The sequence below is a fragment of the Barbatula barbatula genome (genome assembly GCF_947034865.1).
Source record: "Barbatula barbatula genome assembly, chromosome: 16".
NCBI classification, from domain to species: Eukaryota; Metazoa; Chordata; class Actinopteri; order Cypriniformes; family Nemacheilidae; genus Barbatula; species Barbatula barbatula.
Genome location: NC_136779.1, coordinates 3,427,986 through 3,716,343, shown reverse-complemented (window position 1 = coordinate 3,716,343; position 288,358 = coordinate 3,427,986). Strand labels below are relative to the sequence as shown.

Sequence of the window (288,358 nt, the reverse complement as noted above, 5' to 3'; positions counted from 1 at the left end):
TATCTTTATGTCACACTGCTGTCATACAACATCAAAAGACTCGGGATGTAGTTTATGAGTCATATGGACAACTTTAATGGCATTTCTTTGTCTTTCTGGAGCCTCAGATTTACCTTGGCATAACATTTCTTTCAAAACTTTATGAAGCATGACTTTGTTTGCCAATTTTGTGTCTCTACTGAACTTTGAGCTTTTGCCACTTTCTCTCGAAAGAGTTGGAGCACGAGTTATTATTCATACAATTTACACAAATGTCACTCGAGCCATCTGTTTGTCCTTACTTCATACGTTGTTCTGTTGTTGATGGCTGATAAATTAGCATTTACAGCCGAGTGCCAGCGGCTTTGTGTCTTTATGAAAGTAAGTCATGAGCTTTTGTCATTTATGATGCTTACTTTGCTTTGTAACAATAAAAATGGAAATGTAAAAAGCACTATATAAATAAAGCTGACTTGACTTGACTTTAGGCATGTTTCATAAAGCTAATTAATTTTTTTGCCAATTGTTAATTGCTTACGTCTCTTGCAATGTTCAAACAATAACACTCAACTATGTTCTTTTGTTCCTTTTGAGCCAAAGAGCTTTGATGCATAAATCAATATTTGTCTTATTATATTGATTTCAAACTGTATGATTCCTTCATTTAATTGATAACCTGACGTCAGTTATCACAAATGAGCATTTATGTGGTTAAATGTGCATCTGAATAATGCTTTAAAGGTGGCGTACAGTAACTTGGAATAAGCCGGTAAAACGGCAGATGCTTTAATGGTTTAATCAAATTAATTCAGTCATAATAACATGACTAATGGTGCAAGATGTAGCTAGGATCTCAAATCAACATGTATTAAGTCACTTCACAATGAACATCGCACTCAACCATGTTCTGCAGATTCTTCAATGCAACATTATCATATTAAAATAAGACTAGCTTTTCTAAGTACATCGTGTTCAAAAACAAATTAAAATATGGTACAAAGTAAAAGAAAGTCTATTAGTAAAAGATAATTCAGTATTATTGATTATTATCACATATTCAGATTCACCATAACATTGATTCTATCTATTGATGTCTATCCATTTACAGGTACGAGGAGAATATTGAATTCTTTGACGGCACCCGGTTTACTCAAACATAGACTTTTCTTTAATTCATACTTTTTAGATACATGTTTTTGTATAGAATTATTCACACATTATCAAAAGCTCAGAGTATGTTATCCTTTCAGCTCATTGTGAGCAGTATGGAAGAAAACAGCAAAGCATGTTTATGATCACTCAATATATTTATTTATATGAATGCTAAATAGCCCCAGATTTCACCAGTGGGATGTTTTCTGATTCCTAAACAAACGTTGAAGAAATTGCAGTAAGCAGGTTGAAGTCATGTGACATATTGATGATACAGTGCCAACACATGTTCGGCTTGCTCTGATGACATTGTAAAGCATACAAACTTGAGGATTTTTACACCAGGTGGTTCAAAAATGTTAAAAACACATTTAAAAGAAAATAGAAAATGCATCTTTAATATCAACACTCATCTCTTGCATGGACAAGTTGAGAATGACAAGTGTGTTATGAAAACTAGCAGAATGCATAAAAAGACAAAAATCTACAAAACTGTAGTAGCACAATGTTATTCTCATATTGATGTCCATTCAGGTGAGAAAATCAGGAACAGAGGAAAAAGTTCCACTGTAATTGTAAAGAGTTAAGTACTCTTTACCTGGAAATAGAACAGGCTCTGGACAGCCTTTATCAAATTGTAAAATAGCTTTGACACCTTGGGCCCCAAGAGTCTGACCTTTCGGAGAGAAAGCGCTCTCGCCAGCCAGGCTATTGAGCAGTCTGTGGGTGAGGGTCATTAGTCATTAGTCCATGACAGAAAAGGGAGAAGGCGGTCGATATGGTTTTCTGACTTCCTGTAGAGGTGGCAATCCTGTGCCTGTTGGATGAAAAGATGGCATGCAAGATCCAGGTATTATCCATATAACCATAATACAACTATGTATCATTGCAGACGTTCATTTTTAACAGAAACGATTATGTGTAGGGTCTCTTTTAGGCTTCAAAACTAATTTAATGCTTTCAGGTCATGCCAAAATTAATTGTATTTACATATTGTGTTAACTGCCTTTCTGAGTTGCAGTTTTGTCTGTTATGCCTAGGTATTATACATCATGATGAACAGCATCATAATTCATTTATTTAGTATGAAATGTTTATTGCACTGTTAATATGCAGCAGAAAGTGGCTTAAACGCCACTGATTTAGGCAGTGGTTGAGACGATAGAGTTATTTATACTAAATAACTGAGTACATCTAAACTTTCCTGTGAGACACAAAGCAACATTTTCACAATTAAAATGATCGGCCGTTAAAAAATAAGTGACAAAAAAAAGGGAAAAAGTCGCTAAATGGGTAAAAAATTCCTGATAAGACCGTGTGGACTGAAGGACCCTGCGCGTGTAACAACAACGGCGCTTTGCTTGTATTGTAGCGTTTCTGTCTCTTTTCCTCACTTTAAGAATGACTTCAGACGACTGGGAATATAATAAACTGTAGCTCTTATGACTTTCATGCTTTATAAGACCGATGATCCTCCATATCCCAGATTAAGAAACTTGGATCAGCAAGAGAGTGAGCAAACCAAGTTTGCATCAATGCAAAGCAGGTTTACAGAAAATACATATTAGCATAAAAGCAGAGATTGGGGAAACATTATAGAAATAAGGAAAAATAAACTATAAAACACTAAAGAACGTTGTTGTTATGAAAAAAGTTTCATTTTTTATTGAAGTAGCCTACATGTACAGCGTGTAGATACATATAACAGCATTTTGAAAGATATAATTTGAAAGATATAATGTATTTCTACGACATGAAGTTATAGAGAAAGTATCTGAACAATGTAGCTCTATCCTTAACTAAGATTCAGCACTGGCTAGAAGACCGAATGAAAATGGTTTCCTGGAGGATAAAAACAGTATTATCTATATCCACTAAACACCTGACCCTCGTGTAGGAGCTATTACTCATTCCGTCTTTCCTTTCTCCTCTCTAGGCTAAAATGGAGACTCTTGTGGGGTGGAACACTTTCCCACAGCACAACATTAGCACAGACTTTTTTATTTTCGCACTTTCAGACTCATTACATCTCAAGCTCCAGAACACCCACCACTTTCACTCTCCTCCCGTCTACCATTCTGAACCAGACGGTCTTCAGGGTAAGGGGAACCTTGGGGGATCTATTGACAGAAATAATACACATAACTTTGTGTTCAGAGGTGTATAAAGACCTAACATAATGAAGCGTTATGTTTTCTTACCTTAGAATGAGTTATTTCTATCTACACCTTAAGTCCCCTTGCATGGAATTCTCCAAGTTGTTTCTACAGTAGCCCTAAAGGGACAAACTGCTCTACAGAGCGCGTTTCCTTAATACGTAATCTCTTTCGGCAAAGAAGCAAAAACGTGACGACATCTTAGTCCTGTGTCGGCGAACCGTAGTGCTTCGAATGTGAGCGGTGAGCATTAAATTCGCAACCATACCGCATGACGCTGCAAAATTTAATATACTGGACCTTTAAGTTCTGAAATGACTGTAAAAGCAACAGCAACCTACACTGAACAAAATTATAAACGCAATACTTTTTGTTTTTGCACCCATTTTTCATGAGCTGAACTCAAACATCTGAGACTTTTTCTATGCACACAAGGCCTATTTCTCTCAAATATTGTTCACAAATCTGTCTAAATCTGTGTTAGGGAGCACTTCTTTGCCAAGATAATCCATCCACCTCACAGGTGTGACATATCAAGATGCTGATTAGACAGCATTATTATTGCACAGGTGTGCCTTAGGCTGGCCACAATACAAGTCCACTCTAAAATGTGCAATTTTACTGTATTTGGGGGGTCCGGGAGCCCCGAAATTTTTAGCTGAACTCAAAATTGTGAACAGGTGTGCCTTAGGCTGGCCACAATAAAAGGCCACTCTAAAATATGCTGGATGTGAACAATATTTGAGAGAAATAGGCCTTTTGTGTACATAGAAAAAGTCTTAGATCTTTGAGTTAAGCTCCTGAAAAAAAAGGGGCAAAAACAAAAGTGTTGCGTTTATAATTTTGTTCAGTGTATGTTGAAGTACTGTATATACAGTAGTTGAAATGAAATGTAATGTGCTCACAGTTGATGAATATTTCTGATATGCTTAATGATTCAGCTATGTTTAGTTCCCCTTTGTTTTAATAGTTTAATTATGAATTTAATTTGGAAATAGTTTTCTATTCGTTTTATTCATTGTAATTGGAAATAACTTTTGAGGTTACATCAACTCCAGCTGGCATGGCATCCGGCCACTGAATTAAAATACTTTGAATATTAAGATAAGTTTGTGTAAACAAGGCCACAATGATGTGGTTGAGTCCTGAGACCAGTTTGCCAGCATCAGCACCAATATAGACAAAAAGGTGGAGAATTAGATGTGTAAGATTACCAAGATATCTATTTGCTCTTCATTAATCATATACAGTATTTGTGTTTGACATTTTGAAGGTCCAGTGTGTGATATTTACCGGCATCTAGTGTTGAGGTTGCGAAATGCAACCAATGGCTCACTCCACCACTGCCTTTAAAAGAACTATGGTGGCTGACACAGAAGTAAGGTGTCATCAAGATTTCTCGTCTTTGCTGAAGGAGATAACGTATTTTCGAAATGCGCTATTTATAGAGCAGTTTGTCCGGGCTGGAGAATATGTGGATATAATAGCTCATTCTAAAGTAATAAAACATAACACTTCATTATGTAAGGTCCACTGACCACATAGTTATGTACATTATATTGCATTTCTGTCGATAGATCCTCCCAAAGACTACAAACAGCACCTTTAAAGAGATCAAAATTCTAGTCCTTCTCGATGTGAAGGAATCTTTGTTGGCACTTAGAGGTGTCACTTAGTCCAAACAAATCCATAGAGCCCCCAAGAATATACATGCCATGTAACGCAAGGTAATTTCCTCGCATTAGCAGGCTAATATTTAATCTAAACGCCCGGCGGAGCGGCAATCAAGAGCTTCCTCTTTCTCTCCTGTTTTCAAATGTCCTTCTTTCTCTGTTCTTCTCGAGTCGCTTTGAATGTCAGGGAAGTGATTATATGTAAATGCATGCTAACAGCTTTCTTTTTTCTCTCTTTCTTTTTTCTTGCACCCACCCTTTTCTTTGTGTCTCCTCTCTGATGCCAGTGTCAGGGTGGGCACGGGCTATACAGAGGTGACATTCAGGCAGACAGATTAGGCCCCACTCCAATTAATTTCTCTGTCTTTTTCCTCCCTTAAATACACAATCAGGCGAAAGCGAAATGTCAGCAAAACAAACGAGAAACTGCCACATGACTGACAATTACCGCTGAGCGGCTCAGAAATGCCAATATGTTGAAACTTGAAACCATCACCACCTCCTGAGATGAACGAAGGGGCAAACATCCTTGTTTAGGGCTGTGGAGCGCATGAATGCGTGCAAATTTTTGAGCAATTGCGCGGCTTTGATCTTTTCGTAGTTGATCCATAGCATGCGTTGCGTAGAGTTTCTATGGCAGACGGAAGAGGCTAAAAATGTTTCAATAAACATCACACTGGCTTCAACGTCTCTATCCGTTGCTGTATGTGACGTGTCATTTTTAGTACAGACGTCTGTTTTATTTCAATACAGTCTTATAACTCTCAGCTTGCAAATGAATGTACTCTCAAATTATTTTACGAGTGTCAGTATCCACCGTGAAATTGGCCAGAGTGTATTTTGTGTTGGTGTATTTTGCTGGGTTTGGAGGAACATATTAGAGCTGGGCAATGGCCCAAGTGTGACCCATAAAATGATACAAAACCCTGTATGAAATGATGTGGAACAAATCGAGAATTTGTTTTCTGTTCGGGGTGCACACTAGAGCTTGTTTTGCAGGGAGCCCTACAGCACTGAACAGCAAGAAAAGGTTACAAAGTTTACAAAGTTATGTTTATTTCTTCAACAAACAGTAACATATTTGTAGTCACTTTGACAATGTGAGATGCTTAGTAATCTGGCAACCCAATTTTACTTGACCGACATTAATTATTTTTAGGTGAACTATGCCTTAAAAACAGGAAGTTCTTCAGGACCAGGACGACCCTTCTTTACGTTTTCTAAAGTGGTGTATAATATATTAATAATAATCCTCTTTACAATTTGTACAATTACAAATCAATAGTGCAGATGTGCAGGTGTATATTGTATTAATACAGAAGAGAAGTTTGCTTGCATCAAGCACAGAGCAATTAAATGTTTGGCACCAAGTTTTGTGTTTTTCCTTCACTGTGAATTTTGCCCAAAATATGCATGTTTTCTCAATCTCATTTGTAGGCTTTTCATCTGACAGATGCCTGCACAGCGTGGAGGTGTTTGGGAGGTGACTTTGTCACCAAGGAAGAAAAAATTAACATCTGCAGTGAAAGTACCTCCCCACGTGCCGGTAGAACAGAACAAACTAGCCTTCCACTCGACCACAATTTCAAGCTGTTTCTGTTGGAGAGCAACTCAACTGCAACAACAGAACAGCATCTACGCTTGCCAGGCCATCTGTTGCACCCCTTAAGCTTACAGCGTGCCCTGAAACCAGAGCTAGGGATGGACATGTCACTCTCTTAAACACAGAAGTATGAAATATAGCAAGTTTATACAGATAAGTTCCTTTATCGCCTTAGGTTTTAAATAACAGTTTCTTTAATCTTTGTCGCAACCCTTTGCTCCTCACTTTTTTATTTTTGGCTTGACATCTTACATATTTTCTCAAGTCGAGGGCACATGGCTTACGAGACTCATTAAGTAAAATAAATGATGCAGAGCGCTCCTGACCACAGCTCTGTTAATTTTGCTGCCAGGTTTTCAACTGACCACATTGCAATGAAGTATAAGGCAAATTGGTGGGTATTTTAAATAACTGCTAGACTGGTTGGTTTTAAAGAAAGGTAAAGTATTTTTTTTTCATTTATTCATTTTCATGCCATTCATGTCAACCTGTATATGACTCTTTCTTCTGTGGAACACAAAATAAGATATTTTGAGAAATGTCTCAGTGGTTTTGTGTCCATACAATTGAAGTCAATCGGGCCGGTGTTGTTTGGTTGTCAATGTTTTTTTTAAGTCATAGTTCCCCCAAAAATTTAAATTATTTCATCATTTGCTCGCCCTTATGTCATTCCAATTATGTATGACTTTCTTCTAAAGAACCAAACAAGATTGGCACCCATTGACTTCCATTTGTTTGGACAAAAAACAGTGAGACATTTCTCAATGTCTATTATGTACCACAGAAGAAAGTCATACAGATTGAAATGAGACATCAGTGAATAAACAATAAGCGTTGACAAAATATTTCTTTTTGAATGGCTTTTCCTGCAGACAAATAGAAATGCATAAACTCAGAAATTCTGCAAGAATTTTGTTAGGTTAATACATGTCTGTGGATTCTGTAAAATGACAGAAACCTTTCTCACAACGGGTGATTTGAAGCACATCAGTATATGTCTTTATTCACTGCTTAATGCCGTGGACCTGCAAATGAGGACAGAACCTCTCAGAGAGAGTTTCACTCTGTTGACTGTGAGCGTGGTAAAACACAGCATGCACAAATGCTCTCAGGGAAACTCTCTCTCTCTCCGTTATTTAAGCTTCGTGTGTCTGTTTAGAAGCATCGTGGGAAACATAGTCTTGCTGATTGACTAGTCAGGTATCAGTCAAAATCTAAACGTATTAATCATGAGTCTTTGTGAGGTTGTTTTTATCAGGACAGGGAAAAGGCAGACCTCAATGTGGGTAGTTGATGTACACTAAAAATTGTCCTATATACAGGTAGCAATAAAAGTGGTTCTTGGCTCGTAATCATAGGGGAACCACTTTAAGTGCTATATAGAAAGTTTTTTGGTGCTTCAGTGGCTCTTCAGCGGTTCTTTGGGATGGCGGAGGGCTATATAGAACCGTCTATCTGCATGTTGGAATGCAGATATTACTTAAATCGCTGGAAAAATCACAATTGAAAAGAATATTTCCGATCAATGAGTAACCCTGAAATGGACTGTATCATAACTTTGGTTTCCTAAATTTAAATTACGTTAAAAATCACCTTTTTCACATGCTGGCAAGCGCCTCACATAAGCCTTTGTCATATTGAGCGTTGCATTCTTTTCCATTCATTGTAACGGCAGTGGCGCATCTTGTTAATATACATCTTTGACTTTAATAATTTTAGAAATAAAGCACTTTTTCAGTTACCAAGAGCCACTTTTACTGCTATATGGCACCTTTTTTTTAGATTGTAGGGGTGTAATAATATATTAAAGTATTACAGCTCAAAAACGTTTAGGTATGCATTGTAGACCTAGGGGAATATATATTTAAATAAAATATATACTTTTTATATTTTTATGTTAAAATGCAGTTTTATTTATTAGTGACAGATCTATTCAGTTCTATTAGTTCAAAATAAAATGGTTAAATTAAACCTTCATTGTTGTCAATTCTTTAACAATATAACAAATTTTTTGTCAAATATCTGTCATTTGAGTGAAACACATTGAGTCTTTTTTCATCTTTTTACAATTTTCACAAATATGGTGATGCAATTGTAATTGTAAACCCAGTATTGCACCCAGTATCGTGACTTTGTTTACCGTATTGATGAGACTTACCACCAGTCTTTTGTTGGATTAATGTCAATTTAAAATGTTGCCGTTTGTTGGCGCTATTTGGTTCAGTGAATTAGCCTTATGTTGAGGAAATTTGGCAACATACACATACTACTTACAGGTTTTCATCATTTTGACACTTAATACTTGGTATTTTTCTTGGCCGGTGTGGTACACGAAACTTCACCTTTCAGAATCAGTCCACATTAACAACTGTTTTCTGCTCTGATAACAGCGCTGGCCTTTTCAAAACCCTGAAATATCAAGTCAATCAAAATACATTGTTTTTGACAGACAAGGCTCCATGCTATGACAAGGTTATAAATAATTATTTCCTATATCAGATAATAAATCAAAACCTGAGGCAACTTGGAAACACGGTAGGCTTTGCTCACTCCATGTTTGTATTTTCATGCAGTGTTGAGTTTCCTCTTCTACTGACTCTAGGTGTCCAATTATGCAATCATTTAGTCATCTCTCTCTCGCTCTCTCTCTCTCTCTTCTATTTTTTCACCCTGTGAGGGTTTTACTGGCCTTATTGGATATTAACTTTAGCCGCAAATAAGGTTCTAATAAGAACCCTGACAATACTTTTTTGTATATTTCCTTGAGTTAATGGAATAGTTCACTTAAAACTAAAGTCTCACTTAAGACACTGCAAATATTACATTTTTAAAATAAATACTTATACAACTTGTCTATACAATAACAATATTGGCCTTGTCAATCATGCTAAAAAAGTCTTCTGATGATGACAGCTTTGTGTGATGAGCAGAAAAAAATATTATATATTTAATAATTATATTTCGAATATTAAAATGTTATGAAAATATCTGTTGATTTACTTAAAATATTTCCTTGCATTATTATTTCTCTGTTAAAAATAGCAGTCTATGGGTTTATAATGATATGAGAGTGACTCAATAGGATTTAGACAATAATGAAGTATTTTTTAACGAAGCTTATGTTTTATGAAGACAATTTATTAACCCATATGATATCAAAATGCCATCACAGGTAATCTTACAGGTCCGTTTTTCACCTCAAGCCTCCACAGAAGCCTTTAGCCTCACTGTCTTGTCACGTCTTGTTTGATGAAGCTTATTCTGTCAGTGTAATTTAGTGCCATTACAGCGCAGGCACATATAAGGACTCATCATAGACTTATTCTGTCAGACAGGGAGCTTTCTCACCGTCGTCTTCTGTGAATCTGAGATCAAACAGCAAAGCCAGGAGCTGCGGCTGTAGTTTCTCAGGTTTTCTCATTTCTTTTCCCATTTCTCCCCTCTTCTACATCCAGAGTTCTTTGTTCTCAAGAGAAAATGATTGTCACCTATTGGAGTAGTTCTCAGATTTCCTGAAGCATCTGGAGTGTGTCAAAAGAGGAGGTTCTGTCAGAGAGAATTATAGGACACGGCTGCTATTTTTCCTGACTTTTCAAGACACTAATTTGACACCTGGAGTTACATTTGTTACGAATGTTCAAAAACTTTTGGCAAATGAACCCTTAACATCACTTTGCTGCCCTTGGTGACAAAAAGTCTGCTTTGTAGAAGCCATTAAAGGCGAAGTATTTGGGCTGTATATCTTTTCTAATGTAACATGTCACTTCCACCCTCACAATGGTACGCAAATGTAAAGACGGTTAGGGCTGTCGTGAAAATGTTTTTTTAAGTAATTGTCTTACAATCAGCATCAATCTCAAAGTGCGAGCGAAAACATCAGATTAGACTTAATAAATCTATATAAATGCATTAAGTTTGGAAAGCTCTCTATTTGCAAGTTTGATTATCTTTTTGCCGTGGCCTACACAATTGACATCTACAGTGCAAAACGGTTTTAAATGGCATTATGGGTAATGGAATCGCACTGATTAAACACGGCGTAAAATTATGACGAACTCGCTGTGTGAAAATGGAATGATGCTCAGCCCGTATGGGATTTGTTTAGTCGCCCGAGTTGAAACTGCCTTTATGGCCACCCATTCCATTTGTTTTGAGAAGATAACGATGTGCCCGTAGTTCATTTAGGAGATGTGGAGAGATTTAATTTACCTTATGGGATAGTGAAAGCAATTAAACTGGGAAACATTTTATGCTGCAATTACTATAATTCCACATTATTGCTCACACAAATGGGCAGATATTATATCAACGTTCATTTGTACACTGTTTGGCAGTCTTTGCTTGTATTGACTTTCCTTTCATTAAAGACGTCTAAAAAAGATAGAATTACTCGTGGGAGAAATACGTTTCCTCATGAATTGTGTTGACCAGCATAGCTCTACTTTTTCGGTGTCTGCTTAGGGTAGGAAAAATGGTCTTGCTATTGCTAGTCGATGCTGGTGGTACTTCTCATTTTTTTAGACAGGCATCTCAAAGCTAACGGGCATGGACGAAAAGCCACACACCCCGGTTTTGATGCATTTTTAAACAGGGAACCATACAGAGGCTGAGAGCAACACCTTGCTTTATAGTAAGAAAAACACAAAACCACAATACAAGAATTAGACTGCAGACAATAGGCAGCAAACGAAAAGATTATTGTTTCTTTTCCTGTAAACACGGTAATGGCAGACCTCTTGGGCTGATATGACTTTACCAGCAGAGCACAGACCCTCTCAAGTAGTCAATAAAACACATGCTTTCTCCACAGCATTCACTTGACTGATTCCCTCCAGGTATTGCGTTTATGAGAATATTCAGGGAGACATCTGGTATTGATGGATGAATAGAGAGACAGGTGTGCCGTATTGATCACCCTGGGGTCTCTCAGAGGCGTAAGCGTGGATGCTTTTAGCCACTTAAAATCGTCATCAGAAATTTGTCGTCAGATAAATCGAAGAGCAAATAAATGACTGGAACGTGTCAGTTAACTGAAATTGAATGCAGATTGTGTATTGCTCCGATGAATGGCTCTTTGATGTTTAACAACCCAGCGTCCAACTGAACCTGGTATTCTGTTGTAGTAGTGATGGTGTTTAATTAGAATGTAGCATTGTAGAGATATTGAGCGTTAAATGTGCCCTTAACGGATGAGGTGTTGTTTACTCGCAGCTGGTCAAGCATTAAAAATCATTATCATTATAATTTGCACTGCATACTACTGTGTGTTTTGGGAGATGGCTTTTTGCCTGCGGTAGATAATGTAGCGCAATACAACAAGGATAAAGAGAAAAACTAATTTAAACCAAAAATTAATAGATACCTCTCAGATATTATGATATAAAGCGTCTGCCAAATGCATAAATGTAAATCATTTTAGTCATTGAAAAGTTTACTGACCGTAAAACCTTAGGTTTTACCACTGCATGTTAAATGTGAGATAAAGTTGAGATTTTCAGCACCATGGCCAGCGGCTAAGCTCTTCAGCACCATGGACAGGGCCATTAAGATAAATTTAATACAATTCTGTTCATGAACTGTATGCTTTTAATAACCAGTTATATTAGTTAACATTAACAGTCAGTTTTGACACATTTTCTTTCAATTTTGTTTCTTAATATCTTCAAAAACTAAAATATTTAGCTACAAGTTTTATAGTCAAATAAAAAAGTCCCCATATTCGATTCAAATAAAAATAATAAAGAATGAGTGTACATATGCAGTCTTTTAACCAGTAAAGTGGATGGCATGTGCCCAGTAGGCAACAAATCACACAAGATGGGCCAAGACTCACAAAACTAGTAAAGAGTATTAACCACACTAGAGAGTATTAACAGCGGTGTGAATAACAATGAATCTGTCTGAAGAGGGTTTTAAATAGGTGACAGAACAAACTGTGTGCTTTGAAGTTTAAAGTTTTCGACAGCACAAGGGCGTCAAGCTGAAGTTAATGAGCGGGATTTAGCTCCATACTAAAACCTCTGAAGCAAAATTACGATTAGCTGAGAAGTACAATCAAAGCAGGCCCAAAAATATCCATGGGGAGGAAGATGAATGTTGTGTATTGGACAGTTGAACCACATTAATAATTCATGCATAAATAGCCCATTAGTCTGTGCCTTTAAGAAATCAGAGTCTTGCCTTCTTGCAAATCTATTTCAAAGTAAGGTCAAAAGCAAGTCAAAGAATTAATGAACTAATAATTGTGCTCAGCAGGTGCATTTTGGGGCTTCGTCATGACAAAGTTACTCTACATTGCAAATGTACCAGAAATCCCAGAGGGAAAATGGTAATAAAATCAGTGATCATTTGAAAAGGTGTTGAATAAGTGCCCAGCTGATTAGGAGTTGCACCCGGTTAGTCAAAGAAAAGCAAAAGGGCATTTTCAGGATACTGGGAAATTACTTTTGTTCAATTAAATCTTTATGGAAATGATGTTCTGAACTATTACCCATGGCTCTTTGTTGTTTATCTGGTGAATAGCGGCTTATGACCCATGAAATGTCAGCAAACAGTAAAGGAAAAAGAAGACGGTGCTGGATGAGTAGGGTTGATGACTGTACTGGACATGCTCCTGAATGTAAATATGAAAGTGAGAAGAAGGCATTATTCATATTATTCGCACTTACGTGTGTCTTTAACCGAACACTTGTTCTAGGAGGCTTTTCTCTCCTGTCAGACTGGAGGGAGGCAGCAGTCTAAAGCTGAAATCTTGGCACCTCCTACATGTGCTCTCACACCATTTGGCACCAATACAGTCTAGCATCCATTTGTTCTGCCAGGTCCTGTTTAATTGTTGGCTCGGGCGATGCAGTTATTTGTATAATCTTTTTTTTAGAGAGAACGCAAGAGTCACGTTGTTTCTTGGACCATCCGGCTGTTTGGGGTTTTCAGATGGCACGGATGCCATGTAAAACGATATTATGAACACATGGTATCATTTTGAATAAGAGGATCATTGTCGTTTAGCAATTACGTGATCTTAATACTTAATTAAGTGATTTAAAAAGGACCGACTGTCAAAATTATGAGAAAGCAACCTTTATAAATTTTTATTTACATTTTATGAGATGTGGCGACGTGACAGCACTTGCAATCGAGCTGTGTGCATCAGACGGACAGTCAGCCAGTCATTTGACATAATAACAATGCTGAAGTTAGAAGTCAGGGTTTCCTATAGACCAGCCTCATTAAACACAGAGTTACTTTATGGATACTCTTTATTGATCCTCAGATATAATTGTGTAACTCTGTAATGAATCCGAGAAATACCCCAACTTTTAATTTACCCTGCTCCCTATTGTGTTCCATGCTCCCTTTTCCTATTGACTTTCTTCTCTTTTACTCTCTCTCTCTCTCTCTCTCTCTCTCTCTCTGTCTCTCCTTGCAGACCTTGAGTCTAAAAATAGTCACAAAATACAGCTCTTCGGCTGGTTTGAATTAATAGCTCCAGTCAATTACCGTCCCTCCCACCACACTTAGAACTGAAGAAAGGAAAAGTTATTTGGGGATACCATCACTGCATGGAGTTACATATGTGTACCTATTCATATCGGCATTCAGTAGATTACCTTGACTGCTTTTGAATGTTATCCAGGGTTAGTTTGTGAAACACGTTTGAACCAGCTGCGAATGTTTGTCGCCGCACGCTCCTCGGACCCCGTCGGCCACATTGAGGTGTAATTATGGCGCCCGCCTCCTGTAGAGTCTCGCAGATGCTCATTCCTGCTAAATGCCATTAAGGGCACAGCTGACGTGCGGATGGCTATTTTAGGTAAAAGACCGCAGCGAGTGGTCGTAAAATAAGTCATCCCCAGGTGGGACGGAAGCCCCGGCGTGAGTCATTAAACTTACCTGATCAGAGAACCAGCGAGACTCGCTCTGGCAGACAAGCGGGCTCATTTAAACATATTAGCCTCAGAATCGTTTGCATTTTGGAAGATGTCCAAGTTTCCAAGTTGAAATATTACCAATCCTGTGAACACACAGCCATGCTGTGCATAGAGTCTTTTGAAATCAATTAAAATTGACTTTATGGACGGGAAAGTCAACTATCAAGTGTGATTATTTGAGTTATTATGTTTGTATTTTAAAAAGAGCAGGTGTACAAAGACTTCAAATGAGAGTAGTGGAGGTGTTTGGGAACCAAGCCATGGATCAAATGAAGTCAATCAGAAAAGTGCGAGTTTTGGAGTAAAAGGGTGCAACAGTGAGAAATAATCAGGAAAGGTTTGAATATTCAACCCATGGGCATGAGCTCTAATTCCGTGGTTGGCACCTCTCGTGAGAGGGGATGTGACAAAATAGCAATGAGCAGGGATGCAGGAATTTGCATTTTAATATGACTGTCGGAATGAGTTTGTTGGGAAACGTTAGTAGGCTGAGATCTGGCAACCCCAAGGGTCAACAGCAAACAAGGAGGGTAAGCAACTGGGGAAGGTTAAGTAAGGCCGGGATGATTTAGGAGGGACTGAGGTGATGTCAAAACTATACACATGAGCATTTACATAACTACGGTTGGGGTTTGACTCTCTATGGTCCAGATGTTAGACAACAGCAGGTTTTATAGACTATCCAAACCATGGTTCAGTTTTATTCATTTTGTCATTCGTTATCAGGCAAATAGCCACATGTGGCCTATTTTTAACTAGTGCTGTCACACTTGATTATTTGCGTTTAATCGGTTCCAAAATAAATGTTAGTGTTTATATTAGGGCTGTCAAACGATTAATTGCAATTAATCACATCCAGAACAAAAGTTTGTGTGTACATAATATATGGACTGAACATATTAATTTTGTATTTAGAACATACATATGGATGTTTATATTTAAGAAATATACAAATTATATTTTACATTAACATATTTTTTAAATGTATGCATTAATAATGTGTTAATAAGTACAAAATTTATATTCACAATACACAGACATATGCGCTTTCTCTCCGGTCTCCTCTATGTCTCCTGCCCACTCGTTACCTCATTAATTATCTTGTTATGGTTTCATGCCCCTCACCTGTTCCCTGCTTGATTTGGTTGCTTATTTAATGTCCTTGTATTTTCTGTCTGGTGCTCGTATGTTTTGTAGTGCTCGCCTGTGTAATGCTTTGCGAAGCCATTATGCTGAGTGCTGCGGCCTCAAGTCGTTTCAAAGTCGTTTCAAAGTCGTTTCAAAGTCGTTTCAAAGTCGTTTCAAAGTCGTTTCAAAGTCGTTTCAAAGTCGTGTCAAAGTCGTGTCCTGTGTCAGTTTAGTCCAGTCCAGTCCAGTCCAGTGTTTGGTTCCTGTCGAGTCTGTGTTGTATTAGTTAGCTGTCAGTGTTTTTTTATCCCCACATGGGTGTTTTTGTTTGTTTAATAAAGACTTTGTTTTTCCATCGCCGCTGCCTGCGCTTGGGTTCTGTGCTTCCTAGATCGTGACATAATCGTTTTGACAGGACTTTTTTCAACACATTCATATTGCGTTACAATCACAAATACGCAACCGTCTTATAGAATATGGGTGTTAAATTCAATAAATGTTTCGCTCCAGTTCTACATGTGTTATCCCTGCAGAACAACATCTTAAACCAGACAATAATGCATGTGTAGGTCTTGGCTGATCTGTTGGCTAGTTTCTGACCAGTTTTTTTCAGCAGAGATGTCTTTCATACGTGAATGGGTTTGTCATTGTTTAAGGGTATACAGTACAACACGGACACATTCAAACACACACACACACACACACACACACACTCAGAGTTGTGGGACACAGGGACGCAGACACACTGGAGGCAATTGAGCAATCCAAGAAGTCCCCGAAGACAAGATTGAATTGATCAACATCTAACTCTAACCTGAACCTGAACCTCCTCCACCCCTTCACTCCCAAAGTCTTTCCTTCTTTGCTTTGTTGTCTTCCTCTAGATATCCCCGCCGTTTAACCTTGTTAGCATCCTCAATATGTCTGACCTTACTTTTTGTTATTACAGTTACATGGCTAAATCCACATTTAATTCAATTGGGCCATCATCTGTGCGCTCACACATCCCATTCAGTGTTAATAAAGCCCGTCTCGTGTCGGACTCCAAACAGATTTTGCCATAAATCCAATTTCAGCCCACCAGTCCCCACTCAGACTTGCACTTCTTCGCACATTGTTTTCTTTCTCCATCCTTTCTGCGAAGTTACGCGTCATAATTTCATTATGCTTGATTTGGGACCGAAGCGCGGCTATGGGAAAATAATCTGTAACTTTAGCCACATGAAAAATATCGAGCTTTTGTTTTGTGGTTTTGTGTTGTTATTTCCACATTTTTTTTCCACCTTCCATGATCTCCTCACAGTCATCACCCTGCGTACGGAAGATATTATTTTGTAAAGAGATGCTGAAAAAAGGGAATAAACAGAGCAGCTGTCTCCCAATAAGAGGGATGGATGTTTTGCTGTTTGGGCGCTGGGCATACAGAATTGAATTGAGCAGAGATGAGGCCTTGCGTTTGCAAACTCGTTTCCTCCGGGGAACGTTGGACCGGCTGAGTGCCTTGCGCGAGGCGGCCGAGGGATTTACCGATCTCTTTAGCACTTGAGAGTCTCATATTTTTCCTCCTCCACTTCGAAACCCAATTCAGCCCCACCCCTTCCCACCTACAACCCTATCTCTTGTTTATGTATCAGCGTAATGTGTTGTGGAAGCGTGACCCCGTGTCCTTGTGATGAAGAGGGGCCGTGTGCGGTAACGGCATGAATAGTGGAGCAATTGTCTTAAAATTGCATCCGTCTGTTCGGATGCATCTCTCAGTCCTGCGTTCAATCTGGCGGCCTTTTTATTTATATGCATGCGTGTACCTGAGAAGTCATCCTCTGTTATTCAGCTGCTGTGAGGGATTGTTGCGAACATGCTGTTATTTGATTATAAAGACGTTTGAATAAAAACATTATTGAACCGTTAAATTGCTGCATAGATAATATGAATAGCATATTATCATACCAGAAGCATTCTACAGAAATAAAACTTCAGAAATTGCATATTCTAATGGAGTTAGTGCAGCGGGAATAGTCTAGTCTGTTAGTAACGTCACTGTGAATTATCTTGTTTGATGTGATACTCTTGATTCTAAAGGCCCGTTCACACCAAGGATGATAAAGATAACTACAAATACAGACAAAGTATCAGAAATTGGTCTACAATTACACACCACAACTGCAATGAAACTGCAATAAATATTTATTATATTTAATATTTACTTATATTTATCATTCACAAAAAAAAGCATTTCAAGCAGTACTTCATCCACAACTGCAATAAATATTTATTATATTTAATATTTACCTATATTTCTCATTCACTAAAAAAAAGCATTTCAAGCAGTACTTCATCCACAACTGCAATGAAACTGCAATAAATATTTATTATATTTAATATTTACTTATATTTATCATTCACTAAAAAAGCATTTCAAGCAGTACTTCATCCAATTAATAATTTGTCTTTCGGCTTAAAAAACAGCCGCGGCTCAGCGGATAGAGCATGGCATTAGCAATGCCAAGGTCATGGGTCGATCCCAGGGACTGAACATAGTCAGAACCAATGATTTGGATCAAAACGTCTGCCAAATGAGTAAATGTAAACGACTTTAAATTCAGTTTAACATTACTTTTTTAATTTTTAAAGTAATATTTTTTTTGTTCAAAACATTGTTGAATATAAATATTTTTCATAAGGGGCTCAACTAAGACATTTTTGTTTTGAAGACTGCACAATTTCAAGGTTACACACAGGCCAGCGCATGCACATTAAACACAAAGCTGAACCAGTCACCACAGACCAGATGCTCTTCAAGTCAACGATAATAGACACACCAGTCACTCGTGAATATGTTTTTTGAAGTGAGGTAACTTACTTCCGAATTGGGTTGTTAATATGAATTCCAAATGTTTGAACGTTGTCTGTTAGTGTAGACATTTTGTATTTAAGTTTCAAAACAGTAATGTTAGACAGAGATTAAAATGTGTGGGAGATCTCATGTCTATGGCGGACAATTTCCCGCTCCCGTTCATTACTCAACCTTAGGTGAGCCGAGACGGAGTTATGATTTAATATTCCCTGCACGTTTTTATTACCGTGTTAAATGTAAGTATCTGTTATCATTTTGATTTCAGATGAGTTATCGATGAAACGAAGGGTTTTGTTCAGCGCACGCGCTCTCTGACTGACTCTCTGTGGGTGTGAAGATGTTGTGTCTAAGAGATTCTTGATATTTTCTCCTTCCTAAATTATTTCCAGGTGTCGGAGAAGGAGGATGAACATATTGTTCAGCTGGAAACCATGGCAATCTTCCTCATTGCTGTACCCGAAGACATTGGCATTGAGGGACAATAAAGGCTGTTGTTATCTAAGGTCAATGTTTGCCAGCTCTTAGAAGTAAAAAAAATATGACACTTGTGCTGAAATTGTGGATGTATAAGTTAATAAATATTCATGTAATGAATTACATTTTGGATAGGATTAAATATGAATGTTCCTTAATGGGAATCATGTTTTCTAATACGTATGTGTTAAGTGAAAAACAATTGTTTAATTTAATTTGTGAATTTGTTAATTTTGATTTGAGAAAACATATAATTTTGTTTAGATATAAATCAATTGACTTTCTTCAACAAGAAAAATGTACTTTGTGCCAAGTTTTAAATAATAACTTTCATAGACATAGAAAATATTATTTGGGGAAAGTTATTTATCTTTCATTGGCTCAAGTTATAAAATATACAGTATGTGTGAATCCTCACTCTAATCTTTTTTAATTGGTTAAACTTTTTTTCTGTTTTGACAGCCAAAATCCATAAAAATGTCCAGGGCTATGCCACAATTAAAAGGTGGTTGGTGTGGACGTGGAAGCTTATGTAGTTATCAGTTCGGGTGAACTATCCCTTCAACAGTGAGGACTGCGCTTGTGTCCATTCCTTGATATTAAAACTTAACCGACTGTCATGTAAAGCGGTGAAAAAACTCTCGGGTCTACTTTATTATTTATGACTTCACATCCAATTATGAATTGCATGAATATTCCGTCCGTGTCTGTCTGAGTGAGGTAATGTGATTTACTTCTGGAACATTGAAAAAAATCACACACACACAATTTTGAAGATCAGTTTGTAATTGGGGTGGAGGAAATGAACATTCCAAGTGCAGGAAAACAAATTACCTTGTTACACGATGATTCACTGGGCAAGAATTTGAAATTGGTGTCCGTCCAGCCACCTGCCAGGAAGGCTGTAATTTATATGACAATGCGAGTTCCGGAGCTGTCTTTTTCATATCTAAAGGTTGGCGTAACTAAAACTAATCACACATCTGTGCTGAAATACTGATATCGGACCTTTTATTGAAGTCTTTTATGAAAAATTTACCTGCCGGTTCGCAGCACTCGAAATTGCTTATTTTTCTGTAGTTAAACGCTGTCTTGACTCTCTCTCTCTCTCTCTCTATCTCTCTTTCTCTCTCTGTCTCTCTCTCTCTCTCTCTCTCTCTCTCAACGTATTTTCCGTCTTGATTATGTTTGAGGCATATGGTTATTCATGTCAAACTCCATACAGGAATTAAACTAGTAGTGACATCAAGAAATCGATGTCTTTCAAACACTGATCTGTTTAAAAGAGTCATTACAAACTATGCCAACACCTGGCACACATTTTTGTCTCTTTCTCTCTGTTTATGCAAGCTTTTGGTTCCAAGTGATTACAGAAGTATCATTTGATTTCTGACGCATGTGACCACATTCCTAGCAGATTTTAAATGGACGTCGAGACTATGATACTACCCACGTTCTCTACTCAGCTCAAAATTTCTGGAAACTCTCTGTAATTAGCTCAGCTTGACATTCTTGAGTGTGTTCTGACATCCAGACCGTGGAAATGTGACACGAGCGGGTGGCAGTTCATTTAGACTACTCTCAGCACAGACAAGCGCGTTTTGAAGTGCAAGTCATCGGAGAGCACTGGTGTCTTTTGCAAAGGTCACTACAAAATAACTATATACATGAGGGGAAATGTCGTCTAAGATTCAGGTTTTCGTGATAGGGTGCTTTTTTAAGTTTGGCCACTTTGGTCGACTTTATTCACACTTTTGTTATACAGTAGTGTGTTCGATTTATTCACTACAGAGTGTATGTCAATGCATTAGAAGAAGAATCCTGTACATTTTCTTGACGTTTGGATCACCTCTCATTATGTAGAGTATTCAGCTTGATGGCATTATGTGGCAGAAACGTTTCTTCTTGTCATGATCTGCTCCGAGACTTGGGTGAGATCCAAATGCAGCTTTATTCGTGGGTAATCCAAAGGCGTATTCCAAATAACGGGCAGGGGTCATACACGGGCAGGCAGTTCAAACAAAGAAACCAACAACACAAAGAAACCAACAACACAAAGAAACAAACAAAACAGGCAGGGACCAGAGGCAAATGAGTAAACAGGGAACCAGGCAAGAAATCCAATAAACCAAGATACAAGGAACCAGGGAAACGCTCAGAAATGCAGACAGGCTAACAAGACTTCGCAGTGAGTGATTAAGTGCACATGGTATATATAGAGTGAATGTGAATGATATGCAGGTGTGTGTGAAATCAGTGCTGATGAGTCCGGGTAGTGAGTTATGGGAAATGTAGTCAGTGAGTGAGTGATAAGTCTGATGTGGAGTGCCCTCTGGTGGTTTTCAAGGGCACTCCAGCTGGTGACCGTTACACTTCTAAATAAGCAACAGACTCATTTGTCTTGCTTGATATAATTTTATATCTACCTTTATATGCTCTCTAAATAAACACGATTGAATAATAAACAATCAGTGAAAAGTTTAAGAACACTCGCGTGAAATGTTTCTCATTATCTGAAAAACTTTCCATCGGAGGCTGTATGCTTAATTGTCTCGAATTAATTAAGCAAACAAACGTTTTTTACATTTTATTTAATTAAAATGCTTTTAAATTAAGAAAGCTGAAAACTGTGATAAAATCGAGGTTATCACATATAAGCGAACAATTTAAAAATTTCATAAGTGCACACTGTAAACGTTTTTGCTGTAGTTATGCCGCTAGTTGCCAGTAACTTACTGTAGATTTATATTTATCAAATTGATTTGCAACAGTTTGTTCAAAGATAGATGGATATTAAACATTAACAAGTCTTTATCTATAAAAACGATCAAAAACAGCCTCATGCAAAGCATTCTGGGAACCAGAAATCCACATAGGCCTATGTATACATTATTTGTAGTCGCTATACATAATTTCCATAGTTCCCTTTGTTTTATTTAATAATTTTGATGAGTTTAATATTTTCCAAAACATTTGGAAAAATACGAATAAGTCTAAAATGTGTTCTAAAAATGGTAGGTTCAAATATTTTAATATTTTAAGTATCAAGTACACAAAATGTACATTAACGCATTTGGTAGACGCTTATCCAAAGCCACTTACATTGCATTATACTATTTTGTTTCTGAGTATGCGCAGACCCAGGGATCAACCCTTGGCATTGCTAGCGCCACTGAACTTCAGGAAAGTTGTTTATACAAGTATGTGGTTGTTATTTGCAATAACATTGTCACATTTTAAGATTGAAATTAAAATATTACCCGTGCATAACAAATAGAGGTTTCAATAAGAAATTTGTGCCGGGAATCAAAATTGCCAGTAACTCCCTGTAAGACATTGTTTTCGAGTATCATGTTTAAAAGACCCAATGGCGAATAATACTTGAAATATATACTGTATGTGTGAAGGCTCTTTCAGTCCGCACCCACTGCCAGACTAATGATTTCTCTGTCAACGCTTGTGTATTTCACTGTCATCAATTACATGCATGATAGCCATAACAATTTCCCACTCAAGTTTTTAATGGGATTCAAGCCATCAAAAATAGAGCGTTTGCTTTATCAGTTTATTGCCTTCTCACCTGCGAAAAAATAGTTGGAGACGTGTAATAAAAAAACACGCCGTATCTATGCCAAGTTATACAAACCAGTGGAAAAATGTAATAGCCTCGTGTTTTTCCTCCAGATTGCATTAATGCTTTGCACTCATTTGCACTTGCAGTGAGCGAACGTCTGGTACGATCAATCCAGACATGTCCGCTCCATCAACACCGTCCGCATAAGTTAATAACGTTCTCCGTCGTCTGGCCTGAGTAATGGAGAGCATTAGATGTGTTTGGGAGGGCCTGGCCGGTAACACGAACACTGGAGGGACCCGCCGCTGAGCTCCGGTACGCACCACCATCTGCTGAACGCCAGAACAGGTGCAGTGCCGCGTCCTGTAGTGAGTTAATGACTGTAATCACAGACTGAGATTCTAATCTCCTCCACATGCTGGATCTGTCTTTGCTTGGACGCCAGGGTCACTTTGTGATGTCATGATAGGTCCGTTGTGTATACCATCACACCAAGAGAGGCCTTTAGTTCCTTCCATTACTAAGATTAAAGTCTCTTTCCCAAGAGACTTTTAAATGCTTAAGCAGGACAAATATTGTTATTATCGCTGAGGAGAAATACCAAGCGCAGAGGTCTATTGAGGAATATGGGAAATAGTAACTTGGAATTGATTACTTGATATTAAAAAAACATTGCTTTTCTTGAAAACAACCCGTTAGAAAGCCCTCGAAAAGACATCAAGGTTCAAGGCATTTATGTGGCCCTTATTATACGAATGCTGGAAAACTCTCTTGTTGTATAGAAGTGGTACGGATGAAATGATGCCGCGCGCAGTATGGAAATGAAGCGGAATGGGGTTATGCAACAAACAATAAACACATGTGTTTCATTCAATTTACATACTTTTCGTAAATTAAAGAAGTTTATGTTAAATTTGTTTGTTGGTTGCATCTAATCTAATGTCTGTGCTTTCAGAGTCTGTCCTTGAGAAAGATTTGTGTGTCAGGTTTGTTTTTGGAAAGGATTTGTATTATTTTATAAACCGGATGTCGTGCGAAAATGAAGAACCCACCCTCACAAAGACCTGTTCATTGAAACTGCTTTAAAGTAGGTTGAAGGATGACTAGTGTCCCAAAAAGAACATTGGGCGGCAAATAATGCTAAATTGGGCCGTGGACCTTGGGATGAAAATAAAGATTTTTATCCATTACGTCTCATTAAGTTACTGCGTTATTTTAATGCACTTTAGGTTCATTTTTCATCCTCGGACAGCCAGAACTGTCCTTGTCACACAATCCCCTGCTTCTCCCTCTCATCTCATTTCTGCTCCTCTTCGGCTCTGTTGTCCCCCGTTTTCTATTTTCTGTAATCTCGAGAAAGGTGTCTGCGTCTGCGTCTGTCGCCAGACGGTGTTGCCACCCAACATCTGACACGGCCCCAGGAACATAGTCAATAAAGCTATCTAATTGAGTGCCACTGGCTGTTGTTTATTGACAAAATAAGACCTGGGAATTAGGTGCGTGACGCCTGCTCGCCACGAGCAGCCACCTTTCCAGCTTCCCGACAGCTGTCCGCTTTCAATCCATCAAAAGCCCATCGCGGTCCTGCAGGTGTCAAAGGAAAGTCACCTGGCTGCGACTTAAAATAAACACTCCATTCATTTGTGTATATGTGGATGAGATGGAAGACAAGGCAGGATGCACCAACTGAGCTACCTACGTAGGCAGCCTATTATGTGTCTTTGGTGCACTTTTAATACATATGAAAATCCAAATTTTGTTCCTGTACCCAAGCATTCTCAGGACAGCATTGAGTTCAATTCTTATGAAACACATATACTGATAAGAAAAGAGTAGCCTAAGTCATTTTGTAGAAAAGTGTCTGGCAGCTGCTTAAATGTAAAATAAATAAATGTTGTGCGATGTATTGAGGTTGATGTCTATAGGGAATGTTCCAAATCAATCACTTATTAGTTCAATTCAAGTTTGATACTTGCTTAGAAACGCAGAATTTGTATTTTATTTTATTTGACAGATTTTCCACGTATAATGAATTATGTTTAATGTTTTTTTGTAATGTATACAAACACTTTTTAACAGATTTTTCATGTATTTTTTCAATCCGGTCAAAAAATAAAAAATTACAGAACAAGGGAGAAAAACATGTAATTTTACAAGGAGAAACTGTTATTTTACGGTTTATTTCTGGCAGCTGGGGCGGGATTTTACGGGATTTTTCTCGAGTTTATTGACAACTAGGTTTTGGTAAATAAACAGCTTTTTGACTATACGATTTTCATCCACATTGTTCTTTTGTCTGTCTCGCAGACGAACCGTCTTTCCCCGGGCTGCTAACTCGACAGCCGAGCAGCTCCGGCGAATCCGAGACGTCACGGCATTCTCTCCCGCAGCCGCGGAGACTAATTGATTAACGCTGCCACTTACAAACACAATCTCAGCATGCGGTAAGTGATAAAATTCCCACGGCTCCATCTCACAGCACCTACTAATGAGGGGACAAGCGAATCCACGGCTCTGACGAGTCGAGGCGAGATGCCACTGTCCCCTATCTGTCACCCAGGAAAGCACTTATCAGTTCTCTTTTCTTCTCTCAAATTAACTTTAATACCAAGATAAGAGTAGAGGCTCACATCTGCATCGCCGCTGTTAATTGGCACCATTATCACCTCAGCAGAGGTGAAGGAAAGAGAAATCTCCTCGTTTTCCCCTTCAACTCAACACCGCCGGGTAGATAAAGTGGCGCTTCATCCCTGTATCCACTGTCTTTATTTCCAGCTCCATGTACGGAGGGCAGACAGAGATGACGGGAGCGACAAGAAGACGTGGTTGCCATGTGAGGGCAGGTGACAGTGATGTACGAGCATGCCGAGCTTCTGATAATTCATCACTCACAGACACAGAGAGGTCCATTAATCAAAAACAACACAGTCAAGCTGCCATCTTCACTATAAACCGTCCTAGCAGATGCTTAGACGTTCACAGCTACCTGCAACAGTAGACCTGTGGTACAGTTAGATGCACCATTTTGAATTTCATAGAGATGAGAAAAGCTACCGGTCATAGGAAAGAGTTATAGGGTTGAGGAACTGGATCACCGAAAAAGATTAGAAGTTAGTGATGTTTGTAGAGAGAATGTTTGTCAGGTTGCATATAGACGTTTCAGCAGCAGCAACATAAATGTGATGTGGCACAAACTTAACTTGTAATTCTCCATAAAATAATCTATAACTGCTGAATAGTTTTAATTTCATTTAATATAATTAATATACAATGATGTATGAATATAAAATAATATGTATTTTTTATTTTATAACCAAATACAGACCGGAAGTTAACAGCATGTGTATCTGATGAAACTATCTATAGGGGGAGATGGAAGATACTGGTATTGACAGTTCTGTCATGACAACTCTCGGAGGATTTGGCATGGTAGTGTAGATGACTTTTAAATGTATTTGGTCTTCGCGGAATAGATATGCTACACTGCTGCGGTGGAGAAAGTACGGAGACTTGCTACATTTACATTTATTCATTTGGCAGACACTTTTATCCAAAGCGACTTAAAAGTCTTTTATTTTTACAGTGGCAACATTACTGCAGATCTGGTGACTGTGGGGGCCATTTTAGCAAGTGAACTCATTGTCATGTTCAAGAAACCAATTTGAAATGATTCGAGCTTCTTGACATCAGAGGATGGGTACATGGTGGTCATAAAGGGATGGACATGGTAAGAAACGATGCTCAGGTAGGCCGTGGCATTTAAACGATGCCCAATTGGCATTAAGGGGCCTAAAGTGTGCCAAGAAAACATCCCCCACACCATTACACCACCACCACCAGCCTGCACAGTGGTAACAAGGCATGATGGATCCATGTTCTCATTCTGTTTACGCCAAATTCTGACTCTATCATCTGAATGTCTCATACAGAAATCGAGACTCATCAGACCAGGTAACATTTTTCCAGTTTTCAACTGTCCAATTTTTTTGGGGGAAATTGTAGCCTCTTTTGCCTGTTTGTAGTACCCGGGTTGGGTCTTCTGCTGTTGTAGCGCTTCAAGGTTGTGCGTGTTGTGGCTTCACAAATGCTTTGCTGCAAACCTCGGTTGTAACGAGTGGATATTTCAGTCAAAGTTGCTCTTCTATCAGCTTGAATCACTCGGCCCATTCTCCTCTGACCTCTAGCATCAACAAGGCATTTTCGCCCACAGGACTGCCGCATACTGGATGTTTTTTCCTTTTCACACCATTCTTTGTAAACCCTAGAAATGGTTGTGGGTGAAAATCCCAGTAACTGCAGATTGTGAAATACTCAGACCGGCCCGTCTGGCACCAACAACAATGCCACGCTCAAAATTGCTTATATCACTTTTCTTTCCCATTCTGACATCCCAGGCTGATATTTGTTAATTTTCATTAACATACAGTGCATGTTTTATTAGTTTTAGTAAAGCATAACAACCTCATCATAGGTAGCGGTTTTGCACACATTTAAAATTTTGCCCAAAAATTACCCTCAGGTCATTTCAAACCTGTATGACTTGCTTTCTTCTGCAGTATGCTGGTAACCAAACAATATCAGAACCCATTAACTTCCTTTGCATGAATCCAAAAAAATCCTTTGTATGAACCACTGAGACATTTCTCGATATATATATATATCTTTTGCGTTCTACAAAATAAATAGTGATGGTGAAGACATGACCATCTTTGAATGTGTATTTTTGACCCCATTCTGACTATTTTCTAGTGATGGGATCAGCGGAGACTGATATTACTCCTGTGTGTATAAGAAGCCTAAGGGTTTCTTTGTGCAAACCTGGTGACTGCTGTTTTGCCGGTATATAAACCTAATCTTGTTACACCGACATATTTACACCTGGTGTCAAGGGTTTGACATAGTCAATAAACTGGTCCCCGTGCTCAATATAAAGTGTTGACCATTAGCACCGGGGGGCAGTGAGTTGTTTTGACAGAAAGTCAGGTGTTTCTTCTTCCCTTAATCTTTAAAAGAATTGCATCTTATGACACTCACCACAGTGGTGGTTATTTACACAGTAACTCCTTTTTTTCTTCTTGTTTAATTAATTTTTTGACTTCTCCTTGAGGGAGATTATATGTAATTAGCAATGGCTTTTGTTGTCTTGGTCTGGGGCGTATGCGCTGGGGCACCGATCGAGACTCAAACCCCCCTTAACCCCTCCATTGAAACCGTTGCAGTTTTTGAGAGCCCACTGAATGAAAAGCAATTCTAAGGACAGAGAAACAGGGTGGAAGACATGAGATGGAAGACGGTAAGATGGTAGGAAAGGAATCTTCAACGTTTGTGTTGAGCTTTTTTCAAAGTAATCTTTAGATTTAAGTTGTCACGAAAAACCAAACAGACATTTTTAACACCGTTCTGTGGGATAATATCAGACATCGTTTGAATCCCTTGCCTTATTTGCTTAAGGTGATAGTTAATCAAAAATGAAAATTCTGTCATCATTTACTCATCCTCTTGTCATGTAAAACATTTGTGACTTTCATTCTTCCGCAGAACACAAAAGATGATATTTTGAAAATATTAGAAAGCCATACAGGTTTGAAATGACAAGAGGATGAGTAAATGATGACAGATTTTTGGGTGAACTATCCCTTTAAGGTCTGATCACACAGTCTAATTCAACACTCCACAGATATTAATGTCATTACACAATTAATTTGGGTTGATATTATACTGTATCTCTTCCTCGACAAGCATCTTCTGTAATTAAATGTGATAAATGAGCAGAGCAATGTGTTAAATTTCATGCAAGCATATTTTGCACATTCAGTTCTGAATACTGAGTGGCAGATTTTGCCACCATATGTTCTCACAACTGTGTGGTGCCACCGAGACAAAAAGTTTCCAGAATCATTATTAGTGAAGTAGCGATGATATAAGCAGACGTGCATCTGAATACCTCACGAGTTTGAAGCGGGCGAGTCTGAGAGGTTTATTTGGAGAAAGTGAGTTTCTTACATATCCAGCCAAGCGAATAAAACAACTCCGACTGAACTTTCTCACACAACACAACTTTTCTCCCCTGCACAGGAGAGAGTGATTTAGCCTCAAATAGAGATGGACGCTTCTTCCGAGATTTTGGGAGCGGCTCTTTCAGTTTGGCTTCTCGCTACAGATGTCAGACCGTTCCTCAACCTCGGTTGGCGCTCATGCACCTCCTGATTCATTCCTGTTCATTTACTGTGCCAAACAGGTCATCGGCTGTAATGAGTTGGTACATCAAGTTTTTTTTTGCTCAGGCATTTGTCATGGTGAGTGTGGCAGGCACGATTTGATGGACTCCGATCTCTGAAGGCCGAAATTATACAGGAGAACGAAGCACAGATGAACCGCGACGGCTGGTCATGTTCTCCGGGGTGTCTGTTTTTTATTTCACAGAGTAAATTATCAGGAAGATTGCACATGTTTGGTGACAAATGAAAAGCACAGTTTTCAAGCAAGTAGCCCTAGAGATACCCATTCCTGAGCTTATAATTCCATCCACTGTTTTAAAACTACTACTTCTCTATAAAGCGCGCACAGCACAGCTTGTATTGCAGTCTTGGAGCTGGTCTCTTGCATTCACTCACCAGCTGTCCCTCAAAGCCATCTGCAAAAGAAATGGATGAATTCCGACTGTCCGCCGAGAGCCTCAACTAGAAGCAAAGCAACCTGGCTCATCTGTCCCAACATTTAGACTTTAATAAGGACGGTGAGACCGTCAGACGATGCTTTCGGGGAATCGAAGGAAATCTGCTTTAATCATCAGTGTCCTTCCCAGGTTGCGGAAAAATGTCTTTGTTCAGAGTAACTGTATTTTGTTGGTGTGGTTTTAATAAGCTTCTTGAAATAATGAAAATGATAAGCGTTGTACTGCTTGTCTTTTGGATGGTGGGCCAAGCTGCTGGGGTTGACAACAGTTATTTTGAAGCTATTCTTCATTTACAAATAGCATCACATCATTTTTAAACATTATAAGATGCAATAATAAGTCTGTGAGATTCAATTGGTTAACATGGTTTTCATTTTAAATATTTGTATTTATTGTATGTATTTTTTGCTTCAAAGGCACCAACACGTATTATTCAAAAGTTATTATTAATGATTATTAGTATTAGTATTAGTGGTGCTTGCGAATGCAATGGTTTTGTTGTGTTGGATCAAATTTCAAACTGCTGGATGTGGATAAAAGTTATCATTGTGCTCCGGAGATCAGATAAAAATGCTTTTCTGATGAAAAAGAAAGCTCAGATGAAAACAATGTGATGCAAATAGTATAACCATTTTTGATTCCATTCTTGAAACGTATTTCCTGAGAAGATATTGACGTGATGAGCTTATGATGCTGGCCTCTGAATAGCAAAGCTACGTTTTATCAACTTGATAAAAATGCATTTTTTATTATAAAAAAGAACAATTCCATTGCTTAATATGAACAAACAGCACGTTAACTTGCAACTCGTAGCATATGTACTTTAGCCGTGTGTAGAATTCACGAAAGTCTTTAAACAGTATGCAGCTGAGACTACAGCGCTGGCATTTTAAAAGAGGATCTGTACGTGCGCTGGTATTTGTACATGAGTTACCATACTAAGTATGCACAGCAGTATCTGGGCTGTGAATATTCATGTCTGGCTCTTTGCCACAGCGATGGCGCTGAAATCCCATTTCTGAAGCGTCATTTCATTAGGAGAGCAAATTGCTTCTCTTAAAACCCCAAATCATTTGTCATTTCCTCTCTCGTTCCAAACGAATTCTCATTGTCAGAAGAAGCTGGGTAGTGTCACTATAATGTACATGCTTCTGTATGTGTGTTTAGCCCCGCGTAAATACACGTGTTTTTGAGCTAGTCTCGCATGGTGTAATCTGATTGGATGAGCTGATGGGGATTTAAATAGCTAATCAGCTTTATGTTGAGTTGGCGATTCAGCTTTTCATGAGCAGAATTCGGTGGTTGTGTTGGTTTTGCGTGTCTTTTCATTTTGGTATTGTTTGGTAGAAGGACGTTAATGCAATATGCCCTGAAATCTGTAATGGCTAAATGTAAACGTAAGGTGAATATTTTTTATTTATATTTATCATTCATGCAATATTCATAAGCCACACTTAACTAATGTTAAAAATAGAATGAATAAAATACAATAACATAAAACATTTTATAATACAAAATTAATTGACCAAATCATCTAAAAATTAAATAAGAAAATAAAAAATAAACCAAATTTTATAAAATAATAAAGTTGTTGAAAAATCTCCTTTAATGTAATGCAATACATTCAATTGCGACCAGAAGTAATTGCATTTCAAATATTGAATTCATATTCATGTTTATACGTATAAAGTTGTCCCTGTAAAATTGTTGTTTGTTGTTTAAATGTTATTTGTCTGTTGTTTGTCAACTGTCCATGTTCTTGAAAACTCCTCCTGTCAGTTTTATGAGAATGTGAACGTTTCGCTTGCGCTTCGAATCGAATGAATTTCGTTTTCCTCTCAAACAAGGTTAGCAGAATGTATTTATATAAGCTTCCGGGCATTTTCGAACATAACCAGCTGTGTCATTTTCAAAACAAGCCGGCAAGCGCGAAACACACATCCAGATGAAACCAATCTCCTCTTTCTCATGCAGAAACCTTCCCCGCCGCTGCGAGATGGATATGTCTCCAGACAAAACAGAAGCTCACTTATCAACATGTGGACTCGAGGTACCCAAGATCCAGTTCCTTGTTACTGTCATTAAACCTGACTTGTTTTACTCTCTTTCCTCTTTAAGCAAACCCCAGCCCCCTACAACTTCCTCCCAAGGCCGCTAGATTTTGGCACAGCCAGGTATCTTGTCTCCCACTTTCTCCATGTTTCTCCTCTGCCTGTTTTTCATTTCCTCCATTCTGGCCCAGATCCTTTAACATTCAGACCGGATACATCACGCTCAGCCCAACGATGACATCTTTTAATATCTGAGTGCAGGTTGTGTTGGAAATATGAGTCAGGGCGGCCGGGCGAGAATTCATTACCCGGCCCCTCTCCCACCGGCCTCAGCTGCTGCATCGCTCATTCCATCTCACCCCTGAAATTGAGCATCCCTTGCATATATTCCAGCCCCATTTCAAATCCAGTGCCGAGATGCTGCCCGTTGCTTGCGCGATGTCAGTCAACGGACAAGTTGCTTCAACAACTTGACCCCCATCTGCTTCCCCTTACCTTTATATTCCCTTCCCAGGATTTATTGCTCATGCCAGACGTGCTCTCAGCTACGTTTATTTGCAGATAGGCAGGTATGTTTAAAGCTTCCCGTGGATGTGGAACCTTGATGACTTGATGTGATTTGACTTGCTTTACATCTGAGGCCCAGGTGATTTGAGAGATTTTGTGGGGATGTCTTATGGCCGTGGATTTATAAGATGTTATGAGACACACTGTCTGTCACATATTGTTTCAGTCTGTCGTCATGGAAAGTCTTTTGTTGCATTGTTTCCAGCAATTGTGACTGTTTTGTATCATGTTTGTGTGATAGCTTATATCGTATTTTATTGAATGCAAACTACTGCATGCCAGGTGAAAAACGCTTGTCCATAACAAATAATAACGGTTTGAATGTTAAAAAAGCCTGAGAGCCAAGCAAAACGCTTCTATTAATAATGAGAATGTCATAATATTATCCTTGCTTTTCACTCTCCTATTTCACTTTTACTCACAGATCTCTGTATGTGTTTTTAAGCTAATGTAATGTAATGTATTGTCATGGATGCATATTCACTTCCATCACACTGATGTGTGTGCCACGAACCAAGATTGTGCCAATCAACCGTCTGCTGTGATTGGCCTAGAGACTGTGACTACATCGAATGGGGAGGAGTAAAAGCGAGACTGGAAAGATTTGCTGGAGTTGCGAGAGTAGTTTCTCATTTCATTATGCTGATACACTAGTTGTTTCTAGAGGGTTGTTATCTTGTAAACATATTGTGGTTTTGCTGTTGCCTATGGTCTTTTATTTTAATTTCTCTCGGTTTTTTTTACATATATTGTCTTGTGTATAAGTCTTGTAAACATCTGTAATTGCTAAGCTGTAGGATGCATTTGTAAGGGTAATTTTGTTTTAAATTACATTTTCTTATCCCCCCTAGTTCTGGTTAAAGAGAGGTAGATACTGTAAGTAAATCACTTTTTCCTGTGCTGTTGCGCCGCCTTAGAATATTTAGTAATTTAGGAGAAATTAGGTAGCTGTGCTTTATCATTTTGGCCTTGCCTTTGGAGTCTGATTCTTTTCATATTGTTTGTATATTTATAAATGGATTGTACCGAATTCTGTTTGGATGGGATGCACTTTTAAAATGTGAATAAATGCACACCTGTGACCGAACACTTTACTTGACATTACTGTTCATATTGTTCATTATTGTTCTAATGCTGGAGTAACAAGTGAAAATAACAGAAAAGATGCTCTCTCTTTTTTCAGACCTCAAATGCTGCAAAGAAAGTAAATTCAGAGTCACTTTTAAGAGCAATATAACAGTGATATTTGTACATGTATTTAGGAAAAGTTCAACAATTATTTAACTTTTATTATTATTACAATTATTATTGTTTTTTTTACCTTGGTGATAATCTCAGCGGCTTTATAAACTCGTATGTCCGCCTTTTCTTTTGATAAGATCTTAGAAGGAAATTTTAATGAGTTTTTATGGTTGTCCTGAATGGTAGCCTCTGTGTAATTTCAGAGAGAGAAAGTTGACTTGGTACCTGCTGTTTCTTGAACTGTATGTTAAAGCTTCAGCCGAGTTTGTCACTAGCAGGCACTGCACGACAATAATGACATGCTGTTCTGCCCAGAAATACATCATTCATGCAAAAAGTAGTTATAGAAGACTTACAATTCTGAGGCAGGTTTTAGAGTTTAGTAGAATAGGGGTGAATAAAGAAGATCATTTACTTGGATGACATGAAATCAAGGGACAAGTTTTAGCATATACTGTATCAAAAAGTTCAAATATTGAAAAAGGTTGTCACGGGGTGTTTTGGGGGTTGTTTTTAGTTGCATAACTTGAACCGTAATAGTTTTTGCAGCATCTTTATGAGCTGCAGCGATTCCTTCCATTACCTTATAGTGCGATACCGTGTTACCAAACTAAAACAAGATTGCCACAAATGTTGTTTTTGTCATAATTGTGTAATTTATTTGCATAAAAAGCTGGTTTAAACGTGAAGAACAGGTCGCATATATTTGGTCCCTTTGTTTTAGTTATCTTTGCATTGCAACCTTGTTTTAAAAAAAAGAGCTGGAAATTGGTTTCAGCAGCCTCTTTCTCTCTCCCCAAATCTTTTGTTGCATTACGGCACACGGCAATATTCACTGCGGTACACAACGGCACCAACCGCTCTTGCTCACAAACCTTAGCCATCAAGACGAAGGCACTCCTTACGGATTCTGTTTCTTCGGTGCCCAATATTTGGCTGTTTTCTATTATCCAAAATTCCTCTAAAGTCTCACGGCTTCCAGTTATTTCATTCCAAGTAGCCTATGTTTGAACAGCTCCTTCCCTTATCAGCTTCTGACACTGCATTTTTGGGCCAAGGATAAAGCATTATGGTATGTTGTGATAGAGCAGTCTCTTGCTTTCACCCCCCTTACCATTTCGGTTAAGCCACTTGTTAAAACACAGTGTACTCGGTGTATTTTTGCACACCAATCACGTATTGCCATACTGTTGCACTGAACCACAATTAATGTAGAAAGCTCGGTCACTTTTAGGAACCCGAATGCTTGCTGGATTTTCACTAGGGCTCTTATCTTTCTGATTTTGCGAAGTGAGGGATGATATCAGGACAACATTGTTGACCCTGGGACAACATACCAATCAAACGAATTTGTTGTTTACCCTTGTCATTTCCCTGTGATTTTAGGGATAAGTTAGTTTTTGGGTTGGGGATAGTGTTCCAGGGACAACAAACAGTGTTGATCTGTTACATTTCATTACATTTAAATTTAGTCATTTAGCAGACGCTTTTATCCAAGGCGAGTTACATAAGAGGTAAACAATAGAAGCAAATAGAACAACATAAGGACAACAATGTAGTGCACTGCAAGCATCTCTCACTTGGCAAAATCAGTTAAAGCTTGAATATTTCTGGGCGGGTCATATTTACGTCCATCAGAAATATGGCCCTGAACCACAAAATCAGTTATAATCTATAATCTAATCTAATTTAGTTTATATCGTGAAATTGTGAATAAATACGATTTCCATTGATGCATGGTTAGCCGTTGCTAAGAGGAAAGAGGGCTGTGTTAACGCTCTCTATTGGCTTGACGCTATAAAGAACTGATGAACCCGATAATTTACATTCTAAACTTAACATAGATACCAAACCTGAGTGGGTAATTCCCAAGGAGCGGACAGCAGCGAGCGACGGGTTGTGTCCAGCCATTTTTGTCCACCATTTTAGTGCATCCACCCACAAAAATACTTATGACCGGTTTTGTGGTGCAGGGTCACACATGTGGCTGTATGGTATGGTATCACACACACACTTGGGTTCTGGTTATCTGCAAGTCCAAATGTGCACATCCAGAAAGCACACACGTCAGACACACAGACGTAGACATAAACGCTCAATGAATGAAGCACACACACGCTCGTCCATTACAACAGATACTCTCGGTATGAATCAGTCCAGGTGTCTTGCTCTGCTGGTCACAGTTTAATGAACACTGACACCACATTGAGATGGATGCAGGCCAGACCTCTGGTGTTTTATACATGAAACGCACCGCAGTGCCACAAGGAGCAAAGAGGGAACCCAGAAGCTTCCTTAGCTCTGTGCATAAAATAATTGCTGGAATACAGTTCGGGTGACATGAGTGATGCTTGTATTAATATTTATGCTACTGTCTCTGACAGTTTGAACAGATTACAGATTGAATTTACAGTAAATGGAAGATGTTCATTTTCACTCGTCATTAAAACTGCCTGTGCTCCGTCTACCTGATTGACAGACTGTGTCAACCATCAGATTCATATAATGTAACAACACAGCCGACTAACAATACATCTGACTTCTCTCAAGCTGTAACTTTTAAATATCCCAAATGCCTTTGTAATTCAAACCTGACAGGAAACTAGTTCCCCATGGGAGACATTAAGCCGGTCTACTCTTGAATGACTTAATGTAAATCCATTAGGGTGCTAACCGACAGCCCAGTTGGTCTATTGTCCGTACACGCTCATAAAGCCTCCGACACACACTCTAATGCTAACCCCGGCCCCCCGTCGCAAAATCAACGGATTTTAAAGCGTTGGGGGAGCCGTGGTGTAATTTGGCCGGAACACGCGGATGAAATAAACAGCTTGCTGCTGCATCAAGGGCAACCGGAATAACTACACAGTCGTCCAGGTGGGAAATAACCTCAGGCACACAATTCAAATTTAAAACTCAGCGTGTTTGTGGAGATGAAGCTGGAAATCTGACAGTAAATCTGCTTGCTTTGGGTCCCGGCCAAAGATCAATATCTGCTGTGGGAGGGGAGCTGCAAGGGGACAAGGGATTATTCAGTATGGTTGATGGCTTTTCAGCGCTTTGGTGGTAAGTAATTTGTGGTACTTCTATGTCTAGCCATTTGAAATGACCAGATAACAGGACTTGGATGCAGTTAAGTGCACCATGAGCAGGATGACGTACTTGAACGAGTAGAAAAAAAATGATGTTTAATTAACAAAGTTCGGGAAGAGCCGTAGAATATAATCAGCGGCTGGTCCACAATCAGCAATCACCGCACATACACAATCAGCCATAGCGAGATCGCTCATAAATAGAGAAACCTTCTTACCTGCTCGATCTCCTAAGATTAAACATCCCTCCTCCACCCCGGCTCCTCTCCCAAACTCATTTTTCTTGCAAGAGCCCCGGGGGGTGTGCTCTGGGCTCAAACCGGTTCCGAGCTCGGCGCACTCACCCTGACCAAGGTGTAGTGTTTCGGGTTCGGATAGATCTGGCGAGCTCGGAGCCCGCTTCCCGGACAGCACGCCAAATACGCATAACCTTCATAACCAAGCTCTTGCTTTATTATCCCTATCAACTTCACTGTTATATGCGCAGGTGAACTCGTGAATTGATCAGTTCGTTTTTTTAAATGAAAATATTTCCAAAGATCCTCAATAAAATAACACATGGACCTTTAGAGCAACATTAAACAATCTGTCTTTAATTTGTATTACTTTTACGAAGGTTAAGTGTTTATCATGCAGTGAAAGTGAATGGGGACAAATTATGTTTTGATCCAAAGTAGGAAAAGGATCATAAAACTGTATAAGTGCCTGTATGGCATCTGACTGGAGAATCAAAAAAGAATAGACATCTCTGAGATGTTTGTGTGCAATCAGAAAAGTCATCTGTATTCATTCTTACATTATTGTATGCTATTCCTCTGTCCCAATACCTTGTCCTCACAGCTCTTCTTAGAGTTTTTTTCTTTCTGTATTTATCTGGCATGTCCATTTTGCCTGAACCTGCCAAGGACATCGTTTTGATGGACTAGCCATTGAGGGGCTTAGCTTTTCTCATCTTCAGCGTCCTGTTCCGGAAGTCATGACAACAGCCATCTGTCATGTTGTTGCTCGGCTATCTGACGGCATCATATCCTGGAACAGTGTTAAAAAGAGACCGAAAAACCTTACAAGGGTTTCTGACTGCAGCAACAGTTTGTGTTTGGTTTTACATGGAGGAGCGGTGCAATGAGACATATCTCCTTTGTTGCCCTCAGGCGAGATGGAGACTGGTCTGGATAATTGGCACTGGTGAACAAGAGACTCCTGGCATGAATCCTTTATCCAGAGTTGAGACTAACCCCCGTGGATCTTAGTAATACCCTTGAGAGCTGTCTTAAGGCCACTATCAACCACCTCTGGAAAACACCAGAGGCAAGGATCTCACTTGCTCTGTTATGGCCTTTAAAGTGCACTGTGGCCATAGCATGGCATGGAAAAGCTTTTGTGAGATTTTTAGCTTGTGAATGTGCGCTGTATTGTCATAATCACACAATCACATTTATTTAAGTTACATACGTAGACCTTAAAAATGAATGCATTTGCATTCTTGCTTTATTCAAAATAACTTGAATTGGTTTCAAGGTGGTTTATCAGTTTGAGTGTGCCATTGGAATTGAGCCCGGGACCTTGGTGTTGCAAGTGCCATACTTTTCCAATTGAGCTACAGGAACACAAATGTCAATCTTAGGCAAACAGCTTGTTCCATTAAAGCGTCCAGATGCTGAACATTGAAACAGTTCCATAAAATGAGTCACACATGGCTATCTTTTCCACAGTACCAAACAGAGATTTAAATAACATCCCCACCAATTTAAAGAGGTAGGTTATATTGATGCAAATCCAAGTTTGTTTTTTCCAGCAAGATCCGTTGTGTCTCCACGGGGAACATCTCACCCTAGGCAGATCTGTCTCGTCTACCCCTGGGCTGGAAAAGTCTTGCTTCAAACACGCTGCTGAGCTTCACACAGAGGCGTTGATAGAACCTCATGTGAATCAACATCTCTTCATTGTATACTATCATTAGCTCTGGGGTGGGTTGTGGGAAAATGCCCCTATTCTCTATTTACAGTCATTATTCCTTATCCACAGGCACATGGATTTTGCACTGGCATGCACAGAATAGAATCAATAAAACATTGTCACCCGACACATTGTTTGGGTGAGTTTGCACATTCTGCTTTTTCATTCTCAATTCGACATGTTTTTCAACACTAATTTTGTTCCAATATTCCACATTCAAAATGTTGTTGGTCAGCCTTATGGAATGTTATGAAAACGTTGTTTCTGAATGTATTAATGTTTCTATTAAAACGTATGAATAATGTTTTTATAGAACCAAATTCTATAGACTGTATTAGCCGCAACAACATACACAAACGTTATGTTGCCCAAACTTAACATCTAGTAGAACTCCAAAAAGAATCTAAAGCTGTTGAGTAGGTTTAATTTAATACAATCAATAATACATAAAATATTATTCTAAATTAATTATAATAAAACTTTAATATATATATTTTTTTATTTTATAACGAGAAACAGACTGGAAGTTAATCTTCGATGGATTTGATGAAATCGTCTGTGATGTTTTTAGAATAATTAGCATAAAAGACAACGCTCGTATGTAAACTTTATGTCTGTTGTCATCAAAAAATAAGCAAGTGCTGTTCATCACATGAATACGCAGGTAACTGACAAATGACATTGTTTCATACAGATGTATAAATTAGGGCCATATGCTGTAATTTTTTGTTTCCCTAAATTTGTTTAAATGTTTTAAGTTCTGTGTTTTTCTATTTTACTATGCAATAGTGGTATATTTGTCCACATAAATAACTGTAGACTGGGGCAATAGTAAAATGTCCCTTCATTACTCACAGACTCAAAAAAGAAATATATGTGCACTTATTAATAAAACAATTTATATATTTTAACTATTTTCACTTATAAGGAGAAGACTATAATATTAAACTTAATGCAAGAAGTCAGAGTGTTACAATTGCCCCTTGGTGGTGGGATTGTAACAGTGTTTGGGGTAATTGTAACACTTAAATATAAGTCAAATTAAAACAATGTATGTAAAATAAAAGCCTACCTCAAAGAAATCACTTTACTGTCCTATATTCTAACCCAATCTGACATAATTACTTTATCACACGGAGCAACTGATTGGTTCCTTCTATATCAGCAGCCAATGAGTTTGCTGCTCAAGATTTAAATCTTGGCTAGTGATTATCTAGCAGTGCGGCTTCAGAATCCCCCCTCCTTCCCCAGCTCCACCTGTGCTATTAGGTGATCATGTACACTAAACAGGGGTAATAGGTTCATATATGTTATTTGAGTAGCAGCAGCATTCCTTATATGCACACAGCAACATGTTGTGGATTTATTGTCAGTAGCAAGTCTCTGTACTTGCTCCGCAGCAGCTGCGTAGCAGATCAATTCCACCAAGACCAAATACATTTATATGATATGTACACTACCATGCTAAACCCTCCGAGAGTTGTCATGACAGAACTTCTTTTAGATGTCTGGTTTCATATGCATTCAAAAAGCAAAAGTATTTTTCTAAGTGTGTCAACACAGACAAACAAGGTGCTTACATTGGATCAAATTGCCCCCGATGTTGCAGCCATGCTAAATATGTGTATGCTAGCTAACCACACCTATTGTATATAGCCATAGATTGTTCATTTAAAATGTTTTACCAATAACCTAGAGATAAAATAAAGGCAGTCATCTAAACTTGTCTCCCCCGTACTACAGTATTTACTATAGTAAACTGCAGTAAAAGGTTTTATAGTGTTTTTGAACCCTACTGTTGTATACAGTGTTTACTACAGTTTATGAATTTACTACGAGGGCACTTCAATTTACACCAAAGTATTTTGTTCATCGGCTTGTAATGACCCTTGAGCAAGGCACCTTATTCCCACTTTCTCCACGGGTAACCATATCTGACAAATACTGTAGGTAACTTTCACTTTTTCACTTTCATTATTTCAATATACAAAAATCTAGTACTTTAATACTTTCAGTAAATTATTCTTAGAACTAAACATTTTTCTTATTTTTCTGAAAATAATGTCTTTTTTATTAACAAAAAATGATTTATTAAATGTAGCGGAGTAAAATGCATACCATGTATTTTAATGAATTTACTTTTTAGATAATGTCTTTATTATTTATCTTTTATTAGGATTATTTCCTTCTAATTATAATCTATGTAAAGCAGCTTTGCAACAATGAAAATTGTTAACAAAGCGCTATTTAAATCGAATTGTTATTGAATACAATATAATGTAGTAAAGTTTTTTTAAGAACAAACATTTGATGCAGTAAAGATACTGGAAAATGTACGTGTGAGTAAAAATACTAAAGTACTGTCCCTTCTTTTAATTATTGACTCCAAATGTTGACACGTCTTTCCTCATTCAGGTAAATAGGAGCCATACACTGTTAAAAATGTTACATGGATCTAACTCAATAAAATTAAGATAACATTTTCCAACTACTTTTTGCAAGTTTAGTGAACTAACTGATACTTTGAGTAGTACAACTTAATTTTTTTGCATACATTGAAATGCATATTATTAAGTAGGATTTTCAGAAAAAGCCAATAAATTGAGTACAATCAATGTAAAAAAATAGCAGCATATTATACACATTAAACTTAATTAAAAAAGGTAACATTTTAGTTAATGTCCTCTGATTTATTAATTTTTACCAAATTGCCCTTTCTTTGTTTTGGAAGTGTAAACAGCTTCAAATAATGAGTTGCTATAATGTCAATTTCCAACATTTATTAAATCATTGGCAAACAGTAGCAATGAGTTGGACAGTATAAACATGTTAATATCAAGTTACAGGCACTTTTGTAACAATTCACAAGTCATATTCAAAATGAGCTGGACAGTGTTAACAATCAATAACATCTATATTCATTCATTAAAGAAAGCATGACCTCATTGTATAAGCGCATAAAACAGTGTGAATACCTTCACAGTATAGTTTTTCATTGTGAACACATAATATACAAAACATTTTTATATCAAGTTAACATGCACTGTGATGAAAAACAAATGCTACCTCAGTCAGTTCACATTAACAGTCAGCACAATTTAAACCTGTTCACTAGACTGACCCAAACCTGCTTTGAGACAATACTTACACAGTAATCAGAGATGAGCTCCTGTCCACTCTCTCCCATATACTCAAAGAGGCATCTCAGAGTGACATCTCTCTTCTTCACTGCAGTGGCACTTGGGTTCTAGTTAGAACAATAATGAATACATTATTTTGGTTGGTAAATTCACTCAAACCCTGTAATGCAATCATTACTGTAGGTCTGTATTCGTGTTTCTTTTTAATCCATTATATTAATAGTAATAACACTTGAGACTATTAAGGAAAAAATGAACAAAAAAAACCTACCCAGATAAGCAAGATAACTGAAAAACAAACTACTCCAATTGATTAATATTGTACCTTTTAACTCTGTAACTACTTTTGCCCCACCTGTATCAGTAAGTTATTGATGCGTTGACCAGTTGCTCCTCCCTTGGCACTAAAGAGCTCTATGAGCTTTGGGGTGTGCTTGTCCAGCTGTGACATAAACGTTGCTTCCAGGGGAACCGCAGTACAGGCTTGTTCTTCCGTTGCTGTAGGTGGGCCGGTCGTGTCTTTTTACATCTGATATAAACTTTTAAAATGAGTTTGGTAAAATCGATCTAATTTTATTGTATAAAATGAAACTATTCACACGTTTTAATTATTGATAACTCAAAAAACTGAGAAAAATAAATAAATTATTTTTTGTAATAAATATAGTTTTTAAAATGAAGTCATATAATAGCACTGAACGACTTTTTACAGTGTACTTGTGTCAATCGCCCACACAGAAAATAAAACTGCTCAGTGTTGACAAGACAGCCATCGAATGCACTGACTCGCATTAAAGGGACTTGATTTATTTCATGTTTTTTCACCAGTTATACATGTGTGGACTTTGAAAACTTTATTAAGAGGCACACTAATTCAAAGGGCTGAATTCTCGGATGGCCTTATCTCAACCAACATTCTCCTGGAGCCGAAAAAAAAACATGCCCAGGTTTCGCCTAAGCAAAATCTGCAAATCCAAAGGCTCAGATACCATCTCGTGCGAGAATAATACAGTGCCTGAATGCTTTAATTCAAACTGATTGGCTTTGCAAAGTGTCACAATTCCACAATTGATGAAACCTCCATCAATGTGGATTGAATACGAGCTTCTGAGTCACGGTGGGCAAGAAGCCAATCACCTGAGTGCTTTTTGCCCCAGCAGGCAATTCCACGAGAGTATTCGGATCAATTTAGCAGAGTAATAGCTTTGTCTGAGTTTTGTATGCATGTATAATTTTTCACCCTTGAGCATTCTTGCAGATTTACAGTTTTCTGAAAACAGTCAATCTGAAGTTGGATAGAATCAGCAGTGACCCTGAATCTCTCTGTCTCTCTCTCTCCACAGTTATCGGTTTTAATAAAAGCGAAGTCTCAGAGTCTGGGGAACAGAATGCTAAGATAGCAGTGTGACATTCAGACGGGATCACAGAGAATAATGGAAGAAACATTCTGATACACAGGACTGCAAAAACGGTTGGTTAGAGAGAATACTGCAAATGTGAAAAAACGTCCTTTTTGGTTTCATCCTTTTCAGAAACTTTTTTTGCAAAACATTTGAACGAGTGGATATTGCAATTCAAACCTTTATGTCTTTCTTTCTTTCTGCAGAAGTAAGAAAGTCATACAGATTTGACAAGACGGTTAGTAAATGATGGCAGAATTTACTTTCTGGGGATAACTATCGCTTTAAGGATTGTTTTTGTGTCATACGTTTTCTTCAAGGTTCCATTAGTGCGTTCATGCAAATGGCATCATTTCATATCAAGTAAAACAACACAAAGCACACAAGAACGTTTCCATGGTCAAATTAAGAAATATTCTTGCGAATCTAGCGCAGTTCTTATCGTGCCCAAAGGCACACTCACAATAAAAGCAAAAAAGCTGGCATGAGATGAAATAAAACTTCAGTTTGAGAGTAAAATGAATTCATTCACAAAAGAGATGAGACTCGCCAACGCCTAAAACGCCAGACCGCCGAGAGCACAGCGATAATGCGCAAGTGTGCACACGCCGACCGTAAACAGCTTCAAACTGGACACAACTAGGCACTTGCTGGACATCTGATTCATGTCTGACTCTGGGCTGAATTGATTACAGCAGCTGTCTGATTGCTGGCCGTCCATCTGCTACGGCCAATCTAAATTGCAGCTCCTCCGAGGGTCTCGGTGCCCCTCCCTCCTCCAGTCCAGTGCTGATAAATCAAATCACAGCCCGTGATTCAGCCCTCACTTTCCTCAGCCATGCCAACACTGGAAACGACTCGCCATTTCAGGGACAATTTCCCCGGAGATTGAATTGAAGTGATTTATGAGCCACAGCCATGGCATGCAGGACTCATGACTACATGGCGATGAATGTTTGTGAAGTCAAAGAAAACAGAGAATGTTCTTTGTGGGCATGAAAATGAAAGTCAAACACATTTGAATGAGAAAGATGTATGATCTCATCTTTTTTTCTCGTGTTTGGTGTGTGTGTGCTTGTGTTTATATTGTGGGTTGCTGTTGAGAAGATTTTTCACAGACCAAATATCTGAAGAATTTTGACATTATTACGAAGCCGAATGGAAATACGGTAGGAAGAAAACTTTGATTTTGATCAAATGATTGGCGGTGCCATATTAGACTAGAGTGTGATGTGGGTCACACTTGCTTTGCCTTAAAAGTTTTGGAAAACTTCAGATGCACCTTTCCGTTGTTACAACAATTTTAAAGTTTAACTCTTCAGAATGTTAATATATTTGTATGGTGTCTTCCACAATACAAATTCCAGGGAAGAACTGAAACTTGGACGGGTATGTGTTTAAAAAAAAGCATTAATACACCCATAGGAAACAAATGAGACCTTTATTATTTTTCCTAGAGAGCTATGAGATTTAAGAGAGGACAAATGGAGTATTACAATTTCTGGAATTTCTCTAAAGAGATCTCAGCAATGTCCTAAATTGTGCTCAAATTTGCACATTTCAACTGGATCTGCACTGGATCTGCTGTTAGCTAAAAAGTGGGAATGAATGAATGAGGCATTTATACAGCCCATTCTTGTGTACTGCTGTGCACCCAAAGCGCTTCACAATCATATGAGGGGGGTCTCTCCTCAACCACCACCAGTATGCAGCATCCACTTGGATGATGCAACGGCAGCCACAGCGCCAGTGCGCTCAACACACCCCAGATATAAGTGGAGAGGAGAGAGATATAGAGCCAATTCAGAGGCTGAGGATTTTTAAGTAGGCCGTGATTGACAGGGGCCAGTGGAGGGAATCTGGCCAGGACATTGGGGTTACACACCTCTTCTCTTTACGAATGTCCTCACCCTTACATATCTTTGTTCTTCTGCATCTTCATCCAGGTATATGTACTCCAGCTATGCATCCTATGCAACCCTTCTCAACTTTACACATGTTTTACACCGAACATTACATCCCCCCCCCCCGCATGCATTAATACATACGTACATGTCCGATGTGACTTTCAGAGCCGCCGGTTTAAGTCAGCAGCAATAAAATACTGCAACTTAAAGAGAGAAAAATTGCGTGTGCAATTGATAGAGCAGAAAGTATTAAACGTGAATATTTCATAAAAGTAACCCTGCCATCATATTACGTGAGCGGATGTTGAACTTGATATTGTACATTCTCAATAGTGCCATGAATGCTATTGGGCATGTTTTACAAATTTTACACTACCGCATGTCAAGCTTTTGGTCCATACTGATATTGTTATCAGATACGGTATGTGCCATCGAATTAACTGTAATACACGGTTCTTTGATGACAAAATAACCGTTTTTGTCTGAATGGTTTCATTCAGGATCATGTAAGTTAAGAAGCATTTGCCAAATGCATAGATGTAAACATCCACAGTCACAGGAAAACATTAAGAGACCATTATAAAAACAAAATTCAATTGTTCTGAATGTACTGTTTTAGTTTCATTCAACTACTAACAATATTTCTCCCAAATTAAAAAAAAAAGTTTCTTTGCATTCATTTGCAAATTATTTTAGGGTTAAAGTTCCTAAATATATATTTTTATGTGATAACCTGGATCACAGTTTTCATGTGTCTTGTCAAGCTGTCAGTCTTTCACATTGTTGTTGGATGACTTTGTGTCACTCCTGAGGTTTGATTTTGTTGAAATTCAACAGACACTGGACAGGAATGACCACAACACATCTAGCAATGCTGAATAAATGAAAATTTGGAATGCGCCCCTTAATTTTCTCTGTGGCTGCATATTATTGTAATGTCATCTATCCGAAGATCCTTCAATAATGCGCTCTCTGTGTAGTTCACACATTGCTTCCTATTATTTCTTTGGCTGACAAAGCCTTGCTTCGCAGCTTTAAAAAACATTCCTTGTTAAGGGATTGTAGGGCCAAGGGGTCACTCTCTGGTATTTACCTTCTTCAAATACCTCTGGCGAACGCATGGGGTCCTGGAAAGATCACTGGAGGGGTCACAAGAGCAGAAATCCCATCATGCTGTGCGACAAAATCTATTTGATACCACCATTTCTCTGTGTTAAATTAAACCGCTGTCACTGTTGGGCTTATCTGTCAAACTGCTCTCGCCTCGCTCATCCATTTTAAACACGATCGATCGTAACATCTGTGCACTGTAATAGTCTTCCTTCACAATTATAAGGATGTTGTGGCTGTTTTGTTATTTAATATGGCTAGTGGTTTGGGAATATCTCTTTTATATATGATCGCCATTGTCTTTTCAAATATTGATTCCACTCTGTTACGGGCGGAGCAGATGTGACAGGATCATAAGCTTCACGTTCTAACATTTTTCACGCAGGTGAGATAAATTTGTGATGCCTGAAGCACCTTGCTTCAATTAAACTCTCTCTATATGCTTCATTGAATTGCTATGGCAGTTCTTTAATAATTCAATTTATGAAAATCTTGCTTAAAACCAACTGGGATTGTTCAAACTGGAAAATGTTTCGAAACTGGAAAATGTTTCAAAAAGCTGTCGGATTTACAAAATAATCTACAAATCATCTTGAGATCTCGCTGGCTGATCACAACCAGAGAATAAAGCATTCATTTTACAATATAACTTCAGCTTTGGTTCATTACAGCATTCGTTTCTCACGGGAGAAACACACGGCCATCAAACGTCACCATAAACCTCACGTAATTGGTAGAAATCATTACACGTTGTAAAATGTGACAAAGTTAAGACTGAAGATCAATTTGTTTATTATAAAATAGATTCCAACTCTGTAATTTAATGTGTCGCATTGCTGATTTTTTTTTTTAAATAAATGTAGCTTGAATGAACCTTGGTGTCTCTCATTATATTGAGGTTGCTTTAGTTTGCAAAACCTGTTTATTGTAATTTTTTCAGTGGAACACAAAAAGGTGATATTTAAAAAAACGTCTCAGTGGTTTTATGTCCATACAATTGAAGTCAATGGGGGGGGTTCAGATGATCTTGTTTTGTGTTCTGTGGGAGAAAGAAAGTAATTCCGTATGGAATGACATAAGAGTGTGTAAATTATGACAATATCAGTTTTTTTTTCTTGGTCGTTTTTGTTAAAAAGGACCCCTGTCTTTTTTATAACTTTTCATTTTAATTCATTACAGTCATTCTATAAAGCAATTGTTTGTGACCCAACCTGTGTTAATGTGTTTTTTTATTTATTTCACCTGTTCTCAAAAGCCTCTCCCTTATTTACAGTCTACAGTTTTCATCGGCGAAAAAAAGAATTTGTGTTGACAAAATGGGTTTAGTTGTTCACTAAAATACTTTTCTTGGTGCAACAAAAAGGATTTGTTCTTCTGAAATTGTACCTTTTATTGGTCAGAGCAAGTTTCCAAAGAAACATCTCTGGAGTTGGATGTGTCATGTTTTAAATATCAGCAAGTATGCAGCTCTCTGCTTCGGATATTTTTTATTGCTCATCATGTGTTGCTTTTTGTAGGGCTCCGAAGACTTCACATATTCACAGATATCTTATGTGGAAGTATTAACGTTGTCTCTAATATTTATTCCTCAAGACACAAATGAGACAATTGGTGACTGTAAAAGTAAAAGTTATCAAATTGATGTGAACAGCTCAGATTAGATCTTGGAAGATTTTGATGAGGTTTGTTATTAAAGTTACTTTGACTCGAACAATGTTCATATTTGCTCATTCCAAAGTATGAGAGTTGTTAAAGGGGTCATATGGCACGAATACGTGTTTTTGTGTGTCTTGTGTGTGGTATAAATTGTCCATGGATGTATAAGACACTTAAAATTGCAAAAATTAAAGTATCGGAACAAAAAGATACATTCTATGTAAAAACGAATGCTCACCCAGACCTGCCTGAACCGCCTCGTGTAACCACACCCCAACAAATCTACGTAATTTCATGGTATGACTTGCCCAAATATTTACTCAAGTAAGGTGGACGTACCTGTCAGTACAATTGCTTTGGTACCTGATGTTCCAAATATGGTGAGAGGCGTTACATTTCCGTCACACGCTTGCAGTATTCGACCAATCACTAGGCACTGGTTGTCTGGCCAATCATAGCACACCTGGCTTCTCAGAGCAATGAGTTTGTTCAAAAATTGGGCGTTTTAGAGAGCCGAGGCAAAGAGGAGATACAAACATGCACGATATGTGGAAAATACAGCGTTTCTGAACATTAAATTGTGTATACACATTGAATTACATCTAAAACAAACGATAAAATTAGTTTCAGCCATGTCATATGACCCCTTTAAGATCTCTCCTGAGAGGTTATTATCTTAAAGGAATAGTTAACCCCAGCATGAAAATTCTTTCATCGTTTCTCACCTTCAAACCTGTGTGATTTCTTTCTTCTAGATATTTTGAAGAATGTTGGTCACAGAAAACCATTGGTCTCCATTCAACAACTGTTTTTGGATATTACTGTTCTTCAAATTATCTTCTTTTGTGTTTTGCAAAAGAAAGAAAATGACACAGGTTTGAAATGACAACAGGGTTGAGAAAATGATGACAGCATTTTTATTTGGAGGTAATCTACTCCTTTAATGTTAAAGAGTCATTTTTGTTCCTGACCTTCAAAAGTTTGAGACACATTTGTCTAAAATAACTACATGAAATTGATCATAAAGTGGAAAATGTGTACTTTCTTCGTAATTCGCTGCAGTTCATTGAATGTGAGGTACTTTATTTTGTAGCTGCAGTCCTTAAAGGAAAATATCACCCTTACAATTAAACTCTCTCTCTCTCTCTCTCTCTCTCTCTCTCTCTCTCTCTCTCTCTCTCTCTCTCTCTCTCTCTCTCTCTCTCTCTCTCTCTCTCTCTCTCTCTCTCTCTCTCTCTCTCTCTCTCTCTCTCTCTCTCTCTCCAACAGTTATTGTTATTCCCACATCCATAAGGCAAGTCATCAGCATTTTTCATTAATATGAGTAATTACAGAAAAAAGCCTGTGTGGCAGGCGAGCGTGGCGTTTCAAATGTCACCTCTTTTAAATGCGTCTGACAACAAAGCTTTAAAATGGCACAGCTCTAATGATCCGATTTTAATTGCTCAGAATCAAACAGTGAGGCACCAATTACCATCGTCTATTATTGTTAAGGTTGTTCAGCTGTGGCTTTCAAACAAAACTGCACCGGGCCCGTCCAAGCCTACGTCAGGAGGCCGCTTTGAATGCGCAATCGGCATGCGGCACAAGAAGCCCTCGAAATGACCGCATAGCCAAAACACAGTTGTGAACTTCGGCGAATACAAAAAGGAAGTAATTTTCTAAGAGCTGGCGTGATGAGCTCAGAGAGCGAACGCTGAAATTGTTCCTAGCTTCCTGACCGGTTGATGTCTGGGGATCAGAGATAGAGTCGACCTCTAACTCCCACAATGTGACAGCGCTGGGTTTCATTCAGGGGAAAGTGGATTAATTTTCTCGCAAATTGACTGTTAATTCGGCTCTTATCTCTGGCCCTGATTGGCTTAGAATGACTGCTGTGCCTATCCGTGTTCCCACCGGTATCTGTAGTGTCTCAGATGTCCTGGAGATTGGGACTTTCTGATGGTTTTTTGCTGTTGGGACTGCTTGCTCTCCATATATGTTACTTCCTAACAGTTCTGTGTTTGACCTTCAGAGGGTTCGGTTGACCACCCCGACTCCCACCCCTTCCATCATTATCCCATAATAGTACAGAAATGAACTGTACTATTATACACGTTCAGAAAAAAGTTTCAACCCATTGTTGGGTCAAATATTGACATTTTAAAAATTAAAGGAATGGTTTACGCAAAATGAAAATTCTATCTTTATTTACTCACCGTCAAGTTGCTCCAGATCTGTATAATCTATTCTTGCTCTGATGAACACATATCAAGATATTTTGAAGAATGTAGGAAAGCCAACAGTTCTGGGGCACTTTTGACGACCATTGTCAATTTCCCTACTATGGTAGTCAATGGTGACCAAAAACGATTTGTTCACAAGCATTCTTCCAAATATCTTTCTCTGCGTACATCAGAACAAAGACATTTATACAGATGTGGAACAATTTGACGGTGAGTAAATGAAGACTAAATCTTTATTGCTGGGTGAACTGTTTGTTTTTTCCGTATTCTACCCACCCATGGTTTGAAACAACCCAGTGTCTGGGTGCCGAATCATTCAATGGTATTGCTATAAAAGCTTTGTTGTGGACTCACCAGCACTTGCTTTGAAATCCAAAGTTTATATGGAACAAAAACATCTAAGATATAAAAGTCTGTCGGTCCAACAGACGTTCTTTAGTGGAACACAAAATGTCCTATACAAATAAAAAGGAACAAAAGCAAGCTCAAATAACACAATAAAAATACTATAACATATCAAAAGTAGTGTGCAATTCATTCCAAGTTTTCTTAAACCGTAATAAAAACTTTGTGTGAGGAACAGACATTTAATTCGCACCGCATGTGACAACCAACGGCATTGGGCTTTTTTAATGTCAAACCTTTTGTCATGATCTTATGGCTATAAGATTTATATCCCACAGGTCACGTAGAAACTGCTTTCATGAAACTTGAATCATTATTTCAGGAGCTTGCAGGGTTTGTTTTTATTTGCACTCTCATTATTTTCAAGAGAGCTCCTAAGAAATTGTGTTTGTCCATGCAGGAAAAGAAAGAGTTTGAAAAAGGATAAAGACGAGTAAATAAGGACAAAATTATGCATTCAGTTTTCATTTTTTATGTCCAGCATGATAGGGAACTTTTAAACCAATTTGCTTAATCCGTAATGTACTTTCAATCTAAAAACCCAATTGATGTTGATAATTCTTTATTCTTTTACATGTTGACAGACATGGCGATCAGCAATTCAGCTTTCTGTATAATTTTTTTCCAGCATCTGTTGGCACATTGTGATGAAGTGAAATTCTTTACAAACAGCTTTACAAGCACCTGATGAATGAAGAATGGGTGAGAGAATGCTTAAGAAGGACGGGAGTGATGGGTGAGGGAAACAATCTCATTTCAACCTCTTATCATTTACACCATGCATGAAAAGTGTGCTTTGTGTTCTATATTGATTCACAAAAGAACCATTTTTGTTCATGTTAGTTAAAATGTAAATATGTCTTTGATCATTTTCCATTTTGGCAGTGTTTAAATCTTTATATGTAGACTCTGTCCTTACGAAACCTTGGATGTCCATAGTCAGGAAATGGAAAAAACATGAACTTGTTAAATGATGACATGCTGTGTTTTGCAGTTTTTAAACATTTTTATTTGTTTGATATTTGTAAAAGCCAGTGACAAATGTAAAGGGTGTTTAAAATAGTGATTTATTGCAAAAAAATCACAAAATTTGGAGATACAAATTTAGCGGCCATCTAGTGAATTGCATCCATCGATCACTCCACCCCTCCCTTTCGAAACACTTCACGGCTGACACTGGACAAAGATGTCGTCGCATTTTCGCCTCTTTGCCGAAAGAGATAACATGTTTATGAAACACGCTCTTGTTGAGCAGTTTGTCCGTTTAGGGCTACTGTAGAAACAACATGGTGAATTCCATGTAAGGGGACCTTTGATGCTCTTTAATGCCTTTAATTCAAATTTGGAAAATATTTATTCACAAACACACTCTTACTTAAAATGATTTCTTTATCAATAGGTTAATAATGTTCAATTAGCCATCTACGGTTTGTTTTGCAACATTAAAAAGCCATCCAGGCAGAAGATTCCTATTGCATCCGACTGCTGGTACAGATGCCACGTCTGATGTCACCTTGAGACAGGATTAGGTGCGAAGCATGTGCACGCTGTGATAAGTTGTCAGGGAACTCACTGAATGGAAATATATTTATGACAAGCAAACGATGTTAAATGCTTTTATTTGACAGGAATTCCCCAGGGTCCTTTGGCAACAGGCTTTCTTCACAAACTCATAATCTCCATCAGACTGAACCTCCAGAAGGCAGAGCGGGCAAAGAAATGATAAAACTCACTCGACTCTGAGTTCTCACCTTTCTTGTGTCAGTTATCCTTCAAAAATCCATCACTGACCCAGGGACCATGACTGGAGTCAAGCCACTCAAGAATGAGAGGTTGTCCATAAAACTAAACTTGTAGTTAGCACTAAAAACCTGTGGGGGCAGAGAGGTTGGAGTCTTTACTGCGTGTGAATAAAGTTTAAGTGAAGAGCTAGAAATGAACATAAAAAAATATTATTTCTTTGGTGAGAGTCTCGCAGCAGTGAAATTTTAAAGGGCATAACCTGTACAAATTCTTGAAAATGTCTTATTGCCAAAGATCAGGGGTTTACCATCCTTTTAAGTCAAATACCTTTTTGCTGGATATATGGAGCAGAGACCCCCATTAAATATTGTATAAAACTGAATGTATAAGGACTTTCTTCCGCAGACGAAAAATACGATATTTTGAAGAATGTTGGTAACCAAACAGCGGTACCCATTCCCTTCTATTGTACGGGCACAAAACCAAGGCAAGTCAATGGGTACCGCTGTTGTTCAGTCACCAACATTCTTCAAAATATCTTCTTTTGTGTTTTGCAGAAGAAATTCACACTGGTTTGAAATGACAAGAGGGTGAGTAAATGATAACAGAATTTTCATTTAATATTTAGCAAATACCATGGTCGCAAATGATAATTATTGATGCACATACGTTTAATATACTTTTAAATGAGAAGGCCTGTAAATAATTGGTCTGTACTTTATCTGAAACCTCTCATCTACAGGCCAGATTCGAACCTTCAACCGAGAGGTGCATGTATTGCTGTGATCCTAGCAAAAAAATGCTTTTAATGATCTTGATTATAAGCTGCTGAGAGGAATCTAACGTAAGGATAACAATATTTAATTCCTAGACTCTTTAAATGATTTATTCGGTGTGTTTATAGGTAGTTGTCAGATTGAAATTAAAGCGACACATTAGCATAATCAGGAACATTGCTGTAGCCACAAATCTCCTCTGCGTTGAGCCAAATGTTTTGGTAAAGAAAGTACATTACATTTATTTCTGTTATTTATGGGTCACTAAAACTATTCTCGTTTCTTGCTGGAGCCAAAAGCGGAAGAGTGGAATATAAAATGTGCCCAACATATCTTTGTATGAGCAAGCCAATTGAAACCACATAATTGTTTTATTGAGTTTATTATTAAATTGAATTATTTCTCTTCACCTATTGTTCCTAATGTTTAGTCGATCGTTTATTTTATTCTTTTATTGAGCAAGCATAACTATACAAGCTTTTGAGTTTAACAGTTTTATGGGGGCAATTTATATAAAGATATCTTCTTTTATATATATATTATATATATTTATGTAAAGTTGTTTGGTTACCAATGTCCTTTAAAATATTGTCTTTTTTTTTCTGGCCTTAGAAAGAAAGTCATACTCTCAATGACATGAGAGTGAATATGAAATAACTTTCATTTTTGGTTAAAGAAATGAATTATTCACAGTTCTGGAAAGCTTTGCATTGTGGGATGGCACAAACGGGATAAACTTGGATGTCATTTATGTCAAGCAATGACCCTGAGCATAATACTATCTGTATCATTTCATAAAGTGTTTAACAAAATTTTTGATCATTCTTCACAGTTTTGGTGGTGGTTAACCCCTGCAGATGTTTTCCTCCAGAATGGTGACTGGATTCTTTTGTCTACAAAATGTTATTCATTTGATGAAGATGAAATGATCTACCTTTCAAAAGGAGTTAAAGCTCTTGCAGTGAGAAGAATGACACTTAATGGTTTTACATCTTAATACTTTGACTATAACGCCTTAAACTCAGAAATTTACTCCAGGTATTGTTGAGATAATGGTTCACCATTATTTCTCTCTTACTCTCTCTATCTCCGTTTTTTCCCCAGATATTTTCAGACTTGTTGAGATAAACTATTTTGAAAAGGGAAGTTCTCTGGAGAAGTTTATTTTTGCGGCACGCCATGCTCCTGCGTGACACCATATAAATGACTCCGCTAATGCTGACTGACATTTCTGGTTTTTTAAGCATTTTGGGAAAAACATGAAATTATCTGCTCTTTGGAGATACAGAGAGAATGTGCACCCACTGAGTGTGGCAGACTTCAGAGCGGTTTCACTTAAATATAAATACAGTACATAGCGCACGCGGTAGCGGCCATCCATATGAAATATGGGCTAATGCGGTGCAGACGTATATAACAACGGTTAGTATGCAACCAAACTTTTTAATATTTTTGCAGGCTAAAGCAAACCGGGGACAAATCAAGATGTTTCATTAGCACGTGCGTTGCGGTTAAACCCGCTCAGCGTATCCTCTTGCTAGTCTCCGGCTGCACTTGTTGTGTAAACACCCTTCACTTTCAATTATCCTTCTGACTCGTGGACCCCATTAACCAATTAGACTGTGACAGCGTGGCAATAAGGACTAAATGAACAATTAGAAGAGGCCCGCTGACCTCCACCCAGACTCATAACATAGTTACGGTCTGAGCGCCGACCGCTAAATATAGATGCGAGGAGAAATAATTGTTATCATTTATCTTAAAAGAATAATAAGAGGAGTACAGTGAACATCATGGATGTAACATTAGTGTTCGCGGATGCATTAATCCTGATGTGTTTTGGCTGTATGCTAATAGCCCGATGCCCGGAAAGAACACTTTATGTTATGATCATTTAGCCTTACCTTTTATAATAATTGCATTTCTACTACAGTATATTTACTACAGTTTACAGTTCACTGTAGTTCATAATACAACATACTGCGGAATATATAAGCATTACATAAAATTTGCTTGAAGTGTATATTAAAGTTACTGTAATATACTGCAGTATACTACAGATTGATATAGTATATACTAACGTATACTGCAAGATACTAATGACACATTTTACTTTCATACCTTACTATAGTTAATACTACAAAATACTATGGTATACATTAACATGACATTACATTAACTTACTACAATTTACAATTCAGTATAGCTAATACTACAAAATAAAGTGGGGGAGCTAGAGTTTATATATGGGGTGGCCAGGGGTGGCCAAGGCTACTTTCAGGGGGTCCAAAGACCATGAGAGAAACTTTGTGTGTAAATCTGACCTGGCATCGAATTATGAATAAATAAATAATAGGTTTGCAGATTAGAGTTATTTGTGTTAATTTACTTCACAGAGTTTGTCACAAATGTGATGAAAAATCTGATGTCAATCAACATAAGTAGTGGATCACATTTTGGGGTGACACCCAGGGTGGCTAACTGGATGTTCAGTGCCACCTTGGATCCCCCTTTGTGCCCGCCTCTGTGTGTAATAAGTTAACATTAACATAATATTTAAGGGAAGCTGTAATATACTACAGTATACATTATACTACATACTGTATTACTATAGGAAATACTGAAGTATGCTGCAGTACTGTTTCATGTGAGTAGTTTAATTGAGCATTCCTACTTGAAAAATACAGAAAGAATTAATGTCTTACAGTCTTTTCAGTCTGTGAGTAGCTGACACATTTCTAAAACGGAAGGACTTTTTGAGAAAAAGTTCACAATCACCCCTTCAAGAAGTTTTCAAGTAGTTGTTACATAATACATACATACAAAATAACTAGATATTCATAAAGCAAAACGTCCTTCACCTGTTTATTGGTTGAGCTTCAAGTACAGCTACATGTGACAAACAATTTGCAGTTCTCTTTAAGTTTTCTAGTGGAACCCATAACAAACTGACCCGAAGCCGTTTTACACTTTGTGTCCTTTGCCCCAATTCTGAGCTGCCCATTCATTGACGAATAGCTTTCTCTTACCCACACAGTCCCGGCTTATTTTGCAAAACACGAGGCGACTAAATGGTGAAAGGATGGAAAGATGGCAAAGAGCCTGACAGGTTAAACCGGCACAAGGATTTATAATTTTATACGTTTAATACAGTATAGGGCTGCAGTGTGTACAATGACTCTTTCCTTTGCGGAGGATTGCAAAGATCTTTGATTTCCTTATGGGGGCTGTCTTTGGGATTGAAAAGGTCTGAACTCGTCTCGAAATTCTTTGTCCCGAATAAACCCTTTGGCGAGTCTAATCATTTGTGGTGTAGATTCAATCTGTGATCAAAGATGCAGGCTTTCACTTTTAAATCATTCAGTTAGCAAACCCGAGCCCCACCGTGTAGTTTTTGAAGAAAAAATCCTGTCCATTTTCTCCACAGAGAAATATTATTTTTACGATGGCGTATAAACCTTTAAAGGCAGACCTTGAGCTCTGAGCTTATTAAATGATGATTTATCTTTCTGCTGAAGTAACAGGTCACTCTAGATTTCAGTCTGTTTTTCCTAAAATCATGGTTAATTGCGTAATACTTAAAGATAACGTTCCTATAAAGTATGGTGAGTGATGTACAGTTTTTGTCAATGTATAGGCCTATGTAAATAGTAGAATAATGTTTGAGGATAAATGCCACAAAATTTCACGCAGTTAATGTATTATTATTTTATTTGGCACTAAATCTCCTCTATCTGCACATTGCTATTTTTAAATAGTTTACAGTGTAAATAAACGTGTAACTTAACAAATATTGTATGTTATTGCATGCTTCTGTCATTAAACATATAACCTATGAATGAGATCAACGTGTCAAGGACAGCGATGGACTTCTGCATTGGGCATACAACGCCTTTATTATTCATTTCAAATCCGTCATTAAGAAACACATTAAAGCTTGTTTACATCACAGGACTTATTGTTTATAATAAGTTTTAAGGTTTTAAGTGATCGTGCAATAAATATAAATGAGCAACCATGATCTCTGCATGTACATAGAAATGACAGAGCCGCCTCGAGAAGAACGCGGAAAAGGTTGTGCAAGTAGTCCATTGTGATGGAGCTTGCTAATCTTCCTCCGTCGGCCTCCACCTCACTGTTCTGTTTAGTCTTTGTCAGGCCATTAGCTTGGGACACATTAGTAACAACAGACAGTGGCCTTTTTTCTCTTCGCCTGTCATTGATTTAAAAGAGCCAGTATTTTATTTCACCTCCACAGTCGCCTATTCGTCTGCTTGACAGATCGTTCTGCATATTCTCTATCAGGGGGGTCATTTATTTAGATGTCAGAGAATTAGATTACAGCCAATAGGACTGATTCCATAGCCTGACTGGGGTAAAGAAAATAAATTAATAAGCTGGTTTGCAAACATGAGGGCTGTACATGCACAACAACACTAGCATGCATGTACAAAATGATACAACCATCTGTACAGGACTACAGGAGATAAGATAACATACAGTACAGTACATGAATAAGTTTGGTGTACATTTCATAAATATCGCAGCGAGACATTTTTCTCTGTGATAAACCCATTTGTGAAAATGAAGATGGATTAATGAACAGAGTCCTGAGAATGCAGAAGTGTATTACTTAAGTGGATGTTTAACTTCTTAATGAGCCTTTATTTGTCTTTGTCTTTTGAATCTCTGGTGCTGCAAAGATTGTTGTTTTGCCTCTCTTTTCTTTTTTCTGTGACACTTTTTTAAAGATGATTCTTAGCATTTTATCCTCACATTGTTTTTAACAACACTATGATTTGACAGATATCTATATATAACTTTTCATTATGGCTATTTTTATTATTATTGTTTTGAAAAGTTTAAGTCCTAATGAACATTATAGCATGGCTGTCAAATTATAAGACAATGTAGATATAATGTGGAGTATTAATATAATCGGCGTATTAAAGGATGGTGTGATCAGAAACATGTCAAACAATTTCAATTTAATATTGCAATTATTTTTAAAGTAGTTTCCAAAATTAGGACATTTATTAACCCTCTTGTCATAAAAAAGTACAGTTTTTGATTCTTTGCAGAGGTCTACCAGTTAAAGGTTTAAAGGTCCCGTTTATGACATTTAGCGGCAGGTTTTGAATTGTATCCAACGGCTCACTCCTCCACTCACAACCCACCCCCCTTTCGAAGCACTCCAGTGGCTGACACAGAACTAAGACGTTGTTTTCTCTTCTTTGCGTAAGGATATAATGTATTTATGAAACTCGCTCTATTGAGCAGTTTGTCCGTTTAGGGCCACTGTAGAAACAAAATGGCGAATTCCATGCGAGGGGACCCATGGTGTATGTAGATAGAAAAAGCTCATTCTATGGTAATAAAAACATAACGCTTCATTTTGTAAGGTCTTTATACACATCTGAAGACATAGTTTTCTATTTTATATTGCATTTCTGTCAATAGATCCTGTAAAAAATTACACACAGCACCTTTAAGTTTTGGGCCACTTAATGTTTATGTTGTTGAAGTTGAAACATTTCAGCCAAATCAAATCTAAAGTCTAAACTCCACCAACTAAAATGTATTATAAACGCGCTACTTAACAAACTAGCACAAGAGCTATAGAACACATTTTCCAATAATACAAACTGAATGCAGAGCAGGACAGAATAATGACAGCATAGCTAATCAAAGGCAGCGCTCGGCTAAACCAATTACACGTGACTGGTCACCCAGAGGGCATTATTGAGCCGCACGCCAGTTTTATACATGATTAAAGCAGACAGTCCAAGCTACTTCCAAAGTACTACTCTGTGCTTTGAATTGTGTGGTTGTTACAGAAATCAAGCAAAGATCTCTCTCTCGGTCTCTCTCGCCTGTTGGCGATGAGTGTAGGAACATAGTTTGCATATGTTTGAATGGAATAGTGAGAAAGCTGTTTTTTCTGTAAGCTTTTTTATACAGAACATAAAGCTTTACGGACAAATCTGATATGGAAATGTGAAGTCTGCATATATGACAGTCACAAGACAGCAGTTCAAACCTCCCACTCAGAGTGAAGTGACAGGATATGTCATGAGAGCCCAGTGTGCCGGAGTGAAATTGGCATGTTTACTGTCACAACAACTCGTGGTTCTTTGTCCAGATGCAATGTCAAGAGAAGAGAGAAACATGTTGGAGTTAATAATCAAATGAATAAATGTGCATTTTTATTTTTAATCTCAAAACGTAATTATTTAATGTATGCTTAAATTAATTAATTAATTAATTAAATGCCTTGCATACATATAAGAGATAAAGGTTTTTAGTGAAACAAAGGGATGACAAAATCTGTCAGCCTCATGTTGTTCAAAATTATATGACTCTTCAGTGGATCACAAAATAAAAATAAGGTGTTTCTGTGCGTGATAACATGATATTATCTCTAAATATTTCAGGTAAATACACTCTTTAAGATAAAGGTTTTTCACAGCGATGCCATACAATAACCATTTTTGGTTCCACAAAGAACCATTCAGTCAAAGGTTCTATAAAGGACCATCTCTTTCTCACTTTTTTATAATCTGAAGAACTGTTTTTCACCGCAAAGAACCTTTTGAGAAACAGAATGCTTGTCGAATATATTTGCCATTAAGGTGAAACTTTACATGTCATGATTCTGCCGCATCATGTCATGTTTTTCTTTTGGTTTAGTGGCAGGATCATGACAGAGTCTCATGTTTTGTGTGGAGAGAGGCATTTATGGCCCTTATGGCCTTCCATACACTCTCTCCGGTCTCGTGTCTGTTCCCGCCATCTCGTCTCCTCGGTCTTGATTCATTCCCTTCACCTGTTCCCCTCTTGATTTGGTCCCTTATTAAATGCCCTTGTGTCTTCTGTCTTGTGCTGATCATTGTGGTTGTGGTTGTAAGTATAGTCAAGTCTAGTCTAGTCTAGTCTATTAGTCTAGTCTATAGTTAATATTAGACTTGTTTTCGTGTAGTTAGTCTTAGTACTGTCATGTTATTGTATCCATCACGTGTTTTGGTATGTTACCCCCTCGTGGGTCTTTGTTTTGTAATTTTTGTTATTAAATATCTGTTAAACCCCTTACCCGCTGTCTGTCCCTGGGTCCTCTGTCCGTGTCTCACCACCCGCGATCATGACATTACAAAAAACAAATGGCTGGGTTATCCCCACCTTTTCAAAAATGCTAACAATTATATTAAAATAATACTATACATTAAATATATTGAAGACTGCTTACAATAAACTTAACCCATTTACAGAATTTTTGCATGAATCCCTTCACAGTGAAATGTAGTGACATGTATGTCAAAAACATGCGAAATTCGTGTTTTTCTTGATGTAAGGGTTGTATTTGAATAGCCAGAAACGTATTTAGTAGGTACTTTATAGTAACAATGCCCTCAACATCCCAATATAGCGACTTGGCAACCCCCAGTGACTTTATGGCTATCAGTGCAAACGCCCCTGAAGGAGTGAGAGGAATATTCCCATCTCGAATTCTTCGAATGCTGTCTGTGAGATCTATCCCTTGTTCCTGTGCTCCAGGCATCGCGGCGTCTCTGTTGTGAATCCCTCCATGCCCTCTGAGACTGTTTTAATAATGTGAGCTGTTCAGGGCTGTGTCGAAACCAGTCCTCTAGAAGAGATGTACCAAAGTAAGTCTTGTAGATGGTGGTCCCTCGGGGTCCACAGGGTCTATGGCTTTATGTTCTATATAGTTATTATGTTCAGCTTCAGTGAGCAGGTTTGCTGTATGTGGAAGGTCAAAGGATGAGTCACTGAAATTTTCTTGTAGTGTTTTTCCCAAAGAGCATTAATTTGGATTTTGAGAGATGCACGGTTTAGTTCACTATAGCACTAACTAAATTGTAGCCAATGTGAATGGCACTGGCCATGTGTCCAAATAAGCAGTACCGTATATATATTTTATACATACGTGTATATGTCATTCAGGAATCTGTCAATCTTACAAAATATGCCCCTGGCTCTTTCAGATGTCGTGCAATGCCAACCATGATTGACAGATCATGTAGGACCCTGTTGTTGAACTCTGTCCCATTTCTGCACTCAAAATGCCGGTGTTAAGAATGAAAATTTCTATTTTTATTTTTTATGTGCTGCCCATTCACCCAATTCTTATCTACTGTTGTTTTGTCTGCTGTCTTTGTCAACCGCCTTTTTTGTTGTTTATTTATTGTAAAGTGTCCTTGAGCTCTGGAAAGGCGCTATATAAATAAAACGTATTATTATTATTATTATTATTAAAAGCCACAAGTCAGAGCAGAGAAAGTGTTTTCCGGACCTCACCGGCTTTACTGAATGAAAGGTGAGGTATTCCTCTGCCGAAGTCATTAGGGAATGTGAGACTGGTTAGCGGGCTTCAGGTTAGCACAATTAAACGGCTGTCTTGTCGGCTTAGCTTGAAGGTTGCGAGTGAGAAATTAATAGGTCTCTACTGCTTTTGTGCAACTCCGAGTGGGAGGGTCAGAAGCTCAGCATCCGGGGGGACGAGATCAAGAGGACTGAGAGCTGAAGAAACGAGGTAAGAAAAATATGAAACAACAATGCTCAACAATATCTGGAGAAAGTGATTTGTTAGCATTCCCGTTCATTAAAATGGCAGTTGATTTGGTGGCACAGGGCAATGGGAATGTGTTTTTATCTAACAGTAATTGCTTTTGTCCGGCACGTAGAGAGCTTCTGCACTGAGGCTTTACTAATGGCCCCATCTCTGACTGACCACACTAACGGTGAGGGTCATGAGCGGACCCCTCGCGGGACAATAAAAGCCTTTAGAGGGGAGATGGGATGCAGCGTGCCAGCCATTTGTCTTCCGGATACACGCAGATGGATTTGGCTAATGGCACTGTGATGGCAGGCTATGGAATAGAACCTGTCACCACGTTTAGCAGCACGCTGGGGCCTACTGTCAGTGAGGTCATCTCTCTCGACAGAGGTCACCTATTTGATGCTATTTGGATGTGAAGGCACGAAAAAAAGTTTTGTTACCAGGGGATTTGACTGTCACACTGGTAGCCAGGACAACTGTTTATTACTTCAGATCAGACAAATTAAATGTTTGGTTTTATGAAAATGTTTGGTTTTACGATGGAGGGGGAAGTTCATTTTTTTTTAGAAAACTTGCACTTCTTTTGTGTTTATGTACAGAAATAGTCCATTTATGAAGAAAAGACACACCAAAGACAAAGAAAAACACGTATTCTCACAATATGACCGTGAAATAATATTTTCTCAGATTTTGCCCAACCTTTTGTAAAACAAACTCTGGGTGGTCCTTCATTGGCTCTGGGTTGTTCATGTCCTTAAAAAGAAATGCGCACCTGATTTTGCACTATGCCATTTGTCAAAAGTCAGGTTATGCATACTAATAATGGAGCAGTGTTACTCTTTTTAACTATTTGATTTATTCTTTAGTTTTCATCTCATAACCCATTGCAGGTAGAGTCCCCTCCAGCACTAAACATTTCCTACCGCTTCTCTTTTTAAATCATCAGACAAGGTTAAGCTTGATATGATCACACAAAGATGCAACACCTTCCGAAAGAGTTTCATCAAACCCTGCAATCTTTTTAAAGTGTAGGTGACACGTAGGTGAAAACATGTGCGCTGCGATACATCTGTCTTTACAGCACAGATATGACATCATACTTGGATAATGATTTCACTTCCTTCAAAGTTCATTTAACTTGTTAGTCAAGAGGAGAACATTTCTTTTTCCGCAGTTGAGAATAACATTTAAAAAACTATGACTAAAACACGCGGTTATACGTTTAAAAGAATATGCATATTGTGACTATGCAAGACAACATCTGTAAATTCGTATAATTTTGCTCTCTCTCTCGCTCGCTCTGATCCTTATTTCAAATACACTGATTATATCAGGTCAGTAGTGTCAACCACTTTTCCCGTAGTTGCACACTTATAGCCCCACAGAGAGTCCTTGACCTCTCAGAGGGCTCAATCAGAGGACCGCCGGGAGTCTCCAAACTGGTCCGACTCCGGCCCCCACAAATTCACAAGAGCTCACTTCTCTCATTGTTTACTGGAAGAATTAAAAGCCGAAATTATATTTCCCCTCTATCACATGATGTGATGAGTAAATCCAAACCCAATCAGCACAGAGCCTTTTTAAACACAGTAAGGCTCATATTTTCTCCCCTTCTAACAGTTTAAAATGAGAAAAGAGAGACGGCTCAGATGAGTCTGAGCTTGAATAAATGAGAAGTCAGGAAAGGGCCTCGTTCCTATGGAGACGTGAGCGATACGTACCGCTTTTAATCTTTGACGTGACGTCTCTCAGGATAAACAAAATGCATCTGCAGGATCATTACCAGAGCGTATGCTAAAACAACAGCTGGAGGACATGCTTTTCTTTTCTTTGCTTTGCTTATTGTGATGTAGTTTTCCATTTGCGTAGAACTTCAGTCACGTCTCACTCTCCGACGCAGAAAAAACGGAGAATCATCAATTATTCAAAGCGTATGCACATGAATCTGATACAACGAAGCTTGGATGTACCGATGTACGACCGAGCATCCATTTTGAGTGAAGTTCAAGACGAAGATTGAAAATTGACTTTGCTCAAAGCAGCCTAGCCCGCCACTATTTAGCAAATCAGCTCCCCTGCCTCCTCATGAACTTTTTCTGCGTTGCACTTTTTCAACTTCTGCATGTCCTGGTGACGGATATCCTTCATTGTATACGCATAGTTAATTGAATTCTTCCTGCAATATTCAACAGCCGTCGGCGCCTTGAGACTTAATCTTTGCGTTTCTTCAGTTTTCAGGTGGGGCGCAAATGAAGCATCTCTCCTCCGCCGATAAGCAGAGGTCATGTCTTACGGATGAAAACTGCATAAAGAAGAACAAGGTGAGCGGAAGCTCTTAAGGATTCAGACCGGGTGCGTTTCGTGATGTGATTTCCCTCCTCATAAGCAGGGGGACGATGCGAAACAGATTTACAGATTTTGTTCTTATTGATTCCGACTCGACACGCTTTATGCAGATGCCGGTTGACCTCTGTCATGACCTTCTGCGTCTAACATTCCTCTTTATACATTCTACAGAACCGTGGAGAGATGAATTAACAGGTGTATTTATGTAAATATGCCGAGGGCCATGATCATACATCGTGTTAGTTTGCTTTTGTGTGGGGAAAGTGGTTGTACTATGAATAAAATTTAAGCCGCATCATTCGGAGGTGGATTAAGCACAGGGTCACAACTAAAGACGTTAATTGTACTAAATAGCATGTGAACTTTCAAATGAACTTTGTGGAGGCTCTCATGGAGTGGAGTTGATTTATTCAGTTCACATAGGGCCATAATTATAGCCTGATAAAGTTCTCATAGTATCGTGAAATAGCTAGTTCTAATGTAATAAAAAATAACACATCATTATGTAAGTTCTTTATACATCTCTGAAGACATAGTTATGATTATTATATTGCATTTCTTTCAATAGATCCTCCGTAACATCACACGTAGCACCTTTAAAGGTTTTGTCAGTCTAACATTCAATGCTTGTCTTCACAAAATGTTTCCTTTTTCATTTCAAAATGATGAACATCGTATGAAGCGTAGACAGCAACTCGGCTAGATGTATGTAATGACCTCACAGGAAGAAGAGAGAGGAAATATCTGTTCACTCCTTGTACACCGAGCGCAGGCAACTTGGACACTTCTGCCACTTTTTCTGATTCTTAAGGGCAAATGTAATTAGCTTTCAAATTGTCATTGGAACGTTTCCTCAGATAACGTTTCCCCAACGTCCTCTCAGTCTCTGAATCTAATTCACAGAAAAAAAACGTTTTTACACTTTAATGTGAGCGCTTTCATATAGTGTGTGTGTGTGTGTGTGTGTCCTCGTATGTGTGCTCCCTCATCCCCATCATTTACAGTAGGCAAATGAGACACTGGAAGATAAATAAACATGTAAGGAGTATTTATCATGCCAGCATCTCTCATGCAACAGCAGGAAAGATGAGATCTGATTAGCCTTTACCGGTTGGTGAAATATTCATAAACTGAGAAACACAAACACTCACACACACACTGTTTGTTAACCGGCACCCATTCAATTGCGTTGGTTGTGTGTCCAAACAAGAAGTGAATGGGTGCCGGTGGTGCTGTTTGGTTATCTACTTTCTTTAGAACATCTTTTGTGTTTTGCAGAAAAAGTCATACAGGTTTGAAATGAGTAAAGGATGACAGAATTTTCATTTTTGGGTGAATTATACATTTAAGATGTTTTCTGAAACACTACAGGAACCAGTGGGGTCTTTGTTTCATTTTTAGAAACTGGAGCCATAAAATCTGAGTGCTGTTGTCTCAGTGCTGTCCAGGAGAAACAATTGAGATTAAAGAGATTCGTGATTTTAATTTAAAGTGGGAAAGTATACACCATCATTTCCTCACTAACTATTTTCCCTGTGTTATCCACACACAGTTAATCTCCATTATGTTTAATTTATGGAGTCGCTGGATCTTAGTGGGAATTTCTTATGAAAATGCCAAACTGTGTTTCTTTTACAGATATGTCAATTATTATTTAATGTTAAAGACAGCCTGTTGGTCTCTGTATCATTGAAATATACTTCTACCAAGGACAATGTGGAATGTTCAAGGTTAACTATAAGCTGAAAAGGGAATAAAAATATGAAAAGAAGCAATTTTTTTTCCTCAGGCTTGTCAACAGTCTCCAGATGGTATGTGTATATTATCAGCAATTATTTTTGATTCAATTAAAATCGTGTCAAAGCGCATTGACGTCCAGTGTTTAGAACTGTTGATGCTATTTCAGGTCTGATCCTAAAAGTGCACCGTACACAGTGAATTGTTGAATAATATTTTTTGTTACAATGATAGATTCAACTAAGTAGGCAGCATTTATATTTTTAAAGTTGTATTATTCTTAAAATAATGTGATAAATTTCAATGCTTTCTCTCTTTTTGATATACTGTACGTCTTGGTTTTGTGCCACATTATTCTTTTATTAGGAAAATAGATTATATATTGCACAGGCAAGTTACAGTTTCTATAAAACAAAATGTAAATGCCCTCTCATCTCTAAGTCTCTAAAAGCCACCTAGTAAACGATAACTATTTGTCAGTATTTTTCCAAAAGGAAGGCTCCAACGCTGGTCCTGTTTATCATGTTGTGAGAAAGCATTTTATATCGCCGAGTTCTGTCAGCCACAAACCAGCCAACTCACAAGTGCATCCTCAGCATCCTCCGTGAAAAGCCAAGCAAGAAAACCAGAATAAAAAGAGCTTTATCTCACCCCTGCAAACGCGCCGCCTGCGTTTCATGTGCCCCGAGCTCGGCCTTCCCTTATGAAATCTATTCCTTTCTCCCCTCCAAGTCCCCACAGGCTGTGAAGGAGTTGAGCGCCTTATTGAAACTGCCATCTTATCCCAGAAAAAAGAAAAATCACACAGACAGACCACTGCTCAAACAGACTAGTAATAAGTTTCAGTCAAGAGACACACGCTTTTTTAAGAATAAATTGGCCCCGGGCTTAAAATTTAAAGCAATTTTTGTATTACTCTGGTGATCAGAATTTGAAATAAGTAGAGAGAGATGGAGCTGGGAAAATGTGCAGACAACAGCGGTTACTAACAGGAAAGCTATGATTCTGTCAAGCGGGCAGTGAAAAAATGGCGAGCGCATTTTAAAGAGAAAAATGCTGAAGTTTAAGGTCAGCAGATATATAGATACACAGCACGACATATAGATTTCCCAGGAGCTCTTTGATTTAGACAACGCCGAGATGATATTAGTTATGATTCGGTTTACATTACAAGACCCCTAAGGACACGTTTTGTGCTTACTGTATATCACAAGCTGATTGTTGTACATAAATTCTATAAACATGCGTTGGGGCATAAATGCTTGAGAAAATTTTTTTTTTCTTTGTCAAAACATTAATTTCCACAGGTGCCTGTCTGTAAGAACAGTCTGATCCTGCTCAAAGATGTATTCCTTTATATTTATTCATTTGGCAGACACTTTTATCCAAACTGATTGTCTCTTTGCAATGCAAGCTCAATGCTCTACAATTGATTGGATTGATTCATTTACTTGCTGTACTATTACTGTTTGTAACTGAAACGATAACGCATCAACATAGTTTTATATGTAATATAAAATGGAAATGTGTATATTTAATGCATCGAAGTGATTTACAAGACAAAGATGGCCTACAGAATAGTTACCAGGATGATCAGAGTGGATATTTAAATGACACAATTCCATTTCTGTGATTTAAAGGTCCAATGTATGAAATGCAGTGCCATCTAGTGGTGAGGTTGTGAATTGTAACCAACGGCTCGCTCCACCCCTCACTTTCGAAGCACTACAGTGGCTGAATGATTACACACAGCACCTTTAAAATCCAAATGAAAAGGATGCTCGAAACAACAGAACGGTTAAAAGTGAGGCCAGAATGCATGCTCTGCATTTTAGACATAAGCGGGTAAATGTTATTGATGTTTAAGGTCTCTAAACACTTCATGTTCTTCTCGGTTAGGTCCTTATATTGACAAGTCTTGGGTTGGTAATTGGATTTATAGCACGTATTATAGCACGTCATAAGTTTAATAAAATCGTTAGTGTATTGAGGCACAATATCTTCACAAATTATTTATAAATAAATCGAATGAATTAAAAAAACCTGGTACACCCATGTATTAGTCAAATGAAATTAATATTGATTTACAAACCAACAATTAATATCGATTTACAGAACTAAATTCGATTGCATATAAATCTTACTGTTTTTTCGTTCTTTTCATTGAGCCAGTTATTTTCGCCCTCTTTCTGTCATGTGATTCCTGGGCGAGCCCATCATCTTTATAACATTATCTACAAAGGACCATGTGTGAGAAAACTCGGGGACCGGGTCATATTATGTTCCTGAGACCGGTGCTCACGGCCGTATGAGAAATGCTTTCTGTGATCTCTGTGAACTCCGTCTGAATCGCAGAAGATGAAGAGCCATCTGCTCAGCGACTATTTCATCTGAAAGCATCTTATTTTGCTAGTGTAACCTAATGTAGTGAGCTTCAGCGATACTGTGTTAAACAAACGTTTTATTTCTGTTTATTTATCGCACAAAGCTATTGTGTAACTCTAGAGAATGTTGAACTTTATTAGGGCCGTAACAATGTCTTCCTATCGCGGCCAAAAGAGTTCACGCTAACAATGTTATTGCAGTACATATGGAAATTAAATAAATAATCATATGACTTTCACATCATTTTGTTTCTTTTCTTAAATTGACTCTTAAAAAAGCCTGTTTGGAGTGTTGACGGAGAATCCATCTTTTAGTTATTATAGAAAATGTCCCAAAAAACAAATGTATAATTTATCAGGTCAGCAGGAATCGTCTGGCAAAGATGAACGTTTCAGTGGTTTTGGGGAAGGAAAAGTGAAGTACAAATTGAGCGCTAATGGAAACAGATGTTGCAATTAAGATTGGAATTTTCTACTTGGCAGCAGATATCGGGCCATTGATCTACATTAAGAGGACAGTAACTTAATGTAAGTTGTATGCATGTGTGTGTGTGAGAGAGAGAGAGAGAGAGAGAGATAACATACTTCTAAACACCCAGAAAACATTTCCACATACATACACACAATCATTATCATAAATACCACCAAAACCTTACACTACAGACACGAAGAGAGAGAGAGTCCTTCCTACTGCTGAAGACCATTGCGTGCATGAGTGTGTGTGTGTGAGAGAGAGAGAGAGAGAGAGAGAGAGAGACACTATTGTCCGTCAAACTGCAGGTGAAGCAGCAACAGTTCCCCGGTCACACAATCTGTCTCACAAACTCAATTTCTCCACAACAATTATAATAAAATTATCTGGTGCCTGTGCATTTTCCGCCCTCAAAAATGCAATTGGGCAAATCTATTTTCTGTCGTGACTAATGCAATTAGTGATTAATGGGTGTGAAGCCAACGTGAGAAAACAGCAGGGTGAGTCCAAAACGGATGAAAGAAAAATATGCAAAGCCTCCTTATGCTTCTATTATTCACCAATAGTTTTGTTCGAATTCAGACAGTTTTGCATGTTTATTTAGCATAGGCTGTAATCCCATAATGCACTGTCGTAGGGTCAGTAGAGAGATATCTATGAAAAATGGATGAAGCGAAAGAAATGAATAAAGCAATACATCATTCAGGAAAAAATATCGTTACCCAATATTTGCATATTCAGCCATTTTATATCGAGTGTCCTTTAAACATATGCAAGTAGATGTGAGAGCTTTGTTTGTTCCTGGATTAAGAGCTAAATAACACGATTCAGAGGTCAATGTGTTGTGTATGTCTATGATATTATTTACAAACGTTACCATTAAATGCTAATGAGTCATTATTAAAATCATTGAAGCATTTATATTCTTTGCACACTATCCGACTGAAGTCAGTTGTGATGTGCTATACTTTAGAGGTCAATGTCTGACTTTTGTTTTTAAATCAAACACAAAATGACTTCTGTATTGAGAGATAACAGTATATTTCAGAGAGAGCCGCTGAGCCTGTTCACCTCAAAAAGGACACGAGTCCTTCTGAATAACTCTTTTCCTTTTTCAGTTTTACAAAGCAGACATCACAGCAATCAGGAAACTCATTTTCTGCCGATTGGATACGGCATTTGACACGGCTATGACAAATCTAATAAATACGGTCTTTATTCATGTGACAGTTTCAGTTGCTCATTCAGAGATCGAGATGAGGTCAGCGAAGAGAGAACAGAGAACAGAAATCAATCGTGAAATGGTAAGTGACTTTTTTGCAGAGCAACTCCATTTCTGAATGTGATTTAATTTGAGCTTAAAATTGGATGCATAATTTGTTTTTTAATGTTATTATGTACATTTAAATATTTAATAATGCTAAATATTATAATCATAATAATGATTTTGTTATTATGTAACATACAAAATAATATGATCTAATATTAATAAAAACCCTTTTGAAATATGAGATGTTAATATTAATAATTATTATTCAAATTTCAATTAATTTTTTCATACAGTATATTGTTCAAGAATGTTTGTCTATACAATTATTTAACAATAAATCAAACTATACATGTGACTTTTTTGCAAAACTTAAATGACAATTCCTCAACGGGTTAATTTAAAAGGAGGTGCATTTCTGTCATTCCCATTTCTGTGGCCAATATAAAATCCAACCCTGGTATAGAATCAAACCTTAATAGAAATGATGCTTCCCTTGGCAATAATTATTCCTCTATTTATTTTCAAAAAGGTTCATCTTGGTAATGAAAGATTCAGACAAGCTCCTCTATGCTGCTTTGCTTCTCCTCGGGCCAAAATCATCTCATTTCTTTACTTACCTTCTTTTTTCCAGCATGATTCTATTTTACTTTCACGGTTTGCTGACTTTATACCGCAGGATGTGAGATAGCCCATGGGTTAAGTGTGTTTAGATTTATTAACATTTTACAATTATACAATTACATAACACAAACAAATCCAGACAATGCCTTACAAGTCTATTAATGTCACAGCGGCAGATTGAAGTCTGCAGTTGTATCACCACCGGGCTTTAACCGTAAGTCTATTAAAGGCGGTGTTGAGTTTATCTATCTCTTCAAAGCCTTTTCTCATTATGAGATGATAGCAGAACAGCTGCTCCGTGCAGACATTTCTAAAGGGAACCGTGGACTGATTCACACCCGATGGGAATACCTGTGGCCTCGGTTCTCAATGCTGCACCGCGGCCTTTCTCTGGCTCATTTACGTACATAGTTCCCATGCCTCCTGTTATATATTTGCTCTCTTTTCTTTCGAACAGGACCGAAGCCATTATGTTGACACCCTAAATGGTGGTTTAATGATCTTGGGCTCCCACACCGCCATGGTTTGAAATGAGCAGCCATACGGGTAATATTCTTTGGTAGTGTCCCATTACGCTGTGGTGTTTGTAAGACATATTCAAAGACCCAGGGGGTCATGGTGTGTGTGTGTGCATGCTCTGGTGTGTAGTTGGGAGACAGGGAAGACAAAAAAGGTTTTACAATACTTTTCGCTGTGGAAATACATTACAATAATGCAGTATTTTTGTCTACTTTGTCCCTTCTGTTGGTTGTTGTGTGCATATGCACATAAGATTATGTACTCTCAACAAAAATAAGATCACTTTGTTTTATTTGATGTTCACCGTGAGAATGAAAAATCACAGATGAGAACTTTTTAGTATCTCATTCATTTCTCATATACAATGAAATTAAATGGAGTGCAATGAAAATGTATGCTTTGGTCTTCTGCGTCTCAGATATTTCTCCTGAGAAAAAGAGATCACAACAACGTCTAAAACAATATTATTGAAGATCTCAATATGAACACATTTCTCATCAAGTGGCTCATTTGTTTCTATTTTTATTTACAATTTTAAACAATTTCATAAGAAACATTTGAGAAAGAGAATCTGAGCCACGGCAGTTTCTAGGCAGGTCAAGAAGCAAAGCAAAACCATTTCAAAGTGAAGAAAATGATATGTAATAATAGAGATTTTTACAAAAAGACTAGATCTCAACGTTTGAAATTGAACGAGAAGGCCTAAAAAAAGTCTCATTCTAGCTGTACCCTTTTTTACTAGAGACATTCAAAGAACAGTGAGTTCTACAATATTGATAAAACATCAATAAATCACCACTCCCATAATGCAACAGATCAAACCCTGCAGATGTTTAAATTCTCCCTCGTGCTTCTCTTTTGATTCAGTTTCATCACACATTAGTAAGCCTCAGAAAGAAATTTGCCTCCAAAATTTCCTCCAAAAGCCATGCTGTGCTATAATCTCTCTCTGTGCATGTATAGCTGGGTAATGATCACACACAGCCTGCTAATCTGGATTTGGAAACACTGCCACTTGCGGCGAGTCCAATCCAAGGCTGTTATTTTTCACCCAAAGCTCCTCAAAAGATATTCAGCTGGCAATGAGAAGGACGTGAGAGCTACAGGGAAGCCAGCTGAGAAACCTGTGGCAGATCACACATTCCGGGATTGAGATGGATGTCAGGATTTAGGAAAACCAGCTCTTGGAATTAGTCTCTGTTTATCCAGGTAGACAGAGGGCTTTATAGGACATTGGAGATGCAAAAAGCTCTTTCATTTCAAATGTAATCGGATGAGTTGAGTTGAAACAATATGACTAATGACTGCAATTTCACTCGTTTTAAATGATAAATATTGGTGCGACTGGCAGTGGTGTTCATTTTTCTTTTTCCGTCTGTAGGGGAAAGTGGAATTTTGAACAGAAAATGTTTCGAGTCAAAAACAAGATGGATTGATGACTTATTCAGAGGATGTGCAGTAAAACTCTCTTTCTGAGAAATACAATCCTGTCACTTTGTGAGAGATTTTCAGCAAAACCGGATTTTTAGGATGTTCAGTATGGTTTTCTTTTTTAAACTTGAATGCATACGTTTTTATACTGTATATGCGTACTGTATGTATGCATTGTATATAGAGTATTTTATAGATATATTCCTTATGCTGAGTTTTAGTTAGTTAACATGAATAACAGTTGTAGCAATTGAAGCGATGTTTGAAATATGAAATAATCAATATTGCATTAGCAACCCATTGAAGACTGTAGATGTTATAGTCAAAAGTTTAACTCTTTTACAATGTGGCAAATTTTAGCCACTTTGTATGAATAAGTACGATCTTTATAGTGCATTTTTGTACCATTTGCTTTCGTGCCAGTGACTTGAGGTTTAAGGGCGGGGATAGGGGTGGGGCTTCAGAATTGCTAGTGATTCTAGTGAGATTAGATTGGATGTTGCAGAATCTGAAAAACACATACTGATATCGATGGTTAACAAATAAATATCCATGCTTGTCTAAAGTTTAATGCATATACACTGCATCAGACCTGCACTACAAACCTTCCCCGTTGTTTCCTTTTGATAGGGTTTCAACAGGTCAGAACACCGGGTCCAGTGATACGATAGAGGTGAGCAGGTTTAATAGCGACGACTGAGGACGTGTGCGATACAAAACCAAAGATCCTGAGGCAATTTCATCAAAGTGAGAAATGAGCAGGGAAATTGAATTAGATACTTCAATTAATTTTCCATTTCTGAACTCAGTATCCTCTTACATTTAAAGGTGCCTAATGAAGTGATGGACAGATGTGCACGTTCAGTCTTTCTCTTCTCCGTCCTCGCTTATCTATTAATGACACAAGTCATTAAAGATGTATTTAAAACCTTTAATTAAAGTAATGTCGAATGAGATGTAGTCGTGTACATATGTAATGAGGCCTGGAATCAAAAGGCTGAGTTATGAAATTAAAAGGACAAAACTTCATTTAATTTTCCTATAATAAGAAATGGCAGAAATCTCATTATTGGACAATCAGTGTTGGCAGTGCTTCTGTAAGTGTTATTTAATCAAACTATTAGATTTGAATACATTTGCATTTCCATCCACCATCCCTGAGACCTTGCTTTCCCCTGCTTCTGAGTTTTAAAACTATAATAATTGAGACTGTAAATGTCATGTTGAACTTTCATTTAATCCTCTGATGTTTGTCAACAAAATGTTGCGAGATTTTTTCTGCTGAAGAGGATTATTGCTGTAACTACATCCATAAATAAACATCTTTAAAATGTTGTATCGGCATACTCTCCGGGCTTTTTGTTCACATATTTTATACAACAAATAGACTGGGAATGTTAACATGAAGACAAATCTGATGCATTTTCTCAGTCAAGCGCCTGTACTTGCAAAAGCGCCCAAGGGTAAACTCGAAAGGTTCCTTGTATTTTTTGTCATTTTCTCACATGTACATCTTTTTTCACTACATTGTTCTTAAAAGAGCAATCAGAAAACTGTAGTGAACAATGTCCTTGAGAAAGCCCTTTCCGCACTCAATAAATAATCCATTCAAATCCAAAACGATACACTGCTCTTGATAAAATTAAAGCTTTTTTATCATTTTCCCAAGATGTTAAAATATGACTCAGAGGAAAGCGCAAATATAAAAACGAACAAAATCAGACACAAGAATAATCAATTGTAGAGGATTAGTCTATTTTAGGAGAGACCGAGTATTTCCTCAGGGAGCATTCTCAGTAGGGCAATCCCGCATAACATCTTCATCTAATAACTGACATTTCTTTAATGCTTACTCTTCCCTACTACACTTTTCAGAAAGGCTTGGAATGACTACCTTTCGCATTACCTGAGAGAGTCGTTTCTGTAATGGCTTTTTAATCACCTCGAAATCACTATTCCATCACAAAACTTTCTCACATGGCACTGAGAAAAGTTTCCATTGGATTAATGGTCTTGGTAAAGCGTCTGTCTCACCTTGGTCTCAATCCTATGACTCCATCAATTGCCAATTTTACTCTAGGTAATCTTTTTTCCATTTTTGACTAATTATACGGTGCACTCTAAAAATAATAGTGCTATATAGCTATAAAATTGGTTCCCCCAATGATGATGAGCAAAGAACCACTTTTAGTGTTTTATAGCACCTTTATTTTAGAGTGCAGACGCATTGAAGGCAACTTGACTTTTTTTCTCCTGCAGAACACCAAAGAAGATATTTTGAGGAATGTTGATGACAAGACAACACTGGACCCCATTGGCTTCCCCTGCAGGGAAACAAAACCACTACATTTCTCAAAATATCTACTTTTGTGTTCCACAGAATAAAGAGTTGTTTACAGGTTATGAATGATCATGAATGATGACAGAATGTTTATTTTGGGGTGAACTGTCACTTTAAACAACAAAAACCGTGTTACCTGTGTGTTGCCACCTGTAAATACAAACTAAGGAGGTTGATCAAATGTTTATTTATTTATTGTTAATTCATTAAAGTTTGATCAGCTTTTTAAGAATATTATAGAAGCGAAGTTGAACAAGATCGGTAAAAAATCATTTATTCATATTTTCATCTTCAAAACGACATCTGCTTGCAGGTGTGACTGATGACACGCTTTCTCACAAAACTGCTCTACAAACCAATTTAAGATTGAAAGAAAAGGATATTAATTCAGTGTTAGTGTGCGTGTGTGTGTGCCTGCGTGCGTGCGTGCGTGTGTGTGAGCGAGACCAAGTGTGACTTTGTGGTGGGACTGAAACACAATCCAAATTGAGTTTAATCCATAAGTTGATGTTATTAGACTCGGGGATCAGTAAGCTTGCTGACGTGGATCCTCGGCTAAGGGAGGCTAATAGCCAGTGCTCTATGCTCCAAAGAATTTCCTCTCTGCATCAACTCCTTTGTTGATAAACACTCACTATGCGCAGATACTCCAATCAGTCCCCGGACATAAAGCTGAAATCCAGTCGCTTTATAAAACGTTCAATCAGATGTTTCTTATAAGTATTATAGTATCAGGATGTATATTTTGTCCGAGCTGGAATTTAAGAGTCATGTCACGGAATGCGTGCAGCTTTGGGCCACATTTTCGATGTCCGATTTGCAGTCTTTCAACTCATCAGCAGTTTGATCATGCTATGCCAGATCCTAATCAAATATGCCCTGAACATCACTGAACTATACATATTTAATAACGCAAACCTCTGACTAGATTGCAGAAACCATACAACTGTGGAATCTTAATGGCTTGTTTACTCTGAATCTGCAACGCTGAGCAGCGCTTTAACTTTGTTCTTGCTCTTTCTGGAAGTTACTTCTCTACTACTACTACTCTACTGAAACAGTACACTTAGAAATATACTATATTTAAATATAACACTTTTAGTATGCTTAAAACGATTGAACTAATGTATACGCAACTAAATGAAGCTGAAGGATGCTTATTTTTTCTGCTGTCCTGCGCTGAAAGGTCGCTTATTTAGATTTTAGGCTCATATTGCGTCATAAATAAGAGACACTTTTAAAAACAGATTGCATTATTCATTCTGTGGATATTTGAGACCTTTCCTCGACTTACATCCGTTTTGAAGGCTTGTGTTTGTAAATGGCTCATTGCTGACAAAATTTCAGATTACATTGAACTCTTTACCTCACCTGCAGATAAGACCTTGGTCCCAGAAAAGCATGCTCCAATAAACCTTTATTTACTAGAACAGCTTTGATTTAATACACATGAGGATGATAATAGTAAAGAACATGTCTCTCAAAACCTCTGACTGCATCCGTTCATTGTTAACAGAACAGACATAGCAGAAAAGTGATGTGACCTCAAGTCCACTCTTTCAATCTTTCTTGTGCTGGAGAGTCAATGTGTTGGGCCCTCCTTGCGTGACTAAGAGTTTCCTTACTGTATATCATCACACATAACAACACAACTGTATGTTCCCTTCCTGAGAAACAGACACAGTGATCTTAAATGTCACCGATGTTTCACACTGTGTTCAGATCTGCCAAGTATACACTCAAAGATCTGAAGTTTATATCTCATCGGATTCTTAAGAAGACAATTTACAGTTTCGAGAAAAATACACACTTCTTTAAACAATTCGAAATAAGACAAATCAAAAATACTTATTGAGTTCCTGTATAACGTTGGCCGTTGCTTCTTGTCTTGTCAACCAGACAGACTTGAAGCTGGTAAATAACATTCTTAGACCATAAACAGGGTAAAAGTAAAACTTTGCTTGAAGATGATATGGAGACAGAACTCTGACTGGCACACGCGAGCAGCGGGGAACCGCAGAATGCTGAATAACCCCATGTGCTTTGTTGAATGTGTATAGTGCAACAGAATGTCAGAATCTACCACTTTCATTATTTCTGGTACTGTGTGATGTTTGACGTGGCACTAAGGAAACATGTTTACAACAGTTCAGTTTGTTCTACAGATTAAAATCCTGAGAATGTGTACTTTATATGGATCCTTCGCGAGATTTAGTTTCAAATGTGAATTTGAAAGCCACTGTGTGCTTTACAAATGTAGCCTACATTTCAAGTTCTACATAAGGACAAAAATTGCCTAACATGATCAAACGTGATCACACCCTGTTTGTCTGTCCTTGCTTAGGCCCTATCCCACCACATGCACGCGACAGATTTAAAATAAAAGTGGTAATATTTACAAATGACCCTCTTGTTTTTGTATAAACTCAGATATGGAAAAGCTGTCCCTAGGAGAAAGCGCTTTATAAAGCCCTGCTAAAAGGTAATACATTGTCCAATTATAGAAAACTAAGAGTTCCCAGAAGACGTGGATTTACGAGGAGTAATGATCCACTATAAGGTATAATGTGAGTATGGATACGGAAATATAAAAGTCTGATAAATGGAATCCTGCTGGCTCAGCTGTTACGCTGCAGGTAATAAGGGAAACGCTCAGATGCGCGACAGTCATTCAATATAAGAGAAAAGGACTGAACGCTGTCTGAATCTATTAGGACTGCACTTTCTCATAGTAGAACAATCTTCCCGAGACCTAAAGAGAGAAATGTTCATCTTATTTTTGTCTCCGATGCAGCCAAATGGATTATAAAGATATGAAATGTGCCAAACTCTATCATCAAGCGTTTCGGCATGTGTCAGTTTAGGGCGTGTGATGCGCTAATATAAATTCAAGAGCGTATACAATATACATTCAGCAGGTTGTCGACGCCCGGCCAGCTCTTCTCAAACAATACGTGTAGACAACATTACCAATGCCACAGACAGCTGAAAGAATTCCCTGCCGTCGACCAGAACTGACAAAGTGGGGAAATTCTGGAAGCTTGGTGCTGAGTTGGACCGTGACACATGGCAGGAAAAGAAAAGCAGGTGCGTGTGGCCTAAACGGGCTGTGGTGGTTTGGCACGGGTCGTACGGGAAGAGATGGCGAGAGTTTGAGAAAAGGATTGCAAGATGCTGAATTTCAATTATGAAGGAAAAAGAAAAAAATGCATTGGGAGGAAAGAGTGATGCAATACTTTGACATAAACACGTTTTCGCTCAGGGGTTATGCACCGGATAATTAAAGCAGACCTGTATGTATTTATTCTTTGGCGAAATCAAATGAATTGTTTACACACAATATAAGTGTCTTGGAGCATGAGAATGTTTGAGCTCCCATTGAAGTATTAGATTTGTGATTGTATACTTTAAAGTGATAGTTCACCCAAAGAAGGAAAATTCTGTCATCATTTGCTCACCCTCTTGTCATTCCAGAAAGATATCTTAAAGAATTTTCAATTAAGTGACACCATTGACTGCCATAGTAGGACAAATGAAATGGTGGTCAAAGGTGCCCCAGAACTGTGTTCCTAATTTCTTCAAAATATCTCACTTTGTGTTCAACTGAACCACATTTCGTTTATCCTTTAAAAGGTTTTACACATTTTAGAAAAATGGGAAACACATGTTTAAAATAATGTGCATGTAAGGAAAATCAGTGATCAAATAAAAGACACTAAGTTGTGCAAGATGCAGAACTTACGCCACTAGGTGTCAGTATAAATCCGCCGATTTTTATCACTGTGGATATTGTTCAAAACAACCCTCTGTCACAACCCTAAAAGAATGTCCTTTATATCCTCTGCGGGGCACCATATTGCTTTCACGTAACATTTTATAATCCATGATGTACATATCAATACGACAGGATCAAATACATATAATGCATAAAAAAATGAGTGAAATTCCTAGGCCAGAAGGAGCGTGTAAATTAAGTACGAGATTTAAATATATTTCTGTGGTTTGAAAATCACTGTTCGCAAAGATGTCCACAAGCACACTTACATGCGATTTGGTTGCATATTGAAGTTTGGAATCCCCGGCGGGTCCTTTGCAACCCAATAGATAATTAAAAGACTGAAAAATCCATTGGACGAGATTCGATGTCAAAGCCAGCAGCTCTGTACCCGCTCTGAAGAGCTCTTGTTTGATTCTCTCTCCAAATGTATATACATTACCACTCACTCCAGTGCAGCCCTACAGCGCTACGGATGAAATTAGGTTGAGCAAAACTAATGACGGCTGGATGAACCCAACCTTATTCTCATTTATGGTTTCATCAGAATCCAAACCATGATTGATGCTGGTTCAGCTCCACATTTCTCCTGGCTAAATTCAGAGAAGCTTGTGTTTGTCTCACCTGAATGGCTCAGTGATGGAATGTGTCATTACCTATGATCTGTGTTAGTCAAAATGAGACCTGAAGACTTGGCACACATATGGTAGCTGTAAGACAAATGGTTGAAACCCCTGTGTTGCCGAGGCGAGACATGGTGATGTATGAATGTTTTTACTTTTTGGATGCGTAGATGCATATTTAAAAACTACAAGAAGAAGGCAAAAACACTTTCTTGCAGAAATACAACCGCATTCAGACTGTTTGATCTGTTAATGTGTTAATGTAACACGGTTCAATAAAAGGAAGGAGGTGGGAACCGGCAAACATAAAACAGACTTTTAATCAAATAAACATACAACCAAACAAAACAAACATTCAATATAATACAAACACACTAAAACACAACATAATGTCCAGGCCTGATCCTCTCTCGCCCTTCCCTGTTGTCGCTCCTCTCTTATGCTCCCGGGGCGTGAGAGATGCGAGACCGGTGCACTCGCGCCGCCCTGCTCGTCACATTTAACATTTTTTTATTTGTTATCAATATAGAAGAAAAAGTAAACATTTACTGCATTTCACGTCTTTACATTTATAACACAATTTAAAAAAATTATTTATTAACTAAATGGAGGATTTAAAGTTGAAAGATCCTTGACTTGAATCATGACCAGATTTTTGCACATTCTTAAAAAAAAAGTTAATTCTTTTATAGAATATAAACTTTTATAATATACAAAACCTTTTTCCTAAATGAAGAACCTTTTGTGCAACAGAAGGGTTTGTGGAAGTTCTGTTGAGGTTCACAGCAAAATTAATTTAAGGATGCATTTCATGTGGAAAATGTGAGTAGTCAAGATTTGCAATGCTTCGATGTCGCGAATGGTTGCCAGGGTGTTACTATGTGTTAGGTTTTGAATTTTCGGTGCATTGCCGTCTCCTTGCTAATTCAGGCAGCTCTTGTGGTTGGTATTTATATCTTAGGTCAAAGGATGATATTGTTCTGATCCGAGAGTTCCCTGCTTCACACCAGCTATGATCTACAATCCGATCACTTAAAAACCTAATAGCCCACTAAATGCATCTTCATGCTGCTGATTATATGTGGGAGGCTGGCCTTATCTGCTCTAATAGATTTGAATAAAGAAGAAAGGAATTTTTTCTCCCATGGCATCTCATTCCTTACTTAGCTCTTTTGATCTCAATATATGCAGCCTGCATCTCTAATGAAATCTCATTATTAGCATATTAACCAAGGATAATCTGTTCCACGTCTTTGGAATTAAAGACCGAAGTGAAGTCCTAAATGTCTTATGGTAAGAACAGGCTCGATAAGTGGTCAGAGAGTGCCATCTCTCCACACCTTCATTCCTCTCTCCGCTGTTTCGTGAGCATCAGTTGCCATCTAGTGTAGGCAAATAATACTGAAAAACTTTTAAAGGTTTTGTACATTATTCTCCGGAACAGATGGATGGATTTGCACCTCATCGTGCATTTGAAATCTGCGCTTTCGGATTTTAAGGTTTAATGCGCTCTGCACTCACCTTTGTTAGCTCCTGACTGAGGTCAGACACGCTTTAATAAGTTCCCCGAATGAAAGCAGCAGATAGGCTGAGGCAAATAAACCTCATCAACATTCAGCACAGTGGAAAGAATAGAGCCATGGGATCTGCCCTCCGCCGTCTACGTGGGCTGGAGCACATGAGTTCAAGGGACAGTAATTAGAGTGGAACGGGCAGTGGTGTCTACCTTTAGAAATTAAGTCTGGAGAACCTCCAGATGTCACTCAAGTATCTTAAGTATGGGGTGAAATTCACTCGTTATTATTGCCAGATGTGTGAATTATGGATGTCCTTGGGTGTCAGATGTGAAAACATCATCTCAACACAACGTATGCGCATGTGCATTTCATTTCCATGCCGGAAGAGTCATCTTTATTTATAAAGTTTGGATTACTTTCAAAGTTGGATGTTGCAAAGTAATGATCATGATGTAAGGTTGTAAGATCATGGGTTTAAGTTAACATATTGAAAATATGTACACCTTGAATTAGAATATATTTGCTTTGGATAAAAGTGTATGTTAATGTAATCATAACATGATTATTAATAATTAAATCACAGTGTGGATAAGATAAATAAAACGTATTAATACATAAATTATGATTAATGATTTTTTTTAATGAATTTATTCCATTCAATTCAATTTTATTTATATAGCGCTTTTCTCAATTTGCATTGTTCCAAAGCAGCTTTACAGGAGAAAATAAGAAAAACACAAAAAAGGTAAAACACAGTACATGAACAGTTTAACTTGTTATATAAACACCTAGTAAATAATATCTAATGTCAGCAGTCCCCCGGTGGTTTATTTTGCATTAAGTGAATGCTTGGCTGAAAAGATGTGTCTTTAATCTAGATTTAAATTGGGCGAGTGTGTCTGACCCTCGAATAATATCAGGAAGGCTCTTCCAGAGTTTAGGTATGAGAAAGCTCGGCCCCCCCTTTGGTGGATTTAGTTATTCTAGGTGTTACCAAAAGTCCTGTGTTTTGAGATCTTAGAGAGCGTGATGGGTTGTATTCTGATAGAAGCTCTGTTAGGTAGGTAGGGGCTAAACCCTTTAAGGCTTTATAAGTGATTAAAAGAACTTTAAAGTCAATACGATACTTAATGGGTAGCCAGTGAAGGGTTGATGACATTGGGGTTATGTGATGGTATTTTCTGGACCTGGTTAGAAGTCTGGCAGCTGCATTCTGAACTAACCAACTAAGTAATTATCTCTAACGTGTGAATGCAGAAGCATACTAAAATCACTTAAAATGTATGTATTCTGTAATATTTTATATTTGAATTGACCAATCACAACATACAGATAACATCAAACGATCAAAATATTTTGAGGATCATATAAAAACAAATTCCAGCTGTGCATTAATAGAGTAATTCACTCGCCACAGGTGTAGGTGTCGCTGTCGCTGTTGGTATTTCCGTGTCGAACTGTCCTTTTTGAGACGCCGTAGATGGTTTATATTACGAATTTCCGCGGAAGTCCCGCCCCTTTTCCCCCCTCGCTCGCAGTCTGTGTAAGTGTTAGCAATTTAGCTCCGTTGAGTAAATCCATTTAAATCTTCATCAATCGTTCATCGTACACGTTTCTAACTCATAACGTGTCGAATATTAAGTGTAAATGTGTCAATAAGCGAATTATTTGTTGTAACCTATGTTGGATGATGTTGTAATAAAGTGTGTTTTGCCGTATTACAGGGTGCAGTTGCAGCTGTGACAGAATGGTGAGAATCTGTTTATTTTCGTATTTGTGCTATATTAGAAACAGATAAACTTAAACTTCATTTTATTTTTGGTGTTTGCGTTTTGCTTAATTACGCTTAATAAAGTTGAAAACATGGACTGCTAATGCTATTGTAGCCCGCGGCATTGCTAAAAAAAATAAAAAAATAATTTCACTTTGTGCAGTTTGTCTAAACATGTCAGATAAACTATAAAACAATATAAATACTATATAACACGACTTCTGATCTTCTGTTGTTGTTTAACTAATGGGATCTCCACGCATGTTGGTTTGAATGGATGCGTTTGCGCTCGGAATTCTGTTGGATATCTTCTTGGATTCATTAATTACATGTTTAGAGTTTTTATAATCCAAGTATTATGTTTGTGTGTGATGTTTCTCATTCATATGCTCTTTATACTTATAGCCACGCAAAATTGAAGAAATCAAAGATTTCCTGCTTACAGCAAGGAGGAAGGATGCAAAGTGTAAGTTGAGTTATATAATGTTTGGGTGGATGTCATAAATGTAGTGATGCTGTGATATGAATGATGCTTTATGAAAGTTCAACTGATGAGCTGTCAGATATTTCAATATTTGATACTTTGACAAACCTTTGCTAGTTACAGAAATGCAGTGATGTTCTTATTTCGATACATCCTTGATGAAGTATTTAATGAAATGTCAGTCGTATTGATTGTATGTTGATGATTCTTTATCTAACCAGCTGTTAAGATCAAGAAGAACAAGGACAATGTGAAGTTCAAGGTGCGCTGCAGCAGATACCTGTACACATTGGTCATCACAGACAAAGAGAAGGCTGAGAAACTCAAGCAGTCCCTGCCACCCGGTGAGAGCCCACAAACACTATAAACTTTAAACTGAACATTAGAGCATGTTGGAATCGGCACAAAAATGTTGCCTGTGTATTACACACTTATGCATTTGAAGACCTCAAGGTTAATAACAAACCTTGGTTCAGTGTTTTAATATTGTGGTGTTTGGCACTTTTGCCACAGACATGAATTTATCATGGACCTAAAAGTTGAATTGGCAGTACATTTAGACGTTTGAGATGTGCAAGTTGTCCAAGCACGTTGGGCCTGTTCTGTGGCCACTGTGTATTTACACACTTGCTAGAGCAATGATGAGCCAAAAGTGGAGTTTTGCATCTCTTTGAAACTTAAGTTCTAGTGGTTCACCGACACATGAAACTTAATGTGCGTGTCTGCTTTAATGTATTCCGGAAATGTTTGTATTAGTATATGCATTGAAATGTAAAATCTCTTCATTTAAGATTAAAAATGACTCCTGTTGGTCCTCTGTTTCAGGTCTGGCTGTGAAAGAGCTGAAGTAGATGTTTCTCTTGTACAAAATGGTGTAATAAAATTGGGAAAATCGACACTTTGTGATTGTTTGTTCTTGTCTCTGACATAAGCTAATGTTAATGGAGGATTCAAATTACATTGGTGGTTTTGAATTGGTTTAATACACTATTAAAAGTAAATGCAGCGTATAATTTGCACCACACTACACACTTCAATTAATAGCCCCATGAAATTAGTTTTTTTTAGAGATGCTCATTTTATTCAGGTTGACATGGAGAAATATATATATGTAAGCTTAATATATTTGATCAAGGAGTAAACAATATTATCATTAAGAACAGAGCTTGAAGTATGCTTGCTCTTTCTTATAAATTAAAGAGCGCATTATAAATTACTTTGGTTTAAAACACAATTTAAAGTAAATGAAATGTATTATTTGCACTACACACTTCAGTTAATAGAGACCCACAATAGGTTGGTTTATTTTAAAGAGCTGCTCATTTAATTCAGGGTGACATGAAATATAAGCTTAATAGATTTGATCAAGGAATAAACAACATTACCATAAAGAATAGAGCTTGAAGTATGCTTGCTCTTTCTTATAAATTAAAGAGCGCATTATAAATTACCTTGGTTTAAAACACTATTTAAAGTAAATGAAATGTATTATTTGCACTACACACTTCAGTTAATAGAGACCCACAATAGGTTGGTTTCTTTTAAAGAGATGCTCATTTTATTCAGGGTGAAGGGAGTAATATAAATATAAAGATTTGATCAAGGAATAAACAATATTACCACAAAGAACAGAACATGGAGTGTGCTCGCTCTTTACTTGCACTACATTATAAATCAAAGTACACATACTACTCATAAACTAAAGAGTATGAGCATGTATTTCCCCCTCATGTTCCCATTTTAAATATGTTGGGATACCAGATTAAAGGTTTGAGAATGGCTTTCCACATAAAAGGTGCTTTGTGTTGAATATTACAATTTTTAAAAAGGTCCCAAAACAACAGTGATGCCATAGAAGAACTAAGAGTTTTTGCAAAGTGAAACACCTTATTTTCCAGTGATGCACCCCTTAAGCTTGTATTTTTTAACTCATGTTAGATGTTGGTTTGAGCTTACATGAGCTGTCCATCAGATGGCAGCATTGCGTCAGTTTAATGCATGAACGTCTAAATTTAACACTTATGCGTGTTTCGTTTAAAACTAGTCTTTTATTCCTTTTTCCAGTTAACCTCAGCGGCAAGACTATTTTACCTCAACACCAAATCTCTTTTCTTTAACCTATTAGGCAGCACTCAAAAGCAATACCACTGGAAGTGTCTCCGTCTTCCTATTTAAGCGCGCTCCCGAGTTCTCTCTCGTTTGACGGACTTCTCGGAGACGCGCAGGAATGGCAGCGGCGGACGGGTCGGCACGAGACCAGGATTTAATGCAATAATTTCACGTTTCCGTTCATTTCTATGGGCTGCGCTTTGGGGAAAACATATGGTTTTCTTCGCGTGCACCTTCTCAGCACTTTTGTTTCTGTCATAAATCCTCGTGAGGTCTAAACGCATGGCTTTTGTTTGAGAAGAGAAGAAACACCCGACGTCTTTATCTGTGAAAGAAAGTGATTTATTCATCTCTGCTTGGGACACATACAGTGTCTGGAGAATGTCTTCTGCTCGGGTCGATTACATCGCTCCGTGGTGGACTTACTGGCTCAATCAGTTTCCTCATGTGAATTTGAGGTTTCAGTCTCTGGATCACACGTTTAAACCGCAGGACGAGGACTACCAGCAGGTCGGTATTCGACTTTATATCTTCCACTGTGCTATCACGGCAATAACACAGAAAATGCGTTTGTGCATTGCATTCTTCTGACCTCTGTTAAAGTTAAATGACATTAAAAGTAACCAATAAATGGAATGTCCGTTTTAGAAGTCTTCCGTTTTGTTCAACGATGTTGTCACATTGTATTCCGTATGTTATAAAGTTGCATTGCTTTCTCTTAAATGACGCAATGCAAATGCACGTCTATATGTTTGTGTCCATTTTTGAATGTTTACTGGATGTTCCCTCTTCTCTAATATAGAAATAACACGACTGTATCGTGTGGTGAAAACGCTTTATAAAGCTTTATCTGCAGGGTTTTGATTGGGGTTTACAAAAACGACAGCAATTCGAAGTTATTAGTTTATTTCCAAAAGGCTACACTGCAAAAATGACTTTCTTTCTTCTTATTTTTGTCTTGTTTTCCAGTACAAATGGCAAAAAAAAGTATTTAATCAAGATGCATTTTCTCGATGAGACTAAAAATGTGAATTTACACTTAATTTGTGTTTTAAAAAAAGGAAAATAATCTTGAATTTATTGAATGACCTTTCACATGGTAACTAATTCCAAGATTGTTTTTCTTTGTCCATTGGCAGATTTTTGTTTTGCTTGTTTTAAGCACACATTCACATTTCATTTTTTTGTCTAAAAACAAGACTTATTTTCTTAAGATGCATTTTCTTGATAGTTTTTAGCCATTTGAACTGGAAAACAGGACAAGAATACTAATAAAAAGTCACTTTTTGCACTGTATCAGTTTTTTGCATGCACAGCACTGACGTTTTGGCAGGACTTTCGTTGTTGTTCAGGGTCCTCCTGTGATGAAGCCCATGTGACGGCAAACCAAAAGAAAATCAAGCTCGACAGAACATGAAGGTTAAATTGCCAAATGCAAGTGTTTATTTGGGAGATTATTTTTCCTAAAATGCCTGAGAGAAGTGTTTTGGTTCAACCAAAATCACAGAATGCCATCCGTCTTTTGGAGATTGGATGATTTACGTTAGATTAGATTGATTTGGTTCCCAGGTAACGCGTATACTGGTACAATTGTTTCTTGATAGCACCTCAAGATGATTTAGATTAATGCATCTGACAAATTCATGAATGTAGAATTCCTAAGGCCCACAAGATGAAAAACACCAATATCTTGCCTCGTCCGTGGTCCAAAAGTCCAGTACTGATTCTTGGTCATTGAAGCCTGAAAATCACTATCGCAACCTAAACCATTTTAAACCGAACTGACTTTTTATAGCTGTTTTTCCAGACCAAGTTGTTTAAATCCCATATACGCCTGTGCTGATGGGTTATTCCGCTGAGCTGTATCGGCCTCCAGTGCATTAGAGATGGAATGGGATGGTGCAGTGGTTGGTAGGGGGTGCAGAGTGCTCATTTCTGTAGCTGTCTTTTTCCATCAAGGCAGATGGTCTAGAAGAAGGCAGAGCTGACGGAGCAAGACCAGAAACTGTGGCGCGAGATCAGGTGCGTCCTCCACAATATCTGAATCGTCACGGGCCGTTTACAGATGGCCTCGGGATAACACTTCACGATCCATTTTCCCCTGTTGCTGAATCAAAACGCTTAGCTGGCGCTGCTTTTCGATTCCTAATATGGAGAGAAATGATCTCTGTGCTCTGGAGGGGTTATGGGATGGGCCTGGGGGGTGATGGTGAATATGAGCTCTGTGCGAAGCTGACAGACTTATGCTTTCTGTCTAATTAAGTTTATTATGAGCACTGGGCTGGTAATATGTATTTAATAAAGATCCACTGTTTAATGTTTTTTTTTGTGAAGAATTTACCAGCGATCCATTCTGTTACTGTACAATTTTCGTGCCCTGATAAACAAATGCATTTTAAATTTGGCAGATGCTTCTATCCAAATCAACTTGCAGCGCATTCAATGCATACATATTTGGCAGTATGTGTATTTCCTGGAAATTAAACCTGTGATGTTTTGCTGCCGAGGCAGTGCTACAGCAGTTGAGCATCAGGAACAAATGGTATTGCAAAAATGCTGACTGGTACCCAAACAGATTCATTCATATTCCAAGGACTTTCCCAATGGTCACACTGAATTGACTAAATCTCTTTTTATAATTTGTAGATGTTTTTTTAGTAAGTAGACAGATTTTTCTCAATGTTTTGACCTGGTACCCCAATGAGTAAAATAAGTGTGCACATGTCGAGAGAGACCTAATCGGCACGCATCTTCAGGCTATGCCTGAGCGAATGCGTGTTTGTGCATTAGATGGGTCACAGGGCATCCGTCCATATGATTCACCCACTTCCTACGGGACTGAATTGCTAACAGCTGTTTTTTTACCCAAATCCCAGGCAGAGGATGCATCTGTTTGGTTCACACGGCTTGTATCACAGACTGTTATGTTTACTTGCATTTGTTGACTGTACTGCCATTTTAAAATACAATTTCAGTAGTACCAAACCACAATGCCACAAAGCTAGGGTTTTGTGGGTTGTTGCCAAGGTGTTGCTATGCAGTTGCATAAATATTAGTGTTTTGCTGTTTAGTTACTGGGGTGTGAAAGGAAAAGTTCACCCACAATTAAAAATTCTGTCCTCATTTACTCACCCAGATGTTGCAAATCTCGATACATTTCGTTATTCTGATGAATACAGAGAAAGATATTTGGAAGAATGCTTGTAAACTAACAGTTCTTGCCACTTTTACATATGACACTAGGAAATAGAACAAATAAATGTATGAAGCAATTTTTCCTACCGTTTAACACGCAAGAAGATATTTCGAAGAATGTGGGAATTAGGAAAGCAAACCGTTCCTACTATGGTGGCCAAGACCAGTTTGCTTTCAAGCGTGCTTGCAAATATAATTTTCTGCGTTTATCAGAACAAAGAACTTTATGCAGATTTGGAACAACTTGAGGGTGTGTGAATTTTCCTTTTTGGGTGTTCTGTCCCTTTAAGGCTGGTTGCTAAGTGGTTCCATGTTGGCCCAGGTCAAAATGTCCCAACTCTAAAACTCTAGTCTATTCCCTGGATATGGCTTGAGTCCCTCCTTCAAACTTCGCATTTCATGGATACGGGAGTCCAGCGTAAAGTTTTGCTCTTATTTTTGCCACTGCATTTAACTCTGAATATGTCGTGAAATATGGCCACCGGTGTCAAACATTCCTCTGATATTATTCAGAATAGCATCAAATTCGAGAACATTTCCATCTCCGTGGCAGTAAAACATCCTGTTTTGTACATCTCCATATCTTTTGTCTTTTTCCAGGTTTTTTTTCTGTGCATGTTGGCTTTGTTTCCCATCGCGTCTCTCTGTTTTTCTAATTCACCCTCCCTCCTCATCTTGTTTCTTTTTATAGACCAAACAGGCCTCTTTACATCCCCTGTAAATACATGAAGTGGAAAGAGCCGTTTAATGGCCAGTGTTTTATGAATCCGCTTTCTTAGAATCATGAGCATCAAGTGAAAAAGGTGCATTATATTTAAGCCAACCTAGAAATAACGGAGTCATAGCTGGATCTGTGCTTTTAATGTTTTGCACTTCAGTCAATCAACTTGTTAAGCAATGTTTCAATAAAAGCCAAACCTGACCGTGAGTCATATGTCTTGTGGGAATTTATTAGAAATCACATGCTTTTTTGTTAAGCAATGTTTCAATAAAAGCCAAAGCTGACCGTGAGTCATATGTCTTGTGGGAATTTATTAAAAATCACATGTCTTATGATTTTATTGGAGCAAATATTTCTGTAATTTAGCCTATACTAATGTAAGGGTAGTAAACATTTTGGCTCCGCACCCAAAATGCCAAGAACGCATCTAAATATTCTGTTCAAATTTTTAAGTGTTGAATATTCATCTCTAACGAAGAATAAAATGACATAATGGCTTTGCTAAGTTTTTAGTTACATGTCAGAAGACCACAGTTTGCTTTACAACTAGGGCTGTGAAATGCATCGAAATATCGCATAATGCGATAAATGCGGCATTTAATTCTTCGGAAACGTATGTATGGTCAGTTTTAGGTCAATCCAGATAGTTTAGTATCTATCTGGCACGCGGATGTTTTCTTTGTATCAGTCTCTGATTGAGATCAGTGGCCAGATGATGACCTAGATCCTTACAAATGATAGGCTAATCATAAGCAAGATCCTGACTGCAAGTTCTTTAATGTCATTTCTTTGTGACTGGTTGAGCATGTTGTTTCACTTCTAAACCACTCCGATTTCATAAGGTTTGTAATCCATTTGATAGGATTTAGTCGCCTCAGTGTGTAACGCATATGAAGGATTTGACTCTTGAAGGGGGATGTTGTTGTTTCATTTCACACTTCCAGTAGATAAAAGTGCTCACTGGAAATGGGAAGTGATCTCTGTCTAAAGAGACAGTCTGTTAAATAAACACGAACAAAATATCTTCGTACGCCGAGGTAATATTTGTCACAACCACCCTATAGGTGACATTTTTCCTATGGTAACATGTTTTCTGTCCAATAACGGTTTTATTAATTGTTTACATGTTGGTAAAAAGACGTCTTAGCTGCTGATTCCACTGTGACAGCTTGCCGCTTATAGTGACGATTCCTGAAATGTTTAATAACATTCTTGTTGCCGAGCTTTTAAAGCACATACAGAATTTGTTTAATTTGTACGTAGAAAATGACATCTTTATTTTTATCCTTCGTTTCCCCCTTTCAAGAAGAGCTTGTCATTGGCTTTGGGTGAAGTTAACATTTCTCTCGGCTGTGAGGTTGGGGGAGGTTCATCCAAGTGCACTGTGTTGGAAAAGCCCTCCGAGGTCCCCTCCCCAACCCCTCAATCCCTTTCAAAGACCGGCAGGAGTGAGCGTGACAGCTCCGTTGAGATTTGAAGAGGTCCTTCCTTAAGGCTTGCCGCTGCTTTACTGTAAAAAAGCAGTCGTAGCATCTCTTGGTTTCGTTATGAACCAGCACTGAAGTTGATTTATACTGATATTGTTCACTGGCACTGTTTGGAAACCCTTGTTAAAATCTTTTTCTGCATTTGCATACATATGAAGTGCTTGCATATTTTCACTGACTGCATTTCGCACAGTTCTTGATACATAAACGCTAGCTTTCGCTTGGGAAATCTGCAATTCTTTACCTTTCAGGGCACATGAGAATGAAGTTGTAGATGTGATGACAAGATTGATGTCAATATGGCATGTTATTCACTTCTTTGAGTGTTTCTTTCACGGCCAGCGATCCAGACGGCTGTTCTCCGCCTTCTGTGACCATCACATAGCTAAAGTTTAGTTCAGAACTTCATTGAAAGCCATTTAGGTTGAATCCTGTTTTGCATACTTCTGCCTAATACAGAAATTCAAGGTCACAGGGTCTTTGTTACAGGCTGGTTTCACCTCTAATAACTTCTAACTTGTAAGCACTCTTGGTAAAAAAGTTTAAATGCTGTTACGTTGAAAATGTACTCCAGTGATTCTTAACCAAGATTAAAATATTTGATTTTTTTCAGATTGTAAGAGTTCCCAAACTAGGAATCTAATCCTGCATTGAGGTTAAATATTAATTAATAATATGTATTTCTCAAAGCTTAAATTTTTGTAGTTTTATTGAAGATCAATCTCAATTACGATCACTAATTTTATAACATGCAGCCGCAGAAAAAATAAGGGACAATTTGAAAGTTTATCAGATTTTTCTGAATTTACTATTATTGGGTTTTGTTTAAATCATTTTGGTTCATTTTGTGAACTAATTTCTCTCAAATTTGATTTTCTTTTTTGATTTGCACTTATTTTCATGAAGGCAAAACTGGAGAAACGGGACGAAATAACAGAACCGAGGCTCTGTATTTCTGACCTCAAATACTGAAAAGAAAACAAGTTTATATTCACATTTAAGCAACACAGCAGTCATATTTCTACATGTATTCATGAAAAGTCTTTTTTTTATAGTTTTTATACTGTCAGTCTTCCACATTGCTGTTGGATGACTTTGTCATCTAGATGTCGGATTTTGCAGAAATTCAACAGACACTAGACTGGAATGGCCACAATACATCTCGAAATGCTGATTAAATGAAAATTTGGAATGGTCTCTTAAATTTTCCGTGGCTGTTTATATTACAAATGTTGTTTATGGGGTGAGGGGTGCTGAATATACGTTTGGGAACCTACTGTAGATGTTTTCTCAAACTTGTATATCACTTACTCGGACAAGCTGATCATGTAAACTGAAACACTGTACAAATATCCTTTCGTTGAATGTCGGTTTACATTCTTGCATATAGCTGCCTTTCTAGAATTTCCGGAAATGAGGCTACTTGCACTTGTAATGTTCTGTCTGGGCCTGCAGTAAGAATCTCAAACTCCAGTGTTTGTCTCTGTGTAGAGATTTCCCCTCGGGCAGTAAACAGTATTTGACTTTGCTCGGTTTGTTTCTCAAAGCTTAAAGGTTTTATCTGTGGCGGCTCATTCACGTCTAGTTTTATAACAAGCCTATTTGTGGGAAATGTGTTGTTGGGGCTCAAAGTGTTGTTTTTCCAGGCCTCTAGCCAACAATGCAAAGGTTGATCTGTATGTCAATGACCCCGGGGGAAGTATTGTGTATTGTGGAGGTACAAGCAAATAAGCCAAAGAACGGCACCGAGCTGTTTACTGTATCGCTGAACTGTTTGTATTGAACAGCGAAACATTTTTGTGCAAAATCTGAACTACTTGTGCTGCACAAAATCGTTTTGTCGCTGGATTTTTCTTGTATTGGTTTCCAAACAGACAACTAAGTGAGATGCATTTTAGTTTTTTCTGGCCATCATAAGTCCACAAAAACAAGTTTAACTCTTGATGTGAATTTAAGTAACTTCATTTATAAGGCTTTAGAAACTTTTAACACATCGCAAAGCGTAAGCGCAAGTTTACTGATTTCCAGAATTGTATGTATATTGACTTGTTCTGATCTTCAATGTACTAATGTTTTAGCTATGACAAATTTCGGGATAACATGAAGCATTTACACCTAAAAATAGAAGCTTATTCTATGGAGTTAATGTAAACAAGTATTACCTTTATATTTTCGGAACCGTTAGTGTTCTTGCCAATTCAAAACTTGCAGATGCATTGCTAGGATATTGTGGTTTATTGTCTGGGAGATGATATGCAGTTGATAAGACTTTTCTTGAGCATTACCAAAGATGATCCAGGTGTTTCGTTAATGATCTTTGATAATGGCTGAAGTCGTGATATTGCTGTCCTCTCTACAATATAAGTCCAATGGATAAATGCACTCGTTTATTATCTGTCTGGCAGTCCTCCAATGACCCCCTCATAAAGTCACAGTGTAAGGTAATATGTCTGTGTGGCGAGCAGGGCGGGACGAGAGCCGTGAGGGAACGGCGCGAGGCCGGTGACGCGAGTGTACCGGTCTCGCATCTATCACGGAGGCGCTCCAGAGGAGCGACAAGAGGGAATGGGAAGAGAGGAGCGACAAGAGGGAATGGGAAGAGAGGACCAGGCCCGGACTTTGTTGTGTTTTAGAGTGTTTGTGCATTTTACTTTCGGTTTATTTGTTTTATTAAAAGTCTGTTTTACCTTCAACGGTTCCAGCCTCCTTCCTTACGATCGGAAAGGAGGCCATCGCCCCGCACTTCAGAAAGGCCCATCTCTTAGGACCAACTGACCCATATTCAACTGCTGTTCACATTGAACCCTTCTCCACTTCAGCCTTCACGCGTTATCACTCGCATCACCGGCCTTGCACCGTTCCCTCACGGCTCTCGTCCCGCCCTGCTCGACACAGTCTGTAGCACAAAACATAATGTTTTGGTAAAGTATGTTCAAATTTGTATCTCCGAATATGAACAATAGAAACGTTTACCTCAGCAATTGCCAGTAAGTCTCCATTCAGGAGTCTTGCAAGACCGAGAATTCTAAACGTATATACAGTACAAATGCCCCTCTCATCGCATGCTGAATACATAATATGAAGTTTAATTTAAGCCTTAAAGAACCAATTAAAACTGCTTGAGTAAAAAATTAAGCTTAGCACTTAGACAGCAGTGTTTTGTGACAGACATGCACATGGTTGCGGCCAGATGATGCCATTTCTTTTGTCCTTTTCCTTGGAGACTTCAGCGCCACTCCTTTACCCATAATCCTCAGTTTGACCCTCTTTTATCCCCATCTAGTATCCCGACCGTCTTTTCTCTTTCACACCCTCTTCCCCAACTCTGCCTCCTCTTAGCCCACCTCTTCACTCTGCTTTATTCTATCTGACCATCCGTCTGTCTTCTTCTTACACAAGTTGTAATGCGCATCGATAAGTCTCGAGCTCCGCAGGGGTCAACATGAAATGCATTATTCACAATAATATGCATTGTTAAGTTTGGATTTTGAAAATGTGATTGTAATAGGCCTGGGAAATAATTATGGACATTAAGGATGCACGATAAATCATCGGCCATATCTGTATCGGCCGATAAATGGTAATTTTTAATGTTATCTATACCTGACTATAATTTAGTCCCACATATTATAGCAGATTGATCCTAAATCATTTCCTCTGGTTTAACTTCTTCAGCCGCACGCTGCTCACAGATAAAATGCTGTACAGTACTGTCCTTCTGTCGTGATCATTCACTTACTGCTTTTAGCAAAACATGATGTATGTAGATACTATATGAATGGGTAGAAATTTACTGGTAGACAGGTGTGGGAAACCTGCGGCTCAGACCTGTGGACACGGGTGTCAACAGCAGCTAATTGTAAACCAGCCCTCCATTGTTTCTCTCACTGTAGTCTACAGCTAGCGCTGCACGATTCTTGCTCAAATGTGTATCACGAATCCTGATCTCAATTCGCATGGATATGTATTTATTGCACTCAAGTAAAAAACCGCACATTCAGTTACTGGACTTTTATCACTAATTTTGTTGTTCAATATGTGCTTAAAAATGGTATTGTAATTTCGTAATAGATAGATATATAATAGTAATATATCGTCTTTGTGTGTATGTGTGCATGCAACTGGGAGTTACAAATTGCCCTTATTGTAATCTTTCAAAACGACAAAACGAAACTTCCGTCACTAGTAAAAAAAGTCTGTCAATGACGGTGAATTTTCGGTTGGCGTGACCTCTGAGCCCTATCTGTAGCTGTGTTTTCTAAGGATGCGGTATACGGAGGATCCTCAACTTGGAATTAAATGAGTCGTCCTTCGGCAGGGGAAACTGGAAGTACCACATTTGATTTATTCAAATAAGACGTTGGCCGACACGAAGATTTGGGAGTTCTCTCTAGCAACGAAGGATACACATCATGTGTGTCTTACCTACTTTTATGAAATGATGACACTGAGACCTCCAGAAGACGCAGCCTTCCGAAACGAGACACAGCTTGTTTGTGTGATAGAATAAAAAGGATTATGTATGGGTTGAAAGGACTTCGTAGAGATGAGAGAGTGTAAATAAATAATCTTTTTTTGCCAGCATAGAGCATAATACAGGTGTATCATTGGGTTGATGCTCATCCTATGTGTGAGTTTACTTCATTTTTTGATATAACCCTTTTATGAAAATTGCCATTTCTATTTCTATGACAATTCATTATAATTATTCCATCACTTTGTTGAACGTTTGTGGCACAGAGAACATTGTCAGGACTGCAGCAGAATTGTTGTTGTTTGTGTTTTTGGAGCAGATTCTACATTTATTCTGAAACAATTCATTATATTCACAATGGCCTCAGTTCTTGTGGTTTTAAATCAATCCTTTCTCCCTGCCTCTCTCTATCTCAATACATTGAACCATCTGCTTATAGTTATAGTAGTGTTAATCGAGTCCTGACACGATGAGGAAAATATGCATGTGTTATAGATGTCACAAAAAAAAGCACACGTCTTTCTCGGAGACAACATACTAAATGAAAATGTACAAACCAGAAGTGATAACACCCAGCAAGGGGAGGAGAGATGGCTCTTCATAGAACATTAAACGAAGTTATTATATTTTAATTTTCATGTGCCCATATGGACCATTATGGATGCACCAATAAATGCATCTTTAAAAATGCTTAAGAGAGATCTCACATGGGCATTTAAACTTATAAAATCTAAGCATACTGATGTGAAATTACTGTCTCTGGCCACCTCGAATCTCTTCTTTGTTACACAGAAAGAGTCCCCTGTAATTCAGGCAAATCACAGGACTTGACATGGGTAATTCCAGCCACGTAGTCACATGCTGTCTCATTTGTCCCAGGACTTAACTACAAGAGCAAAGCTAACCTGGTGGTTGCCATAGCGATGTTTGTTTTTTTGTCAGGGTTTATTTTCTGTCGATTTTGGCCAAAAGCATGAAACATGATGACCGTCTTTATCTCCATGTTTCGACACCAACTGCCTCGCTCCTTGAGCTTATAGGCATCACCCAAAACGCACACAAGCACACACAGATGCCTCCCTACACCACACACCCTCTCACAGCATTTCCAAGTACCCCATCCCCACTTATGTTACCCCCCTGTGGCAGTATCTCTCCCCTCCTCCCCCCACTTCCTCATTACTGTATCTTCATCCCCTCTTTGTCCTTCACAAAAGACTTCTGTGGGAAATCTCCATCCTCCGAAGTGGAGGAAGGGGTTCAGAGAAAGACTTCTGTTTTTAGAAAATTTAACTGAAATATTAGATATTTGATCAGAGCATTTAATTTCATAGTTGTATGCAACTGTTAGTAGGTCAACAACTGATATGTGTTTTTCAAAAGCCAATGTTGATTTTATTAACCAGACGGGTGTGTGTCCTATATTAAATGAAGGTGGATACAGTAAGTGTACTTGTAGAGTTACACCGGGTGCGATGCGACAAGTCAAAAGACATTAGAACCCATTATAATTTAACATTTTGTCCTCAATGGATGCGGCGGGAACGACACAACAAACCCATTAAGAACAAGCAGGTTGTCATGTCGCAATTTATGAGCTTTGATAATTGTATTTATTTATTTATTATGTTGCTACATAATGTGCGTTAATTAAAAAAAATTTTTTTACTTCTAAACTTTCTTTTCGTTTACAGCTGAGGTTACATTTCCAATTTCGAATAATAAGGCAGATATTCTATTTGATTTAAATCAACTTAAATATTGTAATAACAACATTATGAAAATATTAATAGTCATGCATACTATAGATATTTTAGTATTCACATTTCAGATATTAAAGTTTTTATTGTAGTTTTATTAATATTTTGGTTTAATAAGAAAGTTTAGTTTTTAAATAATATTTAGGCAGATATCATTGCAGTATTTTTATCCTAATTCTTGTCGCTTTGGACAAAAATGTCAGCTGAATGCCTTAATGTGAATGTAATGAGATTGCATTTCGTTACTTAAAAATGTATTCATATTTTTAGTTTTACTACCTTGATATGTTCCAAATTATTTCTATTGCACGGAGTAAATCTACAAAGCAGAAATTAAGAATTGATGAATTGCTCAATATAACCATCCAACTTTTCTTTACATGCACAATGCCATAATATTAGCTGTTCTGCTCTCTAAATATTGGTGTTAGGATTGTATAGTAAATCTACTAAAAAAGCGAATTACGGCTTGACACTGAGATGACACAAAAAAAAGTCATTATGGTTTGAAACATTTTCTCTTGTTGCAGATGAATGTTTCCTATGGAATTGTGGTTAAGCCGACTGACTCATTTGTCTCAAAGTTAATAGATGGCACTGAAACAGATGGCTCGGTATGGCCCACCACCCACAGGATGAAGTATATAGGATGTAGATTGTAAGAGACACACACAGTAAACAGTGAAAGTGATGTGTTGTAAGAAGTAGCTTCAGAGACTGAGCTGCCTTCTTTAGCTGCCCTACTTTCTGCATCCCCTTCTGAGCAAAGAGCATGATGGGATATGGCATGCTGTGTGTGTGTGTGTGTGTCTTTTGTTTTATAATTGTCCTATCATGCATTTTATGGTTCTTAAGGATTTTCTTTAAGAAGATTTCCGGTTTCCTTTAACACATGCCCATCATTACAACAGCATTACAGCAGAACTCTTTAAATCTCACTTAATCTGTGGAGACTGTCTATACTGTTGTATGCACGTATATCCACTTGGCTTTGAGTGGACCGGACTGCCTAAACCTATACTGACATATATGAGAGAGAGAGAGAGAGAGAGAGAGAGATTCAATTTAGTACTAGCAAACTGTCTGACTGACAGACGGCTTTGGTATTTAATGGATGCGAGGTCAAACATATGTTGGGATAAATTAGACATTGTATGTGTTGCATCATTGTGCATTGCGTAAATTAAGCTTATAGGCATGCACTGTGTGTAATGCCCTTAGTGAATGCATGGATTTGTTTGAAAATTATATTTGAGTTTAGCAGTACAAGTCTCCATTTATCTTCCCCTGCTTCACAAAAAGACGCATGCATTAAAAATCTGGTCATCGAACTAATGGTGTGTGTGTAAAACTAAACCTTGGCAGAGCTACACAATACCTAGTGTCCCAATTAAAGGCCGAGGTACTAAAATAGCTCGGGATGTATCAACTGGAACCCTGTAAAGTTATGACCGTGTTGAAACCGGAAAGGTCCTCTTCCTTATCAGTGTAATGTTCTCTCTCTACTCTGGAAAACATCTCCGGGGTCACCACCTCATTCGGCTGCTACAAGATGCTTATGTGAAGTCACAGATGATACAGAATGACATGTCGCTACAAGCTAAATGTTATGGCTACGCCTGTTTGCATTAAATGTGTTCCAATTGTATTCTCTATCCCTTTGTTTCAAAAGTAAGGTAAATTGATAACTAGGAACTATCTGTCTCTTGTCTTTTTTTTCAGTCTCTCATCTTCCTGGGTTGTGTAGCGGCGGCCGGTCTTGGCGTAAACTTGCTGTGCCTGGCGATATACCTGAGCTGTCTGTGCTGCTGTCGAAAAGATGAGGAGGAAGAAGAAAGTAAGAAGTCCAATTCTTGCTGTGTCACATGGGCAGCAGTTGGTGCCGGGCTCATCTGCTGGTACGTACACCTGCTGTTCTCAAGCTGGGAGGATAAACCGGCTCTGCAGGCAGTTAAGCATTTATATGTAATAATGTATGAGAGATCTTTTTTGGGGGGGGTTATGTATTTCAAGCCGTCCCTGGCAGGAATTAAAAACTGGCGTCCTTTCAGTTCATGAGAACTGAATTAAATTGGCCACAGTTCTGTTGAAACTCAACATAATTACATAACAAAATACTTTTTGCAGACTTAAAACATCAAAAATTACAGTATTCATTTGTTTGCTCACTTAAAGGTCCAGTTTGGGAAATTTAGTGGCACCTAGCAGTGAGGTTACGAATTGCAACCAATGGCTCAGTCCACCACTCACCCCTCCCTTACAAAGCCCTACAATAGCTGACATTTTTTGCTTCTTTGCCAAAGGAGATAACATATAATACGAAGCGCACTCTGTAGAGCAGTATGTCCTTTAAGGGCTACTGAAGAAACACGTCAAACTCCATGCAAGGATAGCTCATTCTAAGGTAATAAAAACATGACGCTTCATTACGTAAGGTCTTTATACACATCTGAAAACATAGTTTCTGTCAACAGATCCTCCATAATATCACGAATTACATTTACTTTGGATTAAGTTTAAATTCAGAAACCTTTCTTGAATCAGGAATTGGAGCTTTAGCTTTGTTGTCATCTGTCACAGTCATGTTGAATGAGTGATGGGGAAGAAAGCATGTCATCAACATGGCAAAAACAAGAAAAAATCCCCATCAGCAAATTAGCTCATCACTTCTAGCTGTCAAACCTTCACCCCTGTTCTATTTTCCATTCGCTGTCTTCAGAAATCAAACTGTACAATCTCGTTCCTGTGATGCAGACAAGTTTACGAAGACATGCCAGTGAACAAATAAACTGCAAAAAAATAGACCTTAAAAGATGACACAGAATGCTCCTCGGACTCTTTGTAAGTCGCTTTGGATAAAAGCGTCTGCTAAATGACTAAATGTAAATGAGATTATATTTGATGTGAAAAAGCACAATTTCACAGCATCAAATTGTTCCTCACATCATCATGAGGAATCACATGGTTGGCCATATTTTTATTGAGAGTTCAAGAGTGCATGTAAACAGTCAGAGCTTGAATCTTCCTTTTTAATGTAAAACATAAAATATTTTATCGTCTTTACTTTCATTATAGAATTATAGAAACTAACATTGCACTGCATTTCTCTGTCAAACACACAAACTTTTATTTCCTCTGTTTCTTTGAGGTTGTATGGTCTTGGCTGTCAAGTTTATTTTTCCGCTCAACAAACACTATGGTTCATTGGGGTGCTTCGGGTAACCGTGCTTGGTCGCAGAGAGCGGTCTGCATTCCTGTGACTGGCGATAGAAACGCTCCAGTTTTGTTCTGTCTATCAGTTCTGAATGAGAGGAGGGGTTGTGGGAACACTCGCAGTCTGACTAGTTTCTTGAACTTAAACAAGGGGCATGAATAACTCTGGGCGTCCCGGGACGAACCTTTGACCTTTTGAGATGAGCGAGAGACTAACATTCTCTACCTCCTTGGACCATTAAGAGTTTGAGGCATTCACTTTTAAAACAACTAGCCCTTGAAATGGCTCAAGTTCTTGTTGCTTAATGAATGACTTTGGAGTCTTTTAAAATGCAGATTTGTTTTCGAGGTGAACATTCACAAAGTGCTTCAGCATTTTAGAGTAATAAAATCTTATTATATGACACATTTTCTGTGTGATTTATATAGTCCTGATAGATGTTGCCTTTTATTGGTCTACTTGGTAGTTCGTAGCACCAGGAATATATTTGATTTTACTCTCCGCTCCAGTACTATATAAGCTGTTACTTCATCACTACACTTTTTAAAACGCAGAAGAAGTGCTGAGCCCTAAAGTGCTCAATTGAATCCGTGTGTGTTGTGTATGAGTGTGTGTGTGTGCATCCTATGAATGGCATTATGTCATTAGGAAACCACTTTCTCTTAATCCCATGACACTCATCTGTCTTTATATTGAGTTAGCGTCAGGGCTGTCTGTTTTCTGAAGCCTTATGTGGTTAAACAGGGCCCACTGTTGGGTCACATGCGGAAGCATTGTATGAGTTTAACATCGGGAATTTTGAATGTAACATCTCAAGTATTTCACTGTATAAATGTCATTCTCATTAGCTAAAACCTTAATCTCAGTATTTTCGTGATACCTTGATACGTTTTATATTACAGAGGTCATATGCCACGTCTAAAACAATTATTATCGTTCGATTTAGATGTTACGTATTGTGTATATACACACTTTAAGGTTCATAACTTCGTATTTTCCACATACCGTGCATGTTTGTATCTCCTCTTTGCCCTGCCTCTCTGAAACACGCCGATTTTTCTACAAAGCTGGTCACTCTGAAAACCGAGGTGTGCTATGATTTGCCAGTATACTATTGCGTAGTGATTGGTGGAGTACTGCAAGCGTGTGACGGAAATATAACGCCTCTTGGCATATTTGGAACATCAGGTTCCAAAGCAATTGTACTGACTTTGTGTTTAAAAGGCGAGGCACAAGGCGTTTCAGGCAGGTCTGGGTGAGCATCTTTTGTTCCAACCCTTTAATTTTTGCAATTTTACGTGTCTAATACATGCATGGGCAACTTCTAACACAAGAGACAGAAAAACCTGTACTCGCGACATATGACCCCTTTAATTTAATTATTAATTATTTTTTTCAATTATTGCTGTATGTTTCGGATGCTTGTTGCAGCCCTAGTTCTTCACATTAAACAGACATTAATGATTCTATATACAGACAAACGTAATACAAACTTAAAGGTCGGGTAACAAGCTATTTCATGCATTCAGACTTCTAACACTGTTTAACTTGCTGGCAAAACAAGTTGAACGTATGTATTTATGTGTTTGATACACTCCGCCAGGGTCCGTATAGGTTTCGGAAAGTTTTTTCCGAACATGGATTCCCATTTTGTAATAAGGGTTCTTTGTCCCTTATTGGACAACTCTCCCAGAAAAGCACGCTCACACGTCAACCAGCCATCGTGAGCGAGCACGCCCATCAATGCCGCTTCGCTCGGCTCACAGATATTTAGTTGTGTTGGTTTGCTCAATGCTTTTCCATGATGAATGTTATATAAACGGTGGATATAATGCTGGATTTGGAGATCGTTTGGAACTGATAGATGGTGCGGTCCCATCGCTAAAAGATGCCGGACATGAACCGCACACGGTAAGTCAAACGAAGCCATACGTCTGTGTTTTGTTGGCAAGTGTCGCATACGTTCATAATGTAAAAACAAGACAGGATAATGCGATTGATGTATTGTGTGCACATGCTGTAGTTCCACCCCCGCACATCTCCAGCAGCTCGTCTTTTTTCTGGAAATAACTTTACAGCTGTATCTCTCTTTTATAAATTTGATCAAACTAAATATTCTTCGAAGATACGAAGTATACAATACCTACTGTATAGGTACTCAACTTTAAAGAAGTGTAGTTTCTTATATTTATCTTAAGTTGCATATAATAATGCATGAAAATTATTTTTTCTGCTTTTCACTTGCCATGAGCACCACAGTGTCCATTAACGGATAAAGCTGCTTACATGCTTATGATATTCTGAGAAACTACACTTTTTGGACTTTAAATATGGCAGATTTGTTGACGTAACGCAGCAAACGGGGCTAAAGCAGTTAATGTGTATGTCTATGGGGTTATGCAGAAATTTACACCACTTTTTTTAACAGACACGCTGAAAATAGCTTGGCCTGTATTAATGGCAACACTATGGAGTGGCATTATATTCATGATTTAAACCTGAGGTTAAAATATCCACATAATGCATTTTTACTTAAAAATAAAACTTGTAACTGTGATTTAAAACATTTTATGTGATTAAAACATATGCTCATATGACAATAAAATGGTAGTTCTCACTATATGGTGAGGAAATGCATCATTTTAAGTTTTGTTATACCTCCTGACTGAAGTGTTTGTATTGCCCTGGTCCTGTTAAGAATATAGAAAAATGTAAATGGCTCTATTTGAAACTTCAATAGAATAAATAAACGCTAGACTTAATTTGATTCTCAAATAAGATGGTAACAGTCATCTTTGGACATTTTGATTTAAACAGTCCTTCTATTATTTAACATTTTTCTAAAACTGGCAAACTGCATCAGCAGGGTTCACTTCATCTGCATTAAATGTTCATGTGGTTTCTAGCACATGCCAGAATGCTCAGAAGTCTCGCTGTTAAGATGTTTTTCTGCTAAACCTACTAAGTTTATCCCTAAAGAAATATATTGTGCAGTGAAATAGTTCATTCTTTCATAATATGGTTTGGTATAAAACGTACACTCTTAAAAATAAAAGTGCTTCACGGTACCATAGAAAATCTTTATCTAAATGGTTTCATAAATGATCTTAACATCCGAAGAAACTTTCTCTTTCACAAAAATGTCTTTGTGGCGAAAAGGTTCTTTCGATTATAAAAAAGTAAGAAAGAGATGGTTCTTTAAAGAACCATTCAGTCAGTGATTCTTTATGGAACTTAAATTGGTTTTTCGATTGCAATACTGTGGAAAAACCTTTTAGGCACATTTATTTTGTTAGTGTATAACTCATCTGGTTAAAATGACTTTGTCTCAATGTCAATTTTTGTACAGGTATCTCTGTGAGGGCGCTGGGTCATGCTGAGTAAAATAATGTGGTATGTTGGGGGTCCCGTGTTCCTCCGGTGTGTCCTGATTGGTGACGGAATCTAAAATCAGCCACCGATAAATTGGATTTGGATTGAGCAGCTTGAGATCTGTTTTTCGTGAAATATTTATTTGATTTTAACTTTTTTAACTTGCTACGAAAGGATGGTTATGATGATGATAAACGACACATCTACTAACAGTTTCTGTGTTTGGAATAACCTGGTCTAAATGAGTTCTCTGTCCTGTTCCTGTTTTATTGGTGAATAGGAACTGTGCAATGGCTTATTTGCCGTGGAGTTGTTCCCTTAATGTGCGGCTTGTGTTGTTGTGCTCGCTCTGTGCTCAGATGTAGGGCTTTTTTTACAAGAGTCCCTTAGATCATAAAAAGCTGAACTGCTTTGATTAAAAAAGAAAAAAATAATAATAAATCACCAGTAATGACTCGTCTTGGAGCATTTCAATGGAGGATTTGTTTGAAGTCCCTCCCGAAAATTAAAACTTTGACAGCGTTTACTCATCTCCGTACTGTTACAATTACATTCTTTCCTCTTTAAAACAAAAATGGGTTTTCTGTTTTAAATTACGTGGTAATACTATTCATTTACTCTTCCCCATGCCACTTTGTGTAGGCTATATATTCGAGCCCTGCATGAGCCTTAAATCCAGGCTCTCAGGCCCTTATCAGAATTCTCGGCCCGAGCCTGCATAGAGCCCGGTTTTATAAAAGCCCGATCATTTATAACAACAAGCGAGGAACGTGATTGGGCGAGAAGGCTCAAGCTCGAAAAAATGTAATGGAGGCCGAAACAACCTTTGACCATAGTTTAATTTTCACTTTCAATAACTTCTGATTTCTAGCGAGAAATTCTTATTGTAGTTCTTAAATGTCATTGGTTATTGCAAAGGCTTCGACACTGCAAGCATTTTTTTTTAAAACGCCATTGTCAACTTTCAAGTGTGAACACGGCCTTATGCCTCAATTTGTGTCGAACAGAAACAATACTATATTGAATTACATGGTGGGGTGTAAATGATGACATTTAGATTTTGCATGAATTGTTTTTATTCTAGTATATATTTTTGTTACGCGTGCCGCTGTCACTCATCGTGTGATAAGCGTGTTGTTTCAGACCATCTCGCAGCTGGATGTTTTTTTCTTGTCAGGAAACAAAGATTGTTCTTCTCTGCCACACACACACACACACACACCTGCTATCTCGCATCTGTAAACCATCTGCAGCTTTGTTAGGTGCGTGCCAAGTCTCGATCCCGTCACCCACCGTTCAGGACACCCAGACAGATTGCTAATGACTGACTGTAGATTAGCACTCATTAGCTACTCATTAATTTGTTCCTCATGACTGAAGCAAACATGCTGAGCTAAGAACTGTGTATGAGTTTCATATCCATGATTTGTGTTCTGGTCTTGTCAGAAAACACCCAAAAGTAAGTATGTCATGTGCTATGATCATGATACCTTGAATATGAGTTTCCATTCAAAATGCACCTAAAAACTATGTAACTGTATTGTTTAGTTTGTATGTTTTGTAATTTCAAACTTGATACTGATAGAAAAAGACCAAAACTTACCAGCCATTGATGACTTTTCTGTATTTTGTAACTAAATTAATCCGGAAGTTGTGGCATAGAGTCATGGTATTCATAAGTCATATTCGAATGAATCATGCAGGACCAAGATGGTGTGACAGATGGTTGCAGCTATAGCAAACGAGCCTGCCCATCCCAACCCAAACTTATTTGAGACTTTTGTCATTTTAAAGGCCTGTGGTTAAATTTGGTGAATGAACTGCAAGTCCATCCCCCTCAGGGAGAGAAATGTCTGAGGATGGTGAGAGATGCATCTTCTTCTGAAAGATGCCTCATTTAGTAACGCAGAGTGTTAAAATTAAAGTGAGAAAAGGAGGTGAAAGACATGTCAATTATCGCTCCGTTATAGTTTTAAAGGCAGAGCACACTATATAAAGATCTACTCCTTTCCAGAGTGTGCTTAGCCTGTGAATTAGCCACACCTCCTTATTCTAAAACCCGCCCCTTCAAAAGCATACATGCACACAGAGATGTTTGGAGATGATGGAACAGCAACCACTATTAGCACAAACTCTTTAGTTGTCAAAAACAAATAGCATCTTCAGAACGATGCTCTCGATTTCCTGCCCATCCCTGCCCATCCCTACCCAAACTTATTTGAGACTTTTGTCATTTTAAAGGCCTGTGGTTAAATTTGGTGAATGAACTGCAAGTCCATCCCCCTCAGGGAGAGAAATGTCTGAGGATGGTGAGAGATGCATCTTCTTCTGAAAGATGCCTCATTTAGTAACGCAGAGTGTTAAAATTAAAGTGAGAAAAGGAGGTGAAAGACATGTCAATTATCGCTCCGTTATAGTTTTAAAGGCAGAGCACACTATATAAAGATCTACTCCTTTCCAGAGTGTGCTTAGCCTGTGAATTAGCCACACCTCCTTATTCTAAAACCCGCCCCTTCAAAAGCATAAATGCACACAGAGATGTTTGGAGATGATGGAACAGCAACCACTATTAGCACGAACTCTTTAGTTGTCAAAAACAAATAGCATCTTCAGAACGATGCTCTCGATTTCCTGCCCATCCCTGCCCATCCCTACCCAAACTTATTTGAGACTTTTGTCATTTTAAAGGCCTGTGGTTAAATTTGGTGAATGAACTGCAAGTCCATCCCCCTCAGGGAGAGAAATGTCTGAGGATGGTGAGAGATGCATCTTCTTCTGAAAGATGCCTCATTTAGTAACGCAGAGTGTTAAAATTAAAGTGAGAAAAGGAGGTGAAAGACATGTCAATTATCGCTCCGTTATAGTTTTAAAGGCAGAGCACACTATATAAAGATCTACTCCTTTCCAGAGTGTGCTTAGCCTGTGAATTAGCCACACCTCCTTATTCTAAAACCCGCCCCTTCAAAAGCATAAATGCACACAGAGATGTTTGGAGATGATGGAACAGCAACCACTATTAGCACGAACTCTTTAGTTGTCAAAAACAAATAGCATCTTCAGAACGATGCTCTCGATTTCCTGCTCGCGGAATATTACTAAAATAATGGGCCGGACGTTCTGATTGGATACATCAAGTGTCTAATGGTGGTCAAAGACTTGTGCTGTAAAAGAAACGGGAGATACTTCAGTACATTTATTTCATTAAGATCTGGCAGATATTAGAAACATTTTATGTTACTTGACATTCTATCTCCATTGCTCTCTCCAGTTGATAACAAGACGGTCACATATTTTTAGCTATTATTTATGTGCCTGGTATTTTCAGACGTAGTTTTTGAGGCCAGAGCAAAACTTTTTTGGCACTCTTTATGACCATGTAGAGGTAAAAGAGCTGTGGTCATTGTGGAAGCATTAGCACTTTGATTCTATTTTGAAGACTCAACGTTGTTGTTCTAGCTGTTCTCAGTCGGCTGCATCTCAGTCGGTAGACCAATGTAGAGGTTATGGGTTGGATTTTTAGAGAAACATAAATATCCACAATTTTGGGAAATGGGCCTTTTTTCCACGATGCACTTTTTAAAACAGAGCGGAAGAGTGATGCATTTTAGCTAGAGAGAGTTCTTTTAATGAGAATTATCTCTTCGTGTCATCTTAATAAAATCCTCTGGTCGAGACCACACACATTGTCCTGTGCCATCCGTGTACCATCAACAAAGCAGCGTGAGACAGCCCATTGCTGCAAAGTATTACTTACGTTTTTGTCTAAGTGTGTGCATGCTTATGTTTACCAACTACAGACAAAAGCAGACACCCCCTGCAGGTTCTTCTTCGTTCGCACCGTTAGCATCATCCACAATCCATCACTGTTCTTCAACCCAAAGTCAACATTATGTAAAATACAAAGGAGAACCAACTTTAAAGGCCATTTTGTTTCAACAATGCAATGCAGGATATGACATCAGCACCTTAAAACCACTTTCGGGGCTGTGTTTTAGAAATGGAAGCAGCACAAATGACCTCTCAGGACCTCTGGGGGCTAATGAGCCAAATACCGAGAGTGATGATGGACTGACATCATCTTTTCTATACAGGACCCTTCCGGTTCCCACTGGTGATAAGACTGCTGGTTGGGGTGGAGGATGGAATTCTCACACAATACAAATCTCAAGCTTGTCACTGTTGACCATGCCAAAGATTTACGCGGTCATTAATTTGACTCTTTGATATTGCAGATGGCTTGGCAATGTCATGTTTGGCACTGAATCTCCATTCAGGGACAGTTGTCTGATTTGGCCAGCTGTTAACTAGATGTCTGAGCGTGAATTAAGGTTCGAAGAGAGTTTGGAAACATTATGCGTTATATGTTCTGTTGTAAAATATAGGATCTGAATGTGCAGTTCTGAAAAACCGAATTGCTTTTTTGAAATGACCCAGAAAGAAACCAACAACACCACCGCAATGATGTCATGTCATCTAGCCCCAACACCTATGTCAGATCAATTAAAATGTTGTTCATTTGCTTGCAGGGTACACACATTTGACAAACAAAAGTTTTGTATTTGTTATTTACAAAATGTTGACATTTGCTGTTGTTTCCATCAGTGTTGGATGAAAGAAATGTCAACGAATTAAATAACTGAATATTTTAAAATATATAGAATACATATTTAATATATTAAAATATGTAAATAAAAACATATTAATTACTGCTACATATATAAATGTATTTTTGTTATAGTTGCATTTCAGAATTAAATTTGGCATCTTGATCATAACTTGATTGTCTCTTATCGTGGTTGTATGCTTTGCTGGCACAAGGCACCATCTTGTTTGTCATTTCCTCAACCCTTATGTTATTTCTGTGTGGGGAACGTTACCCTCTGGCTCGGCACGGCTTCTGCTGAATATTTAAGACCTACATGTGCCCCGCATGCACCACCCATCCAACCACGCTGCCTTTATTTTCCTAGCTATTTCCCTTCAGAGTTATATATGGCCCTCCTTTAATTTAAAACAATATCTAGCTGTGCTCAAGAAACATTTTCTGAAATGACGTTCTCTCAGCGACTGTGACTTTAGAGATCTTTATATGGTGAATTATAGAACAAACTGGATTCAGAATGGATTGGTGTGTTTACCATTCACTGTGTTTTTACTTGAAGACACTTTTACATCGAAGCATTTAATGACTTGAAGGACATTTTTAAATGCATGAAGTACAATAAATGTAAAGTTTATAACACTTTTTTTTAAGAGCGTACAGCTGTGCGGGAACTCTGTGTTAAACTAATTGTAACTTTTCACCTTGTGACTTTGCAGTATTGCTGTGGGAGTGGGTTTCTATGGAAACAGCGAAGCCAATGATGGGGTGTACCAGTTGACCTATTCCCTATACAACGCCAATCACACGTTGGCAGGAGTAGACAGCTTGGTAAGTACAAATATATCCACCTTGATCAGACTATAAATAACAACATTTCAGACAGATTTTTACTCTCTGTCAAATGAATAATCGGAGTTTTCTCTCAAGATAAGACTGTAAGTAGATTCAGTCTGTTGTTTCGTCTCGCTGGCTTCTCCAACCCAAATTTACACCCCGAAAGTGATCTGATCGTTTGTTCGCAGCCCTGCAAATATTTCTGTACTTTTTCACAACCAAACATCAACCAGATGGTACGTGTGTCCCTGTAGCCCTGTTGTAAAAACCTGCAAATGCCGGTTAGGTAGGTTTTGAAGAATGGTAGCTGGTTTGTGCTGGTTTAAGCTGATCCTGAACTGGTTTAAGATGGTCCTTAACCTGCACATCACCAGTTTAGCACCAGCTCATGACCATCTTAAACCAGAACATGACCAGCTTACACTAGCACAAACCAGCTACCATGCTTCAAAACCTACCTAACCAGCATATGCAGGGAGTTTGGCTGACTTTTCTAACAATCTCGAGAGATTGTGAATGAGGAGTGTGTGCATCTCTGATAGGCTCTGGATGACAAATACTTTGAATCTAATGGACTGAGATGTTAAGCTATGTTCTCAACTTTTTTTGTTGTGGGTGTTGTTTATTTATAGTAGAGTTGCCGTATAACATTGAACGAGAGCTGGTGTCTGACCGGACATCTGGCAACCCATGTATGTTACTCCCAGTGTGTTTTGGGGTGGTTATAGAAAAATGCCTCAAATTTTTTTTTACAGCCTTTTATGTTTGTCTAGTTATGAAGGCTTCTTTTCATTTAATCCTTGTCCCCTTCACGGCCCCGAAGGCTGGAGCATGAACAAAACCAAATTCCTGTATCTTCAGACGGACCCGAGAGCCCTATTTATACCCATCGCATACCCATTTTTGTGATTTAAATGCATAGAGCTGACAGTGACACTAAGACGTTTAATCCTGCTTCACAGGCCAATTTCACGCAGCCGATCGGGACTCTGGATTCGGGTTTTAGCCATTTTATTGGAGTGAGAGACTGCAGAAGCAATGATAACTTTTGCTTTGTTATATTGACTAAACGACCATGACCAGAACAACGGCGTGAAAAAGAAGTATTCAATGGTTTTACAATGAATGAATTGTCTTAGCACAGATTTTACGCACTGCACCTTTAAGAGAGGCCTTTGAGATTATCTTCTATCCCTCACAGCCACATTCAGTTCACATTATATATGTTGTCTATCCTGACTACGGTCCATTGCATGTTAGCCCAGTTCATGCGATGACATCATCAGCAACCGCTATATAGTGACCAATGCCAAATGCATCAATCTTAATTGAATCTTAACAACATTTGTATTGATTTGATGACCATAAACATGGCAGTAGATCTCCAGCGATCGCACACACGGTTCGCTTACATCTGTTGTTTGAGCTTTTGGCCAAGGGTTGATGGTTTTGGATGAACCTTAAAGGAGTAAAGCGACAGGCACACTTATAGTCGTATTGGAGTAGAGGATTTAATTCTCCATCTGCACCAATTGAGATTAATGCATCTGTTTCTGTCTCACTCAGAATTATGAGTCACACACACTTATCCGAGGTCAACTCGATCCCCCTAAACCCACTGTATGATTCATCAGTAGCCAAAAGGCAAAACTGGCCTAAGAACTGTAGTTTGAGGGAATAATAAGATGTGATTTTTAATGCGATCTGCCTTCGAGATAAGAGAGCTTTGCTGTGAAAAAATGATGTCATGTCAAGGCACTAGATGTTTATTATCTTTATTCAAGGAACAGTTCATCCAAAAATCCCAATTGATTTACTATAATTGTTTACTTCAAGCAAGAGTGATGTTATTTGTTTTTTAGAGTTTTATGTGAATGATTTTCAATGCATACAATTTATTTTGTTCTTCGGTGAAAGTTGTCATATGGCTTCAGGAGTTTTGACTAAAAAAGTTTTTTTAGGTAAATGTGACATTTGCACTTAGCCTTTATACTGTAAAAAGTTGGTTGCCTACATTTTTTTGTTAATTTAACTTAATTTTGAGTTGAATAAACTTAATAATATTAGTCAACACAACATTATTTTGAGTTAAGTGGAACCAACATTTTGACAATTAAAATCCATTAAGACATTTACATTTAGTCATTTAGCAGACGCTTTTATCCAAAGCAACTTACAAAGTATTCAGGGAGCAATAAGCGATTATGTCATAAAAGAGCAATAGTGCAATAGGTGCTAATACAAAGTTACTAGTTTCAACAAAAGCTAGAACAATACCTGTTGAGAGAAAGAGAGAGGATTAGTGTAAGGTGAAAATGCAATCTATATAAATTATCAAATAAATTTCTTCAAAAAAGTAACATCATTCTTTGATTTTTGGTGACCGTTCCTTTAAGCTATTCAAGAATCGGCTCAATTTACCATAAGCCCTTGAAAATAGCAGAGATCCTTAAACAAATCTCCTCACTTCATTGTTGGATCGCTCCTTTGAGAGCAGATCTCTCCAATGGTACAAAGTGTCCACTGTTTCAGACTGTCTGAAATCCCAGCATGCATTGCACATAATTAGCCATGGACCTTGCAACAAAGGCCTTTGGTGAAGTCACTCGCGGAAACCTTCGACTTCCCGATTGAGTCTCTTCAATGGTTGCGCCCGTCTGCCTGAAAACAATGATTTAATTTGGCATCCATTACACGCAGATGTCTGTTCTTTCTCGCACACACATGCGCGCTCGCTTCTTTTTGTTCTCACGCTGTTTGGGCTGCTTTTTCATGGGAGTCAAGAGAACATGAGATAGGAGAAGTGATCCACAGAATGTGTCTGTTTTTGTGTGTGTGTTGAGTGGACTGCTTGGGTTTGGAGTTTGTTGGTTCTGGGCCATAAGGTCTCTTGTTTACCACCTCCCTCTGTGCTTGTAAAAAAACTGCGAGATCTCCGTTGAATCTGTTTTGCTTGCAGAGAGGCACTTGAGGATCAGGGACAATAAATGACCCATGTTTAGTCACTTCTATTTGTATATATGGATAGATTGCATTTTTCTGGACCCATGCAAGCATCTTAACTATAACAAGGATTTTTCCTCAAGTGTAGATATTTGAAGTTTTCCAAGAGTAGCAGTAAAACAAATGTTTGACAGGGTAGATAAAATGCACATTTGTGATCATTCCTGTCTATGGTAAACACGAATGAATGACTCCCTCAAAAACAACACAAAAGCTAGTTTTTAGGGCAAAGGTTTGTGGTATTTGTTTGTAAAGGGAGGTGATTTATAGACTTATTCTCATTTCTTTTTGATTTGAATGTTTTGAAGTTGAATTTGAGCGCTGGGTTCACACCAAACGTGAATTAAGCGTTTTGCGTGAGTAAATTACATACAAAGTCACGCACAGACATGTTTTATTTTCTTTCTTTTTCTCCTTCTTTCTATCTTTCTTTCTGACCTTCTTTCTTTCTTTTATCAGTCTTTCTTTCTTTCTTTCTTTCATCAGTCTTTCTTTCTTTCTTTCTTTCATCATTCTTTCTTTCTTTCTTTCTTTCTTTCTTTCTTTCATCAGTCTTTCTTTCTTTCTTTACGTCCTTCCTTTCTTTTTTTCTTTCTTTCCTTCCTTCTTTCTTCCCTTCGTTCCTTCGTTCCTTCTTTCTTTCTTTCTTTCTTTCTTTCATCAGTCTTTCTTTTTTTCTTTCTTTCTTTCTTTCATCAGTCTTTCTTTCTTTTTTTCATCAGTCTTTCTTTACGTCCTTCCCTTCTTTTTTCTTTCTTCCCTTCTTTCTTTCTTTCTTTCTTTCTTTTATCAGTCTTTCTTTCGTTCTTTCCTTCATTCTTTCTTTTATCAGTCTTTCTTTCATTCTTTCCTTCATTCTTTCTTTCTTTCATCAGTCTTTCTTTCTTTACGTCCTTCCTTTCTTCCTTTCTTGAATGTGAATGTTCGAAGTTTGTAGTATTATGATTATTATTTTTTAATTCATATATTTGTGTATTTTATCTTTTTCTTTTCTCTCTCTTCTCCACCTTTTCATGTCTCTTGACTAGATTGTTTTGTTGTATGTAGAACAATACAATGGCTAATAGATGGTTTAATAAAGTGTGTGTAAAGTCAGTCTTTCTTTCTTTCTTTCTTCCTTTCTTCAGTCCATCCTTCCTTCCTTCTTTCTTTCTTTCTTTCTTTCTTTCTTTCCTCCTTTCTTTCTTTCTTTCTTTCTTCAGTCCATCCTTCCTTCCTTCTTTCTTTCTTTCTTTCTTTCTTTCCTCCTTTCTTTCTTTCTTTTATTCTTTCTTTCTCATATAGAATAGTAAATTCTTCCTTCCTTCCTTCCTTCCTTCCTTCCTTCCTTCCTTCCTTCCTTCCTTCCTTCCTTCCTTCCTTCCTTTTTTGTGTGTTTTCTTCCTAAAGCATCTGTTTAAAATAGTTTTGAAAGTTTTCGCTGATTGTCGGTGGAGAACGTTTACCATTTCAAACAACCACAAGCTCACTGAAACATCTCCACCAAAAAATAACCACATTTCTGCTTCTCTTCCACACACGTCAGGGAAAATGGGATGACGGTAATGTAGACTTGAAGCCGAGATCAGTTCATCCATCATCCGGAAGGCAGAAAGTTAATCAAACATTGGCTGAAGCATTTCAAGATAAAGTGGATATGATTGTTAAATCTCAGGTTTTGTGTTTTTTTTCTTTTCGTTTTAACCCAAAACTCTGAACTTAAACAACTTTGAAAAGTAAGAGAGGATACAACAACTGTTTCTGTGGGTTGAGGCCTTCAAAGTCGTCTTCCATTTTTTATTTCTATGTTCAATTTGTTCTCTGTAGCTATCTTGAGAACCTCTGAACTAGTTCCCCCGGCAAACCTCCTGACATTTCCGCAGGCGTTATTAGGACAGGACCTCTATAAGGTTTTGAAATCACTCCCTGTACCTAATTTTTTGTCTTGCTGTTTTTTTTCTCGACTAGTTTAATGGAGAAATAGAAATCCATATCTGGGTATAGAGCAGGCACGACCACTTAGTGCTTGTGCTCTATTTCACGCTTCAGCTCTTCCATTCAAATTTAATTGCAAAAGCACAGCGCCTACAGAAACCAGAGCCAATCAATTAGAGCCGCGGCGCGGGGGAAAAAATCTGCTATCTTAACCGCTTCCTCGTATGCTATACAGCTGTGGCTTAAGAAATCCTGCTCGGATATCGGGCTTAGTTCATTAGCTGAATTAATGGCAGAGATATTGAACCCCTGTGAGTTCAAATGGTGCGAAGATCGTTGCAGATGTGGCCATGCAATAAATTTTTGCCAAGAAACATTCAAGATGTGTTCAGTGTTCCGAGTCTGAAACATCAAGGATGTTGTGTCTGAAGAACATAGATTTCAGGACAATGCAGCTCTGTTGTCAAGATTAAATGTCGTCTTCTGAGAAGACACTTGGTTCGTGTTAAACTAGGTTAACAATGTTGGGATGAGTTTGTCACGTTGTTCGTATGAGATCAGTCTGTGTTGTTTAGCAGTGATGTCATAACCAGTAGAAAGTCTGCTGGGAATTTAGTCTGAACCATCAGTATTCGGTTTCAGGAATCAGGAAATGGAGCTTTTGCTTGGAAATCTCCCTATTTTATTGGATTGGCTTTTTTCTCATTTAGAGAATGTGCGTGCACCTGTACGAACTGAAAACAGGGACACTTTTGAAAGAGTCAGTATAGGACAAAGTCTCAAATAGAAATATGGGTTTTCAGCAGATACAACACTTTCAGCATAAACTTTCTGCATTTTCAAATAGTACCGGTATGCGTTGAATAACACTTGTGTTATTGAATTTTAATCCATACGATGACATTGTTTTGTTCCTTTTATTTATTTAACACAAAATAGAGTTAAAAATGTGTTTCCATGAACTTAGTTTAAACCAACAAATCTAGTTGTGTTATTTTAACACAAGAAGAGTGTTTATTGGTCTTATTTCTCATTGCTTTTTAGCTCAAACGAACGTTCAATATAGTGTGTTATTAACTGGGTTTAATGTCAAAATAAACAGCTCCTCTACCAAATAATATAGAGCATTAGACTCTTTTATGTTGTGGAATGCCAAGCAAAGCAGCAATTTGGCAGTGTTAGCGTAGGATGTGTAGTGTGTTTTCATCTGCATTTAACAACAGCTTTACACTTTGTGCCATTATTACAAATTTCCTTAGAACTGTCATAAAAATGACTTATCTGCCGATCAATGCACAACAAAAGAGCAAAACATGCGGTCTATTATTATTGCTTTGAAAATGCTTCGTCGACTTTTTTAGGATGCACAATTAAAATATCTATTATTTCATGTGTTGCACATCCCCTTCTCACAACGAAAGGATTTCAGGCATCTCCTAACATTTTGGTTTGTTTTGCCCACGCAGGTTACTGGTACTATGGGAGGGATGCAAAGCAGCCTAAAAGATCACTTGTCCCGATTGGATGAGATCTTTGCGGCACGGGGAGATTTTGTTCAGACGCTGCATTTTATGCAACAGATGGCCGACAACGTCATTAAGCAGCTCCTGGGACTTCCTGATTGGGAAAAAGCAAAAGTAGACCTGGTTGCCATAGCAGATCAGACGGCTTACGTGGAGTATTACAGGTAATGAGCGGGAGCCGTCATCTTGAGTTTAAAAATACAAAAAGTACCAAAACGTCAAAAGTGCCCCAGAGCTGTTTGTTGACCTACATTCTTTAAAATGTCTTCTTTTGTGTGCAACAGAACAAAAAAATATAAAGTTATTTTTCCTACTATGGGAGTCAATGGGGGGCAAAATCTGTTTGGTTATAAGCATTCTTCCAAATATCTTTCTCTGTGTTACATCAGACCAAATACAGAAAGTATCCCTTTAAATTTGACTTTTTACATTATAAGTGTGTTTGAGTGTAATAGGAAATATTTGAGTCAATACAGTACTGTGTATCACAGAAATCCTGGATTTGACTTCATTTAACATCTATGTACTAGGGATGGGCACAGTACTCGATCACTCTTGTACTCGATCGTGACAGCGGCAATCAATCATAAAAACGATGATCTGAGTTTATAAAAATACTTCTGATTGGTTATAGCAGCATTTTGGGCGGCACCTTGAGCCCTGATTGGTTAGCGTTGCCAGAGCGCGGTCCAAAGTCCAAACCAAAAAACAGAGAAAATGGCTTCTAAGTCACGTAGTGATGTCTGGCTTCACTTCGAAAAAATAGATGGAAAAACAGTTCAGTGCAAAATATGCAGCGCCAAGCTGTCACACAAATCTACCACAAGTAAGTTTGCGTTATCATCTAGTATTTGTACATAAAATGTCTTCCGATACCACCAAAGACGCAACTCAGACGAGCATCGCATCTTCTACCGTCAGACAGAAATGCAGCGCAGCCAGAGGTGAAAAGATGACACAACTAATCACAGAAATGATAGCGAAGTATTTGCTACCTATTCGTTTTAGCCAATATATTGTAAAATAACATTTTGGTTTATCAGAAATGTAATGTAATCCAAAATATTGCTAAAATATAAAATTGTGATCATTGTCTCCATGACGGACGCCCCACCACCACCCCAGAGTACTCGAGTTCTCGTTTTTTGAGACCTATCAATGATCAAAATAAGAAATTGACTAAAATGCCCATCCCTACTATGTACCATAGGTTACAGGATGTCACAACATATCTGACGTGTGTGTGTGTGTGTGTGTGTGTCTAAGTGTAGTTCATTGGAAAAGAGACATCCAGCTATTCCCTGACCAGGTTTCAGTGTATGAAATATTCATATCTATAGAACACACTCATCTATTATGGATTATTTTGAGAGTCTGAAAGCTTTCCGTAGTGTCCACAGCAGCACACATTAAACACATTAAACTGAAGCGGATTAGAACAGTTTATTGCCAAGTACACACAAGGAGTTTAAGGGATAGTTTACAAACAATGCAAATGTTGTCATCATTTATTCACCCCCATGTCATTCAAAACATGTAAATTTGTGTTTGTGTTTTGCGTCCATACGTTGGAAGTCAATGGGGTCCCAAATTGTTTTTGCGCCAACATGTCTTTTGTGTTCTGCAGAAGAAAGACATACAGTTATGGAAGGACATGAGGGTGGCACTTTCAAAAGTTGTTTTCAATGGTTCTTGCCAGTTTCTTTTCATGTCACTGTTTGTTCATTGCATTTAAAAGCTCCATCTGTTGTTGTTTAGTTTTCTCTGAGTGTGACTTTTCTGCAGGTGGTTGACATACCTGCTGATTCTGATCCTGGATCTGGTTATCTGTCTTGTTGCGTGTCTCGGCCTGGCGAAACAATCCCGCTGGCTGCTCACCACGTGAGTTCACAAAACATTACATCACACTGGGTAGAGCTCAGTTTCGCTTGTACAAAGAATGACACAAAATACATGACAACAACTATACATGGGTCACAGAATCTGTCCAACAAGGTCAGTGGGAGAATATCCCTGTCTCTCAAGCATGCGTGGTTGATTTGGACAGAAACATGTCGAGGTCATTTGTTTCCCCAAATTTCAAACAAAATGAGTTTTATGCAAATAAATAAGAAAACGTTGGCGATGTTTGTTGGAGTTTTATTGGCCGCTTTGTCTTTGATGTAAACAAGAAAAATAATGATTATTTGTTGTGTCCATGACCCAGTCAATGCTGTGAATGGTTTGACGTGTGATATTTCTCTTATTGTGTGTGACGGTACAGAATGATGGTGTTTGGTGTCCTCACTCTCATCCTGAGCTGGGCGTCTCTTGGAGTGGATGTGGCCACTGCAGTGGTGAGTTTCAACAGTCAGGCCTGATGTTCAGTCATGACTTGATGACATCATCATCAGACATATTGAGACTTCGGGTCAATAGGAGAGATGTCTGGCAGGTCTTTTGCCAATACAAATATAATAACATCTCATTTAAGGTCTATAGTAGAAGAAACCTTCACAGAGGTGTATGTGCAGTGCATGGACGTGCATGTTTTTATATGGACTTGAGGCTGGTCACAGTGAGTTTATTGATATCAAAAGCTTGATTATGCGGGAAAAGCATAACAAATGACAGTCAACTGCTGTCTGCTTGCCCGAGGGAGGTAATAAACTTCAAATGTATTTCTTTTGGTGTGTGTATGCGTGTGTGTATGCGTGTGTGTGCGTGTGTTTGTGTGTGTGTGTGCATGCGTGCGTGCGTGCGTGCATGTATATGTGGAGGCGGTCTTTTTTATAGTTTATTACTGTATGAGCTATACTGCAGTCCAGGGTCATTGCCAATATGAACGTTTTGTGCCCAAATGCGATTCATTTAACTTCTATATCTTCTCGGTTTTCACTTCTCAACTATTTCTCACTCACCTGCTCCTATTATCTCCTACTTATAACTCTAACTAGCATTTTGCATGCCCATATACCGCTACTCACAAACCAATTATACGCCTTGCATGACCAAACATTCTGAAACAATCTAGCGTGCCAATTTACACACATTGGAACACAGCATCATCAAGGTAGCAAATATTTCCCTTATCAGATGCTCACCAAGTGAGAAATCTTTCGGGTACTTTCTCGGTATCGGTGGACACGCTCTGTACTCTGTAATGAACTCCTGTAGGCGATAGACAGAAGCACGTGTGCTTTGATCCTGTCTTCATAGCTCATGTATTAATTCGGTGTATCAAAACAAGGTATTGCGCCTCAGGAGTCTCACAGGACGGGGATTTGACTTTAAAGTTTGTGTTCAGGGACAGAGAAGAGTTTTGTAAGGGATGGCTGGAGTTCTAAGCTCCAGTTATCCAATGGTGTAGATGCTTAAATGCTGTTTTGAATGTAACATGCCCCTTGGAGAATATGGAAAAAGATGAACATTTTGTGGAAATGAGAGGAATTTTGAAAGTTAAGGTTTATTTTTATTGTAGTCCTGCCTTGCAGCAAGTTATTTCACGAAAGAAATGTTAGCATATTGTTTAGACGTAAGAATAATAACAGAATTTAGAAAAGTAAGCATCCCTTAATATTCTTAATATTATATGATGTTATCTGAACAATGACAGTTGTTATGTTTGTTTGAGGGTTTCTTGTTTGTCCCGAGTCATTAAACTGACCACTGGTCTTTTAGAAAAATGATCCAGGTCCTCCACAACCTTTGCTTTTTCAGTATTTCTGTATATTTGACTCGAGTCTAGCAGTCTGTATGATGTTGAGATTCATCTTTTTACATTGAGGACAATCAAGAGACTCATACACAACTATTACACTCGATAGAAACATTCAGTGACGTTGCATTTCTTTTCAGACATTAAAAAGACAATATAAGATCATATTTCCTCGGAGACCCTCAATGTTTCCTGTTGCCTGTTTGTGTTAAACGTTCCTTCCTGTCATGCAGATTCTGGTGTTTGTTTGGACACGTGTGTTTATTCTTAACAACACAGGGTGTTTGTGTCTCTGGTTATTTCCTGTATGTGTGGATTCACGGAGCTCTAAACATCCTGTAGAAATACAAGATACACCCATCAGATGCAATAACCGTACTGAATAAAGCATTTTCCCAAACTCTTTTAAAACATTCTGTATGTGGGTTTTGCGGTCTAGGGTACAAGCGATTTCTGTGTTTCACCTGACAAGTTTCTGATGAACCAGACAAAAGATGTTATCAGCTCAGGTATGTGGACTTTTTTGTTTTATGAACGTGTGCACATGTCCATCTATGTGCAAGTCATCATTTTATAAACACACATTAATATCCAAATAAACGGTGCATGTGTAAATATTACAAATAAATCTAAATGCTCGGTCTCCCATTCTTTCATTTCTTTCTAGATATCGTGCACTATTACCTGTACTGCAGCCAGACCCTCCCCAACCCGTTTCAACAGGTACTATTGTTAATAAAAATGATGAAACAATTGCCATTCATACAAATTACTTCTCTGAGCTTGTCGCCATGCATTATGGGTCTGCTTTCTGTGTATGGTGTTTTTTTGTGTGCACATATGCCCGTGTAGGCAGCTTTGTACTCGGATCTAAAACTGAGCCAGTATGAACAGGTTCTCGATTCCCATCTGTGTCACATACTGCATCTGATTTATTGATCTTGCCGTCCTGCGACTTTCTCTCTTACTTTATCCGTCTCGGTGCGTCTCTCAGGGATTTAAGGTCTGGCAGTAAAAAGCCAGTGTCCTGCTCGATTCGCTTCGGTTATAGTTGCCGTTTCAGAGTAACTGTAGACATCTTTTTCAGGATCAATAGAATCTGTACAGAAGAAGAGAAACGGAGATGATCAAACAACAGAAGCGCGACCTTACGGAGACACAAGGATATTAGTAAATTGTGTATGACAATGTTTTTGCAATTTCTATTTTTCTGATTCGTCTATTTGTCCATCTTTGCTTATTCCCTAATGCAAGTATTAAAAACATATTCTTAAATTGAGTAAAAACAGCAGTTAACATATAGTCATGCAATATTACACAACAACTCGCACTAAAACCCCTTTTCTATTCATATTCCCCGTCCCATCTTGGTTTAATTTCTCATCACTGTTTATTCGGTCTCGCTCGGTTCTCTTAATCTCTCGTTCTGTCACTCAGGCGTATTTGTTCAGTTGAATGGCTCTTCCTTGTTTCACATGTTCTTGTTCTTTCGGTGCGCTCCGAGTGGATCGCTCCATTAAACACAATCTCTCCAAACCAACACGAGAAGAGAAATGACACATTCAGAGTTGATTATATAAATCATCCGGTTTAGAATAATTATGTGCTTATTGTGAATCTCACAAAGAAACATCCGCGTCTGTTTCCATTATATTCAGGAGCATTTTTAGCTTTTTTTACAAATCCAAATTTGACAAATTACTAGAAAGCTTATTCTATAGTTTTTTATTTATACGTTTGTATTTATGAATGTTTCCTGTCTGTTATTATTATTATCGCTTATTTTATGTTATCAAATGATCATGTCAGACAGGTTCATGTGTGGATGGTGTAGTTGCTCTCTCTGCTGGTAAAGAGTGATACTGCACATCAGTTTGCATTGAACGTGCTGTGTGCGGAGGCTTTGAGCTTTGATAACCCTTAAACAAAAAGAACTGATCCTGAATCAGTTTGTCTTGCAGTCCCTGACTGTCTTCCAGAGATCCCTGACCACCATGCAGATGCAGATTCAGGGTCTTCTACAGTTCGCCGTGCCTCTGTTTCCCACAGCAGAGGTGAGTGTGTATTTCTGAAAGATAATCGTTTAATATTAATTTAATCTATGAAATATAATTATGCCGATTTAAATGAAAGTTATACTTTATATACTTCAAATATATACTTTATGGGAAAATGACATGCATGCATTTCACCAAATGTTCCTATTACATGTATGTCCAAATGCGTGACTCAATGGGTTTTGTAGTTAGAGTCATATTCCTGCAATACAGTGATTATGGGATCATTTTTTCCTTTTAGTGTTGTGATTATTTTTTTGTCGTTTCATAGCTGTTGTTTATGGTTGTGGTTTCAGAGGGATTTACTGAACATTCAGCATCTGTTGAATAATTCAGAGGCCAGTTTACACCAGCTCACCGCCCTGCTGGACTGCAGGGGACTCAATAAGGTTGTGATCGCATACACACATACAGTTTGTATGTAAATAAAGCTGTGAGCTTAATGAGATTCCTCTAATTAGCACCAAATCTCTTCTGTAATGTTTAAATGTGCTTTCATCATGTGTGCGTGTGTGTGTGCCTGCGTGTGTTTGCAGGACTACCTGGATGCTCTGATGGGTGTGTGTTATGATGGTGTGGAGGGTTTACTGTATCTGTGTCTGTTCTCTCTGCTGGCTGCCACGGCGTTCTCCATCATGCTGTGTGCCATCCCGAGAGCATGGCGGCAGATCGCCAACAGGTGCATGCACAGACACACGCAGCGTTGAATTGCATTGATCACATTGACTTTGGAGTAATTAAGTCTAATGAGGCATAACAAAAATATTTTGGATATTTGTTGTTTGGTTGAGAATTATGAGCAGAGGTGTGTTAAGTATAGCTGTAGGTAAACTTTATAGGAATATATATTTTTTCATCATTTAGGCTCCCTCGTGTCTCTTTCTTCTGTTGAACAGAAGATATTTTGAGAAATGTCTCTGTGGTTTTTGTCCATACAAAGGACATCACCGGGGGTCAATGTAGTTAACCTTCAACAAAATATCTTCTTTTGTGTTCAAAACGTTTTTGGGTGAACTATCCCTTCTTCTATGTGCTTTTTTTGGCCACTGTATACCAACACAATGCTATCGTATCATCCCACACAGAGAAAGAGATTATGATGACATGGATGATGGGGACCCTTTTAACCCTCAGAGTCGACGAATGACGTCGCATCCGGCCAACATGCACAGTTTTGGTAGTTACAGTAGTAGTATCGGCAGCCAGACCAGTCTGCACCCCCCGACACAGACTGTCTCCAACGCCCCCGTCTCAGAGTACATGTAAGAAACACTCGCTCATCTTCAACTTAATGTGTGTCTGTATTTTGTTCAAATCGATATTTGTAAATGTTTGAAAAAACTTATCGTTTTCTTTCGCTTTAAGATTCTCATTTGCCACCATCTTGTTTTTCAGGAACCAGACAGCGCTGTTTGGTGGAAACCCGCGCTATGAAAATGTGCCTCTTATCGGGAGAGGATCTCCTCCCCCTTCGGTGCGTTGGGTTCCAGGGGTCTAGCCTTTTTCATGACCACGCACACACTCACAATGACAGACTCCAAAGATCTTGAATTATTTACACTATATCATCAGTTCCTTCAAAGAAAAGTAGTGTTTGGTTTTGGAACCTTCATCAAAATCTCAACTTAATCTTCTGTGAATGGTGATCTTCATTTTGACTGACATCATCTAGTCGATTTTGGAGCACCCACAAGCTGTGAAAACACGTTATGCATTTAGATAACAAAAACCTTCGTATGTGGAAAGCAAAAAGGCTCCATTTTGATTATTATTTACTGACTTCATAACTATTTCTCTTATTTCTTATATTTCTCCTTTTATAGCTAGCGATGTTCTGCTAATAGCTTCTTTTGCGTTTTTCTTTGTTTGTTCGTATGTTTCTCTGTTTGTACGTTTCTGTTCTTTTCGTTCCCTTCGAACCGAAATAAAATTTGTTTTTGGAGCTTTACTCACAGCCATATAGAAACAGCGTAAGTTATCTTATGATATTACTGTACGCCCCAGTCCTTCTGTTCTATAATCCTCCACATAGTTTTTATTTCACCTCTTGTTTATTTCTGTGCGTTTAAATAAATTATGTGTGGGTTGTTTTCCTAGTTTTACTCCCGGCATGGATCCATGAACACACCCATACGTTGTATGTTAACACACCTGTATACTTCCTATTCGTTAGAGGACTGATGTTAAGATATATTTAGTGGTTTCTGACCACCGGCATGTATTACAGATGCTTTCATGGCTCTCTGGAGCTTTTAGTCTATAGGATATCTTGTTTTTTTATAATCCTCATGTGTGCCTACAGTAGTCAGAAAGAAAATTATATTTATAATTTGTTACCCCTTTTTCTTATATATCTTTTATACAATAGTTAAGCTTCATGATTAACCTTATAAAAACGTACACAAAACTTCATTTTCATTTCACTCGATTCCCTTTTGACTGAATGGTCTAAATGTTCAAAATGATGCCCGTCTGTGACTCTGCTCTTATGTTCTTCACAGTATTCTCCGACCATGAGAGCCACCTACCTGTCCATGACTGAGGACCAGATCAGACACTTCGGGGAGGATTTCCGGGCATAGAACTGATCTCCGTTCCTCTGTCATCCACATGTTCCCCTGGCGTGATCCGGACAACATGGACGCACGGAGAACTGTAATGCCAGCATGCGTGCGCTCCTCTTTTTGTGTTTAACTGTATCTGACTCGCCGGACCACAGTGTGAGAGAAGAACATCATTTTAGGAGCACTGATTTTGTGTGTGTGCGTGCGTGCGTGTTTTTTATGTGTTTGCAAGGGTGCTTGCATTGCATTGTCACAAATCCTGATGCTGCGGTGCATCTACTGACATGTTACTGTGAGGTGCTGAAATAACCTGTTTTGTTTGTATGTTTATATTATGCTGTTGGTCTTCATTATAGAGCTGTTTAGACATGAAGTCAATGTGTAGACAAACCTGGTACTTACACCGTCATGCCTGGAATATACAGTCATAATTCTAATGTGAATGTGATGCATGTTAATGTTGTAGACCAAGACGTGAAGTTTTCCATAACCACCTTTTTCACTTTTTTATTTTCTGGATTATTAGACAAAATCGTAAACAGCTCTATTGCCTTCACATCAAAAACTCTTTTTTGCCATAGATAATTGAACACATCTTACAGGACCTAATACATAACCTAAAAGAGGTTAGCCATTTGTGGAAAAAACGAATGTAAATAAATGTCCCATTATGGACACCGGCTGAATATTCTGTCCATTGGATGTCAATGGAGAAACAGTAGCTTGATACTTTTCTAGGTGATTGTTGCTCATGAAAAGTCATTTTATGCTGTCTTGGTTACTGTGCAGAATGACCTTTATGGATATGTCATCATTTTTTTATGATGGATGGATGATACTAATACCTGTATTTTATTTCGAGTGAAACCTTTCTCTCCGCCCACCCCAAATATTTGATGTGCCCAAGTGTGGAAGCATGTTTTGTGCCTTTTAAAGATCCCATGAATTTACATGACGGCTTTCTTATTTATGTGTTTAAATAGGTTTTACCGTTGAAACGAGCACAATTTATTTCCTGTCAAACCTCAAGTCACACTTTGCTATTGCAGTCGGAGTCGGCTAGTGTCAGGGGAGGGACATTCTAGAAAGCATAAATCATTTTATACACACACACACACACACACAATAAGTTATTCCTCCAGATGTCCTTTAAATATGTCAAGTTAAAAGCCCCATTAAGATTTCACGGGATCTTTAAACACTTTATTTTGATTTCGTGTTGTTTTTATGAATGGCAGGGATTGGGCACGGAAAATAAATCTTGTTTCATGCAGGCATTTAAAAGCACAATCTGATCACTTCGGGTTTAAAGTGACCCTTAAAGTGTTTCAAGCGATACCAACCTCATTTCCTGTTTGTCTTAATGACAAATCTCTATAACGTCTAGACGAGCACACTGAGCCAACTACTCCGTTGCAAATGTTTGTCTTATAGCAGAATATACACTTTGTTATTCCCTGACCAGCTGTAAATAATGTAACTTGTATAATAACAGATTTTGTGTAATTGTCATTTTTTGGGGGGGGCCATTCTGGTGTGCCACCAGTATCTTGTTTGATGATAAAATCAGCTTCTTGGACAGAAAAGCAATGTGTCCTCATCAGGATTTAATGTGGATTATAATAAGTCTTACGATTGCAAAATGGTTCTATCATCAGTCTTGTTTATTGCCTAGTTAGACTGTTTTTAAATACATTTTTCAAACTTATTTTAATACTTGGGATGCATGGGCAGTACTGATGTAAAGACATTGACGGGTGGTTGATTTCTGTCTTATTTAGAAGACAGAAACCCGGTGAATAAAACAACTGAATTGAACCCTATGTGTGAAAGATGTTTTCATTATATTGAACACTTGAAATGTATTTAGCAAAGTAAACAAAGAATAACAAGTGTAATTTTATTTTTACTAACAATTTTTGTAGTATTTTCACAGGAGGTCTCAGGTTTATTTTGCACAGCCAGCGCCCTCTATCGATTGTATTGTCGAATTGCTGCAGTAGCCTACCTGAGCGAAGAATATCATGTTTATTGAAGCAATCTATTTATTCTCAATAACGATTAAACAACACATTCACACCATATTTATACTAAATAGAATTAAGATGTAACGTCATATAACGTTAAATATTTTAGTCATACAGCCGTTGGCACAATTAGAATTAGCATTAGTTTTTTCATAATACGTTTTTTGCCTCAATGCAATTATATCATGCATGACTTTTTCATTTAAAATACATAAAGATGTGCTACAAATATTTCGTCATAATAACCAAAAATGTAAGTTATACACCAGGGGGAGCAGCCTTACACGTTACAGAATCTCGTGATTCCTTTTTGGTTTCAAAATCTTCACGAATAAATGCTCCTTTTTATTTTTAATGGGAAATTAAGGACAGTTTAAAATAAATATTATATTTTGACGATAAAATAAGATTTTGCCACGTTCGATTGCGTGCTACGTCACGTGCGCCGCTGTTGCCTAGATACGATCAACTCGCCCTGTGAACTAAACACGTTTAAAGATCTAAACGTGAAATCGGGTAAGATATTAAAATGACATTTTAAAGAGATAAAGAGCTGAACGGTTTAACGGCTGTCTGTAAAACTGCCTCAATATGTTACGTTTGTTTCGTTTTATTTATAGCTTAACTTACTCTTTTAACACCTCACGTGGTCTGTTTTAAAGACCCTATGGATATATATGTGATGTCCTTTGGGTATTAATGATAAAAACATAATAACTTATAATAGGTGATTTTAAACATCAAATGACCACAAATCTTAACCTAAAGGTGGAATATTCTACATAATTCACTATATAATATATTTTTTAAATATTTACATTATTGTTATAACGTTAGTTTTATTTTTGTTACACCAACAAAATTGTTAACTTATCACAATCATTTCTGTCTTCCGATTTCCCATTAAAGTTTGTTTTATTGATCACCTTCTTCTCACACCTTTCTGATCTAAAGCTTTCAGCATGGAGATTGTGTATGTATACACAAAAAAGCGCAGCGAGTTTGGCCGCCAGTGTAACTTTTCAGACAGACCCGCCGAGCTGCATGTGGACATCCTCCCTGATCCTTCCCTGGCTGCCAACTTCATAGTGAGAGATCCATGTGATGTTGCCATCCAGTGTGCCCGGGACATGTCTGAGCATGAGGTGAGCAAGCCACTCAACACGGGCAAAAATATATCGAGGCATAACGTTAATATGACACATGTATATAACTCGGCCTGTTCAGGTCAACACGGAGCACTTCGAATCCGAATCGAGAGGAATTAACCACGTAGAGGGTGGATGGCACAAAGATCTCAACCCAGAAGACATGGAGGCCACCATCCGCTACAGGAAGAAAGTGGAAAAAGATGAGCACTATCAGAACACCGTTATGCAGATTGCTAGTGTGAGTCTTAAAGTATTTTACACCAGGCGTGTGCAATGATTCGCAAATCGACATTGATTCTCGTGTTTCATCCTTCTGTAGCTCATGGAACACTGTATCAAGCAGAACAACGCCATTGACATCTATCAGGAGTATTTTGAAGCTGAAGAGGTGTTTAAGGAATCAGACGAACAGCCATTGGCTAAGACAATCAATGTCTTCAGGTGAACAAAGGACCGATATATCAGCCAGGCAAAATAAAAGACAAATATTTGCTTGTTTTGACATTATCAGCAAGAACCGAGTCGGGCTGGTCGATAAACAAATCAAATATTAAGTGACCCGAACTTAACTTCCGGTAGACCTTCGCAAAGCATCAATAACTGTTGATTAGTATTGAACTTAATAGAATGAATATACAATAAAATATAAGTCAAATAAATTGTTATATAACCAAACACACACCAGAAGTTAATTTCAGGCCAGGCACGTGCGTCCGATGAAACCGTCTATTAAATCAGAGCGTTTGCTGGATTTGTTTCAATCTCTGCGATGTGGTTTTCTTTCAGAGACCCAAATGAAGTGAAGCGCACAGCCACCAGTTTGTCCTGGCACCCAGACGACAACCGCAAACTCGCTGTAGCCTACTCTTCCCTAGAATTTCAAAAAGCCCCCAAAAACATGTGCTCTGACTCCTACATATGGGACATTGGTATAAAGGGCACAGCTTTCAAACACAGCTATTTAGTGATACCTGTAGGGTCTTATATTGATCTGTATTTAGTGTTAACTCCCAGTATTTTATTTCTTTTCCACATTTAGAAAACCCAAATAAACCAGAGATGACTCTGAAACCCGTATCTCCACTTGTTAGTCTGGAGTACAACCCAAAAGATTCTCACATCCTCGTTGGGGGAGGCTATAATGGACAGATTGGTGAGTTTTATCCCCGGACCCCGGAGGTTCTTTACGGATTTGTGATTTATCTGAGCTTGAATTGACTTTGAAAATTCTCATAACCTTCCGTAGCAGGTTCAGTGGTGTAGTTACTTTGGCTTGGTTCAAATTAATGGTTAATGCAAAAAGTGCTTTTGTCCTCGTCTGAATAGCATGTGTTGTAAGGCAGACACGGCTCTTTTATTAAACTCAGATGTACTCTTGCTGGGCTAATGGACTTTGACATTGAATGCATAGAATAGAATTTTGTATTGAGTGTCTCATCATGACATCTCTGGATGCAAAAAATAAGCACATTTATATTTGTGACAGCTTATTGGGACACACGCAAAGGGAGCCAGCCTGTAGAGATGTCTGCCGTCGAGCATAGCCACAGAGATCCTGTCTACAAGGTCATCTGGCTACAGTCGAAAACAGGCACTGAGACATTTTCAGCTTCTACAGATGGTCAGGTCTGTTTGCAATAACACAACGGCCTAAACCTGAGTTGTGAAGTGTCACCAAACTGAAACTCTCAAAATGAGTTTGATACTGTACCCTGTCATATACAGCTTGTGTTCACATGATAAAATACTGAAAGATACTCTAACGTTACATCAGGTATTGTGGTGGGACATTCGAAAGATGAGCGAGCCCACAGAAAGACTGGTGCTGGACCCCAGTAAGAAGGGTAACCTTGACAACGCTCTCGGTGCCATCTCGCTAGAGTTCGAGACTACAATGGTAAGCGTTCTTCCTCACATTTTTTGGCCCATTAGCTCTTTTCTGAGAACCTAAATCTCTGTTGTTTATGATTTCACAAGCCTACTAAGTTCATGGTAGGCACAGAGCAAGGCCTTGTAGTGTCTTGCAACCGCAAAGCAAAAACCCCAGCGGAAAAGATTGTGTGCACATACGGCGGACACCACGGCCCCATTTACGCCCTCCAACGGAACCCATTCTTTCCTAAGAACTTTCTGACCGTGGGTGACTGGACCGCTCGCATCTGGTCTGAAGACATCAAAGAGTCCTCCATCATGTGGACAAAGTAAGAAACACTGTGAATCTGTTGTATTCCAACTATCGATTGTATTTTAATGGTCCAGTGTACGAAATGTGTCGTCACGTTTTTGCTTCTTCGCTGAAGGAGATTATGTATTTACGAAACACATTCTGTAGATCAGTTTGTCTGTTCAGGGCTACTGCAGAAACAACATTGAATTCCATGTAAGGGGGCCGGCGGTGTATATAGATAGAAATAGCTCATTCTGAGGTAATAAAAACATAGCGCTTCATTATGTAAGGTCTGTATACACCTCTGAAGACATAGTTATGTATATTATATTGCATTTCTATCAAAAGATCTTCCAAAAAATTACACACAGCACCATTAAGTTTCTTTTCTTTTTTAGTTTGTGTTAGATAAGCTGAGTTTGGGCTCTGTCATTGCACAGTAAATGCCAAAATACTGCTGTATTTCTGATTTATTTCTTCAGGTATCATATGGCCTATCTGTTAGATGGCTGCTGGAGTCCAGTGAGACCCTCAGTCTTCTTTACAGTAAAGATGGATGGGACCCTGGATGTGTGGGACATCCTTTTTAAACAGAACAACCCCACTCTCAGTGTCAAAGTGGGTCCTTAATATCTCCTCATAAATAACATCTCTATGTACCTCATAAAGCTTGATTCTGATAGGACGCTGCATTCTAAGTTTTTGTACAATGAGCGCTGAACTTCTGATTTCTCATAAAGTCAATCCTTCAAAATGAATACAAGTACAGAAAGGGATTGTGTCATCTTTTACTCACCCTTAGATTTACTCACCCCAGATTGTTCCAAACCTCTATAAATGTCTTTGTTTTGCTGAACACACAGGAAGAAATTTGGAAGAAAGTCAGATCCCACCCACAATTTACTCCCATAGTAGCGAAAATAAATACTATGGGAGTTAATGGGGGGAGAGATGTGACAAGCTTCCAAGTAGCTTGTGTAGCATGTGATGAATGACAGACTGTCCATAATCCCTTATTTAACATCTAAAGTTTATTTGTGTATATTTGGTTTTGCTCAAAGGTTTGTGATGACGCTCTGTACAGCATCCGGGTGCAAGAGAACGGCCGTTTCTTGGGATGCGGCTCTCAGCTGGGAACCGTGACAATGCTGGAGATTTCCGCAGGTCTGTGTACACTACAGAAGAATGAGAAAGCCCTGGTCTCAGAGGTGAGACACAAATGCATTCACATCATTGAACAACATTCTCTCTTTAATATGTAACGTGTAAATCACCATAAAAAAAGTCATCAGGCAGAGCTCGATGTTCGCAGATGTTTGAACGCGAGACCAAGCGTGAGAAGATTTTGGAAGCCCGACACAGAGAGATGCGGCTGAAGGAACGTAGCCGATCTGAACAGATCAGAGAGGACGAGATGAAAGAGGGTGACGGGGAGGAGACCGCGGAGGAGCTGCTCGCCCGTGCTGAAAAAGAGTTCTTTGAGATTTTGGAAGCCGAGAAGAAGAACGAGAGGAATCAGGAGAAAGAAAATGATGAGGTCTGGGACAGGACTGATTCTGTATATTTGTAAGGGTGACGTGAGAGAAACAGAGGCTTGTGTGTATGCGTGTGTGTGTTTAATGGATGTTGTCACGTGTGTGTTTGAAAACAGCCCGTCAAATAAAATTGCCCCCTTTTGTGGAGCTTTAACAGATTGTACCTCATGTTGGGGCCGTTGCTTCAATAAGATAAGGGTCCTGGGCTCTATATATAACCTGGGTAAAATGATCTATTGTGAAAGAAAAAGAAAGTAAAATCAATAAGGTCTCCTGTGTCTATACCCAGAATGCTTTATGTTTTTTTGAGATGGATGGCGATCCATATAGACCCGCATCACCAGGGCTAACTGATTCAGTTTAACTTTGGCCTTTCCAACAACCAGAATGTTTGTTCAAAGATTATTTCTGTTCTTGTCCCCTGCAGGAGAAAGACGTTTGCGACGAAAAAAACATCCAGGAGCATGAAACTAATGGTGCCACGTCTTATGCAAGAAGAAAAAGTGTCATGTTGAATTAGGACGACTTATGAGACTGGAGCCAAAGTGTAGGGGAGGGGACTAACATGATGAATAGTACACAATGAGACCCGATTTGTTTATTCAGAGAGTTTAAGGAAATGAATGCAACTGAAAACTGAATGTTTTCGGTATGTTTATTATAATGTAATATCTTATTAAATTCTTATTAAATAAAATACATGTTCCTTTAAAATTATGATTGTTATTATTAGTCCAATTATTTCAGTTTCAGATGTTTTGATCATCTTTCAGGGATTGAAACGGCTCATTTTGTAAAATGGAAACATTTAAGTAGCTCTTGATTTCTGGAAAATAAAATCATCTTCCTATTTGTTTCATCAATATTTTAATTGTAATCATTATTTTGATAATTCCATCCATCATTATACACACACTGTACACATGACATGAGACACAAACTCTTCAAATGGATCAATGATGTGACATTTTCAGATGAAAATTACAGATCAGATGAAAATGTATTTAAAAATAAAAAGTATGCATTCATGCAATACATCTCTAGACTAAACTTTATAGGACATTAAGGCAAGATTACTTCAGACTATCAAACATAAAAATCATGGAATAAACTCTACGGTATATATTTATCTTATGCAACCACGCAAAAAATGAAGAGACCATTCAACAAGAGAATTTCAACAAAATCGAACCTCAGAAGTGACAAAGTCATCCAACACATGAAATCTGTGATAAAAATCCAGGTTATCACAAAAAATATATTTGAACCTTTCCCAAATACATGAATAAATAGTACCGTTGCATTGCTTAAAAGTGAACATAAACTTGTTTTCTTTGCAGTATTTGAGATCTGAAATACAGAGCATTTGTCCTGTTATTTCACCTATTTCTCCAGATTTCTATTTTTTTTGCAAATAGATGCAAATAGAAACAATATATTTTTATTTGAAATCGGGGTGAAATATTGTTAGTAGTCTACAGACTAAAAAATAATTGAACATAAACACACCTATAAATAGTCAATTCGGAAAAACGTTTCCACGGCTGTAATGAAGAATTTGGTTCCAAAACGTTTTTTATCATGTTTTATTGTGTTAGTTAGCTGTCTCTTGTACTATTGATTAAATCAAAACAAACCAACCGCAGTTCGATTGAAAGCAATTGGAAAGCACAAAAAAACTAGAGTTTTGACAATTTTGAAAACCTGAGTTATTTCATATTGGAACCAAACTCCTCATAATTATCTCATAAACATACACCTAACCAACAGGTGTCGCTAAAACCCCACAGTCAGCGACGTTAACCTGCGACTCCTGCAGCGTCAGACGCGTGTCAGCGAGTGCGCGCATCACCGCCGCCGCTGTCTGATCTCCAGGGACATCAGAAACACAACACGCGCGTTCACGCGCTCAGCTCCACACTCGCGTCCAGCTCAGACATGGACCGGACGGAATCCACGGGCTTTTAAGAGCCTCGGGACTCGTGTTTTATCTTTCGGTGTTGTATTATCATCTATGAGCGAGTGAAGCGCAGGTGAATTCACCGCCGTTAATGCGTCAAGCTGAATCTGGCACGCGTTGTTACATTTATTATGGAAGTGTGGCTTATGTTGCGCATTCCTTATGTGTTTTAGTTTACAAATAACCGAGCAAAACATCACGATGAAGGACACCGGAGAATCAAAAGATCACCAGCTGACTGTAAGTGCAGTATTCGTTTCATTATGTATGTCAACTACTGTTCTGCAAAAACAACGTTTAATAGTTTTATTCCTGAACAAGACGTCAGTTTTCTTATTCAGTTGATATTTGAATAAGGGCTATTTAAGTTATATGTGTTGTTTGTCATTGACTATTGATGTAGTCTGTTGTAAACCCCCATTTAATTCTCAGACAGCCTGTACATTTAAACCCACATGAGAGATTTCGATCTTGACAGTCTGACAGACTCTTTGGGAGCTTAATACCCGCTTTTTAGTGATCTTTTGCCCCCCTCTTAATTATTCACAGGGGCAGTTTAAGTTCCCTTTCTCTTTTTCCACTAAGGCATCATTCGTGTTTTAGTTGAGGAAGAATTTATATGGGGTACATTGGTGTACTTTTCCTCCTCGAGATTTTACGGATCATACCCATCCTAATGATAATGACTATATTTGTATAACGGTTGTTTACACTTGAGATGCACGATACATATCGACGATATCGATATCGGCGATAAATGGTCGTTTTTAATACAATCGGCAGATATGTTATAGCCGATAAATAATTTCCTTCAGCTGCAGGCTACTCACAGTTAACATACTGTACAGTACCGTCTTTCTGTCGTGATCATTCGCTTATTGCTATTAGCAAACCTTGTTTGTATACGCACAGTATGTATTTATGTATTTATGAATGTGTTATTTATAGGAACAAAAGCATATTGTTTGACGCAGACTGCTGTCTGAATGCTTTCTGTCTTGAGACCTGTTAGAAGTGTGGCTGTTAAGAACATTATTCCTGTGTTGCTCGGGAAGAACATCTATAATTTGTTTCGTCGAATAAAATATACCAGAAAAGTTTGAAGGTTAAATCATTTTTAACTACATTTACATTTAGTCATTTAGCAGACGCTTTTATCCACACCGACTTACAAAGAGTTCAGGGAGCAATAAGCGATATGTCATAATAGAGCAATAGTACATTAGGTGCTAATACAAAGTTGCTAGTTTCAACAAAAGCTAGAACAATACCTGTTGAAAGAAAAGGGTTAGTGTACGTTTTTTCATTAACTAGTGTAAAGTAGGCTTGGTACATGATTTTCAGCGGGGAAAAGGAGAACTAACGGTCACCTTGCTTTCTGCAGTGAATGTTTACATATAAAAGCATTTGTCCACTTTTTCAGTCTTAGGAAATGATATATTATAGGGCTGTGCAATTAATCGAAAATGAATTGTAATTGTCAATTTTGGCCTTCATCAATTATAAAAAACAAAATAATCGAGGTAAGCGATTATTGTGCCGCATTCGAGAATCCTCTCTCAGTATAAGTCGTATAAATCCACAGCGCACCCTTTTCTTTACAGTGGTTCAGCAGGACATTTATTTTTCAGTTAAATCCGGAGTTTAAAAGCCAAGTTTTATTATTTTCTATGTTGTGTTAAACGTTAATGAGTAATCGTGTTAAATAATCGGGATCTCAAAACTGGCCAAAATATTTGCAATTATTTTGTCATAATCACGATTATTTTGTCATAATCACGATTATTTTGTCATAATCGAACAGCCCTAATATATTAATATCCAGATACTGTATATCGGCCAATATATCAAATATCGGCTTCCAATGGTAAAGACTCATATGTTTTCGTTATCTACCAAAATGTACATATCGGTGCAACCCTAGTTTACACTTATAGTTGACGAAATTAAGGGGTAACTTTACCACAAGAGTATTGACTATTAACAACATCAGTCCCACAACACTGTATCCCATTAAGCATATCAAATATTCAGCTTTAATATCTTAAAGCCTTCAGCTGTAATAATTAGACTATATTATTAAATCTACTAGAATTTCAGCATCGTTGCATCACCGGCTGTCAATGTGTACTTGCACAGTGATTGAACCTCATTATTGAAACAAAAGTGTCCTTGAAATATAAATGATGAGAAAAAATTGCATCACTTGTCAAAGTGGATAGAGTAATTGTTGCGGTCTAGTATCTTCTCTAGTTCCGAGTGCTAAGGGAACCATCGTTGAAAACATCATTGCTTGTTTCATAATGGCCTCTTGTTAGCGACGACTGCCTTTATGTGCTGTACTTTGGCCCCAACAGTTATATGTATATTCAAAGGACTTCAATGGAGTTCAAAAGCATCACATTAAAGTGCCAAGTTATGTAAAACATTTTTCAAGAACAGACTTCATATCTCATATATGCGTTTTCAATAACTTTAAACCAAAGTAAAAAACGTCTTTTCTTTGAACTTTTCATGGTATTTTTTTTCTATTTCCCAGGTGGCCCTGCGAATTCGCCCATTGAGCAATTCAGAACTGGAGGAAGGTGCCACTGTTATAGCCCACAAAGTAGATGACCAGGTAAGAAAAGACTTCTGTAAAAGGTGTTTGACGTTTGTGTGTGACGGTCAGCGAGAGAGAGATGGACGCAATATAGATGTATATGTTGACAGTACCTGTTAGTCCTGGTATTTAACATTTGGTCTGTTTGTGTACTCGATCTGTATTGAGGACCTCTTTCGAGCTCATTTTTTGAGTTGAAAATTTCCGAAATGTACTTGTTCGTAAGGTTTTCTGAACTTTCTGTGGCTGTTGTGACATCAAACAGGAAGTCAGTCGTGGTAATTGTGCCCTTCATGGAGACGTCAAGAAAAAAGTAGATATGGAAACATTTTCTTGATCCGGCAAACTGTAATCTTATTGGGTGGCCTTGCACAACCTTTAGGAATGAAGTTTTTCAATCCAACTTTTATCAATTCTAATCACATTTGAATGGACTGAAGTTCGTGTTTAGCTATCTGCTTTTGTGCCACATAATATTAAAGGTCCAGTATTTGAAATATAGCGACATCTAGCGGTGAGGTTGCAAATTGTGAGGTTGCATTCGTTCAGATTTCGTTCTTTGACAAAATCATATTTACTAAACGCACCCCCTAGAGCAGTTTTCCGTTTAGGGCTACTGTAGAATCAACATGATGAATTTCATGCAAGGGCACCCGCGATGTATGTAGGAAATAAAAGCATAACGCTTCATTATGTAAGGTGTTTATACACCTCTGAAGACATAGTTTTGTATATTATATTGCATTTCTGTCAATAGCTCCTCTAAAAAACACACAGCACCTTTAACAAAAGCATTAGCCTACTTTTATGATGGATAGCAAACGTTCATCTCGGTGGCTATATGTTTTCAGTTCGATACAGTATATCATTGAATAGATTACACTGGCCTGTGGTGGGTCAGCTGATATGTTCGTGTTTACTATCAAGAACCTAACAATACAAACTGGTTGTGCAAGGGCTCATGGGATTAGTGGCTTTGTAAAGAAAGGTTTAGGTTTTGTGTATTATGTTTGTGCAGTCATCATGTATGGGACAAACAGAACAGTACCAGCATACGATACAGTTCAGTTATGTAAAAACACATAAACACACACTGAAATACACACACGGCAATTATTCAGGCTCATTGGGTTTCCTTTACTTCAACAGGTGTTCTACAGAAATCCTTCCTTTTTATTTGTTACACCTTTTAAAGGATCAGATCACCCCAAAGGTGATATTGCTTGACACATTTCTTTGTTCTGTTAAACACAAAAGAAGATATTTTGAAGAATGTAGGGAAAGCACGCAGTCCAAGAGCACTTTTGACTACCATTGTATTTTTTCCTATATGCTTGTCAATGGTGGCGAAGAACAATGTGGTTACAAGCATTCTTCCAAATATCTTTCTCTGTGTTCATCAGAACAAAGACATTTATACAGATTTGTCACTTAAATGCAGAAGAGCTTCCATATTCAGATCTATGATGCACATTCTCTAATTTGATGTCCACCAGGTGCTTTTGTGACTTTTTTTGTTTGAATATGACTGTAAATATATAAGAAACCCCAGTGCAACTGTACTAATAAAGACAGTTAATAAGGGAGACCAAATTTGATCGATAAACTGCAATTGCTATTACCAAAAACAACCAATTCAACACCAGTTAAACGTGGAATAACCTCGCAATTTAGCCCACCCCTACCTCATCCCCAGATTAGCCTACAAACTAAACTACCTTTCTTATCTGTTGGCAGCAAGCATGCCATATGGCGTCACCATTCACAAGTAGAGTGAGACGTGTTTTTTGTTTATTGGTGTCGATGGCGTTCTCCCTCTGGACAGCCGAGGCTCAGGAAGGGGTAAACCTTAAGAGGATGAGCTCATCAAGATGGGCTTCAGATGGCTTAGACAGCAGCCACCTGCTCTTCTGTACCTCCAGCCACCTGACGGCTTTAGGATCATGCCAGTGTTTCTAACATGAATCTGATGGGTGGACTTGAGCTAGACTTTGTTAAAATGATTAATCATACAGTTTTGAAATGGTGCTTTTATTAATAAAACACATGAAAAACTAGAGGCTTGAGTTCATTTTGTCTAGATCGCAAAGCCTAATTCTTTGTATTAATGTTGCAAGAGCCTGTAACAAATTGGTATTCATTAACCTCTGCGCATTACTGTGGCAGTCAGCAGGATTAGTGCGTGGTTCAATTATTTAGAAGATCTAGGCAATTAACTTTAAAGAAATAATATTTATTTACCCACGTGTCATTCTTACACGAAACACGAAATGTGGTTTTGTAACAAAATTTCTTTTTTGCTCTTGTTGGATATAGTGACAGTGAATGGGGACCGGGCCTGTCAAGCTATATAAGGATAAACATGCGCCTTAAAAGTAACATAAAATTATCATTTGTGTGCTGTATTTTAACTCAGAATTTGAGTTACTGTACTGTATTTGGACTGCTTTCATGGTGGTTTAGGGTTAGACTGACATCTCCATCACCAAAGTGTCGGTCATTATATCAGAATGAACAAGCAAACCTATTTATTTATTTAGATGCACTATCCCTTTATCCCTTTAATCTGGGTTCCAATGAAGAGAGAAAGTCAGAATAGATTTATTGAATATACATTTTAGTAAAACTATTCCTTTACGAAATAGATTTGCTGCATGTGGGAATCTTAAATGAACAGTTCACCAAATAATTTTAAATTCTGCCTTTATTTACTTACCGCCAAGTTGGTCCAAACCTGTATGAATGTATTTGTTCTGATGAACACAGAGAAAGATATTAGGAAGAATGCTTGTAACTAAACAGTTCTTGGTCACCATTGACTACCATAGTAGGAATTTATTTGTAAAGATATTTTAAAATAAGATATTTTGAAAAAGTAAACAGTTCTGTGACACTTTGGACAACCATTGTAATTTTTCCTTTTTTAATTCAGTTGTGGCCATGAACGGTTCATTCTTCCAAATAGCTTTCTCTGTGTTTGGCAGAACAAAGAAATGTATACAGAATTTAAACAACATGAGGGAGAGTAAACGATGACAGGATTTACATTTTGGGGTATACTGTCCCTTTAAGACTCTTATACATGTATAGACACACCCTCAGAAGACAGAACCTTTCCTTCACCTGTTCTTACCTGTGTGTCATTATACATTGATGATACATATCAGTGAGGCAACTTAGCACCTCGCCTGTCTACAGTGACTTGCTTTCAAGAGTTCACCAAGACTATAGCATTCCACTCTGACGTCATACATGTTTATATTAGGGCTTAGCTGCATACTGTACAGTCGTAACATTCATTGATGTTTATTAAGCATCCCTCCACAAAACCTTATAGTAAGCGCCCGTGACAGAGCCATAACTCTGTTGTAATCGTATGAGCGAATTATGGATCATAAACGATTAACGCTTCAGCTTGAGCCTCATCGTTTTGTGCTGCTTGTTTTCTTGGATCCTTGTTGACGGAATAGACATGTTTAATGCTACATGTTTGTGGTATCAGAATTTAAAAATAAGGCATTTAAGGCCCAACTCAGGATCAATTATAAATATAACTTTTCTTGATTTTTCTCTAACGTCTAAAGCTGTTGAATCTCCAAACGCTGACCTGGGGAAAGATATTAAACCGAGACTGACAGCACGAAATGTCAGAGGAAGTCAGAAATCACCGTGGCTGTAATTACACACTCAGTATGTTCCCGGTGACATTGGCTGAGTTTTGGATGCCGTGAGGGATGTGTCTCCTTTAACTTTTAAAAGCTGTTAACTGCTCTCCTCAGCAGGGCTCCTGTTTTCGCCCACTCCCCGACAAACTGTCATGACAACACACAGACAAGGTCAGGACATTGTTCGGGTCTCTTTTGTCGTCCCCCTTCGCCAAAGAACGTAAATGCTGATGGACTTTATGGTTGTGGGGTCTTCTGAGCACCCAAACGATGCTCTCAAACAAAACATATCAACCGTTTTATGAATGCCAATAGTGCACTTTTGAGACACTCCCTTAAAATCCTCATAAATTTGTATTCCACTAGAGAAACGTTTTCGAGTGACATGTGGGAAGTTAATGATGATAAAACTTTAACTCGCGGCTAAACTATTGCAGAATGAACTTGAAACTTGAAATGTACCCATCTTTTGGGGCCTTTGCACACGATTCTTCAACGGGTGGCTTGGGCATCTCACCCCCTACAAGAGGAAACGCAAGAGAAAGAACAGAACACAAAGTTTCCCTTTATAGACCTTGGCAAGTAAACAAAGGCCTGCATTCATCAGAGCTCAGGTCGTACCTGATAACGTGGCAAATTCTTCCCTTTGTGCGCAACAAAGCCACCACTTTGGACCTTCTATATTCGGTTACTGTCGTCTTTCAAGATTCCTGCTTATTTGTCTGTTAAGAGATTGAAATTGCGCTCCCCTTCAGTTCTATAACGGAGAGAGGGAATTAGCAGAATGAGCCTGCCAGCCCAACTCTCAAGCACAGATCAAAGATATTCACACCTTCAGTAATAACGGTTATGGGTTTTCAAAGCGCTCCCTACCTCCAGGATTTTCTGGGTTCGGGAGCTTTTTTGCAGGGTTATTTTGGTAGGGAAATCATAAACGTAAGACTTAGAGAAGAATCTGACAGAATAGCGTTTGGTGTCTTTTACAGGCGCACTGTTTGAATAGTCTCACAGCTCGGCCGAGAAACAGTTCTCCAAACAAAACCGGCATTCAACAGACAAGATTTAGTCGAAGGAGTGCTGGGGAAAATGCCAACTGTTAGACTCTGCTTTTACTGGTTGACTTTCTCCATTTGTGTTTTATGGCGTACGCATCCTGGCCGGCTCTGTAAATGTCCATCACTGGAGTAGAGCAGCTTTGGAAGGGTACACGGGGCTATTACAGCCAATGTTGTAGTTTTCCACACTTAGATTTTTATGACTTTAATTCAAACTATTAAGAACGATCTTTTGTTGTATAAATGCTGAGACAAGTCAATTTAAAAATGGTAAACTGTTTGTAAGTATTTTCTACTTGCTATTGTAATTCTGAGGCAGGTGGTATTAAAGATATAGTTCACACAAAAATGAAAATTCTGCCATTATTTTCTCACCCTCTGATCATTTCAAACCTGTATGACTTTCTTTCATCCGCAGAACACACATTGATATATTTTGAAGCCATTTTTCAATGCAAGTGAATGAGTGCCGTCACTGTTCGGTTTCCACATTTTTCAAAATATCTTCTATTGTGTAAAACCCATTGCACACTTCCAGGTACAAACAATCATTATAAACCAATAATCCAGATTGCAGACGTGACACTACAGCGTTTACAAATATTGTTTACAAGCTTAACGTTGAGTGTCTGTGTTGAACTTAAACACTGTCTGATCATATAGACGCTCATCCTGATGGCCGTATGCTTCTTTAAGTGGATCAACAAATGCTTCCTTTACTTACATACTGTACAGACCCGGTCTATTCTGGACTGGTCACCTGATCTTCCACTCTCTCTCTCTCTCTCTCTCTCTCTCTTTCTCTCTCGCTCGTTCACTCGTTCACGCTCTGTCTCCTTTCCTCCTCTCTTTATAATGTACAGTATGGGGGGGGGGGGGGCTCTGTTGATAAGAGGCTGAAGAGGTATTCAGGGTGGTGGAAAGTTCTTTCTTAGCATGAGACCTTAAACGCTCGATTGTCTGTAATGTATGCATGAGATCCGCTTTGGCCCACAATGAATATGTACCATGTTTTTCACCATGAAAATAACCTTTTTGCTGATGTGGTTTATAGTTCGATCATTGAATCAGTAATAATGACAATACAATATATATATATATATATAATGCACCAGATTTTGCCAACACTGGCTAATTTTCATCCGTAGTTCTTTTGGCAGGTTGATGTTAAGGACAGAATGAAAATATAAACAAAATAACAATACACCAAATTAAGAACAAGAAGAAAACTTGAGAGCAAAAAAGAAAATAAACCAAGAATATTCAAACAAAATTACAGACTACCGTACCTGTCCATAAATCACTATAGATTGTATTTATAGTGAGCTCTCTTTCCATCTCTCATGAGTAGTTTGTGTGTTTAGAATATGGACAATGGACAAAAGAGGAAGAGAGAAAGAGAACAACTGGGAAATAATAAAAGAAAGAAAAGTAATAAAATGACCAAGGCACATATGTTGTTGGTCGCCCAATACACCAGAGAACCAAAATATTAGACCCAGGACAGTGGAACTACATAAACAATGGCCTCCCTTATGAGTCTTATACAACTTGGTTATCAACAACACACGTGATCATATTAGTGTGTTTATTTAGTGCGTGGCCACATGTCTGGTATTGTTGGATTTGGGTGGCCTTATTGCACAGTTGCAAAGGTTTGCGTTTGACTTGAACATGTGTGGTGAGTTAAATTGACTGTGTGAGGAATCTAGATGGATGGATGGATGGATGGGTGGGTAGTTGGGTGGTTGGTTGGATGGATGGATGGATGGATGGATGGATGGATGGATGAATGGATGGTTGGATAGGTAGGTAGATGATGTGTGGGTGGGTGGTTTAGATAGATGGATGGATGGATGAATGGAAGGGTGGGTGGATAATGGATGGATGGATAGGTAGATGATGGATGGGTGGATAGATGGATGTGGGGCTCTCAGGTTAGATTGAACTCCATTTTCCGAAGAGCCCTCAACATTGTTAGTCGTGGCTATTTTTTACCATAAAGTTGTTTTGAAGCTCATTATGGTCTTTAAGGGCTTATTATGGGCTGTTATTTCGTATTATCTGGCACTGTTGCCGGTCCCTCAGCACCTCTCAGCTGTCCTGCATGATGATTCATAATGAGCCCATGTTTGTTTCGCACTTTTGCACTTGTTATCCTAAATGAGCGTGAGGAAGATCACTTGTGTTTTTCTCATCGTTTGCTGATGAAAGGTGCATGTGTGTAATTTTTGTGTGCATGTGACTGATATCCTGAAAATTAACCGTGATTCCCCAGTTCATTCACTAATGAAAGATGATACTTGACAATACGACTTCTGAAGAAATGCTGTTTCCGTCATGTTACGTTAATCCATTTTTCAAGGTTGTGTGAGGTCGGATTGACCCGTGCTGATGGAACACAAAATTGGAGATTTTGTACCTGCTCAGCCAAGCACAGCTCATCACTTTCTAGATTACATGTGATCTGAGCCGGACAGCCCAGAATACTTGCAGCTGCACCCTTACGGCCCAGTGTGAAGTTCCTCTTTGTTTTCATTTGTAAATTTTTTACATAACAGTTTTTTCCTTTTGATGGATTATTATTTATATGCATGGGGTTTTACTTCAAATTTGTATATACAGCAATTTGATCAAAGATTGTTTTGTGCATAATTAAGATAATTATTTAAAAATAAACTCAAATGTACAATTTTACATAAAAAATACGTTTAAAATCATGAAATGAAGAGTGTTCAAAATGTTTACTATTTTCAAAAATCATGTTTTTATTATTATGCTTTTATTGGTTTATATTGTTAGTTAGCTGTATATATGTTATCAATACTTGTTTTGTTATTAATACAAAACGACTCAACTGCAGTTTTGACATAAAATAAAGAATACAAAATATAATTTTGACAATTTTTTAAATTAAGTATTCTGTTTTGCAGATTAAATCTTTATTGATAAATTCAGATTTTGTGTACCAATTTGAATACAGCTATATTATTTTATAAAGCTATATAATTAAATTAATGAATTCCCATATGTTGAATTGGTTGACGATTTAAATAATAAATAAGAAAAATGTCAATAAACTTTTTTTCTCCAAGTAATATAATTGATTAGCTTTATAGCAGACTTGTATAATTTGTTACACATAGTTCTTTATCATGTTAATCTCAAAATAAATCTGTTTTACAAAACATGACTGATGCTTTCAAAACCTCTAGTGCCTATTCATTTTTTAGATGTATTATCTATGTACTATTTGATGTAGAAGCATATAAAACATAACATAAAGATACATCTCAAAATTAAGTGATAGGCTTGAATACCAAACTGCCAGTGGTACAGTGTCGGGTGGAAATTGTGTATGTCTCCTTTGGTGTTAGTACAGACTGCGCTGTTTTTCTTTGACTTTTACCGCTCTGTTCAAAAGTGTTGTTGACAATACACTTAAACTGTCTAGGCCTCTGGGTGCAAATCTCTGTGATGTGATGTCTCAGCCATCGGTCATTGTCCCACATTGTTGTGCAATGCCAACCTCCATGTCTTGACCTTAAAGCGACATCTGACCTTGTTCTTTGCTCCTGTCATGCCAGCTGTGAAGTTGTATAAATGCCAGGGTGTAATCTCTGGCAAATAATGTGCATTAGCACGGGCCGTCACGCATGTGTGTGTTGTGTAGTTCCTGTCTAGTCTTGTTAAACCTCCTTTAATTTAATTGTCCTTCATTGGTAAGACAGGCTTGCAGCTCAAGAATCTAAAAATATTGCCTTGTTTTTCCTCTGGTTATCTGTGGTTATCAACAAGACTTAAACTGTTTTGCAAATACTGTATGGTTTAGTGATCGCTACCGGTTTAATTTTATCTCTATTTGGATTGGCTACTCCCCTGCTTATTGCGGGGCATGTCGGGGCCTGTTTATTTGGGGATGTTTTCCGCCTCTATGTGACCTGATGCATCGGTGCGTGCTGTTGACGCAAAAGAACCTGTGTTAAACCAAACCTTTTTTTAGAATCATGTTTGTTACTCTGCTGACTCGGTAACTCAATAATGACGATATTGAGACGATTAGAAGAATGCATACGATTGTTTATGGACTTAATCTTTATAATGTTTTTAGTAAGTTGCCAGGAAACGCTACTCAGACCAGAGACAATGTTAATGCACTCACGTGGTCAAAACCAAGACTGAAAGTCCAGGAATGATAACTATTAAGATACAATTAATAAAACAGTTCAGAGTTTTAGCCTTGAGTAGCCTAGCACACCTTGAATTATGGTAAACACAAAAAGAGAAACAAGCACCATTAGTGACCATGTATCAGGTTGGCAGCAATAAAACTGAGGAGGCTCTCAAGGCTCTTGTAAGAGGAGACGGCATTGTTGGGGGACCGTGTCGGAAGAAGGAAAGAAGGGATGGTGAAAATAAAGAGTGAAACGAAGGGATGGCTGGCCCATCAGATAGCTTTCACCTTCTGAATGGACGGCTCTTGGCTTTGACAAGGCCACTCAAAGGTCACAGCCTCAGAGCCGCATGGTTTGTTTCTAAGCCATTCGGATCTTTTGTTAGATGCTGTCTCGTACGTCATGTCTGTAGACGTCACGGGTGCGGTCTGAGCGTGTGGCTCTGTGAATCGATGGTATTATCTCCAGAGCACAGCGCTGTGTGAAAGCGTCATGGCTGGTGGCGTTTCTTGATGAAGGTTGAGAACTGTTCGTTCTGCTTCTGAGGAGGAACAAAAATGCTATTTTTGCCACAGTTCATCCATACGTTTCTTATCACAACGAAGATATGGATTCAGATCCATATCTTTACAACTCTCCCCATACATCTAAACTGGAAAACGGCCAAAAACGAAATAATTGTTTTTCCATTACCATGGTTTTTTGCTTTTAACACCAATAGAGCATTAACATTAAGCATTTCAGATTACGTTTAGCATTTCAGTAACCATAACTTTGAACTTGAGATGTTGGTGTTTTGACAACCTTACAAAAGGGTTGTGTTCATATTTGCCGTGTTTGGTTTGATTAAAACGAACTTTTTGCAAGTGCTGTTTATTTGTACTGTAAGTGTAAACACTGCCATTCCAACTCCGGTACGCACCAAACAAGTGGACCGAGACCGCTAAAAAGATGGGTTTCAATCGGAATATGAACACAACACAAACCGAAGGCATCTAACTGAACTAAAACACAAAGTGATTACAAGATACGACCCGAAAGCTTGATATCTTCTGGTTAGCTGATAAAGGGATATTTCCCCCCAAAATGAAAATTCTGTCACGATTTACTCACTGTCTTGTTGTTCCAACCCTCTATACATTTATTTGTTTGGTTAAACACAGAGAAAGATATTTGGACGAGTGCTTGTAACCAAACAGTTCTTGGACCCTGTCAGAAAAATGACAATGTTAGTCAAAAGTGCGTGACCAAAATACAAATGTGAACACACCCTTACATCTTAGTTTTTTAAAGAAAAATGATTCTGCTTCACATTGTTAGTCAGTTATTTTTGTGTGCACATCATTGGTGTGGGAGATAAGGAGAGTGATGTTTAAGGTGTGAAATTGAAAAAGAAAATCTACATTATGTAATGTGACATCACACCTGGCAGGGCCATTAAAAGAGTGTAAGACACATGACGTACTGCAGTGTGAAGTTGCAGCCTAACAGGTGTCAAATTGAAGTGTTAATTCACCCACATTGAACATTATGTAATACTGTATATTTCTAAAGAAAAGGTCAACTGTTTATCATGTTCTTTTCCAGTTTGACACAAGAATACTTTGACATCATACCTAGACCTTTTAGAGCGTTAACTGGGCAACAAGGGAAGAGATGTCTGACTGACATGTAAAACGGCCAATCACAGTTCGTTTTGTTACTATGTGTGGGTGGGATAATAAGACATACATTTATTATTTAAGGGATAATGTACAGGCAGCCCGTTGTTATCGCAGAAATAAGCCCTGACAGCGAAGCGTAGGGTCTTGTATCACACCGATCTGCTTGTACATAATCCCGCTTATTACATGGCTACTTGCTACATGAGAAAAAACACTGGATATGAAAATAAGCTCATTTTTACCAAATAGACACCTTTACTAAAAATCTGTTTACTTTCGGTTTTAAGGTAAAAAGTGACATTCAAACGTCACGAACAGGCAATTTGGTTGAATCATTTGTAAATTAATGCCATATATGTTATTAAAGACAAATTTATATTTAATTTGTTAAAAATACAAAATGTAAAAACGATTTGCTGCAGCCGGGTTACCTTGAGTTAGTCGTTTAGAGCCGTTTAGAGAGGTTGTTATCTGGGAATAGCATTCCAACGAGCCGTGTAATAAAACTCAGTTGTATGTGTGAGAAAATCTGGTACAATAGCAGTATTAAGAGAATTTTAAACGGATAGTTCACCATAATTATTTTAACATTTACTCACCTTCATATCATTCAAAACCTGTTGCCTTTCTTCTGCAGAACACTACTAGAAGATTGAATTGAATTTATTGCAAGGATAGCCCCTTGAGATGTAACATCTCATTTTCAAGGGGGTCCTAAGAGCATGAGCAAAATATACAACACAAATAATAGTAATAACACAACACAAAACACAACCAACTTTACAAAAGCAAGACTACAAAAAAAGAAATGCTCAACCTACTTCCCGCACCAACAAATCAGTTTGTGGGAAATCATACATTATCAACATAGAACCCAATATTACTTCCAGAAGATAAAACAAATCTAAAAGACTGAAGACTGAGAGTCTTCCAGTCTTCGCTCCATGTGGTTAGTGGGCGTGCCATCTGAAAGATAACAGTGTCACGACAGAAGATGCGCGATTTTGAAAATAGGATTCTTAGAGCAGAAATACATCATCTCTTTGTATCACTGAGGGTCTGTTCTCACCAAACCCTTGCCCGAGCAGCAGGATAGCCATCTGTCAATGATATACTGCCTGCAATGTGTGAGTGTCAGTGAGTTACAGCCCTGCCTGTTTGTGTGTGTATATTACCCCTCTGAGGCCCCTACAGCAGGCCCCCTGTCTCCATCAGGCTAATAGCAACAGGTGTCTGTGAGTTGATCCACACCCACCTCACCGTAGCCATGACAACTGGCGTGTCACTAGGGACCATATAATAAAGGGAGGGGAGATTGTATCTGGAGGAGAGGCACATGCGTGTGCACACAAAGATGCAAACACACACCTGCATTCATGCATGCTTTATCACCAGCGTGCACACGCATGCATCTCTATGGGTAACGGGCAAACACTAAACTGCACGTTATTGAAAGATGGTCACTGGGAGACAAGCATCTGTCAACAGGCCATCAGCATTCAAAGATCTTGGTTTAAAATACACGCTCTGTAGAGCAGTTTGTCCGTTTAGGGCCACTGTAGAAACAACATGGTGAATTCCATGCAAGTGGACCCGCCGTGTGTGTAGATAGAAATAGCTCATTCTAAGGTAGTAAAAACATAACGCTTCATTATGTAACTTCTTTATACACCTCTGAAGATATAGTTATGTATATTATATTGCATTTCTGTCAATAGATCCTCCAAAAAACACCTTAAAAACCTTTAACATGCAGTCACGTTATTTTCTTCATGTCATGCTTTCCTCCCTTAATTTTGACCTCTCAGAATGAGTAAGGTTTTATTTGTTTAGATGCGGCTCACCCTGTTCTCCGCTGGGGATAATTCTGCCGGGTGTAAACACAAAAACAGTCTAAGCCGTGGCCTGGCATTCAGCGTCTACGTTTCAGACGTGCAGATGTGGCAACAACCTTCTCCCACCTTCTGTTGACTATTTTGTGCTTTGAGGGTTCAGGCAACCATATTGAAATATATACCATATACAGATTATTATAGACACATTTTACGTCAAACTTTGAATATGGCACAGTATTGTTCTTCAGAATACATTGGTCTTTATCTGAAGCTTTTTTGACACTTGATGTTATTGTATATGTTAAGCATTCACTACGTGACCATACAGTATAATCATTTTATCGTTTTTACAATCCCTAATTTTTTTAATATTACATATAAATAAATATAATTCCATGAAATATATGCTACGATATAATGTATTTTGTAATATATTTCATCATTTCTTCCTTTTCCTTATTTCTGTCCGTTCGATTTCTTAAAACAAACAGAAAAAAAGCTTTCTAAATTGCGAAAGCACTATACAGTATACATCTAAAATAAATATCTGCTGTTATATTCATTTTCAACCAAACATGCCTATAATAATTATTATTTATTAGCTTATTTAGAAGCTTATCTGAAAAGCTGTTCTCATGACAGCTCACTGAGTTGATAGGAATTTTAGTATCCGTCCCGAAGGAGCCACGCATCCCCATTTATCTATAAAATACAACCACTGCTGCGTTTTTATCAGCCGAATAGATCTCAATATTCACCTCCCTTTGATGCTAATCTCTACCCCGGCTAATTGGTAACTCCATCCGTCCGCATGACTTGGACTGTCGCCCCCGACAACCGTGCCATTATCGTTGCTCATTTAAATAACACCATATTGCTAATTGATTTCACGCCGGTGCATTAGCAGGCTGCTGCGCAGACCCTGGCTGTTCTACGTTGCTTTATTCTGCACACACGGCTTGTTTTGTTTTTGTGCATCGGCTTGGAGAAATGTTTTATAAAGGCAGGTATGCTTACACAGCACTCATTAGCTGCCTTTTTAAACTAGGGAACAAAACTAGGGTCTTTCTGTTCTCGTGTCACCTTTATGAAGGTATGAATTAATCAGCAGGTTAGTCAAGCAGTTTGTGTCCTGGCAGGTGAATGCCCTCTGACTTTTATGCAGGTGGAAACCAAAGATGGCTTTCCCGGATTGCCATCAGTCCTTTAGTCTCTCTCTCTCTCTCTCTCTCTCTCTCTCTCTCTCTCTTTCTCTCTTGCTTTTTGTGGAAGTGAGAGGGGAGACCTAAGACCCTGACAGGTGGTTTCAGATGGTTGATCTGTTATTCTTCTTAGCTGGGTCAAAATAAAATGGATTTTTTTTCTTCAAAAAAAATAAAAGAAAGGATCCGCACAAAAATTCTGCATATATATATATATATATATATATATATATATATATATATATATATATATATATATATATACATGCGACTGCGTCATTCCCTATTTGCGTGACTTCATTTTAAATTACGAACTTCGGAAAAGGCACGAAATGTGAATCGCCTCTCATGCTTTTGTAACCCCTATAACATCAATGTTGAAAGAATATGTCAGATATGTTATATGTTGAGGATTTGTCTATTTTTAATTGATGCGATATTCTGTTTAACTGCATTTAGATCCATTTTAAAAGGATAGTTTGTCCAAAAATGTTGATCTAAATATTTTATCCTTTACACACCCCACAAGTCGTTTGCACATACTTTCTTTTGTGTTTGTGGTGCTTTAATCTACAAAACTCTTCTTCAAACAAAATAATTCAAATGTATTTTGTTTTGATGGAATAAAACAAATATGTTTGTTTCTCCTTTACTAACCTTCATGTTGTTCCAAACCTGTATGATTTTGCTGCTTCTGCAAAATACAAAAGAAGATATTTTAAAGAACGTTTCTAACCAAACAACATTGACCCCCCATTCACTTACATTGTATGGACACAAAACCACTGAGACATTTCTCAAAATATCTCAATATGTTTTCCAGAGAAGAAAGAGACAGGCTTTGAATGATATGAGGGTGAATAATACATTTTTATTTTTGGGTGAACTATCCCTTCAGGCATGTTTTAAATTAGACGGTTTTATTTGGACACACTTTATTGGTTTCCTGTTTTTGTCTCTTAATGGAACTGTTGCTTGGCATCGATGAAACGTATACTGACAGCGGCTTGTCTTTTACCGTAGGCTCTCGTTGTGGTTGTCAAGGTTTATTTGCACAGGTATGATTAGACAAGAACACACAGGGGCTGTAGGGAAAACGTAATTAAAAGACCAGACGAAGACGAATGTCTTTCTGCCCCACAATGCATGAATGGTTCTTTGTGGAACCAAAAATGGCTCTTCTTTGGCATCGCTGTGAACCTTGCACCTTGATTTTAGAGTGTATGTCACTTTCTTTTTTTCTTTTTAAAGTGAACGTGTGCATTTGTGGTTTCTCAAGAAAATCGGTTTTCTGGCCACCCAGTTTGTCGTGACACACCCGGCACAGCCGGTCGAATATCGACTTGGTTTGTTATGTTTATCTGTCAGAGCACACAGACTCTTAGCCAATCTAAACCTTTGCACAGAATTTTGTATAAAAGTGATCCTGAAGCATTGCCAGTTGAGCATTAGGATTCCCGGGTTCGATATACAGTAATCATTTAAAATGTACAGTGTTTTTCCCTTTTCTGAAAAACAGTGAATTTGGAGATCCGAGGTTTCGGAAGCACAGCATTTGTATGCATCTTTATCACTAAAAACTGCTAAAATCAATACTTTATAATAATCAAAATGTTTAACATTAACAAATTGACACACCAAGAACAATGACAATTATTAAATATGCACAGTATATCTTCAAATGCATTCAAGTTACACAAATAAGATTTTACTTGTTGTTAACTTGGCCAACACGTTCGGGTCGTTTTTACTTAAATGTGGCATTGCATGAGAACAAACAGGTGTACAGTATTGGCTTATAGAAGCAGGGATCATTTCAGGTGAGTGGAACCCGATCAGAGATCCAGTAGCGATTACAGTGCGTCATTCTCTCAAACCACGTAAACTATACTGGCACTGGTATCTTAAGAACATTAAGACTGGCCGAACTGCCACTCCACAGCTGTCACTGCGGGAATACTGCGATGACTCACCGCACCGACCTCAGGGACCATATGGCCAAAAGCATTAAAACTGAGTACTGTAAATAAAAATGTGTTCTGAAGGTGAGCCGGTAACCTACTAGGTATCTATGGAAATGCATGAATGTCAGGTCTGTAGCGAAATAAAAACATTCAAATCATTGCAGTGTTTTCAATTTGATAAATGTTCCTCTTTGTTTCTTTGCTTCATGGTAATCATAAAAAATGTGTCCAATCTCTGCAAAAGACGTTCTACTTTTCATCTTGTTTGCAGTTCTCTTTCCTCCCAGTTCTTTCTCCTTCCTCTGTTTGTAGAGAGACCGTATGTTTGCATTGTGAGCCGCTATAATTGGCCTCTTTTAAAAGTCAAATCTCCTTTGCTGAATTTCAATTGAGAAGCTTCAAAGAGAGAACTGTGTTTGTGTGTTTGAGTGGGTCATCAAACGTTGGGTGTGCGTTTCTGAGAACCTCCACACCTGAGACCCAGCGACACGTGTGGGGCTTTAGATACGACAAGATTCACCCTTGTGTTGTTTTTAGGTGGATCTCATACATGTAAACAAGCATTAATACAAATAAAAAAATCTGAAATTGAAAATGCAGTAATCTTCAAAACTGAGTGGCATGAACTGCAAAACTCCAATACTGATTTTGTGTATTTAAAGATCAGATCACATGCTGTTTTCTCCTCTGTCTCAGATGGTGGTTTTGATGGATCCCATGGAAGATCCAGATGATATCCTCCGCGCTCATCGGTCCAGAGAGAAGACTTATATGTTCGACGTGGCATTTGATTATTCCGCCACGCAGGCAAGCTCATTCTGTGTTTGTGTGCGTTTGTAAGGACGGGTGGCTTCAAAAACGTGTTGGTGCAAACATCGTGAAGCTTTGCCTTCATAAAAAAAGTCATGGTTATGTGCCAGCGTTAGTGAGCCTTGATGTGCATTGAAGCGTTAGCGTGTCCACCCGTCTGAATTTGCCACAGATGTTAAACTATGATGGGCACAAAAGCCTGTGGTAAACATGTTTTGTGTGTTTTTTATAGGACGAGGTGTATAGAGCCACCACGAAGGGCCTGATTGAAGGTCTCATATCAGGGTACAATGCAACGGTCTTCGCCTACGGACCCACAGGTCAGTACCGCACTGCATTTTCATATACTGTACATTTGAGCTATAAGATCGAATATGAGCCAGAGAATAAAATGGTTCAGTTTGCTTTGATAAATGTTCTGTGTAAACTCCATTTACAAAGACTTATTTCAGACGTTTAATAAATAAATCCTTCCTTATTGTTTGCGCTCATATGGTTTGAGTAGTTACAATAACAGACAATCGATCACGACTAGGACACTCGGAAAAGCCTAAAGTAGAGGTTTAGACAACACAGTCACATTTAGTCATTTTGCAGGCGCTTTTATTCCAAGGCGACTTACGATGAATTCAGGGAGCAATAAGCGATATATCATACAAGAGCAATAATACAATAACAAAAGCAATAATACAATAGCAATAAACATACATTGAATTGACAGCTGACCTTAACAGATGTTGTTGACCGTGACTACCATTTATGTCACAGGTCTCATAGCAGTTTTATATGACAGAAAGAGCTTTATAAGTTTAGAAAACGAAATGAGTGTCCTTATAAGCATTTTTAAAAAGCAATGAGATAAGGCCTTGCTATATACATGTATGTAACCACGACTAATGGGTGTTGTTAGACACAAGTGAACAGCATTTAGAATCAAAACCTGAAGTTTTATTGTCATTTCAGCCATATAACGCTTGTGCATAATGCCACGAAACAACATGCAACAGATAACACAACACTACTGTCCTATATATTAAGTTATTTTAAATAGACTAAATAAAAATGTTGAGTATTAACTAATATAAGTCCATTCACATTTGTTCATTTGGCAAAAACGCCATACAAATTATAGAGCATTTAACATTTTGTCAATAAGCCAACAAAAAGTACAGTTTACAAGGCACTGTTTACAGGTATTACCAGATGTGAATCCGTGCAATTTGTCCAAACATCATAGATGTTCTAACACAGAGCATAGACAACACATGACCTAACATAAATGATTGTTTCATATTGACCAGTTTTCCGGCTGGGTTGAATTGAGAACAGCTTAATTCCTGGAAAGCACATCTCCATGTGGCTCTCTTGTACTCGTGAGTTTTAATCTGCCCTCAAACTCTCCTTGACTCGTTCTGTCTATGACACCGGCTATATAAAGCTTATAGGGCAGCAAATCTCTGCTCAGGCCGACGGGCATCAAAGGCACCTGTAAACATCATGTTTCACTTCCTGTGACTCATCTCACATCTGTACCTCACCCTTATGTCATCTTTATAAAGATTTTTTTTAATTAGCTTCTATTCTTAGTGAAAGCTTTTGGAGAAGATTTAGCTTTGTCTTTCTATCTTACTGTATTATTATTAACATCTCATTGCATTATGGAATTCGAATAACTTACTATACTGTGTGTGTTTGCAAATAGGTTGTGGGAAGACGTACACTATGTTGGGAACGGACAGAGAACCCGGTATCTACGTTCGCACCTTAAACGACCTGTTCAAGGCTATCGAAGAAACCAGCGATGACATGCAGTACAGCGTCTCAATGTCCTACTTGGAGGTGAGATCGTCATTTGGGTGTTAAATAGGTTCATATTTTACCTGCAGGCCTACCGGCATGCTAAATATCCGCACATGGTCAAATAAATTGCTCATTCAGTTTCGAGCATCTTTAAAAGGGTAACGTGTAGGTGTAAAGTGATAAGACACCCGCGAGGAGCGACTGATATCATATCTGGTTATCAGCTTTTGTCTCCTGATCTAGCTCAGCATCTTAGATAAAGCAATGCTGAATTGATATGAGAACCCTCTAAACAAAGGCTCTTTAAGCCACTCTTAGACTTCAAATGCTCTGCTGTGTCACGTTGAAAAACAGTGTCACGTTCAAGTAAAAGACAAACTGCTTGTTGGCCAAACACGGTCTGGAAGCGTGTTTGTTGAAACGGAAAGAGCAGTTCACTGGATTCCTGAAAAGGACGGGAATAGAAGTTTAAACACTGTGTCCTCGGATATTGCTGTAATCTGCTGTAAGGGTGAAATAACATGATGTCAAGTTCCAGACGCCGAGGAAAAGATTCAGAACTGAGTTTGATGGACAGAATAATATGAGCAAAAAGACAGTATATGGGTTGAAAGATGTAGACAGATGCACATTTGACTTCTATTTTTTTAAATATTGTGTACAACTGTATGCAGTATGCAAATTATGCTATAACAACATACTATTTTATAATCTTGTTTTATTAGTTTAGTTAAGGTTGTTTTTTGCAGTTATCTCATACTGTAAATCTGTCACATAAGATAAAAATGTATATAATTAGAATTAAAATTCAGTAAATGGTTAAACCTTTTTTTCTTTAATGGAAAATTGCTGTTACTAGATTGTTACATTTAGACAAATCTTATAATTGTCCTATGGTGTGACTGTCAGTAAATAACAACTTTTATTTATTAAGAAAAGAGCTTAACATTTATAACAGCAATCATTTCTGTTACAGTAAGTGTCTGTTTTAGTAAATAGTTTACAAAATTTCGTTCATGTCCTCCTATGTGACACATTCTTAAATCAGGCAGTTCCACAGACAACTTATATACAGTAAATACTGTACATATACATTTATCTGTGCTCACTCACACTTAAACACTCAGTATGCCACACACACACACAAACACGCTGTATGGTCTGTGTTATTTGACTTATTTAGGTTGTATGACTAAGCCACTCCGTCCACACACGGAAAGAGCAGCGGGCAGTAAACAGCACAATGCTCTCCTGTCCCGTACTTGTCTTACACCTTCACATTAAAAAAGTCCTGTTTGCACTGGGCCGTCCAAATGCACGAGGGGTGCCGTCCTGTAGAGAAAGCTTTTTTATTCTAGGCTTCTGCGGTTTTAGCCCAGACCTCCCAGTTCATCCTGTTTTGTTTTTCTCTTTCCGTCATCTGTATCTACTGTATCTTCTCGGTGTCCCCCGTCAATGGCTTCCATTCATACACTTCACCCTTAAACGGTCACACGCTTACTGTACATCACAGTGACCTCACTGGCAGTGATGAAATGTTACGTTTGCATTTACTTTAAGTTGAGAGCGTTTGAGTAGACCACCGATCGTTCAGGATGTGGCCTTGTTCTAAACAGGGTTGAATGAAGCCTATTGAAATATTACGAAATGTTAAATACTCGAGGTTCACATTCAGCCCTAAAGACATCACGGAAAAACAAAATAATGAACATTAATACCCTAGGTTTGTTCAATTCTTTAATCTTATTGGTTGACACGCGTTTAACAATATTTGTTTCATTTTAACAGACACTTTGTTTCATTTTTAACAGATTCTATCAATATTCTTTTGTTGAATAGGTGTTACTCTGAAATATGTAACTTGGGCTGATAGGATGTATACAGTAGCTCGTATTCACTGTTCTTTACTGAAAAATGCATAAATGTCCCACCTTGGTTTACATGGTCTGTTATATTTGTGTGCCGCAGATCTACAACGAGATGATAAGAGACTTACTGAATCCATCGTCTGGATTCCTGGACCTAAGAGAGGATTCAAAGGGAGAAATACAGGTGGCTGGGATTACGGAGGTCTCCACTATCAACGCACGTGAGGTATGTTTTAAAAATGCATTTCATTCAAGTCTAAATGTCAGTTTTTAAAGCTCCATTGTGAGTTTTTCCTCGCTTTTCTCTCTCGCTCAGATAATGGAGTTGTTAATGAAAGGAAACAAGCAAAGAACTCAAGAGCCAACGGCAGCCAATCAGACGTCTTCGAGGTCTCACGCCGTGCTCCAGGTGGTCGTGCGGCAACAGAGTCGATGTCGAGACATCCTGCAGGAAGTGCGATTTGCTCGGCTCTTCATGATTGATCTGGCAGGCTCTGAGCGGGCTTCGCAGGTGTGTGAGAGCATCAGTTTAAGGGCTGTTTATCTTCGGGAAAGTTACATAAACGCTTAGTCATTTGCTTTCGGCAAGCACAGATCTACAGTATGTCCATACATTCAATAAGAAGGAATTTAAAGCTATCAATCTTTGTTTAAACAAAAGCTGGCGCAGTCAGCTCCGAATATATACAAAATCATATATCAGCCAGTGACTAGAAGGAATTTAGGAGTGATTTATCTACAAGACATAAGCATGGGGAAAATTTACGACTTTTAAATTGAAAAAACTGTTGTTAGGTATGAGCAAGTTTATATGTTGTAATGTGTATTGTGCATTTTTGTAATTGAAGTGAATTATGATTCATATTAAAGTGTCATTTTCCAGCACAGCATTAGAGGATGACTTGGAAACTGCTAAAATTGTTAACCGCTCAGGTACCCCGTGCGTATAAACACGCATGTGCACAAAAGCAACAGATCATGTTGATTCTGGTTATGCTCAGAAACAAGAGAGCTTATTTGTTGTCTTTTATGAGAAAGACAGGCCAGTTACACACCTCTTCGGAAAATAAGACTAGCAAGAGTGCCGCCTGCTGGAAGTTTGAAGCATTACTTTAACTCAAAACATTAATTTGTGTTATTTACTCACACTTATATTGTTTACGATTGTCTTTTCCTCTCCTAGATATAAATGAGATTAAATTAAGAACAAATGGAAACTTTTTCATCTCAAATATTTGTATGAGATAAAGACGCAGAAATCTCACAAATGTCTCCATTAAAGTTTCCATTCCACAAGATTATTGTACCATTACACCATCTACATTTATTAATTTACCAACTGTATAATTTGGTTTTATTTGTATTTCTCTTTAGCAGTTTTATGAAAAACATCTAAAACCAGGGTGCTACTTAAACAAAACACAGCTGACAACTTCTGAGCAATACAAATTTCATTTTGACAGGGACAGTAAATACGATATTTTGAAGAAATATTACCTATAAATAAAAAACCAAATACCAGAGTTATTACCCAGAGACTGTGTTATTGTGAATTCTTTTTTATAATGATTTCTCCCAACGGATTTACTGACCCGTCCGTGGACAGTTCAACGTTTTTAAAGTATGCCCATGGAATTGTAGAATCAACACTATAATCAGATAAAATCATGCTATTACTACTCATGTCTTCCAGACACAGAACAGAGGTCAGAGGTTAAAAGAGGGTGCTCACATCAACAGATCTCTGCTCGCGCTGGGGAACTGCATCAATGCCTTGAGTGAAAAAAATGGCAACAAATTTGTCAATTTCAGAGACAGCAAACTCACCCGACTGCTCAAGGTACAGCCAAACTTTTTTACGTAAAAAATGAATGCTTGGATTAAGTCACAAATCTCTAGTGTTTGTCTTACTGGGTCATGTGATCTTCACAGGATTCTCTTGGAGGAAACAGTCGGACAGTGATGATTGCCCACATAAGCCCCGCCTCTCTGGCCTTCGAAGATTCACGGAACACCCTGACCTACGCCGACCGTGCCAAAAGCATCCGCACCCGGGTTCGTTCACAAATATACAAACTCTGTGAATTTCGGAAAGATATTGTACCGTTTGTTTATCTTACTTTCATAAACCACTTATGTAAGGAGCCACAGACATCTTCCAAAAAAATGTTTGCGCATCACCGTTCACACTCTGCGGTCTTTTGTTTTGGACACCTTGAGTAAGAAAAGTTGATTGTTACATGTCCGCTCTGTCTATGTCTTTCCAGGTTAAAAGAAACCTGTTGAATGTGTCTTATCACATCGCCCAGTACACCAGCATTATTTCTGACCTCCGCAGCGAGATTCAGAGACTGAAGAAAAAGATAGCGGATCAGGCCATCAGACAGCCGAACCCAGACAGGACAGATATCCGCCACGTTCAAGGTAAAATCCATTCTATACGCTCATTTGCAGTGCTATTATATGTGGAGGTTGAAATAACAATTTCAAGGAATTTACATTATAGGTTGTGATATAAATTGGGAATTAGTAAAGGACTCGTTGAGGTTTAATGTGAATATGTGATTGTAAAATATAAAAGAAAACACGATGTCCTACAGGTCGATAAATGTGTAGCATTACATTTTTTTCAGCCGAGGTGCAGGCGCATTCCTCTCAGAAGAGTCGAGCAGCGATGGACCAATTGCGGGAGCAGCTCATCGATGCATTCAGACAGCAGATGGACATCAGAAAACACCTTATGGAGCTGGACAACAGTAACATGGAGATCCAGATAGACACGTCCAAACACCTGCTGACGATCGCAGAGTGAGTTTTCATTCTGCACATAAACTCATAAAATTCAGAAACCCTCCCAAAAACACACAACTGAGATGTTTTCTGTGTCCAGCTGGGAGCAGGAACGCTTTAGGAGGAGAAAGAAGTGGCAAGGGGAGAGGAGGAAGGAGAGTTTTAATAAAGATGAAAGCGAGAAAGACTCAGACTCACTTGAATCTCTGCCGGACAGCTCAGAGACGCCGGAGGTGGCCATCGCCAGAGAGAACCTTGTTACGCTCATGACTGAGCAGAAGAAAAAACTGAAACAGAAGGTAATGTGTGTTGGGGGGCAGCATCACCGATGCTCAAACCATACCATGGGACCAAACTATTTATTTTAGCAAACTATTTAGTTTGAGCAGCACATTTCCTTTGTTTCGTTTGCCTTTAAAAAAGGATACGTTCTTGTGGTCTCTAGATATTGCTCAGATGACTCTGATTTGAACAAACCCGAAGTATGACCACTAATAATAAAAGTTACTCCTTCCGATCCTTTCAGGCCGGGCTGGAGCAGCGTCTGACGGAGCTGAGGGAGAAAGCTCGGCGTCTGGAGGAGCTTCTCCCCCGCCGGGTGAGCTCAGAGGAGCAGAGAGAGGTGCTGTGCCTCCTCTGTAAGGTCCACGAACTGGAGATTGAGAACGCGGAGATGCAGTCCAGCGCACTGCTAAAGGACAACATGATCCGGCAGAAGAACGTGGTAGTTCAGCGATTCGAGCAGCACAGGAGCCTCTGCCACGAGCTCATTCAACAGCAACGGCAGTTCATTGATGGTGAGTCATGTTCAGGAATCAGAAATGAAACACGAATCTCGACCAGATTTGAATCAGAACCAGCCGTTGCATTCATTCGACCAATGAAATGGCTAAAATCGATTTTTATTTATTAATTTGATTTATAATTCATGCTCTGTGTTTCATAATGTATATTTTGGTGGCTTTTTTTGCTTTAGGATTAATAATAGTAAATAGCACATATTGATAAAAGAGAACGAGTAGTTGTTTAAACGAATAACTGTACACATTTCTCTTTTGGTTCAATATTAATGTTAGATGTAATTGCAGATCACAGTCTTCTGGTTCCCCCGCATCTTCAAGAACTCTACGAGATGTATATGAAGGAAATGGATGAGAAGAACTTGGACAGAGTCGTTGCCTTGGATAAATTCACTATTCGTACTCTCAAAGTACGTCAAGAAAAAAACGTTATTACGTTGCTCTTTTAAGTCAACGTCCTTTCCAAATACACACCTGGCAAATTTACATTCAGGGCTGGCTCCACATTTCACAATACTATAAATTGAGTCAAGCCCCTTTTCTCATAAAATACTTAAAAATACTACAATAGTGTTACATTACAGAGATAAAATGGTGTGCGAATGCTGGTTTTGTACATGCACTGTGTGGACCTTAAAGAACCAACATTACATTAATCACCTTCGGTCATGAACATATTCACACATTATCTGACATATGTTTCTCAAGGAGGGTTCCCTGCCCAAGATTACCCTCCCCAGCAGAGGTCGTGACCCCCTGCAGGAGATGGATTCAGATCAAGAGAGCATTCGTACTCTGGGCTCAGACAACAGACAAGGTCGGACGAAAGTGAGGAGACACACGCTGCCTCCGATATTCGCAGAGTCTGACGGGTAAGAGGAACGCAAATTTATTTCATCTTATCTAGTATTGCGGTAACAGTCTTTAATTCATGTGAATAATGTAAAGTTTCTACTTTTTCAGCTTTATTGTACCTCTTAGTGTGAATGCGATTGATAATGGCCTTTTTATAGTCGTCTTAAGATAATGTCTTTTATTTAACTAAGAATGGTATCGAAGTATTGATTTTCCTCTGGGTTTCACAGAGACAGTTATCGAGTATTTAAGAGCAGCCACAAACAGATGAAGAGCTCTGAAGTTACGACTCCACCACCCATTCACATTAATGGCCTCGGCAATAGAGAGGTGAGAAGTTCTGGAAGTATATTCGTTATTTTTCCTTTTGTAAAATGTTATCGACAAACCCGTACTATACAAATATAATGCATTGTTTAAATATAAACATCATTACGAAAACACATTGGACTTGATATTTGGTTTTTGTAATTGATCATGAATGTAATTACTTCCATTAATGTCTGTATCTCTGCAGCTGTTGCCATCTGTCCTGGATGATGTTCTGAGATACAGTCATCTCAGTCACAGTATGAGCAGTCATCTGGATTCTTCACCCGACAGCAGCGAGAACAGCACAGACGCCCCGCTGACACCCAAAGGTAAGTGTTCCTCCTTTATCTGCGTTCTGAACCCCTGATGGTGTTTAAGTCATAATGACTGCCCGACTGTACATTATAACCTAAAATGTAACATTTGTATTGGCTATGAACACTGGGTCAATATGGTTTTACTTCATGACTGTGATTTTTGCGTCTGTTAATATTATGTGGAAATTATTGGACAAACATTCTCATTTGTTCTCCTAAATCCCACCAGAGAGACAGCAGATTTTAAGGGGTGTGCAGAACATTGCAGTGAAGGCTGCCCGTCGCCGCTCTAAGGTCCTGGAATTAGATGCCCTCCGATTACCACCGCCGCCCTCTCCCCTTGACCCAAAAAAGCACATGAGTAATCTGTCTCTGAGCGATGCTCCCCCTAAAGGACCGATGCTGCGTCGCGGGAGACAACCCAGCCCAGAGCTGCGCCACGCCACCTCTGACGACAACCTGTCCAGCAGCACAGGAGACGGCCCAGCACCCAATGGCACCTGGACGCGGCCGCGGAACCGCCAGGCTGTGAAGAACGGCGCACAGAGGGAGCAGGATTTTGAGGGTCGCAGGCGCAAGAGGAGATCTCGATCATTTGAGGTCACAGGCCAAGCAGTGAGTTTTCATATATAATTTTTTTAATAATTTAATATAATTTTTATTTTTTTATTCATTTTCAGAATGTTTTGTAATTGTTTTACTGTAAATTATTTTAAAGACAATTTATTTAATACTTTATTTGATTTTTGTAATACAGAGTAGCCTGAAAACATTTTGGGCTTAAAATTCGTGAAAATTGAGAAGAAAGAATATGCTTAAAATGATAAATGATAACTTGGAATGAACAATGTTTACAAAATGAAATACTATACAAATAAAACGAAATAATACTTTTCCATTTCATTAAAACTCAATTTTCTCTACCCTCCAGCTGTCTCAGGCTAAAAACACCAGCCAGCGATTTCGACCCCTGGACAGCACTTCTGATCCCCACCTGCACATCAACGGACACCCCCCTGCCCCCCTTCTGCGTCCGCAACACAGAGTTCAACCTCAGCTTACAAAAGCTCGGCAAAACATCCACCAAACAGGTCAGAATCCCAGTAATTAAATTTTTATATGAGCTATGTTTCTATATCCATTCGACATGTCATTGACTTTGTCATCCAACCTGCACAGGATCAACAGCAGACGTCACTTCCTCCAACCTGCCCTCCCACCTCATTAAGCGTGGACCCCAAACCAGACAACTTCAGCCTCTCCTGTACGTCACCACCACCGGGACGGGTGCCCAGCGAACCCGTAAACACTGATGGCAATTCATCGCCCTGACCCGCGCACCCGCTCAAATGATCCCTTCGAAAATAAGACTGAGACCAAGTGGAATGTTTATCGCATTGGAAGAACTGTACCACGGCGACAAGCTTTATGACGTGGAAGAAAAGCGTATGACCTGGGTTGTCATTTGCATTTGATTCTGAGGATTTGCTCAAATTCTTGTAGTTTTTCTCTGACAGGATGTGACTTGCGATGTCTGCTTGATTTTTAAAACGTATTGGCTTCTACAAATGGCAAGATACAATTGCCATGACTTAAGCAGCCTTGATTAATGTCAAATCTAAATTCCCACAATGATATGCAAAAATGTTCCCGAACTACTATAATTCGACAGGGGATAAACCTGCCTCAAATGCCTTTTGGTTAAATATTTATATCAGGCCGTATGGTGACAACAACGCTAAAACAATTACTGAAAAAGTCAATTTGGTCTACGGGAGTAAAATGGAGATGCTTGTTTATGTGAGTCACATATACCCGTCTCATTCCACAGGGACCAATATATATTTCACAGCTGCCGGGGGCCGTGAATGTATTGCTCCCTCAGGCCTGGCACCAATGAATGTACTGTCACATAACTCATAAATAATTTCTGGCTTCTGTGAACGGGATACTGATGATGCACACTGCTCCATACCGATGTCATTTTGTGTTTAATGTAATAATCAATGTTATTTTGCCTTTACTGTCATTCTGGTTTCGGCATAGCTTTCTTTTCAAAAATCCTTATGGGTTTGTGTTAGCACCAGACGAGAAGGCATATTTCATGTGGACCCTCATTGTTTTTAAAAAGAAAAAAAATAACTGCTGCCTTTACTTTTAAAAAGTTTTCAAAGTTTGTGTATTTTTGTCTTAGACACTTTTCTACTCTTAATTTTATACCTTTTTTGTAACCAAAATAAATTTGATTGACAAATTGATCACTCTTAGTTTATGTATTATGTATCCTGATCAAGTTTGCATTAAGCTATGAAAGCTAAAGTGCTATGGGCAGACATTTGTACTTAAAAGTCATCGATTGGTGTTTTATACATTATCAAAAACAAAACCAATTTAGGACTGAATAAATGGTTTTCTTTATAAAAGACGTGATCTAAGGCTTCTGATCACAATAATACCGACAACATTATAACATATTTTCCTTTTTGGCTTCCACTCAGATTACATGTCAATGATTCAGTGTAAAGAGATGTCTCCTGTTTCAATCGATCAAGCAAAACAATGCAAACATATCACAATATCTGCCGAGTGAGCATCGCATCAAGTGCTTGTGCTCTTAAAAAAGTGCAATATTTGTTTTGGGTGTAATGACTGTAAATTAACCGATGCTAATTTATAGTGCTCTCGGGTATCACATTTATATGAACTATAATAATATAATAATTATTTTTACTATTATAATACATAATTCGTACAGTTTAACAAAGTATACACAAAAGTACACAACATAGTTTATTTTAATTAAAATTAAAAAATTAACATTATTATTAACAATATTCAATTTCATTTTTCTTTACTGCAAAACCTTAAAATTGTAAACATTTACCATTTTGAAATGAAAATTCACAAGAATAAAACCTAATTAATATGACTTTTCTCTTAAATAAAAAAACAATATGTGCACAAATATTTTATTTGTTTTATTTTAACATTTGGATCCACCGCGCAGTGTAAGTGGCGTTTGGAAGGTGCAGGCGGAGTTCGACGGTTGTCGACCAATAAGCGCCGCAATACAAGTTCCCGAGGCTTGTGATTGGCTCACATAACGTTGACCAACCACACGTCTCGGAACTTGTAGGGCGGAGCTGATTGGTCGACTGCTTGCTCGATCCAGTTGATGGCAGGGGCGTGAGTAGTGTTGATATCTGACTGGTTTTTAATTGTTATTTATTTATTTGCAATATTAATGGGAAAAGATCGGGTTCATTTGGGAGAACGGGATGACACGTCTTAATGTATTTCATACGTAAGTACACGTCCTTTTCTGAGCTTTAGGAGCAGCTGCTAGCTCGTTAGCGTTAGCCGTTAGTGTTGACACATCGAGAGATGCACAATGTCGTTATTGCAACGAGCCATTGTGTATATGGCGATAGAGGTGAATCCCCAACTCAATAAAATCTATTAAATATATACCAGTACAAACGAAACGGCAAAACCCCAGTAACTTACCAGTAACCTAAACCGTGCTAGCAACACCAACCTGTCAGGGGCGCAATAATATTGGACATGCAAGAACTGTGTTTTTTTAATGAATCGGTTTTCCATATGTTATAAACGCATTGTTTGTGCGTTCTTATCCGCGCTTACCTTTGCACTCACCTTTGCTCTCGGTTCTTCTGTATGTCATGATCACATGTTCGGTGTTTTGATTCGCAGCCGTGTCTGATCCATGCGTCAGCTGAAGCATCCTGGAAGAAGAATGCAGCCAGTAAGTAGAAGAGATGCTGGAGTTTGGCATCAGACGAGGAGCCTGCTCTACAAAAACCTGCTTATCAAATGGAGGACTAAACAACAAAGTCTTCAGGTGCTTTTCGTGTGTCACTCGCATGCATTTTTGCCTTTGTGGGTGCATCATGATCTGTTGCACTATTAAAGCGTTTTCTGAATTTTTGCTTTGACGTGTCACAAGGACGCCACAATTGAATCAGTAAAAACATGGTGAATTATGTAAAAGTTTGTCTGTTTGGGGTGAGATCTGCTTGGCCTACCAGTGGAAGACATGGACGCCTGTGCGAAATTGATCTTTAGTTTACAGTATCGGTTTGGTTTGGTTTGGTTACACCAGTGGCACAGAAACAAAACCACTCGCCTGTAAAAGCGCTAAAGTGCATAGACCCGGACTCACAGACAAGTCTTAAGACTAGTCCCAGTCTAAAATGACTTGCCCAGAAATATCCTAAAATATATCAGTGCCATTGTTTTATCTCAAGATGCACACTAGTCATTAGGGATGCACGATAGGATATTGACCATATCGGTATCGGACGATGTTTGGGTTCTGTGGGTGTAAATTTTATGTGGACACAATTTCCTGCTTTCTAAAGCTAAAAGTATAGGCCTAATTATTTTTTTTGTAATTCTGCTACATCTGATTAAATTATATATTCCCCATGTCTTTGAAAAAATGTATGGCTTCTTCTATCCTTCATACTGTATTCTACCCCTTTCTCCGCTCACGTATCCATGTACTTTTAAGATAACTTTCTCTAATATATATTTAATGCCTTTAAACCTCCTGCTTGTTTTTCGTGAAGGGCCACATGAGAGTCATTTGAATTAAAAGGCGTTTAATGTTTGTGTTTTCTACTTCATCTGCACTTGCCATCAAAACACTGCGGTTTTAAACAGACATTATAAAGGGAAGCTTGATCCATCTATAAAAGCTTTCAGAATGGACCAAAGTAAATTATGCACTAGTCATACTTGGGCTCTTTGCCAAGCGGCTTCACAGCTGTGTCGATTTTCCTGGAGGTGGAAAGCAAGAAGCAAGTTGTGTTGCTGTGTGCTGAGATGTTGGGTGGAATGGTCTTTATCTTTGTAGTCAGTGTAGATGTTGAAATCAGATAGTCTGAACCACTGTTATTTTTTGCCAAGATTTGTTTGGCAGTAGAGAAAATGGCCATTCTATTTTTGGGTCCCAACATCTCCATAATGTCATGTATCCTTTGGGATCTTTGTTTATATTGCTATGTAGCACTCATTGTGGTACAATAAACAAACTCATCTAGGACCAACAGGTACACTCGTGTCATGGTGGTCATGTGTTTATGATGTCCGTAAGGCACTAAATCAAGGGGATGTAAAAACATAACAATACAAATTTGTTTTCTATGTAACACTGCAGATGGAGATTGAACTGTTCTTTTTGTGTACAGGAACTGATCCTGCCCTTGCTTCTCTTGGGTCTTCTCATCCTCATCAGCACCCTCAACCCTCACGTCTCATACGGCAGCATCAACACTAAGGAGCTGGAGTATGAACATGACCTGTCTATCAAAGGACTCGGTTACACTCCCATCAACAATAACACCACTCACATCATGGAAGAGGTGATACGGGAACTGCGTGAGTCGCCTTACTTACAGATACAGTTTGTATCCAACAGTCTTTTCTAGTAAAGTAAAGTAGGCTTTAAATGTATTTGAATAAGTCACAGTTTATATTTTGATTCCTCAGGCTTGAATGAGCCTCAGTTGGAATCATTTTCTACCGTGGAAGATTTGGAGAATGCCAGTCGCTATGAACCTGATGGCTTCGTGGGAGTGGTTTTTTTGGACTCCATGTCGTACAGACTTCGATTTCCCTACAACCAACTTCCTCTTCCTAGTGATTTCACGGAGTCCATAAGTGAGTGTGGCACCCTGTTCAACTTACTCTTTGATTCATCAATTATTTAGAAAAAGTAAAAAAAGTGTTCTCTGATCAACAGCAAGCTGTTATACAAACTATATCAACTGCCGTGCAGCCAACTATTGGTACTCTGGATTCATACGTCTGCAGTCCCTCATTGATGCTGCCATCATACAGGTGATTTAAATGAATAATTGAATTGCATGTTAATACTGTGTGGCTAGGTCTGCCTCAGGTGTGAGATAAATGTGACTTTGACCTTTGCAATCCAAGCAAGCAATACAGTTGTGGTAGGAGATAAAGCCGATAGGTTGTGCAAACCTTTGGAGTGAATTCTGTAGTGATTTCACACAATCCAGTGTGCTATTTTGGAATCCGGCGATCTTATTTACAAAAACTATGCTTTCAGAGTGAAAACCCTTTTTAAAACATGTCTGTGTTAAGTATTCTGCTGCAGTGTTGAATTTATCGTTTACAAAGGGGATATCAAGGCAGCTATCTTGTAAAACACTCTCTCTTTCCTCTCCAGATGCAAACTAAGCGTCCGGTTTGGAACGAATTGAATGTGCGAGCTGTGATGATCGGACATCCGGGTTCTGTAGAGGTCCAGAAGTTCCCTCATGCCCTAATCTCCATCTACCTGGTGCTGGCGTTTACACCATTTGTCTCCTTCCTCATTGTAAACGTGGCTGCTGAAAAAGAGCAGCGACTTAAAGACACTATGGGCATGATGGGATTGTATGACTCTGCGTTCTGGTTAGTACGCACTTTAATGTAAAATTTTCCTTTGCTGAGGTTTAAAATATAAAAATATAGTAATGAAGAAGAGTTTTTTTAGAAAATGTTAATTTATTTTTTATCTTTCAGACAAATGTGTATCTTAAGACACATTAAATGATTTGAGTTTTTTATTTTTGGACCAGGCTTTCATGGGGTCTCCTCTATGCCATGCTGGTGATGACAATGTCTATTCTCATGGCTGTTATTGGAACCTGCACCCCGCTCTTCTCCAACAGCAACTTTTTTGTAATTTTTCTCCTCATCTTTCTCTACGGAATATCCTCTGTAAGTCCTAGCAACCATCTGGTCAATTCCTGCATTAGAGGTTGCAAAGTCATTTAAATGATTTTGAGAGCATCCTCTGGTTTGGCTTAATGTCTTTATTCATTTCTGCATACAGTGAGGATTAGTCATGTAAGTCGTAGGCTTATATTTAACTTCCTGTTAAGTACGTTATTAGTTTTCAGCTTTTTGTTTTGAGGTCTGCGGATAGATTTCTTTAATGTCAGAGGATGTGACATAAGTATAAAATCTTTACAGAAATAGAAGTTGTTAAGATGAAATGAAAAAATATGAAATAAAAATTGACCAAAAATTTACTTTTTGATGAAAGATGATGAAGTTTTCTTGTCTTAATCCTACAGATATTCTTCTCCTTTATGTTGACACCCCTGTTTAAAAAGCCCAAGTTTGCTAGTACGGTGGGTTCCATGCTGACGGTGGTGTTCGGCTGTCTCTCTCTCTTCACCGTTGTGATAAGAGATTTCCCCCAATCTGCAGTCTGGCTTCTCTGCCTTCTGTCTCCCAGTGCATTCTCCATCGGAATCGCCCAGGTAATGCACTCAGACCCGTGCAGTTTTCTGGTCGCAGAAAAAAGACATTGAAGTTTAATTAGGCATTATTTTGTTTTCTTGCACATGTGTAGGTGGTGTATTTGGAAGCTCAGGGTGATGGGGCGGTGTTCTCCTCTCTGCGCAGTGGTCCTCATCCACTTTATGTTCCTATGGTCATGCTGTTTCTAGACTCCATTCTCTACCTGCTGTTAGCCATTTACCTGGACCAGGTGCTACCAGGTAACCATTAGATCAATCAACCTTCAGCAATATCCAATGGCCCCTCTCCCGCTGACAAGCTTGGTATTAACTGGAAAGATGTTTATATTAATATATAAAAAATGGACAAATAAGAAATATCTTCTAATGTATTTCAATGCTCATTTTAAATTATTAGTCATCCTGAGGTCCCCTTGGAAGTCCGCAGGGGCCACAGCCCCCCTGTTGACAACCACTGCAAATCATTTTGCATAAACACAATTTACTATAGGTTTGATAAGACAACCATTTTACACGCATCACAATTTCTGCCCCCAGGTGAGTTTGGTACAAGGCGCTCCATGCTGTACTTCCTGCAGCCGTCCTATTGGTCAAAGCGGACTAAGCGCTATGTGGAGGTGAGCTCTGTCTATGAAGGGGAGGTGAACGGAACCCCTGTGACTGATGAGTCAGTTGAGACGGTTTCCTCTGAGTTCAGAGGCAAAGAAGTCATCAGGTACATACTTCAATTGCAAACATAATTCTATCCTGTTTGCTTAGAGATCATTTCTATATTCAACGGGTAAAATCGTATAGCTATTGAAGCAGTTATTACTCTGGCACTCAATATTGCGTTGATCAGAACAATTAAGTGATGAAGAGAAAAAAGAGAGGTTTTTAGAGCAGAGATTTGGGGTTGCGCTTCCAAAACTGCATTTTAATATCCATCACGAGCATTTCTGTCTTTATAATTCATCAGAATATGCAATATCCGGAAAATCTACAAAGATAAAGACAGCACGGTGGAGGCTCTGAGAGGTGAGATGTTCCTGTGCTAATGCATTTGTGATTTATGCATTTATAGAACTAGACTGTTTTTCTGTATAGTGGAGAAAAAGAGCTTGAAGTAAAAACAAGGGTGTGTTTGTTTTGTTAGTCAAAAAAGACATTCACAATCCAGTGCAATGTATTTTATTACACAGGGCCACAAAGCTGGATAAAGAAATTAAATTGGGTTGTTTGGATTCAATGTTTAACTTATTGCCAAATTACACAATCCCATAATGCATTTGCCTGGTCCTTATAAGCTAGTTTTATAAAGGTCGTGATCTGATGTGTAGGTGACGTCTTTTTACTTCATGTGATCTCAAGGTCTGACCTTTGACATCTATGAGGGTCAGATCACAGCCCTGCTTGGTCACAGCGGAGCAGGAAAGTCTACCCTCATGAACATTCTTTGTGGAATCTGCCCACCCACAGAAGGTCAGACATGTAAAAGCTGTAATGCTCATACTATGTTTCACCAAATACATATTTGTTTTAATTATGAATTACTTATTTAGTTCAGTAGGGATATCCCTGAACTACTATGCCCTCTTTCCTATATGACTGTGTTTCACGCCCAGGCACGGCCACCGTTTATGGCGCCCCTGTGGCAGAGATCGCGGAGGGAGCAGAGATGAAACAGCTGGTTGGTATATGCCCCCAGTTCAACATCATCTTTGATGTGCTCACCGTAGAGGAACACCTGAGGATATTTGCTGCCATCAAAGGCATCCTGCCCTCTGATATCGACGGTGAGGTAGGTAACTCATCATGGTGGATCTTAAAACCATGTCAACTGACTGCAAGAGCAGGAGCAGATTTTACCCTAAATGCATAAAGATACTTCAATTGCATTCATTATATTTCGGATTTTATGAAACGATGACCACCCGTGATGACTTTGGTTCCAAGTAATTCTCAAGATCAATTTTTAAAAATCGTAAGTTTAATGCAACAGCCAGTCAGGAGTGTTGATGTCATTTTCAAAGCTCCAAAGGTGTGGGCAGATGTTGTACACCTTTGCTTTTAGTTTCTGTATAAACTTCTTTGATGGATCTCTCTTCAGAATAGTGTAGTTCTTCACTAAGAATTTGGCAATTTATCTAAACACAATTCAACATAGCATGGCTTATCTCCGTAAAGCATAACCGCTCTTGAAAGGCTTATACTTTATAATTTCTACAAAAAAGTATTAATTTTAACCTCCCAAATGGTTATCTTTTTGACTAAGGTAAGGAAGGTTCTAAAGGATCTAGATTTGGAAAAGATTATGGACGCCCAGGCGAAGAACCTCAGTGGAGGCCAGAAAAGGAAGCTGTCGGTGGGCATCGCAATTCTTGGAGACCCAAAGGTAAATGTCTTTATACCTCTGCTCATTCAGCATCATTCATGTGCTTATGTATCATTTGCTTCTTGGGCTGAATCAGATACTTCTTCTGGATGAACCTACAGCTGGTATGGACCCAGTGTCACGTCACCAGGTTTGGTCCTTACTGCAGAGCCGTAGAGCAGGCAGGGTTACTGTTCTCAGCACTCATTACATGGACGAGGCTGATATACTCGCAGGTTTTCCTTTATTCCTTTATATTAATTTGTCTTCTGTGTGTCATTCTTAAACACCTGTTGTTTTCGATCCCATAGATCGTAAAGCGATCATTTCTCAAGGACAGTTGAAATGTGTTGGCTCTTCTTTGTACCTGAAGACCAAGTGTGGGGTTGGCTATCATCTTAGGTCAGTTCTACATTCAGAACAATGCTTTTTCTACTTTGAAAGGACTATATGTTATTCCAGGTTCATGTTGTATTTGCTATTTTCTAGCTTTCGGTATCAAGCAATGATTTTTTAAAACTCCTTCGGATGATAATTGTGCCTGATGTTTTGAATGTGCCAAGTGCATCCTTGGTAGATTTCTTTTCCGATGATGTGTCCCTTTTGAGACTAGTTTGGAAAACTTCTCTTCATACAGTATCCGGTTCTGTATGTCTATTTATATGTTGCTTCTGGCTGTAGCTCTTATTGAAACTGTGACCCCCCCGCAGGATGTCGGTTGCTGAGGGCTGTGGGGTGGAGAACATCACATCACTGGTCAAGCGGCATGTTCCCAAGGCTCAGTTGTCACGGCAGCAGGAGGCTGAGCTCACGTTCACGTTGCCTTTCGAGAGCATGGAAACTTTCCCAGGTCTCGCTTCAACTGGCTTTCATGTCACCATCTGCCACTCTCCCGCTGCCATATGTCCCGGAGAGCAACAGATTGTGTCATGCTCTCTTGTTTTATGGATGCTATTTTATTTATTTATAATGGCTGTAGAGATTTGTATATGTAGTCGTGGTATATGAAGTCTCTGTTATTGGCTGGTTTCAGGAGATTGTAAAGTTCAGGGTTTCTTCAGTCATGAAAGACCAGGAAGAAGTATCTGGGAACTTAACATTTTTAAAAGCTGTTATAGAGGACATGAAATCTTAGTCATGGAAATTTCTATAGGAAATCGGGTCTTAAAAATCAATTTCCGGTAATAAACTGTTGTTACAGTAGTTAACTGCTGTGTTTAGAAACCCATCTAACTTATCTCATTCTGCATTCTAGGGCTTTTTTCTGAGCTGGACTGTCGCCCTGACCTGGGTGTGATTAACTATGGCGTCTCCATGACAACATTAGAGGATGTATTTTTGCGTCTGGAAGCAGAAGCAGAGGTGGATCAGGCCGGTAAGAAGAACACCTACTAGAACCTGCTAATCGAAGATCAACTGCTGTGCTAAAATGAAAATATGGTTTTAGATCAGTTCTCAATGAACCAGCATAATGTTTATTTTTTAACAATATACATTTTTTGTTGTATCTGGTTAAGATACTTGCCTTCCAGATGTTTAATGCAGACTCTGTCTGTTCTTATTTATCTGTAGACTACAGTGTGTTTAACCAGGAGAAGGTGGATGAAGAGGGAGATGCCTCCTCTCTGGATGATACAGATCAAAGGCTGCTCACCTTCTCGGACAGCAGGCAGGAGGCAGTAACCGGCCGTGCCATCTGGAGGCAGCAGTTCAGCACAATGGCTTGGCTTCACATGCTCAGTCTGCACAGAGAGAGGAAACCCATCGTATACAAGTAAACACACTTTGACAAGTAAATAAGACCCGTTTATTCATGACTTTTGAAAAAAAAATCTTCTTTTCCAGTTTTACACTATTCCTGGCTTTCTTGTCTGCAATGCTGATTCTTTCTGTGGCCAGTGGAAACATTCAGATTCACTCTCCACAAAGACTGTTTTCACCCATATACCTACTACACCGCAACGAGGCTGCCCGCAAATACGCCACCAGCCTGCTCGTGCAGAACTCCACCGGTCAGTAACAGAAGTCTCGAATTAGGAAATGTTTTCAAAGCTGCTTTGAGGACGCAATCGGGGATTTTTACTGGCTCAAAATGAGGCGGATGTGGTGCCATCCTGATCTTGTGCACACGCACGTGTAGCCTACAGTACCTTTAAGTGGCATAAATAAACACTTGACAAACAACTTCTTAAGAATTCTAAAAGAGGTCAATTTAAGGTCCCATTTTCCGACCTTTGTTAATTTAAGAAACATTTTCAAGAAATTGAACGTACAATAAAGCAAAATAAACTATATTCATTTGAGCAGACAAGAAATACAGCTAATAGAGCTTTGGAGGGCGCCATATCCGCGAGGAACTTCCTGTTTGATGCTCCGCACTTCCGTTTTGTAATTGTTACCATGTTACCGGACATTTCTGTAAATAAGTTTTTTAGAAAAACAATTGCGGTAAAAGGCTGTCACAACAGCCACAGAAAGCTCAGTAAACCTTATGAACGATTGTAACCACGTGACACAACAAGAGCGTAAAGTAAATAACATTCAGTCTTCGCTCTGACTACAACATTCTGCCCCTCTCAAAAACATTACAACATATTGTTTACTTCGTTATTTATATTATTGTTATTGCAAAGTACATCACTACACATGAAGCATACATCCAAGCATACACAAGAACCAGTCACACTGAAGCATCCAGATGTCCAATACTGTGTTTCATTATAAAAGATCCAACACGATGTGATCAGGTTTATTTATATCTGGTGTGGGTATCAAAATCTTCCCATTAGATTATGACTCCCCTGTTAAGAACATTGGACTCAATTTACACTTTATAAATGTGAACTGTTGATGGTTATGGCAAATAATTCGTCCAATGTTAACGCTGCGTAAAGTGTTTTTATTAATGTTTTATTAATGTAAAGCTCCTGACAGCTACATACAAAAGACGATATAGCAAGGCATAATGGGTAATTTCGCGCTTAATTTCGCGCCATAATGGGTAAAGACGCAAAAATACATCCTCTATGGGGACACCCGACATCTTTTTGATAAGTGTCGGAGCCACGGAGCCTCCAATTTTTATATGCAGGATAACCCTGATAATTATAAGTGAATACATTTTAATATGGTTCATCTGAAATGTGTGTTGTGGTAGATTCGGACATTTCAGGGTTCATCCGTAATGTGGAGTCCCAGGACATTAAAGTAGAAATGATGAGCAAACCAGATTACATGTCTTCTGCACCTGTGAGTGCTGCCATCAATGTGACGGGATCCAGGAAGGTGAGAAACCTTAGCGTTTTTAAGCAAAATGCAAACAAAATGTAATGAATCTTTGCGGAATGTTGACTTACTTTTTCTTTGTACGACCAACAGGATTTTACATACATTTTGGCATTCAACAGCACCACGGTGCACTCCCTGCCCATGGCTGTCAACGTTCTCAGTAACGCCCTCCTGAAGGGCTTTAACAGCACTGGACGCATCAGAACATGGAGCAAACCTTTTGACTATGTAAGCAGACTACATTTACAAACGAGTCGTGACGTCAGAATATTACTGTTTGGCATTGAACATGTTTGCTACTATATTCATCTGCATTTTAGCAAATCCCAGACAAGACTTCCTACGCTCTGGTTTACATTGAGGCAGGCATTCTGGGAATGCTAGCTGCTGGAATGCCTGCCTACTTTGCAATGGACCACACAAGAGACAGAGAGGTACAATCCTGCAAAACCAAATTAAATGCTGTTTCACTTTTATTATACGAGGAAGTTTCACTTTTTTATGTTTTTATAACTGATGTGTCTTTGCGTGCATCAGTTGAAGTGTCGTTCCACCTTGAGGATCTCTGGTCTCCTTCCATCTGCGTACTGGTGCGGGCAGGCAGTCATTGACATTCCCTTCTATTATCTCATCTTAACTTGTATGACCTCCACTCTGTTTGCCTTCCATTCCACAAACCTGCTGTCCTCGCATAACGTCATGTCCGTGGTAAGAAAATCCTGCATCTTGAGCTCACAGATATAAACACTTAAAGATTGATGTAGAAGCGTAACTCATGATGGTTGTGCGATTGTAGGCTCTGTGTCTGATCGGCTTCTCTCCAGCCATGGTTCTCTTCACATACTGCATGTCCTTTATGTTCGTCCAGAGTAACAGGGACTTTTTCTCAGTGGTCTCCATGATGGTGAGTCCTCGAGAAACTCGCACGCAAACTTCCAACCTGCAGTCTTTGATAAAAACAGACCTTAAAAGTAAATGTCTTTATAGAAGCATATCAAAAAACATTTGTATTTTTCTTTCTTCCACAGTTGTGCGTAGTTTCTGCATCCATAGTCCAGTTGGCTCTTGTGAATGAAAGCACAGGCTTGGCTCGTGTTCTGCACAACGCTTTGTGTTTCCTCAGCCCGCTTTACCCTCTTATGGGCTGCCTGAACTGCATTACCACGGTAATCCTTTACGTTTAGTGTATAACAAATATGAGCAAGCATAGTGTGCCATTTGAAGTGGAAATACCAACTAGTTATAGTCTGGTTTGCTCATTTCAGGCCACCTTTCTTCCATCTACGCATGAGGTGGATTTCTTGTGGAAGAACCTCTTCATCTCTGTTATTGCTGTAAGTTGAATATCTCATCATCTTTCAAAGTCTGTTTGGATGTGTACGCTGAATGTTTGGTGGTCGCTTTAGCCGTACATCCAGTGCATCCTGCTGCTCCTCATTCTGAGATGGTTGGAGATCAGATACGGAGGGAAGATCATGAAGGATGACCAACTCTGCAGGTCTGTATCCAAACCGTAAATCATGCATCTATTCATTTTAAGTCGATTTTAATTATTTTGCAACGTAGGCTTTGTTCTTCCTAATAAATGAGTTTGTCTACGTAACTCTTAATAACAACATGATAATATTATTTTCCTTTTGTTAAGATCTTCTGTTATCCTAATGTTATACTGTAGATGATGCCTTCAGTTACCTATAACAATTTTAATGATGTGTCAATGTCATATGATCAGCATCTCTCACTCTCTCCTAAAGGATTTCCTCCAAATCCAAAGATAAAGTTCAGAGGAACCCAGAGGAAAACGTTAGCGAGGATGAGGACGTGCAGATGGAGAAAGCCAGAGTGAAGGAGGCGTTGACCTGTCAGTGCTGCGAGGAAGTATGTTACAAATTTTTGTCTACTTTTGTCTCTCCCTCTGTTTTATGTCACCTTATTCTCTTATGAAATATTAAAAACAAATAACTTTACAGAAACCAGCGGTGGTGGTGAGTAACCTGAGGAAACAATACAAATGCAGGAGAGAAGGTTTCTCGCTTGGCAAGAGAAGACATGTGGCCACGAAGAACGTCTCCTTTTGTGTTCGCAAAGGTAAAATCCACCGCCGATTATCTGGTAATGATTATGTCAGATAGAGCAAGTGTTAAAAAACATTTGCTCCAATCGCAGGTGAGGTATTGGGTCTGCTGGGTCCAAACGGAGCAGGCAAAAGCACAATCATACACATGCTTTCTGGAGAAACAGAACCCACTTCTGGACAGGTTTGTGAGCAATGTTTCTTATGATATAATACTGTGCACTATGGTGTTCTGACTTTTAAAATCTTGTGTTTTCAGATTCTGATGGGGGATTATGGCACAGACTTTAAGCCAACAGAAAACCCCCTGGAGCATGTGGGGTACTGTCCTCAAGTTAACCCCCTGTGGCCTAGAATCACCCTTCAGGAGCACCTGGAGGTTTACGCTGCCATCAAGGGCCTACATCAACCTGACATCCCTGACATCATTAGACGGTACCAGATCTTAGTTTTTTTATTGTTTTTTCCTGTCCTGTTCTGTGTCCCAATACATTTTTTACATTTTGCACTTTTTATTGTATGAATTTGTTACGCTTAACCGATCAATCATGTTATTGAAGTATGTTTTAATCTAGATGGTTTCAAAATCTGAATCCAATGTCTTTACCATAAACAGCTTATTAAGACATTAAGCATTAAGTCTCACCACTGGTAATGGCATCTTACATGATACGCTTAATTCTTTTTTCCAGGGAATCTAGCGGTCCAAATGTTGTACATATCGTGGGTTTGATAACTAAATGGTTTAATGATGCAAAATGTAGTTTTGCGGCTGCAAATATTCTCAGTTCAGTTCACAGTTCTCAGTGCATTGTAAAGTTTATCAGCATCGTTTTTTAAATTGCCGTGCAATGTTTGGCCTCTTCTCAGTGTGGTGAACGCTCTGGAGCTGAAGGATCATCTTTTTAAACAGGCCAAAAACCTGTCTGCTGGGATAAAGAGGAAAGTAAGTCAAAAAAACATATCAGGTGTTGATAAAGAATAAACAGACTCTACCATATGCGTTTTTCTCCTTTTCAAGTTAAGCTTTGCACTAAGCATGCTGGGAAATCCTCAGATAGTTCTGTTGGATGAGCCTTCCACCGGGATGGACCCCAAATCAAAGCAGCGAATGTGGTAATTGTGTTACACCGTTTTAGTTTATGTGTGGCAGTTAAATGTTGATATGCCGATATATTTTCACTATTTATAAGTTCTAATATTATAAGGGATGCTAAAGAATTTTGTTGGTTTTTATTCTGACAGGAGGGCAATCCGTGCTGCCTTCAAAAACAAACAACGAGGAGCACTTTTGACCACCCACTATATGGAGGAGGCAGAGGCTGTGTGTGACCGTGTGGCTATCATGGTTTCCGGTCAGCTACGGTAAGAAATGAAGGGTGTGAATGAGATCAAAACATAAAAAATGAGAAGGCACACATGGCTAGTCCTTGCAAGGGATGTTTAAATGTTGTGTTCGCCCCCTGCAGGTGTATTGGTTCCATTCAGCACCTTAAGGGAAAGTTTGGGAGAGGATACAGCCTTGAAATTAATCTCATGGAGGAGTTTACAGGTCTCCAGCAAGTAGCGCTGTTGCATGAAGAGATAATGAAGATATTTCCACACGCTGTCCGACAAGACAGGTGAGATGGTTTGAATGGCCTTAGATATCAATCTGAATTATTTAGAGAAACTCATCAATCTGTCTTCGATCTTTGCAGTTTTGCAACTTTGATGGTGTATAAGATTCCAATGGAAGATGTGACGTCACTAGCCAAGTCTTTTGCCCAGCTAGAGAGTGGTAAGATGCAAACGCTGTATTACAGGTTCTTCAAGTACTTTCTGCTGCTTGGAAATGTTGTTAATCACTAAACATGTTTGTTTACGGTTGGTTTGCTTCACAGCTAAACAAACCTTTAACTTTGAAGAGTACAACTTCTCCCAGTCAACGCTAGAACAAGTAGGTGACATTTAATTAGAAAAATGTTCTTTGAAAATTTCATTTAAAGATGAGGCTGACATGGTTTCTAATAGCTAACAGTTAAGAGTTTTCACTCAAACAATGGTCCTTTATGATCCACAAATTGCGACCATTTTGACAGTCCAAAAAGCAGATGGGTCATTCTCACAAAACTTCTACCACATCATGGCAGTAAAGATTTTATTAATAAAATATTCGGTGACACAAAAAAAAAAGATTTTCATCATAAGCATAGTTAGGAATGGATCATGTATGTATTTTATAGTTGTTGCTGCTGTAATTCTCATTACCGTAACATGTCCCGATTTATGCTATATATACATTTTGTTGTAAACAGAGTAAAACTAAAACATCTGAGAAAAACAATTGCATGTTCTACTGGATGTTCTCAACGTACAAAGAATGACAAAACTATCATTGACAGAATATTCATGTATAATAAAAATGAAGAAACGGTGGAAACAAGAAGTGTCCATGACTGATATTCTCACCCACTTCGTAATATATTGTTGATGAAAGAGTTTTTAAGAAAATCATGTCTGACATCTTGGAAACCAAGACGTTTTGAGAATCACTCAAAAACAGACAACACAAGACTGTAACTCACAGTTCCTGACGGTACGTTTTATATATCAGATGTATTCATCTGTGCAAGAAACAGAACTGTCTTTACAACATTATAACCGGTAATCCATAGCATTAGGCAATCGGTCGTGTGCAATCAGTCTCCGATCCTAAATGGTCGGCACGAAAATGGTCATAAAAAGAGAAAGCAACACCGTTGCAAGATATGTATACATTTCATGCTCATTCATTGTTTATCGATAAGGTACTTATCTTATATCATACGAGTGTAAGTGTCAGTACTTGTTTTGCAGGTTTTCATGGAGTTGGCTAAAGAGCAAGAGAACGAGGAAGAAGAGGTCGGCTCTCTTAGCACCACCTTTCAATGGCAACGATTGAGACAGGACGGCTCCGTGTCCATCAATCCCACAGACAGCATAGTACACCAGCTATGAGCCAGTCCCTAAAACTCTGCTCTCTTCTGTCTCTCTCTCTCTCTCTCTCTCTCTCTCTCTGTCTGTCTGTATGTGACATCTTTTGCCTTATGAGACTCACGCTGGTGAGACTCGCTGCAAACTGGACCTTGGAGACTCCAATGGCCACTAATACACATACAGAACATAGTTTTGGTCAATGATTCCTGTGTTGGGTACTGCCACGGTCTCGGATGGAGTCTTATACTGTACATGACTTACGTGTCCGCTGTTCCGACAAAACTAGACTTGACTTTTTTATGAAGGGATTTTTGATTTCTCTCTTTGCAGGTGGAGAACATTTTAATGCATACCTTGTATTCACAAGAGGTTCACCTGACATAAACTCACCGTCCTTCACATACACTACTGGAAAATGTAATTGCATGGAGCAGGTTCCACATTATTGAAACCGTACCAAAGTCTCAAATCGATGCCAAAATGAGGCTTTTGGTGTCTGTAGCATGGGTATAAACTTGAGTCTGTGTTCTAACTATATAATGGATCAATGTTAATATATACATAACATATTGTTTTCTATCTGATGTGTTCGAAACAAGACGAAGAAACTCATGACATGAGGTTTACCAGCATGCAGGGGTGGCTCTCTTTTACGCAAAGCGGCCCTTCAGGTGCATGAAAGCCTTTTCACGCAGGAGATCTCAATGACTCCTTTCTCGATCACCAGCACACGATTCAGGCTTTTACACGGAGCTCTCCAAAGAAACGCAGGGCTAAGAGCTCACAGCGATTCTGTGAGTGGGTACAAAATCAAGATGGTAGCATGACACTTCTCTCCGTTACTAACTGGGTTTTTTGTCCCGTTGTCAGGTGGCCTTCCTTCAGAAGCTGTTTAATATTGTCAAGTAGTAAATAGAGGAATGTAGTTTCCACATTCTGCACTGACCCATTTATCACTCCAGTTGTCACGTACTGCTGAATTAAGTTTTTGTTTTATTTTTGTTTTTAAAAGATAAACAATAAAGGCAGATACTGCAAAGTCTGTTGATCATTGAGCTTTGGATGTACTGCCGGAGAAGTTCACTTTTGAAAGCTTTTAGAATATGAACAGCGTTTAGAATATGAACAGCGTTTATAATGGGCTCGCTCACTTTCTTTAAATACATGCATCTGTTTTATTTATCTTTTATGTTCAATATAAAATGGCAAGCACATTTCTTTGCAGGATTTATAATAAGGTTTTAGTGTTGAAATATAGTAAGATTATACAAATATATAAAATAATATACATGGGTAAGATTAAACCTTATAATAATATAAAAAATTGATGGTAAAACAATAAAATACTTCATATTTAAAATATATAGAGTATTAATGTACATTTGGTACTTTTGGGTTTCTGGTCAACCCTCGATTTGAATTGGTCCAGGACAGAATTACCTTTTCTTTATCAGCTCTTATACGGCATTTATGGTGGTGGAACTTCCAAAAAGATATTTGCTAGATATGCAGACGGGACAGTATTCAGTGTAGGCTGTATTTCAGGTCATTTATTTCTTTCCCGTTTTGTTTTTGGGGTAAATCATTTTTTAGGATGTGCCACCCTTACTATTTGTCAGAAGGGTGTAAATGAAATGTGGATCGGCTCTTAATAATTGTAATCTATGCCATGGTGGCGTGTTGTGTGGGGATGTATGTTTGTGTGACATTTTCACTGCATTTAACTACTTTTTTCCCAAACAAAGGTTGTTATATAATCAAACTCTTGTCGATTTGTATTGTCTACCTTCATAAATGGGTAAATACTTCAGCCTCCTTTTCAGCACCGGAAGAACATCACTTTTTTCCCAACAGAAATGGCTATTTGTGGCTGGTGTACATACCTTTTTTGCATTTACATATTACACGCGTATGTTTGTGTAAATAAAGCGATATGTAACACTGAACACTGTCCATTCGTTGGATTATATTGAATGCTATATGTATATAACCAAGACCATTATTTCCTACAAAGTGCAATATCATCATTGTTGTTTGTGTGAGTAATGCATTATCTATACCGCGTCATTTGCAATATGATTGTTGTCCCTTCTTGCTGTACAATGTCTTTTAGAATGCTTTGCACTCTTTGTCCTGCCCTTCGTATGCAAAATAATTGTTTGGAAAATCAATTGTATTCGGGAGGATAATGTTAACTTCTGCACTAGTGCATTGGAATAACATTTCATATTTACTCAATCTTTTCCAGTGATCTGTAAACATGCAACCCACGAGCATATATATATATATATATATAATGTGCCACGTATTTTGTATTTTGACAACTGTGTAGATAAAGTGCACTTGTATAAAGCCTCCTGTTCTTGAGATGTGTTGATGGTAGTTCTTTCCAGGTTTTGTAGCAGGAGAGTTAATTCAGTAATCTTTTGAGGTTTGAACAGAACCATACAGAACTAAAATGTCTCGCAGTGGGGTATGCACGCATGCTTGTCTCGCAGTAGCACATTTGATCTTTGACCTCCACTGTTATGTTTGTTTAATTACATTAGACCTCTATATTACGATATACAAATATAATTTTAGCCAGAATGGGAATCTAATGACGATATCTTGTCATTTTTATATCTGGGAGTTTGCCAAATGACCTAGTGAGCCTCAGCCCTATTTAAGAAGCATTAGACTACATTTTGTTTTATCTTGCTTTTCCGAGGTGGTGTCAAAACAAGAAATATGACTAAATCAAGAAAAGGCGCCTTGGCAGCATTTTTTTACTTTAACAAGAACAAAAGTAAACATGCTGTCTTTGTCTAGCACCTTGTTATTAACTAGTCCTAGTGTCAGGTTACTTTTCATTCTAAATTGCACAAAAAATTGCATCTAAATGACATTAGGGTGAATAAATGATGACAGAATTTCTAATGCCATTATTTGCAAGACAGTAGATTTTAGCACAAGAAGTGATGGGTCGCGGGATCAGCACAGGACCTTGAGCCGGGGAGGTATATTGTGCCAGATGTCGGAGCACTATTGGCTCATGTTACTGTTAGTTAATGCAAAATGAACTAAAAGGAATGAAAATAACCGGTTTTGTAAGGTAATGCATCCATTCATGTTAACGAATGCGATCGGGTTGAAATGTGTAATCGAAGCTTTATCTCTTCAAGGAAGTGAATTTGATACACGCCAGGTATATGTATTAAACTTAAAGAAACACAACAGTTTATCTGTATTTTAGAGAGATCAGTTCCAGTAATGGTCCTCCTACATTAAAACGACAGACTCCGTTCCAACCATCTTCTGAAATTCAGCATCACTTCAGAGAGAATCTCTCTTGAGTTTGCTCTGCAGCAGCATCTATATCCTCAGAAAAGTCCATTCCACAGGCAATAGTTTGACTTGCTCACTGGTAAAGTAATTGTTCATATGCAGGACATAAAAACAAAGGAAAATTAAAATTTACAGGTCAGTTTGAGGAGCGGTTTGACACGATGAGGTTTCTGATCTCATTGTGTGTTCCTCTTCTGCTGCTGGTTAACGGTGAGACTTTTACAATACATGTCATGTTAAAACGTGAAAGACATTAAATGTGAAATCCCCAAATGCTTTTATTAACATGCAATGCTTGGATTTTATGTTTAACAGGTGAAATAATCAACGGACAGACATCAGGTAAGCTAATCTTTCTTTTGGTTTCTGATAAAAGAAACAAATTGCTCATTTCATTAATATTGGACTGCAAAAGTTACCTGTGTTATTCTTTTTTGTTATCTTTCTCAAAAAGAAAACGCATAAATCCTTTTGTTTTGACATTAATGTCAACGAACTGCAAAGGAGAACAATTCCCTCTCTTTTCTCAAATGGATGAAGACATTTTACTGCCATTTATCAGAAACATTTTTTTGTCAAACTGAATGTATCTATTATACATATAAAAGATCTTAATGTCTGTTTGCATTTGACAGTTATTTTATTTGAGTGCAAAGGCTTTTGAGTAAAACTTGAGTGAGGTTAGACTAATTCCATTTACACTTTTTTAGCATACTGCAAAACAAAAGTTGACAAAACTTTAAATAATAAGGCACAAGCAGATTTACGAGTTTTCTCAACAAATGGGGTCTGAGGTCGACCCAACTCAAAATATTTTGTTAATAAAAACAAATTTACCTAGTTAACAACAGAACCAAATATTTTTTGTGGCCAAACATAAATAGGGAATAGAGTGATTATTTAAAAATAAACTAATGTATTTGTCTTTTACTACAATTGCACATGTTTTCTGCCTCAAACAACCCAAACTTGGATCAAGTCCCTGTGTAACACTTTGTGTCGAGTGCATTCATACCAGTTTTGCAGTTGCGTTCTGTATATGCAAACAATTATTTGACTCCTTTAACTAAAACAGCTATACTCAAGTTACTTATTTCTCTTTCTAGGGAGGACACTTTGCGAGTTGGATTTATTTTACAGTGTTGTGTAAATGAGTGTTAATGTAACGGTTCAAATTATTCACGGTTCGCTTTGTGTCACGGTTATAGGGTCACGGTTTCGGTTTGATTTGATGTTCAGAGAAATGGGGGACTACTGACAAATAAAAAATCAAGCTACAAGTAACGGCACCAATAAAACAACTGAAAATTAAATAAGATACTGTACATATACCTTTTAAGGTATAGAAATGGATTAAAGCAATCAAATTAAACAAAACAGATTGCATATGTATAAATTGAATAAAGATGAATCATAATTGAAGATACAGAAGCTATTGAGTCACAAGCTGTGAGTTCCTTGACTTTTAACAGACAGCAGGAATGTGCTACTGTCGCTTTAAGAGGAACGCAATGTTCCAGTATACAGATACTGTACACATGCTTCGTTTTTCCATTTACTTAAGACATAATTTACAATGTGTTTTAAGATACTCGACAAGAGGGACATGTTGACCTATTTCTTGTGTGAATTTGTCCGTTTAAGCGCAATACTTCAAGACAACTCAATGTTTGCCCCATGTTGTCTGAGACTTTCCTTGTGCTCGCTTTGGATCTTCCGAAGAAGTTTTCTTGTGCATAATCTTTCACTTAAATGTTTAAACTGACAAAAGGCTTGAATGAGTTTAGTTTAAACAGCAACATGTGCTGTTCATGTCTAACCTGCACTAACCTGACGAAAGCATGAATGACGGGTCATGTTACAGCATAGCTCACTCCTATTGATAGTTGTCCAGGTTATTTGATTTGTTGTAGGCATTAAATGTGTATCCATCGACAAACATACATGAACTGAACTTTCTGTCAGTATCTTTTACGCATTGTTCCTTTTAATGAACCATATTATAAATGCGTCGTCAGATTTATGATGAACCGGGCCCAAGCGCAGGCCGAACCTTTGGTGGAGAACCGCTCGGCCAAATTTTAAACCGAAAACCGTTACACCCCTAGTGTTAATAATGTTTTTATCTTTTTGTTGTTCTTCGCTTACAGTAGCACCTACAACTTCCAGCTCTGATCCATGCTATAATTACACGATCATCGATGACATCTGGAGAAATGTTCGCCAGAACCAGTACTATGGAAAGAACGACAATCTTGTGGACTGGAACGGCTGGTACCGCTTCTATCTAAATGGCACGAGTGCTCAAATGTCTGAGTGGTGTGTGACTTACGTAGGATGTGGAGGTGACACTGCACTGTTTCTCTCTGGTTCTCATCCCAAACTTGAGGACGGAGTGGTGACCCGAGCGGTCTCTGGAAATTATCAGTGGAACTACTACAGCCAGTGCGGCAACCAACAACTGAGCCCCATTCGAGTTAAAGCTTGTCCTGGACATTATTACGTCTATAAACTGGTCAAACCAGACATGTCAGTTACCAGACCTTCATACTGTGCAGGTATCTTTGATCTTCTCAGACCTTTAAGAACACGATTTTTCATTTTGTGTTAAATGTGGAACATTATACAGTATCGCTAACAACCCTTTTCTCAATCACAGTTACTTTTAACAAAACCGTCAGTGATCCTTGTTACAACTATGAATCTCTGGATCGTCCCTGGAGAGCCTCAAATGAAAGTGGACTTTACATTTGTGATGAATCCTTCTCTTGGAATGGCTGGCACCGGCTTTTCTACAACGGGCTGAAGATCAGAATGCCAGAAAGCTGTATTAATTATGGCAGCTGTAACACATATTACAGTCTGTGGCTCAATGGTCCTCACCCTCACATTGAGGATGGAGTGGTGACCCGGGAGGTCTGTTCGTCCAGTTGGACGGGCTGCTGTAATATGAAGTCCACACCGATCAGAGTCAAAGCTTGTCCAGGCGATTATTATGTCTATGAATTTGTGAAGCCATCATATGGGTGTTCAGGATACTGCACAGGTATTGTTTTAAATTGACTTTGCCAAGTCTTCTGAATATTATGCGAGTAATTTTCATAACATGTTTACATTTTATTCTTTTAGATGTTGGCACTACATCCAGTGTGACTTCCACCACAACTCCAGCTGTTTTTACCGGATCTTACATGACTACATGTCAGTTGCCATTAAAATTTCTCCAAAATGTTAGTTCACTTATGGTTTGGGTTTAAAGCACCAATCCGAACATTTTAGCCTATCTGATTTAGGGAACGCAGGTATCTCATGACCTGGGCCATGTACTGTACATACAGTAAAATAATGATAATACTTCTCTGAAAATGACAGTACATTTATATTTTTAGGGGCTATTTATACTGCATGGTGGACTTACGCCACATAGTTTTCTTGTGGTAAGGACAGAGATTGGAGATTTATTGTGTGACGGTTTAAGTAAAAACTGACACAAGTCATGTTAAAGGATCTTTACTGCCATAAGAGTGCTTATAATATCTGTACACTTATTGTTGAACTTGGAAACTACAATGTGCAGTTTGGGGGCAAGTGTGAGGGCTTCAGGGCAATTGAAAAGCGGTTCTTGTTGATTTCTTCATTGTTCTGTTTTGGTCATACAGCTGCCATTGATACAGACTATGACCCGTGTTATAAGTACAACATTTTGGATGATGACTACAGAAGTGTGCACAGTTTCACCAACCAGTATAGTCATGATGACACGCGTGTGAAATGGGACGGCTGGTATCGACTACTTATCAATGGATCAAACGCTCAGATGCCTGAATGGTGCTTCTCTTACATGTCATGTGGAGGCTTCAGTTCTCTGTGGCTCGGTGGCCCTCATCCTAAAATAGACGATGGCATTGTTACTCGTGAAGTCTACGGCTCCATTGACAATCGGTGCAGATTCTACACTTCCAATCCAATCCAAGTCAAAGCTTGTCCTGGAAATTATAACGTATACAAACTCATACGGCCAAAGTTATCAGTCATAGCGCCTGCATATTGTACAGGTAAAACTTTAACCTTTCAGCTATTTTTTAACTCTGGAGAGCTCCTGTTTCTTTGTTTATGTTTCCAATGTAATTACATTTAACATTTATTATTTTATTTATCAATGGCTTCATAATGTTATGTTTTTGATGAGCAATTGTATAATTTATGGATGCTCAGATTGGTGGGAGCCCTTTGGAAGAAAGGCTTCTGTCAGTGTGCTGGTCTGAGAAAGCTCAAATACCACCTCAAGTATATTTTTACAATGATAATATGCAAAACTGTAAATTTTCAATTAAACATATCGTTCTGTAAACTGTCTTCTCCGATAGACTCTAATTCCACAGCTCTTTTGACTCTTTTCTTTATCATAGTTGCTTTAACCACAATCAGCAATGATCCTTGTTACGTGTATGAATCTCTCGACCGTCCCTGGAGAGCCTCAAATGAAAGTGGATTGTACATTGGTGATAGACAGTTTTCATGGACTGGCTGGTATCGGCTTTTCTACAATGGGATGAATATCAGAATGCCAGAGAGCTGTGTTAGTCCGGGCACCTGTAACACATATAACAGTCTGTGGCTCAATGGTCCTCACCCTCAAAAAGAGGATGGAGTGGTGACCCGGGAGATCTGTGCGAGGAGTCAGTGGGGTGGCTGCTGTGACCTTACATTCCAACCCATCAGAGTCCAAGCCTGCCCTGGTGATTATTACGTCTATGAATTTGTGAAGCCACAGTCATATACAGATTCAGGGTACTGCACAGGTAAAACATGTATTTTTCATTATTTTAATAATGTCTTATAATTGTTCTCACATAATGCCTTAGAAATGAATCACTTATATATTCTTTTTTAGATATCAACACACTGTCTCAACTTATTTATTCTACAAGTCCAGCTCTGGTTTCTGAATCCAGCCTCACGTTGTGTAGGTTGTCATATATGGTCAAATAATGTGCTCTTTTTGCTTACTGTTTATAGTTTTGTGCTTGAAGGAGTCACATCTTTTCTTTTTGTCTCACCAGCTGCCATCAGCTCCGATCCATGCAGTGACTACAATATTCTTGAGCAGCATTGGAGAAGCACAATGAATCACTGGAATTGGAATGGAAATGATGACACACGTGTTAAATGGGACGGCTGGTATCGACTTTTTATCAACGGATCAAGCGCTCAGATGCCTGAGTGGTGCTTCTCTTACATGACATGTGGAGGTTTCAGTTCTCTGTGGCTTGGTGGTACTCATCCTAAAATTCAAGATGGCATTGTTACCCGTCAAGTTTACGGGACTCAGTATAACCAGTGCAGTTACTACAAATCAAACCCGATCCAAGTCAAAGCTTGTCCTGGAAATTATTATGTCTACAAACTGACAAGGCCAAAACTGTCAATTCCACAACCTGTATATTGTGCAGGTACAATCATTCTTATAACATATTACATTCTGTGAACTTTTTAACAAGATCAATCAACTTCCTCTATAAAAAACCAGACAAAATAACTAATTCCAAATTTATACAAGATTAAAACATATAAAGCCTTTATTTGGCAACCCAGACAGATTTTTTTTTATTGTCCAGCACCTAAAATTTTATTTATAAATCAACATCTAATGCTTTTTTCAAATTTACATTGTAGTTCCTTTTAGCTTTCCAACTATTGACCCCTGCTACAACTACACCAGTTTGGATGAGCCCTGGAGAAGCATCGACTCTTCATATAACTCCTATTCTAGATGTGATATGAATATGACAGGATGGTACAGGCTTTTCTACAATGGAGAGAAAGCTCAGATGGCGGAGTCATGTGTTCACAGTGGCATGTGTGGCTCTTATTACCCACTGTCGCTCAATGGTTCTCACCCACAGCTGGAAGATGGAGTGGTCACCAAACAAGTCTGTATGTCCGCATGGTATGAATGCTGTGCTTACAAATCTCATCCCATACAAGTCAAAGCTTGTCCTGGAAATTACTATGTTTATCAGTTTGTCAACTCACTGTTCTGTGGAACTTACTGTTCAGGTAAACACTATGATTCCTTTTATACACTTGAGTCAATTATATTTTAGGTTTGAAATGATTGACAATAATCGTATTCAATACAATTCTGATATCAGATCATACCAGCTTTAATACCTCATCACCATCTACCGTGACATACCCTGGTAAAGTATTATACTGTTTCCCTTTTCAGTACATCTTTTTTTTAAGATTTAAATCCAGTTGTTGTCAAATTTGTGTTATTTTACCAGTCAAAATATTCTTGAAGTTGTTCAGTAATCTTTTGTGCAGAAGATCTGTTCTGACTAGGGGTTGTCATTTGTAAATAAAAAGTGTGTGCTTGGAAAGCGGTCTTTAAAAAACTTTTAGGTAGATCTTCTAAAAATTCAAGTAGAATTTTTTTAAGAAACTATGCATTACATGACAAACAATCAATATAAATGACTACAAAACATCATCCATTCTCTCCGCTGGCAGGCGAATGACTGATGATATGAATGACTTCTGTTGCACTGTGGCTACAAATATTGTTATGATGTTAACCAATTTATGTTTTTCACTTTATATTTAGTTGATCCGTGCCCTGATCTCAACTGTACTGAGAATGAGTGGTGTGGAGAATATAATGGTGTTTATGGCTGTTTCTGTAATCAGACCCAACCCGCATCTAACCCTGACACTTTTGGTATGACTTGTTCCATTAAACGCACTTCGACAAATAATGGCATTATTATTATTATTATTATTATTATTAATAAATAATGCTGTGTTATGTGTTTCTTCTTCAGATGCCTATGAGACATGCGAAAGCAGTTCTGGGTTCATGTCTCTGTCTCGCTGTCAGCTCTTTGAAGCTGGTTTTTCTGCTGATGTCTTACATCTGAATGACCCCAGCTGTAGAGGAACAATCCGGAATGAAAGAGTAGAGTTCAGATTTGACAACAATGCCAGCATCTGTGGTACAGGTCTTGTGGTAAGACTGTCGTTAGCATCACATTATATGGGATTGTACATTAAAATAATAATATACATTTTTAGTTTACTTCCAAAATGAATAGATGAGCATATATTATTAATAATGAAAATGTATAGAGTTTTAAATGGATTGTGCAGGCTCAATTTCAAAAGACTGTGACATCCACATAAATCTCACGAAAAATACCAAAATATTTGTTTTCTTTCGTGCTTGTTTGAATTTCAGGAAGCTAATGTTTTTTCCTATATTCACTGGAAATGATTTAATTGGCTAAAAATAGTCTTTTTTCACATCTAAAACAATTTGTATGGTTGTGCTCCACAGGCCAATGGCACACACATCATCTATGAGAACTTTATCTTCGGGCAGCAGGGATCAGCTGGAGGTGTCATCAGCAGAAAGAAATTTCTGAAGCTTCGTTTCAACTGTATTTATCACCAAACCCAGTCAGTCTCCATGGACATCAACCCTCTGGAGAGGTGGGACTAAATTTAGTCTTATTTTATTGAATTTGTATTAGAAAGATTTTTCACATATATTTATTTTTGAACATGTCAACAGCGTTGTGCACAGAAACATTGAAGGTCTGGGGACGTATCGGGTCAGGATGCTTTCATATCAGGATGCTCAATTCTCAAAGCCGTTCACTGGTAGTGTGAATGTTGAGGTGGACCAGAAGATGTTTGTGGAAGTGCGTATTGATGGAGTTGACGGTCATCGGTTTGCTTCAGTGATTGACACGTGTTGGGCTACACCTGTGAATGATCCTCAGTCCTCTCTCCGCTGGGATCTCATCGTTGAAGAGTAAGACAATGCTTTGTGTCTGTCTTCTGCTTTTCAGATTCAAAAGTTCAAAATATATTTTTCTCTTATATAACTTAGTCTACCACACTGTTTGGGACCTATAGCTGAATCACTGTTGTTTTGTGCTTGTTTTATTTTATTACATCGATATTTATCTTACATGATTTTCTCAGGTGTCCCAATCCAAATGATAACACAGTGGAGCTTCTTCAGAACGGCGTCTCCACATCCAGTCGTTTCTCCTTCAGGATGTTCATCTTCACTGCAAACTCCACTAGGGTTTACCTGCACTGCAAAATTCACCTTTGTCTCCAGACCAACAATACCTGCTCATCCGTGAGTTCACAAAACCTCTCATACTTAACAAAATCTTTGTTTTTGTCTGAATTTTCCATATTGCTCAAATCTATTTTAATCTTTAGCAATGTCAGCCTGGACAGCATCTGAGAGTCGGCAGATCTCTGGACTTTCACGACACTGCCTCCATATCTATGGGTCCACTGGTCTGGTCTGAAGAAAACTCAGGTAAACATTAGATTTACATTCATGCAGACACGGCAGACTTTTCACCCAAAGCTGCAAAAGCAACGCTCTTTATACTAAAGAAACACCTTATTCATAGTTTACGTTATGTGAAACTTCATGCTCACTTCTCTCATTATTACTCTGTTACAGTTTTAAAGGCATATATATTTCTGTTTTACACATTCATCATGAACAATGTTGTGTTTTCTGTTCACAGATTTTTTGACTTCAGAAAATGTGAATGTGTCCAGGGCCGCAGGTCTGTGTGGCTCCTTGATGTTTTTGTTTGTTTTGGTCTTGAGTGCTTACATCATCTTCTGATAGATTTACACAAACTATGACTTCTCATTTTAAAAGATGTGTATACATAAATTTTTGTTATTCGTATGTTGTCTTGATTGACAAAAAATAACTGGCTTTAAACTTAAATATGAAATATTAATATGTGATGGGACCTTTATTTAATGGTATTAAGCTTTACAGTGAGTTCTGGTTTTTAGCATCGGGATATAAGATTACATTTTAATGGTATTTATAACTTTCAACTACTTACTATATTAAGTCAATGTAAAATTAAAGATAATCCTGATATTAATTGTTGTACTGTCATCTTTTTTGTACAATTCGTGGGTGAAGGGAAATATATAATACTGCCCTCTTGGAATGAAATAAACAGAATTACAGTGTTTGGCAATACTATCTTAGCAACGTATGGCAATCTTTTGGGTCCAAATGTACAGGTTACATTCCCCCTTTGTCTTTTCGTGAACGTGTAGTGGGAGAAATAACGGAAATACAGGAGTTTGGTACCTTTGTTACCAATTTGTACATTTAAGATACTAATATGCAATCTGTAGGTGCAAAGGTGTACTCTACAGTGACAGCTTGGATATATTTAATACATTTGTCTCATTTTATCATAGTAGTATTAGTAGTCGATTAGCGATTCAGAAAAAGCAAGTCCACAGCTGCCATCACTTTGAAAGTCAAGTAAATACTCATGACTGCTTACTGTATGTTTTGAGGTCTGTACAAGAAACTGAACATTAATACGTAATCCACTCGACCTGATTTTGCCAAGTGGTTGATGTCCTCAAGGCAACATATTTAGTTGACAATGGTCTAGTGGTCATGGTCAACATAATGTTTCCCTATGGACATCAACCACTTGGCAAATCAGGATAGCCTAGGTAATCAGTGCTCTTTAAAGTTGCCTTTCTGACGCACATGGAAGAAATTGGACACCTCAGATTCGGAGCCATGTTTACATTATCCAGAGGGATTTACATTGCATTCAAGGTATAGAGTTTATCATTTACACTGTTTTTTTGCATTACACAATATGATATGATAAAGCTTACTGTGAGACCTTAAACAAGATGTGGAGACAAAAACTTGGAACAAGCCATAGGTACAAATGGCAAAATACATTTTAAACATTTTTTTAAATTACTTGTTAGTGTAGTGGAAAAAATGTATACCCTTCCGGTCCATCCTGTTCATCTCACCCATTAACAGTAAACCAAGTTTGTTGCGTGTTTTTCAGGTTTTAATACAGTTTGCTTACCAGCAGGAGAATGTGGAAGAGTTGGCTGTGTCCTTCAATCACACAGACAGCATAGAACACCAGCTATAAGCCATGTCCCCAAAACTCTGTCTCTCTCTATCTGTTTGTAACATCTTTCGCCTTAAGAGACTCGGGCTGGTGAGACCTTGACCTTGAACATACAATCTGGGCCACGATACATGTATGGGTATGGGCACGTTCTTGACTTTTTTATTTCAATATTTCCTTGTTATTTTCTCAGTCTGTGCAGGTGAGAGAAAACATACTAACCTTCTGTTCACAAGCCTCATCAAAGAGGTTCACCCGACATTATCTATCAAACTCCTAACCCACATAGACAGAACCCTCCAAAGAAACACAGGGCTAAGAGCGATTCTGTCAGTCAGTTTAAAACCAATATTGCAGCATGACCCTGGTGAAAAACTTCTCTCTACACACTCTACAGGCTACACATTCTGTCAATCTATCAACCTCTTTTTTATCCCATTGTCCGTTCCCACATTTCCCAGACTGGTTAGTCTTGTACTGCCGAAGGGTTAGAAGTAATATTTTTTTAATAAAAGAAACAAAAAAGGCGGTTTCTTCTGCATTCAAATAACGCAGTGTAAATCTTTTGAGAGCTTTTGTGCATTTTCTGCACCAAAATGAAACCCCAACACTTATATTGCGTTGGCTTGGTTGTGTTCTAACCAGGAAAAAAGCTTCATTCAAAACATGCCTCATATTATTTAAATAAATAATATAAACTTTCACAGCCGCTGACGTTGTTACATTAGGATCCCTATACACTCCACTGTAAACATTAGATTTGAAGGACCTTTGTAGGGAGACAATAGGGTCTTTTCCTCTCAGCCATTCTATTGAACAGTATATGACCTTTTTGACTTTAAGGCACCTTGGAAGTTTTGCCTAGGTCACCTTTGGTTCCTGGCACCTTGTTTGAGAACTGGAGAACAGTATGTTTTTATCTGGCTTTTCCAAAGTGTTGTAAGAGACCAAAAATAAAAAATGCCACCAAAGAATGTTGAACTTCCACTTACTTTGTGTTGTTTTGCTGTTTTTGACTGTTGATCTTGTTCTTAACACTTGTTTCCTTTTGGTAAAAACTAAGTATCAGGTTTCTAATGATTTAAACTATAGAAAACAGAAACATGATCTCAGCATAACAACAGCACATATGCTCACGATTTATGCTCACAGTATGATTTCAAATGGCATGAAATTATTTTGTAGACACGCGATGTGATTATGTGCCTTAGAGTATTAGTAATTCATATCCAAATATTTAATTTAAAGGGATATTTTACCCTCATTTTCCCTCATTTCAAACCTTTCTTCTGCAGAACACAAAAGAAGATCTTTTGAAGGACATTGGTAACCAAACTATTGGACACATTGTCTTCTATTGCATGTGCACAAATTTGTTCAGCTCTTTCTTAAAATTTCTAATTTTGTGTTCCACAGATGAAAGAGTCACACAGGTTTTGCATGACATTAGGGTGAATGAATGATGACAGAATTATTATTTTTGGTTGACCTTTCCCTTTAATTCAATAACTTAGTGATGCATAGGAATGCAAATTGAATTTGTAAATTAAGTTTACTTAGAAGCAAATTTGTATTTGTTCATATGAATTAATTGGTTAATATTAGTATTAATAATATTATTTATCATCACTATCAATGTTAATTGCAATGTTTTCTTAAAATCATTTTAAACCTAAATGATCTGGTACAGTTCCAGTTCTGTTCAAGGAAGTAAATTTAAGACATGACACAGAAATAGCAGGTATATGTGTGAAACGTGAAGTAAATCATCCGTTCCAGTAATGGTCCTCCCACATTAAAAGAAAAAGCAGTATTAAGACACGTACCTGAAATTCAGCATCACTGCATTCAGAGAAAATCTCTCCTCAGGTTGCTCTGCAGCAGCATCTGTTTCTCAGGTAAATTCACTTTTCTTCATTAATTCCATTTCATTTCATCCAACAATTACACAATCATTGCTTTGACCTGCTCACTGATAATTGTTCATATGCAAGTTTAAATAAATAATTTTTTAACAGGTCAGTTTGAGCAGTTTGACACAATGAGGTTTCTGATCTCACTGTGTGTGCCATTTCTGCTGCTGGTTAACGGTGAGACTTGCGCCTTTTAATCTCCAACCGGCAATCTGTCGCATTATAAGACATTATTATGGGTGAAATCACTAAATTCTACTATTAACATGTAATACTTGGATTTTGTGTTAAACAGGTGCAATAGTCAATGGACAAACATCAGGTAATGTAACCCAGCGTTACGGTGTTGGATTGGTCAAAAGCTCTTTTTCAACACACTCACAAAAGACAACTAGCAAAAAGTCGTAAAATTGGTTATTCCTCTAATGCACTCTTTCAATTCTTCATTATAGCTGCTTTCAGTTCTCAAGATATTGACCCCTGTTACATCTACACCAGTCTGGATCAGCCCTGGAGAGCCATCAGCTTTTTGAATCAGAGCAATTATTGTGATTATAATGTGATCTGGAATGGATGGTACAGACTTTACTACAATGGAGAGAAAGCTCAGATGCCCGAGTCATGTGTTAGCAGTGGCATGTGTGGCTCTTATAACCCACTGTGGCTCAATGGTGGTCATCCACACCTGGAAGATGGAGTGGTCTTCCGAGAAGTCTGTAGTCCTACGTGGAATGACTGCTGTGGTTATAAATCTCATCCCATACAAGTCAAAGCTTGTCATGGAAATTATTATGTTTATCAGTTTGTCAGTCCGCCGCACTGTGCAACATATTGTGCAGGTATTTTTTTCTCACTTTCAATTTTGAAGTGCTTGAAAACCTTCAATGCAATGTAACTCTCAATACAATTTGTCTTGATACCAGATGTGGAAGGTCTCATAACTACATCAGTACCTATAACAACAGCGACAAACCTTCTCAGAGAATCCATTACTGTCCCAGGCATCGCTGTACAGACAGGTGAAGTATTATACCTTTATGTTTCAATAAACCCCGCGTTTGTTTTTATATGTATAAAAAAATGCATTTATTTGTTCTGATAAACACAGAAAAATATATTTAGAAGAATTCTTGTAACCAAACAGATCTTGGCCCCCATTGACTTCCATAGTACACATGATTTTGTTGTGTTGACAGCAAACATTTCTGGGACTTTTAACTTCGCAGTCTTTTTCTATAATTTTCTGTAATAGTTTTTTTCCATATTAAAAAAAGATAAATAGTTGAATAAAACAATTAATTTCTGCACACTTTTTTCACAGTAAATCTATATAAATTATACATGCCTCATCTCTTTTACATTCATGTGTACTTTTTACCGTACCCGCAATTACAAGCAAAATAATAATGAAAGGCTGATTCAAAATATTTTGTTGCGATAACATAAAATGCAATACAAGTTAACTAAAATCCACTTCTATATTCATTAAATGCAGCAAAAGTATAATATTGAATCACTTATTTTGCACTACAGCCATTCTTCCCCTTGATCCCTGCAATACCTACACTGTGTTGGATGAGCCATGGAGAGCCACCAGCAATAAATTTGCTGCCAATTTAATGTGTGATACTTCTGTCAGCTGGTCCGGCTGGTATCGTCTCTTCATCCGTGGTCAGAGCGTTCAGATGCCAGACACATGTGTCGATGATTTAAGCTGCGGTACGCATGCCCCTCTGTGGCTGAACGGTCCGCATCCAAGAATTGAAGATGGGGTGGTCACACGAGCTGTCTGCGGGAACTGGTTTAATAACTGCTGCTATTTTCAATCCAATCCCATTCAAGTGAAAGCCTGTCCAGGCAATTACTATGTCTATGAGTTCACCAGGCCATCTTTCTGCTATGGGACATATTGTGCAGGTAAACACATTTTTGTATTCCCTAATAAAGTGGTTCTCAAACCTTTTAGCTGTAAGGCCCAATTTGTTTGGAGTGTATCGCTTTGCGGATCCCTTAAAAATCTTAAACCTCGAATTAAACAAAAAACATATTCAGTTATAGAACACTATCAATACTTTTGATTGGTGGTCTTATTTTTTTAACGTTCGATTTCATACAATCTACACTGTAAAACATTGCTGTAGTAACTTAATGTTGATTTGATTACATAATATTTTCCTATAAGTACTGTTTTGAAATTTAAGTTAAACTTTATCAAAATTAAAACACTTTGACTTCTGATAATGAAAATAAGCAAGAAGAGACTGGTCTCAAAACTGGCATTAGCACATTGCAATAAATGACATTCTTTCCAAGCTATTTTGTTTTGATTTCTATTAATAATATTTAAAATTTCTTAAACTGCGATAACAAGAAAAGTGATCTAAGATATTTCGTTTTGTTTTATGAAAGAATATATAAGAACAAGGTAAGTTTAATGTAAATTAAGTTACTGGCAAACCTGTGGCAAAACTACAGCAAAGTTTTACAGTGTTTGATACATTTCTATATTTCATAAAATTCCATAAAATCTGTGGTCCCCTGAATCCATCTTGGGGTCCCCGTGGGATCCACTGCCCTAATTTGTGTTTCATCAAACATAGGGTTAAGGTTGTGACTGTCTCATTAAATGTGTATAGCCATTTGCTTGCATGTTGGTATACTGTACATGTGGTGTAAAGGCTGAATATATTTGCTAACATTGGTAAGTAAGAGATTGTTTGTTAATTATTTTTTTAGACGACAGGAACATGACCATTCCAACTGTCTCTCCGGGAACAACCTTGTCTGGTAATGTATTGTATTTATTTGTTTTGTAATGTATTGTATTGAATTTGCAATGGGAAAAATGGGAACAGTATTTGTTTTTGATATGTTATTTTGTCAAATTGTCATGCTATATGCATTCATTTGATACATTTAAAATGTTACAGATTTCTTATCAATTTAAAAGCAGAATTTTTATCCCACACTTCCTTTTGCTGCTATTTCAAACTGACCTTACGTTCAGAAGCTCAAAACTTTAAGCTTACACATCCCTCAATAATACTATTTCTAAAAATTTACACCTAATCCGTATGTTATTTTGCAACCTCTACACATTTCATTTTATTCGCCTGTGTCAGATGACTATTTTTTTAAGATTGACCATTTTCCCAGTAACCGTGAAACCAAAAATACAACAGAGTAATAGGAAGCGGTAAAGCACTTCTGTTTTGTTTTGGTGCTGTATTTTGCCTCTTAAAATGCCTTTTATTCAAGTAGTCTTAAACTATTATAAGGTGCGGACTATTATTATTAAGTTCGGACCAAACCATTATCTGTGCTTCTAACATTATCAATGACTATTGAAGAAACAAACACTATCCATTCTGTGGATATGTTGTCCGTCTTACTGAACAACATGGCTGAAATATGTTTTCAATATTTTCCAAACAGGGGCTCTCGTCGCTGACCCCTGTTATAACTATGCAGTGCTAGATGAGCCTTGGAGAGCCACCAATCAATATTCTCAATTAATGTGTGATTCCTATGTCAACTGGTCCGGTTGGTATCGTCTCTTTCTTCACGGGCAGAGCGCTCAGATGCCAGACACATGTGTTAGTATGTTCAGCTGTAGCACCCATGCTCCTCTGTGGCTGAACGGTCAACATCCAAGAGTCGAGGACGGGGTAGTCACCCGACATGTATGCGGTCACTGGAACAATGACTGCTGCCATTTCCAGTTCTATCCCATGAAAGTCAAAGCCTGTCCAGGCAATTATTATGTCTATGAGTTTGTTAGCCCAACTTTCTGCTTTGCGACTTATTGTGCAGGTAAACAGAGTACATTTGCCAATTTAGATGTTTTAGATGTTTTTATTTTAAACGCACTAATATTCATCATATTTTCAGTTTCAGATCCAAGGAGCAATAACATGAGCTACATATCAGCGACACCAATGACCACCCAAACTGGTAATGTTACACGAAGAATATCAACATTTGGTTAACCAAAATATCTTAAAAAGCTTTTGAATGACATGAGTTTACGTAATAAGGACATGATAATTAAATGTTTTTTATGTAAAGTGGTTCACATTTACTAACTTTATTGTCTTTTGACACTATTCTCTCAGTGCCTACGACTCCCATCTCTGACCCGTGCTTTGATTATAACTCTCTTGATGACTTCTGGAGAAGCATCAGTCGGTACTTACATATTGGGCAAAATGACCTAAATGTTGAATGGGATGGCTGGTATCGGCTGTTTTTGAATGGACGAAGTGCTCAGATGTCAGAGTGGTGTGTCACTAACACGGGATGTGGAGGTGATACTGGTCTTTATCTCAATGGTTCTCATCCACGACTTGGGGATGGAGTGGTGACACGTGAAGTCTCAGGAACTTATATGTGGCAGCCCAGCCTTTGTGGCATCTACAGATCCAACCCCATCCAAATAAAAGCCTGTCCAGGAGATTATTATGTCTATAAACTTGTCAAACCTCATATGTCAATCCCTCGGCCCACATACTGTGCAGGTAAAGTTTTAACTTTGAACTAATGTTAGTTTTCCTTTTAGAGCAACATTATTTTACAATATAATGTCATACATTACTCTTTTTTAACAGTTGCTTTCAAGAGCATCAACAATGATCCTTGTTATGACTATACGTCTCTGGACCGTCCCTGGAGAACCACAAATGAAAGTGGATTGACAATTTGTGATAATTCCTTCTCCTATAATGGCTGGTACAGACTTTTCCATAATGGGATGAACATCAGAATGTCAGAGAACTGTGTTGGTCAATACAGCTGTAACACTCAAGTCGGTCTGTGGCTTAATGGTCCTCACCCTCAGATTCAGGATGGAGTGGTGACCCGGGAGGTCTGTGGAGATCAAGGAAATGGCTGTTGTAGTTTTAAGTCAACACCCATCAGAGTGAAAGCCTGCCCTGGCAATTATTATATCTATGAAATGGCAAAGACATTGCATTTATGTTCCGCATATTGTACAGGTACAAAATTTTCACATTTGTTTTGAAATTTAATCTTTTTTAAATATTTGTAATACTGTCTATATATACTTACATATTGTAAAATTATAATCACATGTTTGTTTGTTTAGATGCCAACACAATATCCCAGATGGTATCCTCAACACCCCCAGGTGCCATTACAGCATCTCTGAGTAGGTTTCCACAATACAAAAAGTAGTAAAAGTAATGAAATCAAATCAACCACAATTTGGGTTTTTCAACTGGCATCCAGATAATGCTTGCTAAGAATAACACTTTTTCACAGTGGTTAACACCGGCATTTATACTGTAATTTAGTGGTTCTCAAAATGGGGGCGCAGAGGTTCTAAAGGGGATGCAGATATTTGACAATAGGGCATGGTGGCCGAAACAAGATGGCGACATGGACGATCCAAAGAGCATTTATTGTGTGTACACACCAAAAGTAGAGCATCACAAACCTAGAAGTGTCAAAAATAATTTTGAAAAACTCTGCCAAATGCCCATGTACTAATACCAGAAAGGGTTTATAGGACAGGTTATATTAAAGTATATGTACAGTATACATTTAGTGATGCAATTAGTTGCATATTTATATGACACATCTTTGACACACAGACCCCTTGTGGGCAGACATTCTCTGAGGCACCTTAGGGGGCACGTTGGGGGGTGAAGCGGCACAAGGGCACCTGACAGTGAGAATCAAACCTGCACTTGGTACAGCAATGTTTAAAAATATCTTCTAAATCTTTCTCTACAGGTACCGTTGATTATGACCCGTGCTATAACTACAACATTCTCGACAACTACTGGAGAAGTGCACTCAATAACTGGCATGTGTACGGTCAGATATCTGGAAATGATGACACAGTTGTTGAATGGGACGGCTGGTATCGACTCCTCCTAAATGGATCCGATGCTCAGATGCCTGAATGGTGTGCAAATTACATGTCATGTGGCGGCTTCAGTTCTTTGTGGCTTGGTGGCCCTCATCCAAAAATACAAGATGGCATTGTTACCCGAGAAGTTTATGGAACTCAAAATGACCAGTGCAGCTATTACACATCCAACCCGATCCAAGTCAAAGCTTGTCCTGGAAATTATCACGTCTACAAGTTTGTAAAGCCAAGACTATCAATCCCAATGCCTGTTTATTGTGCAGGTACAACCTTTTCCCTTCATAAGACAACTGTCTTTACAGCTCTGTTGTCATCTTAGTTTTAAATATATTGATGGTTTTATTATTGACTCACTCTTCAATATTTTATTAGTTCCTTTCAACACTTTGAATGTTGACCCCTGCTACAACTACACCAGTCTGGATGACCTTTGGAGAGTTGTCAACTCTTCTAGTCATAATGACTATAGTTATTGTGATTATAATGTCGACTGGAATGGCTGGTACAGGCTGTTTTACAATGGACAGAGTGCCAAAATGCCAAATTCATGTGTTCGTGAGAGTACATGTGGCTCCCAGAACCCACTATGGCTCAATGGTTCTCACCCACAGCTGGAAGATGGAGTGGTCACCCGAAAAGTCTGTAGTCCCACATGGAATGACTGCTGTGGTTACAAATCTCTTCCCATACAAGTCAAAGCTTGTCCAGGAAATTACTATGTTTATCAGTTTGTCAGGCCATTGTACTGTGCAGCGTATTGTTCAGGTAAGCTCTTTTTTCCCTCTTGTTTACATCAGTTATGTAGGTTTTCAGCTTGATATAATGAGAATTCGTAACTTTTATGAGACGGTCAACGATTAATTGCGATGAATCCCATCCAGAATTAAAGTTTATGTTTACATACTGTAAAATATTTCTGTGCATATTTATTTTGTATTTATAAACACATTCACATATATGTTTATATTTAGGAAATACATGCATGTATAAATTAATATCCATATATCATTTAAATATATAAATATATGATACATAAACCAAAATATATATATATAAATAATAATTTATTAATTTATATATTTAAAAAATCTTAAACGTAGATGTATGTTTGTGTTTATGAATACAAAATCAATCTGCACGGTGCCCAGACATATATTTTTATATAAACAAATGTTTACTCTGCATGCGTTTAATCCCGATTAATCATTGAACAGCCTTACAAATAACCCTTAACCCTCACTGGTGCAAAAGATTTAAAAAGTATGTTTGACATCGTATGAATTTGCCACCTCTTATAATAGTTATGAACTGCTGTGAGATTGTGTTGACATTTTAGGATGAAGATTGACGTTACTTTTTTTCCGATATCAGAGAATCCAAACTTTCAGACTCCATCACCATCAACAATCTCACCCCCAAAATCCATTTCTGTGCCCATCACAGCCCCTGGTAAAGTTTATTTAACTTTTCTACAAAATGTATTTGATTTAAACAACACCCAGATTGTTTAAATTTGTGTACCAGTCAAAACATTCTTGTTGAGCTGTTGTCCATTACTTTATTTTGATCCATGAGTCTTGATGTTGGTCTTTAGATTCTCACTCCACTAATGGTTTGTCATTTCCAATTGAAAAGAGATGGTGTTGCTGACCAGTCTGTCTTAACTTGACGTCTTACTAGATTTCAAAGAAAGTTATAAAATTTTACACAAATGTAATCTAAATTATTCAGCAATGCATTCCCTTTTTAAATGTTTCTATAACAGTAACCACTTCTGACCCCTGCTTCAACTATGCTGTGTTGGATGAACCATGGAGAGCCACCAGCAATCGCATTAGCGGTTATCTCAATGTTATGTGTGATCAATATGTCAGCTGGTCCGGATGGTATCGTCTCTTCATTCACGGTCAGAGCGTTCAGATGCCAACGACATGTGTTGATATGTTAAGCTGTGGTACTCATGCCCCTCTGTGGCTGGACGGTTCACATCCAAGAGTCGAGGATGGGGTGGTCACCCGAGCTGTCTGCGGTCACTGGCACTATAACTGCTGCTATTTCCGATCCAATCCCATTCAAGTGAAAGCCTGCCCGGGGAATTACTATGTTTATGAGTTCACCAGTCCAAATTACTGCTATGGGACATATTGTGCAGGTAAAGACATTCACTCAAAATTGTGTCTACTTCTTAATAAACACTACTGGTGTATTTGTGCATTCTTATTATATGATTATGTCTAGCAGTTTGTAAAATCGACGGCCTACATGTTGACATACCATACTGATAAATAGTAATTTTTCAATATATACAACTTGTACATTCCTATCTGTGACTGTGGTGAATCATATTTTTCCTTTTTGCAGATGTTAGCAGTATTAACACCACTTACTCAACCATCATGCCAACAGTCATGCCAACTGGTAATAATATATATTTTTAAACACATCTGTGTCATTAAGTATGAAAGTAATCGTTGTTATTAAGATTAAACAGATAAAGTATTGGCAAATGTAAACTAGAGAGCTTTCCACACTCTTTTCTTTGAAGCAGTTACCTCCATCTCAGATCCGTGCTCTGATTATGCCATTGTTGATGACTTTTGGAGAGACATACATCGGACCCAGTTTAGCAATGATGGCTATGATGACCGGTTTGTTGAATGGAATGGCTGGTATCGGCTGTTCTTGAATGGACAAAATGCTCGTATTTCTGAGGGGTGCACAAGTTACACTGGATGTGGAGGTGATACTGGACTTTATCTCAATGGTTCTCATCCACGACTTGAGGACGGAGTGGTTACACGTGAAGTGTTGGGAACCATAATATGGTATCCCAATTTGTGCGACTACTACAGATCTGACCCCATCCAAATCAAAGCCTGTCCTGGAGATTATTATGTCTATAAACTTGTCAAACCTGATATGTCAATCCCTCGACCCACATACTGTGCAGGTACAGATTGAGATACAGTATTATGTTGTGAAGTAAGTTTGTCTAGTTTACAAACTTAGATCATCTAACGTTTCTCTCTCCGACAGTAACTTTTAACAACATCAGCAATGATCCTTGTCACAACTATGAATCTCTGGATCGTCCTTGGAGAGCCTCAAATGAAAGTGGATTGACAATTTGTGATGATTCCTTCACCTGGAATGGATGGTACCGACTTTTCTACAATGGGATGAACATCAGAATATCTGAGAAGTGTGGTAATACGACATACAGCTGTAATGCATATTACAGTCTGTGGCTCAATGGTCCTCACCCTCAGATTGAGGATGGAGTGGTGACCCGGGAGGTCTGTGTGAGCTCACAGAGAGGATGCTGTGCGCAGAAGTTTACACCCATCAGAGTCAAGGCCTGTCCGGGAAATTACTACGTTTACGAATTGGCACAGCCACCGCAATACTATTGTACAGGATATTGCACAGGTTAGTATTATTTAGGAAGTCTTTTAAGTAAGTATTTGTAATACTTGAATGGTTTAATGCTAATGGTTACATTCCTGTTTGTAGATATCAACACTATATCCCAGACAGTTTCCTCTACAACTCCAACTTTAATCACCGGATCTGAAATAACATTATGTAAGTTTACAGTTTGTGTTAAAAATGCATCTCGGTAAAGGTCAGGAGACATTAAGAAAAAGTTTTTTTGCAGACACTAACATGTGCTTTTTGACCAAAATAATGTTTTTATTGATTCAGTTCCATTCGATTTATATAGCGGCAGTGCTTTTCACAATTTTTCTTTGTTGCACTCACAAAAAACTTTACATACATTATAATTAAATAATAAATAAATTAATGAATAAATAAAGCCAATGCATGGTATTACATTATAATATAAATTGTTTAGGACTATAGTTTTAGAAAGTGAAAGCAAGTTCTACCACGGAAGCGGGACTGACGTTATCTAGCGTCAAACATTCATAATAAAAGTTCATCCAGTTATGTTGAACTATATTATTTACAAATGTATGATGTGTGTATTATCTACAAGATTTACATTTACATCACAGTAATTCCAGTTATCTTCTTGGTTATTTATTTGTATAATGCCTTCATTGTGCAAATCAGTAAAAGAGTGGAAAGGCATTATATTTTTAATTCAGAATCATTCAGTTTTGATGATGGTCCTGATGTTGACATCAATAATAAGACACCTTTATTTTAACCAGCTGTTACAATCCATATTTAGCTGTCTAAATAAAGCTACAGCATATTTGGCTGAACCATACAAAATAGTTTTTATTCATTGCTTGTTCTTACACCAGTAGGCTATGCCATTTATACAGTTAATGTCATTTATACGTTGTGTTTGGCTAGTTCGGGTTTGGCTAAAATCATTAAGTTTTTTCTTGTGTCTTTTAATTTCAGCAGCTTCCAGTGTTGTAGATCATGATCCGTGCTATAACTACAACATTCTTGACAACTCTTGGAGAAGCACACACAATTACTTCTATCATAATGGATATGGATCTGGACACGATGATACACGGGTTGAATGGCACGGCTGGTATCGGCTCTACCTTAATAGTCAAAATGCTCAGATTCCTGAGTGGTGTGCAGGCTATATGGCATGTGGAGGTTTCAGTTCTCTGTGGCTCGATGGCTCTCATCCTCACCCAAGCGATGGCATTGTTACTCGTGAAGTGTATGGTACCCAGTATGACCAGTGCAGTAACTACAGATCCAACCCAATCCAAGTCAAAGCTTGTCCTGAAAATTATTACGTCTACAAACTGATAAGGCCAAAGCTATCAATACCCATCCCTTCGTATTGTGCAGGTACCGTGCAATCATTCATGTTCATTCTACATGTGTTGTTTTGTACTATCAATAATACAGCTTCATTTACATATCTGCTCAAGATTTTTGATTTAGTTTAGATGCATTGCATGTTTAAGCATCCTCTCGACTTTTTCATACTAGTTGCATTCACCTCGCCGAGCGTTGACCCCTGCATCAGCTACACCAGTCTGGAAGAGCCTTGGAGGTCCAACAACTATGCTTCTAATGATTCATCTGCAAGATGTGATTATAATGTGGATTGGATTGGATGGTACAGGCTTTTCTACAATGGACAGAATGCCCAGATGCCAGAGTCATGTGTTGGTTATCGCATGTGTGGAACCTATAGCCCACTGTGGCTCAGTGGTGGTCACCCACAGCTGGCAGATGGAGTGGTCATCCGACAAGTCTGTGGTTCCTCATCATTTAGCTGCTGTAGTTACAATTCCCATCCCATACAAGTCAAAGCTTGTCCTGGAAATTATTACGTTTATGAGTTCATCAAGCCAGCATTGTGCTCTGCTTATTGTGCAGGTCTGCAAGTTTACTCATATTCACTCTATTAACTTTTGATGTCACGATTTGATGTGAATTAGTAATAATGTCCAGTGTTTCCCATCTCAGAGGCTCAAAATCTCAACCCGACAACAGCAAGTCCAACAGAGATAATCCCGTCCACGGGACCCACAGGTGAAGTATTTATTTTTATTTTTATTGAATCTGTTTTATTAAATCTGCCACAATGAATGATTGTATTGTCTTTAATAAATTAGAATAAAATATTATGTAATATATTTTGTATATTTTCTTCTTGTACTGTGGCTATAATATTTATTATCTCATTCATCTTCTGATTTTTGTTTTAGTTGTGCGAGACCCGTGCCCTGATCTCAACTGTACTGAGAATGAGTGGTGTGGAGAACACAATGGTGTTTACGGCTGTTTCTGTAATCAGACCCAACCCACATCTAACCCTGACACTTTTGGTATGACATTACAAGCTCTTCAACAAATAATGACATTATTATCATCATCATCATCATCATTATTATTATTAATAATAAATACTGCTGTGTTGTGTGTTTGTTCTTCAGATGCCTATGAGACTTGCGAAAGCAGTTCTGGGTTCATGTCTCTGTCTCGCTGTCAGCTCTTTGAAGCTGGTTTTTCTGCTGATGTCTTACATCTGAATGACCGCAGCTGTAGAGGAACAGTCCGAAATGAAAGAGTAGAGTTCAGATTTGACAACAATGCCAGCATCTGTGGTACAGGTCTTGTGGTAAGACTGTTGTTTGCATCACAATAATTGTAATTGTACATTAAAACTTTATATTATTACTTCAGTCCCATAATTAAACTTGTGATACACTTTTTATGGTTGTGCTCCACAGGCCAATGGCACACACATCATCTATGAGAACTTTATCTTCGGGCAGCAGGGATCAGCTGGAGGTGTCATCAGCAGAAAGAAATTTCTGAAGCTGCGTTTCAACTGTATTTATCACCAAACCCAGTCAGTCTCCATGGACATCAACCCTCTGGAGAGGTGGGACTCACTAAATTTAGTTTACTGTCTGATTTTAATCAACTTTCATTAGAAAGATTGTTCACATATATTTATTATTGAACATATCAACAGCGTTGTGCACAGAAACATTGAAGGTCTTGGGACGTATCGGGTCAGGATGCTTTCATATCAGGATGCTCAATTCTCAAAGCCGTTCACTGGTAGTGTGAATGTTGAGGTGGACCAGAAGATTTTTGTGGAAGTGCGTATTGATGGAGTTGACGGTCATCAGTTTGCTTCAGTGATTGACACGTGTTGGGCTACACCTGTGAATGATCCTCAGTTCTCTCCCCGCTGGGATCTCATCGTTGAAGAGTAAGACAATGCTTCCAAATAAAATATAGAATAGAAATAATAGAAATAATCACGCTTGTTTTCAACTGTTACACAGTTCAAATTTGATTTTATATGTTTTTTTAATCATTCACAATTTTCTCAGGTGTCCCAATCCAAATGATAACACAGTGGAGCTTCTTCAGAACGGCGTCGCCACATCCAGTCGTTTCTCCTTCAGGATGTTCATCTTCACTGCAAACTCCACTAGGGTTTACCTGCACTGCAATATTCACCTTTGTCTCCAGACCAACAATACCTGCTCATCTGTGAGTTCACAAAACCTCTCATACTTAACAAAATGTTTGTTTGGTCCCCTATGATTATTTTCTGTGAAAAAAAGACTGGGGGTATAGATTTACTACTGTTTATAACATCCGACCAGCTCGAGGTGCTGTTCTTAAACCTTATAGAGGCCATTGATTCATGGTTTGGTAACTACTTGATTTCAACTTGTGAGAGTTTGGAGAATGCATTCTATGGGCTACCATAATAGACTTTTATGTATTTAAATTAAATAAAGGAGATCATTTACAAAGCTTCAGGTTTTTCAATATATGTATGTTTTATAGTTAATATAAGATCATCTTGAACTAATTCTTATATATATATTCAACTTTTCATCCTCTTAATCTTTAGCAATGTCAGCCTGGACAGCATCTGAGAGTCGGCAGATCTCTGGACTTCCACGACACTGCCTCCATATCTATGGGTCCACTGGTCTGGTCTGAAGAAAACTCAGGTAAACATTTCATTTAAATGTGCACGTTTAATTTTTCAGTGAATTTAAGGCATTCGTCGATATCAGTATGTTTTTTTTAACTTTCACACAATGCTCTTCCGATTGAGCTTTCAACAACACATTTCTGTGCTTATTGTATTACTTTGTATGTTCTTACATGATTATGTTACAGTAAATGTATTTAACTTACACTAAGTGTTTTTGTCTGACACATTCATCATGCACTGAACAATTTTGTGTTGCCTGTTCACAGATATTTTGGTCCAAGAACAAGTGAAGGTGTCAGGGGTCCCAGCTCTCTGTGTCTCCTTAATGTTTTTGTTTGTTTTGGTCTTGAGTGCTTGCATCGTCTTCTAGTAAATTTACACATGTGATGACCTCTCATTTTAAAAGATGTGAAATCATTTGGGTTATAAGTATCTGTTGTCTGTTAACCAACAGCAAGTGTATGAAATACTGAGATTGAACATGTATTGAACTAAATTGATGTGCGTTTCAACCTTTTATTAATGATAACTAAGGCTTAACCTTATGTCATAGGTCATACTTTTTAGCATTGTGACATAATATTACATTTGATTATTGACTTTCTTTTCAAATACATGGAATATTTGGTCAATGTAAAATTAAAGAGTTTCTCATTATACATTTCCTTTCAATGTGATCTTTTTGTAACATTCTTGCTCGGGTGAAGGAGCCGAATTCTCCAATAGACTGATTTTACCCAAAAACAAGGCAGAGGTGGGAAGAAAACCGGAAGGATAGATAGACTACAATTACGCTTATAAAGCACATGGGAGAACCATAGGCCAAAGTTCTCTAATGTTGTTTTAATCAAAAGACAGTTCATGGCACAATGATAAAATTACCGACCCCAAAGTCTCAAACACTTTCCTCATTTGTCAGAAAAGGCAGGGATATGGGACACACAACAACAGGTCATAAAAACCACATACCTAAAACATCTTAAAATGGCACTACGTAGGATAGGCCTCTTCGTTGCCATCTCAGTTTGTAATTGCTACTGCAGGTGCTGTGCGGAGGTGAGTTGTGATTCGGCACTGCTCAACGGCGACGATGAGTCTGATGTTTTGAGTCGTGGCCTGTGACAGTGCACCGGTGAGAATCTTCACTGTACATCAATGGCACATAATAAACACACCAGATGATATAACACGAAACAAATAAGAACATAAACAGACCCAAGTAGCGCAAATGGAGGCCATCTTGAAGTGTTTCGACATTATTTCGGGTGCTGGGTCAATCCATACCTGCCGTTTTGGCCGGGAGTCTCCAGTTTTGTTATCTCTCATGGAAACTCCCGTAATGCGAACAGGACAGAAGATCCCTGAACACGGTCATAAATCATTGAACAACATACAACTACAGTATATATAAATATGCAAAGCCTTGCCATCATATCCAAGATATAAGTGTGTGAATTTGAGTAAAATCACAGGCTTCACATATCAATGCATTTTCTCGCCACATGAAAAATAGATGTGGGGAGGTCATTTCGAAATCACACAAGGTCCCCAGATAACACTAATCCTGTGCGAATGGGGTTTAAATCACATTTATCATAATGAACATTACAAGGAGAGACAGAACAACCGATCAAACTGTAGGCCTACCCGACAACAAGAGCTACGGTTTTTGTGTTATCTGTTGAAATATTGAAATGTCTTACCTGTTCAGAACAAATAAAGTCATGCATCCGTTTTAAATCCTTTCAGATCACAGAGTTAACGCCGCCTTTGAAATGCCTTGCCAATATTAATTCTTGTTTTCGGACGAGTCCAATCACATTCCCTTTTTCTTTGAAAACTATCATCAGTTCGTACTTTCTTGTTTTTCACAACTGATGAATCCCCAGATTTCAACGCTACTTGCCGTTTAAATGTAAAAGTACTAAACGCCGCCATAAATTATACTAAAAGTTGTATGAAATACTGTCCAACAGTTGTGAGTTCATGCTACAAATCCCCTGTCACTCGAAGCATCCACACGCAAGCTAACAGCCGTATCCTCTTCGCACAACCGCGTGCCAAAATATGTCCGACCGACCAAACATCCGAGCTTCTTGACCTTTGGTCCGTCCGAACTGAACGTCTTGACCTTTGGTCGTCTAACACTGCGGGTGATCCATGTGAAGACCTGACGTGACGTCAACGTCTCCAAATGAACGGTTCTTTTAATGGAGTGTCTATTTACATTAGGAAACATGACCTGCCCAGTAGCTGAAAGTGTAAAGTCTGTATAGGAGATCAGGGTTCTACCTTACAGATCATAAAGTTATATTATTATGATTATATAATTTTGTTGCACAACCTTTCAAGGCGATCACTGCAAGCAAACGTTGTCTGTAGCTCTCAATGAGACTTCGGCACCTGTTAACAGGTAGTTTGTCCCACTCTTCCTGAGCAAACTGCTCCAGCTGTATCAGGTTTGATGGGTGCCTTCTCCAGCAGTGGCGGTTCTAGACAAAATTTACTAGAGGGGCCAAGGAGGGGCCAGTGTTTAACCAGAGGGGCACATTAAAAAAATTGCAACAAATGATATTTAAAGATTACAAACTTTATTTTACTTTACAATCATATAAACATTTATTTTGTACAGTAGTGCAGGTGCAAAAGAGGTAGGGCCATAAAAAAATGCATTCAGGGTACAACAATGTGCCATTTCCTATTGTGGACAGTTGAGTCCACACTTAACTTGGCATAACAATGCTCGATCAATTATACCAGTTTGGCCTGAAGCTCTGTTTTCTGTCCCCCATCAAAGTGGCTGGGAATATATTCAAGATGGGCTGTACTGGTACATCATTCTTGGACTTTGCTGATATCTGTAGAAAGATGTACAGTAAACACACATTTATTTACTTATGCATGTATATCGACATGTATTTCAATTTATAAGCCAAGTATTTGCTAAATTTTTTTTACATTAGAGTCATATTGTCACAAAAAGGAATTTACAGCAGAAAGCACTATTTTAAGGACACACAGTAGGCCAACATTACTATATGAAAACAACATGATAACGTTTCATGATAACTATATGAAGAAAAAGAACTTAGGGGCATGCATTACATTTCCCCCGTGTAGAACCGCCACTGTTCTCCAGACTGCAAGTTTCAGCTCTTTCCATAGATGTTCGACAGGATTCAGATCAGGACTCAGAGAAGGCCACTTCAGAATAGTCCAATCTTTTGTTCTTATCCATTTTAGCAGTGTGTTTAGGGTCATGATCCAGTTGGAGGACCCATGACCTGCGACTGAGCTTTCTGACACTGGGCAGTACGTTTCTCCCCAGCATGCCTTGATCGTCTTGAGATTTAATTGTGCCCTGCTCAGATTCAAGGCACCCTGTGCCAGATGAAGCCCCAAAACATAACCGAGCCTCCTCCATTTTTCACTGTAGGTATAGTGTTCACTTTTAAAGCTTGATTTTTTAATGAACATAGAGCTGATGTGACTTGCCAAAAAGCTCCAGTTTTGACTCATCTGTCCATTGGCCATTCTCCCAGAAGGATTGTGGCTTGTCAATAGGAATTTTAGCTTTTTATGTTTTTCTTTCAAAAGTAGAGTCCTCCTGTGTCTTAGTCCATGGAGCCCACTTTTGCTCAAAAAGCGACGGATGGTGCGATCAGAAACTGACGTACCTTAACCTTGGAGTTCAGCTTGTATCTGTCTGCCAGTTATCCTTCTTTTTCGACCATTTTCGCTATCCTTTTCAATCTGGGGTCGATTTTCCTCTTTCAACCACACCCAGGGAGGTTGGCTACAATCTGAACCTTAATTGGACCTTAAAATTAAATAATATTTGTTGTCACAGGAACATCAAGCTGCTTGGAGATGGTCTTGTAGCCTTTACCTTTACCATGCTTGTCTACTATTTTCTTTCTGAGCTCCACAGACAACTCTTTCCTTTGCTTTTTCTGGTCCATGTTACAATGATACCAAACAGCACAGTGACTACTTTTCTCCGTTTAGGCTGAATGACTGATTACAAGATTGGAAACATGTGTGATACTAATGTAAGAGACTAATTTTCTATATTGTGAAATATCACTATAATCCAATTATGTATTATCTTTTTTAAGGAGTACCAACTAGGCTATTTTAGAATATCTTTGCAGAATAAGCAATAGTCAATCTCTTTCTCTGCTTCATTCTTTACAAAATACATGCAAGTATACAAGATACAATAGCTTTTAATTGAATCACTCTTCAAGAGGAATGCAGCATTATTTCAATGAACTGTAAGGGCACCAACAAATTTGAGCACGTCTGTGTATATATGTGTATGAAACAATGTAGTATTAAAGAATTTCAAATTTGAAACGTTCCTTCATTCTTCTTTCTCGTGTTTCTCAACCAGGGGTGTGCTCAACCCCAGTGGTACTTGGCGTAATTGCAAGGTGTCCGAATAATAATTACAATGTTTTATTATGATCCTGAGCTATCATGCACTGGTTAATTAATCATTAATATTAAAGGACTGGGCAGTGCAATATAAGGATTAATATTCAGTTGGAATTTCCCCCTTTTATTTGAGGAGCATTTATAATGAATCAATCGTCTTCACTCTTTAATTAAAATTAAGAGCTTCCACTTCTAAATTGCTATGGGGAGGATTAATAGGTAAAAAAATGTTTGTGTACCTAACTTGGCGTCAAAGCATGACTGGTTTGTTTTTAAAGATAAACAGCACATATAGTACATACAATGATAAATGGTGCAAGATTACTTGTTTGTCCATGGTTGTTACTTTGCCCTGCATTCAGATACGAGAAGTGTGCAATGGAGTCACATTAAGTAATCTTTCATACAGTATGATGGTCCAAACATCACACTCCATCACATTAGGTCGGTTCCTGAATGAAACCTTAAGAAGGCTTACATTTGATTCAACTTTAATAGTAATCTACGACACATAACGTTTGAAATAATCAATGACATTAGTAAAAGGTGGATTTGTTGGAGGATACTGAAGCATACGAAGTTGAATAACGGTTAGAAAAACACAAACGTGTTACAATGTGCTTACACGTGAAAAACAGGTTATTAGGACAATAGGTCACTGGCACTGCCGACCGGGCGCAGGAGGTATGTGTTTACAACATGTGAGCACACGGAGGAAAGAGTTATATGATGTCAATAAAAATATCTTTCAATTTTAAAACAGTTATGGCCCATTGTTTGTATGTGGCTGATATAAAAGGTTAATCAGTAAACGGTTTCATAACATCCTAACCACTTCTGTTCCTGATTCTTATCTGTGAGACACCATGTAAGTTAGCAATTGTATTAAGCTTTATTCGATGTTGCTATTTCTCTTGAGTTCTTAATACCAAAGATCATAGTTAGATTTTAGTTTGTTTTTTCAAGACATGTTTTTACCATAGTAAACATTTAGTAATATTTTACATTGGTTATAAAAAAGGTAATTAATCCACCAAAATGTTCCTACAAATACCATGTTTAAACAATAGTTACAGTAGCAAAACCGTGTTTAATTTGTAGTAACCATGTTTAACTATAGTAACCATGTTTTTTTATTTGTTGAAAAACCATGTGTAATTTTCTTAATAGCTTTTAATATTTATGAAAGCTTAAGAGAGACAGCTCAGCCGAGGTCTCCAATCATCCAGGCTCCAATGTTTTTTTGTTTGTTGCTTTTGTCGTGGTAGAATTGCTCTTTCAGTGTTCCAACAAAGACAGAAGTTTCAGACAAAGGTTCCAGGTGTCAAAATATTATCTTCATGTTCGAGAGCTGAATTACACTCGCTTTTTCTCTATATTATTCTTAAACCTTTCGAGTTGCACTCTTAACTGTGGCGCAAGTACATTTTCTGTTTTGTTTTTAGAAAGAATGATTGCATTTGTGGACAATGCTCATCCTGACACATACTGCTGTGGACACGTGGTGCCAACATATCCAGCTCCAACCCAACCTGACGTTATGCCATGCATCCATGGAGGCCCCTGAATCCAATGTACCCAGCTCAGGTGCGTGCTCTTACAGTTAAAGATCAAGTTAACCTATAAAGCAGGGATAGGCAAATTCGGTCCTGGAGTGCTGCTGTACAGAAGATTTAAGATCCGACCCCAATCAAACACACCTGAACAAGCTTATCTGTACAGATAAGACACGTGTCTTCAGGATTACCAAAGCCACCGGGAGGAGACTTCTTTCCAGAGATGGAGCTAAAATCTGCAGGACAGCGGCGCTCTAGGAACGTTGTTGCCTGCCCCGCTATAAGGCATTAAATGGATAAGCACTTCATTCAGAAACACTCAATCCAGTTAAGCCTAAAATAAAATATCTCTTAAACCAAGCATACCAATTCACTACCCAAATGATTTTATTCCACAATCATTAGCTTAATGGGAACGAAACATATTTTGTTTAATTTACTGTCCTTTATATTAAGTTGTATGGCCTGTAAACAAATACAAGTTATTTTGTCTCTCCATATCTCATCCCTGGATTCACAGGGACTCCTGAGGCCACAGACCAGCCGCAACCCAGCCTGATGTATAAAATGTTCTACCATGTACCGTCGTGGGGACCGGGGCCCGCAGGTTCCCTTCTCTGGCTAAAATGGCAAACAGAAACCTCTCGGCACCGTGCAATAGCGTTGACAATGTACGGCTGTTTAGCTCAGTGTCACACATTGTGAATGAAAGCAGAAACAGGTTTACACCTGATCATGCAGAGACAGGTTTTGAGACTTTGTGTAACTGAAAGTTAATGAGTAATAGTTCTGCTCACTTTTTGTTAAGATATTGGGTGTGTTAACTCTGCAGCACTTCATTTCCTTATTCTGGTTATGTCAATATTTTGTTTAAAGTGAAGACATTGCCTTTATTGTGTTCAAACCAAAAAGGTGTGTATATTTTTGGCTTAGAATGGCCTTCTGTTAAAGATTTTTCATTAACACTTTGTAATAACTGCGCGCTATGAATCATTAGTTAAGCATCAGTAAATAGTTAATTGATCATTTATGAAGCATTTGCACCATATTAATAGACATTAGTAAGCAGTTTATAAATACAGCTATAAATGCATTATTACTGATTTATAAGCATGTATATAATATGCTTAATAATCAAATTTTCATACTTTATTAAGGATAAATTCATAATTTCTAAATTAAGGATTACATTACTTACAAACCAGTTAGTTGGGAGTTGTCAGTGGTTCATGAGATCATTTAGAAAGTGTTAGTCAATTATTAATAAACTGTTTGAATGCACATTGATATATCTTATTATTCAGACATATAGTAACAGTTACTCAATGTGTTAATAAATGGTTTATTAACACACATTCCAGCTGTAATTCATGATTAGTTAAGGTAGTTATAAAACATTTACTAGTTGTTAGATAGTAAATTAATAGAAGAACTATTTTTTGTGAGCTCATCTAAAGTGAAGACTATTCAAGCCTTGTAAAGCATTTACAAATGAGAGTTAAAGGCTCAGTGATCTTCTAAACAGAAAAAAAGGAAAAACACAACTAGTGCCTTTGATTGCGCATCATGTGAGGCCAGGGTCATCAATTATCAGTGATGAGTGGCGTGTGATGATCGCATATTTCCCACACTAGGGTACAACAATAGCAGGTGGTATGTAGATCCCCATACTGGTGCCCATACCCAACATATTGAGAGGGCCTGGAGATCCTACAAGGAGCAGATCTGGAGGTTTAGGGGTAATCGGACAGAGAGTTTGCTCTCTGACCACCTTGCAGTGATTGAGTGGAATGAATGGCTGGCAAAGAAACACTCTGATGGGGTATTCGGCAGGCTGATTCATGACATTTCAAGAAAGTATAAGTAGTGAAAAGTAGAATTTATGTTATGAATTTCTGTTTTTATTAAGATTTTGTGTGGAAATTTTTGGCACTTAAAATAAAAAAGTACAAAGTACAAAATTTCATTTTTCAAAAATGTCATCAAGCTTCATGGCTGTGTTAAAATAATTAGTCATTTTATATTAAATCGTTTTATATTCATTAATATGTACAGTTTAATTTATTTTGCCTCTTGAAATAAATATTTATATGTTCTGTATCCCTCTGTGTTGTGTTTTTCCTTTTTCTGTTTAGAAGATAACTGAGCCTTTAACTAATCATGAATTACAGCTGGAATGTGCGTTAATAAATGAGTAACTGTTACTATATGTCTGAATAATAAGATATATCAATGTGCATTCAAACAGTTAATTAATCATTTACTAACACTTTCTAAATGATCTCATGAACCACTGACAACTCCCAACTAACTGGTTTGTAAGTAATGTAATCTTTAATTTAGAAATTATGAATGTATCCTTAATAAAGTATGAAAATTTGATTATTAAGTATATTATATACATGCTTATAAATCAGTAATAATGCATTTATAGCTGTATTTATAAACTGCTTACTAATGTCTATTAATATGGTGCAAATGCTTCATAAATGATCAAGTAACTATTTACTGATGCTTAACTAATGACTCATAGCGTGCAGTTATTATAAAATGTTACCGATTTTTCTTTAAAAAAATAAAACCTCCCTCCATATTAATTGCACTTTCATTAAAACCAAATCTAAGAAGTATCAGGTATCAGTACTCTGTATCGGCAAGTACACAAATGAAAATACTTGTACTTGTTTCGTTTGTAAAAAAGTGGTATCGGTTCATCCCTAATTATAATATAATGAGATAAATATATATAACATTATATAACATTATATTGCTTGCCTACAGGACTATCACTGGATCTTCACCGGCGTACTTTCACACCGTCCCACACTCCTACACCCCATCAATAACCATGCGTTCGGCAATCGATCTGAATTCTTTGTAAGTCGCTTTGGATAAAAGCGTCTGCTAAATGACTAAATGTAAATGTAAATGTGCTTGATGCCCGACAAACCAAATATAAATAAATCATATGTAACGGTATTGTATGTCTGCTCTTTGAAAGTTCAATGTTGAATTAAAATAATTTAAATACTGTAGAAGCTGCTGCCAAGGAATAAAGTAATGGGTCATAACTGACAATTAGGTCATTTTCACTAATGAAAGGAAATAGGTGATAGTTTTTAAAGTCATCCCTAGTACATCAGAGTGGAATAGCAAACAGCACCTGTCTCTAGAAGCGTATTTGGGTAAGGGCAGGAGGAAAATGGAATGTTAAAGATAAAATATCTGTATTTAATACTTGTAATGTCAATGTATAATCTTTAAACAACCACGTGGTTTTTTATGCGTTTAAAAAAACGTTAATTTGGAGATGTTGGCTTCACGTCAGGTCGTCACCTAGGTAAGACGCTCAAAGCTCAAGACGTTCGGTCGGATGTTCGATTAGATGTTGAGTGTTAGGTTTTGGCAAGGATCACCCGCCATATTGTTCTGTGTACGAATGTGACGAAATGACGCATAGACGCAAGACAACACATAAGGCTCTCTGGGAAAGACGACCGGACAGGGAAAATTACAAACTATTATCATAAGGTTGTTATGTACTTGCTCAATAATTGTTTTTCAGCTCAATTTCACTCAAAATAACTTACAGAATGCCATCAAAACAACATACATCAACATTCTTTGTATAGCATTGTGAAGTACGCAGAACCCAATACCCCAGTTAAACAACCGTGTTTCACACCATGTAATCTAGTAAAAAATTAAAGTAAAGGAAATAATATAGGATTACAAAGTAGATTGGTGTGTGACTCATCCACATACTTATTTATACAAGTGAGACGTTAAAAATTAACGTTTGTTCATTGTTCTTCAGACGGATTACAGAAGATATTGTTTTATATATGTGACCCTGGATCACAAAACCAGTCTTAAGTAGCATGGAAAAATTTTCAGTAAAAGCCAAAATTACATTGTGTGGGTCAAAATGATAGATTTTTCTTTTATGCCAAAAATCATTAGGATATTAAGTAAAACTCATGTTCCATAGAGATATTTTGAAATTTTCAACCCAAAATATATTAAAAAATTATTTTTGTGAGTGGATGGCCTGCTACAGTGCCTCTGATTAACAACTTCAAAGGCAATTTTCTCAATATTTAAATTGTTTGCACCCTTTACTTCCAGATTTTTAAACTCTTGTATCTCCGCCAGATATTGTCCCATCTTAAAAAACTATTCAGGTTTCAGTTGATGTAAAAATCTCAATTTCGAAAAATTGACCCATAAGACTGGTTTTGTTGTCCAGGGTCACATATGTGACTCAACCAGGGGTTGAAAAAGCTCATTGTATACAGTGGTATGTAACTCACCCACATACTAAGACAACTACCTCAAAGGGATGCCTGAAGATCTGTCAAAAGACACCGCGGCCAGTTTTCATAAGAGCGTTGACTCATTTTCTGTGAGCAAACACACTATACAGACTACCACACCTCACTTTACTGAACAATGATGTGAAAGGTCCAAGCACATTTCCAAAGAACACTATGCTATGTAAACCCTTTACTACTTTAAGACAGTATTACAGTAAAATTTAAAAAAATGTCTTTATTCATGCAAGTCTGTTTTAGAATACTGAACAGAAACACTTCATTTTCAAAAGGTATGCTTATAAACATAATAGACTATGGTTGGGCATCATATGCGATTTTCTGGTTCCGAATCCGGTTCCAGTTCCAGTTTTGTCATTCATGGTTCTGATTCTGGTTCCATTTTAATGACCTATTTTTACTTTTTGACCTTAATTGAATGGAGTGTTGCTGTAAGTAATGTTGAGTAGGAAAATGCTAGTCCAGCAATCACACATCCTACATAAATGAAATTGTAAATAGTTTACCGTCATATAATCGTGTATATATATACACTCCACAAAGCACCCATTTTACAAATAATAATGCAGCCAGGAGAGGGTGTGATGCAATCTCAGACCACTCAGTTAAGTCGAGACGACGTACCAGGGGTCTCATTTATAAAACTGTGCGAAGAATCCTTACTTAAAGTGTACGTGCGCACACCTGTAAGCAGTGGCCGAGCCTGGATTTTTCATGACACTCATGCAACCTTATAACACTTTAAAAGTACTCTATAGGTGCCCAAATAATAATGATGTATCTTGTGCGAATGCTGCAAAATTTTAATACAAAATTTTAGTCACCCTTATGTTGTTCAAAACAATTTGATCAAAAAAACATATGACATTCACTTTGGAGCCAAAAATAGATAGCACCCATTTCTGGGTGAAAAAGGACCAGAAAATCATGTCAGTTATGTAGGGTATCGAATTGTGTTGAATTAAAGTGCAAACAATACAATTTCAGCAAACTTACAAGCCATTTCCAAATACCATGGCAGCAGCTACTTAATACTAGTACAAACAACTTACATTAAAACAGATAAAAAGGTAAATTAATGAATGTCTCAAAACACAGAAAACATGACTAGAGCCCTATTCTCACAGGATTATTATCTATTATCTAAATAAAAAGGCAGTTTATTGCACATTGAAAAGATTTAATAACCCAACGTCACAAACACTTTCCTCATTTGTCAGATAATGGTCTTCAAGGCAGTGCCTTTCGACACAACAACAGGTCATAAAAAACACAAACCTAAAACATCTTCTTAAAAAACAACATACAATAACCTTATTTGTGAACCTTTGATAAGGACGATAACCCAAACCCCCCAGTTAAACAATCTCCTCATTTGGCAGATAAAACTCATAAAACCGGAAACAACTAACTCTCAAAAGAAACATTGTCATGATTGTTATCTCCTTTGCTAGTCTCCCTATTTAATGCCATCATGTATATTATCCTGTGCTCATTCGTTGTGCAATATTGCCTTGCTTGTTTCCCATTCTTGGCTTGCCTTGCCTTGCTTTACCTAAACCTACCCTTTCCTTGCCGTACCTTTTTTGACGGTGTGTCGTGTTTTCGGTTAGTCTATTTTTGCCCCCTCGTGGGAAGTGTTTAGTTTTGGATTTCTGTTTTGTTTTAAGTGTTTATACTACTCCCATAGTCAGGCCAAACATGGAAAATCAAGCGTTGGGTTAATTTAACAGTTTGTTGGAACAACTGTGTTAAGTGATATGTGACTCAGATATGTGACTACTAATACAACTACTTTAGAGGGATGCCTGAAGACCTGTCAAAAGACACCGGGGACAGTTGTCACAAGAGCTTTGACTATGTAAAGTGTGTTTGTTCACAATAACAAAGACACACAACCAAAACAAAACCGTATAGACTACCACACATCACTTTACTGAAGAATGAAGAAAAAGGTCCAAACAAACCTGCTGGAGAAATGAAAAAAAAAGATTATCGTTTGTTTGAGAACACAATAATTCTACATTTCCAACTCTGTAGCTATGTGAACCATTTAAATGACCTATTTTTACTTTTTATCTCAATTGCACGGGTGTTGTTGTAAGTAATGTAGGCGTATGCTAGTCCAGCAACCACACAGCATCATTCTTCAAAGTTACAGGCCGCAGTTCTGTTTTTTATTGAACCGGTGGTTCTAATAAATAGTTCTGTCCACCCACCACGTTTATCACAAATTGCTTGATTGTGAATCTGATAGTTCAGCATCACTGAACGCTGGTTATTTTAAAGAACAGAGCATCTAGTCTGCAGCGGTATATTTAATCTAAGGTAAATTTAACAAAGCGGTATTGTTTTCATTTCATCCTTTTCTAAATCTTTTACTTTTTACACATTCAATTGTTTTTTGTACTTCAAAAATGGATAATTTATTTAGGTGCATGAAGTCAATTTGGTCACCATGAGGTTTCTTATCTTATCGTGTCTGTCGATACTGCTGCTGATAAGTGGTGAGAGTTGTACTCTTACTCTTTACTCTTTAAAAGTGTCTAATACAACTTAATGGATGTTCATATGTTGAATTATGATGTGAACTCTTACAGGTGAAATCACAAAAGGACAAATAACAGGTAAATGTATTTAATTCTATAGTTAAAATGAACAGATTCTTCAGAATATGGATAAATAATTATTTTACATATTTATTGGCAGTTTTATTATTAGCTAAGATGCTTAGTACCTTTATAAAAATCAAAGAGTTCTTGCTTAAATGTTCTGATAATCATAAGGGCAACATTTGGTAAAGATTAATTGAGAAAATGTGATAATTTTAAAATTAGATTTTTTGTCTTATAGACAACAACTGTAATTATAATTCTATTAGATAGAATCATTTTGTTCTGACAAAAACAGATATCAGGCTGGTGAATGGTCAACATAATTTTTGAAATACCATTTTAAAGGCTTTGAAAAACGTTCAATTTTCAATCTTTCAGCTTCAACACCAATGATATTTAACACGTCCATCACAGCAATTACTGGTACTGTAATGATGTTGATGATAGAGAATCAACTTTTATTATTTTGTTCGTCATGTGTTCATGTGTGTATCATGTTATTGGGGTCAGATCATATAAAAAAGTAAAACAATTTTCTGCTTTCGTATTGTTTTGCTGATAATAGATTATATACTTGATATAGATTATAGAAATAAAAACATAACATTTCTAAAAGGCTATAATACACACCTTTGTTGAATAATATGAATCTATCAGACATAAATCTCTGAAATTAATGTAGAATCTTCCTCAATACTTTATAATGTTGTGTATGTGTTTTATTAGCTACACCAGTGACATTGAACACGTCCATCTCAGGAATCAAAGGTAACTATGTTCAAGAGAAGAGTGTTTAACATGTTATATCATAAAGAAATTCTCAATCGTCTGATTTACTGATGTTTTCTTTCTTTAATACTGTAGATATCAGGCTGGTGAATGGTGGCGGCGTGTGTTCTGGAAGAGTGGAGGTTCTTCATGATGGAGTTTGGGGAACTGTGTGTGATGATGCTTGGGATCTATCAGATGCTGCAGTGGTGTGTCGACAGCTGGGCTGTGGTGCTGTTATAGAGGCGAAGAGCAATGCTTATTTTGGACAAGGTTCAGGACAGATATGGTTGGATGATGTAGCGTGTAGAGGGAATGAAACTTCACTGAAATACTGTTCAGCACGACCATGGGGGACACACAACTGTGGACACCATGAAGATGCTGGAGTCATCTGCCAATGTAAGTGACAACATTTATTCCAATTGTGTTTCATATATATATTTTTATATTAATGGTACAACAGTGTGTTTAAATATAGAACAGTTTTGCGGTATGTAGAGTTTCTTTTGGTCATAGCGCCCCCAGTTGGTGATTTTTGAAATACCATTTGAAAGGCTATGAAAAATTTCATAATCAAGTCAATTTTTTAATTATCATCATTGAGATTATTTATTTTTTTGTGTGTAAAATGAAAAATAGATACATTTGACACAGAAGTATTTTATAATAATAATACACGTTAAACAAGAAATTCTCAATCATCTGATTTACTGATGTTTTCTTTCTTTAATACTGTAGATATCAGGCTGGTGAATGGTGGCGGCGTGTGTTCTGGAAGAGTGGAGGTTCTTCATGATGGAGTTTGGGGAACTGTGTGTGATGATGGTTGGGATCTATCAGATGCTGCAGTGGTGTGTCGACAGATGGGCTGTGGTGCTGTTATAGAGGCGAAGAGCAGTGCTTATTTTGGACAAGGTTCAGGACAGATATGGTTGGATGATGTAGCGTGTAGAGGGAATGAAACTTCACTGAAAAACTGTTCAGCACGACCATGGGGGACACACAACTGTGGACACCATGAAGATGCTGGAGTCATCTGCCAATGTAAGTGACAACATTTATTCCAATTGTGCTTCATATATATATTTTTATATTAATGGTACAACAGTGTGTTTAAATATAGAACAGTTTTGCGGTATGTAGAGTTTCTTTTGGTCATAGCGCCCCCAGGTGGTGATTTTTGAAATACCATTTTAAAGGCTTTAAAAAACTTGAACGTTTTAAAATTCATAATCCAGTAAATTTTCTCATTATCATCATTGAGATTATTTATTTTTCTGTGTGTAAAATGAAAAAATATATACATTTGACACAGAAGTATATTTTAATCATATTTTTCTTTTTCTTTAGTTGGCTGGACACAAACTACTGATGCACCTAGAACAGGTTATTACACATAATCTTTTGAATTTAAAGCAGATCTTTTTTCTTTCAGAGTTAATCTAAGCTCGTTGAATTGTAAGAGAACAACAGAAAATAATCTCTAAAATCATTTCAATATTTCAGAATCTTCCTAAAATATTTTACTGATGTGTGTTTGTGTATTTAATCTTTCAGCTACAACACCAGATATATTTAACACGTCCATCTCAGCAATTACTGGTACTGTAATGATGTTGATGATAGAGACTCAACTTTTATTATTTTTTTTAAATATTAATGGTACAACAGTGTGTTTAAATATAGAACAGTTTTGCAGTATGTAGAGTTTCTTTTGGTCATAGCGCCCCCAGGTGGTAATGTTTGAAATACCATTTTAAAGGCTATGAAAAATTTCATAATCAAGTCAATTTTTTAATTATCATCATTGAGATTATTTATTTTTCTGTGTGTAAAATGAAAAAATAGATACATTTGACACAGAAGTATTTTATAATAATAATACACGTTAAACAAGAAATTCTCAATCGTCTGATTTACTGATGTTTTCTTTCTTTAATACTGTAGATATCAGGCTGGTGAATGGTGGCGGCGTGTGTTCTGGAAGAGTGGAGGTTCTTCATGATGGAGTTTGGGGAACTGTGTGTGATGATGGTTGGGATCTATCAGATGCTGCAGTGGTGTGTCGACAGATGGGCTGTGGTGCTGTTATAGAGGCGAAGAGCAATGCTTATTTTGGACAAGGTTCAGGACAGATATGGTTGGATGATGTATCGTGTAGAGGGAATGAAACTTCATTGAAAAACTGTTCAGCACAACCATGGGGGACACACAACTGTGGACACCATGAAGATGCTGGAGTCATCTGCCAATGTAAGTGACAACATTTATTCCAATTGTGCTTCATATATATATTTTTATATTAATGGTACAACAGTGTGTTTAAATATAGAACAGTTTTGCGGTATGTAGAGTTTCTTTTGGTCATAGCGCCCCCAGTTGGTGATTTTTGAAATACCATTTTAAAGGCTTTAAAAAACTTGAACGTTTTAAAATTCATAATCAAGTAAATTTTCTCATTATCATCATTGAGATTATTTATTTTTCTGAGTGTAAAATGAAAAAGTAGATACATTTGGCACAGAAGTATATTTTAATCATATTTTTCTTTTTCTTTAGTTGGCTGGACACAAACTACTGATGCACCTAGAACAGGTTATTACACATAATCTTTTGAATTTAAAGCAGATCTTTTTTCTTTCAGAGTTAATCTAAGCTCGTTGAATTGTAAGAGAACAACAGAAAATAATCTCTAAAATCATTTCAATATTTCAGAATCTTCCTAAAATATTTTACTGATTTGTGTTTGTGTATTTAATCTTTCAGCTACAACACCAGAGATATTTAACACGTCCATCTCAGCAATTACTGGTACTGAAATGATGTTGATGATAGAGACTCAACTTTTATTATTTTTTTAAATGTTAATGGTACAACAGTGTGTTTAAATATAGAACAGTTTTGCAGTATGTAGAGTTTATTTTGGTCATAGCGCCCCCAGGTGGTAATGTTTGAAATACCATTTGAAAGGCTATGAAAAATTTCATAATCAAGTCAATTTTTTAATTATCATCATTGAGATTATTTATTTTTCTGAGTGTAAAATGAAAAAGTAGATACATTTGGCACAGAAGTATATTTTAATCATATTTTTCTTTTTCTTTAGTTGGCTGGACACAAACTACTGCAACACCTAGAACAGGTTATTACACATAATCTTTTGAATTTAAAGCAGATCTTTTTTCTTTCAGAGTTAATCTGAGCTTGTTGAATTGTAAGAGAACAACAGAAAATAATCTCTAAAATCATTTCAATATTTCAGAATCTTCCTAAAAATATTTTACTGATGTGTGTTTGTGTATTTAATCTTTCAGCTACAACACCAGATATATTTAACACGTCCATCTCAGCAATTACTGGTACTGTAATGATGTTGATGATAGAGACTCAACTTTTATTATTTTTTTAAATATTAATGGTACAACAGTGTGTTTAAATATAGAACAGTTTTGCAGTATGTAGAGTTTCTTTTGGTTATAGCGCCCCCAGGTTGTAATGTTTGAAATACCATTTGAAAGGCTATGAAAAATTTCATAATCAAGTCAATTTTTTAATTATCATCATTGAGATTATTTATTTTTCTGTGTGTAAAATGAAAAATAGATACATTTGACACAGAAGTATTTTATAATAATAATACACGTTAAACAAGAAATTCTCAATCGTCTGATTTACTGATGTTTTCTTTCTTTAATACTGTAGATATCAGGCTGGTGAATGGTGGCGGCGTGTGTTCTGGAAGAGTGGAGGTTCTTCATGATGGAGTTTGGGGAACTGTGTGTGATGATGGTTGGGATCTATCAGATGCTGCAGTGGTGTGTCGACAGATGGGCTGTGGTGCTGTTATAGAGGCGAAGAGCAGTGCTTATTTTGGACAAGGTTCAGGACAGATATGGTTGGATGATGTAGCGTGTAGAGGGAATGAAACTTCACTGAAATACTGTTCAGCACGACCATGGGGATCACACAACTGTGGACACCATGAAGATGCTGGAGTCATCTGCCAATGTAAGTGACAACATTTATTCCAATTGTGTTTCATATATATATTTTTATATTAATGGTACAACAGTGTGTTTAAATATAGAACAGTTTTGCGGTATGTAGAGTTTCTTTTGGTCATAGCGCCCCCAGTTGGTGATTTTTGAAATACCATTTTAAAGGCTTTAAAAAACTTGAACGTTTTAAAATTCATAATCAAGTAAATTTTCTCATTATCATCATTGAGATTATTTATTTTTCTGAGTGTAAAATGAAAAAGTAGATACATTTGGCACAGAAGTATATTTTAATCATATTTTTCTTTTTCTTTAGTTGGCTGGACACAAACTACTGATGCACCTAGAACAGGTTATTACACATAATCTTTTGAATTTAAAGCAGATCTTTTTTCTTTCAGAGTTAATCTAAGCTCGTTGAATTGTAAGAGAACAACAGAAAATAATCTCTAAAATCATTTCAATATTTCAGAATCTTCCTAAAATATTTTACTGATGTGTGTTTGTGTATTTAATCTTTCAGCTACAACACCAGAGATATTTAACACGTCCATCTCAGCAATTACTGGTACTGAAATGATGTTGATGATAGAGACTCAACTTTTATTATTTTTTTAAATGTTAATGGTACAACAGTGTGTTTAAATATAGAACAGTTTTGCAGTATGTAGAGTTTCTTTTGGTCATAGCGCCCCCAGGTGGTAATGTTTGAAATACCATTTGAAAGGCTATGAAAAATTTCATAATCAAGTCAATTTTTTAATTATCATCATTGAGATTATTTATTTTTCTGTGTGTAAAATGGAAAAATAGATACATTTGACACAGAAGTATTTTATAATAATAATACACGTTAAACAAGAAATTCTCAATCGTCTGATTTACTGATGTTTTCTTTCTTTAATACTGTAGATATCAGGCTGGTGAATGGTAGCGGCGTGTGTTCTGGAAGAGTGGAGGTTCTTCATGATGGAGTTTGGGGAACTGTGTGTGATGATGGTTGGGATCTATCAGATGCTGCAGTGGTGTGTCGACAGATGGGCTGTGGTGCTGTTATAGAGGCGAAGAGCAGTGCTTATTTTGGACAAGGTTCAGGACAGATATGGTTGGATGATGTAGCGTGTAGAGGGAATGAAACTTCACTGAAAAACTGTTCAGCACGACCATGGGGGACACACAACTGTGGACACCATGAAGATGCTGGAGTCATCTGCCAATGTAAGTGACAACATTTATTCCAATTGTGCTTCATATATATATTTTTATATTAATGGCACAACAGTGTGTTTAAATATAGAACAGTTTTGCGGTATGTAGAGTTTCTTTTGGTCATAGCGCCCCCAGGTGGTAATTTATGAAATACCATTTTAAAGGCTTTGAAAAACTTGAACGTTTTAAAATTCATAATCAAGTCAATTTTCTCATTATCATCATTTAGATTATTTATTTTTCTGTGTGTAAAATGAAAAAGTAGATACATTTGACACAGAAGTATATTTTAATCATATTTTCCTTTTTCTTTAGTTGGCTGGACACAAACTACTGATGCACCTAGAACAGGTTATTACACATAATCTTTTGAATTTAAAGCAGATCTTTTTTCTTTCAGAGTTAATCTAAGCTTGTTGAATTGTAAGAGAACAACAGAAAATAATCTCTAAAATCATTTCAATATTTCAGAATCTTCCTAAAAATGTTCACTGATGTGTGTTTGTGTGTTTAATCTTTCAGCTACAACACCAGAGATATTTAACACGTCCATCTCAGCAATTACTGGTACTGTAATGATGTTTATGATAGAGACTCAACTTTTATTATTTTTTTAAATATTAATGGTACTACAGTGTGTTTAAATATAGAACAGTCTTGCAGTATGTAGTTTCTTTTGGTCATAGCGCCCCCAGGTGGTAATGTTTGAAATACCATTTTAAAGGCTATGAAAAATTTCATAATCAAGTCAATTTTTTAATTATCATCATTGAGATTATTTATTTTTCTGTGTGTAAAATGAAAAAATAGATGCATTTGACACAGAAGTATTTTATAATAATAATACACGTTAAACAAGAAATTCTCAATCGTCTGATTTACTGATGTTTTCTTTCTTTAATAGATATCAGGCTGGTGAATGGTAGCGGCGTGTGTTCTGGAAGAGTGGAGGTTCTTCATGATGGAGTTTGGGGAACTGTGTGTGATGATGGTTGGGATCTATCAGATGCTGCAGTGGTGTGTCGACAGATGGGCTGTGGTGCTGTTATAGAGGCGAAGAGCAATGCTTATTTTGGACAAGGTTCAGGACAGATATGGTTGGATGATGTAGCGTGTAGAGGGAATGAAACTTCACTGAAATACTGTTCAGCACGACCATGGGGGACACACAACTGTGGACACCATGAAGATGCTGGAGTCATCTGCCAATGTAAGTGACAACATTTATTCCAATTGTGTTTCATATATATATTTTTATATTAATGGTACAACAGTGTGTTTTAATATAGAACAGTTTTGCGGTATGTAGAGTTTCTTTTGGTCATAGCGCCCCCAGTTGGTGATTTTTGAAATACCATTTTAAAGGCTTTAAAAAACTTGAACGTTTTAAAATTCATAATCAAGTCAATTTTCTCATTATCATCATTGAGATTATTTATTTTTCTGAGTGTAAAATGAAAAAGTAGATACATTTGGCACAGAAGTATATTTTAATCATATTTTTCTTTTTCTTTAGTTGGCTGGACACAAACTACTGATGCACCTAGAACAGGTTATTACACATAATCTTTTGAATTTAAAGCAGATCTTTTTTCTTTCAGAGTTAATCTAAGCTCGTTGAATTGTAAGAGAACAACAGAAAATAATCTCTAAAATCCTTTCAATATTTCAGAATCTTCCTAAAATATTTTACTGATTTGTGTTTGTGTATTTAATCTTTCAGCTACAACACCAGATATATTTAACACGTCCATCTCAGCAATTACTGGTACTGTAATGATGTTGATGATAGAGACTCAACTTTTATTATTTTTTTAAATGTTAATGGTACAACAGTGTGTTTAAATATAGAACAGTTTTGCAGTATGTAGAGTTTCTTTTGGTCATAGCGCCCCCAGGTGGTGATTTTTGAAATACAATTTTAAAGGCTATGAAAAATTTCATAATCAAGTCAATTTTCTAATTATCATCATTGAGATTATTTATTTTTCTGTGTGTAAAATGAAAAAATAGATACATTTGACACAGAAGTATTTTATAATAATAATACACGTTAAACAAGAAATTCTCAATCATCTGATTTACTGATGTTTTCTTTCTTTAATACTGTAGATATCAGGCTGGTGAATGGTGGCGGCGTGTGTTCTGGAAGAGTGGAGGTTCTTCATGATGGAGTTTGGGGAACTGTGTGTGATGATGGTTGGGATCTATCAGATGCTGCAGTGGTGTGTCGACAGATGGGCTGTGGTGCTATTATAGAGGCGAAGAGCAGTGCTTATTTTGGACGAGGTTCAGGAAAGATATGGTTGGATGATGTAGCGTGTAGAGGGAATGAAACTTCACTGAAATACTGTTCAGCACGACCATGGGGGACACACAACTGTGGACACCATGAAGATGCTGGAGTCATCTGCCAATGTAAGTGACAACATTTATTCCAATTGTGTTTCGTATATATATTTTTATATTAATGGTACAACAGTGTGTTTAAATATAGAACAGTTTTGCGGTATGTAGAGTTTCTTTTGGTCATAGCGCCCCCAGGTGGTAATTTATGAAATACCATTTTAAAGGCTTTGAAAAACTTGAACGTTTTAAAATTCATAATCAAGTCAATTTTCTAATTATCATCATTGAGATTATTTATTTTTCTGTGTGTAAAATGAAAAAGTAGATACATTTGACACAGAAGTATATTTTAATCATATTTTTCTTTTTCTTTAGTTGGCTGGACACAAACTACTGATGCACCTAGAACAGGTTATTACACATAATCTTTTGAATTTAAAGCAGATCTTTTTTCTTTCAGAGTTAATCTAAGCTTGTTGAATTGTAAGAGAACAACAGAAAATAATCTCTAAAATCATTTCAATATTTCAGAATCTTCCTAAAAATATTTTACTGATTTGTGTTTGTGTATTTAATCTTTCAGCTACAACACCAGTGATATTTAACACGTCCATCTCAGCAATTACTGGTACTGTAATGATGTTGATGATAGAGAATCAACTTTTATTATTTTTTTAAATGTTAATGGTACAACAGTGTGTTTAAATATAGAACAGTTTTGCAGTATGTAGAGTTTCTTTTGGTCATAGCGCCCCCAGGTGGTAATGTTTGAAATACCATTTTAAAGGCTATGAAAAATTTCATAATCAAGTCAATTTTTTAATTATCATCATTGAGATTTTTTTTTTTTCTGTGTGTAAAATGAAAAAATAGATACATTTGACACAGAAGTATTTTATAATAATAATACACGTTAAACAAGAAATTCTCAATCGTCTGATTTACTGATGTTTTCTTTCTTTAATACTGTAGATATCAGGCTGGTGAATGGTAGCGGCGTGTGTTCTGGAAGAGTGGAGGTTCTTCATGATGGAGTTTGGGGAACTGTGTGTGATGATGGTTGGGATCTATCAGATGCTGCAGTGGTGTGTCGACAGATGGGCTGTGGTGCTGTTATAGAGGCGAAGAGCAATGCTTATTTTGGACGAGGTTCAGGAAAGATATGGTTGGATGATGTAGCGTGTAGAGGGAATGAAACTTCACTGAAATACTGTTCAGCACGACCATGGGGGACACACAACTGTGGACACCATGAAGATGCTGGAGTCATCTGCCAATGTAAGTGACAACATTTATTCCAATTGTGCTTCGTATATATATTTTTATATTAATGGTACAACAGTGTGTTTAAATATAAAACAGTTTTGCGGTATGTAGAGTTTCTTTTGGTCATAGCGCCCCCAGGTGGTGATTTTTGAAATACCATTTTAAAGGCTTTGAAAAACTTGAACGTTTTAAAATTCATAATCAAGTCAATTTTCTCATTATCATCATTTAGATTATTTATTTTTCTGTGTGTAAAATGAAAAAATATATACATTTGGCACAGAAGTATATTTTAATCATATTTTTCTTTTTCTTTAGTTGGCTGGACACAAACTACTGATGCACCTAGAACAGGTTATTACACATAATCTTTTGAATTTAAAGCAGATCTTTTTTCTTTCAGAGTTAATCTGAGCTTGTTGAATTGTAAGAGAACAACAGAAAATAATCTCTAAAATCATTTCAATATTTCAGAATCTTCCTAAAAATGTTCACTGATGTGTGTTTGTGTGTTTAATCTTTCAGCTACAACACCAGAGATATTTAACACGTCCACCTCAGCAACTAATGGTACTGTAATGATGTTGATGATAGAGACTCAACTTTTATTATTTTTTTAAATATTAATGGTACTACAGTGTGTTTAAATATAGAACAGTTTTGCAGTATGTAGTTTCTTTTGGTCATAGCGCCCCCAGGTGGTAATGTTTGAAATACCATTTTAAAGGCTATGAAAAATGTCATAACCAAGTCAATTTTTTAATTATCATCGTTGAGATTATTTATTTTTCTGTGTGTAAAATGAAAAAATAGATACATTTGACACAGAAGTATTTTATAATAATAATACACGTTAAACAAGAAATTCTCAATCGTCTGATTTACTGATGTTTTCTTTCTTTAATACTGTAGATATCAGGATGGTGAATGGTGGCGGCGTGTGTTCTGGAAGAGTGGAGGTTCTTCATAATGGAGTTTGGGGAACTGTGTGTGATGATGGTTGGGATCTATCAGATGCTGCAGTGGTGTGTCGACAGATGGGCTGTGGTGCTGTTATAGAGGCGAAGAGCAATGCTTATTTTGGACAAGGTTCAGGACAGATATGGTTGGATGATGTAGCGTGTAGAGGGAATGAAACTTCACTGAAAAACTGTTCAGCACGACCATGGGGGACACACAACTGTGGACACCATGAAGATGCTGGAGTCATCTGCCAATGTGAGCTTTCCATCTTTTAAATACATTTTTAATGACAGATTTTACAACAATGTTGGTGCGTCCCAATTCACATACTATTTGTTGTAAATAGTATCTGAAATAGAATTAGTACGTCCCAAATGATAGTATGCTGAAATGAGTATTCTCAATTGATCCGGATGGTCTACTGTTTCTGGTGAAAATTCGAAGTGTAGATTTATGGAAACTCAGACGGCTGCTATTACCAACAACGCACCACGAGAGAGCGGAGTTTAGTGATGCTATACTGCATCACTTTTCTTAAAGGCTATAAAACACAGCTCTGTTGAATAATATGAGTTTAACAGGCATAAATCTAAATAATAGATTGTATAAAAATAATTGTAGTAGTAACACTTGCAAATTGTTTTTGTGTCTCAGCTGTGAGAGACCCGTGCTCAGAACTCAACTGTACTCAGGATGAGTGGTGTGGAGAGAAGAATGGTGTTTACGGCTGTTTCTGTAAAAACCACAACAACAACAACAGCCATCTCATATCCGGCTCTGACTCTTTTGGTTTGTCACAATTCGAACAACCACAAACAAGAAATGACCAAATCTTTTTATCAATGCTGATAATCTGTTTGGTGCGTTTGTTCTTCAGATATCAATGAGACATGTGAAAGCAGTTCTGGGTTCATGTCTCTGTCTCGCTGTCAGCTCTTTGAAGCTGGTTTTTCTGCTGATGCTTTACATCTGAATGACCCCAGCTGTAGAGGAACAATCCGGAATGGCAGAGTAGAGTTCAGATTTGACAACAATGCCAGCATCTGTGGTACAAAGCTTGTGGTACGATAACTCCTTAAATGACCCTATGAATGACCCTTGTTGTCAAATCTAATGCAAACTGGAACCCAACAAGATGCAAAGTTTAAGAAAACTTCTAGTGGGGTTCCAACTTGCATTCATCTTTTCATTTAAAGTCCAGTAGTACATTATGAGATCAGTTACATGAACCTCAGATAGATCCCTGGATTAAAATATGACTGCATTTTGTCTCTTCCACAGGCCAATGGCACTCACTTCATATATGAAAACTTTATTCTCAGTGATCCAAACTTAACTGGTCATGATTTTCCCATCAGCAGAAAGAGATTTGTGAAGTTGCGTTTCAGCTGTATTTACCACCAGACACAAGAGCTCTCAATGGACATCCACCCTCTGGGGAGGTGGGACCCACTACATTCAGCTAATGTAAATTAAGCATTCATTTGATGGACGGATTTTACACAAATCTTTGTTATTACATTTTTCAACAGCATTGTGAACAGAAACCTTCAAGCTCTGGGGACATATCAGGTCAGGATGATTCCTTATCGGGACGCCATGTTCTCTGACCCGTTCACTGGCAGTGTGGATATGGAGCTGAATGAGACGATGTTTGTGGAAGTGCGTATTGATGGAGTTGACAGTCATCAGTTTGCTTCAGTGATCGACACGTGTTGGGCTACACCTGTGAATGATCCTCATTCCTCTCTCCGCTGGGATCTCATCGTTGATGAGTGAGACAATGCTCTGTGTCTGTTTTCTGTAGAGTTTAAATTGTATGGGTCATATATCATGTCATGTTGATATTCTCAGGTGTCCCAATCCAAATGACGACACAGTGCAGCTTCTGCAGAACGGCGTCTCCACATCCAGTCATTTTTCATTTAGAATGTTTACGTTCACGGCAGACACCACTATGGTTTACTTGCACTGCAGAATTCACCTTTGTCTCCTGACCAACAATACCTGCTCATCTGTGAGTACACAAATCTTGTCATTCCTCAGTAAATGGTTCTGACATTACCTTTTAAATGAATTTATTGTCAAGATTCCTTTATTACTTGATCAACTTTGCATTGAATTATCAATGCACCTTTTGAGCATCTTCTTTATTGATGGTTATTGTAATGTTATCATTGGCTGAATCTTCCATTTTGAACTTAATTTCAATCTTCAGCAATGTTTCCCTGGACATCATCTGAGAGTCGGCAGATCTCTGGACTTTCACGACACAGCCTCTATATCTATGGGTCCACTTGTCTGGTCTAAAGGAAACTAAAAGGTAAATATCTATATTTGATTTATGTTATTATCTTTCAAGTCTATCATGAACTGAATTATGTTCTGTTCCCTGTTTAGAGATGCATGGATTCCAGAAGAAGTGAAGGAGTCTAGTGACCCTTATCATGGTTACTCAATATAATTTCGATGTCTTGTTCCTACGAGTGCCTGCATCATTTAAGAAATGTTCAATGTGATTGCAATCATTTACAGCTACTATTACGCTGTGTTGATTCCATTTAATTTAGTTTCAGACTTAAATTTTCTCATTCATCAATAATAAAAAATCTTATTATGATTTATTTGAATGTCATCTTTTTGTAAAACGTTTGTTTGAGTTGAGGAGCCTACCCCTTCACAATTTATTTTATAATTTGCTATGTGAGAGGTAACGCTTTTGCTGTAGTTATGCAGCTAGTTGCCAGTAACTTACTGTAGATTAGTTCTTATGTCATATATTGGCAACAGTTTGTTCAAAGATAAATAAATATTAAACATTAACAAGTCTTTATCGTTACAGAAAATAAACGATAAAATAACAGCGTCATGCAAAGCATTCTGGGAACAAGAAATCCACATAAACCTTTTTCTGTTTCTAATTCTGGTTACCAGGATGCTTTGCATGATGCTGTTATTTTATTATATTAAGACTTGTTGATGTTTAATGATCATTTATCTTTGAACAAACTGTCGCCAGTAAATTACATAAATCAAAATCTACACTAAGTTACTGGCAAACTGCTGCCAATAATATATATATACATCTATACAGACATGTATCCAGTCACTGGGGTCTTGTCTCAAGGGCTTTATCACTCTAGTTATGAGCTTTCGTAAGAAAATTGCAAGTACACATTTTTAGAAAACCATATTGGGGCGTAGCTACATGGTGGTCATGGGTGGTCATGGGTGGCCACGGCTACCCCTGAGTGATAGATGGCCACCTATCTGGCCACCCCTGTTGTGCGAATCTTTGTCTGCGACTTTACAGAGTGCTACAGTGCAGATCATTTCGCGTATGCACTGCGTTAACATGATGTCATACGCTGACGCAGTGACGCAAACAGTCTGAGCGCTATAGCTGAACAGCTGCTAACCGCTTAATCGTTCAGTGCAGTGTATCATGGAGGTTCATCGCGAACCGGAGGATCAGGTCAGAAAAATCAGTCTTTTTAACTTGATCAACAAACTATGTGAAGTGAAGAATTGGTGTGAATTACAGTTGATGTTAATTAATATCTATCTGTAAGGATCATTTGGTCACCCTACTAAAATCACAGGGTTTATCCTGGCCACCCCTAAAAAAAGAGTACTGGGTACACCCCTTGCAAATGACAGTGATAAAATGGCAGTTCTGAAACATGAAAGTTACATCATTTGACATAATCTTACATTAAGCTATTGTCCTCATCATCCTGCACTGTATGTGTGCTTCAAAACTCTTGCCCTGCACTAGAAAAGTTTAACAGTGGACTGATAATGAGGAAAACCAAACAAAATGGAGATGTACAGTACATAATGTCATCTTGGAATTTTGTGTATACATTTTAAGGCTTCTTTAGACAACTAAAGGTTCTCTGTAGTCTAACTCTTCTATAAGGTTCTATGTGTGAGTTCATTAGCACACAACATGACCAATCATGATCAGCTTTCTTTTATCCATTTTTATCTTTTCTTTTAATATCTTACATTTAACAATATTTACCCTAGTAAGGTCATAATCTCAATATTGGAATTCACGGGGTCTTACCAATAAACATGTGCGCATGTTATTTCAGTCTTATCCCTGGAGAGAAAGCCAGTCACACTTTCTGTGAAAAACTTTCTACCTTAAATGAACATCTGCATTGAAAAAATATCTAGCACTGCCATTTATGAACAAGAACATTTTTATTAATTAAAAACATAAAATAAATGTTATAAGAAGAATTCAATGTAACATTTTATTCATGGAATCACAATATTAAAACAAATTTTTAGTTGACTTAAAAATTATAAGTCAACTGTTTTGCGTAAAATGAACTGTTTGAATAAATGTTTGGTAGAACCTTATAATTCCAAGCAGAACGTGATTTGTAGAATTAGGAGGTTCTGGATGTTCCACAGTTTTCTATTTAGAAATGAGAAAAGAGTTTAATATTTTTCATGTATTGCATTTAGAATACATTTAGGGTCTCTGTCTTTTTCCATAAATGAAATAGACTTGTTCCTCATTTTTTGCTATATGGAAAGCGATAACATAAAGCTATCGAATATATCGAAACTGCTCAAAATTCAGATAAAACCTTCGAAGGTGACTATTAAATGTTATTCAAGCCATTTTGTATAAGGCTGTTTTAAAATGCTTTACAAGGAAGCAAAAGCTCCAATATCTGAAGCCTATTTCCAACAATAGATCTTATTCAGCAGGAATTCGGAAAAGGTTTTAGTATTGTTGTGGAATTGCTTCTGGAAATTCTAGTTTTAGTCACGGTCCACCCATATTTACCCATAGTGCTTAGATTGTGAATCTGATAGTTCAGCATCACTGCTGGTTATTCTGAAGAACAGAAAATCTACAGTAGTCTGCAGCGGTATTTCATCTCAGGTAATTTTGCAAAGGGAGATTCTCTTCATTCATCCTTCAAAATTGTCAATTGTGGTTAATAATTTGGTTTCTAAATAGTTTTGAAAGAAATAATAATCAATAAAAATATAACGAAAGGAAAATAAATATGCATTTGGAATAATAAAAGTTGATAATACACGTAGAACAGGACTTCAGAAAAAATTCTAGTGTAAAATTGAATTAACAACAGGAAATATGATTCTTACAGTTATGAAACTATTGTTCTATTGTTGTATCATTTTATGGATAAACGCAGCAGATGCCAGGTTGGTGAATGGTGGCGGCGTGTGTTCTGGAAGAGTGGAGGTTCTTCATGATGGAGTTTGGGGAACTGTGTGTGATGATGGTTGGGATCTATCAGATGCTGCAGTGGTGTGTCGACAGCTGGACTGTGGTGCTGTTATAGAGGCGAAGAGCAGTGCTTATTTTGGACAAGGTTCAGGACAGATATGGTTGGATGATGTATCGTGTAGAGGGAATGAAACTTCACTGAAAAACTGAAAAACTTGCTCTGCGTCTTGCACCGACAAATTCTGCAGCACAGCCAAACCATATTTGTATAATGGCCTATATACTGTACATAATATACATATTTTACAGCCACTGTTATGCATTAGACACTTCAATCAATGAAAATAATTGCAAAGCAATAATCACTGACACATAGCCTAAATAACACGATCTTACATCTGATTTACAGCAGATTAACAAAATCCTATGGAAAAGGTGGTCTTTTTAGAAATATTTGACAGGACTACTTACAGATCAAAGTCTCATTCAGTTTTACTATTGTTAGAATAAACATTTGGTAGAGTAAATTAGTTCAATACATGCATTTATGCTAACTACAATTTATAAATTTCAAAGCGTAGAATAAAAAACAAGGTTTGCATATGCATTCATTATGAACCTGGGGTGGATTCACAAGAAGACAATTTTTCTTAACTGCCATATTTTTTCTTAAATTCTAACTTAAGAAAAATAGGATAAAAGCTAGGAATGTTTTGTGCTCCCAAAAGACTTCTTCTTCTTAAACGTTTTTGTCAAAATTGATTTACAAAGCACACTGTATGTCATTCTATTCCTATAATTTATCTTAAGAAAAATCTTATATTTTGTCTTAAGAACAATTTTGTGAATCCAGCCCCTGGATTTTATTCCACAGGTATAATGGAAAATGAAATTTAAGACATTTTTAGAACATTATCTAAGGAAATAGATAAAAAAATCTAAACAAAGAAGGGTGATCTCGCAACAGGTGTCTCCTCTCACCACATTTAATTGGTAAGTAAGCAATACCTGGTTGCTCCATCACAATAGGCAACAAACATTGTAAAAAACATTCACTCATTCCGTTTCTCTCTGATGGAATGAGCTGGCAGTCTCTCTTCGCCCCCTTGTGGCAATGATACTGGTTTGCAGCTGTTGTACAAAATCCTGATGTTAGATCTATTTCCATTTCAGATTTTTATGAAAAGGGGCGGGCTTAGTGATTTCAGGCATGTGGGCCTCCACAGTCGAATGCACCCTTTAAAAAATAAATTCACAAACGTTTTACAACATTCGTTTACACTTTTATAATATTACTTTGGTGGTCACCATTACTTTGGTGGTCCCAGCATTTCTAACTGGGAAGACTAATTTCTACAGTTATCATATCCAGATTGGACCAGTCCCCAAAAGCCAACTACACTATCATTTTACACTGAACACTAGCCACATTCGGATAATCTTTTCACCTCTTTTCTTATTAATGAAGTATTTGCTGCATGTGAATCGACAGTCATTCCTTTTAACTGGGAAAGTCAAATCTTTGATTTGAACTGGCCCTCTCCTAACGAGCCCACAGCGCTCTTTATCTGATAAATGTTGTGGCTAGAATCAACACTCAATAATCTGTCTGTGAGCTGTTTGCCTGCTGATCTTGGTGTGTCATTTCACTGGTACTTTAACAATTAAAGTGACTATTATATGTCTTTGGGAATCATAATGGTTTTACATTCTAAACTAAGAATTTGCGTGGTTTCTCTTTTTGATCTTTGTGGACTCATACAGAAAAGCAACACAGTGACATTTCATATATTCTATATTGCATTCTGATAAATGGCCGTCAGATGGCGCTGCATACTAAAATATTGAGCCCGAGACGTTTCATTTGTTTCACAATATTTAGCTATGTGTTTTAGTGCGTCTCTCTGTATCCTGGTGCTGAAAGAAGCACGTTTGTCTAACATGATCGATTTGCATCTCACCTTCTCAAGCTGGGGATGAAATTGAAATTGATTTGTGAATAGTGTTATTCAAAAGATCCACCCGGCGATGTAGTTGCTTTGTTGGCAATGACATGACTGTTAGTGGTATATGAAAAGGCCCAAATTTTCTTTGCATTTTTACAACCTCCGGGTGTGTTCTTCTCTAACAAGAATAATTTTCACCCGCACCTTCTCTTTTTCAACAGCGGATATAGTGGTTCCATCTGTGGTTCCGTTACCCTGTGTAATGCATTGTAATTAGCCTACTATAAAGATTAAAAACTTTCATTTATTATCCATTAAGGTTTGAGCAAGTTTATAAGGCCTACCTTATTCCATAAGGGAAAGGAGAGCTGCTGTGTTGTTTCTTTCATCAGAATAGGAAATATGGCTTGTGGGCATAGGGCTGCACAATGCATCAATGTATCTAAATATCATAAATGTGCATATTGCAATGGTTTGCAATTACTAGGACTCTATATACAGAATCAAAATGTTGTATGCATAGAGACGAGGATAATGTTGACTGGCAAGTGAAAAACGGTGCCTATATATGCGCACGGGGATGATGATCAATGATCCGAAAATATGCATGTTGTTTATATTTTTTTTTAGATTTTGAATATATTTGAATAAAGTAACAAATGATTTTACAAACGTAAAACGTTCTCATACCACAAATTATACAGTGTGTTGCATTATTTAGCAAGCAAGTATCGCATTTTCCTTCAATATTCAGTAGCCCTGGATGGATAGTAAAAGACTATAAGATTAAATGTACCTTATTGTGTACACTTTGTTAACGGTACATTATGTAATGATATATCCATCAGCAATACTAACTGGTATGTCAGGCTGAACCGGAAAACATCATGGACAGGTGGCCAGTCTTTCACAGGACATGTAAAACGCATTGGACATGATTACATTTTTTTTTAAAACGAAAGAATATATTAATGAACACAATTTTAGTACCATACTTTCATAAGTAACATTCTTCTCGTCTCAAAGAGCCCATTTGCTCTCCAATATTCGGTGACGTCCAAACATTTATCAAGGCTTCAAAATTGACATTTGTCCCTATTTGAAGATTTGACTTTTAGATGCTTAATGCAAATGAACACACACACTCACAGATGCAATTTTAGCATCACCAGCCCTGGCAAAGCTTGAACTGGGTGGATTATTATTTAAAGGCCATAGAAATGAACTAATCAAACAGGGGACAAGGGCCATTAACCCGCCACGAGAGAGGGAGAGAGAAACAGGGAGAGAGAATAAATCACGGTAAGATTAATAACAAGCGTCTGTGATTCTACAAAAGCTTGTTTGTCTGCAACTCTGTGAAGCTTTGGAGATATTTAATACGTGAAGCTTGCTTACTACTTACTATAGTGTACTTCTTTTATGTGTGTTTGACATTATGAAGAATTTAGGAGAGCAAACTGTTTTGGGCCATCTTTAACTAACATTACATTTTTTCCTACTATGGTAGTAGATGTCCAAGAACTGAAAATTAATCAGATTCTTCCAAATATCTTCCTTTGTGTTCAGCAGATCACAGTCATTTACAACGCGAGGGCGATTAAATGGTGCCAAAATGTTCATATGTGGTCGAACTATCCCTTTAAATCGTAACTTCAAATGAATATTTAATAAATGATGTTGACATTTACAAGCACACGTTGACCCGGATGTGTGTGACACTTGATGCCAACCGCTTCTCACAACACATAATTTTTGAGTCAACTCCTTCAAAGTATTGCCTCCAGGAATTAGGAAATCTACAACTGTGAAACAATCCCATCATAAAGTATGACCCCTCAGAATACACAATCCCCCACCAAAGCAACTCATTTAAGAACGATAATGAAATGTTTTATGCAAGAAAGCACAGGAGAAGTTCTCATGTCACCACCGTACACATCCACAGTCTCAGACACGTAGACATTCTGCTGATTACTTTTGGCCCAGCCATTCATTCACGTGTCTGTGTGAGTTTTCTGTGCGCGTTTTCTCAGTAATGAAACGCTGACTTTGTGGCATGTTTGATTTAAATGATTCCGGCATACAGTGATATCACTGGCTCACGAATGTGATCTACAGAGAACTCATTAAAATAGCAGAAACTAATATCACGGAGACCAAAAGGACATTACCTGTACCTGTCTCATCTGGAGAGAAGAATTATCTAGCAAACACGCTGTCATAAACAGGAACCCGGCGTAATGATGCTTTAATAATTGATGAAATAATGGTTTTGTCTGTTAAGTCGGAGCATGTGAAAACCTGACGTTATTTTCCCAAACCTGTATGCCGTTATTTTCGTTTCTGCGGAACAAAGAAGAGAGATCATTAAGAGACCTTTTATACACCTTTGTACTCAAGAGTCACCGGTCGTCTGTCAAGAAAATTGTTTAATCATTTGCTCACCTTCATGTCAGTTTAATCATGTTTTCTCTTTCTTTCTTCTGAAGAAGATGGAAGATATTTTGAAGAATGTTGGTAACCAAACAACATTGGCCCCCATTGACCTCCATTGTATGAACACATAACCACCGAGACATTTCTCAACTTATCTTCCTTTGTGTTTCACAGAAGAAACAGCCATAGACAGGTTTTGAACACCGTGGGGGTAAACAAATGATGACATTTATATATTTGTATTTGTATAGCTGTTAAAGTCTTTTTCTTCACAGACTGTACATCGTGCATATATTCTTTATTGTTTTTATTTCAGATACTTGCTATTAAAACACTTACGTAAATTAAGGTGATGAGTAAATAATGTCAACACGTCCCCTCACCTTCATGCACTTTTATTTATATACCAAAATGATCAATAACGTTTCTTTTAAGCTCTCATGTCTGACAGAGAGTAGCCCCACGTCTCCTCTCTCCTAACTCAAACTGCTTTTCTGTATGTCCTCACCGACTGACAATGTTTAGATCTCTCTGGACATCCTCGGCCGCACGCTCTCGATCGTCTTTCACTCGACTTTACAGTTATCATTCAATATCAGCTGTCTCTTTTCCGGCCTATGGCACACGGCAGAAGCTCCATTCTGTCTCCATCTCCTGCACCCTGTATCTCTGATGTGACACGGACGACTACCTCGACTCTCCCATTAAGACTGCACATACATCCTTCACGGGCAGCCCGTTCTTTCTCATCCGCTTCCTCTTTGGTGTTTTCTATGCATCGTGTCATAAACTGACGGCTACTGGTTTGTGTTCTGTCTGTTCTGACAATTTAGGCAAAGGAGAAGACAACCAAGGCAAGAGTGGGCAGACGTGTGTCACGTTGCGCTACGCTTTCCATCGAGAGGCAATGTTTTAGAAAAATACAGACGTGTAGTATTGTCATTATAAGTATAGCCTGTTAACTTTTGCACGCTTCTGAGCCTCCCCACATCCCTAATGATGCCCTTGCTTTATATCCGATACAAACAAATATCATAGATTACTGTGATTAAAATTATATTCTGGAGTGATTCATCACCCCATTCTCATATTAGGTAGGTCGGGCCTTATTTAGCTTCACGCTACTGCGTCTAATTACACAGTGCCTAAATTGCACGAGGTGTCGCGCTTCAAGATATCCCCCAGTGTCTGGGAAAGATGGGAGTGGCGAGTTAGGAGCGAGTACAGACCGGTCCAGATGCTGAATTTATCCTTGTAAAGCCTCGGTTGGCATGGCAATAGGGCCTAAAGCACCGCGTCCATCTTTGTTGGCAGCCAGGACGGGGTTTTAAACTAACTCAACAGATGCTTCTCAGGCTCTGATCTGCTCCCGGGGGATCTGGGATTGAGGATGAGCGCTGGATGACTCAGAGGTCAAATTAAATGTTGCGAGCTCTATGACACCAGTTTGAGAGGTCTCTGGGACTCATAAAGGTTTGACCGAGCGTAACCGGTGTTAGTGTTTGTTATCTCGCCGTAATGAGTGAACCTGAAACACAGCTCAGATGGGAATTGCTTTCCTCTTAGGTTTCATCTGTTCTCTTCAAAACTAGACGGAGATTCATATTCATATCTTTCCTGTGGCTCAGTCGTAGGAGCATGGCTCTAGCTACGCCAAGGTCATGGGTTCAATCCCAGGGATTGCATGTACTTAGATACAATGTATAGCGTAATTTAATGTAAGTCGCTTCTGACAAATGCATACATTTTCATTTAAAATGAAGTTCAAATTAAAACAAATCTGCAATTTTTCTGCATGAATCTATCCGTCAGTCCGCCCGTCTCGCTCTCTCTCTCTCTGACTCCCTCCATCTATCCATCCATCTATCCAAAATATTTAAAATTTTAGAGGGTTAAATGCGATATACAGCCACTGAAAAAAAGTGTAACCCTTTACATTGATTTCAATTTGTTATTTAGGTAAAAAATCATTTTTTGTTTCCTTCTATGAACTACTAACAATATTTCACCCTTGAAAATTGTAGGTCAAAATAACAAAAGCTCTGTTTTTTTCACACCTCAAATACTGCACACAAAACAAGTTAATATTAAACAACACAACAGTATTTCTGTACACGAATATAGGAATCTTAAACTCATGCTGTTCGTCTTTCACATTGCTATTGGATGACTTAATGTCCCTCCTGATGTTTGATTTTGTTGAAATTCAACAGACACTGAACTGGAAAGCCACAATACATCTAAAAATGCTGATGAAATGAAAATATGGAATGGTCTCTTAATGTTTTATCATATGAAGTTGGTGGCATCACACCTTAATTATTATTATGTTTTCTTCCATCATAAGCATATCTAATGGGCAGCTTCACCATCGTTGCTTTTGTCAGATGTAATGTGTCCAAATATTCAGCATTGAAGTTAGAGGGAGACGAATTTAACCGCCGTCAGCCGTGCAGAACAGAAGTCTCTCATAGAGATTATGCTGACTAATGGGCGCTCTCCTGAAATCTCGCAGAAGCAAACGTTAGGACAAGCGCTGATGGAGTAATGAAAATTGCTCTGGTGTCTCAGCGTGTTTCTTTCGCTTTGGGTTCAGCCCTCATCTCCAGCAGCGTCAGCCGCAGTGAGGCGTTTCATTTCAACCTCTCCTCAGCTGTCATTTCACATTTACATAAAGCAAATGAATGAATAGCCTGCCACACACCTGCCTCAACTTTTAATTGTTCTCGACTGTCTAATTATTCAGACACTTTGGAAAAAGCTGGTGAATGTACAAAGATATGTTTTCAGACAATCCGGCAGCATTCAGATTGATGTTGTTGGATGTGTTTTTTTAATTTGTTGATGGATGTTATTAAAGCTTTCATTTTATCATGAAGTAGACCAGTTTTTGTTTAGTAGTTCTGTTACACTCTGTTTGACCCCAACAAGACACGGTAGAAAAATTCAATATGATAAATGCAAGGCGAAAACTGCGGAAGCGCCCCGAGGAACATGTTTATTTATTGTGGTTGTTTCAGAAGCTTCAGAGATTTATTGGGGATCTTCGTTGTTTTATTCACATGTATCAACTTTGTTTCAGATGTTTCTTCTGAGATTCTTAAAGAGAAGTAAAAGCCGACAAAGACAAAAGGTTTTCTTTTAGGAAATAAATGTGAATGACGAAGATGACTTGGTCGTACAACGTTTCTTTAGTTAACATTAGTTACATTAGTTAAAGTAAACTAAAAATGAACACATTTGTAAGTCGTATTGTATCTTTCAAGGTTTGCAGAAGAAATTGTTTTATCTAAAAGTTATATCTGTGTTAATGCAAAGTGAACATAACCAAACAATGAACAACGATATTTGTATTAGCTAACATTAAAGATACAATTTAAATATGTAAATCAAATACAAATAAATTGTTCATGTGAATGTTTGTTAGATAATGCAATAAGTAATGTTAATCCTTTTTGTAAAGTGTCGATTAAAGAAATATTTCAGTTCAAATTAAAATCTTTGACTTTGGTCTGAATCTGAGCACAGTTTGAATCGAGACATTGCTGAGATCTCTTAAAAATCTGTACGTCTAAAGAACAGATACGGAATATTTAAGATTGCAAGCTCTCTGGGTATGCTCGACCTCCATGGAACTAAAGTAGCACAAAGCTAGAGAAGAAGTGGAGAACAGTGTATAAGTTAGCTAACTGTCCTAGGAAAAGGTGTGACCTCGGACGGTTTTTGAAGATGGATTCTTCTCCGGGTGAGGGTTGGAAGTTAACCACCGAGGGACAGCGAGCACATCACCTCTCAATTCGACGGAGACAGAAAAAAGGACAAAGCAGACCATTCCTAGTGTAGACATGTGAGCGCATGCAGTGGTCAAAGACAATTTCCCAGATAAGATTAAAACCTGAGGTTTTCTGTTCACGGCAAGGAACATTTTCCTCTTCATCATCTACATTGCTAGATTAGAGACCGGCTCCTGTTAGACACCTGCTGTAGAGACATATGAACTTCTAACATTCTAGTTAACTTGCCGAAGCGACTGATAAATATTTAACTCATTTGATAAATGTTTCATAATTCTATTTGATGAATATATTCCAAATGCTGTTTATTACCACAACAGTTCCCTTGGCCAGAAATAACCCGTTTTGAAGTCTGGCACATGGGAAGAGGACACAAGCGAAGGTGAAGACACTAACCCTTTGTGATCATGGGTTTGTGTGCATGTAGTTTCACTTCCATAAAAGTCAGAGGCAAACTTCTAGAAGTACAGTCAACAGGAATTTTATTTAATTTATATGACCCACTACATGTAAAAAGTAAAACTTTTACAAATATTCAATTGATTTTCCGATTTTGTCTCAACAGACTTGTTAAAATTTATGTCTAGATTGAAATATACACTGCGGTTCAAAGGTTAAGGGTCACTTAATATAAATCTTTTTCCACATTTAAAAAAAATACGTAAGTCAGTAAAACTACCGTATGCAGTATCTAAAAAAATCCCAAATAAAAAAGAAATGCTATACATCTTTAACGCAGCCTAGTAAAAAATGTTTGGGTATTCCATCAACCATCTTCTTGAGGACTATAATTAAATAGTATTTAAGGAGTTCTAATTGGCCGTTTTTTCGTTGTCATGCTGTCCTCCAAGATTTCTTACGAGAGAAATTAGAATGTGAGCACATTTCAATTTTGGTCTTAAAACTTTCAAGCGATCACCGTAAGATCAAAGAGAAACATTACATTTACGAACCTAAATTCTTGAACAGTAGTGTACAGTCTAAACCAGAAACCTGTTGTTATTTTCTCTTGAAGTAATCCGGACTTCACATCTCACATCTTTGGAGTCTGAATTCTGGTAAAAGTCTGACTGACATCCGTCATTGTAAAGCAAAAACAGACAAAACAAAATCCATCCTCGTTGAGTCTGTCAAGCACCATTAGTCTGCTGTGACATACTGGATCAGTGACAGTTTAACCGGCCCCGGGAAAGTGACGCAGTCGAGTGGTGACACATCCGTCATGGAAGTTGTCGGATGTAACATGGCAATGCGGAAAAGCGTGCGTTCCACGAGGATAGAGAGATAGAGCGAGGCTGAAGGATTGATAGATTACAGACAGCAAAGTGACGTTTCTTTTGAAAGGTGACCGGAGATTCTCGTGTAATTACTACAGTGATCATCGCATTGATTGGCTGAACTTTTGATTGACAGCTCTGATTATCTTTCAGGACGTATTTGGGACCCCGTAATTTTGTTTATACTTTTTGTCGTTCGTACCTGTCGTTTGATAGACGTTTATCACGGTCGCGGTCTAATTTGCATGCCAATGTGGAATGTGAATTTTGAAGGCGCGATATTAATGAGGTTTAATTAGATTAGGTTCAGCGTTTCCTCTGCATCAATTAACTATCAATTAACTTTGGCTGAGATCAAGGAACATTCCATTTAGAATTCCTGTATCAATACATTTCTAATTTAATTATGTTTAATCGGTTATCTCAATCATTAGCATTTCAATCAGAACGTGTTGAGGGCGATATAATAAATTACAAATAGTAAATTGAGGAGAAATAGCTTTGGCCATCTATAAATCATGTAAAAAAGTTTTGCCATCAATCAGAAGTTGCGCGATTTAAGACTTAAACAATTTCTGCAATTGTCAGACAGAATTGAGCACACTGTCATTAAGTACTTTTACTTTGAAGATTGTTGGAATATAGATATCTTGCTGTTTCTTAGCTAAGCAGATTCCCTCAAACTGAGTTTCTTAAGCAGATTCAAGAAACATGATTTGCTAACAATAAAACCCCAAAAATGGGCATAACTTATATATAACTTATAACTTAACTTATTATAATTTATAACTAATTTTATTTTAGGTACATAAAAAGGTACACTAACTATGACTGGACACTTTTTAAAACTTTTGAAAGGTCAGGAATCTTATTAAAGAAAGCATATCTCTGGGGGCTTTGGAGGTGCAGAAGAGTAAAACGTTTGGGAAACACAGCCTTAAGATGATGCTCGTGTAAGTTTTGTAACAAAATTCACGCTTTTTAAATCACCTCTACTTTACTTACTGCAGGACACGATCATGGTAAATGTGAAGTTTCGTGCGGGCTTGTGAAAGCTAGTGAAGTTTAAGTCCCATCAGTATTCCAGTAAAGCATGATGGGAAGGTCATTACTGAATGCAGATAAATGTCAGCCTAGAAAACTTAAGAAAGGTCAAATTAACATTTCACTATTCTCACGTTGTCTCTTCATCTACCTCCACTTATCATGTTTACCGTACGCCTATGTCACATTCTTATTGTAGGAAAACATGTAAAAAGTGACAACCACGTGACGGTGTCCAATTGATTCAGACACAAAACAGCTGGACCAGAGAGATCCAATCACAAAAGACAATCATATTACAGATTTTCCTTTCATGTCTTTCCTGACATGCAGATGACAGCTGATGGACTGAGGGACAAATGCTCAGACTACAAATCAAAATTATATTATTAATAAAACATTGTTAGCTGATGATGTTGTGAATAATGATTTATTTCTTACAACCTCAGGACTAGCGGTCGACTCATATAGATGATGGTGATACTACCGACCAGGATATATGATCACTTTGTGGTCTCAACAAGATTTAAAAATTTGAGCAGAATTCCTTATATGTTATTATATATATATATATATATATATATATATATATATATATCAGCTGATATTTTCTCCCCAAAAGATGCTATATTGGTTTCACCCATGGTTGGGTTAAAATCAGTTGTTACAGCCTATGGTTTAGTCTAACATAGTGTAGACATTTCCTATAGGTCAATTGAATGCAACAGCTGGGTTTGTCTACACAATCTCAAGGCAAAAATAACTTTTTAATTTGTGCAAATTTGTGTTAAAATCTTATTCAGTATGCTTCGCTTTTGCACCAGTGATGCTAGATTTAGGGGTAGGGTCAGGCTTCAGTATAGATTTTTTCTAGTAATCTTACGTTTGTGTACGATTCACACCGTTTATTAACATCTATAAGTACAAAATAACCTATTTTTACATATTTTCTTACCTGTACGGTTAAAAGCAGTGGTTCTCAACCTAGGTCGTGCATCCCCATACATTGGGGATAGATAAGATGTGTAAAGCAAAAAAATCCCTGTATATGACAGATTGATTTTAAGAAATCAGATTATAAATGTAACAACCCTGCTGATAAAAAATTAATGTTTCCATTGAAATACCATTGTGAACCATTAGCTTTTTGCATTAAAACCATTTCAAAATTGTAGTGTTTTGGGCATTATTCCCAAAATATTAATCTGCTAGATCACGAGAACCTTGTGCGTTTCATTGATTTTAACACGAGTGTGACTTTATTCGCAGTTTATAATACAGACGTGGTTTGATGTCATTTGCCTGGCGAAAATAGCGCTTTACATCTTTAATAACTTTCACCAGTTTTAAACAAGACGGAAAACACAGAATACAGAAAAATTAAAAGGGTAAAACGGAATTTGGGAAGATATAAAACTGATATTTGCAAAAGAAAATTGGAATTCATAGGGCCCTAATATATAACTCAACCTTGGGTTGAAACATTGTCTTCATATAGGCTACACTTTCAAAATAGTGTTCAAAATGAGTCCTTGAATTGGATACGGAATTGATCCGATCATTTTGGGTTGGATTCAAAGTTTAAAATAAAATATTCACATTTGATTGACTTGGTCCATCCAGTACGACTCATCACAGGAAGAGTGAATTATAAATGACCCATGATTTCATATTTGACCTTGCAAATCTGGAATCTCGGACCCTCTATAATAATCCCGCTGGAAACAATTTCAAGCTTTATGTTCCGATGTACTTTTTTACGTTCGTTTTTTAACATTTTTATCTTAGTAAAAGTAAACTTGGAACTAATCTGATGCAACCTGTGTGTTCGTGTGTATGCGGTTGCCTTGAAGAGAGCTAAATTTAGAAGTTATTTTCAGGTGTTCCTGCCACTCCGTGAGAGATCTCTCTGATGTTCTTGTCACTAAGAGTAAACCACCTCTAAATTACTGTCAGCGTAATGTAATTACCTTACAGTGAAAGAAACGTGAGTGAAAGAAAGAAAGTGAGGTACCGTGCGCATCTGCTGTACGTGTCGGACCTAAAATTGCTCCTACTGTATAAAGCCCAGCAGATGTGTTCCAGTCGTGTGACAGATGTGGGGTTTTTTAAGTTGCAGGACTGTTGATGAGAGCTCCGATTCTTAAATGAGTTAGGTTGATTTGACTTCATCCGCTGGATCTGACTCGAAGGAGACAACCTGAGAATACAGAGTCGAACATCTGCACGCAACCTGTCTCATAATTAACCGCATGCACGCGCAGTCCGATAGACACAAACCTGTTTGTATTCGCAGAGCGCTCGCAAGCTGTGTTGTCAAGGCATCTTACATCTCGATGTGAGTTTATTACCGTTGTCTTTAATCGTGCTTGGGCTTTGTCAGAAAATATTATTATCTAAATCGAGAGTTAAAATCAACCTTGAAAAAGTGTCCCTGTGATTCATAGCACCTGTAAACATATCTTAAGTTGTCAACACTTAGTTTTAATGAGAAGATAAAGAGTGTCACAGGTTAATGCTGAAAAAAGTTTGTTTGGTGCTTTCTATGACTACTGAAAGACTTGCTTTGAATAACTTCCCCATTTTTTTCTCCATCTCATAAAAACCCGTTTCAAATTAATAACAAAGATCCCAAACCATATATTTGGGCCTTAATACATGCAGAGTACAAATAGGCAATTTTCCAACAGTCATTATTATCCTAACCACACAAATTCTCAATAACAGAGAACAAATAATCCACCTCCCAGGCTAAAGTAATGTAAAATAATGCACATTCTTATTGTTTTCATGACCTGATTTAGAGACGCAGAGGTAGCGAGAGCGGCCCTAATGTTCAGTGTTTCACGCCAAATAATGGTTTATATCGGTGCTTTGAATATAATAAGTGACGGAACACTCGCGGTCCCTTTAGGATCTCCACATACAGGCTTTTTGTGTGGAGATTACATAAACGCACGTTTCTTATCTGTCGTATTTACAACTGCAATCGCACAACCGTGAAAAGCTTTACCGGTTTTCTTTTATGATCGGAACAGAGGAGTGGGACGGAGGAACATCAAAACGTTTGCATCAGTCTTCCCTCAGGAATACAAAGTATTACATGAACCGGTGAAAGAAAGTTCCAGACTTCCTGAGAGAAAAAATGTGCCGTATTTAGACTGGAAAGAGCAAAATGCTACCCCGAGGTGTTAACATGTAAGCGGCTTTATGCAGCCTCAGAAAACAGCCCCTGAATCCTTGTTCAACACATGGTTACCGTCTACTCTTCTGTGTGTGGTTTGCCACTTTGAAATGGAATTGTGTGTATTTGAATGGCTTGGAAGAGAACGTCACTGTACTTTCTTTAAAGAGAATTGTGCCTTGTGACTAGCATTGTCGAGATGGTGCATCTTAAATAGAAGGTCCCAGATTTGTTTGGCGTGAAGACACGTTGGATAAATGCTCGAAACGGTTTTGATTATTGCTAACATCAAGTGCAAAGGATTCTGGGTATGTACATCTTAAGCTAAAATCAGGAGCTTTAGACCCATTCAGAATATTTATTTATTTAGTGTCTTAATTGGTCCCGTTCATCTCGCCTGGGGCGCCAAGTGAGATACCGGCGCCATCAAAAAAAGAAATACCTCTCAATCTGATAATAAAGGAACACTGACTGAAAAGAAATGAAAGAGACCTCAGTCATATGTAGGTGCTAATAATACACTGTAAAAGATCTGCAGCCCACCCAAAGAACTATAGAGGTGTTCTCCTGTCTGAAGGGCAAATATCTCATTCATGTGGTTAAAGTAAACTGGTGTGACATGATACGTCCTTTGAAATTGTATAAAAGGATAACTTTGCCATTCAGAGTTTGCCTAATCTTTTAGCTGCAATCAAAGCAGGACTCGAGACGTCTCCCAATCAAGACTATTGAATCACAAGAGCCACTGTGAGTCGTCCTTCATCTGTTCTTGAGTAGAAACTGTGATCCGAGAACTCTCAGAACAGTCAGATTAAATCTTATTGAGATTTCAAGGAAATGCATGAACTGATAAAATGCATTTCTTGAATTCACTTTAAAGTGGATTGAAGCGTGTGCCAAATGCGTAAATGCAAAGGTTGGTTTTGTCTAAGGTATACGCAATGTCATGCGCAATAAGAATATAAAAATACTATATTCAAATTAAACATGTAAACAACAAATGTTACATTTGTTAAAGCGACAGTAGAAAAAAATGACAATGATAGTCAATAATGTCCTCTTGAACTGTTTGTTTTCCTACATTGTTCGAAGTGTCTTCTTTTGTGTTCAACAGAACAAAGAAGTTTATGAAGCGATTTTCCTACTACAGTAGCCAATGGTGACTAAGAACTGTTCGGTTACAAGCATTCTTCCAAATATCTTATATTTTTGGGAACTTTAAGTTCCTTTCAAAGAATAACATTTGTAAATATATAAATAGTCCACAGCAAACATACGGTTTGTGTACAGTAATAGCTAATGCTACAGTTAGCTGTTTCGACTAACATTTGTATAATTAAATTCAACTCAATTTAATTAAATCTATTCTGTACAAAGCAACTTTCACTGTTGTCAATTTGTACATTTGCTCATTTTGTGTGTGAGAAACTGAACCGTGACCTTGATGTTGTCAATTGAATACAGAAGCGCAACACTCGCTCAACCAGGAAAAACTTGAGCTTTATTAACTTGATTTTTAATGAAAATGAAATTTGAACAATTCTCAAGGCCTTCATCAGACATCAATGCCCTGAGGATGGACCAAGCATCATCTTCATTAAAGAAAGTTGAATATGAAGTTTATCCTTGCAAGTCAGTGTTGCACTTTTTCATAAGGAATAAAGGATAGATTATTTAGGTTTTTACCTCTAATGGAGTTTGTCTGGCCTTTCTTGTATTGTTAAACTGCAGGAACATAGCAGCGCTGATGTATTCATTGTTCTGATAGGTAAACAACATGTTTTGACATGTAAACAAATTTATATATAGATTTTTTAAATACCTTGGGATTATTAGAAAATACATGGCATAGATTACTCCCCAGATGATCTTTCTTTTCAGTTTATGGTAGTTTTATAAATCTTTTGAATTATCTTTTAGTTTTACATTTTTATTTGTATATTTATGTGCTTTTTATTGTTATCACTGATTACTATAAATTATATTGACTTTAATTATTTTATTTGTTTTCAGTTAATAGTTTTAGTACCTCAGCTTTAACGTATTTCATTGTATTAGTAAGGCAACATTTCTAATCTTTATGTATTTTTTTATTTTAATATACCTATGCAAATATTTAATTTGATTTCAGTAAATATGAATGTATGTAAACTACAATAACTTTGCCTAATCTACAATCTTTACAGTAAAACCATCCAGACATACCGCTTGTGCTAAATGATTCAACACGTGATATTCGGAATGTGACTTCTCATGAATCCTTTTGAGCAAGTTTGTACATGTTTACTTGTTTACGAATGTTTACAACAGCTCTAAACAGGGGGGCATCCTGAGTCACACCAATTTCAAATGACAACATCCTGGGTAGCAATGAAATTACAATATTTTTCATTAAAACTTTCCTGTAAAGCATGTTCTTTCATTTCAAGGACACTTTTATGAGAGCTGAGCTGCATGGGTTGGGAACAAAGATGAGATTAAGATAATATAGATTTATGATTTACTATAAAAATGAAATGGACGGTTGATTACATTATGCTTAAAGAATGAAAGCGCATTTCTGGTTAGTGGCGAACAATTATACACTAATAGCAACTGCTGATAGTCGCTCACTCGTTGTTTTATTGTAGTGATGAGCCAAATGAAAAAAGATAATTTCTCCTTCTCAATGCCTGTAATTCACAGCTAAACCATGCTTTATTCAATCTTAGAAAGTGAAGATGTGCATTAAAGGCCTGCATATAGCATTCTTCAGTCCGTGTCTTCAAGGCAAGGCAATTTTTCTCTTTCACTAAACCTTAAACCGCGATGCACCCACTCATAGCTTTAAGTGCGCGTACAGAGCATGAGCATGACAATTTAACAGAGTGGAATGTTTAACCTCGCTCTCATGTTTCAAAGCACCATAAAATGGACTTGAAAAGAGTATTTTTACACCGGAAGTTAAATCGATATCATGCTCTCGACATTAATATATTTGTCGAAACAGCTTGTCGTAACCTAATCGAATGGACGTCTTTGAATTTGCGAGTTCTTAGCAGAAGGATACAGATGTACATTTATATCGCGTGCGATGTAATAACATGCGGACAGTTTGGTTATCTATCATCCATTAAAATATATTACCCTGACAGTATTTCATCTGCTGATATGTTGAAGGACATCTTGAAGAGCGAAAAGTAGCATGCGATGAATCAATCCTCCACATTTCCACATTCTCTCACTAATAAAATGGGCAAACGCTCAAACGCGACCCTTTGGGGAGCTCGGAGGCAACCAAAAGCAAGCACCTTCACAAACTTATTGATCCTCCGGTGCGGTTTAAACTTCCTTGAGACGCTTGAAGATGACCTCAATCCCTGTATGAGACGGATGGGAGGTGTTGGAGAACCAGAACAGTTTAATCTGCCCACTGGTGAGAAAGATGGGAAAGTGAGACATCTATTAAACTGAATCTTTGTGCCTGAATATAGAATCGCTCTTCCTCAGAGACCCTACCTAAGGCTCCTGCCAACAGAGATCGGCTTCCCCGGGGAACACGACTTCCCACGGAGAGTCCCGAGACTGTGTCACGATATTCCACTGCCCTCCATCTAAGACTAGCTTTCTCCGCGGCAACTTTCTCTGGTATTTCTCTCCTAATTACGGAGGTACCACGAGGCATGACCATCCGTTCTCGCTACGACTGCATTGCCATAACCTTTAATTGGGTCTCATTAAAAAAATATCCCATTCTCGGCCAAAGGAATGTGACTACCTGCTGTTTTTCCTCTTAACAAGTGTGAATCACTCTTGGAAAGACAAATTATTAAGGCAGGATTTTTCCTAAAGGCAGCGTAGTGTATTTGTTCGCACGTGTCTTTCTGCCGTATCGTTACACACCAATGCGATGCGGAGAAACGATGCTGACTGTTTAACTGGGAGAACGTGATCGAGACCACCTCGGCTACTGGTTCATCATTATGTGTGCCGAATACTGAGAGGATGCTTGCGGTTGTAGGCCGAGGGCCTGGTCAGCTTGTCCTCTGCTGTATGAGTGAAATTTGATTAGGAGACTAATTATGTGTAGCACAGAATGAGAGAGGTCACGCAAGACTAGCTTCTTTTCACAGATCGTTTCCAATCAGTTCTCAAACACTCGTAGGCTGCAGAAAAGAAAACGATCTGCAAAACCAGAAGTGGCAGGTTCTTCCCCCAATTCCGTGTTAGTTAAAATCCTCAGGGTATAAACTCCTCCTGTACGTTATCATTTGATAGTGCATGTGCTCTAGTCGTGAAATGATTTGCTTCTTAGAAAATGCTCTTTCAGGTTCAAACGTTTAGGTCATTTCACTGAACTTTTATGTTATTTTTGATGCACAACAGCCTGTATACATTACAGTTCAAAAGTGTAAGTTCACTTATTCTCCATTTTTAATATTTTTACATTTTAGTGATAGTAAACTGATCCAAACTATAAAATAACACAAATGTGCCTTTTGGGAATCATTTATTTTTTAATCATATTTAGACAACACGTAAGTACATAGAACAAGCAGCCAATACAAATCCAGAAAAGATGGAAAGATTCTAGGCAAAATATTTGATTTGTTTTGACAATGCTGTATAATATAGTTTTTAGTTATATAAATAAACAGAATGAACAAACAAAACGTAAATGTAGAAATGAAGAATAGGTGATCTTACACTTTTGAACTAAAGCATAGGCTCATCATTCAAAGCATGAAAACAACAGCAAAGGATGCCTTAAGCACAGACATGAGTTAATTCTTTAGTGATCTTTTATATACGAGCATCTGCACCGTGTCTTTTATGCCTCACCAGATGCAGTGTAAATCTCCCATCACCCCAATGGTTCAGTTACAGAAGATCTACTTACTGTGGTGAGCTTTTATTACTTGGTGGAGAAGTTCTGGTTCTCTCTGTTCAATTTGACAGGCCACAGGTCAGCCTTTTTACAGAGTCCCTCTGTTCATCGCAGCCTCTCGCCGTGGGAAAGGAACTCTGGGCAGAAATGTGGCACTATTGATTTGTGGGTTTTATTGAAGATGGATTTGGCAGACTTGCATTTTTATTTGTAGGATTTGTTTTCATGTCGGTCCAACAGGTTTTTCCCTGTGTTGATTAATGTGGAAAATCGCAAAGGTGTAAAAATATATATACGGTGGCATTTTAATGAGGGGAATTTTAAACTACTTTAAATTATTTGAACAATGTGTGATGTAATGACATTTCTCACTTTTACTATTTTTGGCCCCAGTGATAGTGTGTGTGTGTTTGTGAGATTTAAAAATAAGGCTAAACGATATGGCCAAAATTGATATTGATATATATTTCTCCATTTCGGATGATACGATATAATTCCGATAACGATATGAACAATATTACAAAAAGCTAAATGTAAGATATAAGTTGAAGGAGCCCTCTGATATGAACAATAAAATGCTGATCAAAATCATTCTAGATGCCAGCAGTGTGTAAAGCTACACATGATGAGATTAAAATCTTTTGTATAGGGCTGTGACCTTACAGTGTGTAAATATCAAATATTAGAATCATATTATCAATAAAAGAAAGAGTAACTTCAAAATGTGCTTTAAAGCATGGGCGTATCTTCAAAGCTTTACAGGGGCACAGGCCTCCCATTACTTTACACTTTTTTCTTGGAAGCCTGCTTTTCACGTATTCATCTACATTAATAATCTTCATTTATTAACGTCCCTCAATTTTATGTAGTTTATGACTGTGTAAATGTTTTCCAACTTTATACAAGATTTGCAATGCTCTCCTGCAAGTTGACATTAAGAACCATTTAAATTAGTAAATTGCAGATCCATTTTGTAAATGAATATTTACATTCACATTAAGCAACTTTCATTGCATTATCCTATACATTTATACATAGGTATGTGCAGCATCCTGGGATCGAACCCACAACCTTGCGTTGTTAAAACAATGCTCTTACCACTGAGCTACAGGAAAGCTATTCAGTCCTGTGTACATCTATTACAGTATGGTTTGGTTCAGTTACCAGATTGTAAAAACAGATTGCAACGGACTGCTAAAACAGTTGAGAGGATTATTTGTGCGCCCCTGCCCAACTCTAGATTTTGTAAAACTCCAGGGTGAAGAAAAAGGCAGGTCACATCATCAAAGACCTCTCCCACCCTGGACAAAACCTGTTTGAACTCCTAATTTGGGAAATACTCCCTTTGTTCTCATAACTGTTACACTCTTTCTGTGCCATTTGTTAAAACTGAACTGTGAAAAAAGCTTTTATTTACATTTATTCATTTGGAAGATGCTTTTATCCAAAGCGACTAGGCGAGTAGGAGAGCATATACATATTTGGTCATCACAGTAAACAGTACCGTTAGTTTACAAGGTGGTGCTACTAGGAGGAATAAAGCTGGATTAAGCAAAGGAGAGAATGAACAACAACAAGAGTTTTTCGATTTTCCTGATGTTGTAGAGCTCATACCTGCAAGAGGTTGCAGCGATGTGGGAGGTGAATTTCAGCTGCTCGTCAAACATCAGCCCCTGGTTCCTCGTAGACTTAGTGGGTGATATAGTTGAGGATCCAAGCTGAATGTTAAGGTTGTGTTCAAATTGATGGGTGGGCCACTATAACCAGGAGTTCTGTCTTGTAGAGGTTGAGTTGCAGGTGATGCTCTTTCATCCAAGATGTACAGATGGCAGGCTGAGACATGGGCGGAGAAGGTGGGGTCATCTGGACTGAAAAGAGATATAAAGCTGCGTATTTTCTGCATGAAAATGGTATTAGAACCCATGTGCCTTAATAATTGGTATATATAGAAAAAAGGAGAGGAGCAAGAACTGATCCCTGAGGAACTCCAGTTGTCAGCTGGTCAGATCTGGATGTCTCGAAAAAACTAATTCCATGTGCATTCTGTTGCCAGAGGCAAGTCTTGCTTGCCAAGACAATTACTTGGGATATCTGACTTAAGCTTAGCTTTTGCTTTATTACCAATGTTTGTTGTAGGCAATCAATAGCAATGTATTAATTATATTAGCATATAATAGCATGTTGGGGTTTTCAAACCTTGGTGATGACATTTGTCCATTTTGATTGAGTTTTGACATGCGTCTTGAAATGCAATCTCAGCCAGACGACAGCAGATATTGGTATGTTATTTTATTAACGAAGATTACCTGCCCATTCCTATTTATATATACAGGTGTCAGACAGATGTGATTCCATCAATTTGATTTAACATATGAGCTACTACTGTTTATAGATAACCTCTCCTGAAAACAGAATGGGTTCAGTCAGGCCGGGCTTAATACGCATTTGTCAAATTTCAGCAAATGTAAATATAAACAGACAGTAATGCCAGACATTTTTCAAGTCATCTCCCAGATGGTTGTACTACCTGAGGTTCGGTTGACTGAATGCAATTTGAGTGAAAAATTGACAAGCAGCTCTTTATTAGTATATTCCATCAGGAATATGTTTATTAATATGGAAATCTGTATGTAAGACAAAATCCCCTGAGTGTAAAATTGACATATTCTTATTGCCGGTGTTGGGATCTTGTAACTCAGATTGATGAAGTAAAATAAGAAACCATGCAGCTATTTTGCGAATACACACACAACCTGCAACCTCTTTGTATATAAGATAATTTAATGAGACAGATATTTCACTCCAGGTCGTTTAAAAGGAATAAAATGACCAAAATATGCTGTGCTGAAATGCAACAATCTTATTTTCTTGACTACAGAGACCAGATAGAGTCGGGCTATAATTTGCGGTGCATGTGGTCGCCTGTATGGGGTAAGTTGTCACAATAGAACCTTGTGATAAACTGCCCTTTAGCTTTTCTGCAGAATTTAAACAGTTAATGTGACAACATCACATCTATTGTGAATTATTTTAAAACAATAATCTTTTTGTGACTTTTCTTGACTGTCGATTTTCATTTTACCATTCTCCTCTCCTAAGTGACCTTCACTATCGACATAGATAAATGATGCCCTTCTCAAATGATGTGCATTGCTCTGTGTTCTCAGTACCTCTTCTAACCGGATAATATCCCTCCAAAAACAGTCTCCAAAGAGAGAAGAGGTTCTACTGATCTATAACCACTTGTTTCATAATGAATATGGAAATTATTCTCCAAGGTGAAATCAGATGAGAGAGTTGGAAAGCTACAATAGCTCACTGTGTGCTTACTGTACTCCGTGCTTGCACTCTTTAGGGGGAAGTCACAGAGAAATTAATAACTTCTGGTCGTAAGATGATAGTGTGCGGAATTAATCAAATTTGGTAATGTCTCGAGTGCCTCAAATAGATAAATTAATAAAACTAAAAGTATTGTGCACATTTCACCTGACACAATTTCTTGTCTTGTGGATCGGTTCTAAACTTTTGTGGAGGACACAGCAGATCCAGCATACTTTACTGTACAGGATCGCTTTAAAATATCAATCCAGAAAAAGTGCAGTAGATGGTTTCATTGGGTGCACTTGCCTGGCCCCACGTTAACTTAGGGTCTGTGTTTGATTATAATATTAAATAATATGTTTATTTTATGTTTAATTTATATTAATATTTTACTGTGAAAACTACTCAACAGATATAGATTCTTTGCGGGGGTCTGCCGGAAGTTAAGTTTAGGCCACATAACATTTATTTATGTATTTGCCACTATCTATATGCGCTTTTAACATTTTTGCTTTGCATTGTTGCAAAGTAGCTTTACATGTAGTAGTAACAGAATTTGATGTAATCAAAAAAAAAATCTCAAAAACAGAAAAAGTATGTATGCAAATTTCATGCATTCTATTTTTTCAATTTATTTCGATGACAATTGAGTTTATAATCTGTTCTATTTATAGTGCTCTTAAACACTTGGGTGTTGTTTTTGAGTCAGCTATGTCCTTGGAGCTTCACTCTAAACGATTTGTTAAAAACTGCGTCTTTCAACTGAGGAACATTTCCAAATTAAGATCATTTGTGACTAAGGGTGATTTGGAGATGATCATTCATGCGTTCATCTCCTCTCGTTTGGACTACTGTAACAGTCTCTTTACTTGTTTGAGTAAGAAGGAGCTCCAGGCTGTTCAGAACTCTGCTGCGAGGCTTTTAACACACATTAAGAAAAGAGAACGCATCACACCGGTTTTAGTAGCACTTCACAGGTTACCAGTCCAGCATAGAATTTATTTAAATCCTGGTTCTTACCTTTAGAGCCTTGCATGGCCCTACCTACATCACGGACTTGATACAGCTTCATACTCCTACCCGGAGTCTCAGGTCTTTAGATGAGAGGCTTTTAGTTGATCCCCGCACTCATTTTAAAACTAGAGAGGACCAGTCATTCCAAGCAGTCGCTCCTAAGCTGTGGAATGCTTTGCCTCTTGTTCTGCGTTGCTCGACCTCAGTTGATTCCTTTAAAAAACAACTGAAGACTTTTTTTGTAATGGTTGTTTGTTGTATTTCCTGTTTGTATTTCGTAGAATGTATTTAAATTGTTATTGTATTATATTTTACTGTGAAGCACTTTGCGATTTTTATCTGTGAAAAGTATATAAATAAATTTGACTTACTTTGCAAGTTACATTTGTCATGTGATAGCAAAGAAAATGTATGTTATGTTGAATCAACGTTGAAACTAACCAGTTTAACATTAAATGACTTCCGGTCTGGTATACTTCCTACAAAATTATTGTCTGTAATTATAATCATAAATTTCATAATTTGTTTCTAAATAAGAAGATGACTGAATTGATGCCAAATACATAAACGTTAAACCTTTCCAAGAACAAAAAAGAATACCAATACGGAGTCATCTGCAATATAATTCTAGCCTTTTGGAAAGAAATTGCATCAACACAGTTTATGAGAAAAGGGGAAAAAGAAAATTTGAAACAGTATATATAAATGAATATCACATGCAAAAGATAAAGGTGCTTCATTATGCCATAGAAATAAGTTTTTTTGTCTCAATGGTTCTATAAAGAACCGTTAACATCTCAAGAACCTTTCTGTTTCACAAAAGGTCTTTTGTGGCGAAAAGGGTTATTCGGATTATAAAAATGTAAGAAAGATATGATTCTTTAAAAAACCTTTGACTGATTGGTTCTTCGTGGATCCAATTTTAGTTTTCTTCTATGGCATCGCTGTGAAGAGACTTTTAAGCACCTTCATTTTCTAGAGTGCAACTGAAACACAAAATTGGTTTCTTTTGGTGTGTTGTACCAAGGTCACAAAACCTACTTGTTTTTTTACGTAATCCTTTCAACTATTGTCAGGTGGTCTTCGGAAAAAATCCTTGTCATTGTTGCCTCCATCTCAGGGATCTCATATAAAGTCACGTCGGCTCGGATTCTGTTTACCTCCCAATTAGATGCTACGGGTCTGGTAATCTGAGATGTCATCTTTCATTGCTTTCCTGTCAAACTCGCTCAAACCGCCCGGTGACCTTTGCAGTCATTCGATATTAACTTGGCGACTGATTAAAGATGAATTTCCCTCAGGACATCCCACTTCCCCAACAAATAAAGGATCATGAAGTATATGGTTAATTAACCGATCGACATATAGCATACTTTGACTTAAACCAGCAAAACATTTTCCATCTGTTTTAATGGCTAAAGCTACAGTTCTTTATATGATATAATGAGATTTGGTTGGGTTTGGGCCCAACAATCTCATTCTCTACCCTCCGGTTATTTTGTCCCCCGTAATCACACAAAGCCACATCTACCTATGGGCCGATTTCATTGGTAAAACCTCTGAAAACATTTCTCGACATCTAAGAAGCGAGTATTAAAACATAAAAAAACTCAGACAGTCTCGCTCTCAGGTGCAAAATACATTGATAAAATGGAAAAAGATGCTTCATCTCATTCCAGGAATGTTCTGAAGTATTCTCACGAGTCCCACCTTGGCGAATTTCCCTCTGTTTTTCACTTCCTAAAATCTCTGCCATTTAAATTGCCCAGTGTCTCACTAAAAAAGGCCGCGTTGGCCACGCGGTGACCAATGTATAATTGCATTCCATTCAGACAGAAGCTACGGAGCCAACAGGGCATTATGGTAATTAGAAATGGACAGAAAGCCGGCTGAATGAAATATGGCCAGGCGAATAAATGAAGGGGGGTTTGGAGGGTTCCTTAATCAACTTGAGACCAGGTGCGGCCAAAAACAAAGTTACAGATTGGAACAAAAACTTCACCCTTCACGCCATGGCAAAGAGAAATTAAGAAACTTTTAATACAATATTGACTCCGTTCTTACGCCATACTATTGTCCGTGGCCGCGCCATGCGTCCATATTTGACATACTTTGTTTGTGGCCTTGTCACGCAAAGTGATTCCATACGGATGGACAGCCATAAAATAAACACATGGGATGGGTTTATGACTGCAGCAGGTGAGTAATGGATCGTGAAAGGTTAATTTAATGAAAGTCTCGCAATTGTATTAAGCAAACATCTCTTTCCCGATCTGGCAACGCGGCCGTAAACCAATGAGAACGTAATTCAATTTGTTCTCTAAAATGGGGGTGGAGAGAGCAGCTGTAACCCAGGTGATTGGTGGAATCGATGATTGACAGGTGTCAGATTGCAGTCTTGGCATAATGGGCTGTAACAAACCCCTCATATTTCCTGAGTGAGCCTGGCAGCACATTCGGTTTTTAGATTAAATATGACCTCTTCTTGTTATTGCGGGACATCTCTTATTGCTATAAGACCAGAACCATCTGTTGGTGGAGTTATTTGGGAATTTATAAATGCTGAATATGTTGACACAAAAAGCGCTTTCTTTTGCCATGCAGCTGTTATAGAGTTGTATAGAGTGTTATTTTACAATTAAATAAGCTTTTATGATTTTTGTATGTCATCATTAACATGTATTTGTCTTTAGTTATGTTAGTTCTATTTTGGCTTTTTAATTTTTTAGTATCTGTTTTGCAAACTCTGTTTATAGACCTAAAATGGCAGGTTAGCTTACATACTCTTATTTAATATAATTGGACTGTATAACATTACAGGTAAGGTAAAAAGACACTGATTTTATGCTCATTCAAAAAAAACAATGTTATGTTTATTTAAACAAAAATAATTATAGTAATAAAATATGCATCCAATGTAATCATCCAAGTATTTGACATTACCTCGCTGCAATCACTTTTAATATCCATAATGAATAAGAAATCGTATATTATTAGTAGTGTCAGCTTTAAGATCATATGTGAAATCCGTCTGTACGAAACATCCCTCCACCTCTTATTAGTTGCCCCTTAGCACAAAAGACTGACAAAGAAAGTAATGAATTCTTAATAGCCAAAGAAGATCAATGATATCCTGAGCCTTAAATAAAATTATCCCCCCATGCCCAGCTACAAAAGGTAAACAATGTGGGGTGAAACAGAGCCGTGGGAATTATCATTCAAGAACCACACGCCGCACATCGGACAAGGAATAATAACATAAAAGTGTATTTTTGATACTCATCCACATTCATTAATAGATCCATGCAGGGTTGTCAAACTCACTATTAATCACTTATGTGAAATGTCAGCGGAGACCAGGCGTGGGTATCGTGCCTCGGCAATATGAGCTAAGAAAATAGGATTCTGTGTATTTATTAGTTTACTTTTCTGGTGTTTAAAAGATTTATAGATGCAAAACATGTCTTCATTTGTCAACAAATGCTTGCATTTTTTTAATAAATAAAAAACATAGCACTTTTTAAAACTGAATGGTCTCGACAGGTGTTTTAAAAAGGTTACTAGGCAATGACCTAGAAATTTGTTTGTGGATTAGAGATTTATATCGCAATTCATTAAAAAAATTTAAAGTCTGTACTTTGATTGGTAAACGACCAGTTCACCAAAAAATTGACAATTGTGTCCTCATTTACTCACCCTCAAGTTGTTCTAAATCTGTATACATTTCCTTGTTCTGTTGAACAGAAATAAATATATTTGGAAGAACTGTATGGTTACAAGCATTCTTCCCAATATCTTGATCAAAAAACTAAGAAATGTATGCATATTAGGAACAACTTGAGGATGTAAATGATGACAGAATCTACATTTTTGGGTGGACTGTCCCTTTAAGCATTAGGATATACGCCTGAACATTTTAGGTCTGATTTTGGGCCCAATGTGCAGCCTCAGCGTGGCCCAGAACTGTATCATTATGATTGTGTGAAAACATAAAAGTTCGATTGCTTGTCTTCATTACATCCAGTATTGTGTAATGAGCATTAGTGAATCTTTCCACATGATATCCTACATGTGTTGGTTACATTGATCCAACCACGTTCAAGATTTCACAATGATGAATCATGCTTCATACACAGAGCATGAAATAAATATATCCTTGCAGAGTCACAACACTTGACTGAAATGAGATCTTTGTGCAGATTTTCTAGTAATGGTGGCATCAGTAATTCATCTAATGCTGGAGAGGATTGTTACAGTATAAAGAGGTTTTAGCTTAGGAGGATACTCCTTAAAAAAAGTAAATAAGCGTTGTGTTAGCAATGCCAAAAGTTTTGGATTTGATCCCAAAGGGACACACACATACTGATAAAATGTATAAATGTATAACTTTGAATGCACTTGTAAGTCACTTTGGATTCCAGCATCTGCCAAATGCATAAATCTAAAAAGTCTAAAAAAGGTTTTCCAGCACAACTAATTCCACTCAAATATGATGGTGTAAGGAACAGAGAGAAGCCACAGAGGGAGAAGTGAAGTAAAAGAGCATCTCGAACTAATCTAACACCATGATGTTTCCCTGGCATAATGCAAAATGTATTTCTTATTCATAGGATGACTCCATCAATTATAACAAGATTCAATCTCATTGCATCTGCTTTCCATTAAACTTTATGACAAATGAGTCCGTCATCTCAACGTTGGGACATGATGGGAGGTTTTGGAGTGTTTCAATATTTTCCAAATAAGTGTTATAATTCTTTCTTGGTATTAAACATGATTTCCAACACCAAGAAACCCACTAATATGTATAAAAACAGACATAAGAAAACCTGAACATTAATTAATTACCATTGAAAATGCCTATACAACCTTCTAATCGGACTCCTCATGACTTTACACATTAATATACTGGCTCAAGGGCTGAGGAGACAGAGATGCTAATGTTGTAAGCTCAAGGGCGTGTTGTGGGTGCTGTGTCAGCACGCTAGCTCATAAACATCTCCTGAAATTCCAGCGTTTTCTAGATTGTTAATCTTACACACAATCAGGCAAAGGAACCGTGGTTTATTTATTTATTCTGTGCTAGTCCCAAGGGCTCAAGACATTGACAATGGAGCTGTGCAGCTATCTCAAACCAATAGCATGGAAATATTGAATGCAAGCTTTTTAAAGGGATAGTCGACGCATAAATAGAAAATGTGTTATAATATTTCATTTAAACCTGTATGACTTTCTTTCTTCTGCAGAGCACAAAAGAAGACATTTTGAAGAAGGTCGGCAGCCGAATCACGGCAGTACCCAATGACTTGCCTTGGTTTTGTGTTTATCCAGTAGAAGTGATTGGGTAGTGCTGCAGTTTGGTTACCGGCATTCTTCAAAACATCTTCTTTCGTATCTTCTGCTGAAGAAAGTCATAAACGTTGAGTCGATAATTGCAGAATTTACCTTTTTGGGTGAACTATCCCTTTTACAAACAATTCATGTACTGTATACTGATCTATATTCTATAAACTGATGAAATTATACCTTTCTTTTTTATGTGACTTTGGGTTCCCGTATGACCTTGTTCGGGAACTAACCCATTATGTGTGATATTACCAACATGATTGTAAAGAAACTCCTCTTATTCTTGTTTATTTCTCTTCCAGCGTGAAATACTTACATTTTGTATGGTGTTGATGCAAATTTAATGCAACATTTGCATTTCAAATTATGTTCTCATCCACAATTGCCGTCAAAGGTTTATTTAAAATAAGCCTTTTTAATGACAGCTACCATCATCTCCATGTTTGTGCCGAACCTGATGATCCATGTTATCCCACAAGTGCAGAATCTTAAATATTTCTCCTTCATTTTACATCATACATTTCCTAAAATGTTGTTTATTTCCAGACTTCCAGACCTCTCTGTATACGTTCACGTCAACACATTCAATTACTAAAAAACTTTAGTCCACAGGTTTCTTTATTTTTTCTTAAATCTTTTGGGGATGCAACTGGCCTTTCTTTTTCAAATCCCACTAGAGGCAAGGTGTTGGCGTGTCAGGTCTGTGTGTGTGATATGTTTTCAAACCGTATTCCAGTGGAGATACTCGGGTCTCCAACCATCTGTTCACAGTTTCAGCAAAAAGAAAACACAATCATTCAGGTTTCGAGACAGACCTCCTTGCGTTTCCTTTATTTAAAAAACCAAGACACTGTCAATTCTGTTTTATAATTCTCAACTTTATACTAAGATTCTACATTGTTATTCTCTTCATTTCTTTGTTTGTTTCTTTAATTAACCTTCATTTAATTACTACAAAACCAGCTGGGGTACTGCAGTAATTGTTTTGCTTTTGCATTACAGCCGTAGATTAGATTTGGTACCTTAAAATGTTATTTATGCTAGAGGAACCATACAGACAGATTGGACCCCTTCGGAGAGCGTGAGCTAATGAAGTTTGACACTTGTATTCACCCCCGAGGTCCGCGGAAGTGAGGTGTGTTATTTAGAAATTCTTTTCAAGGGTTGAAATGATACAACAGTCATCTCTCCTGAGCCCACCCATAACTTCAGATGTCAGATACGTCTCCTGAACACGTGCTGGGAGTCAACGGACGATGCTGAGCGATGCTGGGAGTCTGGGCATATGTTGTGATGGGCCCAAAATGTGAACATACATGTATAATTTCCTTAGTGTTCGACAACTTACTTTAAAACTATTTTTATATATAATTCTACAAGTAACTTTCTTTTGCAAGTATGCTTTCTGAACTGTAATTGCTTTTCATTTTCATTTTAAATAGAAAAACATAAAGCTATCATATCTGTAATATAAACAAAGTAGTCCAATGAAGGTGTGCTAAGTGGAGATTTTGACATTCGTTGTCGGAGTAAATGAAACCTCTTCTGTCGTGTTTTGAGTTAATATAGAATTTAAATTGTTCTCTAAACTAAGTGCCGTGCTTGTCGGCATCATATCATCACCCGTAATTCTCTCATTACGTGTAAGATTATGACAAGTCGTAAGAGGATAATTGTGATTATCGTCCACGGTTTTGAAACGATGTTTATGGCATTAGCATTGCAAAAACACTGGCATGTTGCCTTTTGGTTTTGAATTAATTTGTTCTTGTGAAGTGTTGTCCGTCTGCATTTATTGCAACAACCTGGGAACAATTTCCTGAGCACAGATTAGGCCTCTTATGTGCCACATGAATGAAAGGTAATTTCCTTTTCTCTGTCAAAATTTGCCTGGAATTGACCCTGCTTGCCAAAAGCTTGTCACCACACCTTCCAGAACCTATTTAAGGTGGGACTGTATCCTAAGCTTTACATTATGACTGATTCTGAAAGAACCCTGGATATTCGTGAGGAAAGTATGAGTGCAGTTGCTAAATACATTTCTGTTGATGTAAAATGTGATTATGAAGATGTTAAATGGCATCAATTAGCACTGGAATGAAGCAAGACTTTGTGAAGCTTTTATCCTTCACGTAAATGTTAAATTCCACCGTAATTTGACTAAAAACATCAAAAGCGATGGAAATGCTTATTGCAGTCCCATTTAAAGCCATTGCATGTGATATCAATAGTGTAAATGAACAGAACTGTAAAAACTGACCTTGGTACTGTGATCTCTTTACTATAAAATGAATCAAAACTGTACATAATGTTATTAACATGAAATACCATTGGAACAAATGTAGGCATTAAATTATATATATATATATATATATTAATTTGCCAATGTGCAGACACATAATGTCTTAAAGAGGAACTTCACCCAAGAATATATCGATGAAAGTCTGCATTTTGGTATGTTTTTTGCACATAAAGCATTCTCGTCGCTTCAAATACACTCAAATGAGCCACTATGCGCTATGGACCAATTTAATGATGTCTTTAGTACTTTTCTGGACTTTGGCAAAAACTGACACCAAGATGTTTATGAGAAGGGCTAGAAATCTCTCGCATGTCACCTTAATATCTTCATTTGTGCTCCGAAGATGCCGGACAAAGTAGATTTTTTGGGTGAACTTTTCCCTAATATATACAATTTTTAGCTTCGCACCTATTCGGGTTAGCTTCGAAATTTTCCCGAAGGAGATAAACATATTCACGAAATGCCTATTATAGACCACTTGGATGATGTAAACAACGCTGGTTCACCGCTGGTCCAAAATAACTTCCTGTTTCAGTTTTTTAACGCTACATAAATGTAACATAAAATAATTTTTATAACAAAATCTAAATATTAAACAAATATATTTAAGATTTAATTATGTATGTAAGATTAAAAAATTACATAAAAATGAAAAGGCGAAATGTCTCTGGATCAGTGTTTACATCATGCAAAAGTGGTCTACAGGGAAACCATTACCCTATTTTTGTCGGAGAAACGTTTGTGTTTCTTTATGAAAAGCTTTCATCTTTTGTAACGATTTGTTCATTTGATTTATTAAATGTTGTTGTTTAATCTCGTTCTCACTATGGGTCTGTCGGATTCGCCAACAATTTACTCTCTGTTTACTGCTTATTTGAGGGTTGGATGTTTATTTTGACACTTTGATCTCAGCAGTAGACTTTGTTCTGGCTGCTTTTATCAGTAAGAGAGCGTTGTTTCCTTTTCTGAGGTGGGTATGTGTCCAGACTGTTAGATACACCCCACAGAGTTTACCAAATCACTGCTTGTATCTTGTTAATAATGCTGCTGTTCAGGACTGTCTAGTAAGGCGCTATACTGTATGCATGAATAAAGTGAGGCTATGGTGACTCGTTTACCTTAATTCCAAAAACTGATGCAAACTTTAGCAATCTTTGTACATTATGTAGGGAATATTGACGATTTATTTGTTGCATACAATACACAGTGATAAAAAGTCTACGTCTTTCGTGAAATGTAAAACATGTATTAGCATCTTAAAGACTGTGCATTTAAGTTTTTATAGATAAGAATAGCAAATTCTAATCATATAATAATAATAAAAAATGGTTGTTGTTGTTTTATATTATTTTTATATTTAATTAACATTATTATTTATAATTATTATTTTGATGTTAATATACCATCAATCGTGATTCAATGGCAAAAAAGCATCAACTCAAGAAAAAAAAGTACGTGTTCAATGGGTGGTTATACACAACAAGCCGCAATGAGCCTTGAAAAGGTCTACAGCTAACATTTAGCACCATCGTCTTCTCAAAGGTGTAACATCAGAAAAGAAGCACAATATGATCTCCTCATATTTATTTACATGGAACTGCATTTTTAGATCTCGAATAATGAATCAGATCACAAACCCAACATGTCGAAAGCCTTTCAGGTGCGGATATAAGCCCAGGCAGAGATGAGCGGCGGGCTTAATTTCCTTCTTCCCGTTTTGAAGGTCACACGGATGTCCACAGCGTCCTGAGCGCTTGTCTTGGTTTTAAAGCGCTGTTTAAATCAGGGAGTCTCTCGTCTGTTATGTTTGAGATAATGTCAGGCCTGGCATTTTTCTTCAGATAGTATGATTACCGCCGAACTCCTATGAAACATCTTGGACTTAAGCAGCCATCGCGCTATGTTAAGAAACAAAAAGTACTTTCGTTGCAGGAAGACACGGATTAATATTACAATGAGGAAAACAAATCTTTAATGCTTTTTTGTTCATCAGAGAATGTACAGGAATCCTGTTTGAGGTTTGTTGATGTGACTGGCACGTCTACAGTTTTATGTCTTTGTGAGCCGAATGTCATACTGAATTTATAATGTGCCCCTGGGGAGGCAGAAAAAAAAGTTTAGGGGAACATTGCGACATCTCTCTCAGGATTGTTTTTTAACATTTCATTTATATTGTATGATTCCTTAATGTGCTTTCCTGCTAAATTAATGACGAGATTGTTAAACGGCAACAACTGCAGTGTGTGTCGTACTGTAGGTGTCAAACGATTTGACTGAATATTTTTCTCCTTCTTGTTTTGTTCTTCGGCAGATGTTTGGCGCTGGGATAACAAGTGGTAAATAAGGACAGCAAGTGATCAAAGATAACAAGTCATTAATGGGATATCAGCCACATACCCCTCTCGACTCGTGTGCCTCACTAGCATGGAAATATACAATTATTTCAGTGAATTAATATTAGTGAGGGAGAGAGAGAGAAAGCACCAAGATAAATTAAAGCAACACTTTACCCCAAATTGAGAATTTCTACCATTTACTCCGTCAAGGATTTAATGAATACAGACTTACGTTTTATGTTCATGATGCAAAGTTTTCCTATGTGTTCAGAAGGCTAGAAAAAGCACACCTATATGCAAAACGTCTTCTGGCATCCTTTGCTTTAAAGCTGGAAAAGAGCGATGGGTATATCATAAAAGAATTCCTCTTTTGTGTTCCAGAAGTCATTCCTGAATAAATGATGACCGAATTTTAATTTTTGGGGTGAGCTAATCCTTTGAAGCCAAAAAAGCTATGTATAGATTAATACTAGGATTAAACTATGTATGAATATATAATATATGTATTGCCGCTCTGAGCTAAATTCACGTTCCAGTGAACACAGACACTTTGAATGTCAATATTTCTTTGTTCAAAATTAATATTTATTAAAGCCGTAATGCAATGCGTCCCTGTTACTCTATTATGATTCTTACGAAGTGACAGCTTAAAGAAACGGTCTTATGAAAGATTTGCTATGGAAAGTAAAATAAAACATAAGCCAGAGGAGCCTTCGACTTGTAAATTCAAAAGCTGATCGGATCCTTTTACTCCAAAGAGGTTCCCATCTTTATACACGAATGCTTTGAAAGCCATGTCAAAAGTCCAGTAAACAAAGCATCAGAATTCTATAATCGGGCCAAAGCTGGAGATGTCTGACACATATTTATTTATTTAAACCAGAATAGCCTGGTTTCTATCATCCCCCGCATAAAAGGAAGACTTTAAAGAGCATCTCCCCAGTACGGCCTTAGGGTCAGGAAAGTTAAGCGCAAGAATAATTCACATTCACAGCAGTAGTTACGATGGTTACATAACAGAAACCTCAAGGTATCGCTAAGGGTGCAACTGCACAAACAAGTAAAACCGAAATCAACAAACGAAAGCTACAGTATCGGTTTATTTCTGACAGGTCTTAAAGATTCAGGATTCATCCAGTGTTTGGAAATAAGCTTATTTTGATATAATCCTCTTTTTACTTGCATTCTTTATTGATTGGCTTACAGTATTAAGATGGATAAATCCAACATGATTCACACAGCTTTTATTCAAATAATGCCGTTTGTTTACTTTGAAACAATGTTTTCTGTCTAATTGACGTTGCGCATAAAATCCAACCAAATGCCAGATTCATTATCTTCATACTTTATATCACTGACTGATGTGCACTGCAGTAGCGATTGCTTTAAGACCTCCCTCGCTCGGGAAGCTTGGCCATAACAGCTAGGGCGATCAAGCCTAGGATTCAACAGCACTTCAGGTCTTAAGCCAGATCAACAGAATCCACAAGTTTAACAGATCCCTGCCAGATGTATCCAGCCACATCAAATTCAAGGTGCTCCTTTCTCCAGATCTGTGTCCTTTTTCTTATAAGAAACAAAATATAGATAAGGTTTCTTTAAAATCCTTAAAATGATTTCTCCTAGGCATCAATGAGATTAAACAAAGAGCAACTGGAAACTTTAGCTTAAAGCGATTTCACACAAAAATGGTTGGTAACCAAACTGCATCGGCACCTATTCACTTCTATTGTATGGATGCAAAACCAATGCAAGTGAATGGGGGCCACTTAACCCCATTCTTTAAAATATCTTCTTTTGTGTGCTGTGGAAGTAAGAAAGTCAGGTTTGAAATGACAAGAGGTTTAGGATATTATTTTCAGTTTCAGGTGAACTATCAATCCCTTGGGTGAAGCGTCCTGCGTCTCAGATATCTCCATTAGAGTTTCAGAAGAGATCTCAATGTCACAAACTGAGCTCAGGTTTGTCAAGTCAATATTATTCTCAATTTTGAACTCAAACATTTCTCTTCAAATTTACTCCCATCCAGATAATTTTACCTCTACAATCTACTGTAAATGCATGTATTTGAACAATCTTGTTATTTGTTTCTATTTACATTTATCCTTGAAAAATATCTAATATCTAATGAAAAATTGATATCTACAGTATTGAATGAAAACACAACCATCAACTCTACTGAGCGATAAAACCACAACTTCTGAACAATATATTTTTCGGAATTGTCCTCAGTTTTCCTTAAAATCTCTAAAGAGTTAAGTCCTTTCGTTTTTGGTCAGTTAAGGTCTTGGAGGATTCCACCACTTTTGCGCAACACTTGAATAAATCCATCTAGACGTAATAAAGAACTTTCAAAGGTTTTTCATATATCCAATGTTCATGTTTATATTCCTTAACTTGAGGCCGAAACTGTTTTCTTGACTCATTTGTGTGTTCAAGCCAAACCTTTAATCTGTATTCAAATGCCAAATGATTATTTGAGGTGTCCGGTGGATAAATATTTTGACCTCTTGAGGTTTTTCTGAGATTGATAAACAAAGCATTTATTTGCATGCATAAATACTAATTAATCTGTTTCCTCTGAAGATATAACGGCGTTGCGGACGATCTCACAAACCCCAATGTCGTGAGGCACATGATCTTGACACACTTTTTCAAATGTATATTTATGAGGAACCTTGAGCATCCAAAGCCACATCTGTCAATAGCCCGAAGCAGATAATGTTTATATTAGAAATGTATTATCTCCTTTGTTCTCGTTTCAAAGGGTTTGCTGAAAGTTGTCGATGAAGTGCTGGAGTAAGATCCCTGAACTCAACGGTCGTATTTATATCAAAGATTCATCTATATTCTCAGAGGACACACATACTGATCACATTTATGGTTCACTGTAGGTCACTTTGGATAAAAGTTTACGTCAAATGCATGAATGTAAACATATTTTAATTGAGCAAATATGCTTTTATCCGACACAATGTTGTAGTTCCAGCACCCGTGTGCGTAAAAAAAGTGCGTAAACTAACTGACAAAAACTTACCACTTGGTTTGAACAAATCTGGAACATAAAGCACAGGATTTCCTTCTAAAAACATGGTATTGATTAAAAAAACAAGCTTGTGTCTGTGTGTGCGCCGCTAAAGCGTTGAATTTAACAAGCAGTTATTCCCATGTCGCATTTGCCTCACACGGTGCCAATAATAACTGCATTAGCACAGCTACTCCCATCAGATGTGGTTTGCGGCTTGAAAATTAAATGTTAGTCTGGTTGCCCCTGATGTTTGAGAAGAACCGGCGCTCGAGAGATGAGATTATGAAACACCTGGGGCGTGGGTGAAGTGGAACGGACGGGTGGTCATGCATAAGGTAAGTCAGAGATTACCCATCGCTGTGTAGGAGGCATGTCCATTACTGCTTTGACCTGTTTGGGTCATTTAGAAAAAAACTATCAATCGGGCAGTCGTAAAGTGGAGGTGGATGCTGAATTATAGAGGACGGAAGTTGATAAGAGCTCAAAGTACAATGTAACTGCACTTCTTAGTCGTGCCTTCTGGCTTTGGTTGAAGTCAGCCGACCCATCATAAATAGTTCTTTCACACAATTCAAAAAAAGGTTTTTATGTTTATAGTTGTCTTGTATGCAATATTTATGTTGGAATTATACAAGAAATGGATCTGAAGGCAGAACATTATGCCAGAGGAGTAGTAAAATATAGCCAAATATATTTGATTATATTCTTCTTCCAAGCATTTACAGACCTTTTATGACCTTTGAAATTCTTCACAGTTTGATTATTGTAAATAAAAAAAAGAATACATGGTAATACCTTACAATCAGGCAACACTAGAGAATGCTTTTGCTGACTCACAATGAACATTGTCACAACATCAATGACGTATAAGGATTTTCAAAATGCCAATTTTAAAATACAAATAAATAATAATATCTATTGCAGTTATTCAAACATTACGAATGTGGTGTACCCATTCAAGCCATACAATTTATCAGTATTTGTGTCAAACCCAAAAATATTTCACCAAATGAGGAATACAAACGCCTCTCATTATGCTCAAAGGAAATGTTGGAAATGTAGTTGGTGTGAGCAAACGGAATAAACAGTACAGCAACTAAACACCACATGTTTCAAGTTCATGTAAAATGCAGTTTTTTATGCCCAGATTATTCAATTGTGGCATCTACCAGCAGGTAGCTGCTAACTAGGTCACGCTAGCCAGCCCGGACATCTTAGTTATGAATTACTCCCTTTTTTGAACGCAAGTGGACGCCAGTCACTTATTGCTTCTCCCAGTAAATCAGTAATCTCTCCCTTGCAAATATAACCCAGTTCCTCTTTTCTATTCCAACATGCAGAGCTCAAGTCTGTTTTATTCCTTCTTCACAGTCCCTCTCTCTCTTTGCTCTTTTGTTGACAGCTCTGTGTTGCCTAATCCTTTGAAATCCCTCTTGAAGCCATTGCTGTGGCAAACAGTATGACAAGAAAAGCACTTTTCTGTATCAGAGTCGCTCACCCTTTGTGTACTCTGTGTGTGTGTGCATGTCTCATAACGTTTGCATTGGCATTTTTTTGTGTGCTAGACTATTCGATGCAAGTCCAAATATTCAAACGTATTAAAAACGTAATAGTGAGAAAATGCATTATTTCTGTGTTCCCATAATCCACACACACACACATAGATGCACAGATGTATTATATTCATACCTGGTTTGTTTTTATGAAAGACAAAATACAAGTGACATTAGTATTGGCAGACACGGTTGAAAAGAAACTGCAGGGACCCCAGGCGGTCTCCCCAAGGGCCATAAACATAAACCTGTGGCTGGTAAAATGAAAGTTGCATCTCGTCGAGTCTCAGAGGAAATGCATTTCTTTGTCTAAAATCAAAGCAATAAGCACGCTCAGGCTTATTTCTGTGAACGCACATGTACGCACATGAGGTTTAAATAAAAGAATCAGAGGAACTATTGATTTTAGCCATGCATGCGTGTAGATAGCGGGACTTTATACTTCTCCTTGAAGCAAAAATCAATTTGTTTCCTGTCACCTCCAAACCTCTATCCCAACCTAGCCACAGTTCAGACATAATGATTGTGTTCCTGGATCCTCTAGGCTTTAATCTGTAGAAGCTCATCATTTCCTCTTTCAAGACCCCCTTGATGTTCAGCGCGCATAACAAATAACTAGCCCTGCTGATGTCATTTTTTAATATACCTTGATATACCGCCTGGTCCGTATCTTAGCAACATCCCACGTGCGGCACCACTTTACCACCAATTGAAATGTTTTCACTTGAGTGACTTCACGGCACAAGCAATATGTCCATACGTAAAATCTCGCGTTGCAGAGCGGTTGGCGCACCGAAACGTACCCACGCTCAACTCCTTTTGACCTTCTGGGGGCCGCTGACTAAATCATTTCCAGAGTTCATTAATCTCACGCTTAAGGAAGAACGCATTTCACCATGAATGACAGCTCATGAGGTGATGCACGTTTGATAGAGGACATATTCATTCATCAAGGGGGCCTTAGTTTGATGGATATGCAGCCATCGCTGTTGGTTCCTAGGCATCCATCATTTGCATGGAGGTCAGGCCTGAAGATCAGAGCTCAGTCAATCGCTAAGACGTCCACTCCATCTCCAAACTCTTGAGTTGAAGTCATCTAGTTAATTTGCTATCAACAATCTTATGGCCTACATTTAACAGGTGACTTTTTAGAAAATTTGAAATCATGAGGAAGCCTTTATTCCCTTAGAAAGACTGCTAAAATACTTTTATTCAATACGCATTCATACGCTAATGATTGTGGTAGTGTGTAAAATACAAATACATTTTATTAATGGATGTGATCACCTGTTGTTAAATTTATTTTTCCGAATAGATTTATAAAGCCCTCATAAATGAATGACTAAGTGTAGCCTATGTGTGGTTTTACTGCTCACAGCGGATAGCTGGCTAAATGTGGAGGAAGGGGATTCTAACATCTGTCCGACATGCTGTTTACCTTATTTGGTATAACAGGTGTCTTATTGTGAACCATATAAAGATGTTTCTTCCATATAGTTTCTATACCTTGTTTGGTTTTAACAGGTCTCTTATTGTGCACTATATAAAGACGTGTCTTCCCTGAAATAAATGAGTTCAAAAGCTTGATGCCTCTCTTGATGTCTTGTTTTTGTGCTCCCAGATCTGCAGAAGAATTCTCTAACAATATCCAATCTTTTTATGATTTGAGATGTTAATGGTGATCCAAAACACAGAAAGCGTCAATTAAATTTAGTGTTCGAAAGGAACCTGAAATTTGACACATGTCTATAGATTTTTTTTATTGATTACTATGTGAAATTAGTCAGAAACATTTTAGTAATAATGCGTAATTGTGAGTTTTACTGAATAGAATAACAAAAGTCAGTAAAAGCCTAAATGGGGGAAGGATTTAAAACGGTTTTATTTATATTTTTACAATTTTATATTTCTACAAAATTATAGATAGGGGTCCTGAAATACAGGTTTTGATTTTGAAGATATTTCACAACATAATTTCCACAGTTACATTTGTGACGTGCTCTGTTAAAACCAGACTGAAGTCCCAAAACCAAACCTTGATCTCAACCATTCATTTTACAATGAATGATTGACATGAATGAACGAACAAAGAAATCTTTAATTGTAATATTAGTGACCTATTAATTTCCCTATGATCATTGATCTTGATCTTACTCCGTTAATATTAAGGATATCAGATCTTCCTCATGTATGATTTTATGTAGAAAACCAGACTCAAGATGGGTTTTCAGAGGCAGTGTGACATTTATGTTTTTATCATTTTGAATATTACAACTATTTGGATTGGATTGGATTCAATTTATTGTCATTACACACATACAAGTACAGTGGAACGAAATATTGTATTCTAATACTGTGTAAAAAATATGAGTAATTAAGTGACCCTAAACTGTTAAACTGTAGTTTATATGAACAGCCCCAAACCAATTTTTCATATTACATTAATGCGAGTAAAGCATTCCTTTATTTTACAGAGGTCATAGGCTTTATGGGACATATACTGTATATATTACTCGTCCATATCATTAACATAAGCCTAATCTTACACAATGTAATTCGTCTGTCTGTTCAGTTAAGATCAGACCAATGACAATGTAAGTGAATTTAAAGCACACTTGCGCTTTCCACAAAATACAGCACGCTTTAATTGCACCTCTATGCGGTATGTTGCTCTCGGTTCCCAATAAATTGTATTACTCTGCACTCAGGACTTTCTCTCTACTCTTTGAAGTCGCTTCTTTTGAACATAATTCAATAGCGGTTAAAAAAAGAAAAAGATGAAAGGGACACTGACAATTCTTCACACTATTTCTGTAGACATTAGAGCCTTAGTTCTCCCATTCCTTCCCGAGCTTCTCAGCCCCACACAAAGACACACGGTGCAGCCGCATAAGTATATTTTTTGAAATATGAAACAGCAAATATTATTTTTTCACTGCACAGAGAGATTCCTCTCAAATGCTCTGCGATGGCACTGAGCAAGCACTTGCCCAGAGCGTGTTTGCTCTGTACTCCAGCATCCCTCCTCCTGCAGTCTTATCTCTGCGGTTTCATCTCCCCACCCTCTTTGTTGTGTTTGGTCTTTGGCCTTATCCCGAGGCAGATTTGATGTCTTTACAACTCTTTTGGATGTTTTCCTATGCAGAAACAATGCTGAGTAAACATCTCAAGTCGATCGCGGAACGGCGCATCATCGCGAGCAAAGCGGTTCACGTGAGCAGGGCATGTTTCCGGATCAAGAGAGGCGGTTTACACCTGGCGCGTTAAAGATATGAAGAAGATGATGCCATGACATGCTGACAACACGGATTGGCTGACAGCATCACGAGAACACACACAGTTCTGAGCACCTCACTCTGGAGCTGTACTGTAACATCAAAGATTTCATGAATTTTAGACCACCTAAAGAAAAGGCATTTGCCGAAAGATGAAAGGTGCAATCCGTATCTTTTTTAGTGAAAAGTTAACAAATATCAATGATTGCACATGTATTAGTGTTGAAGTTGTGATCACCTAAACCGAGACCAAGACCAGGGGGTGTTGAGACCAAGATCAAGGCAGGCTGAGGCCGAGTCAAGACCAAGACCAGCACTTCCGAAATTCATCTAAAAGATCCACATAACACTAAAAAGTCATAATAATAGAGTCATGCGGTCTAAGCATCCCTATCTATTTAGTAGCAAAATAGCTGTTTCTCTGAAATGCACAAAAGTTCTGATTTGTTCTAGATTTGTTTTGCACTTGCCAAAATTGAACAAACAATTTTTATAATTGTTTCTAAAATGTACATTTCAACACTAGCACCTTTACAATGGTAAAACTGTTGCTTTAAAAATGACATAATTTGATATACAAAACCCAGTATGTAAAACAGCAAAAAAGGTTTTATTTCAAACAGAGATGACACAATAGAGTGAAAAGTCACAGATTCCTACTTTTTAAAATTCATATTGATTTTCCTATTTCTATGCTTTTTCTATTTTGTCCGTAGAAAACTATTTTGTACAGAATACTGATAGGTGTCCTTTTTGCTATGCAAAACCACGAGCGTGTCGGCTCTATTTACATTCGCTTTCATGGTTTACCTCTCATGACTACCGTTCTCACAAAACTACAACAGTAGTAAGAAGTGCTTACTGTATTTTACAGAAGCTTTTATGTAAATCACTGCACGATACACAATGGTTAAGTGTCTTGTATTGCAACAACCTCTAACCAGCAACCTTCAGTTACTTGACGTAAGCCACTCCACCATACTTTACCACATCAATCGTCTGGATAAAAAAAATCACAAATTCCATCAAGGCTTTAGTATTTTTGACACAAAAGATCAAAAGCCAGCGACACACATCTATCCGCAACTGCCGTTTGTTGTTTCATCTCTTATCCACCAACACACACAATGAAGTAGTTGTGAAACAACCCCCCTCAGAGCAATTAAATGTTAAGAGCCCTGCACAAAATATCAGCGGCGCTCGCAAAGATCGTGACCGCAGTTGCTCAGCAGCAACCTGGATTAACTGACTTCCGTTGGCCTGTATCTTTAACCACCACGTTCGTTCCACTTCAAAATCCATTAAGATTCACTGTAAGATTGGGAAATGTAGTTAACATGGTCGAATCCGATGCACATCGCTTTATAATTTACCATGTTTTCATTCAGAAGTGGATAAAGTGATCTGCAGTTAAATAAATGTGAGTTGATAACAGCTTGAATCTGTCAGGGGAGCCCTCTGACGGCACAGCTATTTATTCAAGTACACGGGGTTCACATGAGATAAATTGATTACATTTTTCCCCCAGAATTATTCTGCGATGAACTCCCGTGGTTTAATGAAGTCAGCGGCACGGCGGCCCTTTTGTGCTTCCACCTTCATCTCATTTAATTTGCGATAGAAAATCGTAGCTTTAACATTTTAAAGGTGAAGTGTCATTTTTGCGACCCGGAGGCAGAACCGACAAAATAATTGTTTTTAAACAGGTTTCCTAAACGTTCCCCTTGGAGTCGACAAATAATCCTGCCCCAAATTCGCATCACTGGATGAGACAATGTTGGTGTGTTCAGCTTGTCTGGATGCTCGAACGAGCAGAGATGTTTTGTTTGTTCATCAGTCACCATGTTCATCTAATGGGAATATCAGCCTGGGTTGAAGTTTTCAAAAACTCACCTTTAATGCCTTATGACACGTTTAACGTTCAGTCTATAAATAGTGTTGAATAAAACAAAGTGAGACTCAATGGCAGTAGTGTTTCTCTTGAGATGTGGTGTCATGATTCCCAATGGCAGAGATAATATTTGACCACGAAGGAATAATACAGAGATATTGCGTCTAAAAGTGATACTTTACAGTGGTGTTGTAAAGTTCAGTAACCAGTTTCACAGATTTCAAAAAAATAAAATGTCACAAATGCTTATTGGAGGTTATTATTTTGTCACAAGCTCCTACGTTGCTATGGAACAAAGTGTACCGTACATTTTTTGGCATATATTGTCATATCAAGTAACTATTGCCAAAGCTCATTGTGTGCAAAATTGCACAGATATATTCTTGTCTTGTTTGTCTGGTTCATCTTGTACACTTTTTATGAACCAGTTTTTGTTTACAGGGCACAATTCAATACATGCACATTTGTCTTGGTGAAGCTTCTGTTGAAGTCGAGAGAGGAGAGAGCAAACGTATGCTGAAAAGCGATCACAGAATGGTAATAATGGGATTTAAACTGGTTTTAATGGAAACTATAATGGTCTCTGTGGGTCTCTTTTGGTAATGTGATGGTTTTTATTGGTGGGTTGATGGGAACCAATAAAACTGGAATAAGACTCAAACACACCAGATGAATCTTGTAAATTGTTTTAATGGAAACTATATTGGCCTCTGTAGATCCCCACTGGTAACGTGTTTGTATCTATTAGTGGACTGTTATCTGGTTGATGGGAACTGACAGAACACCATTTAAGCTAAATGGAATAAGGCCTAAAGCACGCCACATACAGGAATTTTGTAATGGTTTTAATGGTAAACAGCTCATGGTTCATAATGACCTTTGTAATGAAAAAAACTCATTCTGCAGTGTATTGTAATGAGCCACGAACATCTCCAGATATCAAGCAGAATGTTTTGAAAGAGAGCCTTCATCATTCACCCTCTAGTTTGCCTGATAACCATTCATTTGCAACATTCCCACAAGATTACATTTTCGAAGAGGCTTTTCAAAGAGAACATGCTATAGGTCTATATTTAATGTGACTCATAGCTCTTAAAGCTCCCATCACTTTGTGAGATTTGGCAGCTTGAATTGCACAGTGTGTGAAAAAGATGACATTTCCTCACTGTGCATTGCAAGCGTCAAACCTCAGCTGTAAGACCTCAGCGAGGGGACTCAAGTGGATCCACCTGATGGTGAAGAAGCCAAATTATACTGTCACGGTTGGTGATTTTGCTTTTTGATGATTATAATGATGATGATAATGGCATATAATATCATAATGAGTTATTCTTTATTATCATATTAATTTATTTATTTGGTAACCCATGTTACAACCAAAAGCGTAATGAGATGTATTTTTTTTATAAGAATCTTTTAGTAATAAACGCATATAACAAATTTCCTTGCCGCAAATGGGACCTCTACTGCTTGGGTTGACCTCAAAAGATTAGAAAAATTAGGACAGAATTAATGACTGAATGGGTGTGTAAACTGAGGTTATTTGCCAGAAGAAAGGTCGATGTGCTCCTTTTGAGCGTATTGATGATGTTATGCGATACAGCCGAGCCACCGTACCCAAGGCAACCTTTCTGAGTTTAATCTAATGAAGACACAATATCAAATTATCTTCACATTTTCCACTTCAGCGTCGGCAGGGGATATACTCACAGGTTTACGTGTTCCGTGACCTGTGACGGTGCTTGTGTATTCCTCTCCATTACAAACACTAAAAATAACAGTCTCTAATAATCTTCATGTATTTCTCTGGTGTAATGCTTTAAGCTCAATATTGACTCACAACACGCAGGCTGCACTTTCTACATTTTTGCAAGAAATCAGCCACCTAAATGCAAAGTTTGTAATTCTATCAAAGTCTTTTCAATATTTAACAGTATCCATATTTGAATGCATTTTTAAAATCCTTATTTTTGCCACATTGTTTTAAACTCCACACACTACCATTTTTACTTCCATCTATATGATGTATTTACAAGTGAAGCAGGATATTTAACAAGGAAAAACGATTTAATCATGAATATTATATATCAAACAGCTGCTGGGAAGAGCTCGGGGCTGTGCATGTTCTCGTGTTGAATTTACCTCCGTGCACTTATCCATTTTTTCAATAATGGCGGTCTTCATCAACATGAACTTGATCTATTCTGGGACAAATCTTGAATATTGCACAAACCATTTTGGCTTGCACCGCGTACAGCGATAACTCTCTTCAGAAGCTGTGCAGTGCAAAGGTCTTGACCTTGACATAAATAATATATTTAAACGACAGGCTAATAATGCAATAACACTATTGGTAAATCTAACATAATGTCCCCTTGAGAACCTTTCTCTCCATCTGGCACCGATCTAAAGTTGCCTTGTACCTCGAACCCACATTTAACCTCATGCATGTTCTTGACCTTCTGCTTGGAGCAACCATCAACTTAAAAATCTTATAGGAATGTTCCAGGTTATTTTTTATGTTAACTGTGTGTTTATAGACTTTATCGGTGACAATTTTGAATTAGTAAAAGGTTTACATAAGCATTACCTGGGTACTAGCGATAGATCCTCTTAGAACAGTGCAGTGTCTGTTTTGCTGTCTATTCCCATATTTTCCCATTTGATCTGTTTTGATCCACGTGGTGGTGTTTGCTCAACGTACACTTCATAAATCTTTAAATACACACAGTATATTATGAAACATTAGATCTCTAGGATTATCCTCAATCAGCTGACACTTACATAAAAGAAAATGTCCACTTCAATGTATTTAGTGTTTCTCTCGCGTTAGTAGTGCAAAGTTCACGCGTCTGATTCCCAGTGAACACAAACTAACTGGTAAGATGTGTACCTTAAACGCACTGTGAATCACTTTGGATAAAGCCTCTGTTGTCTATGTGATCAGAAAACATTTGTATCTTTTATCATGTGATCACATTCTTTACAAACCAGCTTCGTTTTCTAACACCTTTAACAGCCAGAGTCGTTCCCATTAGTAGAAAACAAATGCCAGCATGTGATCTTTCGCATTCATCCTGGTGTGAAAACACATTTGAATTCGCTTTTCTAACTTTTACTTACTTTTACATTTCTTTACTTGTGTAACAGTGAATTTCAACCAACAGGATTAAACCGAAATCATATAGTAAAAACCAATGCCATATACAATATTGTTAATGGTTGCGCCCCTCACAATTTCAATAATAACTACAGTACACTTACAATTGTTTAAAAATACATGTTCAAAATCTGGAATATACTGTAACACTAATACGTATTTTCCTTGAAAGGGCTGTAACACCCTTCGTATCACATCAAGCACTTTAAAACTATAAATAATGTTTTACACTTTAAAGTATTTTGGTTAAAAAGGAAAAAAGTTTCACCAGCCCGAAAAAAAACAAGATCCAAAATAAATGAAACAGGAATACAGAAAGAGTAGATCTCTAAACAACAAAAACAAATCAATAGTATGGGCAGATGAGTCAAATCCAGCCCCATTAATTGAAATCCCAAGAGATTGCCGAACGCTGCCAAACTCTTTTCTTCCTATTATTTTCCAATCCCTCTAATACCTCCCCGAAATCCAACATGACCCAACATAAAACCTTAACATCTAACATAACTATTCTCCTCCAAAACATTTTTGGAGAACCGTTAAAACGCGTGGGACACCAAAAACTCCATTATCCGAATACCATGGTACACCACGCTTTAACCAATGTACAATGACACTGCAGTATTTCCCCACTTCTCCTTCTTGTAACTCAAACCAACTTCCCTTTATAAATCAAAATTACATTTTCAAGCCCTGAGGGTTTTATTGTAAAATAAAAAAACAGTTCAGAACTCGGTGCTGAAGACTTACAGTACTTTTTCAGCTAATTGACAGAAGCCCCACTAAAAGTAGCTGGTGAATGTTCACCTCAGTCTGCAAGCTTTTATATTGTATTATATTCCCAGGACATCTTTTTTAGTTCTTTATGCACAAAATTGAATTTTTGTTCTGTTATAAATGGAGAATTCAGAATGCGTGCTGACAGCAGACAATCAAACTAACCTTAAGATAGCTACGCTATCGCCCAAGTAGTAATATACAATGAAGCTTTTAAGGCGGCAACATTTATTTCACTTTCAGGTTGCTGTAACTGCTGCATTGTCAACCAGTAACTATTCAATTCTGTATGTATTTGAACAATATGAATCATACAAACTTAAAAAAGGCAAAAATGAATCCCTTCACACCTAAAGCCAATCCGATGGGATCGTACGAATCCATACTCATTTATAATGAACTATCTTGTAAAAGAGTTAGGAATTAAAGGTCCAGTGTATGACATTTCTGTCAATTGATCCTCCAAAAAATGACACACTGGACTCTTAAGAGCGTGATGGTTTCATAGTTAAGTTTCAGGTCAAATTCACCGTGGAAACTAAAACCGTCAAGCTTGAACTGTCAACTAAATATATTATTGCATAATTTTGTTATTTAATAAATGGCATTTTATCGTCTCCCGCAGGCACTGATCATTAGATTGGCATTTACAAATCATCCGTGTCATTATTCTACAATTTTATGTTTTATTCTAATTCTGTGTAAATATTTCCAGATCTTGCGATTTCATTCCTGCTGTCAATAACGACCTGTAGCATCTGTCAATCAAAACATCGTACTCAAGTCTATAGGACGGGTGGGCTCAGTTCAGACTGGTACACAACAGGGCCCTCCAGTGGGGGTGTTCTCAGCGTGAGAAAACCGTGTGGTACACAAAGAGAGAGAGAAACAAAGAGTCAAAGGGAGGGGAGAGAAAGAAAGTTATTGAGTTTGGATGTTGCGAAAGGTCAGGGGCTTAGTGAAGTTTCTGCGGTGCTGTATATGAACCTCTGATATTGTTCACAGAGGCTCACAGAAGGTGGATCCTTTCTAGCTTGAAACATATTTTCCTTTCCTATTGAAAACGCTGATCTCTCGCAACTCATACATCTATATTGTTTTGGGTTTGTCATTTGGGAAATGGAAGATAAAAGCTAAACATTTGTTGGAAATTCTTTCTGTGATATGCGTCGGTGACTTTTTTGAAATATTCATTGGGGAATAAGAACAACAGAAATGTAATCATAAAAGAGTGACTGGCGGTAGTTGTCACACTGTGGTTTCAGCAAAGGCCTGAGGCGTGTTTTAAAGGGAAAGTCAGGGTTGAATTGAGGGGGAGCTGGGGCAGTCCGGGACCCCTCGTTAGCCTTAAGAGACCCCTCATAAGTTCCAAAATAATTAACTTTGGGGTCGCCTGGTTTTTCATTCAAACTTGATTACAAAAATTAAGCATTTTTTAGTCAAATTATCATGCTAAAATAAAACACTTTTGTCCGTTATTTCTATACATTTCATAAAAGACTCAAATTAAAATGTCATTATTTTCTGAAAACTCCATGAATGCTGAAGACATGTACAGAGATGTCGCACCGAGACACTGGCTGCGTGAAATGAGAGAATGAAATCCTCTCATATTGAAAGCTTTTATCTTAAAACTTACCAGTTATGCTCCTATAATTTTGATATGCAAGTCTTTTTTATGTAAGATGTTCTCACATTGTTAAAACAGAAGCAATGCTTGACACTTTAAATTTAATTGATGCTTATCCTCGCAGCTTCAATTCGAACACCCAAAAATGAATGACTCAGTCTCTAGTTGTTCCAAACCTGTATACATTTCATTGTTTGGTTGAACACAAAGAAAGGTATTAGGGAAAATGTTAACAACTGACAAAATTCCTCAAGATCTTCTTTTGTGTTAAACAGAACAAACAAATATAACATTATTGCTCCTTTGGTAGTCAATGATGCCCCAGAAATGTTAGTTGCTAAAATCCTTCCAAATAACTTTCTTTGTGTTCAACAAAGAAATGCATGCAAGTTTGGAACAACTTCAGGGTAAGTTAATCATGACAGTTAATCATGAATCATCTCTTTAACCTTAAATATTGTTAAGCGGACGTTTAGGACACTTTCTAACAAAAACAGATTTATATTTAGTTTTTTAATGTTTTTTGTACCATCTGGACATGCAGCGGCACATTAGTCTCGACTGACATTTATATCGCTTTTCTTACCAACCTATAGTTACTCAAATATATCCTCCGTAAGATAACTAGGGGCCCTTTACATCCAGTCTAGACCTCACCATCCATCTTTTTAAGATCTTCACAAGCCACCACCATCTGCACGTCTGCGTACTGAATTCAGTTCACATCTGCCGCGAAAGGTAAGAGGTGCTCCGCACCTTCGCAATGTGACTTTAAAAAGCGATGCATTGACAAGTTTGCCACTCCAGGCCGAGCGCACACGGCTGCGTGATTGAGTCGATAAATAAAGACTAATGCACCCCGAACAGTGTGTGGTCTGCTGGATTTAGAGGCCTTTGACACTGCAGCTTTTTCTCGAGCCGGGAGAGGGGTTGGAAGGAGAAGACTGCCAAGCGCAGACATTTTTCTCTTTTAAATGAATAATCGTTTTCTGATGCGTGAGCTGCCCTTGTGAAGTCATTGACGGAGCAGATTTTTCCGCCGCGCCGTATGAATATGTATCTCCGCGCACCTTGAAAATAAGCCATTAAAAAGAAAAACATACTTCATATTCTCCCATTGACCTCATATCCGGCGGGGTTATACCACTGAGTAGGCCTTAAAGGCAAGGCTGGTAGATTCATAATACTAGATAATCAAACGACAGACAGGTTTTTTTTTTCTAAAAAAAATTTTTTATTCTCCTCGAAGATGAATAAGAAGGTGTTTCCTACGATAAAATGGACGTTGCGTCCCATTCTGCAACTGCATTATTAAATTCTGAATAGCCCTGCATGTTTTCTCAAGACATCTGAAAACAGAAGTGCGTATTGGGAGGAGGACGTGCACGGCTTTATCTTCGGAAGCCATGATGAACCTTGCGTGAGGTAAATTTTCCTGTCTTTGTGGCAGACGCTCTTGACTCTTAATCAGTACAGAAACCTTGACATCAGCCTGTCTCAAGGCTGTTTTATTCTTCCTGGAACAAAAAAAGCATGCACATGAATTCACACAACATAAATAAAAAGAATAAACAGCAATACAAAGAACGTTTGCGATGCATTCCTGTGAATTGAATTCTTTTGGGTACAAATGTCCAGCACAAGCATGGTTAAAGCACAGTTTTTATTCCACCTGCCAAATGTCATCAACCTCGGCCTGGGATTCTCTGCATCAAAGCAATTTCCTCTAAAACAGCAATAACCACAAGAGAAGACAGTGAAATACTGGTAATATAAAAGCATTCATGTGTGTGATGACTTAATTAATGAAGCATTCTGAGAAGTTTCCCCCTGACAGAAGAGTGTTTCGACTGAATATCTGCTCTCATTTCTAACATGACACAGAGTAAATCTTTTGACTGTGCTGGCGAGCAGCGTGACTGATGTCGGAACACACGTGTACAGTAAGCAGAGGCATCTAACACAACGTTTATGAATATCTGTATCCTGTTGTGACAAGGCAAAGCTTGACGTGTTGAGGAAATTATCTTTTGTATGCTTCAAGGGTAGTGTTTCTAGAAAAGACCTGGAGAAATACAGTATGTTCCAGTGCAGACACTTGTACTTTTAATTTAGATTTTTGACCCAGTGGTAACAGAATTAAAAGTATTGGATAAAAGATAAAAGGGTGGGAATAGAGTTGATGCACAATGCGAGATTAACACTCTTCACGATACTAAATGGTTCCAATAAAAAACCTTTAAAGCCACAATATGTAAATTTGGACCGCTGGATGGTGCACTTTCGAAAACAATAACAAAAGGCGAAGCTAAATGACGTTATGTAGGAGAGTGGAATTATGGGACATGTCGATTTCGCCCATCCTGTTCATGGACGATGTAATTCATGAATTATATTTAATGTCATTGTAATAAATTCATTCACTAATTTGCTTGCAAGAAATGTGGAATGTATTACTGCGTTAGACCGCGAATGATATCGAACTTTGTCAATTGATTTGGTAGCGTGAGGCATGATTCGCATTCTCGCTTCAAATGACACACGGCACTATTTCCATCTCGATTCGGCGCCGACCCGCCTACATAAATGTGTGCGTCTACGTTTAAAATAACGAATATGCACACGGAAAAGATGCGAAATGTGAATCGGGCCTAATGCTACACGCTTTTACATGTTTAAAACAGTCATACAGTCGTTGTTTAAAAAGTAAACGATGTTAACGCTTTTTGGTGTTTTCTTTACTCGCCAAAGAGTAATCGTGATCAATAATAACAGAACAACAGAGGCTGTGTCCAAGATGCTGTATAACCACCTCTGCATTTGTGTATTGCCGTAGTTTCTCCAACTAGAAATTGAGGATATGTTGGGTACATAAAACTCTACTGCAAAAAAAGATGCCCAAATTGCACCCTGCAGTTCTATCACTCTTTTGATCTTTTATTTTTGAACTTGAAACGTTATCTGTGCTATCTAACATATGTTCGTGTACATTCTCAGATCTCTTTTGGACACGTATGGCAGTTTTCCACCTAGGGACATCTCTATAACAGCAGAAAATTGCCAATAAAAATAAGACCGATAGGAACTTTCTAAATTTAGCAGTGTCACAGTGTTGATAAGGTCTCTCTTTGTGCTCCATTGCTGCGTATGCTCAAAATAAAGCAAAATTTCAAAAGATATTAAGTTTGCCCTCAGTCTTAAAGTCGAGCTGGTGTCAATCTGATAAACAACATGTAACACTTGAGACACTTCACACAGAGAACTACACAAGAACTACAAAAAGAAAGATCTAAGCGGTCTTGATTAAAAATATACAGCACATGCATCTATAATTGTGAACATCGTGGATACAAACTGTGAAAGTTTCTGAAGGTTTTATAGAACTCGTGTAGGAATGCAGTTTTTCTTTTATATAACACGTTTGGGCTCCTCGACTGTGAAATGTATGCACTTGTAAGAACTCAACCACATGGTCTCTCTATGAAATAATGGCTTCCCAAGAGAAACTGGATCTAGAGCCCTTCAAGTTACGAGCTCTGGTCCTCCCGCAGAACGTCTATCCTTCATGACCCCTCCAAAAATGAACAGTGCCGATCCAGCTGTGGGCAAGATACTGGAGAAAGAAGGATATGGTCAAGGGTGAGAAACCAAGTAGGACAGGCGGGTAATTTTTATAAAAATACAAACACTGCGGCTACGGGACGTTCGGCCGAGCTTCAAAGTCAGGAGGAAAATGCTCCACAAAGGCCGAGCACAAAGAGAAACTCACCTCAAAGATTCAAAGAAAGACCAAAGGGAAACAAGAATCAAAAAGAAACTGAAGGGCCCCGATATTTAATATAGCGCTATATTGTACATCAGTCAAATGAAATGAAGATAGAATTGATATCGACATTTTAAAACATGATCTTATCGGAACTGCTTTGCTAGCATATATTTATGTTTATGCATTTGGCAGACGTGTCTATCCAAATTGTTTTGCAGTGCATTCCACCTGTATATTTTTATCAGTATATGTGTTCCCTGGAATTCAATCCCAAACCTAAAAATAAACTTATTAATTTAAAGGTTTTGCTAAAAGAATGCCATGCTACAAAAGTACAGACACTGGTTTGAATTGCTCAACAAGATTTTTCAAAGTTATATTTCACAGTGCACACTGAGCATACATCTCAAAGAGTTTGGAAATATCCAAACAGGATGAAAACACGATCACGCCATGTTCACTCAGCCTAAACATGCCTTCGGTACAAGACAAAAAGCAAGACTATAATCATTAATTGTCAGTCTTTTTACTTATCCGGCCAGACGAGATGAAGAACAAATTATTTAAAAGTGTGGTAAGCAATATTAAACAGCTATACCCAGTCAGCTGAAACAATAACCTGATGCAGACATTCCTAAAATGTGCCTCGAACCCGAACGTGGATCTAGACTCCATAATCATTTTCATCAGCAGCGAATTTGCTGCAGTCTTAATCGGTTTGTCTGCTGCAATTTGTACTGGCTGTAAACACTTTGCATCTGTCTTTCTCCTTTATGTAAAGCCATTAAATGATAACAGATATATGTACAACGCAGTCAATTTCGGGAAACGTGTTTAAATTGATCTTCACTGAAATCAATGGCCCGTGTAAGAAAACAGCCATCACCAGCAAAATAGAAAATATTGAGCTGTGTCTAGCTAAACTACCTCCTTAAACAGTGGGTTAATTTGTGGCACAAACAGCAATAAAACACTGAAGAGTGAAATTAATCTTGGTGATCGTGGCTTAGACTCTCAATTAGGACTGATCTACTCGTTCGTAAAATGTAGCGCTTTTCAAAAATGTTACTGCTGGCATTTAATATGAATACTAAGTTAATCAAATTCATTAGTAGGGATGCATCTATATTATCAATATCATGTTATCGCAATAGAAATATTGTCTCTATATTATCGTGGTCACATGAAACAATAGGTCTTCCGGGCAACCTAGAGAATGTTAGAAAGAACAATAGATGTTACCTATAGTAGTGTCCATCAGATGCAATTATTTTATTAAATAAAAGGAATATTTAGGTCATTTAATCCATCTCATACCTCTAAGAAACAGTTCTGATTATAGAGGATAAAGTAAAGAGGATGCTTATGGCACATTTCCAAATCAACCATTGCAATAAATATCGTAGGTATTATTGTACAGTGACATTTTGATATTGTTACATTCCTATACAGTACATTAAAATGATCCAAAAGTCATTGTCAGGCTGTATGGTTTCATAAAGAACCTTTAGAGAAATAGTAACGGGGAATAAATAAACTACAGTATATTGTTTTGTTGCGAAGAACCGTTTTTAGCACCTTATTTTTTTAATATATGCTCTCTTCTGTGCAACACAAAATGAGATGGTTTTAAAGAACTTTCTGTTCTAAGTGACCTTACCGGTACAAACCACCATAGAAATTAGCATTTTTAGCAACAAACAGAATGGCTCACTGAATTCCTCTCCATTAAAAGGTTCTGTTTCATTCATTTTCGTGTCTTTCTAATCTATTATGTGCATAT

General features: G+C 37.7%; 8 protein-coding genes and 1 long non-coding RNA gene across 25 annotated transcripts; 8 read left to right on the top strand and 1 right to left on the bottom strand.

Moving 5' to 3' along the window:
• Positions 1–81,602: 81,602 nt before the first annotated feature.
• On the top strand, positions 81,603–83,232 carry rpl38 (ribosomal protein L38). The gene is made up of 5 exons (XM_079475951.1): positions 81,603–81,624; positions 81,806–81,831; positions 82,258–82,318; positions 82,558–82,680; positions 83,162–83,232. The coding sequence occupies exons 2-5, from the start codon at positions 81,829–81,831 to the stop codon at positions 83,185–83,187; spliced, it is 213 nt and encodes a 70-aa protein (XP_079332077.1). The 5' UTR covers positions 81,603–81,624; positions 81,806–81,828; the 3' UTR covers positions 83,188–83,232.
• A 1,295-nt stretch (positions 83,233–84,527) lies between these two features.
• On the top strand, positions 84,528–124,685 carry ttyh2 (tweety family member 2). Of its 2 annotated transcripts, none has more exons than XM_079476393.1 (14): positions 84,528–84,955; positions 97,805–97,980; positions 107,988–108,099; positions 114,489–114,709; positions 116,331–116,426; positions 116,809–116,881; positions 118,682–118,751; positions 118,910–118,965; positions 120,204–120,296; positions 120,596–120,688; positions 120,836–120,978; positions 121,385–121,561; positions 121,695–121,773; positions 122,801–124,685. In XM_079476393.1, exons 1-14 carry the CDS (start codon positions 84,827–84,829, stop codon positions 122,879–122,881), a joined length of 1,599 nt encoding a protein of 532 aa, XP_079332519.1. In that variant the 5' UTR covers positions 84,528–84,826; the 3' UTR covers positions 122,882–124,685. The 2 variants fall into 2 exon arrangements, with proteins under 2 accessions (XP_079332519.1, XP_079332518.1); XM_079476392.1 differs by having other exon boundaries at positions 120,192–120,296.
• A 1,167-nt stretch (positions 124,686–125,852) lies between these two features.
• dnai2b (dynein, axonemal, intermediate chain 2b) lies at positions 125,853–130,263 on the top strand (the record flags this gene model as incomplete). Its single annotated transcript, XM_079476827.1, has 12 exons — positions 125,853–126,035; positions 126,118–126,279; positions 126,361–126,482; positions 126,828–126,970; positions 127,081–127,194; positions 127,528–127,667; positions 127,816–127,938; positions 128,019–128,242; positions 128,691–128,826; positions 129,270–129,416; positions 129,521–129,745; positions 130,171–130,263. 12 exons carry the CDS (start codon positions 125,853–125,855, stop codon positions 130,261–130,263), a joined length of 1,812 nt encoding a protein of 603 aa, XP_079332953.1.
• Positions 130,264–131,609: 1,346 nt separating this feature from the next.
• kif19 (kinesin family member 19) lies at positions 131,610–161,677 on the top strand. The gene is made up of 20 exons (XM_079476222.1): positions 131,610–131,943; positions 134,243–134,323; positions 150,562–150,672; positions 150,908–150,995; positions 152,378–152,514; positions 154,444–154,569; positions 154,660–154,854; positions 156,037–156,183; positions 156,276–156,398; positions 156,611–156,767; positions 156,977–157,151; positions 157,234–157,432; positions 157,660–157,930; positions 158,222–158,343; positions 158,642–158,805; positions 159,019–159,118; positions 159,306–159,429; positions 159,647–160,032; positions 160,349–160,508; positions 160,597–161,677. The coding sequence occupies exons 1-20, from the start codon at positions 131,866–131,868 to the stop codon at positions 160,728–160,730; spliced, it is 3,078 nt and encodes a 1,025-aa protein (XP_079332348.1). The 5' UTR covers positions 131,610–131,865; the 3' UTR covers positions 160,731–161,677.
• Positions 161,678–162,552: 875 nt separating this feature from the next.
• abca5 (ATP-binding cassette, sub-family A (ABC1), member 5) lies at positions 162,553–179,760 on the top strand. The gene is made up of 39 exons (XM_079476945.1): positions 162,553–162,721; positions 163,132–163,279; positions 164,631–164,820; positions 164,932–165,102; positions 165,185–165,282; positions 165,635–165,861; positions 166,029–166,170; positions 166,530–166,718; positions 166,811–166,958; positions 167,256–167,433; positions 167,677–167,735; positions 168,069–168,179; positions 168,323–168,498; positions 168,973–169,092; positions 169,169–169,307; positions 169,383–169,473; positions 169,782–169,921; positions 170,327–170,446; positions 170,644–170,845; positions 170,917–171,083; positions 172,229–172,356; positions 172,450–172,587; positions 172,680–172,793; positions 172,897–173,067; positions 173,156–173,263; positions 173,388–173,525; positions 173,625–173,693; positions 173,766–173,857; positions 174,114–174,237; positions 174,330–174,447; positions 174,526–174,617; positions 174,693–174,868; positions 175,304–175,379; positions 175,455–175,549; positions 175,679–175,798; positions 175,903–176,055; positions 176,134–176,213; positions 176,317–176,372; positions 177,272–179,760. Exons 2-39 carry the CDS (start codon positions 163,145–163,147, stop codon positions 177,410–177,412), a joined length of 4,992 nt encoding a protein of 1,663 aa, XP_079333071.1. The 5' UTR covers positions 162,553–162,721; positions 163,132–163,144; the 3' UTR covers positions 177,413–179,760.
• Positions 179,761–180,603: 843 nt separating this feature from the next.
• Positions 180,604–189,763, top strand: LOC306905344 (uncharacterized protein). Its single transcript, XM_079475895.1, has 18 exons — positions 180,604–180,928; positions 181,034–181,060; positions 182,869–183,276; positions 183,378–183,764; positions 183,848–183,919; positions 184,378–184,773; positions 185,128–185,520; positions 185,613–185,684; positions 185,782–186,171; positions 186,395–186,778; positions 186,874–186,921; positions 187,329–187,442; positions 187,546–187,730; positions 188,058–188,212; positions 188,295–188,537; positions 188,711–188,873; positions 188,960–189,062; positions 189,280–189,763. The coding sequence occupies exons 1-18, from the start codon at positions 180,880–180,882 to the stop codon at positions 189,381–189,383; spliced, it is 3,693 nt and encodes a 1,230-aa protein (XP_079332021.1). The 5' UTR covers positions 180,604–180,879; the 3' UTR covers positions 189,384–189,763.
• A 2,758-nt stretch (positions 189,764–192,521) lies between these two features.
• LOC306905341 (uncharacterized protein) lies at positions 192,522–206,563 on the top strand. The gene is made up of 30 exons (XM_079475877.1): positions 192,522–192,575; positions 192,696–192,767; positions 192,886–192,912; positions 193,043–193,429; positions 193,514–193,609; positions 194,124–194,507; positions 195,327–195,377; positions 196,026–196,403; positions 196,482–196,544; positions 196,706–197,107; positions 197,198–197,584; positions 197,695–197,757; positions 198,345–198,746; positions 198,856–199,248; positions 199,855–199,932; positions 200,249–200,635; positions 200,845–200,901; positions 201,032–201,433; positions 201,520–201,912; positions 201,997–202,068; positions 202,861–203,271; positions 203,416–203,808; positions 203,899–203,964; positions 204,141–204,260; positions 204,369–204,553; positions 204,666–204,820; positions 204,914–205,156; positions 205,281–205,443; positions 205,814–205,916; positions 206,170–206,563. Exons 2-30 carry the CDS (start codon positions 192,719–192,721, stop codon positions 206,271–206,273), a joined length of 6,414 nt encoding a protein of 2,137 aa, XP_079332003.1. The 5' UTR covers positions 192,522–192,575; positions 192,696–192,718; the 3' UTR covers positions 206,274–206,563.
• Positions 206,564–206,692: 129 nt separating this feature from the next.
• On the bottom strand, positions 206,693–208,151 carry LOC306905346. The gene is made up of 2 exons (XR_013787723.1): positions 207,607–208,151; positions 206,693–207,264 (listed from the first exon to the last, which is right to left on the bottom strand). It is a non-coding gene; the product is annotated as an uncharacterized lncRNA (long non-coding RNA).
• A 10,286-nt stretch (positions 208,152–218,437) lies between these two features.
• On the top strand, positions 218,438–232,025 carry LOC306905342 (scavenger receptor cysteine-rich domain-containing protein DMBT1-like). 16 transcript variants are annotated; one of them, XM_079475878.1, is made up of 37 exons: positions 218,438–218,561; positions 218,668–218,740; positions 218,834–218,860; positions 219,227–219,271; positions 219,575–219,616; positions 219,713–220,018; positions 220,358–220,663; positions 220,970–221,005; positions 221,177–221,221; positions 221,567–221,872; positions 222,179–222,214; positions 222,386–222,430; positions 222,726–222,761; positions 222,934–222,978; positions 223,322–223,627; positions 223,934–223,969; positions 224,141–224,185; positions 224,530–224,835; positions 225,142–225,177; positions 225,349–225,393; positions 225,731–226,036; positions 226,343–226,378; positions 226,550–226,594; positions 226,939–227,244; positions 227,551–227,586; positions 227,759–227,803; positions 228,148–228,453; positions 228,760–228,795; positions 228,967–229,011; positions 229,354–229,659; positions 230,059–230,193; positions 230,282–230,466; positions 230,686–230,846; positions 230,937–231,179; positions 231,259–231,421; positions 231,623–231,727; positions 231,805–232,025. In XM_079475878.1, exons 2-36 carry the CDS (start codon positions 218,692–218,694, stop codon positions 231,722–231,724), a joined length of 4,554 nt encoding a protein of 1,517 aa, XP_079332004.1. In that variant the 5' UTR covers positions 218,438–218,561; positions 218,668–218,691; the 3' UTR covers positions 231,725–231,727; positions 231,805–232,025. The 16 variants fall into 16 exon arrangements, with proteins under 16 accessions (XP_079332004.1, XP_079332013.1, XP_079332012.1 ...); XM_079475887.1 differs by lacking the exon at positions 221,177–221,221; XM_079475886.1 differs by lacking the exon at positions 222,934–222,978.
• The last annotated feature ends 56,333 nt before the right edge of the window (positions 232,026–288,358 follow it).

What these genes read in the sequence shown, in the direction of transcription:
- LOC306905342 (XM_079475878.1), top strand. Translation starts at nt 218,692, where the DNA reads ATGAGGTTTCTTATCTTATCGTGTCTGTCGATACTGCTGCTGATAAGT. An exon ending in TACTGCAACACCTAGAACAG is followed by an intron (nt 222,762 to 222,933) that starts GTTATTACACAT and finishes TTAATCTTTCAG; the next exon opens with CTACAACACCAGATATATTT. An exon ending in GTCCATCTCAGCAATTACTG is followed by an intron (nt 225,394 to 225,730) that starts GTACTGTAATGA and finishes TTTCTTTAATAG; the next exon opens with ATATCAGGCTGGTGAATGGT.
- rpl38 (XM_079475951.1), top strand. An exon ending in AAGGAGGAAGGATGCAAAGT is followed by an intron (nt 82,319 to 82,557) that starts GTAAGTTGAGTT and finishes TTATCTAACCAG; the next exon opens with CTGTTAAGATCAAGAAGAAC. An exon ending in CAAGCAGTCCCTGCCACCCG is followed by an intron (nt 82,681 to 83,161) that starts GTGAGAGCCCAC and finishes CCTCTGTTTCAG; the next exon opens with GTCTGGCTGTGAAAGAGCTG.
- abca5 (XM_079476945.1), top strand. Translation starts at nt 163,145, where the DNA reads ATGCGTCAGCTGAAGCATCCTGGAAGAAGAATGCAGCCAGTAAGTAGA. An exon ending in CCTCTGATATCGACGGTGAG is followed by an intron (nt 168,499 to 168,972) that starts GTAGGTAACTCA and finishes TTTTTGACTAAG; the next exon opens with GTAAGGAAGGTTCTAAAGGA. An exon ending in ATGGTTTCCGGTCAGCTACG is followed by an intron (nt 175,799 to 175,902) that starts GTAAGAAATGAA and finishes CGCCCCCTGCAG; the next exon opens with GTGTATTGGTTCCATTCAGC.
- kif19 (XM_079476222.1), top strand. Translation starts at nt 131,866, where the DNA reads ATGTGTTTTAGTTTACAAATAACCGAGCAAAACATCACGATGAAGGAC. An exon ending in AGATATCCGCCACGTTCAAG is followed by an intron (nt 156,768 to 156,976) that starts GTAAAATCCATT and finishes CATTTTTTTCAG; the next exon opens with CCGAGGTGCAGGCGCATTCC. An exon ending in ATATTCGCAGAGTCTGACGG is followed by an intron (nt 158,806 to 159,018) that starts GTAAGAGGAACG and finishes TGGGTTTCACAG; the next exon opens with AGACAGTTATCGAGTATTTA.
- LOC306905341 (XM_079475877.1), top strand. Translation starts at nt 192,719, where the DNA reads ATGAGGTTTCTGATCTCACTGTGTGTGCCATTTCTGCTGCTGGTTAAC. An exon ending in AGGCATCGCTGTACAGACAG is followed by an intron (nt 193,610 to 194,123) that starts GTGAAGTATTAT and finishes TTTGCACTACAG; the next exon opens with CCATTCTTCCCCTTGATCCC. An exon ending in TCGACCCACATACTGTGCAG is followed by an intron (nt 201,434 to 201,519) that starts GTACAGATTGAG and finishes TCTCTCCGACAG; the next exon opens with TAACTTTTAACAACATCAGC.
- ttyh2 (XM_079476392.1), top strand. Translation starts at nt 84,827, where the DNA reads ATGTCTTCTGCTCGGGTCGATTACATCGCTCCGTGGTGGACTTACTGG. An exon ending in GCTTACGTGGAGTATTACAG is followed by an intron (nt 114,710 to 116,330) that starts GTAATGAGCGGG and finishes ACTTTTCTGCAG; the next exon opens with GTGGTTGACATACCTGCTGA. An exon ending in TGGCGGCAGATCGCCAACAG is followed by an intron (nt 120,979 to 121,384) that starts GTGCATGCACAG and finishes CATCCCACACAG; the next exon opens with AGAAAGAGATTATGATGACA.
- LOC306905344 (XM_079475895.1), top strand. Translation starts at nt 180,880, where the DNA reads ATGAGGTTTCTGATCTCATTGTGTGTTCCTCTTCTGCTGCTGGTTAAC. An exon ending in GTGTTCAGGATACTGCACAG is followed by an intron (nt 183,765 to 183,847) that starts GTATTGTTTTAA and finishes TTATTCTTTTAG; the next exon opens with ATGTTGGCACTACATCCAGT. An exon ending in AGATTCAGGGTACTGCACAG is followed by an intron (nt 185,521 to 185,612) that starts GTAAAACATGTA and finishes ATTCTTTTTTAG; the next exon opens with ATATCAACACACTGTCTCAA.